The following is a 288,358-nucleotide window of genomic DNA, read 5'->3' on the forward strand; positions in this document are numbered from 1 at the left end:
GAGAGGGTCTGAGCAAAAAAGAAAAAAAAAAAGAAAATAAACGGCTGCCTCCAACTCTGTCAGCAGCCTTTCAGCAGGCTGCTGCCCCCCCCCCCCCCCCCCCACCTACCTGGAGAAGATAAAGAGAACCCGTACCTCGCCACCAGCAGGTCACCACAGGAACTACCGCAACACCCACATCCATAAGCACTTGGAGTCGAGTCAGCGTGCAACAGGAGAAAGGCTGTCAGTGCCCCAGTGAAAAGGACCTGTGCCATCTAGTAGCCACACACAGCACAACAGGACCTCTACCCTCTACGGTGCCTGCGAAATGGGAGCAGCAGCAGTATGTGCGAATCCCAGAAAACGACAACAGCGTCACCTGGCGGCCCCCCAGAAGTAACGCGCCGAGGAAAAGACCTACTACCTGGCCAGAGCAGGCAGCCAGCTTTAACCCGCAACCGTCAATCCAAGCGCCACTATAGAGAGGCCCTGACACCCGCTACCCTGCCAGAAGCAGCAGGGTCAGCAAGAGGAGTTTGCAAAGTGATCCTTGCAAGAGGTCTGCACCGGCGCATCCAAAGAGCGGTCCAGCACGCTGACTGCCCACCGCGACCGACGTCAGCAGACCAGTGACAAGCAGCACAGCACTGTACCCTACAAGCGAAAGCAGCAACGAAACCCAGCAAGGATCGGCAAATGTCCACCACAGCAGGAGCGCTACTGTGGACTCTACGCAACCGTGAGACACCAGCAGGCAGAACAGACTGCAACATCTCAAAGGAACTGCCCCCCCCCCCCTCAACAGCACTAGAAACGAATGGTGCAGAACACGCACCACAGGTGGCCGCCCAACGATTCCACCAGGAAGACTGCCTGCTCACGCCCAGTTGCTGAGACAGACTGCACTAGGCACAGCAAGACGGACCCTCAAAGAAGAAAGCCCATGAAGTGGCCCTCAGCACCCTGCAAGTGAGCCCAGCAAGGACACCTTCGAAGACCGTAAAGTCTCCAGGTAGCCGCCACACTCAAGAGCCCCAAGCTGCACCAGTGCAAACCAGCATCATATAGGCAAGAGCACCACCTGCCACCTCTGCAAAGTACGGGGGGTGGGAGACTGACAAACCCCGCAAGGAGCTAGAAGAAACTCAGAGCTATACACGGACAGCCACCACTAGTAAGAAAGGACGACCAGCTAAGACAGCGATGTCTCATGCGAAGCTGCCCCCAGCAATAGCGCAACGACATACTGGTGCAGAGCACGCACCACACGTGGCTGCCCAACGCCACCGCCGGGAAGGAGGTCGCATCACCCGCCCCTTCTGGTGAACAGGCACAACCGCCAACCACACCACAGGCACACCAGTACCAGAAGGGAGCGCCCAAGGCGAAGATGGAGCGCACGTGGTCCGAAGTGCGCAGAAGACCACACCAGTGAATCCGACAGCACGGGCAGGCGCCCGGGAGATAGAGACATCTCCGCAAAAGAAACATAGCTGAACGCAGCACAGAGAGCGACCACGTCCCCACTGCACCAGCGAAGCCCCGCAGTGGGCCGAAAGCAACACAGGGTCCTCCTCAACACAGCCTCAAGATGGAGTCGGCGGTGACCCACGGCAGGCAAGGAAGGAGTCGCACCCGCAGCGGCCCGGAAGCGTCACAGTGTCCGCGACACAGTGTCCTCCTCAGCACTGCCTCAAGATGGAGTCGGCGGTGACCCACGACAGGCAAGAGAGGAGTCGCACACTCCACGTGGCGGCCGCCACAGCAACAGGCGCTCCAACGCCAGCGACACGCGACTGGACGTCACGTCGCCCAGCAAGTAAGGAGCGCGCCGGAGCGAAGGCAGAAGCCGGCGCCATGACAGCGCCGCCTCGAGGTCCAAGCGCAACGCCCTCGAAGAAAGAAGAGTGACAGCCCTGTCACCCTGAAAACCGGGAACACACAGGTGGGCTGAACTGACCAGAAAAGGGAGAAGACCGAGGACTCACAGCAAGCCAAGAGCACATCCTGACACACCAGACAGCCACCAGGGCGACCCGACGTCCCTGGGCACAGCTCCACAGGTGAACCGAACATAAGCCGCAGCAAGCGCAAACCGCGTCTCACCCTCCCGCTTCCCCAGGCGACCGTCCATCCCCAAGCGTCGGCAGTCTAAGTCAAGTGGCATCCCTGCTCCTGTCTGCAGATGCCATGGGTGAAGATCAGCTCTGAGTGTCTGCCCTCACACCGCTGCAAGATGGAGTCGGCAGTGGCCCCAAGCCAGGCAAGAGAGGGTCAACCCACTCTACGTGTTAAACCGCCACAGACACTCAACATCGGCAAGGCGGAGGCACGTGGCTGCCCAGGTCTATCCTGACATCCGCACCATACCAGCAAGTCACCAACACCTGTCATTCCGACTCGCCACATGGCTGGCAACCATCACCACGCCAGCCATCAACACCTGCGTCAAACACCACTCCCCGAGTACCCATGGACTGGGGTCCGAAACCGGTGCCACACAAGCCGGCTAAACAAAATCAGAAGCCACCTGTGAACCTGGCCTACACAGGAACCGCGGCAGCGAGTGCCAGTCTTGACCAAGACCCATCCACCCGTGAGGGTTGTGCGTGCAACCAAGCAATGGTTCCTCGGCGGTCCTGCAGCTGGCAGATGGCACACAAGCAGCGGCTCCAGTGCAGCCTTCCTACAGTCCCGCAGCAACCCCGACGACGGGCCTCCCCAGGCGGGAGAGTGAGGAGAGACATTGCCCCACCGTCAGGGTACCGGTCACAGCCAAGCGGTTCAACAGGGACAGTCGGTCCAGCAACACTGTTGTGAATCCTCATGTGAGACTCCATCCATGGTCACGACGCAGCACACTTAAAGGAACTGTTAGACCCCACCACAGACCATCACCGACATCAGTCAAGATGAAGCCAGGCAAGACAGCAAGACATGACATTGTCAGTGAACGGACGGGCGTCTCCAAGCCAGCGGCCGTGTCCTGAGTCCCTCAGGTTAAATAACGGGTGCCTGTCGAGAAGGTCCTGCTGGAAGCCAAGTTCACCAGTCCACGTCTGATGTCGTCCTGCCACCTGACTCGAGAAGCTGATGGACCCTGTGGTATTTATTTAACCGTTTGTTTTCTTCCCCACAGTTTGGACTGACACTTTGTTTGTCCTTCAATAAAGTTGGGGAGGAATGTAGTGTCCTGCGAGACACGTTCTAGTGTCTCACAGGAAGCTGTAACCCCAGCCACTCCCTCGAGGGCTGGACACACATGCACCCCCTCACCCATCCATCACGGGTGTCACGAGTGACGTGACCCCGGCTAATAAAAGGGCCCGGGTGCACGTGCTCGTGGCCAGTTTTCTAACCATCTCGCCTGGTGTCTATATCTACCATTCATATAATGTGGGCCTAAGGCCCAACACGACAGCACTGCAGCAAGGACCAATAATAGTGCTATGAGCATTGGGACAAGTCATTTCGTTAATTAAAAGTTGTGTAACTCGATTTTCTGTTGGGCTTTTTGGGTAATTCCAATGATGACCTCATGATTTTCTCTTCATGATAACGTATCTGTTACTAGACCATTTATTGTCGTTTCCAGTGCTTGTTTCTCCTGTTGGCGCGTTAACGTGTCCTTAACCCCAGGGCCGGACTGGGAACCAAAACCGGCCCTGGCAAAGTGCTCAGCCGGCCCCCCGGGGCTTGGGGGTGCTGCCGAGCTCTTTGCGAGGGCCGGTTTTCGGCAAAAACGGCCCCCAGGGGCCCAAAACCGGCCCCCGCCCGTGCGGCGCACCGGGGGATTGCCCGGTGCCCGCTACGGGCAGTCCGGGCCTGCTTAACCCCTTCCACGCGTGGCAAATTCTGCCGCGATGCGAGGTGGGGCGTAGCTGGGCGTGGCGCTCAGGTACCCAGGACGGCTCCTGGCCGTCATAAATCACGGTGGGCGTGTGCTCATGACGGCCGGGAGCCGTCCGAACTCCGCCCACCAATTAATTCGCCCGCACAGGCGAGGAATTAGCCGTGTGTGGGCGGAGCGGCAACGGTCGGATGGCTCCCGGCCGATGAGGTTAACGAAGGCACGCCAGTGGACCGGGAGGGATGCAGTCCCAATAGGAACTGTGGTGCTCCCCGATTGGGCCGTCGCTAACATAATAATCAAGTTCAGTAATCAATGCTGAAAGGCACAGTGGCGGCTCGCCGAGGGAGTGCTGCGAGGGGGGGTAGTAACTCCGATCCTCCGTATGTCAGAGTTTACTACCCCCACACCCTGGCCCTCCCCCGCCCCGCCTCACCGCAGCACGCTCTCAGCGATCCACCACTGCAAAAGATTCTCATGAGAATGATGGACAAGAGTTGTTTTAAATTTTATGTAAGGAATTAGGCAATTATATTCAATTACCAGCAGCAAGTTTAGCAGCAAAGCGTGTAGGTAATAAGTACAAAGAACTCAGTACAGTTCTACATGAAATCTGGCATAGATTCACCTTCTAAAGGTGAAGAGTAAGGGTTCCGGGGTCCAAAAACCTACACCTCCTTTTTTAGGGCTTTAGACAAAGACTTTTTCATACAGTTCTACACAAGTTCATGGCTCTCCGGATATGCACCAACGGGGAACGAGTGAGAAGAAACATTTTGCTACAGAATACATTTGAAGATTCTCTCATGGCATGGATTCCAGACATTCTCACAGTTTATTCGAGCATGCTGGATGGTGCATTGAACATCAAAATCCTGAGACAGTTGGAATGTCCTTGGTTAAGTACACTGCCAGAAAAATCTCTGGGAACGCTTTCTGTTCATTAGGGTAGTTCTTTATTTAGAACAAGAAACGACAGTAGTAGTCTTCACGTGATGCATTGTGACATCAATGCAAGATGGTGGATAGTGTAAGCACAGTGTAGGATAGCCTAAACTCCCTTCATAATCCATTTATTATGAGAAAGGCAAAAACAACTCCCATACCCCTTTGACATTTGTTTATACGCCCGTCAGACCCGGAAGGTGACCAGGCCCAAAATACGTGTTCGGTGGAAATAATGTTTTGTTAGGAAAAAAAAAATGCATGAAGATGTTTAAAGAGATGAGAATTTGAAATGAAAACTCAACTTTTATGGAACTTTTCTGACACCTGAGGATTATATGTAGAGAGGACGCTGTGCAGCGGTAGGACTTGGAACTAGCAGCCGCCACAAACAAAAAGTGGTGGGTGGGTGGAGGAGGCACAGGGTGGGGGGCAGGGAGGGGGGGGAGTTTAATTATAATTAAAAAAAGGAACACTTACCTGAAGCTGCCGGCCGCCTCAGCGTTGCGCCTCGGTGGTCTTCCTTGTCCCAGCAGGCACTGTGGCAGCATCACAGACTCCATGTGCAATCCCCGCGCTGCTCTCATGCCATGATAGCAGCATGGGGATTCGCCTGAGCGAGCTGCTTTCACGCTCCACTCACAACAGAGAGTCTGTGCTGTTTCTCCAACCCGGCTGTACAATGCAGCCGGGCTGGAGAAACCGAAGTGCGCATGTGTGTTTGGCCGGCCTGAGACCCCTGGCCAAAACACACATGCGCACTTATAAGTGCACAACCAGTCCTCCTCCCCCCTCCCTACCCACGCTGGCTCAGAGCCTGCAAATGAAAAATAAAACGATTATAGTATATTGTTTTATTTTTCAGGTGCTGGCTTTGAGCTAGTGGGGCAACGCTCCTCCACCGTTGCAGAGGAGCCCCCCTTGGTTAAAAGACTGGTTTGCTTTTTGAAATTTAACTGGTTCTTGTGTCAGTTTCTATCAACAGTGAAACGCTGTGGCACGTCTGCCATTGGTTAATTAACTGTCCATCTTTTATTATTAATTCAGTTTTCGTTCCTTCACATTATAAATGACTTGTATGATAGTCAGATTTTGTAAGGGTGGGGTTCTTTAGAAAGTCTTTTCTTCTATTTCCTTGGTGAATAAAGTACATTGTGGGCTTGAGCAAAAAAATATATTACGACCGTGTGATTGGCATAATGTTGACACATTTTTTACGTGATGAAATTTACATGAATTTACAGAGATTACGTCATATTGCATAATGAGACTCCTTTTCGGGGAGAAAGTTCAATGCAAGATATACTGTACGGGTAATGTTATAGCACGATTGGCAATATTTTGAACATGAGCAGCATTTCAGGTAGATATTTTTACCAAGACCATTTGAGTCATTTTTGAGTGTAAAACTTCAAATCAAAATACAAGCGACAGTGTTTTGAATACAAGCGACTAGAAACCAACCCAGAATTACATTTTGGAGTTAACGTTTTCTCCAATCAGACTGTTCAAGTAATTTTTTGACTGAGAGATCCATTTTGCATAGTTATGTGTAATATTCTATAATTTTGCATTCATTTCATGTAATTAAGTTACAGCAAATTATGCAAATTTCGCACACCTCTAAAACATTCAATTTGCTCCCCAGGTGGTGATGCCAATTTAGAATGGGATAAGCAAGTTCAAAGGAGAGCCCTTTAATTTTTCTGATTTCGAGACTTCTATTTTGATGGTTGAGTATCACCACAATATTGAAATGGATAGGGAGAACCTTCTTTTTATGTGCAGTCTGGTCTGCCATTGACGTGAATCGAAAATTCTATTAAGGACATGGATGCGAGAGTTATGCAGTCTCTTCTCTGCCTTATTTCTGCAACCATGTGACAGTGAGGGACTGCTGCCTCTTCTCATTGGTCAGCCAATGAGAAGAGGCAGCACTCCCAACCCTCCTGGGACCTCTGAGGCTTTCCTCTTTGGGAGCTACAGGGCAGGTAAGTTTTATGTTTTTGAATGTTTTGTTGTGTGTATGTAAAAAAATTTGAATTTGTTGTACGTGTTGTGAATGGGTGTCTGTGTGCGTTAGTGAATGCATGGGTGAGTGTATATATGGGTGTGTGTGGCCCGCACCCCCTCCCTGCCAAATTACCGGCCACCCCTGGGCAGGGGATATCTGGCGCTGAATTAAAGAGGCATGAGGTAGAATTAAGACTATGCAGCCTTAGTATTCGGCACACCAACATTCAATAGCACTGGCTGAACATGTCTGAGCAAAACCTGGGCCCATGCACTTATTCTTTTACAAAGTAAACTCTGAGTAGGACTCCTTTAGCTCCTTATCTGGCTTGGAGGAGTGACACCTGCCATTCACTCATGTGGAGCATGCTACATGTGTGCATCTCTCTCGCTCCTTTCTTTCTCTCCCTTGATTTCAATAGCGCCTCCTTCTTTCACTCTCTCATCCCAACTATATTTAATTCCCAGTGCCCCATTTCTGCTTTCTCCCACACTTTTCTTCCACTTCTCTCATCTTACTGCCTTTCTTCTACTCTCTTCCTCAGTGTCAATCTTTTCTCCTTCTCCCTTTAACCCTTTTCTCCCCACTCTCTTATGCCCTTGTTTCTCTCATTCCATTTATTTGCTGACTCCCCATATCTCTTGCTTTTACACACCCGCCCCATTCTTTTTCTTTTTATCTTTTTCCCCTTCTTAAATTATTTTACTATCTTATCTCCTCATTACTCCCATTCTCTGAACCCGACTTTGTTTTCCTTTCACACTTCACACTTTCCCACTCCATGTCCTAGCTCTGCTGATGTTCCACTCAGTCAGAGATTCAGACCTCCGGATATGTCGGTCGCCCTCTTCCTTAGTGGAAAAAGGTCGAAGAGGAGTAAAGGGTTGACCCCAGTTTTCATTTCATCAGCACCGGCCCTTTGGGGAACCAAATAATGGGGTGTGAGGGCTGATGTGGCCAGTTGGGTCCACAGGAAGATCTCTGACTTGAGAGCATCAGAGCAAAGTGTGTTTGCCATCTTCTGATTTGTATCCTCTTCAGTTAGGGTCCTTTCTTTTTTGGTCACCTATGCAGTTCTATAAGTTCCTTATAAGGTAGGTATTGTCAGCATGCACATTGAGTCCTTTGTTGTAGGAATCGACTATTTGGCCACTGGAGTCAAGAAAAAGTTGAAGTGGCTTAGGGAGAATACTGAGCCTCGAGTCATTCCCTAAGGGATGTTAGCATCATAAAGCACTCGCCTTTTAATCTGGATCCAGCCGGAGTGACACACTCTTCCGTCTCTCACAAGCTCCACTAACAACCCCATACACAAGAGCAAGAGGATCAGCAGCAGACACGGGGAGAAGGAAATGGGTTAAGAGAGAAAAAAGGGTCACCAGGCCCAGGTCGAAGTGGGTATCTAAAGGCAATAGCAGAGATCTTAGTAATATGCCATATAAATTCTGCATCTATAACAACTGTAACAAATTATGTGTATGCCATAGTGGTATCACCATCCCTCTGGGCTTCAATATAAAACTTGTTCTTTATGAAACTAAAGCATAACAAAAAAATTGTATCCTTGGGTATGCTTTTCTATAATTTTCCCTATTAGTAAGGTAATTCCCTCGAGCTCTATAATTATGTGCTTCTCTGTGACTCATACCACTGCAAATTGTAGTTGAAAAGTATTAATATCCTTTGGTTTCTAGCATTGGAATTTAAATATCGCTTGCTAATAACTCTTAGTACCATATCATTAAAACATATTATGGGGCCAATTATGATGTTGGTCAGAGTCGCCTCTGACCAACATCATCATAGAATCGGGACCGACCAACCAGCCTCCGGTCCTGAACGCAGAATTACGATGCGACCGCACATGGTGCAGTCGCATACTCCCATTTCCCTATGAGAGCTTGTGCTGCTGTCGTAAATTGGCCGTAGCACAAGCTCCCTTAGAGAAATGGGAGATTGTTTTCATCCCTGCACCACATGGCAGGCACTTTACGGTGCCTGCCACATGGGGCAGGTATGAACAGGTGGGCACCACCATAGATGCCCCATCGGCCCCCAACCAGAGGCAGCAAAGAGAAGGGGGCCCTACTAGGGGCCCCCAATGTCGGTTTCCCACAGGGTTTCCATGCCGGAAAGCCCGGCATGGAAAGCCTGTGGGAAACCGAGCATTGTAATCCAGCGGCGAAAACACTGTCCATTAGGATTACAGGCTGGTCTTCGACTGGCCAACGGGATCCTTGAGCCCCGTCAGAATCCAGCCGGAATGGCCGGCCTGTTCCAATTCTGAATGCCTAGATTGTAATTAGATTGTCAAAATTGAAACCAAGGCTTTCCGACCGAGATTGTAATAGGCACCTATATGTGACATAATCCTAACAAAGGTATCCTTCCTGTTGTGTCACAGGATAAACCCCAGGTTTAATGCAACAATTTCTAAAGTCTTAAGAGAATGGTTTATATGCCACAAAGTTATTTTGCTAAACACAAACTTTTGCCCAGAATACCTCTCTGTATGTCATAAAAAGCCCTCCAACATACCCTCACGGAAGCAAATATTCTTTGCAAAAGAACATCTTGAATTCAAGTAGCAAGGTCCAGGCTATAGCATCACCATAGCATGCTTGCCTAGCAAGGACACAATGAAACACCAGGAAAGTTATGCTCAGTGAACCAAGATGAATGCCACCATTTTCAAATAGTCCTCTAGACAGTGCGGCTACCTGCTTTTCTGGTCTCATCGGTAATTCCTCCTTCTGAGTCCTCTAGACAGTGCTGCAGCTGCTTCTCTGGTCCCAGTGGTAATTCTTCATTCTAAGTCCTCTAGGCAGGGCTGCAGCTGTGTCTCTCTTCCCAGTGGAAATTCCTCATTCTTAGTCCTCTAGACTCCTCTAGTAAAAAATATTATAAATTACAACACCAATAGCTCCAGCTTTCAAAAATGGGAGACGCATTGCAAATGCTTGTTTGTTTTCTATCCACTGTGCCATTACAGACAATGAGCAGCCTGGTGCAAATCAGACTTAGGGTCCGAATACAAGACTGGCGGTCCGACCGCCACTGCGGTAGTCGCGAGAATGCCACGAAGCCTGCGGCTTCCAGACTGACGTATTCATAGTTGACTGCCGGCCTGGCAGTCTGATGGCGGTGCTCTTGCTACAGTGGCATGTTTCGGCTCATAGAGTGGGCCTGAAGGCAATGCCGCCACACTGCAGCCCTTGCACTGTTGTGCGCTCAATGTTACCATGCATCATGTCATGCATAGCACAGAGTGCGTGTGCCACAGTGTAGGCAATGGCCATTGGGCGCGAACGCATGGAGGCCATGTTTGGGGCCCTCTCCCTGCCTTTCCTCCAAGCTTTTCATGGCGGGATCCCAGCCATAAAACGGCTGTCGGAAAGCCAACATGTAATATGCACGGTGGCGCTGGCACCGGCACCACCGCCATTGTGGCCAGCTACCCAACGTCGCGGGATCCAGGATACTGGGGGTGGTGGCGGGCTTGTGTTGCGGTCCAACTACTGCACTTTTAATCAAGCGGTTGGACCGCTGAGGTTACACCTGTTCGACCATTGCAAGTACAGCAGACTTGGGATCACCGTACTCGTAATCAGGCCCTTTTCCTGCTCCAATAGGAATAGTCCAGTTCAAGCAACTGCCAGACTAGGTCCCGTCAGTATGGGAACAGAAGCAATCTCACGCCGGTCGCGGCCTTGATAGACCTTACCACTGAAACCCACTGCAGCATGTTTGCAACTTTTGTTTTATTTTAATGCACTATCTTAGTCAGTCACTTTACACTTAGTTCCTGCTGCAGTCTGGGGTTGTGCAGGCACACATCTTCTCCAAGTGTGAAAGTCCACATAAGGCAATGATTTTTTATTATTGCTTTTTAGAATTTTTACAATGTATAACAAATAAAAAGTCCACATAACATATTAATCAATACAGTGGTGATCAGTCACAAATACAGCGGATAAAGATGCATGTAAAATATTTAAACCCTCTCTTAAACAGTTTAGAGGCATCGTTTAAGAGCTCCCTAAACATTCCCGTTCTATCACACAAATAAAAGTTTCAGACGAGACAACCATGTATTTGAAAAACCTTTACAGGTCCATTGCATACATACGTGTGCCTACTTCTGGCAGTGAAGCGTGGTCTACGGTAGGAAGGTTTTTTTAGCCCAGTCTTCTGCATTAGCAAAATAATTCAATTTACAGATATTTTTTGAGGTTTGCAGGCCCTCTTTCTGACTCCAGAGCTGATCTTTATTTAGACACGTGCGTCAAATAGCGTTTCACAAATGGTCCGGAAAGGAGGCTGTATCCCAGACGAGCACATTTTCCCCAGTGAGCCATCCATCTTGGTCCAGCTCGCGCCTCGGGGCCTGCAGCCGGAAGACAGGCCACAACTTGGAGACGGGATATACCCGTACTGCCCCCCACCCCCCCTGCTCCAGGGCCTGATCCGGGGCCGTGAATAAGCCCCGAAGACCCGGCTCGCGTCTCTGGGGCCTGCAGATCTGAGCCGGAAGAGAGGTCGAAAGCGTGGAGACGGGATAATACCGCGTATGCCGCCCCCCACCCCTCCGACCCCATCCCCCGCCCCCCACCACCCCTTGAGCTCCAGGGCCGTGAATAAGGCCCGAAGACCCAGCTCGCGCGCTTGGCTGGGGGCCCACCACGGCCGGATGCATTCATACGGGTCAGCACGGTATGAATAGCGAGCGAGGGGCCAGCTCCCCCCCCCCCCCCCCAGGCACCTGGACACAAGATGCCTTTCACCGTAATCACTGCTGGCAACTGTGCACACACCGTCACCCTACACCCGGCATGCAATTAAGGCCTGTAGTGTGTCACACAGCAATCAGGGGTGAATACATTAAAAGTTAAAAATAATAGCCACCTTTCTTACAGTAGGGGAAAGGTAAACGTTCTGCTCGGAGGTGTCAGCGGTGAGGCAGCTATCTGGTTTTGCATATCTAGCGCTGATACTGGAAACCCTTTTCTAGCACCGAACATTTTGCTTGATAAGTAAAAAAAAATATGAACTCGTAATCATGAAGGGGCCCATTCACAAACTGCATTTAGTAGTACTGTGACAGTACAACTAAAGTACTGCAAAACGCCAGTCACAGACCACACCTCTCCTCTCCAGTCTATGAGGAGATTCTCACACTTGTAAGTTTACTACTTAGCAGTAAATGTGGGAGTGCCAGGGGCTGGAAAACGGGACCAGGGCGGGACTGGCAGTAGCGGGCATCAGGCGTTTTCCCAGCGGGCCAGAAGGGTGGTGGCTGCTTGTGTCACTGGGGGCCAGTTTCAAGGGGAGGGTGTTGCAGTATCAGTGAATGGCCAGGTTGGCTGGACTTACTACAGTTCTTTTTGGCAGTAGTAACTTACACTCATACATTTCACTCCACCCCTTTGATTTAGAGGATAGAGACGTGTAAGTCTGCACCTTTGAGTAACTTTGCTCTCAGATTTTATGAATAAGCAAAAGTATTAAAGTTACTCGAAAATGTAAGAGAAAATTGCATGAATAAACTAGTCACACAAGTGTAAATTACCATTTTGAATGACCCCACAGTGTTTTAGTGATGAGGAGAAAGGTTTCTGCTCTTAACAGAACCAATACATTCTCTTGCGTATCACTGTCATGGAGATCCCAGTTGACTGGTTGCAAATCATTTTAGTGTGTTTTCTTGCTTGCCTATGGATTTTGAACATCGGCTAAAATTATTGCTATTAAATTCCAGGCGCATTTTGGAATTGGTTATCGGTGTCAAATTGTGTTTATTTCTTCATTCGTTTCTTTCATTTCACCTGTAGAATTTAATTTCACTGTACCTGCTGGATACATTTTGCTACGGCCAAACCCAGTTGCCACAACTGCATGCACTAGAAACCATTTTCAATTGACCCACTGGGTTCTCTAACGATAAAATGTGCCTAAATGTTCTAGCAATGAAAGTGCAAATACTGGGGGGGCATGGCCAGGGACGAATGGAGACAGCAGTGTGATTGTCATGCTCGGACGGTCCGCGACAGACAATATCCTGCTGTCCCAGAGGCCCCACATGACATCCCGAGTGTGGCGCTACACCTCAGGGGTCAGAAAGATTGCCGCAGTCAATGCAAACGCATCGACCTCTCCCCCTATGACGGAGTGAGGAAGGCTGCATAGGGGGAGGATGTTACTGGCCATGGAGGTGCAGAATTGGAGCGGCGGGGATGACTGGGTTCAAGGTTGAGGAGGCAAGGTGGACTGACACGTTGAGTGAGGAACCACGCAAAACATGACCCTGGATGCTCCTCTCTGACACGAAACCACCGCCTGACCACACGTGGCCCGATGGTGAGGAGGGTGACACTGAAACTTGGTGAGGTGCAGGGCGAGGACACATGCAGAAACAGGAGCGGACCATGGAGACAGAGCGGTGAAGGGGCACAGCACCAGTCACGGTATAGAGCATGGTCATGTGTCTTGGCAGAGGTAAAGAGGAGGTGTGAGACCTAGCTAGGATGAGAGAGTATGGGGGGACCAGTCAGCGAGGGGCCCAAGCCCAGGATGCAGAGGTGAAGCCAGTCTCGAAAGGTAGAAAGGCCCACCCGCTTGGCATACCCAAATGAGAGATGAGATTTCAAGAAAAAGCAATAACACATACCTAGGTTCCGTACCGAGGCAACCACTGGTGGCGTCCCTGCGATCTGACTCAGCCCTGACCACTCCATGGGACCAGTGTTGAGGATTGCTCTGACCCGACACCACACCTAAGGGACCCAAGATGGTGCGACCAAAAACAAATGAACTCCCCCATAAGAACACAACTTGGGGGCACACACGCCCATCATACTAGGGGCCATACAAGACACCAAGCTGGCCCTGGAAAAAAAATCGAACCAGTGGTACAGGATGTGGCGCTGTTGTGACTACAAAAAGATGGCGGAGAGGTTGATTGAGGCAGAGTCAACGCTGGCACAGAAGCAGCCAGGCATCCATGACCAGCCACCCAAATATAGGTCCTGGAGACGGGGATAAGCTCTCTGAAGGGACATGTGGTCAACGCAGAAACTTTTACCTGGTCAGTCTCCCAGAAAGAATGGAGGGCGCTTTTGTGCAGTTATTCCTGGAGGACTGGCTTGTGTCTGTGGTGCTAGAAGGGAAGGCGTCACATTGGTACACAGTGGAACGGGCACATAGAGCGCCAGGCCAACCATCACAACCAGGGGCCACACCACTAGCCACTGTGGCGAGACTGTTTTAGTTCCGTGACAGAGAAGCCATACTACTAAAAGCGAGGACACAGGGCCCCAGGAGGGTAGACAGGAACAATGTACATATCTATCCTGACTATACCACCACAGTACAAAGGCAACGCGAGACATTCATGAAGTGAAGCAAAATCTGCGCCATCTGGTCATCTCATATGCCTCAATGTTCCCGACAAAGCTCAGAATAACTGACAAAGGCACCGCAAATTTCTTCTTGGCCGCGGTAGAGGTATGGGACTGGTTGGAAAGCCACACACAACCGAGCGCTGGCAGGAATGAAAGAGATCACACAGATCCCGGAAACGTACCATTGTGCTCCCACCAAGGACCAAGCCAAACTGGAAGAGGAAAAGTGGTGGCGGAGATTCAGAGACCGATCCTCAGACCACAAATCTCTGGGAAGGACTCATACAGGAGCAGGAAATGACTGGCGAGGGGGATTCACAACCGAGTGCCCAGGAGGACAGACATTCATCACCTAGGGTCACCCCAATTACAGCGGATGAGATAATATGACTCGTGAACACAGAAGGATACTGACCTGAGTGCCAGATGAGTGCCATTGGAGGAACCAACACACTGGGGACCATTCAGTTGTGGGCCACAGCAACAAATGGCAACAGAACATCATGCAGAGCAATAGATAGACACTAATGTGGCAGACACTCAATATGGAGCGGTGACGGACATACCATAGATGGGAAGTTGGGCTCAGGTTAATAAGTTAACAAATGACACAATCCAGAAGAATAAAGTGGGAAAGCACGACCCAGGGGACTGACTGAAGTATAAAAAGGAGGCCCGAATCACCAAACACGATGACCCCTACACTAAACCTACTGACATGGAATGTCATCAGGCTGGGCAGCAAAAGTAATGGGGGCCTAGTGACGAAAGTGTTAAACAGATATGCTGTGGATATTGTCTTCCTCCAAGAAACACACATGATGGGGAAGTATGAGGTGGCGAGCCACGTAGGCTATACCACAGGTTCCAGGGGCATTGTGATCCTAATTAAGAAAGCAACACACTTCCATGTCACCAGATCGTGTACAGACGACCTAGGCCTTTGCACTGCGACACTGAGAGAATGGGAAAGAGTGAAACGTTAGCACTCATAAATGCACATGTCCATCCGAGGCTACAATCAGAGACACTGGCTACGCTATACAATCTGATCACAGAACTGCCCCATGGACTAACCATACTGGGAGGGAACTTTAATATGACATCAGACGTGTCCACACCGCAGACAGACGGGCTACCCCTCACTAGAATGGGAAGCTACACTCTTTTACGCAAGCACTGGGCATGGGGGACATTTGAAGAACGCTACACGGCTCATGGGGGTAGTCCTATTACTGAGGGGCACACGACACCCACTCCTGCATCAATTACTTCTTCAAACTGCAGGAAACAATCCATAGATTCACAGAGGCGGAATACATGGTGTGGGGAATCTCTGACCATTCACCACTAAGTGTCCGCCTAGACAACTGGAAACCAAGGGGGAGGGGAGATGACATGGCACGGCACATCTCTAACTTGATAGAGGTAGACCGCCTACAGTAGGCCTCCAAAAATTACTTTAAAAGCATCAATAACACAGCAAGGGAGGCATCCACGCTCTGGCAGTCCAACAAGGCCATACTATGAGGAGAGATAATATCAGGGTAGGTGAGGAACAAACGCAAAAGGAATGCCCAATGCAACAAAAAAGAGGGGGAACTCCTGTAACTAGAGAAGGACTATCTCCTGCATTCCTCACCGGCACACAAAATCTGCATTACTCTGAAGCAGGAGGAGTACCATGTACTGATCCCTGAGATGGTTACGCGAACCTGTGTATAACAGAAACACATTTACAAAGTAGGTGAAAAGGCAGGCAAAATCTTAGCATGACTCAGCTCCAGGGAGCGAGAAAGAAACTACATTCTCGTGATAATAACCCCATATGGCACACAATTATCTATCGATGGAGTCCCTAAAAAGTATATCCAGTGAGATAGTGCCTCCACCACACCACATGTTCGCTGAGGCTCACCAGAAAGGAATACTTCCCGGAGATTCACTAGCATGGGATTTTCTCTTATGATTTTAGCATTTATAAAGCGCCTGGTTACACCACTGGTGTGTCCCCACGCTACAGCTTCTCTCATCAGACAGCTACACAAGAATCAAGTGGGGCTAAGGGGCAGATGGAACAGGGGTCACGAGAACAGCAGATAGTGATTCAAAGTTGAGAGAGCCAAGTTTTACATTTTTCTGGAAGTGGTTCTCTGACGGTTCCGCACAGAGATACAAAGGTAGGGCATTCCAGTTTTTCGCTGCCAGGTAGCCAAAGGAGCGTGCGCCCATTCATGCTTTTTAATTCTGGGAATTTTGACCAGGTATGTTCCGGTGGATCTAAGGTGCCGTCCTGGGTTATAAGGAATGAGAAAGTCCCGTAGATAAGACTGTCCTTTGTCCTACAAGGAGCGGTGACAGAAACATAGCGTCTTGAAGAGAATCCTTTTCTGTATGGGCAGCCAGTGCAAGGAATCAAGGGCTTGCTTAGAGGAAGCTCTTCTTGGTAGACTCAGGACCAGGCGGGCCGCCGCATTCTGGATACACTGCAGCCTGTGAAGAGTCTTTTTAGTTGCACCTAGATAAAGGACATTCCCATAGTCTAACTGAGATGTGACAATAGCATGGGTCAGGGTTTTACTAGCAGCCGGGGGGAGAATGTCCAAGGTTTTCCTTTCCTTTGAAATCTTCTGGAAAATGGGTATCAGACCTACATTCTTGAAATGTGTAAGGCTACTCTACACAAACCAGAGGGCATGCGTTTAAGTCAGTGGCCCTAGCTTACACTCCCCACGTTGGGCAGGAAAACTGGTGGCTAAATTCGAAAGGTAGGAGTTGTGCCCACCTCTGCCAACCCCACCCCTAAGGTGGGGGGAAGTGAGGTGAAGCATACCTTTCAGTCCCCGCCATCTTGAGGATGGGGGACCACTCCAATCAGGGCTTGGTCTATGCTCTCTGCTCTAGGAGGATGGCATAATAGAGGGTGTAGCCACCTCAGGTAAGGTGCCCATTGGCCTTACCTGCTACTCCCCTAAAACACCTCCTAAATGTAGTATTTAGGGGCGCCCCCAGACCTGACTCTCAGAACTGTGACGAACTAAGAAGCAAGAAGATGACCCTGCAGAGAAGCCTAAAGATGACAACTGCCTTGGCCCCAGCACTACAGGCCTGTCTGCAGCTTCTGCAAACCTGCAACCCCTTCTTGCAGCCAGGGATCTCTGAAACCCTGGGATGACTGCTGCCTTCGAAAAAGACTCCAATCTCCTGTAGACATCGGACCTGTCCAAGAAGAAACAAACTCCAAGAAGAACCGCCACAGGAAAGATCGATCCAGGTCGATGTGACTCCCTGCTGCAAAACAACTACAAGAACCGCCACAGTTGAGGACCGACACTGGTGTCGACGTGACTAACTGCTACCGAAGATTCCCAAAGACTGCAGTGGTAGAGGACCAGCTCTTGTGTTGACGCAACTCTACTCTACCCTGCCCGAAGAATGCCCTGCAACTGGATGACCGCCACAACCTTGAGGGATCTCTCTGCCCCATTTCCTGAGTTGCCCATAGCTCCGGGCCTGAGAGCCTGTACCCTCCTGCTAGTGGCCTTGCCGGTCCGCTCCTGCACCCCCTGCCTGACCGTCGATCTCTCCTAGATGATCCGATGATGGCGGACCCCATCCGATCTACAGCCATCGACCGCCTACGACCGCGACGGTAAGTGTGTTGGCCGCATGTTGAAACCTATCCCGCTTGTCGCCTCCGCCAACCTCGAGGGTAACAGATCATTGCCGGTATCTACTGCTGCGGAGAAGATACTGAAATCTGCACCGCACGGGTGCGCCAGTCCCCCATAACCGTCCCTGCTCTCCATGTGGATCTGACCACCCGAGGACTGGAACTGTAAGTTGTATACTCACTTGATACATCCCTCAATTGATTCCCTCCAAAGGAAACTATTTGAATATTGCACTGTCGATTTTTTAACGTGAAAGCTACCTTTACATGAAACGTACTTACCTTAGCAATAAAGACTTGGTCTTAAAATAAAATACAAAGTATAATTTTATAAAATTGGTCTGGATCTCCTTGTTGAGTCGTGTGCCCTTGATTGATTATGCATGTGCAATACATGACTTACGCTCCTCTGTGTTAGGCCTAAGGCTGCTCGACCACACTACCACTAATAGAGCACTTTGGGTTTTGCATTGAGCCCTGTACACTTTTGGGGAACCCCTGGACTCTGTGCATGATATTACCACATAGTGATAATATCAAATACAGAGCTGGCTTCCTACACTCCCTGTCACAGATGCTGTTAGAGCTGGCAATGGAGAGACAGGCAGAAGGGATGAGAGTAGATGCCCCCCTTTTTGGTTCCTACAAATAAGGGACGTCAGGACCATCTTGGGGATGGACATGTACACCCACGTGGGAGGAGCTGTACGCTGATGACATCTTGCTCTACCTGACAGAGCCGGATTTCTCCCTGGCAAGGCTGGGTGAGATATCAAAAATACTTAGGATTAAGTTTCAACTGGGACAAGTCTCTACTGTTCCCAGTGGGCAGCAGGAAACCACTGCCGCTGTCTTTTCCCATGCCTCTAAAGAGCAAGAGTAACTACTTTAAATACCTGGGACTGTGGCTATCCACCGATGAGAAAACACACTCTCCCCAAGTCAATATACTAGAGGCAGACCTAAAGCCCTGAAGAACACTTCAAATCTCACTGATGAGCCGGGCAGCTCTTTTTAAAATGATTGCGCTACCCAGATTTACATACACACTACAGAACAGTCCATGCATTATACCAACCACCTTCTTCCAGATAAAAAATAGGCTAGTACGATCTCTGCAATGGTTGGCCGGTTTGCCGTGAGTATTGCATTCCAAGCTCCAACGCTTGGTGTACAAGGGGGGCATACTACTCCCTAATGTCCAGAAATACTACAAAGTGGCTCAAGCCAGTGTTGTAAATGAATGGGCATATTCCCCGCTGGATGACCCAGCATTCATACTGGACCGAGTGATGCTGGGCACGAAGGGCTACACCCATGCCCTCTATAGCGGTAGAATGGCGACTGATGCACCACCGGCGACTGTCACGGTGGTCACTATCTGGCATAGATTACTGAGAGAAATGGGATGGATAAGAGACCGGCACCAAAGACTCCTCTATGGATTGGGACCAAACTTGGCCTGGTCACCACCCTACAGAGGTTCAGAAAATGGGACCTGATTGGACTATCCTAGGTGATGTATGGGATGCGAACGGTATAATGACCTTTGAACACCTAAGGAAAGATTATGGCATGTCAATCAAACAGCTATTTAACTACCTGTGGCCATGCCACACACTGCAGGCTCAGACCCTCCCACAGAGGAGACTGTGGAAGACTCCCCTGTGGAACGACGATTACTGGACGGACAAATGCCCTCCATAACCATTTCCCTGACGTACGGTATGCTCATGACCAACACACAGAGAGACTTAAGTAAACTTAGGGCACCATGGCAGACAGATGTAGGAGACATAGATGATGCTGACTGGAGAGGCACCCTACATTTCCACAGAGAAGTAGCGATACAGGCGTGCTTCCGCCGGATCAGAATCAAAATACTACACAGGATTTACTGTACTAGAAATCCTGCAAAATAGGAAGGGCTGCAGATGACCGGTGCTTATGATCCGGTGGCCAACAGGGGTCCTTCCTACACACAATATGGGACAACCCATGACTAGAGCCATTCTGGACGGGGGTTCGGACTAGGCATCAAGCTGCAGTATGCCTACCTATAGAAGGGCAGGCGACACTGGTGCTGCTGATCATTTGAGAGGACTCTGACGTGACAACCTTCAAAAAGATCCTGGTCAATCTGGTATTCCTACTGGCCAAAAGGGAAATCGTGAGAAAGTGGGTGAGCGGGGATCTGACATGGGTGCAAGACTGGGTGAAGGGAATGCAGAGGTGCAGAGATCTAGAAAGAAATGGTATATGAGGGGCAGGGGATGCCTCTTGAAACTTGGGAAAATATGGACAGCTGGGACACAGAAGAGTGCTTGTTGAGACCACCAGGGGTGGATAACAGAACATGAGTAGCCGAAAGAAGGATAAGTTATGCTAAGGACCGCCAGGAACCGCTGGAGGCTGCACGCTGGCGAGAGCGGTGGGCCACAGCCCATAGACTAACATGAAGGGCCAGCAGAGAGACTACAACTTGACCCCGGGTTGTAGGGGAATGATGGGGGTAGACTGTGCTAGTAATGAGTTGGTTTATTTGTTGAAAAAGAAATGTCTGGCTTTAAGCGATGCTTTTTAGGTACCAACACTGTTGCACCTGTAAATTCAATAAACGTAATACAAAAAAAAGAAAATGCTAATACTGTCATGTATATAGGAATAATTAATTGATCTAAAAAAGGAAGCCTCAACAATTAAAAAACACAAGAGACACCCAATAACTCACCGTTTAAAATAAGTGACCTTTATGATTGTATAATACTAAAGGGTCACATCCCCCTGAAGGGGAGGCTGAGCAGAATATGGCAGGTGGGGAGAAAAGGCAGAAATGCAAGGGTACTGGTGTTGAAGATGGTGAACAAGCGAGTTTGAATGTTACTGGAAATGCAGGTAAAATAAGCTTAAGGATAAGATAGGGGCGGGAAGGGAGGTTTCATTGGAAGAGGGTTAAAAAAGCCAAAAATATTTATAATAAAAAGGGTCATTAGGAAAGCAAATGGTTTTGGTAACATAAATATCTTCTATATGTATTTTGTTATGTTTACAGTTTATATTTGTAATAGTAGTATTAATTTTGTCAATATTTCTTCATTTTTCTGTTTAATTTGTGAAGTGTCATTTCACGCACCTACTTTGACTCTAAGCATGAAAGTCAGCTTGAGGTAATATTCTCCTCCATTGATATCTTCTTTGCAATTTACTAGAGTCATCTAAAAAGTACTGAAAGCTTTTGATTTTCCTAGAAAATTGGACTGTTGAATAAGGTCTATTAGCAATTTGAGTTAGCCCTGGTGACAGGCAATATAGAAGCCACGACCAGTGGAGGCTGGCCCACATCGAGAGTGGTGGGGCAAGTGAAGATAAACAAAAGTACACTTACCTTTTCACTACCGCTTCTCTATTTCGTTGTCTCGCCGCGTCTCTTCCCGACAAGCCCGTCTCAAACAGAAGCAGGAAGCATTCAGTCTCCCCAAAGCAAATCACAACGCTGCTGTCTGCAGCATCGTGATTGGCCTGAGCGCACTAGTTCGGCGCTCAGACAGGGAGTGGAAGCCTGTGCATGTTCTCTACCCAGGCTGTGCAATACAGCCTGATGGAAAGCATGCTAAGTGCGCATGACTGTTTGGCCAGCCCAAGACGGCTGGACAAACCGTTATGCGCACTTAAAGAGCACCCACCACTTTTCCCCCTGCTCTGTGTGTAGAGCAGCCCAGCCCGTCCGCAAAACTGCCTCAGCAGGGAAAAATAAAATGAAAACATTGTGTTATTATCATTATATTTTTCCTTTTTTACACTGCTGAAAAGCAGTGGAGCGACGCACCTCCGCCTTAGTGGAGGAGCCGCCACTGGCAATGACATAACTAAAAATAATTAATTCATCAGCTTCTTTTCGTGCTTCTTTTTGATTGTGTTTCTTTTTCATTACAAAGTAAATGTTATTTCCCAAATGTTATGGTATGTGTATTTGTAAAGTACTATCACGGCGAGTGTACGTTGGCGCTGAGCAGGTGTGTGCCTAGCCGTGCCTAGGGTAGGTCAGTTAAGTGAAAAGCCAGGATCAGAGGAGGAAGAAAACGCTCTGAGGTGAAGTGCGAGGTTGTTCCATACTTTAGGAGCAATGTAAGAGAATGCCGTCCAACTGACCTGGTTCTGTGTATGCATGGGATGTGTGCGAGTAATAGCCCTGTGAAGTGTAGTTGTGTGGGTGGTTGGTGGAAGTAGAGGCCACTGTTAGGGTTATTTAGTGCCGTAAATGTGCGTGAGGAGTTTCAAATGAGCGTGTTTGTGTACAAGGAGCCAGTGGAGCTCCCTGAGGTGTGGTGTGATATGAGTTCTGTGTGGGAGGTTGAGGATGGGTCTGGCTGCTGTTTTCTCGATGGTTTGTAGTGTTCTGGTGAGTTGCTTGGTGATCTCAGTGTAGAGGTTGCTCCCGTAGTACAACTTTCTGGTGACTAGGGCATAAGTGGCCATTTTTCTGGTGTTGCTTTGGAGCCATTTGAAGATCTTCCTCAGCATTTCAGAGTGTGGAAGTAAGGGATGACTGCATTGACTTGAGCGATCACGTCTAGTTTGCTGTCGATGATGAGTCAGAGGTTGCTGGCATGGGTCCGAGTTGGGCCAGCCATCAGTTGGAGTCCCATTACGAGGAGTTTTTACTGATGATCTGTCTTTTTGGTGTTGTACTTGAGACAGTTGGCTTTTATCCAGGTAGCACCTTCGGTTATGCAGGCAGTGAACTTGTTTCTTGTATTGGGGGTCATGTCTGAGAAGGAGAGTATGAGATGCCGGTCATCGGCGCAGGTAAGGATGTTGATGTCATTTACACACATGGTGTTTCTCCAGACTGATACTTTATGCGTTGAAGAGGGTGGGGCTGAACGAGGAACCTTAAGGCACTCTGCAGAAGAACTTGCAGGCTTGTGAGGAGTAAGGTGACAGGCGAACATGGCTCTTTTTTCCACAGCCTGTCACCCCGCATGTTGATAAAACGCGGTTGTGACCACGACCGCGTTGTAACAACGCATATCATTACCCCGCAAGTCGTAACAACGACTTGCGGTGCGGGGCGCTAGATGTTGGAATAGTATAATTTACTATTCCAACCCCAGTCTGTGCGGACAGTAGGGAAGGTGTTGGATTTTAAATCCAACACCTTCTCCCCCCTCCACAAGTCGTAGTTACGACTTGCGGGCTAATGGTATGCGTTGTTACAATGCGGACGTGGTAACGACGGCGTTGAATCAACATGCGGGGTGACGGTTTCGTGATGAAGGTTGTTTACCGTGACAGGCTTATGTTCTATCCCTTTAGAAAGAGCAGATACAGCAGAGAGCAGTTCCTTGGATGCCAACCTCGTACTTACGCCTGCTGAGAATGGGTTGTTAAACTGTGTCAAATTTGGCAGAAAGGTACAAAAGAATGAGGGCTGTGGTGTCTCTCCTGTTAAGCATCATATTGATATTTTCTGTGGCGGTGATGAGTGCTGTTTCTGTACCGTGGTTGGGCTTGTTTGATTTCTTCTTTTAAAGATGGTTTTTGGAAAATCCAGTGATGTCCCTTTCTGTGCAGATGGATGATGGGAAATTCATTTCTCTTGTTTGGCTTATTCTTTTAAACACGGTTTTGGCGGCAAACCATTGATGTCACTTCCTTTGCAGATGGATGATGGGAAATCCATATATGTCCCTTCCTGTGCAGATGGATGATAGGAAATAAATTCCTCTTGTTTGGCTTCTTCTTTTAAAGTTGGTTTTGGCGGCAAACCAAAGATGTCACTTTCTGTGCTGATGGATGATGGCATATCCAGTGATGTCGCTCTCTGTGTAGATGGATGATGGGAATTGAGGTCCTTTTGCTTGGTTTCTTCTTTTAAAGAAGGTTTTGGCTCACCTGTGATGTCACTTCCAGTGCAGATGGATCATGGGAAATACAGTGGTGGAACTACCAGTGCAGATGTGTTGCTCTTTGTTTACTTGTAAAATGATATGAAAAAGCAATTTGAGGAGAAAAAAAAAGTGATAGGTTGAATGCCTGAATTAATCTCAGCCACTAGTCATTACTGAAGGCTACCTGCCAGTCAATTGTTTTTCGATCCCTATGTCAAAAAGGGAGCAACCTTATATAAATCAAACTTGGCCCTGTCTAGTAAAAACAGTCGATCCTGAGCAGCCCAGCCACATCCTTTCTGACCAGGAACATATACAATATCAGACCAGTCTCAGCCTTTTTGGGTCTCACCAGGGAGTTTCAGGTTGCATCCTAGGTAACAGTAAGTTGGATGTAGGACCCAGGTCTGGGCATACCTGTTGCACTTAGAGAAAGAGAAAACTGAATTTACTATTTGCTTTGTAGGAATTGCACAATAATCCAGTCCACTGATATTTGGCTCTGCTTTGTAAAAACATTAGCTGCAACAACTAAGATTGTTTTATATTTTGTTATCTGATAGAGATTTCTAGCCACAGTTTCCTTACCGTAGAATTATCCCCAGGCGTCAGACTAGATCCAGAAATCTTTTTGTGAGCAGTACCTCTGCGTGATGGTAGGTGGCACTGTTTGGCTCCACATAGCGTTGTCGGTGTTGTCCACACCAGGAGTGACTTGTGCGGTGCCTATGTAGGTGCCACCCCTGCATGCTAATGTCAGTTCTTTTCTTTCCGCGCCAGTCAGTGCAGATCTGGGAAGAGCTATCCGCAGGCACTTTTTTACTTTCCTTTTTTCAACCCTTTTGTCGAAGTGTGATGAGACATTGTCTTCTGGTGTGGCAGGGGATGTCCATGAGGAAGGCTGGTTTCAAGCCCTGTGGCGCATGTGACTGACAGATGTCAGTGACTGATCTACACCTTGTGTGCCTTTGGTGTTTGGAGCGCAACCACAACACCAAGATTGTGTTGATTGTCGTCTCATCCACCCCAAGACCTTGAGTGCCATTAGGGTCCCTTGGATGGATCCGGACCGGCGCCGGTCATGCCACCTCAACCTTCCCCGGCGCCGGCTCCACTGCTGACATCCCTGGCTCCGCTGGCCCCATACTCATCTCCCACTCCGACACTGAGCTGCATGGGTGTCGTCTGACTCCGGCGCTGACTGATGCCTTTCCACCCAGGTTGCAGCCTGTGCCCTATTCCTTTTGGCTAGAACTTGAGGGTGATTGGGAGGGGCCACTGGACCCTGATGAATACTAGCCTTTAGATGTCACCGAGGTCACCTGGTGTGATGATTTAGGAGAGGCCAGTGAACTGGACACATCTCCAGATACTGGCTTGGTCTCTCCTCCTACCTTGGCTATGGAGGAGGGAGCTGTATTTGCTATACTGGTGAGGAGGGCAGTGAGGCCCTGGACCTTCAGCTACCTTTTCTGGCTGTCAAGACGAGCATCTTGATGAAGGTGCTTCAGCCTAGGGTCACTCCATCCAAATCTCTTCTCCAGTTTAAGGATGCCCTCACAGACATCCTACTCATGGCCTGGTCCAAGCCCTACACAGGGGCTGCTGTGAAAAGGGCAATTGGCCGCCACCATTGCCCCACCACAGGGGACACCAATTTCCTCACTGAGCACCCCACCCCGTGGAGCTTGGTGGTTAAAGCCTCCAATTTCAGAGTAAATCCTTGTGCATTCCCTACCACTCCAATGGACAGGGAATCCAAGAAGCTGGATACCTTGGGAAAGATGTTTTCTTCCGCCAGCCTGACACTGTGCTGATATTCCCAGTTGCTCTAAACCTCTGTTGCACAGGTGCTGTCTATGGTCTCAGAAGAGGTCCAAGCAATACTCTCCCAAGCTATTGCTGATGGGAGAGACGCAGCTAATTTCACCATACACTGTGTGCTGGATACGACCGACTCACTAGGCAGAGTGGTTTCATCGTCGGTGGCCCTTAGATGCCACACCTAGTTGAGAACTTCTGGCTTTTCAGCGGATGTCTAGGCCGCGCTTATGGACATGCTCTTCGATGGCTGGATTCAGCGCTGGAGTATTACAAAGGACAGCAGGGTTACAGTCAGCTCCATGGGTCTTTTCATGGCCCCTCGCCAACCCCAGTCCACCTTTTGCTCCTTTCGTGGCCACTGACAGGGCTTCCAGTCGCGTCTCTACCCGCTCAGCCACCATGGCCTAGAGGCTTCCCATCCCTTCTGTGGTCGAGGAAGCAGTAGGCACAGACCTTATGGGTCAGGTAGCCAGATGTAGGGCCAGTCCACCAGCCCCCCGGCAGCTGCAGCCTCCAAGCCTCTTTAGTTTGCCCTCTAACCATCATGGGCATACAGTGGGAGGCAGGATACGCCATCACCTGCACCACTGGAGGTTGATAACATCTGACCCTGGGTTCCCCAGATTGTCCAAAGGGGCTTCTCCCTCCCCTGTATGACTACGCCTCTGCCAGGCCACCCTCTTGCAACAGGCTGACGGAGGACCACATCTTATTACTCCGTCAGGAAGTGACAGCTCTCTTGGCCAAGGGAGCCACAGAGAGGGTGCCGGCATCAGAAGTAGGTTGTCGTTGTTATTACCAATACTTTCTGGTGCCGAAGAAGCAGGGACGCCTTTGTTCTATCCTAGACCTGCACCCTCTTAATTTCTTCCTGAAAATAGAGACATTTAAAATCCTGTCTGCCCTGGACCCAGAGACTGGATGGTAGCATTGCACTTGCAGGATGCATACTTCAGCATTCCTGTCCTGCCTACCCACACACATTACCTGCTGTTCAATGTATGCCATGAGCACTTTCAGTTTGCTGCGCTCCCTTTTGGCATTACTAGCGCCCCCTCGCGTGTTCACCAAGGTGGTTGCAGCTCATCTGTGGAGATCAGGGGTGCCAGTCTTCTCCTATCGGAAGGACTGGCTGTTGAAGGCAAGCTCGCCCCAGGCGGTCGTCTCCCACCTTCAGACTATAGCAGACCTTCTCCACTCACTGGGTTAACTATCAACATGACAGAGACACACTTGATCCCTTCTCAGACACTCTCATTCATCAAAACTGTTCTGTACACTGTGTAGTTTCGGACTTATCCTCCCGAACAGCGATTCCAGACTATCCAGGCTCTGTAACTGATATTTCAGCCTCTATTCTGGGTTTCAGTGAATCTGAGTCTGAAGCTGCTGGGCCTCATGGCCTCTTGCATCCTGCTAGTGATGCATGCTTGTTGGCAAATGCGGGTGCTGCAGTGGGACTTGAAGTTCCAAAGGGCGCATCAACAGGGGAATTTTTCCGACATGGTCCAGATCTCAGAGGGTACTGCAAATGATCTGCAGTGCTGGCTGACGGACCACGATTGGGTCAGCGGGAGACTCCTCTCCATTCCCTTACCAGATCTGACGGTAGTGACAGACACGTTACTCCTGGGATGGGGTGGCCATCTGGAAGAGGTAGAGATCAAAGGACTCTGATCTCCGGCAGAATCCGGACTCCACATTGTCCTGTTGGAGCTCTGTGCGAGCCGAATGACATTGAAAACCTTTCTACCCTTCTTAAAAGAAAGGCTAGTGCAGGTGTTCATGGACAACACCTCCTCAATGTGGTATAGCAACAGACAGGGCTGGGTGGAGTCATGGACTCTCTGTCAGGAGGCTCTGCACTTCTGGACATGGCTGAAACATCACAGCATTTCCCTGGTGGTTCAATACCTGACGGGCTCTCTGAATGCCAGGGCAGACTAACTCATCTTAAGATGCCTAGTGGATTATGAATGGCGTCTCCAACCGGAGGTGGTTCAGCGTCTCTTTCAGCAGTGGGGAGAGCCTTGGTTAGATCTGTTTTCCACCACACAGAATGCGCAATGTCAGCAGTTCTGCTCAGAGAATCTTTTCATTTCGAGTGGAGCTTTGACCCCCTGTACTCATTTCCGCCAATACCACTCCTGCCCAGAGTTCTCAAGAAGATCTGGACTGACCAAGCCCAAGTCATCCTTGCGTCTCCGGATTGGGCCTGGGAGTCTGGGATGCCAAGCTGTTGAGCATGTCCATTGGTTCTCTGATCAGGCTGCCCCTTCAGTGGGATCGTCTGTTGCAGCAGCAGGAGAGGGACCCCACCTGAACCTGTCAATGCTCTGCCTTCATGCGTGGAGATTGAACAACAACAGTTGACAGCTTTCTGCCCGAAGTCTGTAATGTTATCTTGCCAGCTCTGCATCCCTCCACCAAGACGGTATACACAGGTCATTGGAACAAGTTTGTGGCATGGTGTACAGCCAAACAGGTTAACAATTTATCTACATCCCCTTCCCAAATTCTTTTGTTTATCCTTACTCTGGCTCAGGAGGGCTCTGCATTCGGCACAATGATGGGTTTTGTGTCTGCTATGTTTGCCTTTTTGCAATTACCAGATCAGCCTTCCCTCTTCAAATCCCCTATTGTAAATAGGTTCCTTAAAGGTCTGCAACACATTTCCCCCAGCTTCCTTCTTTATGCCTCAATGGGACCTTAACTTGGTTCTCACCTTTCTATTGTGCACTCCCTTTGAGCCATTTCATGCCTGCACTCTTAGGCACCTCCCCATCAAGATGGCCTTTCTGGTGGCAATTACATCTGCCAGGAGGGTCAGTGAACTGCAGGTGCTGTCATCTAAACCTCCGTCCATCTCTTTTTTTACCAAACAAACTGGTGGTTCGGACTCGAGCATCCTTCTTGCCGAAGGTGATCACCTCGTTCACTGTGTCTACTATTACACTGCCCCCCACCTCTCTAAGGAAAAGGGGAGAATCTACCGGCTAGACCAAAAAGGGCATTATCATTCTATCTTGATCGCACACACCCATTCTAGGTGGACGCTCAACTCTTTGTGGGGTATGCCGGAGCCATGAAAGGGAAGGCCATACAGAAACGAACTATCTACTGGTGGATTGTGCACTGCATTAAGATCTGCTATGCATTAGCCAAGAGGCAACACCCAGAGTGCTTGCATGCTCATTCCAACAGAGCAAAGGCGGCAACCACTGCGTTAGCACCGGGAGCTCCAGTCTTTGACATCTGTCAGGCTGCGACGTGGGCTTTGTTGCACACATTCACCAAGCACTACTGCCTGGATAGTCAGGTCCATCAAGACAGGTACTTTGTCCGTTCACTCCTGCAGGATTTTCTGGTCTAAATCGAGTTTGCAGACCCTCCTACAGGGAAGTATTGCCTGGGTATCTTTTCTAAGGTAAGGAATCTGCTGCCAGAAGTCTCTATCAGATGAACACATTACTTATCTTTGGTAAGGCATTATCAGGTAGAGACTCTATCTAGCCGCAGAGTCCCTACCAACCACCCCATCCTCCCCACTCTGCAAACTGATTTTTAGGTACAGGACTATTCCCTTTTCAGGGCCCCAGATCCACAGCCCAGTGGTCAGTGTTCTTTGTGGCTCCACGCTTCTGGCATGGAATGTCGCAAAAAGAAACTGACATTAGCATGCTGTGCTGGTGCCTTTATAGGCACCGCACACATCACTTCCAGCATGGATGATGCCCAGCATGCCACAAGGAGCCGAACAACGCCACCTACCACCGCGCAGGGGAACTGCTCACGAAAAAAAAATTGAGATCCAGTCTGACTCCTGGGGATAATTCTAAAATAAGTTATCCGCGGCTAGATAGTCTCTACCAGATAAGGCGTTTTTGAAGGTAAGTAATTTGTTCATCTTGCTACAACAGTAAGTGTGAGAAACATAGATAACAACTTTCTTTAGAGAAGCAATATACTCCCAGTACTAAAAGAGGAAACCTTTCTTTTTTGGTAAGGTATGTCATCTGTGGAGTTTTCATGTTGTGTATTTCATATCTAGAATGTGTTAAACTATAACTTCTGATTGTCACATGGTACAAGGACCAGAGTCAGTTCTTTGTGTACTGTTTTCTTTATCAAGAATTAAAAATTAAGGTAAGCTTTATCCTAAATTAACTTGTTCAAACACTTGGGCATGACGTGCTTCAGTTTCTTTCACATTAATGAAATGTATTCTTGAGCTGCCTGACTTGGTGGAGATAATTGCTGTACTATACCTGTGGGATATATAAAGTCCCGTAGAAAAATAGGACCATTCCTAATGATTAACTCTTGTGCTGGAAATAGGGGCCCATTTAAATTTCAGGGGCTTTGAGCAGCAAATCCCTATTAATTTGATCAGGGAATTCTTATTGCCTGAACAAAAGGCAGAGGTCTGACTGTTCCAGTGCTCATCAGGAAGCGCCTTTATAGTTTTATAGGGCAGGGAAGGGATGGGAAAGACTTATTGGTTGGAGACAGGCACATCAGAGCTGAAGTGACCTTATTTTGGAAGCAGTCACCATGTTGAATCTTCCCCCCCCCATGCATTGCACTGGTTAGTTAGTCAGTGGTCTGGTCCCTCTTAGTGTAAGAGATGGAGATACATGAGGTAGGGGTCCCACTAATGACGGAATCCATCACCTCCTTTTTGGTTTAGACCTCTTAGCCCACTGGGTGAGCTGAGATGATGACAGAAACTTCTCAGAGGCTTAGGAAGAAAAGAGAAGTACCCACTTTGCTGTTTCGACCCGTACCACGAAGACTAGTAGCTTCTGGCTTGCATCTCTGCTGTGGATTATCAATGTCTAGAGAAGACCAAGATCGATAGGACTAAGGCCAACCGGCAACAGCAAACACCTAGGGACAATGCTGCATTCATTGAAGACAGGGGTGCTTTAGAAACATGACGTTGGATCCTACAAAACAGACTGGATAAAGATGAACAATTACCAGCAAACCATCAAGGGTGCATTGGCTGCTTATGTATTGGATAGATTGATAGATATATTTGGCCATCAGTTTGTAATTGTGAAATGCTGCTGACACTGCGCAGGAGGCAGTGGGGGCACTTTTATTCAAGTATCGTTAGCAAAGGTGTAGGAACATCTAAGAAACATATTTGCGGAATAGCAAACCAAGAACCTATTTGAATTGTGTCTGTTGCAAATCATTGTGTAGTTGTTCAAAAGTGAAAGAATGAATTCAGTGAATCTAAAATAATGTCTTTCCAAATGCAATATTTGCAGGAAATGGTCAGATGGAAGGACAGAAGGGAACATGATGTGGTAGAGGAGGAAGGGTAGTGACGGAGGGATAGACTGAGGTGGGGAAGGGAAGATTTTACATGTTTTAGTGTTGATTTGTGTTCTGTTTTCTTCACTATAGTCAGCACCACCGGAATTATGCTATTCTACGACTGCAGTTTTTATGTATTACTGTGGATTTGTGGAATTTGCCAGATTGTCAATCATCTCCTGCATAATATGCAGATTTTAACAAAAATTGTTTCTAGGTCAAACAGATCAAAAGTTAATAAAAACATGGTGACGTGGTCCTGTGCAGTGGAAGGCCGTTTGCAAAGATTGCCTGCTCATCTTTTAGTTGCTTACTATTGTATTTGGTTTTTAAACTGCCACTAGTGAGTTGAAACCTTTACCCAGACACTCTTACCATGTGTAAAAATTGCAAAATAATTAAGTGCTACTGTCACAAAATGTGCTGCATTACTCTGCATAATTTGCCTTTTCTTGCGGCATAATTTGGTAAACCCCGTTGCATAGTTGGCCCTCCCCTACTGCATAGTTAAGTGCTCTTGCCTGTCGTATACATCCTGAAAGCTAACTCTTTCGCTTTCTCATTCAGTGGCTCTCAAATTATGTGGATTTGGTTTCCCCAAGGTTGAAGAGAAATGCGTTATCCTCAGCTCATGGTCTGGGTTTATTTAATTATACTAAGGGGCATATCAGCAACAACCGGCGATAACTATCGCTAAGCGCACTTAGCGCTAGGATAATTATCGCCGGCTATCGACGAATTTTTTCGCTGAGATAGCGTGCCATTAGCAACGCTTATCTCAAAAGCGATAAAATTCCAGGCGCAAGCTGCCAATTGTGTGATTATCGCTGGAAATACAGCGATAATCGCACAACGTTTGGCGATAGCTTGCTGATAGGGCAGGGCTGACTCAGCCATGATATCCACCTTCCATTGGATATCATGGTTAAGTCAAACTAAAAGCAGGCGTAAGGAAAGTAGCGATAACCAAGGTTAGCGTTACTTTTCTTATCGCTATGCTTGTTAGCGTGCCCATTGATAATTGGAGAAATGTCGGTTAGCGACATTTCTCCAGCTATTTTGAGCTGGAACGTCTACTTTGCATCTCATTAGAGATACAAAGGTGGGCGTTATGGGAAAGGGCGCTAAGGCAAGGATTCACGCGATAGCGTGACCATGCTGATAAAGCGATAAAATTATCGCCGCTTTTCGGCTGAAAACGGCCGCAAAAGCGGCGATCACTTTTTATCGCCGCCTTGTTGATATGCCCCTAAGTCTCTGTATTTTCGTGAGGGAGCACTTTGGCCCCAAGGGTTGTCACAGGCCCATGGTGACAGAAAGAAACTGATTGCTTACTGTTCCTCTGCGCTTGATGTTGTGACGGCAGGGCTGTATCTGTGTTTGTGCACTGAAGACGCAGCAGTCCATCTTGTCCGTGTCTGAAAATATTGTTCTTCGGTGACCTCAAGTGACTGTACCTCAAGCTGTGGCTACACTGTTATTGACTACTAAAGCACATGGCAATGTCACGATTGTTCAAGTATGGAATACTATTGTTCTCGAGCACTCATATTACACTTGTTTAGTGTCCAGTGTTTAACCCAGCATCATGGCTGCCTACTGCTCTCAATGAGGAACCACACAACTGTGTTCCTACGCTTGAACACCTCATGAAGTCCCTAAGTGACCCACTTTTACCTAACTATGAACTTGTATATTGTTGATGGTTTATCTCTCGAAAGTGATATTTGGTTGCAGGATATACTGTCTGTACTACAGTCAATATTCTCGAGAGTCAATGCTTACCAAATGTACATTTTGTCCGAGTAGCAATGCTCTTGCATGTGCTTGAATTTTTGCCATGCAGGAAAGTGGAACTATGATCACTGACTCCAAATACTCCTTTGAAGTTGCTCACGATTTTGGGTTTTTATGACTGTGATTACATTTTTTGGACATCTGCACATACTCTTATTAAGCATAGGCCTTATTCGAAGAAGTTGTTTGATGCCTGTTGTAAGTTGTTTAGGTAGGCATCAGGACACGTCTTCAGGTTACAAGATAGATTTATTAAGATAGCACAGCAGAGATAAAACACTTCGCTAGCTGACCAGACCATCAACTACCAAGACTGGAACATTCAGATACCAAATAGAACACTCATAGGTAGTAAGAGAGGTTGAGAAGATAGAAACACAAAGAAGGGACTACTGACCCCATGTAGCCATACTGAAGCAAGCACATATATACAACAATGCCCTCCAGCTTTCCAAGAAAGTAGCAGTTGTAAAGTGTTCTGCCCACCAGTCAGCCCAAGATGAAGTGTCTAAGGGGAATACATTTGCTGACAATGCCGCTTTGTCATCTAATTCCAATGTGACCCTGAATGTTGCCCAAAGGTTTGAGCACCTCATGTCAACTTTAAAAGATCTTGAAGCCCTGCAAAGAAAGGATGCACTGGTACACACATGGGCCTCATAAATATCTAGTTGGATTGTGGCATGAGAAGGATGGCAATTTAGCCTGATAATATTATGGTGTTGTTCATGTCAGTCATGATGGTATGATCCCTGCTACTGCCTCTCAATGATTTACTTTTTTCCCTTCTATTGCACCAAAGTGGTGCCACATGCGCGGTCTGTCAAGCTAAGTGTTAAAAAGGGAACTAAGACCCCACTCTGCCGTGAGTGGACCCTTTGTTAATCTCCAGATATATTAAATTCAGATGCTCTGAAATTGTTCTTATGTTTATGTCGAGGATGTTCTCTGGACGGGTAAAAGCCTGTCCCACTGCACAAGCTGATGCCATCACAGTGGTCGAGAGACTGATTTCCGAGTTTTTCCCTAGGGGTAGAATCACACTTCAGATCAGATGTGACAAAGGATTCCCTTTTGTGTCATCAGCAGTTCAAGAACTATGCAAAACCTTAGGGATCCAACAACATTTTCACTGTGCCTACCACTCTACGTTTTTGGGGACAAATGGAGCAGTTAATGAAGCATTGAAAAATAATGTGTTCACAGTATCTGAAGAAACAGTACCACAGTACCTTAAAGGGTCTGATGTCCTACCCTTAGTCCCAATGTGGATGAGAGTCATTTCTAACCAAAACACTAAATTGGGATCATGTGAAATCATTATGGGTAGATCTGCGATTCTTCGGTCCGCTCCTGCAGTGTCTCCAGCACCTCTTGATTTGCATCATTCTCCAGATGAAAATCTTGAACTTCCGTTCTCAGGTCCAAGCGGCGTTTCTCATCCGCCCAACTAAATCTGACAAATATCTACAGCCCAGAGCTGCTTGTTAAGGTTTACCCCCGAAACTCAGCATTCTGTCTCGGGCGGTGAGGTCCATACCAGATCCTGCTCTTCACCAACAACGCTGGTAAATACCTGGGGCTGCCCACCTGGATCTACACTTTACACTGTATGTGGACTACGGAACCAAAAGAGGCAGACCCTCGAACAGAGATGCTCCCGCCTCCTCAGGCACACTACTGAGACATCAGCAAGACACACTCTCTCCTCTTACTCACAGCTAGGGTCTGCAACCCTGCTAGTGGGAAGTCTTCAGGCTACCTGATCCACCACTGGGTCTGGCTGGCCCTGTTCACTGTAAGCCTTGTTTGTTGGTTCATTGTGTGGCTATGCCAGGAGGTGAGCCAGAAGAAGTCAACTGCATGGAGCCCACTACCCTCTTAAAAAAATAGTGATCAATGTATAAAGACAACCGTTTTCTCAAGCTCTTGGACCAGAAAAGGACCTGAATCTTTCTTCTTATTATCCATGTGCCCACTGACTCGTGTGGGGCCTGCATGCCTGTGACTTTGAATCCTTTTGAATGCAAGGACAAATGTGCTTACAGCTACTGACACTTCCGGGCATATGTACAAGCCCCTACCACCACCGGAGCATCACTTTTTGTGATGCTTTGGTGGCATAGCAGCGTTTCCCATATGTACATGGTGTCGCTAAGCCACTTAACGTGGCTTAACGCCACCTTGTAAATGTGCCCCTTGCCGCTGAAGTCCTCTGCGGCAAAGGGACGTGCGATGGGTGTTGCAGATGGGCGTTTCACCGCAACACCCTTTGCTTTTTTTATGCTGCCCCAGATTTACAAGGCTGGGGCAGTGCCAAAAACTAATGCCAGGGAATACCTGGTCTTAGGATAGCGATACAAGGAGATATTATTAATTTTTCCTAATTGTTTGCCCTTTCTATGTGTGCTGCATCCTGCAGCACACATAGAAAGAGTAAATCGACATTATTGATTGTTTATGTGCAGGAAGGTGTCCCTTCCTGTACAAAAACCAATCGCCCCTGTAGAGCAGGCACTCATGCAACATGGCGGCAGGGTGCTTGCGCTGGCTTTAGGTAGCTTTTTTTGCACCAGCGTTAGGGGTAATACAGGGGTGTGCCGTATTCTTGTGAATACGGCACATCCCTGGATTTTAAAAATGTCGGAGCGCAGCGTTGCCAAATTTGGCGTAGCACCGCGCACTGGCTTTTTTTGTAAATATGCCCCTTAATTCTTTGCTCCAACAACTTCATCCCGGTGTTACTCATGAAGGCTTGATTGTGCCCTTGTCTGACCTATTCATGTTGATTCAGCTGCCTGTGGAGTGGTCTATGATACAGGGAACCACAGTATTTTCATGGGGCACAGAAAGTGTAACATGTCCATTACTAAATGTATAGCCCAATTCCTTTCCCCGTCTCACCCAAGTTGAGAACACAAGAACTATTTTTTTCTTCTGGTGTGCCGTTTACTCACAGCCGTGTCTGATCAAACTAGCACGTAATATGCTACTGTGCGGCAACAAAGACTATATGTAGCTACCCAAAGACCGCTCTGGACCATTCTATCCTTCATACCGAGTGCTTTCACCACACCCCCTCCCACTTTGCGTGGGAGATAAAAAAAATGAGAATCCAGAGCTTGCATAGCACATTGCCATCCTGCTACTGAGTTATGGAAGTTTTATGGAGTAGCAAACCAAGAAATTCATTGTGCTACTATGGTTCTGAAGGAAATGGCTAATTCAACTGTGAGTGGTCTTGATCTCATAGCAACCCAATTAGTGCACAAAGAACTGAGACATAGGAGAACAGAAGGGCTCTTGACTTCACCTTGGCAGCCTAGGGTGGCGTTTGATCCATCACTGGAATTGAATGTTGCACTTGTATCCCTGATAACTATATGAACAAATTACTGGTAAAGGTGAAAGTGTTAAAGACTTATATACTGTAGTTGATGGATTTGATTGGTGGGACCTCAGTTCTGGGTTTGATTTCAAACCTATTTGGATGTTGGGAATTAAGATTCATCGTCATCATTGCTGTGGTTCTCCTGCTTAATTAAGATCTTGTCTGAGTCTGTGTTGCTTCAAATAAGAGGCTCATTAGGAGCAAGTGAACTTCCCCATGTTGATAAGCCTAAGCCAAGGATGTAGTTATCACTGGTGCAGGTGAGATTGTGGCAGGAACCAGAAGTGGGAATGGCACCACACTTTCTGCTTTTGAGATGATTTCACAATTCACTGTATTTTTAAGAAAAGGGGCGACCCAGAAACACTGGGACCTGGGTACTATAGTAATAAAGCAAAACAGTGGGAAATGGATCTCTGCAGTAGGCATCTTCAACAAGAGAATGGAACTCAGGCAACCTGTGGCAAATGGTTGCCTCTAGGCGCTGTGCTGTAACGTCCTTGATTGTTGAACCTCAAATGGGGAGATAATGGTAATCTGAAATGAATTATACAATGCAGCGCCTAGAGGCAACCATTTGCCACAGGTTGCCTGAGTTCCATTCTCTTGTTGAAGATACATACAGTGGAGATCAATTCACCACATACCACACGGCTCCAGGCAGGAATCCCACCCAGTGGAATACATGCTTTAATTGGGGGCCATACTACAAAGATTGGGCTCCAATCCCAGCCACTCCCGAGCCGTCCCATGTGTCAGTTCCCTCTGAAGCATCTAAAGCATCAATAGTACTCAGTAAATATCTCCACATCAATCCTATACATTGGGCAGGTGCTTCCCAAACCTAGACTTCCTGATGATGACACTGTCTAAATTGTATGCTTAGGGCAAAACGTTGACTAGACAAAATAATAGTGCACTGTTTTTATTTTGAATCTGGAGCATTTTACTCTTTGTTAGAGTGTGTACCAACCACTTATGCATCCTGGATCAGTCACTATTGTATGCACATAGATTGTATAGGACCAACGCACTTTACATTTACTTATTTTCACTTGGACTGCATCATTGTGCTGTTTGGGATCACCTTCTTACTTATAAATTTATTTATGTATAAAACTGCAATGATTTTTTTCAATTTGTTAAGAAATTAAAATAAAACTGCCTAAGTGAGAAATGAAACCAGTCTCTTGACGGCCAAAATTACTCTCTCCAAGGAAGTAGAGGGTCACACTCCCCCTTTAGGGATCACTGTTTTGCTTTATTTCCCAATTCACTGGGCTGCAGGCAGGAGCATCTTAAAGCACGCGCAATCAAACTGCCCTCTGATCAACTCTTGCAGTTTTTTTAATCCACTTATTTTCGGCAGAGCCTTAGTTTTATGCAACTGTACCCCCCCCCACGCTGCTTTTAACATCTGCCCATGTCTTCCTAGAGCAGTAAATGAGCATGCGCATTACCGTTCTGTACCGTCTAGATGCGCAGCTCACCCCCACACGCATTGCAGGTAGCAGAGGAGACGTTAGCGGAGTGCATACTCTGGGTGTGTATAACGGACATCATTGTCTAACCCCTGACTTTCGTTTCAAGGACGAGATTTGAGAGGGTTAAATGCTGTTCAGATGCAATTTATAATGGCACAGCACAAGCGTCAGTCATGCAATGCCATGCCTGTGAGTGTCCTGCCACTAAGCAAACTTGGCATCACAGTTCACTTGTGAAACATTATGGATAATTCATGGGCAGTCTTAAATATACATACTGTGGCCTTGGGATGGAAAGGGAAAAGTTACACTTCGCAAACTTTTTTTTAAATAAAATTACCGTGTGCACATGTCCTACCACCAGAAAACATGTTTTTATACTTTGGGGTGAAATCCTTGGTCATAATTTGATCAAATTCCACACCCCATTGATCCTTTCCTAAACCCTCCCATCATTTGCCACCGATTTGTAATACGCATCCAGACCCTTTACTCCCAAATTAACATTCTGGCAGTGAGTGGACTAATTGGTTTCTCGTTCAGTTCAGCCGCAGCCGTTTTACTGCTGTTCTGTTCAAACTGTTTTGCCACCAGTAAAAGCGGCATTGCTCCGTTTCACCTCCCCAACACACGCCGCGTTCGTTTCTCTGTCCCCGTGTTGGAAGCGAGGTGCGCTTGCTGTGCTGGCCTAGTCCAGCCTGGGCCTGCTGCCCCTTTCACACCCTCCTGCCGGGGTAGCCCAGCAGACCTTGTCTCGTCTTGCGGTCCGTGCTGTTGGGACTCTCAGCCCATCCTTCCAGCGGCCTCCTCCCCGTCCTCTGCTGGCTGGCCTCCAGGCCCTGCGCGCTCCACCGAGGGCTCCTCTCGCGCCCGCCGCTCCGCGCGCCTCAGTCTTCGGGGCTGGGGCTGCACTGCCTGCGGAACTCCTGCCCGCGCTCGTGGATCCATTTGTTGGCCACTGTGAAGAGAACAGATGTGAACAAGGGCTCATTGTGCGGTCATGCATTGTGACGCAACAGCGCTGGCGCAGGCGTCCGTGCAAAATCAGCACGAGCGTGAAGGTTCACTTTTCACGCGGACGTTCCACTAAAGGCACCGTCACGTGCACTACATGATTGACAGCCAATTTTGTACAGGTTCCAGTTAGTTTAGTAATGATCTTTGCATCGAAAAACTAGTGCAAAAACAATATTGTAACGGAGTAACCCTTATCTGTGCAAATGCCTGTGGGAGCCTGGTGCAAAGCTGCCCAGAATCTGTGTAAAATTGCCTTTCACATGGTTCAGTTTACAAGATCTACCTGAGAACGCCTTAAAATTTGTTAACACCAATAATTTCTGAATGTCTTGAAATTGTGAGGTGCGAAACATGCTACACTGAGCAGAGCCCCACCATGTCAAATACGCTAGTTTTATTGAAAGCTGATGTTTACAGTCACATTTTTCCAGTGGTGGGCTGTTGCAAATCTTCATTTTGCACTTCTTGTCGGTGCAACTGTTACTGTTATAGAGTTTGAATTAAGTTGCACTGAGGGCACCATGCCCTGAGTTCAACTTAATTTAAACGCTATAACAGTTACCTCTGTACGTTCAGTTATACATGATGGTAAGAAACATTTATCCTTTTCATGACGATTATTCTTTTTAGGTCTCGCCTGGCAAACGCAGTGCAAGCGTTGCTCTAGCCAGGAGAGCACCTTTTGGAATCAATTCTGCGAGGGCTCTCCTGCATGCGTCTGCAATGGACAAAGATGGTTGCTCTCGCCATTTGGTCCTTTGCAAACAGCTTGCGCGTGTCCTTGGGACTGTGGACAGTCCCACGCCATTTTGTTGCCATAGCAACAAAATGCCACTTCACGTGTTTTTTTTATGTCAGTCCCCCTGGGGCACAAGCAGGCATCCACTTCTGTCTTTTTGCTGAGATCAGCTGTCCTCACAGAAGTGGATGCCTGCTTGTGCCCTGGGGGAACTGCAGGACAGCCGTTAGCATTTGCAATGCAATAGTTCTCGCATTTATGTGAGTTTGAGCTATTGACATTGCAAATGACAATGCCTTTTATTTATGTTTCAAACTCGCGTAAATGCGAGACCTATTGCATTGCAAATGCTTGTTACATTTGTCACCCCGTGTGGGCAGGTATGCCCAGATGTGGGTCCCATGCTCTCCATGCCACTGGACGCAAGCTAGCCTGGCAGATGAGGGGTGAAACCCCGAAACCGGTCCTAGGATGCTTGTTTCCTGACCAGGGAGGACCTGGCTTGGCAGTTCGGATTGGACTGTTCCCATTGGGCACAGGGTCAAGACTGATTTGCATATGGCTGGAGGTAAACTGTAATGGCACAGGGAGCAAATAAACGATGGATTTAGGCCCAGATCTCTGTACTGGGGTGAATTTTATGACATTGATCAGTATTCTGTCCATCATTTGTTCTTTTTGCTTTCACGACACTTGCACTCTTTATTTTAGCAGATAAAGAAACAGAGGCTTTTGGTAATTTGATAATTTGCCCAGTATAACCCAGTATGATACAACAAGAGATCCAGGATTAGGGCGGTGAGGCATGATTATGAACAAGCACGGTGGGATCGTTAAACGAGGGCAGGTTAGATCGTAGTGAGTGGAGTATATAAGTCAGTTTGAGGGTGAATGAACCAATTTGTTGTTAAAAAGGACAGGCTTGAGGTCACTTTTGAAGGTTACTAGGCAGGTGGTTAGACAGAGGGAGGGAGGCAGAGAGTTCCAGATTCTAGTGGCGCAACCAGAGAAAGACTGGTTCCTGTATCATTCTCGACTAAAGGTGGGGGGTATCAGTAGCAGGGATTGGGTATTTCTGGAGCCCCTATTTGCGACATCTCCTGAGGCTTGAGCCGGGAGACAGTGGCTGTAGCGTTTTGCATCACGGGCTGGAGCGATCCTAGCTTTGTTTTAGGGTAGCTTTTATTTGGATGTTTTTAACCGAGTTTTTTAAATATACTGTCATTTTAACTTGTATTCATTCATATGCGGCACATTAATACTACGTTCCCCTAATATACAGAAGTACTCAATTCTGCATGCCCGCCCGCCATCTTGGAAGTAGCGCAGGGAGCAGTCTAGCGTCTGCTTCCCATACGCTACAAAGAGGGTCATGGTGCAAGCGAGCAGCGGCGACATCTCCTGAGGCTTGAGCCGGGAGACAGTGGCTGTGGCGTTTTGCATCACGGGCTGGAGTGATCCTAGCTTTGTTTTAAGGTAGCTTTTATTTGGATGTTTTTAACCGAGTTTTTAAAATATACTGTCATTTTAACTTGTATTCATTCATTTGCGGCACATTAATACTACGTTCCCCTAATATACAGAAGTACTCAATTCTGCACGCCCGCCCGCCCGCAATCTTGGAAGTAGCGCAGGGAGCAGTCTCGCGTCTGCTTCCCATACGCTACAAAGAGGGTCATGGTGCAAGCGCGCAGCGGGTGCGCGCAGCGGGCGCACCGGCGGCGCGCCAAAGGCAAGCCCGTCTGCGCCCCTCCGCGGCCGGCCGGGGCCAGGGGCCACAACCCCTGCTCCGCGGTCCCCTACTATATGGAGATACAGTTCCCAGGCTCTTCTTCAACTCAGAATGAAGGCCTCTTCTTTTTGCGTCCCTTCTCGCAATCCAATAGATCGAGGATCAGCCTGTCCACATTGTGGCTTTCAAATCCTCAGTGATCTTACGTATAAAAGTACTCGAGTTCGCATGTATCTATTGAACTGTAGGTCACTTTCAAAACACAGCACAGTGGTTTCGCTGTTTTTAGAGGAAACTAAACCAGATGCCTTATTTTTAACAGAAACCTGGCTCCACTCTGAATCAGACCCTGACGTTATCAATACACTACCTAAGGGTTATCTGATCTTACGGGCAGATCGCCCCACCAGAGGAGGTGGACTTGTCATTTTCTTTAAGGATTGCTATAATTGTCGGAGTCTGCCCAACTCTCTACCCAATTGTGAAGGTTTAACCTTCTCTCTTGATTTCTCTGCTACCAATACCTTTTCAGGGACACTTATATACCGCCCACCGGGGCCTATGGGGCAATTTCTCCATGCCCTATCCCCCTCATTGGCTGATTCGGTATGTCATTCAGCAAACTACACTCTTTTAGGAGATTTCAATATCCACCTTGATAACACTACTGACCATAATGCCTTAGATTTGTCTGAGAACCTCGCTGCATTACAACTCCATCAGTTAGTAACAAAACCCACCCATTGTAAGGGTCATCTGTTGGATCCTATATTCAGTAACTGCACTGACCTTCTGGTGGAAAGCCCCGCCCCGCTACCCTGGACAGATCACCTTTTGATTCCTTTTTGTCTGTCTATTATACACAGTCCTCCTCCTCCATCTAAAGTCATTCGGAAAGAACGGAATTGGCCTAAACTTTCACGAGCGGACTGGGCTTTGGCCCTCGAGTCATCAAGACCATCTCCCGATCCTGACCCTACCCTAGCCAATCGAAATTTTAATAACTGGATTCTGAATTCTTTAGATGCTACACTCCCCCTAAAATGCATTAAACCCAAGCGCGGCACCAAAACTGCCCCTTGGTACTCCCAAGACCTGCGAGAAAGCAAGCGCCATTGCAAAAAATTGGAGAGGAAATGGCGTCTGGACTTTTCACCCTCCAGGAAAATTGCCTATAGAGCTGCGATAAAATCTTATAAGAACATAATTACGCACAAGCTGCTTTTTTCGAAACTAAGATCAATGCAGCTGCCTCTAAGCCTAAAGAAATTTACAACATTGCAGAAACTCTCCTTAAACTCCCAGAAAAAATTCCCAACCCTGCTGACGCTCAACGTCGTTGTAACGATCTGGCAGAGTTTTTCCATGGAAAAATTCAGGCTATATACACCACCTTCCCTATCACCCAGACCCTCCCTATGACGGTCGAGGATGCAGAGACAGAGGTATTGCCTCTTGCAACACTTGAAACTCTCCCCCCTCTGAATCAGCCCATTTTACAGTCCCTGATGTCCAGATCAAATCCGGTTCCCCCAACGACCCCGCGCCCCCGCGATCTCTGATGTTAGTTAGTCCACTCATCCTCCCCACTATCTTGGAGTTGCTCAATGCCTCCCTAGCCTCTGGCATAGTCCCACTCCCTTGGAAACGGGCTATGGTAAAAGCCCTGCTAAAAAAAACTAATCTAGATAGCAACAACCCGGCGAACTATCGCCCAATCTCTCCCTTACCCTGGCTCAGTAAGATTCTAGAGAAACATTTCAATAAGTCATTGACGGAGTTTCTCGAGACCTACCATCCTGCCAGACTGGGTTTCGGCCCCTGCATGGGACTGAGACTGCTCTGGTTGCAGTGACGGAAGAGGCTAGGAGGATTATCGATCAAGGAGGCACCGTTGCCATTCTCCGCCTTGATCTTAGTGCTGCTTTTGACACTGTGAACCACAGCATCCTTCTCCACAGACTCTCCAATCTGGGAGTTTCCACTCATGTTCTCAGATGGTTTAACTCCTTGTCCGGTCGCTCCTTCCAGGTTTTCGAGAGCAATGCCACCTCCCCTTGTAAACCTCTAGAATGTGGGGTGCCGCAGGGCTCTTCATTGAGTCCAACGCTCTTCAACATTTATATGACCCCTCTGGCTGCGATCGTCCGCCCTTTTGGGATAAAAATTGTAACCTACGCGGACGACACCCAGTTAGTAGTCGCCTTAAACCAAACTCAGACACAGACTAACAATAACTTGAGGGAGTGCCTAGAAGCAGTGGCCTCCTGGATGACCTCATCCTGTCTTAAGCTAAACGGAGATAAGACAGAGCTGATGCTTTTGGGCAACTCTTCCAACTCCATCAATAACTTCCTTTGGCCATCCTGCCTTGGTCCTACTCCTATTGCCAAGGACTCAATTAAGAGTTTGGGTATCTGGTTGGACAAATCTCTCAACTTTTCCTGCCGGGCAGCTAAACTCTCAGCTACCTGTGTCGGTATGCTCAGGCTCATCAGAAAAATCCTCTCCCGTCTTCCCTTTAAAGCTAGACAAATTATGACCCAGGGTCTCATACTCTCTCGTTTCGATTATGGAAACGCCCTCTATTTGGGGGCCCCCCAATCCACGATCAATAAGCTTCAGGTCATTCAGAACTGTGCAGCACGAATGCTCTTGCAAGTTCCCCGCCATGTCTCAGTAAAGCCTGGTCTAAAGAAACTGCACTGGCTGCCAATCAGGGAAAGAATTTCCTTCAAGAGCTTATGTATTGCACATCGCGCTTTTTGGAAAACTGGCGCCACTATTAATCACTCTCTGATTTCCCGCCACCTTCCCACCAGACACCTTAGGTCAGCGTCCTTGTTCCTGGCCACGGTGCCTAAAATTAAGAAAACCAGAGCTGGCGGTCGACTGTTTTCTTATAATTCATCAAAACTCTGGAACTCTCTCCCTTTCCATCTACGATCAGAATCTAACCATCTTTCCTTTCAAAAGGGGCTAAAAACGCTGCTATTTACTGCCACAGACTAGGTCCCTCTATCCTCTATGCATACGCAGGTCTATTTAGCGCTGGGACGCCTCAGGGTAGCCATCGCACTCTATAAAAACTCCTTTCATTCATTCATTCATTCACTGGAGATTTTCAGTTTCTCGTTTAGGTAGGAGGGTGAATAGAAGTGCAGCGCTCTGTGGGTAATGCAAGTAATTGTGAATTGGGCCCGTGCTTCAGTGTGGAGCCAATGGAAGGCTCGCAGGGCAGGGAAAATGTTTCAAGATGGCTTCCATGTTCCATGACATGGTGTGACACATCATGATTGTGATACACTGGGTTACTGGTTGACTGCAGTGCGAGCCCTGGTTAAGCAGCAACCACATCAATCCTTGTCACGGTAAAGCACAAGCAAACCACAAAATAACCTGTGCTCAACCCCCTGGTAGCTTGGCACAGAGCAGGCAGGCTTAATTTAGAGCAATGTATAAAGTATTTGAGGAACACTTCAAACATTAACATAGTGAAAACAGCACACAAAAAGGATCCCACACCAGTTTAGAAAAATAGAGCTAAATTCAATAAATAAAAGAAGAACAAAAAGACAAAAATCCAATCAGTAGAACTGTTGATAGGAATTTTTAAAGAATTCATTGAAATTAAGGCCAAAAAGCACAAAACGCCAACTCTGGATATCTGGTTGTGCTAGACCAGGCAAAAGTTAACAGTTCAAGTTGATTCCCAGCTGGGTGGAAAAGTGACGTCTAGCGCATACCCAGAAAGAAAGTACTGTGGGGTTCTACAACTGGTTACAATGTGGTCTGCTAAATGTTTAGACTTGGGAGAATCAAGGACTGTGCCTTCGAACTAGGAAAGTCTTTTGGATAAAATATTGGCCTATCCGGTTCAACCAGAAGCCGGCTTTAAAAAAAGGATCAAACCGTGATGCCTGCAATTTGAAGCCTCAGTGAATCAAAGGCCAGGGCTTAATGTGAGATATTCACATGGAATTTAAGAATTCCCTTGATCAGGTATCCTTTTGCAGGGTTTCTGGAGATTTTGCTGGTGTAGCAAGTGCAGCTAATGAGCTGTGTGAAATTTGGGCTCCGAGTGGTAGGACTGGAGTCTTGAAGTTTACTCTGAAAAGCTTTTGAGGAGATGAACATTTGAAGAGTGGGACAAGGCAGTTCTATGCAACGAGGTTCCACCTTTTCAGGGTAGTTGAAGTAATATACCCTCGGTCCTCCAGTTAACACCCATAAAGAAATCACATCTTTACCATTGGCCCTAAAAGAGCAACCAGCCTCAGAATAAATGTCAGCAAATCTTCAGCCCCTTCTCATACTCTCAGTGGGATTGCCACAAGCAGTAATACAAGTCTCCCAGTCCTTCCAGTACCACACAGTCCAAGTGCAGAATTCTTCCAGGGAGTAGAAGGCCTCCTCTATTCCAAAACTTTTCAGCTTGTAGGCACTTTGAGCCTTACGGGACATGGCCAGTAGCAGATTTCTACAGCAGACTGAGACTGTAATGAGGGCTGTTCAGTAGATTGCCTTCCACAGTCATGGAAAAGGCCTTTCAAGCAAATATTTAGGTGGAAATCTGGACATCATTCCTTGCAATTATTTCAGCAGAAGATGTAGAGGTATTTCTGTTTTCTTCAGCCTTGAACTGGTATATTAGAGTATTATAGTTAAGTTTTCTCACTTGAAGGCAGATGTTTATTAAGAGGCACTGCCATCTTTATTTATCATCCAGGTAAAATCAAACTCTTCACAAAGAAAAATCCAATACCCCTACCAAATGCTCATACGATTCGCATCCACATTTACCTTGTATTAACTTTCTTGTTTTGAATGTTTGCTATATATTGCACCATTAGTTCAGAAATGTGTTGCCATTGTCCAGCAAATTCATGCAGTGGTTAATTAATCTTACCCCATTTGTCTCCGATAAGCACCGGGCAGCCGGCATGCAGCGTATCCTCGTCTCCTTCCCCATTTCTGTGAAGGTTCCACCAAAACAACGCAGCGTTCTGGAAGCAACAAAAAAGGTCTCAAAGACATGCGGCAGTAACACTGGAGCAGAGACTACAACGTGCGAGTGCAGGAAGCCGCTGCGGGGCAGTGATGAAGGTCACGCATAATCGAAGGCACTGGAGTCACTGGGCAAAGTCTGCTTCAACGTAACTCTCCTGCAGATGGGATCCACCCTTGAGCCATGGAAGGAAATCTAGAAGTGCATCATGTTTTTTGGTGTGGTTTTAGATGGGGAGTTAAATGCACAATGTTATAAGTGGCGTAACGAAAGTTGAGGACCCCCCCCCTGCCAGGTACATGGAGGGGCCCCGCTCCGGATTTAATCTGGAGCTCTCAGGCCTGAGTACTGTGCTGCAGGGGCCCCCCCGCACTGCAGGGGTTTCCGGGGGTCTGTGCTGCGCCACTGAATGTTATATCTGAGAACGGCTTCAATGAGCCTACCACCTCAGTATAGGTCATTACAGGTCTCCAGTCCTGGAATTTCCACCCAAAAATCACTGATTTCCGTTGCGCCCATTGTTAGTTTAATTAGTTCAACCAAAGCAAAACAAGAGCCAGATGCAGTAGGCTATCACACAATTGTCCAGGACTAGAACTAGCATCCGTAATGACCTAGAGGAAGGCGGTCAACTTGGGTTCCAAGTTGGTCTCAAACATGTACGCAGAATTGTTTGATCAGTTTTCTTCTTGGAGGGGAACAGAAAGAAAATACTTTTTTTGACTACATGGAGAGCAAACACTTTGAGACATGATACTCTCACATAGTAAGACGAGAATATTACATAATACAACCTAACTACTGTAATACCCGTGCAAAGGTGATGTGATCAGACACATTTTGTTGGATAAGTTTAGCAGATACAGCATATTAACCGCTGTTGCAAACTTTGGTATTGTGAACAACAACCTTTCCTATTCCTTATTTCTTCAGTGTGAAGACTGTTTTATCTTATTTGACTATGCATCCCACACTGTTCTGATCTTAGATTTATCATGGTGTGATAAGATTCTCATGCGATGTGGCAATAGACTTTCTCAGATTTCTTTTGGCGTCTTTGGCGAGCAGACAGCAGACAATTTGCAAATAAGTAAGTTGTATATGTTTGTAAGAAATTTAGAAAGGATTCCTTGATTCTTTAGTCTCAATCTATTACTGTCCACTGAGGAAATACATCTGTGTGACTTAGAAAGGTTATCAATTCTTTCATTATTTCAGAATAATCTTAGTTATTGTAGTAAACGTACAATAAAGGAGTGCTTTAGAAATGAGAGAAGCAATCTACCATTGTTGCCCAAGTCCAACCTGAATATTGGACTGTTTTGTGATGAAATTGAATGGCCTAAATTGCAATTTGTCTAACAAGTTGTACCTAATGCATAGTGAGTGATTGTGTGGATGCTTTGCTGAACATATTTTAGAAAACTTTAAGCAATGAATGGTTGTTAGCTGGGATTAGCTGCTGGGCCAGACCACATTTGTGGAGTTTGTATAGTAGGGCAACTGCACAGTATTCTACTATATAGACCTGTCTGTTGTCTTCCATACGTTAGACCTTTCACAGGTCTTATTGCTTGATCTTGGATGCTTCTGTCTCTCCAACTGTCTTTTCATTTTTCATATCGGAACAGAAGGTCAGTGTAGGGCTCTTTGTTTCAGACATTATTCCTCTGTGATGCTGTTTTCTACTTTCTACCAGTGTTCTCTTTATTATATAAGTGATACTGAAATTATATGGATCGTACTCTTGTGTTTTTGCACCTACGTCGCCGCACTGGTGCTATAACAGTTCCACTATACACGTACATACTTATTTAACATCAATATGGTTAACCCTGTTTGGTTTAAAGATAGTTTTAAAATGGTGTTTCATTGCTTACTGGCAAACACTTATCTTTATCAGTGTACCCTGTCATGCGCACACACGATTTAAGACACATAGTTGACTCCATTCAAATTCTACATGCAGCTCGTCTGGCCGCAAGTTTGTGCCTCCAAGATGGAGGCTATCCTATATGGACAGAAAGGAGGTCCACTCCAACTACCCATGAGGCTTCTTTGCTTTTTGGTTGCTGGTATACCAATCATTTTTTCTGAAATTTCATGCACTTATAACTGGGTTTATGTAGAGAAATAGAACTCGTCCGATATCGTATGCAAAGCCTAAAAAGGACAACGGTGGGTGAGTTTTCCAAAATGAATTCCCCTGTTATTTGTCCTTCATGATTAAGAACAGTATACCTTGGCTAATGGGAAATAAATATTTTAAAAATTTCTATAATAATCTTTATTTAATATTCTCAGGGATTTTCGGGAAAGCATAAAAAAAATATACACACACACACACATACACACACACATTTTATAAAAATATTTCCCTGAAAATCCATAGAATAGTAAATAAAGATTAGTTTGCTCTGTATAGTTCAATAGGTATTAAAACCAAAGTGGATATACAATTATTTGAAAAATATGAAATCAAGGTTAATGACAGATAATGAATTAATGAGTCAATGTCAAGTTCTCCCTGTAGATATAATGAATGACTCTGGTATTGCCAATCACCAACATTTCAGATGAAATTGAAGTGTATAAACACTACAATAATTACACAGAAGCGTATTTCACAAGAACACTGCATTCCTCTGATGTTTGAAGAGATCTTAATATTTTATATAAATGGCAGGAAAACGTTGGTGAAGAGGTTGATGTATCCGAATGGCATTACATGACAGTATGAACTCCTAATTTGCTAAGGGCTTCACACCTTTTGTGTATTGAATACTTTCCTAATTGTTGACTATACTATACTCCTCTAAGTCTTAACAAATTCTACTGTGATAAAAACACAAATTGTCATTCATACCTTAGAACAGCTGGCAACACAACCTCCATGACAAGGACTGTGGGACCATATTCAAACCAGGACTACCAAAACTTTTAGATTTACGATAGCAAACAGACGATATAGCTCAATCATATTATGGTGCATTATCTAGAATAATGGGCATAGCCAGACGCTGCAGTCGACGTAGTTGGAGGAATTCATCATATGCCATATGAAACTGATGTTTCTCACTTGTAAACTGAGTAATAATAAAGGTGTGGCAGAGTCTATTCTAAATAAGACAGTGTCTGCCACTGAGGACTTGGTTAACATTTAGGGAGGTAAACTTAGCTTAGCAGAATAAAATTAAGTGGAATCTAGTGCAACACTTCAATAAGTTAAAAACAATAAAAGATGATAAAATAAAAATTAAAAATAACATCACGAAATCCTACGATTGAAGTCTGGCTTGGTGGTAAAAATCCAAGTTGGTGATTGGTAAGGGTAAGATAAGAGTAGAACTAAAGGTCGAATTTGAAGCCGAAATTATTTGCTTGGATACTTGGTCTGGGAAAGGCTAAGTGGAAACAAAAACGTGTGAATATGGGAGTGACAAAAAAACAATATAGGTCAATAGGAGACATTAGAACCAGTGGTCCACATGCCTGAAGTCACCATGCAAGAGTTTCCATCAGATGTCCACTAAACAGTTTTGGCGAAAAGTGAGGCAAATTTGGGACAAAAAATGACCTTAAATGCCTTATCATCCAACTTAATTGTTCTCTCATCTGTTTATCAAACCTTTTTTGTTGTTGATGGTCTAACACCTTCAACAACAATAGCTTTTTCAACAAATCGCTACACCGACATTTTTTCAATGTGTGGAATGTATGTTACAGGGATAATCCATGCAGGACATTGAGACCTCCTCACAGTACATCAGCAGCGTACCTTTATCACCGGAACGCTAAAGTTAGCGTAGATGAAGGCTGTGGATCCCCCGACTTCTACTGAACTAAGCTGGAACATCAAGAGAAGAAAAGAGGATGAGAAGCCATAAAAATGAAGCACACTCCATACCTGGAGGCCAAACCGTTCACACCTTCCTGTTTTGCATAGTAGGTTATGAGTCTATCAAATAAGAGGTGGCCCAGCATCCTCTGGTCTATTACATGCTGTTCTCTGACCAGTGGAGCCAGAGCCTGGGGCTCTTACAACTGCCTTCCTTTAGACATGAAAGTGCAGCCCCATTAGACAGGTGAGGAGGGAGAAGGGGACACAGATCAGGCATATTAAGGCAGCATCTTAGCCATAACTGGGTACAAGATGATAGTGCGTTTTGACTTTTAAACATTTGTTCATAATTGTTATGTTGGTGAAATTAACTTCTGCGCGGCTCCTTGCAATGGACACTACCACAAGCAGCAATGGGGGTTCATTCCTGCATTTAAAGACCCCCTCTCATGCCTGTAATGAGGTGCTTTAATACTGTTCAAGGTAAATACTCGTATCTCATGGTGAGGTATTTTCCAGGTGTGGTATCACCTCACCATTCTGAGTTCCGCACCTCACAATGGGTGATGACTAGTGCTTAAATTGTAAAAAAACATAAGTGCCAGGTTCTCGTCAGGAGGCCTTCTGCAGTTTGCACCACCATTGCCCTTGCGCTGCTGCCAATGATAGTGAAAACACAACTACTAACCATCACACTCCTTCAAGTGTGACAATTCGGACTATGCAGGCCCCCAAATCTATAATATTGGCTTGGACAGCAGGTTATAGTCATTTTTAATGTATATTGAATTAATAATTAACTGTTGTTGTGGTCATCTCTAAATTAGCCAGACATCGCCACCTTATAGCAGACTGTCACAAGCGCCAGTGTTGACAATTAAGTGCCGGTGCCAAGCACCAGAATCCACCGGCATAAATTAAGCGCTGGTGATGTCGCCTTAGTAGAGCACGTTTTACTCTGTTCCAAGCTGTTAAACTCAGAATATTGTGGATTTCTCTGCACACATTTCTCCAAGTATTAGCTGGTGAAATTCGCACATAGGATAAATGTGTAGCAATCTAGTATAATAAGGATTACCAGGGTGAACAGAATGATGGTGTAAGTGTGCAGAAACAACATTTAACTTGGAGACACTAACTCGAAAAGAAACAATGTTACTATGCTCCAAGGCAGTGGTTCCCAAACTTTTTTGACCAGCGGCTCCCTTGACCCATTGGCCATTGCCCGTGGCTCCCCACTGTTACTTTTTTTGGAGGGTGGAGGGATGTAAGCCCCGGCCTCGGGAGTACTTGCATTTTTCTCCCTGGAAATAATTGGGATGAAGCAGATGAAGGAATTATCATCATATACGCAGGGTGTTTCGTATTACTAAGGCGACGCCTCTAATAGAATATTCCGAGTTACACTTCCCATGCCTTTCTTAGAGTAGCCTCTCAAACTTTGTATCCCACTTACAGTGCTAGATAGCACCCCTATACATGTAGGCCCCATTGCCAAAGTGTTTCTGCACTTGAAGAATGTTTGCATGCATTTCCATTTCTACCCATGTCATACGTGCTAACACACCTGTCTCAGCAGGGTGACTCACAATTTTTTAAATCACATACAGCTTTATTATTGCTGTCTCCTCCCTAAAACTGCTTTCAATTCAATGCACGCCAAATAAATTGCTCAGATTTTCTTTTAATCATCCCTCTCTCTTGCCTCCAAATGTTGGCATTATGCCGTATATGGTGTTTTGCTTCCCTGTGCTCAAGGAGAGAGCAGGCCTGTCTTGAAATGTAAGTTTACTGAAAGAAATGTGTACTGGAGCTACCTATGGTTCAAGTACAAATGTCAATACTTAATAATACTTTGTGTGTTTAATAGACAGGACAACTGTACTTTCCTGATAACTTGCATTGGTGTAAAATGCATTTGGAAAAAAACAAACCTATTAACGAATCTAACAAAATAAATCAGGCATCTCCTGCTTACGTTGGGAGTGTTGGAACGTGGAGATCCAGTGAAATGTGGAGGCCATCTCCCTCGACATGCCATCAATTAAGCACTACGTTTACAGCTTTAGGCATGTCACTTACAAATCAGCGACATCATGCATTTAAGTCTAATTAGTTTAACTGAAGCCAACAGACCCTTCAACATTAAATGCATTAAAGTGCTTGGTGCTCGGCTCCCCTGGCTAGGTTTGATGGCTCCCCAGGGAGCCACGGCGCACTATTTGGGAACCGATGCGCCAAGGGGTGATGCCCATGTACCATACTTACGTAAATCATAAAGGTTGCGACTCTGTTGCCAGCGTTTGTTCTGTAGACCGGGCTTGTCAATGACTGTATTGAGACGGAAATTGTTCATTATTAGTGAGGACAATTGGTGAACATGTTCAGACTGCAATGAATAAACAAGGTGTAATAAATGTTGTGCATCGAATATTACAAGTCAGACTTCCATCCAACACATCTCCTCTCATCTTTATACAAGGACTTGTAGGACTGGACTGGGCGCTAGAGGCAGAACTGGAAGTGACCTCAATATAAGGCACCTATCCCTCTGAATGAGTGACTACAACACTTTCAGGGAGTTGTGGCTGGAGATGCTTCCTGGGGACTGAGAATTCTTATTTGTGGGACCGTGGTATACAATGAAACGTTTTAATAGATTGACTCAAATGCCATTAGTTTTACAGGAGAAAATATATTCATAAAATCTTCCAATCCTTCAGTGTCTGACACAGTTTCCAATGCCAGTGTTCTGCAGCTGAAATCACCTATGTGCCTACAAGAACATTGCGTGCTGATTCATCGAGGCTTCGTGCATCGCTTGATGGACTGAGGATTCCGGGGAACACCCAGCCATGAATCGGCTGACTTTCTCCTACTCCATCATTAATTTGCTTGTGTCCCAGAAGCAAATGCAGATGAAGCAGTGTTTAAATTTGTAAAAATATGCAGGTGCTAGGGTCCTTCTCAGGAGGTTATTGCTGCTTGCACCACCACCCGCCCTTGCCAGCACCGCCAATGACAGTACCAGCAGAACTACTTACCGTCACACTCCTACAAGTGTGACAATTCAGACTGTTCCAGGCCACCCAAAGCTATACGAATGGTGTGGGCGGCGGGAATTATTCATGCATATTAAATACTGTTTTTGTGCTCATCTCAAAATTAGACAGACACCGCCACCATGTGGTAGACTGTCATTAGTGTCGGTGTTGAGAATTAATTGCTGGTGCCAAGCACAGGAAACCACGTGCGCAAAATAAGCACTCAGATAAAGAAACCTTTAAGGGACAAAATCCCTCTCTTTCTGTCCATTGTCTTAGTGCCTCTTCAGATACCATTTGGTGTATTTTGCTCCTATGCCGGTGCGTACTTACCGTCGCATGGTCAAAATGGGGCTCGTAGTGCCCGCCTATCCCATAATTCACCACTTGTAGATACTCGGCATATGGTGGACGGATGTTCAACCCTGTCACGGATGTGATCCGCAGGTCCAGTTGGCCAATCACTGGATGGACAGTGTCTTTCAGCCAGGCACTGAAAAGCACAACATGCAAGGTGCAAGGTGAAAAGTAGGTCCCAACATGAGCAACGACATACAGGGTCAATCCTGACAGCTTTACTATGGTGCAGGTGCATTCAACATAGGACCAGGTGGGCCAGATCCAGGCCATATATATCAGGATATTTGTGTAAGATAAATTTAAGTACGCTGACTATACTCTGAACTCATTTATACCCTGAAACTCAGACATGGATTCTGACCCCTGTACCTACGTTTTACACCCCCTACCTAATGTGTCACAACAAATGTCAAGATGATGATCAGGTGCAGAGGGCAGGTGAAGCAGTGCAAACAAAAGAGACTCAGAAGATATTTTTGCAACCCAATGCCCCTGAGTGGAAATTTGAATTGTTTAATTACATTTATCAGAATAATTCACTTAAACATACTATGCACTAATATATTATTAAATGAGAAAGGGCGGCGAGTTAGCTTCCATTTATACTCTGCACAATTGGTCATTGTCCCCACATATGGTGTTTAGATGACCGCGCATTGTGCACAAGCAACACAAGTCTGTGGAATTAGATTTGCTCTGTGCAACCCTTTAAATGTGCACCTTATACTGTTATTTTTGCAGTTCCTGGATCTTGATACACATATATTTTTTGCAATAAAACTTTTTTCTAACAATAAACAAGGTGAACGAACATAGGCAAAAATAACTTAAAAAATGAGTGAACCACATTTGCAGAGCTGTGCATCCCACACTGCACTCAAACATATAACTGCACTGTAAAGTCTAAAGTTAATGATGGAAGGGGTGGAGCTGGGACTAGAAAACAGCAAAACATGACTGCCCTCCTCACATCTCTGATACTGCTAGACAACAATAAATACTGTAAAATACATACTTATCTACGACACTTTAACAGCATGTGTGTGCCCACCTGCCTTGACATTTCATGGAAGAAATACTGCTGCCTGCTTAGGCAGCTGTTTAACAAACAATATATTTACTGTTGTGGGGAGGGTAAGCACTTTCTTTCGTGGCAGCACCCAACTTTAGCCCAATCAAAACATGTACCCTGTTCATCAACATGTGGGCCGAGCCAAAGCTCCTGTCTCTAGTATTCCTGGAAGCTTTTTTTAGGTTGATCACATAAGGGCTGGCGACAGATGCACTGAAAAGCCAGACCTAAAGAGGAGGGAAATGTAAAAATAGGCAAACCAATACCACTCCATCTCTAAAAAATAATACGAAAATTGCGCAACTTGCTGTGAATACATTAATATTTTATAAATTATAAAAATAACGATTTTAATACTTGCTCATATGCTCCCATGGCAAATGCAATTTTAATAAGAAACGTTAATTGTTTTTCCACTATGTCGTGAGAAGTGGTTTGGAATCGTCTGTCAACAGCTTTTTAGAGGACACTCTCAGATGATGGTTTAGCCCAAAAATGTCTCGCGCCCAGCAGCAGGAGGGGCTGTAAGAGGCTGGAGGCGGCGAGCAGCGCGCGCCCTTGCAGAGACGCCACGCGCTCTGCTTTTATGCATAATGTAATCCTTATGGGTGAGTGGGCCGAGAGGACATTCATGGAAAAAACACAATAATTTATATCACTCTCCGGTGACTGTCTGGACATAGTTAAGCCGGGCTTAAAGCTCAGAGTACAGTCACAATGCAGCTGCGTGCCATTTAACCCTGTCACCACCACGCACAGAGGCTTCTAGCTAGAGGCTTCTGGGTCCGGGTGGCGCGTGTGTTTGTACTTTAGTTTTAGACGTGAAAGGTTGGGTTCTAATACTGCAGACACTCGATTTAGGTAAAATGTGGTTTATTAATAATATTGAATCAGCGCTACTGTCCGGAGAAAATATTTAACCACTGACGAAACACTGTATTATCTCTTCCTCCAAAACGATGAAACTTGGCCTCGTCGTTAATTTTTTGGATTCCTAGCACTATTTTGGGGGATTTTAAGTGAGTGGGAGAATGAGTGGATGTGTTGGCCAGGTGCGTGAGTGGGTGAATGAATGAGTGGTGGGTGAGTGAGTTTTAGTGTGAGTGAGTAGATGAATGGGCAAGCAGAGTTAGTATGTGAGTTAGTGGGTGTGTACGGTGCTGGGTGTGTGAGCGGATGTGCTTATCAAGTGCATGAGTGGATGGGTGAATGACTGGGTCATTGAGTGAGGGGGTAGATATTTAGGGAAGCAGAATTACTGTGGAGTTAGTGTGTGTATGTGGCTGGGTGGGTGAGTGAGCAGCTTTTTTGGTCAGGTGAGAGAGTGGGTGAGTGTATGAATGGACGGGTGAGGGACTGATTATTAGAATGAATGGACAAGCAGAATTAGTATGTGAATGAGTGGGCGTGTGTGGGTGGCTGAATGAGTGAGTGTGTTGGTCAGGTGCGTGAGTGGGTGAATGTATGAATGGATGGGTGAAAGACTGTTAGAGTAAATGGAAAGATGAATGAATGTGAGTGAGTGGGCGTGTGTGGGGATAGGTGTGAGTGGGTGTGTTGGTTAGGTGCAAGAGTGGCTGAGTGAATGAATGGGTGAGTGAGCGACTGTCATAGTGAGTGGGTAGATGTGTGGCTCAATGGTTAGCGCGGCAGACCTCGATGCAGAGCACTGGTCTGGGACCAGGGTTCGATTCCCGTCGCGGCAGGGTCTCGGGCTATAAATTCCGCGGACCGGATATTCTCGCCTCAGTGCCTGTTCTAATCATGGGTCCCACGCTGCAACTCTGGGAAATAGCTTGCTTAATCTCCACAACGCCCCCAACAGCGCTGGGATGCCTGGCCTTCACCATGGGGGTGCCCAGGAGTGGACACCTCACATGGAAAGCGGTATGAATACAGCGCTGAGATACCCGTAGTGGTGATCAGCGCTACATATAAAAAACCATACATTTACATTTACATGAATGGGCAAGCACAATTAGTATGCTAGTGAGTTGGTGTGTGCGTCCCTGAGTGAGTGAATGGGGGAGTTGGTGAGCAAGGAATGGCCAAGTCAGGGCACAAGTGAGTAGGTCAATGTGGGTCGGACAATGTGCAGGATTTACATTCCACTGCATGCCTTAATGAGACTTCGAGGAGCTGAAAATGAAAAGCCGGTTAAAGAGAGGTGCAATGGAAACCAGCATAGCAGCAAATAGGATACAATAGATTGTAATGCTCTGAAAAGGCTTTTGTGACTGAAGGAGTTTTTTTAAAATTTAAAGACTAAGGGCCGGATTTGAATACTAGTGGGCGGCCCGTTTCTCCACTAGGGCGACAGATTAAATTAAACCATTGACCTGTCAGATCTGCTGTACACCAAACTTAGAAATGTTCGCTGGCCCGGTGGACATTTCTAGCATTGGCACTGGAAGGAGCATTGTAAGGTTGGAGGACGGCTCAGCATGACAGAGCCCTACAGCAAACTTACAATGTTTTTTTTATTTTCAAAAAGAAAATTCCAAAGCTGGATTTTCTTTTGGAAAAAAAAAACAATGCCACCCTCGCCATGGGAGTTTCCTCTCATGGCAAGGTGGGGGGGGGGTGCATTGAGGACTCCTTAATGGCCCTTATTGCCAGGTTTTTCCTGCAGGGCATTGAAAATCAGGTGTATGTCCGCCCATATAAATTTGGTGAGCAGACAGATAGCCAAACCTCCAACAGCCCTTACTTTGTCGCCCGTCAGTTGCTTTGACTTTGGCAGAGAAGGGGTAGTCTCTGCCGCTGTCAAACCTATGGTCCGCCGGATTCTAAATCAGGCGGACGGACCATAATGTTGGCAGGAAGTGAACCTTCTTGACATTGCAACAGAGTTTTCTCTCCCCCAGCACTTAAATCAGTCTCTAATTTCCTAAATTTGACAGACTGGAGGAAACTTTGTGCAAGAGAAAAGAACACACAGTAGTTCAAGCTCCTTCTCGGAGTGGGATTGGACGGGACCAGGAGATTTCTTCCAGGAGGGCACTGATTAAACATGCTTGGCAGTGATCTCCGTGCATTGCGTTAACCACACTGTGCACTCTCTTCATTTTGTGTTCACGGGAAACTCTTCTGTGGTCGACCCGCCCTGAGGGTCACATCTTTTTCCTCAGTATTTTAACTGCACGTTACCAAAACCGAGAACAAAAATATCAGAGACTAAAAAACACTGCGGAAAGGGCAGGTAAGAATATCCGGGTTAGGGCATGGGTTAAGATGAGGCTGGGGTACAACAGAATGTGAAAGGGTGAGGCTAAAGGAAGGCAGGGTTATGATAGGGCCTCCTCGGGACCCTTAAGTGACCGTGCTAGTAGATGTATAATGACCCAACTTAACGTAGCATATATATTTCTAAAGCTCACGTTCACCTCTTGGCACTGCACAGCAGTTCTTTATTGTTACCCAGTTCATTTGTATCCATTGTATCGACCTTGGAAGGATAAAAGTCTGAGTGGACCAACTGGGATTCAAAGCTGTAGTCGTGAAGACAAACAGGTTTTTGGAGTGGATGCAAACTTGGTGCCAGATACTAATGGGTGGAAATCAAGGTTTATCAGATGTAATCCCCACAGAAAATGGTTTGAAACAAGGTTGCTTTTTAGCACCTCTGCTATTTTCTCTATATAAAGCAGATTTACCCGATTGCTTTGCTCAAGCAGATGTAGATGCACCAAAGATAAGTAGTCGGCCTTTTGTATATCTTTTATATGCAGACGATATAGTAGTAATGGACCTAACCCCTATTGGGTTGAATAGAAAGCTGACAACACTACAGAATTATACAGTGGGCCATTTTTTGAAAATAAATGTTTCTAAAAGTAACATTTTAATTATGAAAAGTAACAAAAGTAGAAAGTCATGTAAATTTAAGTGGCAAATTGGTCCTGAAAAGTTGGAGGTGGTAGACTCATACCTTTATTTAGGGAAACTTTTAACAGGTAGTACGAAGAACAAACCTCATATTGAACATAGCACTTGTAAAGCAACATTCCACGCTAATGGTTTGCGTATTTTCTACAGTGCTATGGGCAGAAGACATTTTTTACATCTATTGATGGTTTTTAGGGCAAAAATTCCTCCAACCCTGCTCTATGTGATTGAATCAATCCCCGTTAAGGACTGGAGTTTTTTAGATAGGATTGAAGGTCAGATATTACGTAAAATATGTAATTTTAACAAGTTAGTTCCAACGGCAGCAATTAGACTGGAATTTGGTTTGATAAGTTCCTATTCCAAGGTTTATAAAAGATTTTACACTGGGGATATCAGCTAAAAAATAGCAAGCCAGATTCATTAAGAGGTTTCATGTGTAATGAAATCTTCGGTGTTAAGGCAGGGAATTACTCTTTTTATCATGATTTTTTATTGGCACTAAAAATCTTTGGTATACAAGAAGAATTAGTGATCACCCTTCCACCATTAGAATTTAAATCTCTCTTAAAAACATAAAGTGGCAAAATCAGCTTTAATAGAGATACTAAATTTTGTAATTCTAAAGAGAGATTAAAGCTAATAGCCAGGACAAACTCACCGAGAGTTTCACAAAAATACTTATTTGGGAATTTAGAACACGGAACTCGACGTTTGCTCACTTTATGTCGTATGAATCTCTTACCTCTAAACGACTTAACAGCAAACTGGTCACAAAATTTGAAAAATGGAAAAATGTGTAATTTGTGTAAGTTGGGCATTCAGACCCTAGACCATGTTTTGTTTGCCTGTCCAGCATTGGCTTCGAACCGCCATCGTTGGGTCCGGTCGATGTTTTTACAAAATTGTGTTAAAAATGTAGCTTCAGCCCGAGATTATCTTTTTTGTCCAAAAAACAAAGCAGTGAGTGTAAAACTTTTAAATTATTTTAAGGAGTTTATGTGTATATTTTAAATTTTTTACATATTTTTTTAATTGGGTGGTTAACCCCCTCGTTTGTCATCTTCTTACAAAGTATTAGTATTTTCTCCTTTGTCAGACTGTATTTTGCACATTGATTGGCTGCTATTTACTGCTATTTTGCACAATAGGGATATGCTGCGTTCGTTTCCCACTATGCTTTTGTTGTTAACTTCAAAACTTAATTGAGGTGGGATTTTGGATGTATTTTGCACATGAACTGGCTGCTACTGAATTGCTTTTTGCACAGGTTAGGATGTGCTTTGTTATTCTTTTTTCTTGCTGCTATTTCCAAATTGAACTTTTAGCCGAAGCTGAACTTTGGACTCTATTTTGCATATGAACTGGCTGCTATTTACCGTCCTTTGCACATTCTAGGATATGCTCGGTTATTCCTTTCTCCCTGCTGCTAATTCTAAATTTATCTTTTAGTCGAAGCTGAATCTTGGACTTTAAATTGCATACGAACTGGCAGTTACTTAATGTCCTTTGCACATTGTAGGATATGCTCTGTTACTTCAGTCCTTACTCTGCTAATTCTAAATGCTATTTTCTGTCGAAATGGCTATGTGCTGCTGCCCAAATCATTTAAAGATTTTTTCTAAGCATTGAGGTTATGCTTATTATTTTTTCCTAAATGGACCTGCTCTTGTTCAATACGGTCCTAAACAAACGCTATCTTCTATAGTAGAGGTCTTGGGCCTCTGTTTCTGCCGTGAGCTAAATGCTTTTATTGCTGAAATCTTAAGTATTTTGTTTATTGGGATAATTGACAATATTGACTGATGTTATCTTAAGGAATTCTAACATTGTTAATGCGGGCCTCTGATAATTTATGACGGTCTGTGGAATGAGTTCTGTTATGTTTTATTATTTGTAATAATATGCATGTACTTTTATGTGGACCTCTTAGGAGTTCCAAATCTCTAATAAAATATTGATTGATTGAGTGAATGTATTAGCCCACGCACACCAGACCCAGCTAACAGCTTGACTGATTGGGAGCTGTCCCCAAGAAAAGGCAAACCAAGGGAGGATAGTGGCATCCAGTCACACTTTCACGAGATGCCGGGTAAGAGTTGTGTGCTCTACAGTGCCAAAGGCAGCCAGACCACTCCTGCCAGGACGTCACCATGACCCACAATTGCCAAAATCCAAAAGTGCTCATAATTCAAGCCGTGTCCTTCCCTCTCCTAAGATGGAATCCAAATTGCCATTGGTCGAGAGAGTTACTCCTTCAAGCAGGAAGTTTAGCCGCAAATGTCTCCAAAGGTTTCCCTAAACCTAAGAGGAGGGAGTTTGGGCAATAATTTGCTACATCCACAGGATCTAGATGGCCTAAAAGTAAAGCAAAGCAGCTTTATGCGCTAGTTTGTACTACTTTGCATCAATGGGTCGTACCATGGGTGGTGATGCAAATCTCTATCTAATAAAAAAGGTAGATATGGATTTGCGTCAAAATAATTACCAAAAAATAATTTCCTCTAAACTCCTCTAAGTTTGCATATGTGGTGTATTTCAGAGCTGGCATATAAATCAGAAAACTTTTTATCTATATCTGAGTATAGTGTTTTGTAACGTAAGGGTACTCTTACAGTGCAAAATGCATACGAGTCTTCACGCACACACCTTAGCACTATGGTGCAAGGATATGTGCGTGGCGCAAGGCAGCTAAAAGTCACCAACGGCGGTGGGTGTGAGAAACAGTGCCATATCTACATGTAGTGACTGCTCGGCTTCCTCCCTTTGAAGCAGCACAGCAATTGCCGCACTGTGTCAAATCCGGGTCAAAAATAAATTTGGGCCTGTGTGTCAAGGAAAGGCAAACTATATGGTGTAACTGGGAACATTCTATGGTAGTATTGTTCAACTATTTTGTAATTTTTACACCTGTTAGCAGTGTCTTGGCAAAGGTTTCACCCCATTGGTCTCAGTTTAACACCTACATCCAGCAATTAGCGACTGAAAGGTTGCCAGTTAACATTTGTAAGGGGCCTGCTACTGCGGGGTAATACGTTTGGCAGTGTATTTAGTAACTTTTGATCCGTTAGAGTTAGAAACACATTTTTTAAATTCAAATCTGTAGTTATCTAGCAGACAATGGACATATGTGGCAAATCCATAATTATGCGGAAAACACACTGGTCACAGAATTGTACAATTTTAGTGACCTTGTCTATAGTACAACAATCAGAGGTCCAACCCACCATCATATACAGGCACATGGCCCTCACCTCTTGCTGATCCGGTACTCCACTTCCGACTGCTTCTTCCCTGTGGCGACCACCGACCTTTGCAACTGATGACACACCGACAAACAAAAACAGAAGAGGAAAGTGACGAGTGACAATGAAATGTGGCTGATAAGTGAAAAACTTCACCAGCAAACTTTTCTGTAAGTAGTCCATGGAATACTGAGTGCAAAACGAAAATACTGCTATGCAGCTGTTTGTGCAGTTCGACCTATATTGTTACTTATGTCAATTCAAACAGTCTAAGACAAGTTGTCCATCGAGTCCATTGGAATAGGCTGACCTTGACACACACAGAGATACCTTCAACATTCCAACCGAGAGGGATCATTCCCTTCAGCAGATCTCAGTCATCATTAAACAACACATCACTGAACAAACAAATCAATTCACTAGAAAGACCAGACACATCAATACAATACCCCTGTTCACACATTAACAGGCAAACTTGGCACAGATGCCAATGTGAACAAAAAACACACCAGAAAGTAGCAGCAGCATACCTATTTAAAATTTCAATTGACCAGTTTCAGCTGGTTTCCATTGAACCTAAGCGCTGGCCTGTCAGTTATTTGGAAAAACAATACATCGCTATGGAGAAATGTTCAGTTTCATCAAATAACTGTTGATTGGGTCAATAGTTTTCACAGTTTTTTGGCTGGAATTATTACTTCACTGCTGGAGCCGCCCTTCTTTTTAGGGATGTACAACATTGTAATTTTCTGGTGACGTTTTGAGAAAGTTGTGAACATTCTAACTTGAAGTTTCAAAGTTTGTCACCCTTGCAAAATTTTACCTGAAGCTGCAAAATTCAGATGAAAATTGTTCCTGCACAAAACATTTGGAAAGGAAATTCTCCTACTAAAAGTGTGCAGTTGTGGAAGGTGCGGCTGGAAACCAACGAAAATGGCCTCCGGGCTTTAGTCCTCTTTGGCGGGTCTGGCTGTCTTCTCGATTTTCTGCCTCAAGAGTTAAGCGGCTGGATTGGTGGTGGTTGGCAGCGGAGCTTGTGTGAAAGAGGAAGAGGTCTTTATACCACATCTCTGGCAAAGTGCTTTGTAATAAACATCTGAAGATGGCTTCCTTCAGTGACTTTTGGACTTTCAGATTTCATTTTGAATATTGAGGCGGCCCTCAGCATTTTATTCTTCAACTCAATCACAAATAATGGCATGACTTTGTGGACATCTAACACCTGGCGGGGCTATAGTAAGGTCAATAAACTATACCTTGTGAATTTCGTGTATTTTGGGGATTACATTTTGTATCGTTATGACTGACGTTGTCGCCTAACGACAACACCACTTCATCCTTTGAATAACTACTGTATGTAGAGAGGTTATATGCTGAGCTTTTCTAATAACTTGTTAAGTCTCACATGAAGTAACTTATTGACAAACTGCTTTTTGGTGATCTACATTCTAACAAGCTTAGACAATTTTCATCTTTCTCATCATTTTACTAAGCCTTCCTGAAGTGATTGATGGGCAGGTCGTAAAGCGATAAAAACATTACTAAACCCTTGTTATATTTCTACAAAACACCTGGCAAAATGTCTTTCATAAAGGATTTTCAAGGTTCTAGGGATATTAATATTGACTCTTCTATTGCTGACGAAATGGAGGACATTGCTGATACGGCTACTGATTATGGACCTAAATAGAAATCCCATTATAGACAATGGGATTTATATTTCGGGGAACGGGATATCCACCACCGTTGTGACAGAGTAACGCGTCCGCCAAGCTCTAAATCAGTCTCTGTATCTCTTTGCACGCTCCAGGCGTAATTCCTAAAAGGGATAGTGTTTGAGTGAAAACTGATGTAATTTCTCCTCCAAAATTGCCGCTTGGAGAACTTCTGGATAAAATTAAAACCCCAAAGATTTTGTGGTAAAACAAACAATAATTTACCGAGGCTCAAAGAAAGGCAGTCTCATTGAGGAAAGAGATTTTCTATAATGAACGAATCAGCAATACTGAGGATTACACCGCAAAGGTTACACATATGCCCAGGGAGTTAGACTCATTAAAAAGGATAGATTGTAATTAGGAATAGGGAGAACAATTTCTATCTGTACAGAATATTGGGGAATTTTGAGAGTGGAGATTTAATCTCCTTCCTGAAAAAATATTTCCTAAAATTGTTCAACGTGAGTGAACTACTCCACCAAATATTCCGAGAGCACAAAGAGTTGATCCAAAGCCCTCCTCTTCCACCGCCAGGTGAAACCCCAGTGGTGTCATAATTTGAAAATGTACTGATTTCATGGCTGTTCTGTCTGCAGGTGAGTTTAAAAAACAAATTTCTGTGGTCAGGGCACAGGGTTTACTTTCCGCAGGATGCATCAAGAACTACGTCTAATCATACAGGTATGGCTTGTCTTAAATCTGGAGGTGAAATATATGACTGCAAGATCCAATTTATTTCAAAGTCACTTTTAAAGATAAAACAATTACATTTAAAGATCCTGTCAAATGAAAATATTTTACTCCGTGACAGAGAGCAGAGGATGTGAATCTTTTAATATATACATTCATTTATGTGTTGTATTTCCTGTTTGTCTTTCTAATCAGATTTTGTTCTAAAATTGTTATTCTGAGTTTTTTCAATGACTCATATTCTTGTCTTACAGGTCAAGCCTGTTAGCGGATCCATAATGGTCTTTATCTTTGTTTTATGTGTTCACACTTGATGGGGTTTGGTACCTGTGTTGTGGCATCTGATTATTCCTACCTTACTGGGTTTTGCCTTTGGTTAAGTTATCTTCATTTTGTTAATTGTTTCCCTTCTTATAGCCTCTTCTAAGATGTTATTTTGTGTTTCTCTACTGTGCACTTACAGTCTGATATTCACAAAATCCATATGTTGCAAATGGACTTAATAGAACGTATTTACAACTCGTCAACATGACTCTACACCAGGAGTATTGGCCTCTCCAGTGCCCCTGGAGTGTCTGTTAATCTGGAGAACAGAATAGATACACAACTTACCCATGGAGCAGCAATGTCTTTAATCGTCTCAGCTTCCTGGTTGGTGATGAAGTCATGGTACAGAACCACATATGGCTGCAGGCTGACAATCTCCTTTTTCACTGGCTGAAGCATCAGGTAAGGGCTGTTGTTTGTCTCCAGAGAACACCACAGGCCTGCGTTTTGAAGGTGTCTTGGCTGAAAACAATAAAGCAAACAAGCAATTTTAGCATCTAGGAAGGTGAAAGGTAAAGTATGATGCCAAATGAAGAGCAATCTTTTGGTATGCACACCTCATTGCCTCATGCTAAGTGTGCCACATTGCCTGCTGGGATTTTTAAACCCATACCTACAATCTTAAAGGTGAAACTAGAAGCTCCAGAATGCTGTGTTGGAGAGAAAATGAATTAGAACTGGCTAAAGGTGTCACACATGTATAATGCCAACTGGCAGCTAAGCAGATACAAGTACTAAGTGTCTATTTATTAAAGCCAGATCTAGGAGGCCAAGGGAAGGAGCAAAGAAGAAAACAATTTGTCACTTCACCACTCCTGAATCAGTGTTTTTAAATGTTTCCACAAGTGGTGTCTTTTCAGAAAAATCATATTGGTAACAGTAGCCTACCAGAAGACTCAATGTCTCGGGCTCACAACTTTTCTAGTACAAACCTTTTGTTGTACAAACCATTTTCTGATGTGGTAGTGACCATTGAAATGAATTAAAACTGCAGATGCTGTAATACACAGAGACCCTTGTTCATTCCTTCTGGAGTGGCTGCAGACTATGGGCAACCCTCTGAGCCCTGCTGACAACCCTGCCAGGGCCCAAACTGAAATCAAGCACAGCCCAGGCAAGAATAGTTGAAACCAGTCCCACACAGCAGGAGTCTCTGGATGTCATAGGATCACTGGGCCTTCAGGTATGTCACAGCAGACCGCCCAGCTGTGAAAGCAACACCCACCCTAGGCTGCAACCCTCCAGGAAAATACCAATATGACAGAATGGCCAGTCCGGCCCTGGCCCCTGCTCCTACCTGCTTTGAATGTAACCTCTTCCTGGCAGGCAGCCTGAGGAGTTTATGTAAAGTGGTTCCAGGTTTGTTGGCCAGGCGGCCACGCTGTGGATGAGTTGTAACTTAATAAACATCCCCTCAGTTCTCAATGAGTCCTACTTTTGCTTTGAAACATTCACATGCTTGAAAAACACACTTTACAAAAAATAATGATAAAATATATGAACCATTATTAAACTCATGCATTTACTCGAGCTAGCATTCCTAAAAGTAACAAACGAGCTTGCTGTGATAACCACGTGCTAGGAAAGGAAAGATTCCTAACATCACAAGAAATTTCATGAAACCACTATTCTGGGTTTTTTTGGTCCTAAAATTCAAACATTGTGGTCTGACCTGCTAAGGGCTGGACGAGATCCCATAATGCACAAGTGACTGCACTGCCCCAGTTGAAGATTCACATTTTCAGTTTAAGATGTTGAACAAGATTTTAGTGCAGGGAGGTCCTCTCCTTAACAGGAAGTTTATTTATTGAGTTTTATATAGCGCTGGCTAGACCTGGCGGTAAATGAGCGCTTTACATGAGGAATCAACATTGTTTCAGAACATGGTTACAAAGTTACATCAGTTACTGGAGCGTAGTTACAGGACTTACATGAGTCCAAAAGCATAACATAAACATGAGGTAAAAAATAGGCAAGGGGAGAGAAGATTAGGGGAGAGAGGGAAGGAATTGGGGAGGTATACGGAGAATAATGGAGGGAAGGAGGGGGAGGGTGTAGGAGGCACAACGGGGAGACGAGGAAAAACAGTGTCCGACGTCCGGCTGGGTGGGTGACGGCCGAGGGGTAAACCATAGCCAAACTTCTCTATAGCTGCGTAGGACAGCTCCACCGGTCATCGGCCAAAGGTTGCTCGGGGCACCGCAGTACATACAGAAAGGTTATAGTTTCCGCCTAGGGGGGGCATAGTCCAAAAGTTCCATTGAGCGCGCTGGTCCCGGTGTACGGTGCTGTGCTCTCGGCTGTAATGTGATGAAAAACCCAGGCCTCCGCTGTGTGTGACTCCTTTGTCGCTGTGGACTCTCTCAGAGGGGTCTCTGAGACTCCAGGGTATAAATGCTGGATCCCTCCCTAACAAGGGGAGAAGGAGTGCATTTGAAAGGGGCTCACTCATGGTGGCCATTATTAGAAAATTGGTGTGTCAGATGTCTCCAGTGGCGGCCATCTTAGAGTCAGGCATTGGGTACAGCTCAGTACACTCCTCACGTCTGGTCTTCACATTGTTCCTCTGTGGTCCCAGAGGTCTCCCACTCGTGACTTCCCTCTTATCTGGAGCATCCTGGGCCTCTGCTACTGAGGTTTGCCCTCTTTGGTGCTGCGGCTGCCGTTTTAGGGTCAGGCGCACCACAGGATTCCAAACCCGCTCCATGCCCGATGCTACCTCCTTGCCTATGCCTCACTGGCCTTGGGGAGTGCAGGTAGGAGCACTCCACTTGAAGAATGAAATGAAAGAACAGTAACTAAAAAACATGGTGGACCAGGGCATCTCCGCTTAAGATCACAGTAGCGTTGCTGTTGCATTATATTAAATGAGCCGCAGTCCTGGAGGTTTAAGTATGAATAGAATGCTCAAACTAATTTAAGAAAAATTTAAATTAAGCCACCCATTGTTCAGTGAAGATTACCTGGACTCTTTCAGCAGTTATAATTGAAAAGACAGTTAATAGTGTGCCCAGGCGAAGATGGCCACTACTAAAGTTCGATCAGTCCTCTTTCTATTTCTTTGGTGAGGGACAGATGAGGACCTCTTCTGTCTCGCTGGTTCATATGATATCAGTAGCCTCAAAATGGCTGGGCAGGAATAGACAAAAGAAGAAAATGGTGCCTAATCAGACGAACCGACAGTGAAATGTCTCAAAGTGTATCAATCTAGTTAGAATGTGCCCAATAAACAAGTTGACCAGGGTGCACCGGGGTGTCAGTCCGATAGCCCTCTGGGCCAGGCTGCCCGCCAAACAGTCTTCCTAGGGGGCAAGTCTGCGAAGTTTTCATGACCGTACGTCGGTCACATACATGGCCGTCTCAGCTGTTTCCACAAGGCCTTGTGGGCACAGAAATGATGCAGAGTACATCCTTGTCCAGTGAGACGGGAGAGACGCTTTGCGGAGCTCTCTCCATCCGTCAAAGTGAGCGAGTCTGGGGTGACTGAAACGTGGCATCGTCACTTACCCAAACTCTGATGCCCCCCCAGAGTCATCGCCGGGAGCTGGCTCCGCCACGGAGCCAAAATGAATCAGACAAAACTTATCAGTCCATGCCACCGTGGGCCATGCCAGGAAAGGCCTCCCCATCAGATAATGTTTGTGGGTGCACATCCGAGGCCCTTGCAGATCTCCTCCTCTCCAGAGTCAGAATGGTGGACGGAGGCTCTCCACTGTTCCGACGCGGTCGTCTCCTCTCAAGAGAGTCTGCCTCTGCACCAGCAGGCAGGGGACCGAGGCTCCACTGATCCGACGTGGCCGTCTCCTTACAGGAGAGAGGTCCTCTGCACCAGCATGCAGGGGACCATCGAACACCAGACACGAACGCTCTCCTCTTGTCCGGCGACCACGACTCGCATCTGTCCCTCCACGGCCAATCTCTACCAAGGAGAGACGGCTCTGGTGCTAGCTGGCTGGGGGACTTCGCCAGCAGACAAGACGCACCAGTCTCCTCCAAAGCACCGGTGACGAGGAAGTGTTGGCGATGCTAGTAACCGGGGGACCAATGAGCTTAGCACTTAGTGGAAAGGGCACCAATAACAACTTGGCTGGCACTTGCTCCAAACATGAAAGTGCCAACAGGTTGTAGAGAGCCCCTGCTAGGGGAAACAAATATTTCAAAAGCAACCAGAAGTGTTGAAAATAAGGTGAAGATATTGTTGCCTTCAGCAAACAAACATCACTAATGTGATGAAAATGCTTTCTTTTGGCTGCCTGGTCTGCAATTGCAGAGTTGGTAAATTAATTCTTGATTCGTGTAAATACTTGAAGAAAAGGCAAGGAACACAAAATATAGAGGCCTAACGCAAGGCTAGAGAGATTATAGTCAAAGCTATTGGAATTTAACCTCAGGGCATAGTTTATTTTCCTTGGGACAAATGTAAGATTGGACTCTTGTTGGTGGGTGAAAGGTATGGGGATTCTGATGACAACGTATGTGATTGCAGAGGGGAATGTTTGTGCTATGTCTGCTGTTGCTGGTGATCCCAAGGGTTCGCGTGAGGAAACAGCAGGCAACAGTGAATAAACCAACATGATGGAACTGGTTGTATATGCCTTCTGATACTGGTGTTTTGATCAAAATGGACAAGTTTATCATCCTGGTAAATCTGAGAAGAAAAATAGTGGAGGTGGATCCGGAGGAACATCTGGGTATGAAGATGATGATGAGGTGGGTCCAGTTTGATTTATGGAGACTATTAATGGATGGCAGTATGTTGAATGTTGATCATTCACAAGTGGTATTTAGCACGTGGGACAAACTCCTTGTTCCCAGAGTAAAGCGCCTGTAGGTGATTTTAGGGTCACTTAGATATATATGTTTTTTAAAGTTTTTAGAGGGGTAGCAATAAAAATATTATGTATACAATGGGTTTGATCGATTATTTTTCATGGTGGGCGGAGGTAGCATTTGTTACTAATCCTGTGTGGTTCCTATCCAGGGGTTTGCATCTCATATTCTTTGCCATAAAAAAGATCACAAACACAGTTGGCTGATGGTTTATCAGAGAAAAAACCTACTGATAGACTGAACAACAGAACAACTGCAAGTAAGTCACTTAGCATTAACCGAATGTGAGAGAAGGCTGCTTGTATATTCCACTGTGACAAGGTGAGGTGGTATCATGAAACGCTCAAGGTTCAAAGTATATTGAATTCTCCTCACACTCATGCAACTTCTACTGCCTTAGCCCAACATTGTCTCACGACATTGCAACAGGGAATGCAAGTTCTTTTTATTTAATTTCCAGTTATTTAAAATAGGCCACACCAATAAATATGAAAAGTTTTAAAACTAGTTTTAAAACTAATGTATACTTTTTAAAATAAGAATAAATCACAACGTACATGTTATGCTTTGTTGATTTATATAGGGCACTAATCACTTGAGAGGGGATCCATGTGCTTGAGCAGGTGTGTAGATGTGAGGTCCCCAAGGTGCTTATATGAAGAACCAAGTCTTGATCTTTTTGCAAAACTCAAGAAGCGAGGAGGAGACTCTGATGTGTTGAGGGAGGTTGTTCCATGTCTTGAGTAAGATATACTAGAATGAGCGACCTCCAGTTTTGCTTTTGCAGATGCGGGGAATGTATGTGAGTGGGAGTGAGGCAGAGCATAGCTCTCTGGAGAGTTGGTGAAAGTGTATGCGGCTGTTGAGGTATTCTAGTCCTCTGTTACGTAGGGCTTTGTATGTGGGCGTGAAAAATTTGAATTGACTGGGAATGGGGATCAAGTGAAGCTTCTTGAAGTGCGGTGTGATGTGGGTGCAGCGTGGGAGGTCAAGTATGAGTCTTGCAGTGGTTTTCTGAATTGTCTGGAGTCAGTGTAGGAGTTGTTTGGAGATTCCTCTGTAGATAGTGTTGCTGCAGTCCAGCCTGCTGGTAGTGAGTGCTTGCGTGATGGTCCATCTGATGTTCTAAGGCAACCATTCGAAGATCTTTTTGTAGGATGTGGAAGCAGGAGGTGCACAGTGCATCGACTTGAGCCGTTGAGATGTCATCTCGGATGATCCCTAGATTTCCGTCATGGTTTGTGGCTGTGGGTGTTGGTCCTATCTCCAATACCCACCAGGTGGTTTCCCATGGGGAGATCTTGTTGCCAAAGACCAGTACTTCTGTCTTGTCGGAGTTGAGCTGCAGGCAGTTGGTTCTCATCCAGTCTGCTACTATGGTTATGCAGTTTGTGAAGTTGGTCCTTGTGGTGGTTGTCTTGTCCATCAGGGAGAGGATGAGTTAGGTGTCATCGGCGTAAGAGATAATGGTGATGTCTTGTGATCGGATAATGTTGGCGAGCAGTGTCATGTACATGTTGAAAAGGGTGGGGCTGAAGGATGATCCCTGTGCGACTCCACGTATGAATCTCTTGGTCTCTGATGTGAAGTGTGATAGCCTGACCCTTTGGGAAGGGACAGACCTATTTGAGAGCAGATCCTTGTATGACAATCTCGTAAAGTCTTCTGATAAGGGTGCTATGGGAGACTGTGCCAAAGGCTGTGGAGAGGTTGGGCAGGATCAGGGCCACTGTTTCTCCTCAGTCCAGGATGATTTGCATATTGTCAGTGGCAGCAATGAGTGCTGTTTCAGTGCTGCATTTGTTTTTAATCCTGGTTGAGCATTGTCTAGAAGCTGGTGAAGTTCGAGGGGGGCTGTGAGTTGCTTGTTGATGGCCTTCTCAATCACTTTGGCTGGATAGGAGAGCAGGCAAATGGGTCGGAAGTTGCTCAGCTAATTCGGGTTGGCCGTGGGTTCTTGAGGATGCTGCTGATTTCTGCAAGTTTCCCTTCATACGGAAAAGTGGCGGACATGATGGAGGTATTGATGATGTGGGTCAGTGTAGTGCTGATTGGTGATGTTCCCAGGTTGTAGATGTAGAGGGGGCATGGATCCATTGTGGCCCCTGAGTGTATGGTCTACAAGATTGACGCTGTGTCATTTCTGGCAAGGGCTGTCCATTCAGTTGGGTGGCCATCTTAGTTGGTGGTGGGGAGACTAGCAAGGAATTCTCTGGGGTTGGGTTGGTATATGATGCTGCTGTAGATGTTTGTGATTGTGCTGTGGAAAAAGTTGGATAGGTTGTCGCAGAGTTGTTGGGAGGCCGCAATATTGTTGACAGTGGCTAAGGGTGAGGTGAAATCCTTAACAACCGAGAAAATCTCCTTGCAGCTTTCTTCGAAGCGTTCCACTTTTTTCTTGGTGTCTCTTATTTGCTGGTGATAGCATCTGAGTTCAGCCTTGTAGATAGTTCTGTCTGTGGTGTCGTGGCTGGCTCACTATTTCCTTTCTAGCTATTTACAGTGTCGTTTGGATGTCTTCAACGTCTCTTGTGTAACAGCTGGCCTACTTCTTTGTTCTACTATGCTTGTTGGGTTTGATGGGTTTGAGGGATTCCATGCAGTTCTTGATCCAGCTGTTGAAGTTGTTGATGTCCTTGGTGAGCTTGTCTTTAGGGCTAGATTGATCCGTGCTGAGTGCACTGAGCCAGTCTGCTTCTATGATTTTGCCCCAGCTGCGGTTTGGAATGCTGAACCTGGGCGGGGTGTTGACTTGAGGTATGTTGATTTGGAAGTGGATGATGGAGTGGTTGGTCCATGTGAGTGAAGTTGTGGAGTTGTATTTGAGGCTGTCGTTTGTGGTGAAGATGGTGTCCAGTATGCTGTGTGTGTTGGTTCGATGAGCTGTGTGAGTCCGATGTTGCTCAAGCTTTGGAGCAGGGGTCATTTTGGTCTTTCAGGTGAAAGTTGAGGTCACCGAGGAGAATGTAGGCTCTGGAGTCGATGGTGAGCAGCTCAAAGAATTTGATGATGAGGTTGGTAAAGGTGGCTTGTAGTCCGGGTGGTCGGTAGGCAAAGTCTCCGTTCAGAGTGAAGTTTTCAGAGACTTGCAGAATGAAGTGCAGGTGATCCATGAATGGGGTGGTGTTATCTGAACGTTGTGCATTTGATGGATTCCTTGTAGATGATAGCGAGTTCTCCTCCTGGCTTGTAACGATGATCCTTTCAAGCGATCTTGTAGAGCACTGGGATTACCGTAGCGATGTCAGGGGCTGGCGAGGGGTTGATCCAGGTCTCATATTTTGAAAACCGAGATAGTGGTGTTTGGAGTTGACAGCTCTATTTTGGATGGAGCGTTGTAGGCCAGACACTTGTGGTACTCCTCCTATTCCAGTAGCAGCAGCTAAAAACCTGGGTGTTATATTTGATAACATCTTAACTTTTGATGCCCAGGGTAACAGAATGGTAAGCTCCTGTTTTTGGATGCCTTTTCTCCCGGAAGAACTTTGGGTTTCAGTTGTCATTGGTCTCATCATCCCCCCTTTAGACTACTGCAACACCCTGTATTTAAATATCAACTAGTTTCCATTAAATAAGCTTCAAATCATGGAAAATGCGGACGCATGCCTGGTCTTAGGTGTACCTAAACACGTATCGGTAAGGGAAGGCTTGAAAAGTCTTCTTTCGCTACCTGTAAAGAAATGGGTGTCTTTGTAGCACTTTGCTTGACACACAAAGCCCTTTATTCTGAGGGACCAAGCTATTTTAGGACTGCCCTGAATTGGTATGCTCCCAGGAGACCAATGAGATCAACAGGGCGCCATGAGGCAGTTGTCCCGCAATGTAAGAAAACTAGTTGGGGGGGGAAAAGTGCTTTTACAGTGGCAGTGGCCATGCTGTGGAATTCCCTTCCTTTACAGATCAGGAGCCTGAGCTCGCACCTACTGTTTCATAAGCAACTCAAAACTTGGCTTTTCACAGATTATGCTTTCATCTAGGGAGTATGACTTTGGGTTTGCTTGTCCAGGACTGCCAGTGGTCCTCCTATTTTTCCTCCGTTTATAGTGCTTTGATCCTTTTCGGACTAATGCGCTTTAGAAATACTATAAAATAAATAAATTAATAAATATTTTGCTTGTGTGTTTGCTGAGTGATTCTGTGTTGAGAAGCATGCAAGCGAGTGGGTGTTGATGTGCGGGCTTGCTCTAGCTTGTGGTGTAGGGTGGGGGTGCAGGCATTGTTGGTGCGTGTTTATTGGTGCTTGTTTATTGGGAGGGGATGTTGAGGGCATTGTTAGTATTTGTTTGGGTGGGTGGCTGCTGGAGAACCAGCAGCGGTGTAGGCGAAAGCTCTTAAAGTGGGCTTGGCTTCTTTTAAAGATGGTTTTGGCTAGAAAACCAGTAAGGTCACTTCCTATCCAGATTGATGATGGGAAATTCAGTGATATCACTTCCTGTGTATGTGGATGATGGGAGATCCAGTGATGTCATTTCTTGTGCTGATGGGTGATGGCAAAATCGCCCCATACATGACTCCTTGACCTTTGCTTGATTTCTTTCATACATTTGTGAATAATTACAAAATGTGTAAAGTATCCACAACTCTACAATTAGGCACTAATCAGTTTTGATCCTAGATTATTTTCATAGTTGTATGGCCTTCTTTGCTCTTTGCCCAGAAAAAGTTAGCAAACTTACTGAGAGTGATTTTCTATTTGTATACTTCCTTCTAAAGCTTGCATTTTAAACTTGCAGAAACCACTCCTGATACGGTGACCGGAAGATGAATGCCATTGCTTGCATAAAATTGCTGATATTAATTTGCTAATTAAATAAAATAAAATGCAATCAAATTTCTAACAGTGTCGGTTTTAATATATTCTATAGAGTATTTTTGTACAGTGCTCAGCACCTCACAGTTTGGCTAATTCAAAGGTCTTTCCATCCATTCAGCCAACTGGGTGCCCTTCTGTTCTGGTTATGTTGGCCACTGAGCTTGTGCTCTAGATGAGAGCCCCGCATGCCCCCGGTACAGTGTGTTGGGGGCGTACAATGTATTTTATGCACTGTAAGATGCCACAAATAGTAGCCTGGTCTGGTGAATTAAGGATGTAAGACTGTTAAAACTGTTAGGACATCTGGTTTATTTCACTGCAATGTGACAGAAAGGTGAACTAAAATGTGTAGTATGGCCCTGTGGTTGTTAGAAGGAAAGGAATAACTCATTTCTATAGAACTTTATTGCATTCAACGGGGCATTGATCCTCATAGCTCAGAGCATCTCACTTCCCCCTCTATATTTACAGTCTCTTCCTGCAGAGCTGAAACTTTGCCTATAATGACACCAAAATCCATACATTTGAACCACCTAGTATATTTGCCAGGAGCTGGCAAATTCACATTTATTTGGAAATATTGATTCCCACAAAAGCGTGGCATTCTGATGGGGTGAATGCAACAAATCCCTCCAAGGGAGGACAGCAGTACCTGGGATCCTAAGGTCTGGCACAACCCTTCGTAGGCGTCTCTTGTCCTTAGATGGGTCACATTCGGCCTTTGCAGCAGCCCTTCCTTCTCAGCCTCTGGAGATCTCCCAGCAAGAAGCTTCTCATACTTCAAGACATTGCGAGCTATTCTTTTGTTGTCTGGATCTTATGCAAAAGAGAAAAGAAAAACTTTATCTGAAATGTCATACATCAATCAATTTCATTCACATAGAATTCATCTCCCCTTGTCATTATCCATTCCACAATTCTGAGTGACATTTTCTGCAAGTTTGATTAGGGTATAGTTCACAATCCCTGGTGGAAAATACTTTTGATCACTTACAAATACTTTCTACTGGATCCAGGTGCTTGCATGTAGGCTTTTGACAGCTTCTAATTTGCTGCTTATAATTGCTTGGTGTCTAATTATGTATTTTGGTTTCAAATAGTATTTGTACGCAGGCGCGGCCGGCATGACTCGTGGGTGGGGGGAGGTTAATTAAAACTAGAAATTTAAAAAGTACCTTTCCGGGTCTTGCGCCGTCTCAGCTCCTGGCCGGGTCTTGTGGAAGAGGAAGCAGGCAGCCTCCCTCCCATCCCCTAAGCCAAACACAACACTGCAATGGCAGCGTGTGATTGACTGGGATACCAACCACACAGGCGTCTATGGGGAGGACATTTTCTCCATGCAGGCTGCATACAGACTACATGGAGAAAATGCAGAGTGCGTATGACTGGTTTAGTCAGCACTGGGGCCGACAAAACAGTCAGAGCCCTCAGAGTGGGCAAGCCACTCCTCCCCTGCGCTAGAGTAGAGCCGCCCACCTGCCCGCCCCCAACCAAACACTTCTGTTTTCTCGCAGTGCGAGAAGCAGAAACATAAAATGGTATTTATAATACCATTTTATGTTTCTGCTTCTCGCACTGCGAGAAAGCAGTGGGGCAACGCTTCTCCGCCCTAATGGAGGAGCCGCCCCTGTTTGTAAGTAACCAGAAGAATTTATTTTCTTTTTTGGGAGGGGGTGGGGGCAGGTGGGTACTGTGGGGGAGGTCTTGTGGGAGTTTGCCCGTCATAATTGGATAGAAACCATTTGCAAATGGTCAACTGGACTAACTGGTTTCGCATTGTACTAGGGCGGAAGTCCTTCCCTTTCCGCACGAGTCAGTGCCGAGAGCTGGGAAGGAGGAGACTGCATCCAGGGCCTGTGCAGCAGTGAGAACACGGAAAAGAGCGTCTGGCGGCAGGCAGAAGTTAAGCTATTTGTTTTTTAATGTTTATTTGTTTGACTAAACGTTGGCCATAATCGTCAAGTAAGGATGGCACGCATATTGTCATTCTTCCGCTAGACTACTCTGTATTAAAGGTACTTCTCTGATACTGTTATCCTTTAGTACTGGCACCAGCTTGGCTCTCACCATTATTACCCTGAGCTATCCTATTCTGGACTGGCTCTGTTCTCCCGCCACTCCCTTCTCCCTTGCAGATTGGAGCTGGTCTCACCGCTGCCCAATCATCAGCTGCCAAAGCCCCCCATTTACATAACACGTCTACCCATGTGTTTCCTTACAACTTGTGATACTTGTCATGAACAATGAGAAAACTTAAGAAATGTTAGCAGAACACGTTTGAGTCAAGATGATGGGGCATCAGGCATTTTGTGAAAAGTCTGAAGAAGCCACAAGCAAACAGACTGATGTGTTTGTTGTAGCAGCACAGGGGTTGATGGAAAACACCCTCTATGCAAAGAAAACGTATGAAACTAAAACAATGATGTGTTTATACAGAGATGTAAGGTTGTGAATCATTCTGAGCACTTACCATAAAGGAGGCACTCCCTAGAAAGATGTAAGGCATGAGACACATTTCCTGTCTGGGAAACAAAAGATCAAATATCATGAAAGTGCACACATTGTATATGCTTAACTGTCTCCAAGGAAGCAGCAGGGTTCTCTATCACATCAGCATAGGCCTAGAGGCCCTCAGCCCTGCGCTCTAGTCTAAATACTCCATTTAGGAGGCTCATTACTCTCCCTCTGCATCTAAAAAGCACCTACCTCCTGTCTCAGAAGTTGCAACTGTTTTAGGACATACTTTATTTATTCTTCAAGGAGCCTTGGATTATTGCTCTAAAGTCTTAAAATTTGATTGTTGATAAGCACATTTTTATTCCTGTATAGAAAGCAAAATCAAGGATGACATACAACAGTTCGATGAACTTGGCATCAATAAAATCAATCATGGAAGCATTGACAAGCAATTGCAAGACCCACCCCTCCTCCCCAGCCCCCCGTAAAATTTGATTGTACTACGGATTATCGAGCATTGGAGTATAGTGGTATCAGAATATCTTGGACGGAATACCGAGGGAGATAATATCGAGAGTTAAGTGCATATAGAGGCAGTTTAGATTTACTTTTCTTAACTCCTCACCTATGCACTTTGTGTAAGTGTGTTTGTATATATATATATACACACACATATAGTCAATTTACAGAGATGTGGAGTTATGTATATAAAATCTCTGTGAATCGGAGTCGAGAGCGTGCTCTGTTTATAGACTGGAATGTCTTGTTTACTCTTATGCAGTGAGCCTTCACACATCATCAATCATAACTCTGTGTTAGGCGCAGTCACCTGTATTCATTCCAATTGTATTTTTTCTGCGCTCGTCTTCTTGGTCGTAATCTTTCTGTCTTAACGGCTACTTCACCATTCTTAGTGGGTTTCTTATAGTTAAGTCACTAATTACATGTACTTTTCACACATCAGTGGTCTCCACATGTTTCTTCTGTTCACTTCTTAATATAGTTTACATTACAGTGGCCCATTTTAGCCCGTTGTTTTTACGTTTGTTTTTTCTCAGTTTACTTATTTCTTTTGTTTTGTGTCCTTCCCAGCCCTGAAGAGTCACAACTTTACACGTTGTGACGAAACACGTGTCGGCTGATTTGTTTTCATTGTGTATTGGACTGAATTTACGTATATAAAGAAATTTTGCTTATGATACACCTGATGTCGACCTTCATAATTTCGAAAACATGAGATATTTGATATCTGTTTGATCTTTATCGGGCACACCCAGAGCATTATCCTAACACGTGTGCACAGGACTTCATTTCTAGTTGTTGGTGTGGGTCTTGACCCACTCAGTTGCAGGAGTTATTTCCTTGGGTTTGTTTCCCCTGACCTGTTAGCACCGTAATCACCAAATTCTAGTGACACCCACGTCGCACATGCCTGAGCGCCATTCTTCCTCGAATCCAACGAAACCCTCCACTATTGTTAACCTTGTGTAAGTGTGTTTGTATATATATATACACACACACACACACATATAGTATATTTAGAGAGATGTGGAGTTAGGTATATAAAATCTCTGTGAATCGGAGTCGAGAGCGTGCTCTGTTTATAGATTGGAATATCTTGTTTACTCTTATGCAGTGAGCCTTCACACATCATCAATCATAACTCTGTGTTAGGCGCACGTCGCTTGGGTACGGAGGGTTTGGAGGGCAGCCGACCACCTGGAGGTCTGCCCCCCGGGCACATTGAGAGACTGGTGCAGTTTTGGAACTGCCATTTTATATTGGGCTCCATGTGTAGCCCAATGTGGCCCAATGCTATATAGGGGGTGTCTTTGGGCACCCTGCCACCATTTTAAGTTCAGGTAACCTGGTGGCTGGTGGCAGGGAGATATTGGTGGTATGTTTCCAATTTTTGCAGAATTGAGGCATTTTCTGGGTGTTTTTCATGTCAGAACAGTGAGTTGATTGACAGTGTATTACCTCTATGGGACGCATGGAGTCTTCTCCTGACAAGGTGAATGAAGCAATGTGTCCGCATGTATGGTCGCTGTGGTGGTTATATGCTTACTGCTGTGCAGGTGGTGGGCAGCAGTGTTGGCGGTGACCGGGTTTAGTGGGAGGGGCTGCTCTATGTCCAGAAGAGCGGCCCCTCTATGTGTGACAGGGAAGGGAGCGCTGCCGTCTGGCGTAGGCCTTGCTTCAAATCCGGAATGCGCGCTAGCCCCTGGGACGGTTGGCTAGCGGGCGCATTGGTATGGGAAAATAGCAGGATGGTTGTCGGGGCTGTCGTGGCTACAGCTGTGGGGGGGCATGTGGCTCCCAGAAGTCAGGTACAGCGGCCCGCGCACTTTTCCCCTGTGCGGGGCTGCTCACGATAGGCATATGCTCAAATGGGCGGCATTAGTGGAGCCACTTGCATGGCCTGAGTCTGCAGAGTTGGGGTTTAATAATCAGTGAGCAGCATCTGCAGAGCTGCTCGTGTCATGTTTCCAAGCCCGCCAGCCAGAGGCGATGGGGGGAGTGGCTGGGGAGAGGTTAATAGGGTGTGTTGCTTTGGAGGCAGATATCATTTGTAAACAGCAAGTGTGCTAATTGAGCCACCTGTCGAGGCAACGCTGTTGGATGAGGAGAATTAACAGAATAGGAGTGAGGTACTGATGAGGCAAGGCCTAGACAGGGACAGGTCAGTTTTGGAGGAGCCAGGTGCAGCTTGGGGGGGGGGGTATGGATTCATTTGGCCCCTGGGAAGATGAGGTGAGGGGAGGGGGTATGGACAGGGTTGCACAGCTCGATTCCTATTTGCGGAAGTGTGGGTCCCTTCAAGGGGCCAATGATGGTCCCCATTCACACAGGGCTGTGGGAGAGGGAGAGGAGGTGGAGAACCCTGGGTGTGGGGGAGGGGATATAGTAGTGCCAGTGAAGGGCCCTGGGTCCGCCTTAGTGGCGGCGATGTTAGATTGGAGGGGGAAGACTGAGGCGATGCTATAATGGAGGATGAAGAATTCATTGAGGTGGCCACGGGACGGGGCAATGGGGGGGTGTAGGGAGGTTGAGGGGAGTGTGGACGTCTTTGTGTGGGAGGAAGGTCCCAATCATTGTTTTGTGGGCAGGAGTGGTCCAGTGGAGCTGCCGGGGCAGGCAAAGTGTACCAGCATGCCAGTCCTGTCATCAGTCGTGGCTGCAGCTTACCTAAAGTGGTAGGGCGGCCGCAGGTGGAGAAGGCGTTCGTTGGGTAGGGAGGGGGGTGAAATAAAATATATGTAACTAAAAAAAGCCTTACCTGCTGCTCTGCTCCGCTCCCGCTGCCGCCTCGCTGCTTCCCTCATCGGCGTCGGGCCGGAAGGGGTTGGGCCATCAGGGCACAGGCTCCACACCCAATCCAGGCACTGCTCTCACATGAGAGCAGTGCCTGGATTGGTCTGAGTGGCCTCATTTTATTGGTGTTTTGGAGCCTGTGCTGGTTCTCCAACCCTGCTGGAGAAACATAAGTGCACATGTGTGTTTGGTCGGCCTAGGACGGCCGGCCAAGCACATATGCGCACGTATGAGTGCACAGTATGCCTCCCTGCCTCGGCCCAGCCCCTCCCCTCCCTATACGTACTGTATTGCGGGCTCAGCATAAATAAAATGATATTTTCTTATTATCATTTTATTTATTGTCTGCTGGCACGGATTGTAGGGCGACGCTCCTCCGTCATTATGGAGGAGCTGCCCCTGACCTACCTGTCATCTTTCTTTACAGGTACAGAACCAGCGCAGGATTTTAGACTCGGTAGAGCTGGGAGCGGCTAACAGCACCGAGGGGGAGTGATGGCTGCTCCGGGCATGGTTTGACTGATGTAGTCAGGGATCCCTACGTGGCTGATATCTATAACAACCTTGTTGGCCCCACCAGCTGGTAGGTCTCGGACAGGGGCGTAACAAAGGAGGATAGGTGAGTAGTGTCGGTGGAGCAGCAGGCAAGGATTAATTTGGCCCTTCCAGAAGCCGCACGTTGTTGCACAATGACTTCATCTTATGGGTCGGTTTCCAAGCAGGATGTGTGTGCGGGCCCCAGTTCAGGCAGTATGTTGGACCCGCTAGGGGTCACAGCACTGGGCTATGATGTTGACAGCCTTCAGTAAGCAAAATGCGGGATAAAGAGACAAGGAGTGTTGTGGGTGTTTTCAACTAATCACATGTCAAGTGTGTTGCAGGTCACTTGGAGGAGCTGACTATGGTGTCGGAGCTGCAGAGGCCACTGGTGAGGCGGCATGCCACAGTACTTGCGCCGACCTTGGAGCCAGGTAAGGCCTCAGAAATAGCAAAACGGAAGTGGCAATAAACATGGTATCCACAGGCATGGATGCAGGTGGAATTTGGGGAGGGGTTCGAGAGCGCCTTGCATAAGGGGAAGTATGTGATTGATGTGGGTGTGTGTAGTGACAAACAGGACAGTGCAAATGGTAAGCAAGCGGGGAGAAGAAGGATGGGCCAGAAGGCAAGGAGCTCTAGATAAAGCGGTTACCCTACATGGGCGTTACTAAGCCGTTGAGAGCTCATCTCACAATAAAGGGTATTTTTTAAAGGGGACTACGTGGAAAGGCTCAAACGCCTTCATAAAGAGGTGCACTCCAGAGAGAGTTTGAAGGAGGAGGAATTTGAGCTGGCAAGGCGGCCAAAGGTGCCACTCCCAATAGAGAACGGGACTGCAACAATTTTAATTTACGCCAGCGTTTACTGCGGAAGTGTTGCATGCCCATATTTAAGCACATGTATGTGATTCGGAAGGCCCAACTCACGGGGGAAGTTATGTCTGGGCCCAGTACGATTAACAATTTAAGGGCACGCTTGGTTTGGGACTATGAGCCAAATTGGGGGAAATGGACTCTGATCTCTGCTGGAAGACTATGGGTGCTGTGAAGCCGGGCAAGATAATTATCAGTTTGCTAATTGTTTACCGTCCCTTTCAGGGCCATCCCACCCGGGCAGGGGGAGGGTTGCAGCAAAGCTCCAACCAGGGTCAGTGGGGCGCATGCTGGGATGTTAACCAGGACATGCGCACTCTGGAGCACTGTAAATTTTGCCACAAGTGTTCCAAATGTATGTGCCGACACAACCTTATCAAAGGTTTTGGAACGGGAAGGGAGCCCAGGTATCTGGTGCAATAGGCTCATACTTCAGTTAAACTCGATAGGTTGGAGTATTGCACGGGGTTTTTAGGGGTGTCCTGAGGTGGCGAGGATCTTAAGTGAGGGTTTTTGTTGGGATTTTGTTTGGGGGTACGAGGGTCGGCGGGTGAAGAGGTGGGCAGATATTTTGCGCTCAGCAAAAGAGCGCAAGTAAGTGCTGCAGGAACAATTGGTGAAAGAGGTCTCTGAGGGCAGGATCGCAGGACCCTTTCATGATGGGCCGATGAAGGGGCTGATCGTTACACCAATTGGGGCGGTACCCAAAAAAGAACAGGGCCAATTTTTTTTGATCCTGCATTTGTCCTGGCCAGAAGGAGGGTCAGTGAATGATGTAATTGTAGAGGAAGTGGCTTCGGTGTCCTACCCCTCGGCGGATGTGGTCATGTCACTGGTGATGACTGCGGGCCCGGAGGCATTGATGGCAAAGTGTGATGTGGAGTCAGCTTTTCGGCTGCTTCGGGCACCCTGATGATTTTCAGCTCTTGGGCATACAATTTGAAGGAAAGTGGTATGGGCACAGAGGATTACTGATGGGATGCTCCAACTTATGTGCAGGGAAGTGTCGGAGACCTGCTGGTTTTCAGCCCTCATGACGTGGATGTTTTTTGGGGCGTTCGAGTGTCAGAGTTGCTGGAAGGCAGGAAGCAGGGTGGAGTTAGGTGGGTGAAGGTTTCCAGGATGAATTCTTCAGCTCATTTGTAAAGTGGCTGGGCCATCAGCTGGAACCCACTACTTCAAGGGTTCCTTTTTCAATGGGGCACCCGGATCAGCAAACTGCCAGGCTCTCATGGTGAGGTTCATTGAGCTCATGGGTTACTTAGGGGTGCCTTTGGCGTCAGAGAAAACTGTGGGTACACAAACAGCATCATCACTTCTGGGCATGGAAACTGATTCTTGAAAAATGGAGGCTAGGTTACCACTTTGCATGCTACCAAGGGAGAAAGTGAAGGTGAGGGAGTTTCAGGTATTGTTGGGCCACCAAAAAATTGGTGTGCAGGGATGACTTTCTGCAGGAGGCCGGGATGTGCACTTTTAGGTTTTCCCACCTCATTAGCATGTCAGGCTCTCAGCAGGAGTCAAGGAGGATATCAGAATGTGGTGATGTTTCTTACAGTCCTACAATGGAATTCTTTTGGCAAGGCAGGATGATTTAGTTTGGGATACATAAATATTCTCAGACGCAGCTGAGGGTCTGGTTTCGGTCTGTATTGGCAGAGAAGAAGGGTGCAGAGCCTAAGCCAGAACAATGGAACAAAGGGGACTGGAGTATAGCCTTCTTAAGACGGTTTTCTCTGGTGGTCGTAGTGAACCAGTGGGGCACGGAGTTGGACACAGGGGGCATTCAGAGTCAACAATACATCTGTGGTGGAGGTAGTGAATCAACAGTCTGCCAAGGACGGGCATGTACTGAAACTACTGCAGTTCCTTGTGTAGGATTGTTGCGTTCAGGGCGCAGCATGTGCCCGGTGTGGACAATGACACTGCGGATGCTTTGTTTCATTCATAGTGGGGGAGATTCCGTGGGCTGTCCAAGGACGCCAACAGAGACCTGAGACACACCCACCAGAGAAGTTGTGGTCAGTAGGCAACAAAGGATAGTACAACTTTTGGCGCAGAGTATGGAGGTGCATTGGACGCAGGCAGAGGATGTGAATAAATTTTTCCGGACCTAATAGAAAAGGGTCTCCCGGCCGTTACCATGACAGACATGGACAAAGGCCATGCGTGGCGGACTAGTAAGCATTTACCATAACATTTATTGTACAAGGTTTTGAGCTGGGTGCCAGAGGTGTGCAGGGAAGTGTCGGAGATCTACTGGTTTTCTGCCCTCATGACATGGATGATTTTTGGGGCGTTCTGAGCGTCGGAGTTGCTGGGAGGCAATAATCAGGGTGGACTTAGGTGGGTGAAGGTTTCCAGGATGGAGGGTCGATGGAAGATATGGCTTGGCCACACAAAAATGGATCAAAGAGCAAAGAGGAAGAGTGTCTTCTTGCATGCTTGGGTCATGGACGGTCGTGCGGGGTGAGTTGGACGAGTTGTTGTGGAGAAGATTCTGGGTTGATTTTGTGTCACAGTTACAGGAACAAGGCATGGGCTTTTCAGTTGCTAACATTGCTTCATAAGGCTCATGTTTGTTTGAGGGTACCTCCTGCAGAGTACGGCATGCATTTCTTCCCCTTTGGTGCAGCGTCAGAAGAAGGGAGTAGAGGTTGGGCTCCAAGCACATTATGCATTTGGGGCGCTGGCCAGCGGAGTGCAACAGGCGTTATGTGCGAGCATTGTGCAATGAGGGAAGCACCACATGTTAATCTTTGTTAAATCCTTGCTGCCTTTTTTGTTTGTTTATAGGTACGGTGCAAGCCCGGCACCAGAGGAGGTGGCCATTTGGGTAGTGGGCCAAGCTTTATCAAGTGGGTGGATATCCAAGCACAACAAAGGGTTTTGGGACCAATTTTGGTTTTAATAAACATTGTTTTCCCATTACTTGGGAAAGAAAAGGGGGCATTTGTTACGGAGAAGTATTGCAGAAACTGAATGGTGTGATGGAGGGCAGTTGGTGCCCTGATGTGTTGATTTTACACCTGGGGGAGAAGGACCTAGTGAAAGAAAAAGTGTACTGTGGACAAGGAACATGAAAAGGGATGTGCTGTACATTAAGAACTGTATTTGTTTGGTAGACAGAACTGTAGCCAAGGAGGTCATGGAGACGGGCAGGCAAGCCTTCTACCATAGATAGAGCACGGAGAGGGCTGAAAAGGGAAATGTCCAGTTTTGGAATGGATATTGGTTTAGACGCATTTGACTTTTGGATATAAAATTTGAGGCCAGGGAGTTCTTTGGGGAGACTGGGTACATTTGTCCAGTATTGGTAGGGACCTGTATTTGTTGGAACTCAGAGAAGTTTTGGCCAGGACATTGAATATTAGGAAATAAGGCACCGGGTAACACAGAAGCTCAAGGGGGAGGGAGGGCAGAAAAAGGTTGTGGGCATCCTTTTTCTGGGTGGCAGGGGCCTGGAAAGTTTGGTAGGACTGTCAGAAGTTTGGTTGGCATTCCAGTTGGTGAACCATGGGCAAGGGGAGGGTGGGCAGGTAGTTCAGGGTTCAGTATAGGACTTTTGGTCACTTACAGGTTTATACATGCAGTAATAGGATGTAGGGGTAATAGAAAGTTGAAAATGTTAAAATGCACTACATTTAAATGAGTTAGCTGCGGGGTGGGCATGTGGGGAGACCATAGGGGTGGGGTGGGGGCATTAGTTAGTTCACTTTGATGTATAGCGAGGTTTTCGTTTTGTAAGGCGGTTTGCCAGGAAAAGTTGTGATTTGCACCTGTTTCAATAAAGTGCTCTCTTTCACACATTTAAGTGGTCGGTTTCATGTGCTGCACCCCTCTCTCTCAATCCTTATTACCCACAATCAAGCTGAACCCGTCTCGGAGTGCACCACTTGGTCTTGTCAGCGCAGGGCGGTCATGATGATAAACATTATAACAATTTGGACCCACCTGTGCCCTCACTTAGATCCAAGGGGCAGCGCCTTGCCTGTTGTTGATGTCCGGCAAGGCACCTGCCCCACTGTGACCCACGGAGCAGCTCAGATGGCAGGCGGCAGCTTTGGTTTTCATTGCAAATGCTGGACTGCCGCAAGAATTGCGCCTTTTGTCCATGTGCCACCAAGAAGGAGATCTCACTCACTAGCAGGCAGTGTGTTCTTTCAGTCCTGTGGCCCCACTCAGTGCCTCAGCAGCCCCCTCAGACAGACATCGCCACCATCTGAATGACAAAAACATCACCCATCTCTCCAAATAGTATGAGTCCTCCTAGTGATCCATGGCCCCGGCTGTCAGCTTCACACATTACATAAGGACGCAGTGGGCACCGTGAAGAACCTGCTTCCGGTCAGTTGTGCCCTAACCCTGGGAGCACTAGCTTGTCACAATTACTGCCTTGTCTGATCACTATCTGCAGATCGCGCAGTAGTGCAGTGGCAAACTTGCTGAAAGTTTGGAACTGCTGTATGCAGAATTTGTATTACTAATACAGACAATTGTATGCGCACGTTTCAAGCCGTACATGTTAATAAAATTCAACAAAACATGCAGTAAAATTCCAGTCCCCACTACAGCTGCAAAATATTCTGACAAAACAATAATCTCCCTGTTGGATCTGATATCCTTGGCATGGTTTCCCCCAAACGTCTTGCCTCCCTTCCTCCTGTTTTACTGACTTTGTTTCTGCTGGCTTTAGGACTCCTTACCACTGCTAACAGTGCAAATGCTGGTGCTTTCTAATGTAATTATGGTAACATTGGCTTACTCCCCAGTGGCTCACTTAATTTACTTGTAAGTCACTAGTGCAGTGGTACTACATGTGCCAAGGGCCTGTAAATTAAATGCTACGCTACTAGTGGGCCTGCAGCACGTATTGTGCCACCCACTTAAGTAGTCTTTTAAACATGTCTCAGGCCTGTCATTGCAGCCTGTGGGTGCAGTTTTAAACTGCCATTGTGACCTGGCAAGTTAAACCTCTTGCCAGCCCAAACCTCACACCTAGGGCAGGCACTACACAACCCAGAAGGCAGTGTGCAGTTTATCTAAAAGGTTGGACATGTACTTTTGAGTTTTATATGTCCTAGTAGTGAAAAACGACAACATTCATTTTTCACTACTGAGAGGCCTACTTCTCCCATCGGATGACATTGGGTTCCCTTGCAACACTTAATAAGTGGTACATTTTAATTGGCAGCAGCTAGGAATGGCGAGTTTGGTGTCTAAAGAATTGTAATTTGAAAACCTCTTTATTGGTAAAGTTGGATTTTAAGTCACAGTTCTGAAAATGCCAACTTTTAGACAATTAGCATTATTTTCTTGTCCTAACATTTAGTGCCTGCAGCCTGAATTACATGACTAGGTGTAGCTGGCACTGTGTCTTTGTGTATTGCACCCAGACAGTGAGACAGAGGGGGAATAGATATTGGCAGGATGGGCCATCTCTGACTTGAGAGGGGGCAGAGCTGTTATCTACAAAACTTGCACATGGCAAAGGCTCTGCCTCAGCACACTCACAAAGTGTTTGACAATAGTCGTTTGTGACCTCAGACAAGCTGGGGCTAGGGCAGGGAGGCTTAAATTCCAGACACCTTCAGGGGTGGAAACCTCCAGAAACTTTTCCGTCTTCAAAAAGGCCACAAGGTATCAGCAGCGGCTCGTCAACTATGGCGGAGGAGCGTCGCCCCACTTCTGAAAGACAGCAGATGCAAAATAAAAAGATATGAAAACTATTTTATTTTTCACTGACTCAGCCGAGTCAGCTGAGTCCACCAAGTCTAGGGCAGGGCGGGGCCATCCTAGGTCAGCAGCAGCCAGGGAGGAGGAGTGGTGTGCACCGTTTTAGGCCAGCCAAACCATCATGCACACTTATATTTCTCCAATCCGAGGTGTGTTGCATAGCCGGGTGGAGAACAGGTATAACCTCCCAGGCCCTAACTGAGTGGCATTTCAGCCCGCTCAGACCAACCCCGGTGCTTCTCTCATGCTGGGTAATAGCATGAGAGCAGCATCTGGATTGGGTTGGGAGTCTGGGAGCCAGTGCCCATGGACTGCTGGGAGCAGAGCAGAGGATCACTGAGGCAGCAGCCATACTGAGGCAGCAGCCAGCAGCAGAAGGTAAGTGCACTTTTTAAAAATGTTTAAAATTATTTTTCCCCGACTTGTGCTCTGATAAGAACCCCTAATACCCGACAACTTAAAAGGAAAGCCAGCCTCCACGGCAAGGTATATAAATTGGACCCTCAGACCCAACTCTTCAGTACACCTTTGGACCCGTGGAAGACTCAGAAGGACTGCTGTGCTGCTCTGCAGGAAGGGCTGCTTGTCTGTCGCCCTGCTGTCCTGAGTAAGAAGGACTGGGCCTGCATCTTGAACCCAAGACCACCAGAGTGAAGCCTCCTCATCAGAACCTGAGGGACAGAAAATGCTCCAGCCACCTTGAACGCAGCACCTGGACTCTGTCTACTGTGAGTCCTTCCCCCAAGGTGTGCCACCCCAGGGCTGGACCTTTGGAAGTAAGCCTGAAGCTGCTCCGCCAGTTCAGCTGTTGTCCTGTGAGCAGGGTGATGCCACTCCTTGCAGCAACATCTGAACAGCTGATACATGACGCGGGCCTTCATGTCACAAGCCCCTCGTCTCCAGCATACTCGATGATGATGCAGGACTCTGCAATGCAACACTGCATCTTCCTCGGATCCGCTGCTGAATGACACATCCTTGGCATCTTCCGACACTCTGTAAACCAGGATTTTAAGGTATTTTGTTCAGCAGGCCTAATTGGGTCCATGTATCCGGCCCGCGTTCTAACATGGTTGGCCCGAACTTGTGACTTTGTCCCAGGGCTGCGCGACCAGATAACCACAGGTGATGCTTTGTGCTTTTAGACACTATTATCACTTAAATCATTCAAATTGCATTTCTCCGGTTGTACTAATTGGATTTTTGTTGTTTTAGACGCAACTAACTAATTACATTGTACTCTATTTTTTAAAATTAGAGGGGGATTTTTCTTGTGTTGTGTTGTCACTTTTTTACTGTTTGAAGTGCTGCATAACTACTTTACACATTGCCTCTAAGTTAAGCCTGACTGCTTTTGTGCCAAACTATCAGAGTGTTAAGCACTAGTTAATTTGAGGTTTGTTTGTGTTTCACCCTAACAGAGATTGTGGTTGCTGCTTGAGTAGGGATTCACCCCCACTCCCATCAACCAGTAACCTAATTTCCTACACTCACCCTTCACCACAATAAAAGCATTTGTTTTAATTTAGTACTCTCCTCCAGTCCTCGAAAAACTCAAAGCAGGTATCAGTTCTGCTCTTTAATCACTTTTTTGCCCTTTCTGCCAAGCACTTGAATTAACATATGTATGAAATGAGTCTGTTCTGGTTGTGTATCTAAAACCTATTTAAAAGGTAAAACCACAAATCCCAGAATGCAATGTGCTGTTGCTAAAAACAACAAACAGTAATGACTGCAAATCTCACACTTTATTTGGCCGGTGAGAGCTGCTTGTCTCAGTTCAACTTATCCCCTGCCCTGCCTTGATGTAATTACAAGGCAGACGTCCCCTCCTTGCTATGCAGTACTAACTGGGCCACATGTTCTTCAACAGGGCCATAAGCATTTCAAGTGCAGTGCAGATGTTGTACGACAACTGGAATTACATTCTGAAGTTTATGTCATTACGTGGACTAACTGCTTTGTTGTACACGTGATAAAGTGTCACTCAAAGTGTAACTCATAAAGGAGCGAAATGTTACTCTTAAGCACTCTTAAAATCTGAAAATATCACACATAAGTGATCTGAAAGCTTGCCAGCTATGTTATAATAAAGCACCATTTTTCCTGGAGTCCTGTGACATCAGGGGTAAGTTGCCGCCTGCCAGCTTGGCATGCATCCACCCGCGTTGTGGGGCTCAGGTCGCGGGACAATACATGCGAGGTGGGGCATGTGGGTAAAACTCTGCATTGGGACACTCAGGGAATCATGTGGGCCGGGTCCTGCCGGTGCTCATCAGTAGGTGCTGAGACGGGTCCCTATCAGGCTCTCCATTTTTGCCCTCACCCTCTTAACTCTGCAGCAATGCCACCCTTCATTGTCTTTGATCTAACTTCAAAGAGACTGTAGGTCTTTCATAGTCTCATCATTTCAGAGCATTTTAATATTATAAACAACAAAGCCGTACTTGTTTATTTCTCTTATGCAACTAACAACCATTGACAAGGCCAATAGTCTAGGTTGGAGTAGGTATTTTGGGGCATATCAACAACAACCGGCGATAATTATCGCTCAGCGCTCTTAGCGTGAGGATAATTATCGCTGGCTAGCGTGAATTTTTATCGCTGAGATAGCGTGCTATTAGCAACGCTTATCTCAATAGCGATAAAAATCTACACGCTAACAGGCTAACGTGAGATTATCGCTGGAAACCCAGCGATAATCACACGTTACCTTGTTGATAGGGACAGGCAAACTTAGCCATGATATCCTCCTTCCATAGGATATCATGGCTAAGTCTGAAAATTAGCAGACGTAAAAAAGCAGCATTAACCGCGGTTAGCGCTGCTTTTTTTGTCTCTAACAGGGTTAGCGACATTCTTGATAATAGGAGAAATGTCGCTTAGCGACATTTCTCCTATTATTTTACTAAGGAACGCCCCCTTTGCATCTCATTAGAGATGCAAGGGGAAGCGTAGAGTAAAAGGGTGCTAACATGCAAATTTAGGTGTTAGCACCCTGTTGTTGATAGGGCGCTGGTTTTATCTCCCCTTTTTTGGCTTTTAAAGCCAAAAAAGCAGAGATAAAGCCCTTGTTGATATGCCCCAATGTTACTTGCTGTATTATATATCTGGATGCAATGATAGAAACAGCAAAATACCAGTCAGGCGGCACACTATGCTAAGCACAGGTTCTTAGCTTAGGTGTTTTTAAGCCACGCCCTTAATTACATAGGCCATGCCCCTTTGAGAGACCCCCCAGTATTTTCATCTTACTTAAAGCCCTGGGGACACTGGTGTGAGAGTCTGTACTTGGCATGTCTGAAGGGTGATGCTGAGCAATCCATGTGCTCCTCATCAGCAGTGCCTGAAAAACACTACTATGGTCGGCCCCTTGGCAGCCCTACTGCTCAGTCCTGCCAAGGGCGATGAGGGTGGCATTGTAGCTCCCTGCCCAATCCTTCGGGGAAGACAGCAGTACTATGGGAAAATATTGGCAAGGATGTATCATTAGAACAGTTTCTTTTGTGCAACGTTTCAGTAAAGTTGGCGTAAACGAAGACGGGGTGGGGAGGTGGGGGGGGCTTTTTTAACTACATGTAGATCTATTATGGAAAGATGGCAGAGTTCCCCAAGCAGAACTTTTAAATCATGCCACCAAACCCAGCGGCAGTGCTGTTGAAACACAGCCCAGCAAACAACAGCAAAAACTAGAAACACCTGGTGCAGAAGCAGTTCCGGGTTAGGCAAAGCAGGCATGGCCTATGGGCCCTACTCCTTTTAGGGGCCCACGACAACAGATCAAATTAATATTGATTTGATCGTGAAAGAAAATTACAATCATGCTTTCTTGAATTGTTTCCAAAAGACAAAAAACGAATCTACTGAAAGAAATGAAACCTTTACATTAAAGACTCTATAGAGAAAATACTGTATTAATGTAATGTACCCATTAACAACTTAAAGTACATAAACCAGAAACACTGCATCAGATTCACATATCAGTATGTCTCTTAAAAGCTCATCTTCTGGCAGCTGTCAGTTTGTAAAAAATCCGGTGCAAACTACGTAGTGTAATGTACAGTAGTGATGGTCGTCTCCATCTAGCGGCCAAAGTATTAGGAGATAATTTGCGAAAGGGGGGGTGGGGCGAAATTTCGACTGCCTCGAGGCATCCACAGAGTTTAATCCAGCCCTGTGCAGAAGACGTTTCTCTACTGACTAGAAACACCTGGAAGACGGAATTAGTGGTTGTTCCTCCGTTGACTTCAGAACTGGTGCATATAAAAGAGCAGCGTGTTCTATATCAAGCACTGTGCATGTCAAATAGATCTAAGCATTCCTTTTCAATATGTGTTTCTTTTTTTTTTTTTTCAATGCCTTTTTTCATCCTTTTAGTATTGTTTTCAACAGAGAACATCCTTCAAAATATCGCGAAGGTAAGTTTTTATGGGTGAGCAGAGTTTTATTATGCTTAACTCCACATATATGTACCTTGGCGATATATATGTATATCTTCATGGCACATAAATGAGTTAAGAATGGTAAATCTATACTTACCTATTGCACTTACCTTCTTGATATTTTGATCCTCGATATTTTTGACACAATATTCTGTCCACACAATATTTTTCTCTTCGGTATTTTGTCATACAACCCACGAACATTATGAAAGTAAATTGCACGTTTTATTCACAGGAGCTGAGGGCCAGATGCACGAATATTAAGAATAGGGATTCCCGAATAGCAATTATTTATGAGTAGCTTTTCGATAATCGCTATTCCTAATGTATTACTCTGTTATTTTACAAATTAGTAATTCCTAGTGGGGTTGGATATTGACCCACCTAATAAATATTAATGAGGTAGTTTGCAATTTGTGGCCCAATCGGAATCACAGCAATCACAGGGATTGTGGCCTGCTGGCGTCAGCAGACCATCATGACTGTAAATTGATTTTTAATAAAGCAAGCTTTAGTCTTTGGAATGCAGACCAGTTTCCTCAAAGGAAAATAGGATGTGTTTAAAAAAAGAAAGTGAAACTTTTAAGTTTCATTTTTAGGTCTCGCCTGAGCCAGCGCTTTAGCGCTGGTTTGGCGAGAGCTATAGAAAGCGGGATTTGGAAGTGCAAACAAGTGCTTTTCAGGCCGCCAACTACAGTGCATGTGCGCCGGGCGCGCGCACCATTTGGCAGCCTGCTGATCACTTTCGGGGCCGCTTTGATGTTCTCAGTAAGCCGCGCGGCCACTGAGAACATCAAAGCGGCCGCGAAAGTGATCACCATATGCCAGCCTTCCCTGTGTTGCTTTAGCACTCACCCCCCCACCCTTCCATGTTCTTTTGTGTCTGCAGTTACTTTTGAAGCTGGAAGCGCTGTAGTGCCTATGCTTGCTAACGGAGCAGTGCTCTTCCACCCTTAGAATCTCCAACTGTAGTGCCTCTATAAACAAACATTGGCATAGCCAATAGATCTCGCTTTTGGGACCTTATAAGTATTTAGTTATGCAACCGTTCCATGGCTAAACACTTATAAGGTCCCAAAAGCGAGACCTATTGGCTATGCCAATGCTTGTTTAAGAGTAGGTAGTGGTCGGTGGGACCATGAGACCACTGCTTGCTCTAAAAATATTCTTTTAACATTGTCAAAGGTTAATGGGTCATATGGGGAAGCCCTCCCATATGCGCATGGTTGCTATCTCCTTTGAGGTGGCGGTAAAAATGTAATGTTTTGCGAACGTGATTCGATCGCAAAACAATAATACATACTACTGCAAATCGGTATTTGGAAGGCTCGCCCTAAACACGCCCGTTCCAAATAGTGAATCGCAAATCCAAATTGCGATTTGGTAACAAGTTAATGAATCGCAATTTGTCTTTTGTTTATTAAAAAATGCTTTTTTGCAGTTGCAATTGACCCGATTCTATGAACTGGACCTATTACGACACCCAAAAACCTTTTTTACATCTGAACCTAACACTTATTCATATGACTTTGATATTTTATGGACCATTGTATTTTCTATGCTGTTGGGTCTCATTTAATGTCTGTTAAAATGGCGAGAAAAGAAGTTCAGTGCTTTTACCGTGTAACAATGAATAATTTGTATTTTCAGCCCACATAATTTAGTGCACCTAGCCAGATAATTTGGATCTCCATTACTGTATATTTCCAGTAGCTCTGACTTCATGTAATGTTGAAATGTATTGTGACAATTAAGAGAATTAAGAAAGAAACTATGTGCACTGGACTGAGGGAAGCCAAATTCTCTTGGTCAAAGCCTCTAAGTTGCTGAGTAATCCCCTGTACTTAACAAGGTGGCCTGTGGGTGTAAGCACTGCAGCAAGGTATGCGTCTGGCTGGTGGATTGTGAAGGTGTATTCCCACAACCAACCGTACATTTAAGGAGTCACCGTGTCAGAGCCCAAGGACAACAGCAGCTGCTCACAATAGTCAGCCACCCCTTACAATTGTATAAAGGGGCAGCGGCTACTCTTGACTATGTCTCGGGGTACAAAATGGGTGCTGCTCTGGGGATCCTTGTGTTTTTGCTGGTCAAACATCACCAACAAATACATGAGCTCAGCTAATGTGCTCAAAAAGTGTTGAGTCAACTAGGACTTGGTGCTCCCACAATACTCAATCCCCATTGTGATTTCAGGACTTGTGCATTGTGCAAATTATGTGCTTTTTTGCTCAGTTAATTTTGAGCTGCAGAAATATTCTAGCATCATTTGTGAATCAAGCCCTTTGGTCTTGATTACAACTAAGGGGCTACTTCCATTTTGGGTGCTAACTCCAGTTTGCACATAAAAACAGATTCCAAATGGTCAGCATTTGCCTATGGGCAAATATCATATGTGTTTTTTTTTGCTAATTTGCAAATTATGTGCCTCAAGCTCTTTTGCCCAGAGGTTTTTAGCAGGTAGAACCTGGCAAAAATCTTGTTTGCCCACTGATTCCATTGAGCAGAAATTAAAATTTCAAGCTAGTTGCTAATCAACGCCTCCACAATATATTTCTGGTTTACTAAGCTATAGATGTGCAGTTGAAGATAAGACTGTGAAGATCACAAGCTGAGAAGCTTTGCTGTTCAGTTCAAATATTAGAATCTTACATCCAAGTCTACACAACCATCCGGCTGTTTCGAATTAGAAAAGGACACAGGTGTACAGTATTTTGAGAGCATGGGTGTTCAATGTTGGTCCACAATGGCAGGATCTAAACCGGACTTGCAGGAAAACCCTATGCAATACATTCCCATGCAATTAATGTAAATGGTGTTCATATACATGCTCAGGGTTTATCCTGAAAATCCGGCATAGATTTGTCCCTCGTGTACCAACAAGTGGCCCCTTGTCAGCAGCGCGTCAAGGAAGCACCCTTCCCCATAACACATACTGCACCTAGTTATGTAACTCAGAGGACCAACCTGCAGATTTTTATATTTTTTGTGTCAAACCTGATGTTTTCAAGAGAACATCCCAGGCCCAAGCAGACACCTCAGTATTTTAAAGGTGGTCCAGAAAACATTTAGGGTTGTGGTTTTTAATGTAAAAAACCAAAAAAAAACACTTACCTTGCCGCTGGGTCTTGCGTCTCTGCTCCTGCTCTCCTCGTCCTGACTCGAGGAACAGGAAGCACAGTCAGGCTCCCCTGACCAATCACAACGCTGCAATGCAGCGTTGTGATTGGTAAGCACCCAGGCTCCCTTGTTCAATCACAAGGCTGCAATGCAGCGTTGTGATTGGTTTTGAGCACCCTGGTTCGAGGCTCAACCAGGGAATGGGGGCCTTGGCATGTTCTCCATGCATGCTGCAATGCAGCCTGCATGGAGAACAGGGCAAGGGTGCACGACTGGTTTGGGCGGCCAGAGAGGGCCAACCAAACAGTCATTGCGCTCTTAGGAGTGGGCAAACCACTCCTCCCCTGCCCTGCTCGTGGAGGAGAGCAACCCCACCCACCCGCACGACCCCTGCAAACTAAGCAGCACAGAAACATAAAATGATAATAACTTAGCTTTATTATCATTTTATATTTCCTTTACGTTAACGTTTACGTGCATTGCTTAAGAGCAGTGGGTGACGCTCCTCCGCCATAGCGTAGAAGCCACCACTTATTGCCTATCCCAATACGCTTGTCTTCCTGAGCAGGTTATGCTATGTTGTGTTATGTCTTATGTTATATATTGTTATGCTGAGTTAGAGTAAAACTGTTTTGTACAGAACTGTGCAGAAATAGAAAATAGATTTTTGGTAGAAAGCTCTTGGATCTAATCAAGTACAAAAGAATTTCTTCCGTATTAGATCCAAGATTCAAATTGCATATATAATCTTCCTGCCCTCTAAATAATGGTAATTATGGTCCCGAAGAATGCTCAGAAGAATGCATTATGAGCCAAAACAAATTATGACTTATTTTTTCTGTTTCATGGCCTTTGAGTATTCATCAAAATCAGTACATATTTTACTACTAGGTGAATCTATACAATGAAGCATGATATAAATGGAAATATTCACTCAGGTCCTCTATAATCTGTTTTAAATTGTGTTTGTCTTCTTGTGAGTCGAAAAATTGCATATATTTTTCATCCTAACTGTTCAGCAGAGCAAATAACTGGTATGTAGTTATGATATTTTGTATCACACTAATGCATGGATTCTAACATATAGCTTGCTAGAGTCCTTCTAGATTTTTTTAACGCTGTGCTGTGACACATTTCTGCATTGTTGAAAAATACTAAAAGAGTAAAACAGAAACACATTTGAGTAGCATGTGTTTGAATATGTAGTCCCCAGAGCTGCACAGCCTCCCTCAGATAACTGACATGTTAGATCATGGTTTCGATGAGACCCCGCACTACATTATCCATCATGCATTCCCTGCATGAGGGTGTTACACAACCTCACATAAGGACATGTTGATGTGCATCTGACTCCTTAGCAGAATAGACACAGACAGACAGGTCACCATGGCTCGGCGCAGTGCAAATAACCATTGCATCAATGATGTGCGAGTGTCTGCCAACCAGCAAAGTGTCCCTTGCATTATGGGGTCCTTGACGAAGACCCGTCCAATGGGTTGGTGAATCCAAAGAATAACATGACTGGGTCTTACCCGGAAGTATGAGAATGCCAGATAGTCCAAGGCTTCTTCCAGGCTCCCTTCATCTTCTGTGAACCAGCTGCCGTAAGACCCCCGGAAGAGGCTCACGGATTCCTCAAGCCACGCTATTGAGTGATAGAAATCCTCCATATCATATGCAACCTGAAAGACATCAAAAGATTGAACCCCCTTCAATGAAAATGGTTAAAAGAAAATGAATTCCTCCAAGTCAGTATCACGGTTGCAATAACAAAAATCATTCTGGCACAAGATCACCTGTTAATCCCGCACTAATGGAGGGCGCCATCCATTGTCAAGGCATCTGCAACTTACCAGAGAGAACAATCTTGACTATTTATTTAAGATGTACAGCAAACTGATTTGTTTTGCTCCAACTCAAATGGATTATTATCCAACTCAACAGCACTGATTGAAAGGACTTTGAGCCTGACTATGATTGAAACAGTACCCATGGACATCTTCGTGCAGATGTCTGCACTGGGGAAGAACCCTCTTACACTACCATGGGGACTAATAGACCTGGACATAACTAGCTTGTAAGCATGCTTGTTATGTTCCATATACCCCAATATTGGCTCAGGTAATGCATACACCTTTCACCTACATTCCCCTGATATTACACTGCATAACGGTTATTAGTACTCACCTTTTACCTAGTTACGGTAATGTCCAAAGATGACATGGGGTTTTCTCCGAAAATCTTAAGCCTCATTCATTATGCATGAGGATTCTTGGAATCACAGCAGGACAGCAGGCATACCAACTCCTGCATAATAACTATGTATAAGGGTAATTCCTTCCATCATCCTAGTCCGACATGACACAGCAAGGTATATACCTAGGGGTACCACTTTGGGTATATATACACCATATCTTGCTGAGGTAGTCAGAGGAGAAAATGACTTCCAGGCTGACACACTGACGCGAGACGCTGAGGCTCCTGCACGTAGACACTCCAGCTCGCAGTGGTCTGACATCCCTTACGGGGTGTCCATATCAAGACCAAGATGGGGTCCCACAGTCTCTCTCTTCAGGTAATGGGGTTGACTTTATCCTTGAGGGATTCTTGGCTTTACAGCCACATACATGCTAGGTACACTTAGGTACATCTAGTTAGGGTTGCATCGTAGGAGTACGCATTTACTACAGTCATGTATTTTATATACTTGCCTGTATTTATTGTTTCAGCACGTTGGTAGAAATCTACCATCCTTTTACTCTGTTAGTGTTTATAATCATTTATATCTGTTACTGTCTAATGGTTGTTTCAGCACACCTATTTTACACTAGAATGATGCTGGTTCAATAAATGGTTATTGAAAAACATCCCCACTGTTTATTCTGTGTATCTCTCTGAGACAAAGTGAGCACGAGAAAAGTAATATACTGTTTCCACGATCCTGAGGGATCAGGGTTGTCATATTCGATAATTGCCAGGAACTATTCTCTCCTTGGTAAGAGGGGTTTCTAGTGGCACTGTGAGCTAGCTGGTATACAGGCCACGGTACCCGGTAGGGGTGTCTAAAATCAGTCCGGACACCAATCCTAAAGTGTATGTTGTCTAAACGTGCAGATCTTATATAGGTTTATAGGAACCATACGACATGCTAAAAGTTAATTTTTTTGTATATTGTGCTTGCATAGCTTGCACTGTATAACTCAATTCCTCCTAGCTGCTTTTCGAGAGGTGATTTAAAATATGAATGGGTTAAATGTTCCCTTGAGACATTATGCTACTATTTGCAGTTGAGTTCCTTGTCCATGCATGATAATCCATAAAGTTTAATTGATATACAGCCTCATGCATCAAGCCAAAATCCAGTCGGTGAAATACCGAATCGCTAATAACTCCTGTTAGCGAGGAAAAATAAACGAATCCCAATGCATCAACCCAAATGCAAAAATCGCAATTGAAGGAATCCTTAAATAGCGATTCCTTAAATTGCGATTGCATTTAAGGAATCCCAAATTGAGATTCCTTAAATGCAATGCATTAAAGTTAAAAAATTAGCGATTTCGCTAATAGTGGGAGCAAATTACCATGAAGATGAACTTCATGGTAATTTGCAAAAACTTTGAAAAATGCACTTTTGTGCATTTTTCAAAGTTTCATGTTGCGCACACACATGCATGTGTGTGTGCAACATATGTGCACATATCAATTTCAGGGGTGCTATAGGGTGTCATTTTGACACCCTTGCACCCTTGAAATTGCATGAGCAATTTGCGAGAACCTACTGGTACTCGCAATTTGCTCATGCAATCTCCAATTCATTCCTATGGGCCTGGAGGCCCATAGGAATGATTGGGACGGCATTCCTTAATTGCTACTCGCAATTTGCTAGTCGCAATTAAGGAAAGTTAAGGAATCGCTATTTGAATAGCGATTCCTACATGCATAGCCTTTTGCTATTCCTTATTAGCGAATCCCTATTTTTCGCTAATAAGGAATCGCAAATGGCATTGTTGATGCATATGCCCCATAGTTGCCTCTGTTTATACGCTGGATAGTTACTCTCTTGTAAGAGTTATGGGTGACCTGTTAATTGCCAGTCACCATGGAGGGATTGTGGGTGTCTACTGTGTTGACCTCTCCCTGACCTGGCTGTTACTTCCTGGGTACTAGGAAGACCGCCTCTGTGCTGGGGAAGTTCGTATAGGTAGAAAAAGTAGTGCTTATTAAAAAGTGTGGAGTGCAATGGAGGGAGAAAGTTTTGTAGTGTGCTCTGTGCTCAGCAACATCTTATTGCACGTGTGACTGTAAACTCTATCACCCTCTTTCGCTAATAAATAGTTATAAATATGTTGTATCTGAACTACCTTCTTCTTTGTGTGTGTTAGCTATAGTTACTAAAGCGTGGGATCCAATTTCTGACGGGAACCTTGGACCCATATGTCACATGTCATATGCCATTGAGCTCACCTGTCAGGAATTATTATCTTGGCCAGTTTTGTTGACTATTTGGCTTTCTTCTGCCTGTACAGTCCCTTGCATATCATGGATGATTATCCTTTCAATTAATTCGTTTGAATATCAGCCTTAGCATTAGGGATATTTATCTTAACACTTGCTCGTATAGATGATGGGAACCCCGCAGTCCTCAATGCGACTGATTCCCCTAGATTCTTCGGTGGGTAGATATTACTTACTCATGACTTAAACTTAAATTTGCAGGGCTAGCTTACTCATGGAAAAAGATTGCCATATATGGGCTTTGAGGACAAGGGCTCTTTTTGAATGTAGCAAAAACACAGCAGACTGTATATTAGATAATCACAGGCGTGTGTATGCTCCCCCTTACAGCAGTCTCTAGCAGGGCTTATACGACAAAATATTGAGAACAAAAATATTGTGACTAGGCCTGGGTGGAATTTAACTTATGCCATAGTCGTTTTGGTAATTCTGCGTTACTCTTTGACACAGAATTACCGATAATAACACAATTATGCCCCCATGCGTAGCTAAGAGTAATTTGGGGGGGGGGGAATTATACCCCAAGAGCACATTTAGCAAGCACGAGCAGCTGCTTGCACTGCTGTTTATGTTCTGTTACATTTAGCACCATTTTCTTAGTAGAGAGTGCATCTTTGTGTCTTCGCGTCCATTATGGACATCAGGGTGCATTGTAACTAGCGCTTAATACCAGGAGTAAGTTGGGGGAAAATCCAACCCTAAGTGCACATTTAGCGACTGTGTTCATGGTCTGTTGCATTTAACGCTATTTCTTGAATATGCGGGGGCATTTTTGTTCTAAGAAAATAGCACTAAATGCAGAATTAGTTTTGTTGTGAATTCCATGTCAATACTTGGTATTTGAACTACTATAATGGTTCAAAAGTATTGTGGAATGGAATATCATAAACAAAAGATAAGGATAGTGAAATATATATGTATATATTTAATATACATATATTTGAATATGAATATATACATATATATATATAAATATTGCATTATATGTAATTTATTTAAAATATTCTCAGTTACAAATAATAATATAGTTACAAGTACATCATTTTAAATAAATAATCTAAATTAAAATGTATACACTTTAAAAGTTATGTAAACAATAATTAAATATTTAAAATACTTTAGAATATTAACTATAATTAAAAAAGGTATACATACAACACACAGATATCAAACTAAATTAAAAACAAAAGCAATACAAAAGCAAACAATTTAAAATAATGTACACATGAAATATATAAAAAGCTATTACAAACGAATACCAGTCATAACAACCACACTTGGTAAAGTGTCGGACTTTGAATGATTCTGATTACTATTGTAACTCCAGTAGAGGCAAAAGTAGAGAAAGCGCTGAACATCCCACCCTAGTCCCCTAGAAATCCAACAACACTCTACTCAATCAAAAAGTACTAATTAAATTTAAACAAATCCAAATTACACATTGAATATTACAATCTATGCTGAAAAAAGAAAAAAAACAATTATTACCATAATACTAATACCTACAAATAAAATGATGACTAATATATGTTACATTAATTCAAAACAATTTTTAATACCATTATATTAAAGCAAACAATATTATATACAACTATATATAGAAATATTGTATTATATGAGTAAAAAAACATTCTTACCTTATACACTCTGTTGACAATATTTTTTAAACAATATCTTTGAATCCCAATATTTTTTCCACAATATTTTGGTAATTCACCCCACCAGTTGCAAACCAACTGGTGCAGATACTAATCAGACATCAGAGAAAGCAGAAATCTAAGGGTTTCTGTGCATTGGGTTTGTGCGCAAAGCTTTCAGATGGCTCAGCTTGATTACATTTCTTTTCTCTGTTCATGCCAGACTCTGAACACCCCAAACTACATGGTAACTCCTCTGCACTGCTTGGTAAATTGCTAACATCAGCCACAAATGTCTGAAACAGATAGACCATGAGAAGAAGCAGGGAATGCACTATAAGGCCTTTATTAAACCATGCACCACTGACTTGTGCCAGAAGCTTCCTGACAACCAATCTCCTGCATGAGGCAAAATAGTCGACTACATCCCTTATGTTGCATTACCACAGTACTCCGATTCATCAGAAATGGTAGAGTCATTATCAGACCTGTCAGCCTTTGGGTGGTCTTCTCCCAACTTTTATTTGCCTTCACCCCTCCTATTTTTTGATGATCTGATTTTTGTTGACTCTGTGCACTTTACACACGTTCTTGTGCTTTCTGTCCCCTAAACATTGTAGAATTGACTTTTACAAAATTGGCACATGTATTTTACTTGTAAGTTCCTAGTAAAGTAGTACCGGTGTACCTAGAGCCTATAAATTAAATGCTGCTAGTGGGCCTGCAGCACTGATTGTGTCACCCACCTAAGTAGCCCTGTAAAACATGTCTCAGGCCTGCCATTGTATGCAGTTTTAAACTGCCATTTCGACCTGGAAAATAAACCTCTTTCCAGGTCTAAACCTTCCTTTGTATTCACACAAGTCACCCTTTGGGCATGCCCTAAATAGCCCATGGAGCAGGGTGCAGTGTATTTAAAACGTTGGACATTTACTTTTAAGTTTTATATTTCCTGGTAGTGAAAAAATGTTAAATTTGTTTTTTCCAATAACGTAAGGTCTAAGTCTCCCATAGGTTGACATTGGGTTTCCTTATTACATTTAATAAGTGATAACTTTCGAATGGGAGCAGGTAGATAATAGAGTTTGATGTCTAAAGACTTGTAATTAAAGTCAGATTTTAAGTTTCAAACCATTTGGTGCCTGCAGCCTGTCTCTGGATCGCACGAAAAGGGGCAGCTGGTCTTTATGTATTGCTCCCAGAGTGTCAGACAAACGGCCATAGGTGTTGGCAGGATAGGCCATCTCTGAGTTGATGAGGGGGAGGAGCTGTAACATACCACACTTGCACATCACAAAGGCTCTGCCTGAGCACAGTCACAAGGGGTTTGACACTAGTCTATTGTGCCCCCATACAATCTGAGAACAGTGCATGCGGCAGGAAATTCCAAACACCTCTAGGGGTGGAACCGCCAGAACCTTCTCCAACTTCAAAGTGGGTATCAGGTATAAATATTGGACCCTCATCAGTACACATCTGGACCGGTGAAAGACTCAGAATAAGGATTGCTGTGCTGCTTGCCACAAGAAGGACTGCCACTCTGCTGCCTTGCTGTGCTGCCCTCCTGCCTGAATGAGAAGGACTGGACCTGTATATTGAACCCAGGACCCCCAGAGTGAATCCAAGGGCTATTTGACTGACCTCCTGATCAGAGCCTCAGGGATATAACAGACTCCAACAGACTTGAACCCAGCACCTGGACTCTGCAGTTGTGAGTCCTGAACTTCCAAGTGGTACCACCCCATTCCCGGATCCTTTGAAGTGGGTTTGAAGGTCCTCTGCCAGTCCATTTGTGGTCCCAGCAGGACTAATGCAGCTCGATGCATTGGAACTGCTGTGCAATGCACCTAAATGTAGGACATAGCAGCCCGCAGTCTCCTTGAAACCGTTTCTCTGTTCTCTGTTGACAAAGGCATTTGCACTGATGTTTTCTGTTGCTTTTTGTGCTGGCCAGCTAGTTTACCCTTCTACATGGTTGGATGGCGAGTTGGGGCTGCATTAGGCTGCCTCTACCATGGGTTATAGGATGGAGAGTTGACAAAGTCATATTTTTTACCTTAGCCTGTCGGAGGAAAACATTTTGATGCCTGGTGTGGCTCGCCGGCGCATATCTATCAACCATGTCCGGAGGGGCATGGTCCTGCCCCTCATGTGACAGTAACAGTTCCATCATGAGGAAGCCTTTGGCTGATGTTGGGGTAGATAGAGGCTCATTGGATACACATCCTGAATCATGACTGTTCCGACATTAGCCCGGGAAGGGGGCGGGTGGAAGAAATTGAGTAGATTGGGAGATGGCGATCTAAAATGTACAGAACATATGTCAAGAATGATTTGTGGTAATTAACCTTTTCAGGCCCAGAGACCTCCAAGGCAATATCTATGGGGCATCATTATGCACTTTTACCTTACAAGTGAAAAATGCAGAGTTCTCTTTCTCAAGTGGGAAGAAGGGACTGCGGCTTCCATATACAGCAAGGCCAGGATTGGGTATTCCAGGGGTGATCTTGGCACAAGTCAGCCCAATGGTGTTGTGGCTAGTGGATCACCGGGGTATGTTCAAGTGATTCACCTTTGCAGAAATTACTGTACCGAGCTGGTGAGGAAGTGCTTGCTATTGAGTATGACGAAGGCATTAACCTCGTTGGCCAAGCTTAGTCTTGAGGGATTCTATGGATATAGCTCTTACCCAGATAGAGCGTTGAGATGTCTTGTTGCACTCGGCGTGACAAATGCAAAAACAACAATTGATGGACAGAATGCAGAACAATGTCATACATTCACCCCAGTACAGAGATCTGGGCCTAAATCCATAGTTTTTTTGCTCACCATGCCATTCCAGTTTGAACCAAGCCATATGCAAATCAGTCTTGACCCTGTCCCTCATGGGAGCAGTCCAGCCCGAACTGCCAAGCCAGGTCCTCCCTGGACTGGAACCAAGCATCCTAGGACCGGTTTCGGGGTTTCACCCCTCTTCAGCCAGGATAGCTTGATTCCAGTGGCATGGAGAGCACGGGACTCACATCTAAGCATACCCGTACCACTCGGGGTGACAAATGCAAAAAACAACAATTGATGGACAGAATGCAGAACAATGTCATACATTCACCCCAGTACAGAGATCTGGGCCTAAATCCATCGTTTCTTTGCTCACCATGCCATTCCAGCTTTGTTCGCCATAAGTTGGCAGGGTATGCTCAGATGTTGAGTCCCTTGTTCACTTTGCCACTGGATTCAAGCAAGCCTGGCTGAAGACGGCTGAAATGCCAGAAACCGGTCCTAGGAAGCTTGTTTCCGGTCCAGGGAAGGCATGGATTGGCAGTTCGGGCTGGACTGTTCCCATGAGGCACAGGGTCAGGCTGATTTGCATATGCCATGTCTGAACTGGGGTGGCAGAGTGGGCTAAAGAACGGTGATGGATCAAACCCAGATCTCTTGACTGGGTGTGAGTGTTTGATTGGTTCTGATGCTCCGTCCATCACCACCCCCTTTTGTACCGCTTTGTTGCACTCGGCGGTAGAGAGGTCAAAGAAGAAACTCAACATGGCGATGGCACGGTCCAGTAGAAACATGGGTTTCAGGGTGACTGTCCACATGAGGGTTAACCTGGACTGCCTGGGTAAATATTTATAGAATTAGATTAATGTGTGACAGGTAGGGATGGACCTGTTCCTCCTGAACGTAGCTGGGGTGTTACACCTAATGGGGTGCCGGAAGGGATGAGACAATTTCCGGGGAGCTGCACCGGGGTGTTCACCCATGCATCAGTGAGGAGGGGCTGAGCGATCAGTTTGTGACCGAGAGGACAACCAAAAGCAACAAAGCAGGGAAGGGGCGTGTCCCTGTACACCTGGGTGCTGTGGATGCTAAACAGGAGTGTTTCTAGGGGAAACACTGCACCGTTGACAACTTACGCAGCACTTCCCGCTCATGCCTTCCATGCACAGCAATGACCAGCTTTGATGGGCTGCTGAAGGTTGGAAAGAAGGGGGGATGGAAGCAGAGTAGAGATGGGGATGTTTCAAGGCACAGCTGAGATTGTCGATGAAGTTTACTTTGTCTTCCATTAAAGCAGATTTGTCACCAACTTTGAAAGGGTCGTGATGCCCCTTCACCTCTGATTCAAACTCTCGCACAACTCTCGCAATGTGCGCTGCTGTGTAAATGAATCGGGAGCTGCTCTCCTGATCCGCACAACATGTGGAACGATCTCCAATATTTGAGCGACTGTGGAATGCAAGGAAGGCTGGGACACGGATACCGGGGCTAGAGGGTTTCTTTGCGCCCTGGGCAGCAAAGTTAAAGCAGCAGAGAGTCTCCAGGGCTCCCTCCAGTGGGGCATCCCTCCCTGATCTGGGAGAACAGAGGCGTCTGTCAGTACATTTCTTTTGGATCTGTGTTCGACATTCCTGCCTCCCATGTGATGTCCATTAAAAAGCCCCATCCATCCGAACCCAGCACGACCTTAAGATAATAGTTTGATAAATGGCTTTGGGACTTAAGAATGTTCTATAGCAATAAAGCTCTCCGTGACGTGCATTGATCCTACCCTTTCGCTGAACCTACCAGATCGTGTTGTTGCCTCTGGGACTGTCCACAAATGAAATAGCTTTATTTTCACTTCTCTTAAGATGCCCTCTTAAGTTGCATCAAAGAGTTAAAAAGTTATTATTATACATTTTTTTTCAAACCTGGTTGTTGCAGTTCATAGAACCATCCAAGACGCTGATTATTAACCTTACAGAGTTTGAAAAATAGTTTGGGAAGATTCTTGGATCCTGGGCCGGCCTTTGGCACATGCGAGCTGGGCCCGCCCCCAGGGCGCAGACCCATCAGGCAGAGCAGGACCTGCCTGCAGGAGTCTTCTCCCAATGTGGCTCCAAAGAGAAGTGCGCCTCTGCGAAACACTCAGGTAGAGGACAACTGTAAAGAGGCCTAATGCAATCTGGGAAACTGCCCCCTCTACCCCATGACTGAGGAGTTAATGGCATCCCTAATGGGAGGGCAGTGGGCCTCTTGCACCATAGGCTCCGGTGCTACTGCACCTGCTGCACTGACACACCCGCTCCCATCAGCACCACCTGTATTCACTGATTGTTTGGGGTGCTCAATACAGGTCTTTGCTATCCATACTGACAGAACATGCAGAGGGTCATAGAAGGTATGGAAGCTACCCAAGGCCCTCACAGTAGGGCAGCAGTGTACCCTAAGTGGAGATGTGTACCCTTAGTGTACCCTAAGCAAAGACGTTCAGTGAAGTCTGAGCAGGGTATGAATTACTATTACCCCAGAAACACCATGTAAATTAAATGAAAGATTTGCTGCTTGTCGCTGTGCCAGCGGTATGATAGCCCTACCACCCCAAGATAATGCAGAAGCACAGCTTGAGTAGTGGGTGACTCTATCCCGGTCCTCCTTGCCTTTTACAGACGTTGGAAGTCTCCCAGAATCTCTGTAATGAATCAGCCCAAGGCCACTGAAGAACCATCTGAGAAATTGGGTTGTTGGTGGGAGTGGGAGTGACCCCTATCGACGCAACAGACACAATCCCTGTCAGGGTGAACTACTAAAGTCACTAAATTAACCTGTGCTTGACCCTCTGGGAGCTTGGCACAAAAGTAGTCAGATTTAATTTAGAGGCAATGCGTTAAGTATTTGTGCAACACACAAGCAGTAATAAAGTGAAAACACAACAAAAAATAAAATCCCACACCAATTTAGAAAAATAGAGTAAATGTTAATAAATTGATTGACACCAAAATGACAAAAATCCAATCAGGAGAGCTTGAGTTATGAATTTTTTACGTTTTTACTAAAAACGAACGCATAAAAGATCAAAGGGCCAACTGCAGACACCTTGTCGTACGAGACCGGGTCAAAGTTGAAAAATATGTCAGACAGCGTTTAAGTGCGCTTTGCATACAAGCAGTGGATTGGGCCCTGTTGATGCTTACTTTGGATATAGAACACATTTTTAAGAAAAAGTTCTCATAAGGTAAAGTTCACTGGGGCAAGGCTGCAGGTGGTGTCCGAGGGGGGAGCTTTGTTGTTGGAGAGCCACTGGGTGAAGTAGTGATGAAGGTTTCTATGTTTGGATTTAGACACTTTTTGGGGAGTCAAAAACCTCCAGCGGGATGAGGCAGGAGGCTGTAGCCGACAAAAGAACCAGGAGGCTGGGTACCCCTTTGGTGAAGACCACTGAACAGGATTTGTTGCTATGGAGAAGAACGTAGCGGGAGTTGCCGAGAAGTCAGACCAACCGGCGATGCACCTTGGGCAAATAGACGAGCAGGTTGGTCCTTGTCTTTTCTCAGTTCTCAGTGCAGGTTTTATCCCAAAAATGTCTAAGTCCCATGTTTTGGATTTAGGAAATCATGGTACCTTTAGCACAACCACAAAGTATTCCAGACTGGAAGGGCACCATCTGGGGGTTAGGCCTCACTCAGGTTGGGTCCAGGTGCGGGTTCAAGATGGTGGGAGCCTTTTATGTTCCTGTGGCTCTGATAAGGCGGGCTGGCCTCTGAGGGTTTAAGGCAGGCTCCAGGAATCAAAGCAGTTCTTCTGGGTGTAGCAAAGCAGTCTTGTGGAGTATATAGCAAGCTGCAGCAGCAGGCAGTCCTCTGAGAGTCCTTCCACAGGTCCACAAAGTGAACTGAAGAGTGGGCCTAAAGGCCCTATTTTTATACCTCTAGCATTCTTTGAAGTAGGAGAAGGTTCCTAGAGATTTCTCTTTGAAATGCTTGGAATTGCCTGACTGGCCTGCACTGGCTCTATGCAGTGGTGAAGGCAGAGCATAGACTATTCAGTTGCAGGTGGAGCTGTGTCCAGCTCCAACCCACCCTCTTGCCAGCAGATGCCCATTCAGGTACATCTAATCCCTCTATTGTATGACTGACTGGTAGGAATTCACAAAGTCCAACTGCCAACTACACCCAGCCATGTGACCTAGGACAGGCTGCAGGCACCAAATGGCAGGAAAATGACAACTTTTGAAAAGTTATAATTTAAAATCTGACTTTACCCTAAAAAGAGGATTTTTATGATTCAAACACGAAATGCTCATTTATTCCCAACCGAACTTTAGCACATCATATGTGTAATAAGACAACCCAATGTTATACTAGGTGACAAGTAGGCCTCACTGAATAAAAAATAAATGTAGGAGTTTTTTTCTACCACAACATGTAAAACTTAAAAGTACATGTCCAACCATTTAGTACAATGCACCCTGCCCTATGTGCTACCCAGGCCATACCGTAGGGGTGACGTATATGTATATAGTTATTGCTTGGATTAACTACTCCAGTGCATGGTATGTATATGACTGCAGTTTTCTAACAGCCCTGTTTCCCATTTTTGTGTATTAATTATTGTCAGTCAGTTTCTATACTTTCTCATTTATTATTTGTGTCATTCCCTTCTTCAAGGTTTTGTGGCCATGTGTCCTTTTATTTTCAAGTATATCACTGGAAACGTGGTGTGGGTGTAAACACAGATCAGATCATGGTCCTACTAGTTGCTATTTGTATGCTTCTTGTTTGAACTTTGTGTACTACCCGGCCTCACATTTACTAATTCATTAGTACCAGTAGCTCCAGAAGAGATAACTACAGGCTTATATTTTATATACTTCCGTTCACAGTATTTATGAGTTTTTTATAGTGCTGTACCGCAAGATAAAAATTTATTTTGGCACTTTTCAGTCCATTAACTAAATCCAGATACTTTAATAAAACAAGCATTTACAATGCAATAGGTCTCGCAACTGCGAGTTTTGGAGCTATTGGCATTGTAAACGGCAATGCCTTTTGCCATTGTTATTTACTATACCAAAAGCAACACCTATTGCTTTGTATAGCGCTGTGCTCATTAAAGTAAAAAAAAAAAAAAAGAAAAACAAGTATCCTTTGATGCCAAGCTATTTGCTGTAACACTGTTTATATAAGAGCAACTCCTCCATCAACCTGCACAGTCTATGGTGTCATACAGACGCAAGTAAAAAACAATAACATCAGAAAAAATGCCAATTCTATACTTCCAACCACACAGCCTGCACTGTGCAGCATGCTACCCATGTAGGGAAGTATTGTAGTGCCCCATATAAGGGTGGTAAGCGCTATATAAATGCTGCAATACAACACGAATCAACCACCTACGTGTGAAACAAAGCAGCCACTGCCCACGTGTGAACTGACAGTAGTGGAAACTCCGATTTAAGGAAAGCATATATATAGTCGACGTATAAGACAGACAGAACCCCGCAGTGAGCAGGATGCAGTGCCTGAACTTAACAGTGACTGTCAGCGGAAACACAAGCAGCTTTGGATGTGAACGAACAGCACTGACAACCCGAGTGTGAGGAGACAGTAGAGGCAGTCGTTGACAGCCCTGGGGTGTGAAGTCGGTAAAAAGAGGCCATGAGTACAAGTGGAAAGCGGCCAGTTTCCATTTTGTGGGTAGAACAGTAACGGTGGTGAGAGCAGAGTCAGATTAGACACCCTTGAAAGAACTGAGATAGCACCATGTAGTGACGGTACCTGCGGGTCGACAGACAGAAGTGACGGTTCTTGAGTGCGCGTGCAGAGCGCCAAGAGACTCCCAGCACAGAGAAAAAACACAACCTCTAGTGAGAGCAGTGACTGGTGGCAGCAAATCCGGACTGCAACACCCAGAATGCATCACGGTGTCTTGAAAGCAAAGGAATGTAAACAGTGATCACCAGGACATGGAGTGAGGTAGACACCCTAATGACAGCAGCGCGCGCCTACAGTGACTGTGCAAAGGACCGACAGCCCCGGGGGCTGAATAGATATAGGCGTATATATTGATGGTGCAGCAGGTGCAGCGACACCGGGGCCAGAGTTGGGAGCAGCAGGTGCAGTGACACCGAGGACCATGGGTGAGATGGCTCCAATTTATCCCCATTAAAGTGTGTTTTTAACTACGAAACCAGAGGACGGGACCCCATTTCCTTACTTGCTTCAGGGCCCCTGGCACTCTAGGTGTGCCACTGAATGAGTACCCCCTGAGTGAGAGCACGCAGCTGATAAACTCACGTTGTTGTTGAGCCAGGCACACGCAGAGGGCCAGTTGGAAGGCCAGGACGAGCCTGAGGATGCACTTCATGGCGAGGTTGAAGTGATAGGGGAAAAGCCTGCACACAGACCCTGGAGGAACTGCGGAGAGAGACCTGCACAGCACACACAGCGTTGAAGGCACTGCGGTGGGCGTTTCAAAAGTGCAAGAGGGTCAGGCGGTGGAAACAACTCGGAAAAGCTGGATTGCACTGTGACCAGCAGGATGTTGCTATCACACGGTTCCTTACACACTCTTGCACTTACACAGCGACTCTGTAGACATGTTTGGGGACTCGCGGCAGATGCTGCGGAGGGTGTAGCAGCACGGTGTGTGGCTGGATTCTTCACATACTTTAGGTGCGCTGTGTACGGAACTTGTAGTGAAGGGGCATTTATTCAGCAAAGCCCGTAGCCATGGGCTGTGTATGTGGTGATCCTGACACTTCCTTTGACTGACATTCAGGGCAATAGGAGACGGGCTGTAATTCTGCTTCATGAAATGTGAGGGTGTTGCACTTTGGCGTCTGTATAACTCTCGACTTCCGTGGGCTCCAGCATTACCTGCTGTGTTGTTGTGCCGAGACGCGCAGCCTGGCACATGAACAGTGAGGCAGGGTCACTAACAGCGCACTCGAGCTGTCACGCTGCGGTAATTGCAGCGCTACTGAGGGTGCGGGATCCTGACCTATGTGCGAGACATAAGAGTTTAGTGCTCAAGGCCTGGTGCAGCTGTGTGTGCACGGGGACAGCAGGGTGAGGAAAGGACAAGCAGGGGCCAAAGGTGAAGGTTAAGTGCAGTCACGGCAAGCAGCTTGTACAGGCCGCGGGCACTTACCAGCTTGAGTGACAGCCTCAATGTGGCACACTAGTCGCGGCCGGCATGATGAGCGGGTGGGGAGGTGGGAGGGGGGTCACGCGACTTCTGGATAGCGCAGCGGACATAAAGCAGCTCCAGCGCTCAGACAATGACGTAGCTGGAGGGAGGTGTAGGGGGGAGGTCTTCCTCGGGCATGACTTTTTTGAGGGAGTCAGAGAATACGGAAGTAGTCAAACCAGTGCAACGCGTCGCTGACACAACGATAAAACACAAACACTTACGAGAAATGCTCGTTCTAACTATCTGCAGAGATTTCGCTGTAGATGATGCGGAGCCTGGACAGTGAGCGCGGCATCTGTTGCTAACTTTACACTTGAGGATCCTGAGCCTTCCCCCATCCGAGCTCCTTGCAGCTTCCCCGCTGCGCACACACGGCACTGCTCAGGCTGGAGTTGCCTATGGATAGCACCTGTGTACGCTCGGAACCTGGCAGGAATCCTGGGAGAGATCTTGTGCAAGTCTGATGTGATCCCGCAGCAATCATCGAAATCAGTGCCAGTCGAAGCAGTGCTTTAAATGCTCCAGTGCGCTCGCTGTGGCCCCGCCCCCTTGTGTATCTCGCAGGCCCGGCTCCGGCCTGGTGTCAGAGGGCCTGCGGAACTGAGCCGCTGCTGCCGGGTGGGGGGCGGGGAGTCCGGGGGTCGGAGCCACGCCATGGAGGTCCGTATGGCCGAGCTCTTCTGCTCGGGCCTGGAGAGCAGCGCCGCCGGAGAACCAACAACAACCGGCAGAGCACCGCAACCAGTCTGCCCCCAGAGGTGAGGAGGCGAGGAATGGGGGTGGGGGGCAGAAGCTGCGCTCTTGCCTGAGCTCCGTCCGCGGGAGGGCTGGTTTGTGGGGGCAGGTATCCAGACGTTCTTGTTCTTGAAGCGGGAATCACGGGCCTGTGGAGGGGACCATGGGGTTAATGGCAATCGAAAGCGAAACTGCATGCTGGCTTGCGAGGGAAGGGGGACAGGAGATGTGCACGCCGCGTGGCTGTAAGCGCGTACACCAACTCAAATCCGCCAAAAGCCTGCGCGTGCACATCTCCTGTCCCACTTCCGAGGCAAGTCAGCAACAATAGATCTCGCCGAAAGCAGCGCTTCGCGCTGCGTTCGCAGGCGAGACCTAAAAAACTGGTCTGCAACGCCCTACAGTACACCTCTAAAAAAATAGCTGTGTCAATCACATGGTGCACTTGTTAGTATTTTCCACCAATGTTTAATATTCTACCCTTCTGACATCACTAGAGACGGCACAAGGGAACAAGGTGTGAGGGTTAGGGGCAGGTTGTTGTATTTTTTTCTGTGCATTCCTGGTGTCATTCAGAAACAGTTGCAGATATAACTTTTTAGCACAATGTATGTTGCAAGGGTATTACTGTATCATACGGCAGAGCCGGTTTGTTATGGATTTACTTTCAAACATCTTTTCCAGGCTGCTCTTCATAAATAGACTTTGTGTAGTGATGGGTAATATCTTGCCTGGAGCACCCAAAACAGGGAAACAAAGGGGTGTTAATGTTTTGCTCTTGGGTGTAATCAGCCAGCTGAAAGTGTGATAAAGGAAGAGAAAAATATGGACCTTACCTAAAGGGTCCCCTCCACCTTGCACATAATCTATCATTCCACCCCCAACACCTACCATCCACCAAAGGGCAATACTTCAGGAAGTCTAATCAGCAGGCCCATGCTAGAAAAGTTTTGTAAAATTTCTAAAGGGAGTCCTGGCACCATCTTCCTCACCTCAATGTCTGGACCTCCACACAGGAGTGCAAGCAATATACTTTTACTTTCTGGGGAAGCCGTTCTTACCTCCATTTTGTGTCATGTTAAGTTAAAGGCATCCAAATTGGATCCCACTTTGCTTAGTAATTAATACTCTAAGCCAAAGGATTAACATTAGTAGGCATCTACTTTAGCATTTGCACATTCTCCTTTCAATTTTTATGTCTAACTATTACGCTTCCACTTCCAACCCCTGAGCTGATCAGATCTCCTTGTTCAAGTAGTAGCCCAGCAGTTGACAGACAGTTGCCTATCAGATTTACAAATTACAGCACTATCGTCACATGCAAATAATGTTGTTTCTTTCTACAGTCTCGCACTCTAAAATTGCATGTTGTCTCAAAAATCTTGCTTTATATTCGCTTCCATCATCTGCATGCCGTCTCTTTGTGTGAAAAAGGAGCAAAGCAAAAAAGACAGACCATATGTCTCTAAAAGGACCAATGGTTAAAGTAAACGCAAGTGTAAAGTTGTTTTCAAAAGCTTAATAGAAGATAGGACATTTGCAGCCTCAATGGAAGTGAATTACATGATTTTGGAAGAAGAGAGATATGAGAGATATCTACAGTGAGCTTTGTCATCTTTAATTGCAGAATTGTCAGCAAAAGGGAATGAGGTGTGGGGATATGGGTGTGAAAGAAGATTTCCATACATGAAGCTTTTTCTAGACCCTAGTGGATTTCCCATTAGATCCTGAGCATAGCTCATTGCATAACCTAGACTACCACTGTTGCATTGTGCCAGGGACAGAATTCTTTGAAGGTCTTCTCTTTTTTACATTAAATGGTTTGTTGATTGCACTGTAGCCTATGTGATTGCCACTGACGAGGCAGGTTTCATGTTTCTCCTGTTTTCGCCATTTTTCATACTGCCTTCGGTCATGTTACGCTAAAAAATCCAAAACAAACAAAATATCCACAGGTCTAATGAGTCTAGACAGACCCTTAAGCAAACATAGACCTAAATAACTGCAATCCTATTCTCAGAGGAAAATCTTAAGAACCGGAAAATGCTTAAAAAAGGACGGATTCCCATCACTCACCGAAGTGACATGCTTCATCATCTGGGATCTCCTCCTAGTTACACACTAGTGCAACTAAGGGCTACAATCCTCTCACTAAGAGAGGGGAGCTCGCGGATGTTTTCAGAGACATGTGATGCACATGGGGAGCTCTATGAGATCCAACAGATGTGTGAGAATATTGTATATAAGAGTGATGGGCGCAGTGCATGAAAGTGAAGGGTGAAAATAAAATTGGACAGCCAGAGAAAAAATATTTAATAGGTGTCTCTTGTTGTCCAAATTAAAAACAGTGCAACAGAAGTTTTAACATAATAACTGCCAAGATATAACTGGGTCTACATGTTTCAGCCACGTGGATTATAAGTAATCCTAGGCCTTCCTCAGGACCACAATAAATCCTCCAGCAAACCTTTTGTGTAGCACCTTCTGTTATAGCTTGTGCTATCATGCTGTGTTGTACACTCATTACATATGTTCTTTAGCTGGGGCATGCTGGTTTATTTACATAAGTTTGCTAAGAGTTGGACTGCAGCACTGTCTTCTATTGTAGACTTGGATTTGGGGTTCTGTTGCGGCTGTTTGACTGTTGTCTTCCCTACCATGATCACTGCTGTTTTGAGGTTCAGTGGTATGCTTTTAGAGGCATGGTCTTGCCATACCATGTGATGTTAGGGTTTCATCACAATGAGTTTCATATTTTTTAATTAAAGATTTATTGGCATTTAAAGTGAAGCATGAAAGAAGAACCAAGGCTCGAAGTAATCAGGCATTGCATACTAAGCATATAACAATAATATTACCTGAAACTGGAAGGCAAATATAAGAAGATCCGATAAATATGAGTATGAGTATCCGTAAGGGTGCCATTATGGTTATGCATTAGTCTGCATGGAAACTGTCCTTCTAAGTGTCCCAAATCTTACTGTACTTTTGAATAAGCTCCATGCTTTATTTATAGCCTTCCTAAGAAACATGCATCTATGCATGACCTGTATCCACTTACTAAGGGAAGAGGGGGCTGTGGCTATCCGCTGCTGAGATACATCGCCTTGTGCAATTTCAAATGTAACAAAGGGCCTGATTTTGATCTTGGTGGACAGGTTTCTCCGTCCCAACTGTGACGAATATCCTGTCTGCTGAAATAAAGATCCCATAGGATAGAACACAATTTATATTTAGGTGGACGGGATATCCGTCAGTGTTGTGACAGAGTAACCCATCCACCAAGATCTAAATTAGGCCCAAAGTCTTTACATATTGGTCTGGTTCTATGGCACGGCAGATCTGAAAAAGAGCTAGCTTAGTTGTATGTGGGGTTAGGTCACTCAAATTCTTGTGCTTGTGCGTTGAGGACTTCATTCCAGAAAACCTGGATAATCAGACACCAGTGGAATCAAGAAGGATTGCCGTAGCAATGTGACATCTTATGCATATTTGAGAAGAACCCTTCCCAATTTTGCAGAGTCAGCTTCTGGTATAGTAAATGCTCTGGAGGCATTTAAATTGAATAAGACCACAGATTAATTTAGTAGCTGGATAATGCAGGAGTAAACCACCACCAATTAACTGTCTCTCAATCAGATAAGCTGGTCTGAGCAGGGGCCAACAGGATAGTATTTGATGACTAGAAGATGGGAGGTGCAATAATAGGAAACTTGGGGTCAGAAGTCATTTTGCTGTCACAGACATTGTGCTCCTCAAAATTAAAGGGATAGCAACCTCAAAATGGCTTTCTGGAGATCCCAAAAATGGGTTTAGAAATGAACATTGAATCCCAATCTGGAGGGAGAAGTGTATAGGGCATACCATTCAAATTCCAATGCAGTATCAAATGTATTACTGGTTTGTGAGGGCAAATACGGTCGCAAACCATTAAAAAGTTACTAACACCCCAAAGCAGGTGGTAACTCATGTGCAAAATGTCCCCTTTGTGAATGTTAAAAAAATATTTGTTGTCTGGGGGACCACTGTCAACTCTCAAACAAAGTAAAAAAATATTTTTTTTAACCGAGCAGCATTTGTTTAAGGGGAGAACAGGCCGCATTACAAAAAACATTATTGAAAGGTGATCGCCGACATGGTTGGTGTTCTACTGATCATAGCAGGCCATCATCCCTGTGATGGCTTTCATTCGGAGTGAGTTGCAATTTGCAACATATCTCATTAATATTCTTGAGGTATGCTGGATTGCAACTTTGAATGGGAATATGATGAACCGGCCTGTAAGTGCATAGGTTGGTTCACAAAACCAGAATCAATTCACAAAAAGTCAATCAATCAATCAGGGAAATTGTAAGCACGCTACTCACCCATGAGGGTCTCAAGACGCTGGTGAAGGGGGTCCGCAAAGCTGAAGTTGAAGTCAGTGTGCAATTTACGAACACTTTTTATGAATCAATTCTTAGATAAATTGGCCCTGTGTCCATCATGCCAAGTTCGCTGTGTAAAAGACCCAATAACATTTGCAACAGAGGCTCTTGGGATTGCTCCCTCCCACTCGAAACCTCAAACACAGCATTGAGAATGTGTTCCTCAGCAGAGTGAGTCAATGAGAGGTTGATATTCCCAGCCCAGCAGAGAGCGGCGGAGCCTACAATTTGGAAGCCCAAGTATGTGAAACTATTTGTTTCTTTTTGATAAGGGGATCCCAAGGCACTTCCTTCATGGCTCCATGGACTAGGAAGAAAACTGATTTGGTCCAGTTGACTCCGGTCCAAGCAGCCCAGAAGATGCAACGCTTGAGGGCCACATGCATATACCAGCAGGTTACCAGCATTGGGTGAGACGTGACCCTCAATGTTGGCCACCCCTGAATTACATTATCATTCCTCAATAGTCACATGAGGTGGTCAACAGCACAGGCAAAGAGTGCCTCCCTAATGGGAAATGGGGAGTACAGGAGGCCATTAACACATATGCTTGCTGGTCGTTGGCCTTGTGTAGAGAGGAGGGACAGGAGATAAGAACCAAGGCCCACAACCTATTCCTATGAGTATGGCGAAGACGTAGTTTCAGGCCACTGAGTCAAAGTCATTCTTAAAGTTAACAAGTAGGAGCGCCAATGGTTTTCTGAACTGAGAATCCACTTTGATTGGTGTGGACTAGAGACTGAATACAAGGAAGAGACTGGGTAGAACGTTGGCAAGGATCTTAACCTCCATGTTGAGTAGGGTTATGAGTTTATAGGAGGCACATTGACTTGTAAGGTTTACGCAGCTTCAGGAGGACCACGATGACCACCTCTGTCAAGTCTGGATGGAGGGCCTGGTCCTCGGTGGCGATAATATATAAATTGCATAAATGTACCACCTTAAAAAAGAGTCACCTGAAAAGTTCTAGCTGTAGGCCATTGGGTCCACATGTTTTGCCAGGGAAAAGTTTGGAGATGGCTTCATTTATTATGTTTGAAGAGAGCACAATTTGAGCTAGTTAAATCCACTGGGGATAATGTAGACAAAGGGAGATTACCAAAAAGATAATCTAAGTTAATTGAATTTGAGACAGCATGTTAATTACAAAAATCTTGAGGAAAAAGTGGCAAAAGCTTTTGCCGCAACATGATGGTCAGTGAGAAGTTTCATTATTGAAGTTTCTTTCGCCAACATGGCAGGGTGGATCCTCACAATGACATAACCATTACAGAAATGTATCTGCTTTATCCCTTCGTTGTTGATATGGTTCAGAGATGCAAACCATTTATTTCCTGCATCGTCAGTCAAATGTCATCTCAAAAAGTTTTGTTCTACTTCCAAAGCAAACAAGGGTTCATGAGCACTAGACTGTCTTTGTTTACATTCAGGTTTGAAGAGACATGTCTCTAGGAGAGGCATTGCTTCTCCCTTACTCTTTTAAAGCTTGGACATGAAGCCCGTAGCTCTCTCCTTTGGGGTGTAATCTCATGATCCAACTGGGCTGCATTACCATGAACTTGTCAGCAGCAGGCAACTGGGATCAGAGGGCTCAGTAGTCCCTGCTCTGAGCTCTGTTGCAGGGCTAGTGAAGATCTGAAGTGCCCCACTGTAAACCCTGGAGGTTACTGTGTTGGCACTACCAACTCTTGGTGATCATCCGCCACTGCACACATTCTTCTTCTGGAGATAGTTGTCCAGGAGGGGGCCTGGTCCCTGACTGGGGTATTACTCCCTATGCATATTTCACTCATTTTCTCCCTGCCAGAGACCACTCCAAGCAAGAAACATTTGTTGAGATTCAGTGATTTTGGGAGAGATCAGGACTGCAGACTTCTGCACCGGGTGTTGATCCCAGCCTGCCATTGCTTTACCTATGGGGACCATTGCCCTATTAACTCCACCTGCCTTGTAATTGACAGGTGCCTGACCTCAATGTATCATCTCTTCCACTGCTTGTGATTTGAGTAGTCCAAATGCATCCCCTCCTCTCAGCACTAAAGGGCAGATAGCCCCAGGAGTAAGCAGGTTTAACTTCAATTATCATGGCCCCATCTAATCCAGCTGCCTTGTTGCTTCCATCTTTTCATCCTCTGAGCTAGTGGACACTCCCTGTACTCTACCTTTCCCCTCGCTGGCCATACAGTCCCCACAACCATGACATCAGGGGTCCTCATCTGCTGGACTCCCACTTGCTCTGCAATGTGAAGCATGTCTGTTGCTAGCCCCGTTGGAACCACTGTATCTCTGCCCAAGTAGTCCTCATCTGGACAGTGTCTATCTTCATCATTAAGAGAATCTAGCATGCCAAGCACAAGTTGAATAACATCTCACCAAGGTAAACTTGATATGTTCACCAAGAATGGTGCTGCTGGTGTGACAACATCCGGCTCTCACCCTGACTCCTTGCGAAGGCTCAGGGTGACATTGTGATTAGCTCTGCCTGCTACACTGACATCATCCTTCAAGTGATCCAGGCTTCTCAGATGGTGCCCGAGGCAAGACTGGCGAAGAGAGGGTCACAGAGGCCAAGGACTGATCCTCCAAACCTAAATACATGCTCAAGAACCCACAGGCTACTGTGGCCAACTTGAAGGCCTCATTCAAGTCCTTTGAAAATCACCTGGAGGATGCAAAGAGGTTGGCATGACACATCAATTTATGGTTCATACGATTCTTGAAGGGAGCTGTGAGGACAAAGCCAAACCTTTTCACTAAGCATTCACCCCAGAACATATTCCTCCCTGTGAAACTCTTCTCATTCTTTGTGAAGGAGCATATGTACCGGTCCCTCACACAAAAGCCGTTTCCCAGAGCTCTGCCAATACCAGTGATTGACAGTGTTCTTAAGTTCAAGTACTTTGACAAACTCCTGAAGGTTATGTAGGGCTTAGATCTTGTACACAATGAATCCCAGTACATCATTGTTTTCTGATTACACTCAGCAAGTGAAAATACAAAGGAAGTCCTTCAAGGAAGGACACAAACTGCAAGCAATGGATCTTTACTATGAACTTTTATAGCCAGCAAAACTTAAAATTGTATTTGAGTCAAAATTCTTCTTTTTCAAAAAATGTAAGTCTGCATTGGAGTGCTTAGAGGAAAGGCAGAGTATAAGACCCACACATAATTCTCTTTGGACTTCCATCATATAATTAAATTCACTAGTCCTGAACCATGAAATTGGGGGTAAGTGCATTCTGAGGTCTCCCCAAACCAGAGGTAGTACCTTCCCAGGGGAGATGAATCCAGTTGATCCTCACCCTCAACATCCTTTGGCTCTGACTCCACCTACCTACTGGAGGAACTGCTTAAGCTCCTTTAAACTGAGTCAACACCTTCCAAAGATGACTCCTTGAGCCATCTGGAGGATTCAATTGCTAGGGGAAATATCAATTGAGATATTCTTGCTACTCCGACAGTATACCTTTGTTTCCCCATTATTTTGTGGCACTGGGTGCTGCCTTTCACAGACCCCTGTTTTTTTTAATGTGGTGAGTGGTGAGCTCCTCATCACAGTTATCTATCTGCTTCTTCTGCTAATCTTCTTCCCTTGTAGTATCCTATCTATGCTACGCTTTAGTTGTTATAAGACTTGTGTGCCTCCACTTACCATGTTTGTTTCTATTCATGAGTTAATTTCCCATCTTTATGTTGGGTTATTGGTGTGGGTGGCATTCCACTTTCAAAGCTTCACTTGTTGGAGTGGGATTGAGTTCATGGTGCACCGTTTCTTCGAGGGTTCACGCTGTGCTCCTGGAAAGGGCGACAGATACTCAGGAAATGAGTGGAGGGTGGAGAGTGTTTATGGGTTTCACGTTGCAAGTTTTATGGCTTTTTTCTTTATTTTCTACCATTGGGCACAGACCCATTTACTTTTCTGGATTGCTCTTTTTCTTATATGTCCACATGTGGCCCTGTCTCATGATTTATTTGCCACACCGAAGTCCCCAGGACTAAATGAAATAAAAATGCTATGTCTCTTTATCCTGGAAATTCAATAGCCTTACTGACAAGATCAAGAGGAACAACTTCCTTAAAGTGTCTTGGCTGCTTTAGTCAACCGCCTTATTACTCCTCCAGGTGACCCACCTTGCTGGCACCCACATTCCTTTTCTGGGGAAATACAGGTTTACAAAAATTCTCTGCTCTTGCTTTGTGAAAGAGTCTCGCAGAGTGGCATTCCTTTTTTCTCAAAATTCTCCTTGCCACAACATGTCAAATGAGATCCACATGGATGGTTCTCTTAAAGGACTTCCCACTGCATACTTGAATGTCCAAGCTCCACCCCCATTATCCACCTTCTTCCTCTTGGCTCTCAAAAAGCTGCTGTTTGATGCCCCACTAGGTAGGTCATCAATGGTGATGTAGTCCAGTTGGGCCACACGCTTGCACCCCAAAAGTGAGCTGTGATGATGAGGGAGGCAGAGAGGCTCCATGGTTGGTGCTAGGTCTTCTCTTAGCCTCTTACCACAGCTGCAACCCCTCGGGAAGACTGGAGCTGCCACATCCAGGATGTGCGTTGAATGTGATCAGTACAGCAAGGGGAAGTGTCAGAGCTCCATATCTAGTGAAGAGGCACACCCCTCAGTCCTTACCATGACTGCTGCCATCTTGCAGAGGCAGCAGCCTTTCCCCAAAGCTGAGCAGTGCGGTCTCAGGCTGATCAGACATTGCTCTTCAAACAGGGGGGATATCGCAGATAAACGAGGAGCAGTCAATGTGGGTCCTGCCAATCCATGTGGTCACAGTCCACAGCAGTGAACCTCCAGCTCGTATTGGCCTGCTCCCTCCAGTGGCATGCGACACGGAAGGGCACATTGGGGAGGTCACAGACAGCATGGGTGAATAGAGACAGGTGCCAACCCCAGGGTGTGCCAGATCCGTTTTAAAACAAAGAAAGACACAGGATGACTAAGCTTTGGCTGGTGTTCTAGAAATGAGCACGTGCCACCTTGGCTACTCTGGTCATGCGCCTTCATGTTTGCAGTTCTTCACCTCTTTGGTGGAAGACAATCACCATGCCTTAGGAACACACCTACACCTACACACAAACTCATCACAGTTAGTCAATGTTTGGGCTTGTGTTGGAAACCTGACTTCAGTGAACAGGTAGTATACGTGACCGAATTGTGTGCCCATGTGTAAATTGTCCCTGTAGATCAGAGGGCGATGACACTTTAACAGTCAGTGGCGGAAGACTGCGGTGCTTATCCCAGCAGATGACCTGCATAATGGCAATGAATATATAAATGTATGAATTATGTTTACATAGCTTAAGAACACAGATGATTTAAGATTTCTTGCTTATTTCTGAGGCTATTACCACACTCACTGTGCACTGAATTCAAGCATAATAAGCACTGACAAATCCAGGAGGTCTCGTGCAGGCTGCCTGCCTTTTGGCTTTGTCAATTCTTGTTTCGTTTTGTTATGGTTTTTGAGAAACTGTATTGTTGGGGAAGCTTCCCTGTCTTCATAATTAAAAACAAATTGTCTAACAGCAAAACTAGTTTTTTGGTCTCAAAAGGCACACATTGCTACAGAAATCACTTTCCCAGAAGGAACTACTTTGTGGTGTGTGGATGTGCTCCTGTGCTCCTTGTGAAGGGGCAGAATGCTGCTGCTCACAGTGAAGTTAGCCAATGGCGTAGGTGGGCGGATCCATTGCGCCGTGCTGTACACTGTAGTGCATGGGAGCAAAATATCAATGATAAAATAACAGACCAATAAATGAAGAGGACTGGCTGAAAGCCTAGATCATTAAGTATATCATACGTATGATTTTAGTAAAATCAAAAGGACTTGGCTAACACCAGCCCTAAAAAGAGCAGACACAAAAAAAAGTCTGTCTTTTTTATTTTATGCAGAAGTTTGTGTTTCAACAGAAGGCAGCTCAGCATCCTGTCTTCATCAAACATCTAACACGAGGTGGTTTAAGACATGATCCACGCCACCCAGGCATTTATTCGGAAACATCACTGTTTGGAGGGAAACAGGATGCATTGGGACAGGATGTCATTAGGAAATAACAGCAGTGGGTCATAGAGAAGTGGAAAAGCAGATCCCTCCAATACACTGATACTGTTGGTCGATGAAAACTCTAGTAGAGAGTTGACATCTTTTTACAATTGTGTGTGTTTTGTGTCAGACAACCACATAACCTAATACAGAGCCGACACAGCAGGGAAACTCAATATGAAGCGAACCAAACAGAAAATAATGTCAAACATGTGAGAATGTCGGAGCGTGGGAGGCTGCTGGGCTAGAATGAGATGATGAGGGAAAGGCCAATTTAATAGTAAGCACCAGCAAGGCTCAACTTCAGCAACAAAGACCTCTCTGGCTATTACAGTGGCTACCACAAGGTGATCTGCATTCTCTCTTGCACATAAGCAACCAAAGGGGGCGCGGGTCAGGATGGCCAGGAACGCACATTTACAAGTACCTTGGAATTTGTGTTGTTTACACAAATTTTGATAGAGACATTAAAAGGAGCTTAAGGCAAATTTGAATTAATATCAGTGCCTGCTGCTGTGACTGCTATTACTACAACTACTACTCCTACCAATTGTTCAATTTATCCTTGAAGAAGTACTCAAACTAAAGGATAGGAGAGGTAATTTGCCCGAGGGTGGCCAACTTTCTCTTATCACTTTATGTGCCTGTGCGCACCTTGTGCGGGGGAAGACACATTGCATACTGGGACACACCAGAAGATGTTTGCTGGGAAGCAGGGTGGATTATCAGTCATGTAGCACAATTGTGGGGTTTAATTCAATGACCACCTCCAATAAATCAGGCCCTTAAAAAATATATCACTTCAGTAGACCTTATCTAGTCTGATTACTGCTATATTTTCCGTTCCAGCTTCCTGGAGTAACCCATGGCTGCTATTGGTTCCTTTGAAGAGACAGTTTTAGAAAATTAAGAAATCTTTCTCCCAAATGGAAAGAAACACTCTTAACACCTGAACCCAAATGGTAAACAACAGTACTCAAGACGGATACTGCCCAGTTAGCACACATTGCCCCAGGAACTAAAGAAGACATCTAACAATGTATTCCTGATTTTTCCCCATTATATGAAAATGTGTTGGGGTAGGGCTTAGGAATAAGCCTGGACTGGACTGGATATTACCTCGCAGAAGGGTGGGTAGATAGTGTCCAATCTCAGGGCCCGATTCACAGAACTAACTTAAGACAAAATCCTAAACTTACTACCATTTTGGTATTCACAGAAGGCACTTACTCATTTTGGTATTCACAGAAGGCACTTACTCATTTCGGTATTCACAGAAGTTAGGAGTCCTAACTTTAGGACTCCTAAATGCCTTCTGTGAATACCGAAATGAGTAAGTGCCTTCTGTGAATACCAAAATGAGTAAGTGCCTTCTGTGAATACCAAAATGGTAGTAAGTTTAGGATTTTGTCTTAAGTTAGTTCTGTGAATCGGGCCCTCATGGTTTATCCACCTAAATGTAATTTGGAATTAAAATAACAGCCTGTGGAACAAGCAGTACTGTGTTACAATCTCGGTTATCTCACTTTATTAAATTGTTTGATCTTGGGCAGCTTATACTTCCCCTGTGTGTCTGTCCCCATATCTGACATAAAGTGTGTACTTTTAAGGATGCTTAATGAAAGATGTAAACACCAGGACCTAGTCTCATTATGCAGCATGGTTTTCATTCATGCATTCAAGGTTGTTTAACTGCTGGGGTCCACATTCCCTATCGCAAATCGGTGCGCTGCATTACTTAGCACAAGTGAGGCGTTCCATGAGTGTTGCGGTGGGTGTTCTCACGCAATTTGCATGGTTTTTTAAGCATTCTAAGATTTATCAAACCTGGTAAACCTGGGAAAGTGCCAAAAAGATACGCCCCCCCTAGGTGAGGCATAACGAGGAAAAATATCTTTATTTCTCCTTGTTTGTTCCTCTTTCTATGTGTGCGGCATTCTGTAGCACATATAGAATAAGGAAAAAGCTTCAGGTGATTGTGTGCAGGAAGGTGTCCCTTCTGCACAAAAACAGCCGTGCATACAACACAGCCACTCTTTCACCATGGTGCAAGGGTGTATGATTGGGCGCTAGGCTGCCAAAACGGCGCCAGCATGGGGGAAAGGACTGGAATGTGCCAAGTTGGTTAAATACAATACATTCCTGCCATTTCCCTGTGACACTGGGCAGCACAGCAAGGTGACTTGCTGCCCTGCTCCATAAATCTCGTAAATATGCTCCTGAACGTTCATCATCACGTCAGCACCTGGATAGGGAGATACGAGTAAATGAAAACATGACAGTTGGCAAGAGAGGCACAGAAGCACGCTGTTGTCTATAATTAAAGAAACAACTTACTCTGCAGTCGAACTTGGGGTTGCTGATGAGGGAGCCAAAGTTGTACCCTATCTGAGATGATGCATTAGATTAGCTCATTCTCTAATTCTCACATGTGTGCAATCTAGTGATGATCCACTGGAAGAACATCTGGGGTGTAGAGCTTTGAGCTTTTAATTCAATATTTAATACATCATTTTTAGGCATCCAAAATGTGCTTTGAGCTTATTGGAGGCTCTTACATAAATCATAGGTGTGAAAGCAGTATGCTACTGTAACACAAAAAATAACTACAATCCATGCTAAAACCTTAAAAAAAAGTCCTTCAAAAAGTGCGAAACCTGTGTAGGCTCATAACGTATGATGAAATAGCCAACATCACCATAAGAGCCTGTGTCCCCTGTGCTCTTCTAATAAGTTTGATTGACCTGCTCTCTTAGGAGCACCACTACACACAGGGCCTCATTTATGAGAGACTTGAGTCATGTTTGCACCACACAATGTGGTGCAAACACGACACAAACCTCTAAGTCAGATTTTTGAAGGTACGCAAAGACACTTTGTGTGGCTTCAAAAATCTGGAGTAATGAAACGCAGTGTAAATCACTGCGCTACGTTACTCTGCCCTGGGTAGGCATTCCATGGGCATTGTGTGGGTGTTCCCATGGAACTCCCATGGATTTTGACACATCCCTAGATTTACAATAACTTGTAAACCTGAGGATGCCCTAAAATCTCATACCTTCCCATGGGAGGCGTAACGAGAAGAAACAGCTCAATTTCTCCTTGTTTCCTCCTCTCTCTGCGTTCGTTGCATTCTGCAGCACACATAGAAAGAGGAATATGCCTCCCAGGATTGGTTTTGTGCAGGAAGGTGTCCCTTCCTGTGCAAAAACAATCCTGCATGCAACGCATACACTCTTGCACCATGGAGCAAGGGTACCTGCATTGGCGCTAGACTGTCCAAAGTAATAGGGCGTATTGCCTTATATACGGCGCATTCCTGCACTTTCCCTGTCACGCTGTGCAGCGGAGCGCAGCACAGTAACTTGCTGCACTGCGTGACTTCCTCATCAACAAGGCCCATAATTTATCATCCTTAAAAGGATGTAATAAAGCAACTGGGGGTGCACATGTTGCACTGTGTCTCTGGATTTACGTGAATTGTTCATGAAACACTCCGGGAACCCCTATAGACTGCCTCACAATATCTAACTTTTTGGTTGTTGAGCTAACATGTTTTCAACTGCAGTGAATTTACAATTTAGAAAGCAGTATAGATCAAACAGGGAACCAGAATCCTTCACATTTCTAGGTTTGACGTTTTTCCCCTAAACTGAAGATGCCTGGTCTTAGGGCTTATTCATCGCTTTCATCTTTATTACAGGGCTCTCTCCTAGCAGCTCGTTGCAGCTCGCATCTGCCTGGCAGGATAGGTCTTTTCCGAATATGCTGAAACCTTGCTACTTTCCTAAGGCTTTTGCCCCTTCATGGAAGATGCCTCTAGGGCTGATATAGGGAGTTTTATCCTTCAAATAACAGAGCCTGACCCTACAAAGAACAACAATCTTGTTAAATCTTTTTCACCATTACAGTGAGATACAACAAACGATATACTCAGCATTCACCAGTAATTGGAACAGGTGCACGCAGTTCTCCCTACATACATTTATAGTTTCATAGCTCAAGTCCTTCCTGTTCACTATTCTCTCTTTAAAGCGCTTAGAGTCGCATCCTGCCTTCCATGAGCCTATTCGTAGTTCATGGTCAACTCGCTTCACTCTTTCCTCTCGATATTGAGACTGTTTTTCCCAATTTTTCTGATGATGCTGGGGACATCCTCTGGCTTTGTATATTGGAATTAAGATACAACATGTTTTAAAATCTGCTTTTCAGTTCATGCTAGGAGCTACTGTGCTCCTCCAGAGCATACTCTTGACCGCGGTGCGTGTTTTACCCGGCAACCGATGAAGATCCCGCAGTGTCGGAGAGAGAGAGCTCCATCTAGTCCTATTTTCACTCTATATTTGCGTTTGTACCATCTATAGCTCCAGATGCACATGCTGGGGTAGCCCATAGGGGGCATTACAATTGTCAAATCTAGCATCTGTGATGACCAGGGTGGGCAGAGGGCAGGTTATCCTCATTCATAGATAGCGGCACATTGGCCAGTCGCTTCAGATTACAAGATGCGGAGGTTACTACCTGTTTCCCCGTGAGGGTCTGTCCTCAGACCTGAATCGAGCACTCCCAGCATTTTGGCTTTAGAAACTATAGGAATAACATTTGCTCACTCACTAGAGGGGGATATTTCTCCTTGATTGTGACGATCTTGTGAGCTGAGGCACATCGAAGCCGCTCAGTTTTAGCACAATTCTGGCTAATCCACTGGGCTTCGTCCAGGATTGCAAACCAACAACATACGCTAGAAGGTGGGTTTCCCCTGTCAGAATAATTTGGATAAATGTAGCCGTTCCACAGCTGGATGTACATGTTGAACATAGAAGAGACAGGTGGAACCCCATGTGTAACCATGGACCAACTGGATGATACAGCGCAACGTTTCATAGCCCAAGCAGTCGGGCAAGAATAACAAGAAAGGGAGCAAATCAAACCACCCATACACAGGGCTTTATGACCAATGCCTCTGGACCTCCAGGATTTGCAGAGGCACATTTGAGCCACTGGATGTGGTTGATGTCAAGTTTCTTTCTGACATGGTTCTAGTTGAGGTGCCAATTTCTTTTGGTCGCTGGATTTGCAAACTAGGGGCCTTGCAATGGGAAGATCCTCGTCTTTCTATTGTTTAACATAGTGGACTGCGTTTCTGCTCTGAAGTTCCTTTCAAAACAGTTTTTCCTTTGGTCACAAACTTGGCCCTTCCTGTTTTTATGCAGCTTTTTCCTTGGTTAAGGTAGTCTGATCGCATTCTTTGGATGTTGGAATGGTTCTCTTCCTTTATCTTGCCCGACCATCTCTTTATTGCAGGCTGATTCTCTGTTTGTTTTTTTGGACTCGCTGGCAATGGGACGAAGCCCTTCTGGGCAACTCTTAGCCACCGGGTCCCATTGCCAATGTCTCTTGCCTCTCAGGTGGCAGAGCAGGCTCTTCCTCGCCTGGTTTAGAGTTGGTTCACTCTGAAGGCTGGGGGTTGGTGGGTGTTCCCTGTGGGAAATTAGCAATGCGGGCACTTGGACATCTTCCCTCACCTTTATGTGGCATTACAGGCTGACAGTGGGAGGTGCTTTCTTGGCAGTGTTTGAATGATAGAGTATGTTGGTGTAAGTATCAAGCTAATTCATTGACTTCATGTTGAAAGTGACTGGGTGCTGCACCTGTTACCCTGTGTGCTTTCTTTCTGTTTCCCTGTGGTAAAGTCGTCATCTGCTGTGGTGCATCCTCCCGTGGCCAGGACCGGGATGAAGAAGACAGACGAGGGCGTAATACTTATCAGCAATCTTCATTACTCTAAGCCCAAGTCTTCCTCAACCCATTGCTGGTAGCCTTGGTTCTGCACATGGTCCCCTATTATGGGACACAGGAAGTGGAACCCCGAGTTATTTGTATTACTGTTCCTGCTGGGTTATGATGGCTAAACCCTATCTGTAGGATGAGGCAACCTCAAGTGGTTAGGAATAGGATGAGGAAGACAAGGACTTATAGTAATGAAGATTATCGGTAAGTAATTGGACATTCCTATTAAGCGAGCAGCTGACATGGTTCAAAGTGAATTTGCTCCGTTTTTTTGCACCATTACAAAGGTGACACAGTGCAGTATGTCCTCTTACACTGCTGCTTTGGAGAGAGAGTGAGATTCCGTGATCACATGCTGTGATTCTGGGAACTTTGTGCTGTTTCAGTGTGTTATCCCCAATTGTCTGTTCTTTCAACGCAGCCAAGATCAAGCGATGAAAGATGTGCGCTACAGGGATGATTGTGCCAAAAGCCTTTGTAAGGAATGAAAGCTGAGCCCATCAAAGCGAGGACTGTCCTCACTCAGTCTGATGTAATAAGAAAGGAACTCTTAGCAGCTGCCTAGTCAACCCTTGGCGAGCGACCGGGGCCCATTTATTTTAATTTGTCGGTTTAATAAGCAGAGAATTGGTTGAAACTCGCTTTGCAGAGCCAAGATCCCAGAGAAGAGATCAGAAACTGCCAAAGTGTACGCATGATGTGGAAAGGGCGAGTACACAAGGAAGAAGGAGAGACAAGAGTAGGGAGTCAGGCTTACAATTACCGTTTATTCTTTTATTGATGAATTGCAAGACGGTTTCCATAGGGGACGTGTAGCAGCTGAAGAGCCCTCGTCGCCAATGATGACTAAAGAGCCATTTCAATGTATGCGTCATTACTTGCAGTTACTCTTGCCATAACACCACGTGGAGTAAGTGTCCGTCCTTCTCTCTCCCTCTCTCGCTCTCTCACACAAATATAAACACATCGTTGTATACTAAGTACCTTGCACACACAACAAATTAAACACAGAAAATGGCATTCCCTGGTTGTATGTCGCTATACTGAGACTTGCAATATGGTCATACCTTTACTACATTGGAAGGGAAGCATATATTTACTTTTAATGACCCCACTTCCAACACCCTCCTCCACAAGCACTCACCAAACCTAGTGACACATTACACTCTGACACAGGGAGAACCTGCACAACCTTGTAAGGGCTGCCCGAGCTATGAACTAGAAACCTCACAATGGGTCTCAGGCTACCTTCATTTAGCAAACACACTCCACCCCAACATCATTCACAACAAATGGAGACATAGTCCGTTTGGTGCCACTACCACCCACACGGAAACACGGAAAGTTGCACAAACAATCATCCCTCTAAAAAGAAAAATGAAAAACGGGTAACTAGCTACTAAACATTTGTTACTCACTTTCATTACCACTGGTAATGGTACTCCCTTCCCTTACAATGGGTACATATGACAGTAATATCCACCTATAATATCATTTCACCCAGAACACTGCCTTCCACCACCTCGTCAAGGTAAGGATTTTAATATTATATTTACTGCTACGTCGTCTATCAAACATTTTCCACTGCTATGCTCTGCTGTTCTTATCTTAGCTTCTAATGTAGTGGTTAGGTCAATGTAGTGGATGTGATGTTTCTTCTCATGCATTATAACACATGCTAACTAGTAGGGCTATGCCTACATTGTCCTCTGTCCACTGTGGAAGCTATCTTAGTCCAAAATTAATAACAAATATTCACTTCCGCTCGAAAGAAACATGCATTTTACCAATATTTTAATAACTGTTTATTCTTACAGCCCCCTGAAAAATCAGAGACTGAGTAAACCTTCACCTCGAAACAAGAATCTCTAATTCCCAGTTGTGTAGTGATTATTACACCCTGGCAGGTCACACTTCCTGAAATTTACTGGGGGAAAAATCCAGGGAAAGATTTAGATGTGTTAAAAACCAAGGGCCTGATTTACAAAGAATTGGCGTAGAGCAGCGCTGGAAGTCTCCAATTTGAAAGGGCAGGGATGCACATTATTTACAAGATATGGTGTGTTCCTGTCCTTTCAACCCGTGACGGCGCACAATTTGCAGCTGAGTGCCAAAGCAGGCGCCCTTGCAGCATGGTTGTCAGCATGATTGTTTTTGTGCAGAAAGGGACACCTTTCTGCACAAAAACAATCAATGGAGGCGTTTTGTTTCGTTCTATGAGTGCTGCAGAATGCAGCCCACATGGAAAGAGGAACAAGCATTGGCATAGACAATAGATCTCACTTTTGGGACATTCTAAGTATTTACTTATGCAGCACAATATTTTTGGTGCAACAACAACTGTTGCATGGCTAAACACTTAAAAGGTCCCAAAGGTGAGACCTAATGGTTATGCCAATGCTTGTTGTGTCATGTTACTTGTTTAAGCAGTAATGCGACTTTACATTTGCTCGCTTTCACACTCCTAATGAATGCTATTCTCAACATGGGAGACAGCTCAGCCGGCTCACACGAGCTTCTGGTGTCAATGACATGCATGAGCAAGCTCCAGTCACACCCTGATGCTGCCCTCTCGGTTGCTGCAGGCAAGCTTTGATATACTCCCCTCGCATGATATGGAAGCAGAAAAATCCCATCTCCTTTACCTGCGAAGGGTGGGGTAGGGAGAGAGAGGCGGCGAGTAGCTCCAGCGTCTAAATACAGCAAAGATTGTTATCAATATAGCCCGTATGATTGTATATTTGGAACGCCCTGGGTATAAAGCCTGTGCTGAACTGTGCAACTGGGCCTGGAGAAGGTCAGGCAAAAGTGTTATCAAGAAATCTTTCAGTGCAATCCATTTGAGTAGAGGGGTCTGTGGGGGTACATGCAGCAGGACTGACCCTGGTGCTGGCTGCCATTTGTTATCTGTCTTTAACATCCTAATTCGCTTCTAGAAGCCAGAAGCACAGCGTGACCCTGCCTTGCTAAGAAGCTATTTATATTAATTTGCAGCACAGTAGCAAAAATAGTTACCATCAAGTGTGCGTTACAGCAGATATTTCCATAGGTTTCATTAATAGATGTTAGCGAGATTTAATTTAAAAAAAACACCTGGATGGGTCCTGTCACATTATGCTTCGCTCAGATATATCTTTTGGGATAATGAGCAGCTGCCGCAATGTCAGATATTTCAACAGAAGCACAGCAACGCTGACCTCAGAGTAAGCAAACATCCAACTTTACTTCTGTGATCACCAAAGCAAACAAGCGCACGCGCTAAAAGTAAAAAACAAAGTGTCGGCAAAAGTGAAAGCGTTTCACTTGCGGGAGCGGGCAGCGCCAGGAGCGATAATTGCTACCATATGGCGCCGCTCGCTCCCGCAAGTGAATCGCCAACCGTGCACGCGTTGCCTTTGAAGGCAATGGAACGCGTGCACGTTTTTGGCTGAAAAGCCGAAGCGATTGCTAAAGGTCTTTTGCAAAACGAGGAGAAATGAAAACATTTCTTCTTGTTTTCCCAGCTCTGGGGTAGCGTAAGGTTTTGGCACTGTACTAGGTTTACATGATTTTGTAACTCTGGGGCAGAGTCAAAATCAATGAGTGTCGCGTGGGAACACCCACCGCAACGCCCATGGAACACCTCCTTGATGTAGAGTAAACCAGGGCTGCTCTTTGCGCTGCTTTGCCTTACACTATATCTATGAGGCCATGCAAAGCCACGCAGGGCGGCTTCGCATTGCCTCACAGATATGGCTGAGAGGCCTGGGCCACCGGAGCTTCATAGAAAATGACGCTCTGGCGGCGCAGGCCCTTTTGTAAATGAGGCTCCAATTCAGCATTTATGCTTCATATTCCGGATGAAAACTCAGAATGGGATGTATTTACCACATGCGGTAAATACCTCATCCTGATGTAATTGTATTTACCACATGTGGGAAATACATCATCTCATTCCATCAGACTTGTAATAAGTGCCTACATTTTTTCTGAAATTTTGACCAAAATATTCTGTTGCCATATCACATTGGGATACAATAGTTTAAGAGAACATCTGGTGAAGGGAAAAATTGGAAGGTGACATTGAGTTATAGCAAAAATATTTTAGGTTCACAAAAATCCTCTGCAGTGTGAAATGCTATCTTATCTATAAGGATTCTGAACGCACTTGGAACAGGCAGGGGGAGATATTTTATGGTTAGTCATGCCTAATGCTTATCCACACAGGGAGTGATGGCGGCACAGTGCTCAGCCACTGATGTCATCATTTAGATTAACTATTTGAAGATTTTTCTGCAGAGCACTTACAGATTAGTTTCTGACCTTGTTGTGTAGGTGCCATGGCATGTTGTTAGGGATCTCTACTGCCAATAAACCCTCTAGTGCTTGATACAAAGTGAAAGGGGGGGGCAACAGAGGCTCTCTAATGGGTTTGACACTTGACCCCAAAAGAAATGACAGGACTGACCACTCCTGTCCTGTAGGCAATACAAAACAAGCATTTGCAATGCAGGTAGGTCCCGCATTTGTGAGTTAGAGCTATTGACATTGTAAATGGCAATGTTTTTTATCTACACATTTTATTTTTGGAGTGAATGTATGTAGTGTGCAAAATCCCTTGGAAAGGTCCTGCACTTCGTAATAAATATCTCGAAAAAGACGCAAAGTGTGGATTGTGTCAACAATTTCTTTGCACGTACCTCATGGGTGAAGTGTCGCTACACGTGCACACCGTGGTGCTTTACTAATGCAAAACTTATTAATAAAAGTAGTGCTTACAGACTAACCAACGCGATCGGGATCGGAGCATGTGAATCCAAATACCGGCTTCTCTTTCATTTTCTAGACCATTTAATTCACTCTCCTGCGTCTTGGTTATCCCCCGAACACTGGGAGGCAATGAAGTTTGCCAAGGGGGCGGGGGTAGAGGGGTTTCGGGGGTACATGAAAATGTATTCTTTGCCTAGTTTTCAAATGTCGCCCGGTGCTATTAGTTAAAAGTGTGCAGATTTCATTAAGATATTAAGAGTACTTTACTCGCATCCATGAGAAAATCGACATTAACTAAACAAAATGCCAGAATGCGTGTCAGTTTTAACAGTGTTTTAGACAGTCCTGCTTGCTTAGTTTCATTGCATTAATTTTTGTATTCACTCTGTTACACAGCATCCAAAGTAGGTTACCTAACCCCAAAGCCCCGAGTTGTTAAATTACCCATAGAAGGGAGTGTTTTACAGTTGAGCAAATGTGTCCAAATGTAATTTTGGTAGTGCCATGGAATGATCAGCCAATGAGGTACAATGAGCAGGTATTTAACTACACGTTCAAAACGTACGGTATTGTGGCTGTTGTTTGTTTGTACACAACCACCTCTCTGAATGTGTTTATTAACACAGATCTTCATTTACTAGACAGTGGTCACAGAGGGGCAACTAAAGCACAGAACAAAATGTATTAATTTATCCTGAGTGTGAAGGCACCCGGAAGGCTTAGGTGCCCACCTGGAGAGGCTAGGGATCCCAGCGCTTTTACAGACTCTGCCATGTTCCTCTGCACCAGCAGGGCACAGCTCAGAATCTGCTGCTTCTGCTAAGAATAGGTGAGGGGGATGAGTTTGGGGCATGCAGGAGTTGCCAGCAGATTTCCAGGTTATTGAAAGTGATGATTCTGACGTGAGGCAATGGAGACTGACTTTGTCTGTTTGACTGCACCAGTCTATTTCTCTACCATCTACCAGACACACTGTCATGTATCCATTCATCTTTCTTTGTTAGAGGTGCACGACCCAATATATTAATTAACAGGTAGAGCCAGCTGGAGACGAGCCAAGCGTATACGAGCCAGTGGGCGAGCCGTGAAAATGATTGGCATGTTAATCATACAGTAAACATGATGTAAATGTGCGATACTGTCTCTTCAGAATTCAAAAAAATGCATTTCTTTAGCGCGTCGCCTCAGTAGCCAAGATTATAGCACTGAATTGAGAGGAAGTTATTAAAAGTGCTCGTTTTAAGCATGAGTTAAAACACTGCCGCTCATCCCGCCCGACAACAATGCTATTTGTGAACTAAGAGGCGTCAGTTGCCATGCATACCCCAAATGTTGCCTAGAGACTTAATATATTTAGAGTAACATTAAAATCTAGTTCATTAAAAACAAGACGTTTTTGTACAGCACGCATCTTGAACTCGCATATTTCAAGGTGGCAATAATAAAGATGAAAACGGAAGTGCCGGCAGGCAAGAAAACATAAATGGGAGTGGGGGGAGGGGGGGGCGGTGGGGGAGGGTGAAAAGTCACAGACTGAGGGAGGGGGCGGTGGAGTGGGGAGACAGGGAAGAAAATAGTGTTAGGAGTAAAGTGGCCAATAGCCATGGAAGGATAAAAATGATGAATGAGGAGGGACTAACAAGCCTCAAACCAATCGGAGGGCTGCATTTAAGACAAAAACCAATGGGCAGAGAGTGGGCGGAGCTTCCACGAAGCTTCCACACTACAGTATATACTGCATGCCTTGCAAAGCGATGGCAGCGCATTCGCGCAGCAACACTAGGCGAGGCCTAAAAACTCTGACTGTTTTTGAGGTCTTTTGAACTGTAATAAGCATAAACTTCTTTAATGAGTATTGGTCTAAAGTAGATTATATCCTCAAATCATGGACCATTAGGTTTACAGACCCGCAGACTTTACATAGCCATCGGCTGTCACACCTATGAAACGGTTGAATATTACACTTGGGTAGAATAAAGGAAATATAATATCAGCACACATTGGACCCACAGTATTCGTGAAATTTAAGAAGAATATTTTATTTATTACTGCATCGCCTTAACTTTGCGGTTAATTATCCCAGTTAACACCTGTATAGAGAATTTAGTTTTTGACCCTGATGAAGCGTCATGTTGTCGTGAAACACGTGTTGGCCCTAATAATATTCAGTGATTTGAGAATAAAATATACTTTAGTCCAATACTCATTGAAGAGGCTTATGCTTATTACAGTTCAAAAGACCTCAAAACCAGTCAGAGTCCGTCTGGTGCTTGAGCTCTTTACTAAAGAGGCAGGATGGAGGATTTTGCTTGCGCAGAATTCTGATGATGCGGCTTATCAGACCTGGTTGCAAATGCCTCAAAAGCACTATGTTAAGCAACCCCCGGATGATAAAGATGAGTCACATGTCTGCAGCCACCCCTGCTGAGGTGCTGAGTGCTCTGCCCTTTGTCTGGTACTTTTAAACTTAAGTACAGGATGCAGCTACTGGATGAGGTCACCAAATGTAATGGCTGCATCTTCAAATGGCTAAAGATGACCTTCGATTAAGGAGAACTGGTTCACACTCAATGGCACGTAGAACAAGGTGCTGGGGTGCATCTATTGACTGGTCAAACACATTGAGAATGTACACAGGGACATCACCAAAAAACGCTCGCCTGTAATGTAGGGGTTGTGTATGATACCAACCTCACTTTTGAACAAAAGACAAATCTTAAGGGGATATCCAATGATACTATTACCTGAGTCTTGACTAGAATGTAACCACTTATTGCATTGTATTGTCCCAGTGATCTTGCTGTATCCTTAGGTGCAAACATTTATTACTGAACTTCAGCAGGTGCCTAGCCCCGGCCCCCATTTACCTGTGACTGGTGCTCCAACCAGGCAAGGCCCTCTTGGACCTGACTCCTTGCCTCAAGGCTCCTGCCTTTTACGTTTTGAGACCCCCTTTTATCTTGGCCCCCAATTGACGAATCACCCCGAAACTTTCCATGCACAAACTAGGCAACAAAGAGCACTTTTTTGGGAACGTTTTGTGGAGATTCGTCAAACGGTGCCAAAATTATTATCAACACAAAAATGCATTTCCTATGGAAACGCTGACCTAACTGTAAATACCCAGTGGCGGCCGCCACTGGATAATATATATCTATACATATGTATATATATATATATGCACACACTTACTTTATATATACTTACCTTGCGCTGTAAAGGCATGAGTGGTAAAGGTATGTGCACAGCAAACTGCATGGTAATGGCACTGCGTTGTAATGCCCACGTTGTAAAGGATGTTTCCCATCTCACCTCTCTTCAGAGAGCTTCACTGGCTTCCCATTCACAAACGCAGTCACTTAAACCTCACACACACACATACAAAACCTTGCACAACTCCGGACAAGCATTCCTGAACAGCCGAATACACTTCCACCAGCCAGCCACAGACCTACACTCAGCCTCATGTCCACTTGCACCCCCCCACATTTGCAATATCCCAGCCGGAGGGCACGAGCTCTCCTACCTCTCACTTAAACCTTTGAATGTACTCCCTCAGCACATCCAAGCCTCCTCCTCCCTTCTAGAGTTCTGCAAGAACCAAAGACCTGGCTGTTTGAAAAACCATGCAGGTACATCTCGCCTTTCTCCTAGTCTAGCGCTTGGATACCCTCATGGGTGATTAGGGCTCTCGACCAATCAACATAACAAATCCACATTCCATAACAGAGCACTATTCGTCTGGGCCAGTGAAAGTATATGTAGGAAAGTACAAGTGGTGTTCACTAAAGTCACAAGATTCATCCTGCTCTGAAGCTCACCTGCCAACCGAATGACATATTCAATTTAAGGCTTGATCCATGGTGCCCATCACCTCCCTCAGACAGAACCTCCCATCCACTTCATGAAAGCACTGAAAAATACAGCCCTTCAGAACCTGACAAATCAGTCACTGTGAAAGAAACTTCTCAAGCATACATTTTAGAAAAAGAAAGCCCGAACTCAGAGGTGACTTGCAATGTCATTTGAACGTGTGGAAGAGGGTATTTTATTCATTATAATACATGGTGACGCCATCACCCCTCAACCTTCTAAAATCCTTGGCGTCTTGCTGGTTCATATGAAAGAGATCTTTGGTTGCAGTGATGAAGAATAAAAGCAGAAGCTGTAGTGTAAAATTTAACACACCAAGAAGCCCCAAGACTAAATTAGTAGCACTTTAATGCAAGTCAGATTTAAAAATGCCGTAGCTCAGACTGTGTAGATATAGTGCAGAGACTCAGTCTGTCCTGTAATGACCAATAGCCTGCATTGTCTAAATTGTAGCTTTAATTATGTTCTGTGACCCACCTTCTACTTTGACTGCTGACTCAAGCAGATGGTATTATGAGGCCACAACTCAACTATAATAAGTTCCCACAGGTGTCTAGAGACGTCACAACTCCACTTTCCCCTAATATAGAAGCAAAGGCTGTGTACTAAGGAAGCATGCAAATGTGTATTCCTGTATGCATACTACAGATACCTTAGCTCATTTGATTACCCGTACCTTTCCAATATGGAAGCAATCATCGGCAGACATGTTGAAACGCTGGGTGGGCCGGTAGAGGTTGGTCAGGGTGGGGCTTGAGTCTCGTTGGAACAGTCCATTCACCAGCCCCTTTACATTCAGAGCGTAGACGTCCTGCAGCCTCATCAGCGCCTTAGCGGCTCCTGTAAGGTCCTCAAACTGGGGCAGGTCTTTTTCCACATCCTTGTAGCCCTTCACCAATGCTGCAAAATAAACCCAAAAATGATCAATGTGTGGACATTGAATCTATATTTTTTACTTTTCTATGAATACATTTGTGTGCATCGTTTATGTGCTTGATTTAAAGGTCTTTGCATGCCCTTTTTCATAATGTAATTTTAACATTTCTGTGCATCTTTTAAAATTAAAAGACAATTTCATTTCAAATTTTTAGTGCAACCTAAGTACTCATGAATGTGGACTGCAGTGGGTCGTTTACAGATCATGGAAATTCTTTCAACTATGTGGAATGATTAAGCGTGACCTTAAAATACTCCAAAATGTTATTGAACAGGGACAGAGGAGAGGATGTTGCCTTACAGCTAGAGTGGTCGACCTCGAAGCTGGGGAACCGGGTTCGAGTCCCGGCAGCGACGCTCAACATTCTGTGATTCTGGGCAAATCACTTAATCTCCCCGCGCCTAGTAAAAAAAATGAATGTGTCCTCATGTAACGAAACTGGTGCTCGTGCAAAGCGCTCTGATACCCGATTTCTGGGGTCTAGTTTGCGCTATGTAAAAAAAAAAAAACAGGGAAAGACAATGGAAAGAAGAAGCCACAAGGTGAATCTGTTGCATTTGATGCAAATGTTATTGATTTCTAATACTGTACTAGGCTTTATAGTTTGTGGAATACTGTTAAATATGTATTTTTATTATACTGCATGCTGAAGAGCAATCACACACTCAGACGACATATATAAATGATTACAATCAATTCGTAAAACATTATTGAAGAGCCAGTGCCTAGATACATGAAGGTGTTAGGCGCTGTGTAAGTAATAATGTAGTTGTACTTGTAGTGACACATTATTAAAGATAGGCTGCTTATTCCAAACATTTCATAATCAGTGCATTAAACCCTCTGATTTACAAAAAAGGAGATGTATTTTTTTCTGTATCTATTTTTCATGACTTAATTAGATACAAATATATACACATCTGACATTATTTCGAAATTATTTAGAACAGCTTCTTATACACATGCACATTATACCCCCAATTAATTATTAAGTCGTGAGAATTAACTACACACGATACTTAAATAAACGAACCCCATTCCAAAATGTCCTGTAATTTTTACCCCATCAGAAATACAAACTGAAATCTAATAGTTGTCCTGGCTGAGCTCGCGAGAATAAGGACCTTGGCGAGAAACTGTTAGACTCAGTAGAAGCAATATCCACTATGAGCAATCTAGGTGTTGCCAAAGCAACCATCTTCATCATCACATTCTACAGACGTTGAGGGTGTGCCAAAAAGGGACAGGCGCTGCTGATCTTACCACTAGAGTCTGTATAATAGGCTACTGGCCGGGCTACAAAATATGGCTCATTGTGCTTGCCACTTCGTGGAGATCCTATCCCAAGGACCGGGCATCCGCAGGTCCACATCTTGGCTTTCACGTGCCGCGGGCAATGATAATGATGTACTTCATACATTGCCTCACATCAAGGTACACAGCCTTCGACAAATCTCCTCAAAGGTAGAACAAAACTGTGAGATGGAACATTGTGGTGCCATAACCACCATCCCAACCATGGGCCTTCACGGTATCCTATGATGGGACACGTGGGCTTTGAGAAGATGCTCTGATGATCTACAGCAGGGTTCTCCAAAGTATGTCCTGGAGGACCGGATCCATGCCAGATGTTTAGCATATCCCCATTGTTAGATTTGGGGGTCTCTAGTTGGCAGAGGTAGGTACCTTTGACCAAATAGGGACCCTTGCGTCAAGTCAGGGTAAGGGGCTACACTGCTAAAATAACCCCTGCGCACCCCCTTGGTAGCTTGACACATGCAGGCAGGCTTATCCCAGAGGCAGTGTGTTAAGCATTTGTGGACACATACAGTAATCCATTGACAACACTACAGATGGACACCACACAGGTTGTATTATAAAAATAAGTATTTTTATATAGACTTATCACAAGTCCAAACAACAAAAATTCACAGTACTGTACTCAAAAAAAAAATCTAAAATAGTAGAAGATAGTTCAGTTCTCTCAAGTTGTAAATGCAACACTTTACTCTCAAAAGTACCTTGGATGCGTAACGCAATGCAAACAAAAGGGTCGCAGGAAAGGTAATGCGTCGGTTCTTTACACTCAGGGGACTGGATGCGTTGATTCCTTTCTGCTGCGCAGAGGAGTTGATGCTCGCTTCCTTACTGTGTGGGGAGGTGATACGTCGGTTTCTTGCTGCTCTCCGGTACGATGCGACAAGATGCCGCCTCAATGCGATACTCTTCTCCGGTGCAATGGGACAAAATGGCGCCTTGCTCTTGATGCAACAACTTTGATGCGATGCGTGCACGCCCAACGGCCGTGCGGCGACTAGATGATCTTTGGAGCCGCGACAGGCCCTGCGACACGCTTCTCCGGTGATGTGACGGCGACCTCTGCGGCAGCGGTACACTTCTCTGGTGATGCGCCGCGCTTCGGCAATGCGATGGCGACAGCGGTGGCACGCTTCCTTGGCGATGCGACGGCAACTGCTGCGGCGGCGACACGCTTCTCGTCACTGAGTCGCGCTTTCAGCTCCCAGTGACACGCAGTCTCTCAGAAGGCCCAGCACAACAGCAGGCACTTCAATTCCCAGCAAAGGAAGTCAGGGGGGAGCTGGTTGGTGAAGTCTTGTATCCCTGAGACTTCAGGCAGGAAGCAAGCTCAAGTTCAAGCCCTTGGAGATTTTTCTTCAAGTTGATGAAAAGCACACTCGGTCCTCTTCTCCTTTCTTTGGTAATGAAGCAACCACTGCAGGTCAACCCCCAAACAGACAGCACAGGGGTAGTCTCCTACTTCAGCTTCCTGGTTCTTCTCCTCAGAAAAGGGTTGTCTTGATTCCCAGAAGTAATCTAAAGTTATGGGGGGTCCCCCTTTTTATACACCAAAATCCTTTGTCTCTGAAGGCAGAGAGTGTCTGTACCTAGTCCAAACCAGTTCTGTGCGGTCCTGGAGCACTTTGTTTACAGGACTCCTTCTTTCCTTTGACAGTGTGGGCCAGGGTCATCAGACACACCACAGGAGGTGGAGCCAGCATTGTGGAAGGCAGGCACAGCCCTATTCAGGCCCAGGTGCTACTCCTCCCACCACTCCTCATGCAGATAGGTCTATTCAGCCTTGTGCTGACTCACCCTGTCTCCTGGAGTCACCTAGCCCCAGTCACTCAGAAACCAGAAATGGAATACACAATCTAGCAGAGGCAGGCTTGGATAGTTAGGCAAGAAAATACCTACTTTCTAAAAGTGGTATTTTCAAACACAGAATGTTAAAACCAATTTCACTAAAAGACGTATATTATCATTCTGAGTTCAGGCATACTAAACTCGAATTTCTACCATGTTCTCTGGGTCAGTTAGTATTATAAGGTGTTATAATCAAACTGCCCATTCTGGCCTATGAGGACTGGTAGCCTTGCAATAGTGAAAAACGAAAATGGCTGTAATTCACTATAAGGACATGCCACACTTAGGGGTGTCTGATATGCAGAAAAGGGAAGGTTTGGGGACTAGCAAGTGGGTGAACCTGCCAAGTCAAGAGGCAGTACCAGACTGCACACAGGCTCTGCAATGGCAGGCCTGATACACACTTTACCAGCTGCTCCGGTGGGTGGCACAATCAGTGCTGCAAGCCTACCAGCAGCATTTGATTTAGAAGCCCTGGGCACACGCAGTGCACTGTACTAGGGTCTGACAAGTAAACCAAATAAGCCAATCATGGAGTCACTACTCCATACATCAATTTAACCTAGGGAGCACTTGCACAGTGGCACTGAATAGCAGTGGCACAGTGCCCAAAGCCTTTAAAACCAGCAAAAACATCAGAGGTAACAGCAAAAAAATGGAAGGTAGACCTACGCCAAAGGTGCCAGGTCTAACACCCATTTAGATAAATGTAGTTATTTTAAATATGTGGGATGGATCGGGCCCTCCAGCACCGACTTTGGAAAACCCTGATCTACGGTAAGAAAGCCATGGCTGTAATGGAAGCAGTTTCATGATCATCCAGTCATTTCACAGTACCTTCGGTGTTCTCGCTGGCCTCGCGACTGTGCACCACGTTCATCCACTCAGACTGCAGTCGCTTTATTAAGGTGTAGGCCAGCACAGGGTTGGTGATAGGAGTCTCTGCTCCTTGGTGCAATCTGTTGGTTTTCTCATAAAACCTTCATGAAAAGAGAAGAAACACGGAGGTCAAACATGACAGTGGACTACAGCACTCCCAATAGTGGTACTCCACAGCGACTCTTAAAATCAAAACAGCTTTTTAATCTTGTCATTTTATAACAAAGAAACAGTCTGAAACAGATCGCAAAGAAAGTCAGGAGCTAAATCAATGACAAACAAATATTAATTTGGATGCATTTCTGCTACTTAGTGCGAGTTAGTTCACCGGATGAATTTAATGCACTCTTTGCAGAGAATTTTGAATATCTGTATGCAGTGATAGGTGTGCATATTGAGGTGATTGGCTGCAAAACAGTAAAGTTATCTGGAGCATACGCTATATTAAACAAGATTCTATTGTCAGCTGAATCTGTCGACATAACACTGGCAAAGCCAATAGGGTTGGCGTTGGCTGACAGCTTTTTGACTATGTCAATAATTGATTTTTTTTTCATTTTTGGGAAATCTTTATTGCTAGGGAAGCTGCTGCATGCTCCTCAATTTATAAAAAGGAAAAAAATAAATTGTTTAAAAACAAAAATATTTTGGGGTCTCAAAAATCACCCATTGCCACAGTAGTTCATGGCACAGGAGGGAGCAACTTTGTGTGTGGATGTGATCACTGTGAAGAGCAGAATGCCGTCACTCACCGTGAAGTTAGCCTATTGCAAACGTTTGTTAACACATTGCTCCATGCTGTATGCTGTATTGGGTGGATAAAAAATGTACATGACACACAAACAGACTAATGGATGAAAAGGCCTGGCTGAAAACACCTACAAGTAAGAATATTTCACATATAATTTCAGAAAAATTGAAACGTCTTGGCTAATGCCACCAGAGGCTGGAGGATGTCAGGACCAATTATAGTACCAGAAATTGGAGACCATTTGGTGCTCAAACCCCAACCCCACAATTACAACTAACTACAAACAAGCATGAACCACCTACCACAAAACCATTCTGTTAGAAATTGGGTTTCTGGTTGGCAGAGTATACACCCTGTCCAAGCAGGAACTACAAACCTAGTCAGGGTAAGTCAGATACACAGCCATCGGCCAAAGTCAACGATGCATGGGATTTTAATGAAAAACAACTGCAAAACCCACTTTTAAGGCCATGGACTGGATTGGCATATTTTGACAGGGCAGGACTCACAGTTGGCAGAATCCAGCAGCTGAAGCAAAGTTGGAAGAAGTTTTTGATGGCTCTGAGACTTCAAAACAGGAGGCAAGCCAGCAATCCCTTGGAGTCACTTAAGTTCTCCGAGATTGTAGAGAGCCAGGTCCAGCCCTTCTCACTCCCAGGCAGGAGGCAGCAGGTCACCACAGCAAAGCAGGTCATAAAAGTGGCAGTCCCTCCTGGCAGCACAGCAGTCCTTCTTCTTGGTAGAATGTCTTCAGATCAAGAAGTGTACTGAAGTCATGGTGTCAGAGGTCCAGTACTTATACTCATTTGAGCCTTTAAAGTAGGGAGACTTCAAAGAAATGTTTTGAAGTGCACTAGGCCCTGCCTTTTCTTCCCTGGCCCCAGAATCACTACAGAGGGGTATGCAACCTTTTGTGTGTGGACAGGACCTAGCCCTTTCAGGTGCAGAGTGTCAGCTCCTCCCTCTCATCCTGCCTCAGGATTACCCATCAACATGCAGATGGCTTCTCAGTCACACCTACCGTTCCTTTGTGTGTGTCTATCTAGAGGGAATGCCGGAAGCCACCTGTCACCCACCCCAGATGTGTATACCAGAGACAGGCAGAAGGCAATGGTTTAAGTAAGAAAATGCCAAATTTCTAAAAGTGGCATTTCAGAACTGCATTTCAATGACACCATGGGGCATATTTACAACAAAGTGGCGGAGTGTGGTGTTAGCCTCCTTGGCTTAACGCCACACTCCGCCACTTCCGAAAGACAGTGCTGCACCGTATTTATAAGAATACTGTGCAGCCTTCCGTTTCCACCTGCGCTGACGCTAATTTAGCTGCCTAGCACCAACACAGGCACACTTGCACCATAGTGCAAGAGTGCCAGCGTTGAGGGGAATGATTGTTTATGTGCAGGAAGGTGCCCTAATATTGTGATATTTTATCATTCAGATTATTGGCAGCCCTTATTCTATTTCCACCAACCACAATAAAAATAAAGTAAGAACCGTGGCTCACACTACCGAACAGTCTGCTTGCTGCTCCATGGCTAGGCTGATTGTAGAGCCGACAGATGGCCAGCTATGTCAAGTAGGAGGGGGCCTCATCAGTAGTGATGCTGCAGCTGATCAAATAGTGAGGAAGATGAGTCCTGCTTCCCTCAAGGTCAGCCTCCGTAGGGCTTTGTTTTTTTTACAAACTAAGCACTGATATACTGTTCTTACTCCTACACTCTGATAATGTGCTTTCTCATTACCATACCCACCGTCTTGCAACTTGCCCTGCTCCACCTGATAGTACAATACTTTTTTTTGCCATTTCTGTAGGGAAAATGTTGTTACCAAACTTCACTAACACACAACACAGGTACAGTATGAGCATCAGCGGTGCAAGCATTCATTATACATAGACAGCTCTACCGGAATCATGAGATTTTGCAGCTGCAGCATTTTCTGCTATGGATTTGTTGCATTTGCCACATAATCCATCATCTGCTGTGTAATCTACTGATTTAAATAAAAAATGTCTCTGGCTCAAATGGATCAAAAGGAACTAAAAATGCAATGATACATATTGCTGCACAGTGGAAGGCCCTTTGCAAAGGTTAACTAGCCACCTTTCTATTGCTTATTGTTGTAGTTAGGTGTTAAACAGGTAGTAATGAGGTGAAACCTTTGTCCTGTTAACATATGGAAAAATTACGAAAGAACAAAGTAATACTGTCGCAAAATGTGCCACATTATGCCACATAATTGACTTTTTTCTCTGCATAATTTAGTCAACCCTGCCACAAAATGGTGTCCTCCCCTGATGCATAGTTGCTGTGGCCCTGCATATCGGACAGTTGTGAGACAGCTGACAGCAGTACATGTTTCCTCACAGATGCAGAACACGTTCAATCCGTGCCACAGTGCAATATGCCCTCTACGTGTGTGAAATAGCTATCCACAGCTTTCTCATGTGCTTCCTCTTCTGTGCATTACTCAAGTTTACGAAGGTATTTTCCATATACAAAAGCCAAAACCACTGGCATTAATAATGCTTGTTTACTGTGTAACCAGGGAAACCGATTCAGGCAGTTGGCTTCTGGCTAGAGGCTGTTACCAATTCATGGTCTGGCTACGGTCCAGGGAGAAGTGTAGGGCCATTCTCTGCTTCTCTGCTTTCCAAAAATCATATTCCACATTAATACTGCACTCGAAGAGTTCTGCACTCCGGGGTTTCTCACTTCCATATGAATATGGCGACTGGAAGTTCAGAGCAGGTGGGAAATATTAGCAGAATACACCTTGGAATTAGGGGGAATATATACACATTTCCAAGCAGTATTTTGGGGTTTGCATAGCTATTCCCCTTTCTGGGGACTAAACTCATCATGCTCACATATAGGTGTGGGAGTACGTCCAGAATCAAGATTTAGGGCCATATCAGCAATGGCCAGCGATAATTATCGCTGGCCGTGCTTAGTGATAATTTTCTTATCGCTGGCTACTCCTGCTTTTTATCGCCCTGGTAGCGCATTATCATCAACGCGCTGCTCCAGGGCGATAAAAATTCCAGAGATAGCGATGTTATCGCCGTTTTGCAGGGAACATCGCTGGTTTCCCAGCGATGTTCCCTGCAAAAGGGCGATCACCTTGCTGATACGACCCTGTGGTCATATCAGCATAATCCACCCCCAATGTTGGGGGTGGCTTAGTCAGGACTTTAGCAGACGTTATGGCAAGGGCATCCTTGCTGATAGCGCAAAGACGCGTTATTGCTCTCCTGACATGTAGTGTATGTCAGGAACGCCCACTTTGCATCTCATTAGAGATACAAAGGTAGGCGTAGTGTAAAAGGGTGCTAACATGCGAATACGCATGTTAGCACCCTCTTGCTGATAGGGCGTTGGTTTTGTCTCCGCTTTTCTGGCTTTTGAAGCCAGTAAAGCGGAGATAAAGCCCTTGATGATATGCCCCTATATCTCTCCAGAATCCCACACCCAGCTCCAGCCAACTCACGCTGAGGGTGTAAGGATTGGGATTCTTTGGACAACCTCCATTTTAAGCTTGGTTTTAACGTGGACGATGCATGTGAACAACTGCACTGTGGGTACATAGGTAGATCTGGAGACTCAGAAGTACTTTGGTGTTTAAATAGGGCTATAACGATTTGTAGGCGGGCTTGCAAGTACTTTCTCACGGGTAAGACTCATTAATATCTCTGTGGTGGATGCACAGAATGGAAGGTGGAAAAACTAGGAAAGTATCTCTTAGGGGACAATTCCAATGTCTGAAGCAAATAGAAGATTTAAAAAAAATCTCATTGACTAATAGTTTTGCTGGAGACCTCAAGTATAAACTGTCCAAATGCTGAATTGTTCTTTAGTAGAAATGTCTGCTTATGGAAATGTAACACAGTGAAATTTTTGGAGGCCTTCATAACATCAAAGGTAAACCCACCCAGGAAGGCCTCACATCAAGACCTATAGCTAAATAGGAAAATATCAACGTTGTGCCATACCGGGGTATTTACATTTGCAGATATGTTTTGACCATCGAAATTCTGCCGGTCCTGAATCCTTGAATAAAAAATGTGAATTTCCATGCGTAAAGTGGAAATTCTGCACTACTACGTTTAAATTAGGTGCTAAAAACGCTTCAACAGTCGGGTCCTCCAGGCGACTCTCACTGCAGTTTCTCTACAGATGAAATTTGTAGGTTTCTTTCCATCTCTGAAATTTAAATTGATACTTGTATAGCACACTACTCACCCGCAAGGGTCTCAAGGCGCTTGTACGAATACCACTGTGGAACCCATCCTGGCTTTCCCTGTGAGGCGTCACCTGCCTCGGCACCCCCAAGGTGGAGGCCAGGCATCCTTAGCATTGTGGGGGCCGTTGTGGAGATTAAGCAAGCTATTGCCCAGAGTTGCAGAGTGGGACTCCATGATTGGAATAGGCACCGAGGCGAGAATTATCAGGTCCGTGGAATTTTTTAGCCCAAGACCCGCCGAGGCGGGGAATTGAACCCTGGTCCCGGGCTAGACCTCTGCATCAGGGTCTGCCGCTCTAATCATTGAGCCACACTTCTCTTGCTTCTGGTCCTGTCTCTAATGTCTGGCACAAATTAAGTAGCGCTTAATTTGATGTATGTGTATATTATATGCACTGTCTGTTGCGAAACATAGTGTTAGCTTACAGTGGGCTTCCAGCCCGCCCATTGCTTACCACTGGTTGGCTTTAATGTCACTATCATCTCCTTGCTTCTTTCTTATACGTCTGCTTCTGTGGGCTTTCCTTCCTCTTGCATTCGTCCCTCAGCTGGAACCTTACCTAGAGAGGGACCCATTCCGTGTGTCCTTGCACTACTCCCTTTGGTGGGACTACTTTTTTATTTTTGGTTAAACACTTGATGAGAGTACATGTGGCTTCCACCTGTCTCCCTCGTGTAGTTTGTGTTTCTCTTTTTGCCCATGTGCTTCCCACTGTTATCTTTTGCTTCCCCGTCTCTTCCCCACCAACATCCTTCTCTCCCACCCTCCCTACCGCTCTGGAACCCACTCCCCTGTTTTTTTTTTTAAGTGCATTAGACCTATATCAGAAAAGTGCATTAACGTTAAATCATAAACGCATTTCATACAACTTTTCTTTTATTAATCCATTTTGGCTTGATAAATAAAATGAAAAAAACTGATCGCCTCATATTGTAGGTGTGCTCATCCGTGTTGACAGGCACCTACAAAATGACATGACGGCCACATCATAGCGCTTTTGTTTTTATATTATTTTCGGCCATGCTGCACAGCAGCCGTGCTTCTGCACAGCATCGTGAAAAATGATTGCCGATAGGGCTCTTAGGTGAGATGTATTGGCTTTGCCAATGCTTGGTTCTTATGAACCCCCCTCGCAGCTGCTGCTGAATGCTGAGGTCGCTGAAGACCAAGGCTCTCTAGTCTTGATTCCACCTCATGACTCTTTCTTCCACCACCACACACTCCTTGCCTCTTTATCTCATTCTTGCACTCGTAAGCATCCCTGCTTTCTTAATTTTTCACTGTTTACCTTCTCTTCCTTTGTCTTTCTCCCTTTTCTGCCTTTCTCTCTCTTGCTCTGAGACAAAGTCTGATGATAAAAAATAAGTCCAGATTACCAGAAATGAGTACCAGTGCCCCCAAAGATCAAGGCAGCAAGCCATATGCAAGGGGGGTGAAGGCGAGAGCATCTGGCTTGTTACTTCTCACAATGTGACTCAGTACCGAGAGGGGGCACGAGGAATGCTGTTCGGATACTTTTACACCTGAACCAACATGTTGCCACGCTGAGTATTAAAACCCTGTCAGACAATGCCCTTTCAAACTCTGTGATAGCCCTGGCGACCCTACACGTGAATACCGGAGGGTACCGGGTTACAACACCTTGAGCGACAGGAAAGTACTGACAACGGTACAAGTGCTGATGGTGAACTTTGGGGTTAGCCCCCCTCAGGGACTTACAGTGTGTGTGCAAGACTCATCATGTGAGAGCTCAGGGGTGTCTGGGGCCAATGCAGCGGCCACTGGGATGTGAAACAACACACAAACCAGGCAAGACAAGGGAAACAGCCCAATCACAAGTTATTCTTTTCCTTCATAAATCACACCTCTTTGGTTTATTGACAAAACGTTGTTGTTGTTGTTAAAGTTATTTGACCTTCCTATAGCGCATGGTCTTCCATTATACATCACTGCCTAAATGGGGACAACTTCCAACTTTTAAACGATACAGGAGTGTTTGGTGTTCTTACATGAGGACCTATCTATTCCCAAAAATCAATAAAACTACTGTTGGGGATTTACACCTCCGCTGAAGTGTACTTTTCAGTTTTTTATCTTTTGCTATTCATAAGTATTCCCAGAGCCACCTCTGAAAAGCAGCGCCAGGAGTACTTTTGGGAAAGTCATGGGACTTTTGTTAAAAGGGTCCTATTCCCTATGGCCTTGATTAGGAGTTCAGATATTATTTATCAACATGATACATAACAAAACAACAAGGTACGTTCTTTATCGTGTGCAATAAATACCCCCTATTGCGAGTTTGTGGGGAATAACATGCAGATTTTGGTGTTCAACGTACCAAAATCCACATGATACAGTAAAGGAGTTACACAAGACCTTTCCAAGGTGGCAAAAGTACATACTGTGTGCATTCCCAAACTTTCAAAGGAAACCCCCCTAGGGAACACCCACTGCTCATCCTTTGAGTGATATTTACGAATGCAGAGTACTCCTTACCTGTGGTGTAGAGATTTGCACTCATAAAAGTATTTACCCATGCCTTGAACTCCCTTTCTGATTTCCTGGCAAATGCAAAAAAGGTTACATTTACGAGCAAATTTAAGGTTGTGTACTGCCTCCATGGGTGTTTTTCTGACACTTTGTGATTGAGCAGGATTATTTAGTTTAAAGAAATCTACGGCTAGAGCTACATGTTTGGTTAGACATTAAGGTGAAGAAATGTGCCTTTTAAAAGGTCATGCAAAATCAAAGCGTAGTTTATTTACATGCACTAAGCGTCCATTATAATGTACTTTCATAAGCAACGAACTGGACTAGGCCTCATCTATTTTTTTTCTTTTTCTCTTCTTTCCTGTTTTCTTTCAGATAAATAAATGGCTTTTTAAAATGCTGAACCCTGCACAAATGTAGTTGTTACATGACCATGCCACTTGTTACAAATTCTACACACCAGGACCAGCACTTCTTCTTAGTTGCATTAAGTGCAGGTTCCATAATTGCCTATTCGGCACTCTGGGCCCCCGTCCCCAGGCATTTCTTGTCTCAGGCATATATTATTTGGTCCTGATGATGATCCCTAGATCCTCAAATGGGATCGAAACATCGTCGACCTGTAGTACCATGACTATTGCAGTGTCTCTTAACAGATGTGACACCAACTGTTTACTTTTACGTAGTCACTCGTTCTATGTCTGAGTTGTGTTAACCAAATTATATGGTGTCTTGCATGTTTCCCACTATAATTGTTTCTGTTTTCTTTCACTTTTTTCAAAGTTAATCAAATTGTGTTATTATTCAATCAGTGTTGTCATAGAAAATTATTTGACTTCTATGTTTATTTTTGTTCAATATTTTGTTGAAAGGGACTGTTTGTTCCTCTATAAATAACTGTACCCATGGTACCTGACATATTCTTGGGTTCTTTTGTCTATGAAAATATATTACAAATATAGTCTGTCATTTCTGCCACATTTTATTACCTCAAATTTACTCCTTTAAATGACGGTCTTCTATATAATATTGTCCTCCTCATCTGGTTAAAAAGTAAAGTCAATCGAAAATACAAGATGTACCTTTTCTCACTGGTATATTTACGAAGTATACGCAATCAATCAATCAATCAATCAATCAATCAATCAATCAATCAATCAATCAGTTAATTTGTAAAGCACACTACTTACCAGTAAGGGTTTCAAGGTGCTGGGGGGTGTGGGGGGGAGGTGCTGCAAGGTTATAGGATGACTCCAGATCACTAGGGGTGAAATTTCAGTCCATTTTTTTTCCCAACAAACCACTATTATCTATTGGGGAGAGAATGTAGCCTTACGGCTAGAGAGGTCGATCTTAAAGCTGGGGAACCAGGTTCGAGTCTCGGCAGGGACGCTCAACATCCTGTGATTCTGGGCAAATGACTTAATCTCCCCGTGCCTAACAAAAATGAATGTGTCCATCTGTAACGGAACTGGTACTCATGTAAAGTGCTCTGATACCCGATTTATCGGGTCCAATTCACACTGTACAAAACACTAAAAAACTAAACAAAATCATATTATCTAAAATTTTAGTGCAGCTTTGGTCAGCCAGGACTACCGTTCCCAGAATGCATTGAGTTGTTAAATGCAATTGATGATGACCTCGTGCCCCGGAAGTGGTCTCTCATTTCCAGCAGACGCTGGAGAGTTTGTGATGTGAATTCATCATACATCTAGTCTTTGTTTTAACTGTTCTGAGATGTTCATCTGTGTTGTTCAGTATTGATTTTTAGTCGTGTTATTTGTATTTGGCCACACTTACAATGTTTTCTCTTTAGATCTAAATAAAAAATAGCTCTCCATTGTTAAAGTTGGGTAATATTTAAACCATAGGTGTGGCTCGGGCCTGAGATTCAAACCAGGAGCTGAGCTATTGGAAGCCCCATCATGTAAATCAGATGACTCAGGGAAAAGGTGTAGTCTGTAGTGCACACAAAAGGTAGCCTAAATTTAAAAAAAGTTAGCTGTTTTTTCATACTCGTTTCAGCTCAATAAACTACACAAGATTACCGTAATGAGTGAAATGTATTACATTATGTTTTTTCTAAAGGCAAATGTAGAATTACTTAAGAAACAAGCACTGCCAAAGCCAATATCTCTGGCTCTAATGTGTAATAGACCATAGGCCTGTCTTTCAGGTGCTATTGTTCGCAAGCATCCATATTGCATCGCTGTGTTTGCGTGTTTTGAGACATTAACGCCAGGCATGTAATCTTCGCCAGTGCTTCTTTTCCGATAGTCCTGGTGAAGCACTCCTGCAAAGGAGCTGCACAACACTTCTGTCTGTGTGTTATGGTATGTAGTATACACGGTTCTCTGCTTTTTTCTAGAACTTTTTAAACTATAACTCTGAGTGAATGAATGCCCTTCTTCGACTTGACACACGCACTAAAACTTCCTTTAACTTCCGTATCTTGTCCTAACACGTGCCTTTTCATTCTCATGTGCGGCTGGAAACGTCTGGCTCTCTTTACAAGGTTATCCTTCTCAAACCTTAAACCTGGCCACCTAAATCCCCTTTAATCGCGGCGCTGCAGATGTAATTGGGGGGTGGCGAGGAAACAAAGGAGGGCTTGTCGCCATGACTGAACATAAGTCCTTTGCTGGACAATGTGCCTCTCCAGCTGCTTCTCTCCGCCCTTTTTTTGTGGAAATTGCAGGTTTTAGATTACCTCCTCGGCGGCCATGTTTGCCTCCAGCACCTCCATGAAAGGTTCAGGCCTGACCCTGAGCACCTTTTCTTAACTGTCCGATTATGTCTCCTCCCTTTCCTGGGAAACTCCCTATGCCTCCGGTACAAGTCTCTTTGAGAACAGCTGCTCACGGAAAGAATCCCGCACTGTTACCTGTAAATGCCACGTGACCCCAGAGCTGTCCCCATAAATTCTCGCGAGAAGGCCTCCCTCTTCCGGCTTCACCCGCAGGGTCTGGGGCTGCAGTGCTAGGACATGTCCAAGTGCGTGTAAACGCCTGGGAAACCACCTCTAGGTTAACCAAGTTTTTATGCACATTCTTTGAGCCTTACTCCTGTAATTACTCCTGAATTTCCATGTCTGTTTCACAAATATTTTCTGTATGTAGTTGGGTCTTACTTCGGATTTAGATGTTAGCTATTCAAGGGCACACGCTTACTTACAGCAAAAAAAAAAAAAATGGTGAATCAGAGTCCGAGTAAGCATGGTGCACTCCTGCACATGAATGAGTAATTTTTTTTTACAGCGTTTTACATAGCGCGAAGTTGACCCGAATCGGGTATCAGAGCGCTTTACATAGCACCAGTTGCATTACATGAGGACACATTCATTTTTTGTTAGGCACGGGGAGATTAAGTGATTTGCCCAGAATCACAGGATGTTCAGCGTCATTGCCGAGATTTAAACCCAGTTCCCCAGATTCGAGGTCGACCGCCCTAGCCGTTAGGCCAACTCCTCTCAAATCAAATCCAATGACATCATTACAAGTAATGTGATTAAACCGCATCCACATACTGCACTTAGAAATATCAGTACCGCAGCGTACGGTAGTTAAAGGATGCAGTATTACCACAGTGTTCCAAAATATAAAATACCCACAGGAAGTAGTGTTTGAGCAGCAATTTCAGTCCATTTTTTCACCCATACTAGGCACATTTCCTCTCAAACACTTGATAGAGACCGATTTTGCTCTTTCATTTGTAGGGGTGCATTATAATCATGAGTAGTTCGCACCCACATATAATCCTTTGTCATGTTAACATTTGGTTATTAGGTCGTGTAATGTAATAACGTGTAAAGTGAAGTGATAGTTTTCATTTTGCACAATGTTCTAAATGTCGACATTGCAATCATGTGCTATTTGATGAAAGTCTTAATGTGACGAGTTTTATATGTGACTAACGAGAGATAATTTGTTTGCTATGTAACGCACTAATTTAAATGTGCACAGTAATAATGATCACGTATATGTGTGCCTAATGACATTTCATGCTGTTTCTTATGTTGACCGAAGTTTGGTAGACCTAATGTGTATTTCTCCCTGTTGCTCTCTAGATGGGGTTGTTAGCAGAATTCATATCTATGCAAAATTTGTTCTTTCTCACATTTCTATTGCAGGTGGAAAATGTCATCCTTGTTAGTTAGAATAACGCTTTTTTTTAGGAGCTAGGCTTACGGAGGAGTAGATACATTCAAACAAGCAATGCTGAAAATGTGGGACGTGTTCTTTCTCACTGGAGAAGGCCTGGGAATCAAGGTCATCGAGAAAGAGCCTGAAAGCACCGTTGCTGCATGGAAAGTTACCTACTTGGAGGTGCGTAGCTGGATAGGATGATCTTGTGATGTGATGAGGGGTGTGACCTACGATGTTGTGTTGGGGTTAGAGACAGAGTTTGGGGACTTCTGCTGTGCCTTGAGAGGAGAGAGTATCTTAGAACGAGCTCTGTAGCTTTATGCTACTTGACCAATTCAATGTAGGTGTACTTCTTAGGAAGCCTTCACGTGCTGACAGCTTTTTCTGGAACTTGCCTCGGAAATGCTAAGTAGGGATGTCACGATAGTGGTAGTGTAGGGACAGAATAATACTTTTCACCTATGAACCTCCAATGAAGGGGGCTATTGATGTCAGAGAAGTTATCTTCTGTGGACTGATATTGGAACTGGTCGTCCTGTGCATGTTGCACGGCCTAAATTTCACTCGTAGATTTGCTTTTGTATTAGTTCCCATGTATTTTTACACCCTTGTTTTGAGGTGTTTGTATGTTCAGCTTTTCTTGGCTTTGTAATAAACTCACTAAACTTTGGATCTGGAGTCTATGTTTCTTCAGTAACATGGGCGATTGTAATGGTACTGTATATTTGGCTAATGATTATGTCTCCCCTCCACACTTTCAAGCAGGAAACAAAGAGCCATCGACCAGCGGTTCCAGAGTAAGTCTAGAACATGGACCCCGGCTCCTTCACACTTCACCAGGTTTTTCCTTGTGAAATGGGAATGAGAAAAGGATCTCAAAAGAGTTGTGTTCCTACAAAATGTGTGATCTTGAATCGTCCAGCAACTCCCTTTCTAGACTACTTTGGATTTACTCAAATGTTGTAATGAGGGGGGTATGTCTGAAGTATGGCACACCTCCACACAGAAAATGCTTTGTGAAAGAGGCCAGGAAATACAAGAGTAATTCACATCTAAGACCAGAGTAAAGCAAAAATACTTATATAATTTTTTTATCTGCTTTATGTGTGCAGAAAACTGATATGCAGGTGGGAAATCTCTTTTTAGGTTTCGCCTAGACAGCACATGCACATCCACTGCAAGACATGTGGATTACATACAGCTCGCCCATAGCTTATCATTTATTTGCTTCAGCATTGCTCTCATTTACTTCATCCCCTTTTGTCACGGCATACGGGCATCATGTCCTCTTATTGTGTTCAGCCCTCCTCTGGAGCATGGACCAAGTACTTGTGTCCATGCACTGCTCCCATTTATGGAGCTACTTTTTTCTTTGGGTTCAAGCACTTCATATGAGTGCTTGTGTTTTCAATCTGTCTCCCATATCCCGGTCCATGTAGGTTATATTCCCTCTCACCAGTTCCCCTTCCACGTTGCTTCTTTTCCCTCCTACCCTGCACTCTATACCACTGCACTCTAATCTGCACCACTCAACACTACTCTGCACGACTCTTCTCTACAGCACTGCACTCTACACCACTCTGCCCTACCCACTGCACTCTGCGCTAGTGGTTCTCAAACTTTTGACTTATGTGAATCCCCAATGAATCATTACTGGAATCTGGGGACCTCCACTGAGTCATTATTGGAAGCTGAGGACCCCCAAATCCTGAGCAATTTCCACTGCTCTACACCACTCTGCTCTACCCTGCACCACTCTACTCTACGCCACACTACTCTGCACCACTCTACTCCACTGCACTAAATGCCATTGACCTCTACTGTACTCTATTCTGCAGCACTCTATTCTACTCCACTGCACTCTGTCACTTCACTCTTCTCTGCACCGCTCCACTGTAGGCCACTGCACTCTATGATACTCTACTCTGCACCACTCTACTCTATGCCACTGCACTCTGCACTATGCCACTGTACTCTGTGCCACTGCACTCTACACCACTGCCTTCTATGGCACAGCACTCTATGCCAATGCACTCTATGCCACTCTATTGTGCACCTCTCTTCTCTACAACACTGCACTCTACTTTACTCTACTCTGCACCACTGCACTATACACAATGCACTTTATGCCACTGCACACTAAGCCACTTTAATCTATTCTTCACCACTCAACTCTATGCCACTGCACTCTACGCCACTACGCTCTACTCTGCACCACTCTATCTATGACACTGCCACTACAATCAACACCACACCACACCACTCTACTCTGCACCACTCTATGTATGCTACTGCAATCTATGCCATGCCGTTCTATTCTAGGCCACTGTACTCTATGCAACTGCACTTTACACCAGCGGGTCTTAACCTTTTAACTTATGTGGGCCCTCAATGAATCATTACTGGAATCCAGGGACCCCCACTGAGTCATTATTGTAAACTAGGGACCCCCGGTCTAAGCAATTTCTATGATTAGATCTACAAAATAATGTACAAACATACAAAAACAAGTATACACCAAACAAATGCTCAAATACTGAAATATTTGGTTAAGCCACAGTCAAATATAGAAAAAGGTTTTGAATATGTAACTTTACTTCTTTACGTGTATATGTTTTTAAAATGCCAATGTATTAAATGTACTACTATTACATTTTGTAACCCAGTTGCAGACCCCCTGAGTAGGGCACACAGATCTCCAGGAGTCCACGGACCACAGGTTAAGAACCACAGCTCAATGCCACTCTGCACTTCTCTGCACCATTCTACTCTTCATCACTTTACTCTACTGCACTCTACACCACTGCACTTTATGCCACTGCACTCTATGACACTCTACTCTGCACCACTCTCCTGTCTTCCACTACACTCTATGTCACTGCATCCTACTCTGCACCACTCTGCTCTAGGCCACTGCACTCTACGCCACTCGACTCTACTCTGCCCTACTCTACTCTATGCCTCTGCATTCTATACCACTGCACTCTACGCCACTTTACTTTGCACCATTCTGTGCCACTGCACTCTACTCTACGTACTGCACTCTACTCTGTGCCACTGCACTCTACAATACTGCCCTCTATGCCACAGTACTCTGTGCCAATGCCCTCTGTGCCACCCTACTCTGCACGACGGCACTCTACTCTGCACTACTGTACTCTACACCACTGTACTCCATGACACTGCACACTATGCCACTCTAATCCACTCTTCGCCACTCTACTCTATGCCAATTCACTCTACTCCACTCTACTCTACTCTGCACCACTCTACTCTATGACACTGCACTCTACGCCACTGCACTCTTTGCCACTGTACTCAACAACACGCCACTCTACACTGCACCACTCTATGATTTGCATTGTATCAACTGAAGAGGCAACGTAGCACACCACAGCAGTCTAATAATGTCCTGAATTCTCCATATCCTTTAAGTATTATCCATGCGTTGAAAAGTTCATGTACAAGAATACATCATTGTCCAGTCTTCATAGAGTTATCAAGATGAATATATTTTATTTCCAAATATATTTCCAATATTCGAATTGCTGACTTATAATTTGCCAAGTGTATTTCCAAAATTCAGATCAAAGCCGACGAGCGTTTCGCCCACAGGGCTTTCTCAAGGCTGTATATATAAACAAGAAAAGAAAAGAAAGTATATATTCTGCTTGAATCCATACGTAGAGAAAACTAAAAGGGCATAATACCCTCCACCAAACCTATATGATGAGGGAAGTAATTTAAGATACACCCAAGTGCATAACAGGGACAAGACTGAAGAATATAGATCGAGAGAATACCACCACCGGAAAAAAAGGGGTTCTATTCCCGGTGTAATAGAGTTGACCGAAGATTAGGTAAAAGATGACCAGATAAAGCCAAGTATTGTAAAGTAAAGTGAAGTAGATTAGGGTTGAGTAGTAATCATAGAAGCCCCGTTTGAGGTGGGTATTGAGACAAGTGCTGGTCATTGTGTCGAAACCCATAGTATATAAAGAGTAGTATTACTTGATGTAAGGACCGCTGTCTCACCTTATTAGTTCCACTTGTAAATAATACCGTACGTGATTTCTTGAAAGTATTAATTATCGTATCCTGAATTCTGAAAGTGAATGGAAATGTGTATACATGTATAAATGTTGTTGGCCATTAATGTAAACTAATACTAGATGCACCAAAAAAATATAAATGTGATGTAAAATAGGTGTCTACATTAGGTCAATGTTCCCCCAAATTTTTTTCCCACGTATTGAAAATCTTACCTAAAATGAACAGTTTCCAAGGGTGATCAAAAGCCAATGTAACAAACACGAGTTTAAAAATCTCCTAGTTCACAGGCAACCAAAATATGGATCATGTAGGACCAAAATCCGTCCTCACTGTTAAGATAAAAAAAAACATTCTGTTGGAAGTTATCGAATAAAAAAGTAGATATATTAGTGTGTGACTCCATGGAGGCACATGGTCTTTATTAACGTGCCTCAAAATATACATAGACTCGTGTACAACGAAAGTACAATAAAATGTGTCATCGGTCTGTAATTTTGACCCATATATCCCAGTGATGTATGTACCACGCCAAGTGTGTATAGGCTAGAGTAACAGAAACAAATGTATGGGGGCTAAGGGAATGAAAACAAAAATGTAATTGTTTTCAAATTGTAACAAAAGAACCGTAACTATTGAACCATTCCTATTTCAAATGTCTATCAAAACCCTTGCCACAACTTTATGCACGTTGTAGTTCGGAACTACCGGCACCTTATTTACATGCATCCGATTACCCCTTATTTCGTAATTGAACATCTACACGCTCCAAGTTTCCACCACACGAATTTGGGGGCAAAATTTTCGCCCTCTTTTGCCAATTTGTATATGGGATACTTTGAGCTAACACATCTTTGGAAGAAGGGCCCTAATATATTAATGGAAAATGTACTATTTTTAGGAAGATATATTGATGACATCCTAATGTTTTGGGCTGGTACGAAGGAGATGTTAGAGGAATTTTTTCTCTTCCTTAATGACAATCCTTTTAATTTAACTTTTACCAAAACACAAAGTACCTCTCATATTAACTTTCTTGACATTACCATTGTAGTGGAAAAAGACAAATTACAATCAAGACCGTTTAGAAAGGACACGGCATGTAATTCAGTGCTTCATGCCAAAAGTTCCCATCCTCCCTCACAAATTAAATCTATTCAGTTGGGAGAGATGATAAGAACAAAGATAAATTGTAGCGATATGAATATTTTAGATGAGGAACTGGATGCAGTAGAAAGAAGGTTCATGGCTAGAGGCTACAACAATGAATTAATCAAAAATGCACGCAATACTGTCAATAAAATTAACAGAACACATTTACTCACTGGCCATACTAAAACTAAGAAACGGATACACAAGAAAAGATTAATCAGATTCATTACACCATATTCAATTGTGAGTACTGATTTATTCAAAATACTCAACAAACACTGGCATCTGCTAACGGATGACAGTAAAATATTGGAGGTAGTGGGACAGAAACCTAACATTACTTTTGCAAGAGGTAACACCCTTAGACAAGCATTTTGTCCCAGCTTTATTCCAAAAGCTACCAATAAGACTTGATTATCAGAAAAGCCCAAAGGTTTTTTTAAATGTGGGACGTGTAGTGTTTGTCCTTTTGCACTCAACAAAACCAAAACTTTTAAATATAACTCTGATAGAACATACACAGTCAATAACTTTATAAACTGTAACACGAAGTTTGTGATTTATTGTATTATTTGCATATGTGGGAAAATATACATTGGCAGCACCATCAGACCGCTTAAGGAACGGATACAGGAGCATATTAGGGCAATAAGAAATAATAATGCCCAATATCCCTTGGCTTCCCACTTCAACACCATGCATAACCAAACAGAGCTGATTCAAATAGGATTTCATGGCCTGGAAGTAGTACTTCCGAACGTGAGAGGTGGTAACAGAATCACTAAATTATGACAAAAGGAATGTAAATGGATTATTTCTCTTAGGGCAGTAGAACAAGGAATTAACATTGACAAAGAGATGTTTGAATTTTTGTAAGGATTACAAATGCATATATTACTATTAGCACTGTTTATCAGAGTCTTTAGAGCATACTCCCTGTTGTTAAGAAAATCTCTTTGCAAAATTATGCAATTGCTAAACAACGTCACATGTTACAATGATTATGTACCTGTTTATATTTGTTTCTACGATTTTGACTATGCTTAGTTCACTACTATGGGGGCTTTGTGTTTTTTCTCTTTGTATTCATTACTCTCTGATACCTGTCCTGTTCTTTCATAATATTCTCAATCTCTATCAAATGAAAGGGCAGCCCACCTATGGATTTTTATAATGTAGACACAATTATAGATGGGGGTACCTCATTCTAAAAAGATCTATTCCCCCATGACAGTCGATACGTTACACATCGGGTCACATGACCTTATTTGAACGGTGTAAACTGAATGCTAGACTCGTATATACATGTTTGCATACATATTGCAATACATAAAATATTTTGAACTTGAATACCAAAAACGACAGATCGTTCGTTATACTTAATTACATGTACAAGAGGTTAATTTATAACATAAACATTTGTTACTTTTATCGTTACAAGATGGCCACCATTTGTTGAATACAATGATCAACTAGGGCTTTTCTAGTCCATTTTCTATTGCCACCCACTTCGCTTAAATCGGTATGGCGGGAATTCGCGTACGTGCAGACGCCGAACTACGAGGAGGGGTGATCGTATACATGTCAACCAGGTGAGCAGGCAGTTGCCGATTATAACGCTTATAGAGTTATGATAAGGGTTTTTGCTACCCTCTCCGCTCAAATTCGTGTGGTGGAAACTTGGAGCGTGTAGATGTTCAATTACGAAATAAGGGGTAATCGGATGTATGTAAATAAGGTACCGGTAGTTCCGAACTACAACGTGCATAAAGTTGTGGCAAGGGTTTTGATAGACATTTGAAATAGGAATGGTTCAATAGTTACGGTTCTTTTGTTACAATTTGAAAACAATTACATTTTTGTTTTCATTCCCTTAGCCCCCATACATTTGTTTCTGTTACTCTAGCCTATACACAATTGGCGTGGTACATACATCACTGGGATATATGGGTCAAAATTACAGACCGATGACACATTTTATTGTACTTTCGTTGTACACGAGTCTATGTATATTTTGAGGCACGTTAATAAAGACCATGTGCCTCCATAGATTCACACACTAATATATCTACTTTTTTATTCGATAACTTCCAACAGAATGTTTTTTTTTATGTTAACAGTGAGGACGGATTTTGGTCCTACATGAGCCATATCTTGGTTGCCTGTGAACTAGGAGATTTTTAAACTCGTGTTTGTTACATTGGCTTTTGATCACCCTTGGAAACTGTTCATTTTAGGTAAGATTTTCAATACGTGGGAAAAAAATTTGGGGGAACATTGACCTAATGTAGACACCTATTTTACATCACATTTATATTTTTTTGGTGCATCTAGTACTAGTTTACATTAATGGCCAACAACATTTATACATGTATACACATTTCCATTCACTTTCAGAATTCAGGATACGATAATTAATACTTTCAAGAAATCACGTACGGTATTATTTACAAGTGGAACTAATAAGGTGAGACAGCGGTCCTTACATCAAGTAATACTACTCTTTATATACTATGGGTTTCGACACAATGACCAGCACTTGTCTCAATACCCACCTCAAACGGGGCTTCTATGATTACTACTCGACCCTAATCTACTTCACTTTACAATCTTTTGCTTTATCTCTGTCATCTTTTACCTAATCTTCGGTCAACTCTATTACACCGGAAATAGAACCCCTTTTTTTCCGGTGGTGGTATTCTCTCGATCTATATTCTTCAGTCTTGTCCCTGTTATGCACTTGGGTGTATCTTAAATTACTTCCCTCATCATATAGGTTTGGTGGGGCTATTATGCCCTTTTAGTTTTCTCTACGTATGGATTCAAGCAGAATATATACTTTCTTTTCTTGTTTATATATACAGCCTTGAGAAAGCCCTGTGGGCGAAACGCGCGTCGGCTGTGATCTGAATTTTGGAAATACACTTGGCAAATTATAAGTCAGCGATTCGAATATTGGAAATATATTTTGAAATAAAATATATTCATCTTGATAACTCTATGAAGACTGGACAATGATGTATTCTTGTACATGAACTTTTCAACGCATGGATAATACTTAAAGGATATGGAGAATTCAGGACATTATTAGACTGCTGTGGTGTGCTACGTTGCCTCTTCAGTTGATGCAAATCTTTGGATCTTTTCAGTCGCAAAGATTATTTAATACTCTTAGTGGATGAGTATTTGGCCTCGTTTAGCATCCAAGAATATTTCTTGACCCTTTACTGTTTACTAATACATTCTATGTACATTTAATGAGGTGCAGATCACCATAGCATATCCACTAAGCTCTCTATTGTTTGCATGATTTGCATTGCACACCATTAAACTCTATGCCACACCATTCTACGCTAGGCCAATGAACTCTACGCCACCTCACTCTACATTACTCTACTCTGCACCCCTCTATGGCACAGCACTCTACTCTGCACTGTTCGCGACACTACTCTACACCACTGGACTCTATGCCACTCCATTGTACGCCACTCTAATCTATTCTGCACCACTCTACTCTATGCCACTCTACTCTACGCCACTCTACTCTACACCACTCTACTCTGTGCTGCTGCACTCTATGCCACTGCTCTCTATGCCACAGCAATCTATTCTGCACAACTCTACACAACTGCACTCTACGCCACTCAACTTTGCAACATTCTACTCTACACCACTGCACTGCACTCTACACCACTGCCTAGTAGGCCAATGCACTCTATGTCGCTGCTCTCTACACCACTGTTCTCTACGTCAATGCACTCTATGCGCTACTCTGCGCTACTCTGCTCTACTTTGCACCACTGCACTTTATGCCACTACACTCTACTCTACTCTGCACCACTGCAGTCTACACCGTTGCACTGTACACCACTCTAATCTATTCTGAACCACTCTACTCTGTGCAACTGCACACTGCACCACTCATGTGACTCTACTCTGCATCACTCTACTCTATCCCACTGCACTCCATGCCACTGCACTCTCGCCACTGGCCTCTACTCTGCACCACTCTATATCACTGTACTCTGCTCTGCACCACTGCACTCTATGCCACTGCACTTTAAGCCACTCAACTTTACTCTGCAAAATTCCACTCTACATCACTGAACTCTACACCACTCTACTTAATGCCACTGCAATCTACACCACTCTACTCTACTCTGCACCATTCTACTCTATGCTACTGCACTCTACACCACTGCACTCTACCATGAACTATTCTACACCACTGCACTCTACGCCACACTACTCTACTCAAGGCCACTGCACTCCACTTTACTCTGCACCATTCTATGCCACAGCACTCTATGCCACTTTACTCTGCACCACTCTATGTCACTGTACTCTATGGCACTGCTCTCTGTTCTTCGTCAATGCACTCTGCACAACTTCAATTCACTCCACTCTGCACAACTGCACTCTATGGCGCTTCACTCTATGCCACTCTGCTCTATGCCAACACACCCTAAGCCATTCTAATCTACTCTCCACCACTGTCCTCTGTGCCACTGAGCTTTACGCCACTCGTCTCTGCAACATTCTACTATATGCAACTACACTCTATGCCACTCAACTCTATGCCACTGCACTCTACTCTTCACCACTATATGTCACTGCACTTTATGGCACTCTACTCTACTCTGCACCACTCTACTTTATGCCACTGGACTCTATGAGCCTGCACTCTACTCTGCACCATGGCACTCTACACCACTGTACTCTACTCTGCACCACTCTACGCCCCTCTACTCTACTCTGTAGTACTCTACTCCACTGCACTCTACCCCAGTGTACTATACACCACTCTATGCCACTCCGCACCATGGTATGCCTCTGCAATATAGACCACGCTTTAACCTGCACCGCTCAATTCTACTGCACTCTACTCTACTGCACTCTATGCCAATCCACTGTACTACACTCTACTGTATGCCACTCCATACCACTCTATGCCACTCTACGCAACTCCACACAGTGCCACTCTACCTCACTCCACACAATGCCACTCTACTCTACGCCACTCTATGCCAGTCTAGTCTACCCCACTTCACTCTAAGCCATTTCACTCTATACCACTCTACTCTATGCCACTCTACGCCACCCTACTCTACTCTACGTCACTCCACACGATTCTACGCCATGCCAACACACTCTATGCCACTTCATGCCAACCCACTCTTCTCCACTCTAGTCTAACCCACTCCATCCTACTCCACTCTATACTACTCAACTTTAATCTATGCTGCTGCACTCTACATCACTCTACTTTACTCTATGACACTCTACTCTACTCCACTCCACTGTACATCACTAAAATTCACTGTACACCACTTTACGTAACTCCACTCTACGCCACTCCACTGTATGCCACTTTGCTCTATGCCACTTCATGCCACTCCACACTCCTCTATACCATGCCACTCGACTCTACTCTGCTCCACGCTGCTGTACAATATGACTAAAGACATTGACAAACCCAATAGCTCTCGCGTAGGAGAAACCTATTTTTTTTGCCAATGCTTGTTCATATTTATAGTAACTGCGTAGGAGTATTTCCTGAATATTCCCATTTTAATCCCATTTACATGATTTGGGACCGATTTACAAAAGTATGCACGAGTACTTAAAGAGTACTACAGAAGTACTACTTAATATACTGCAAAATACCTTAAGAGTAGGCCACAAGACAAAGCTTCGCTAATGACTTATACCAGAAATGTGCCAGCGACTGTACATCCTACTGATAATTAAATGTCTTCTCTGGGCAGCCCACCCAGACAGACCCTCAGGCACAAACTGAGTACTGACTGGTCTCAGGGCCAATGTATTGTGGCATTTGGTGGCGCAGTTCATGACCACCAGGATTAACCTCTTGCTTAATAGTGAGGGAGGGGGAGCATGTTGAGCACTACCAGCTTACAGATACCCCTCAAACTGGAAGGGGAATGAGGGAGCTCTGCATTTCCTTCCATGGTTCTTAGCCGTTTGACCAGCACTATACGTCCTGCAGCATAACTTCACATTATGAAGTATTATGCATTTAGTTAGGCCTCGAGGCTAGAAAGGCAAATTCCTAGACTCCCTCCTTTAAGGTGTTTGAATCATCAGCCTCCACCAGAATGTAATTAGGAATGACTCTGAGTGTTTGTCTTTCTCTGATGATTTTGTAATTAGATGGTATTTTTCTCCCTTCTGTTTCTGTGCTTCAGCTCTTACTTAGCCAACGAGGGGCCTTGAACAAAGACTCTCTGGAAATGTTTCCTGGTGGTGGGGTTTCAAGGTCTCTGGAATACACAGCAGCAGAAGGTAAGGTTCCTCAGGTTCTTCCTTCCTCACTGAGCCAGGATGCAGCACAGGGGTTTGGGAGCTCACATCCACAGACCACCTTGTATTAAGAACACCGGTCTCTAAGCCCAGTCTAAGCTTGGCAGTCAGCCATCCAACACAGCGCGTTGTTTGGATTTGCGTTGGGTGGCCACAGTACACCATTCATTCAGATGATACAGTTCAGTGAGACAGTTCATAGGAGAAGGTTTGCAGACTCATATCAGGCAAAAGTCTTCCTCTCGCAGGAGCTTCACATGAGCTGCAGGAATATGCAGTGTGTCAGAAGGTGGATTATTAATGCTGGAAGGGGAATCCTTACTAACTTAATCAACACACTCTGGTTAGATCTGCACATAGATCTCAGCAAATCTCTGATCAATCCCTAGGGGCTATGGCACAAGCAGCTGGCAATACTCAAGAGAAAAGAGATCCAGTCACCAACAATTTTAAAGCAAAAAAAAAACAGAATAGAATTCCCAAACCAGTTTAGAACAAGCATTGGCAAAGACGTGGTCTGGCTCATAACTGAGCATAAGTAAATTTCGCTATCAGTGTCTGAATGCATGAATGAGTGAACAGTTGCATGTATGATGAAGCTGGTGACAGTGAAGAATAATGGAGCAGAGCGCGTATAAAGAAAGCGTGATGGGAAAGTCCAGGAGCAAATATATGAAGTGTGCAATATAAGTAAATGAGGAATAACAGACCTGGTGGTGACTGTGGAAGAGACAATAAAATGGGCAATTGTTGCCAGGGAAATAGAAATGCATAGTTATGTGAAAAAACAAAAAGAAAGAAAAATGATAAAAACTGGAAGTAACACAAACCACAGCCAAGACAGAAAGAAAATCCACCCCAAAAATAAGCATTTCTTAGTAATTACACTTTACTATTAAATATGGGAGAATGCAGGTTGTGGTGTGTGTGTGTTCACTGCACTTTATGTACAAACACCCTAATCAGGCCAGTTTTCAACATGCCACATCATTGTGATCCCACGCCCTTGCCTTTATCTATGTTGCCCCCGTGTCCACTGATACTGGGTAGCCAGAACAGCTTCTCACGGCCCTGCTTTATAAAGCGCCTCTTGAGCAAAAAGGATGATTCTGAGCACATCACTTGCTCTCCCCGTGTATTAGCTCCATCGAACGAGTGCTCAGAAGAGGCGCTGCTTGTGTCCAGCCAGCTTTACACGAGGTTTTAATGTTTCATTCAGTTGTAATTAAGTACAAGGTTACATTGTAAAAAACATGACCATTTTACTGTTTTGAATGTATGTAATGACAGTGCGATATTTTTTCCCTTTTGCTTGAAACACAATAAATAATCTACTGGGACAGCAGAATCATGTTTTTTCCTAATCAACCAGCTGTCTAATAAGCAGAACATTTCCTTCTAGCAGAAGAATAGTCTCTGTCTCCTTTTCCACCATTGAAATGCAGCAGGTGCAGTCTTGCAAAGCGCTCGCCCTCACACTGCTTCAATTTGTGCAGTCAAGGTGTAACAGAATAGAATGCAGCCCTCTCTCATAACTCTGATTGGCTGCTGCTAACCAATCAGAGTGAATGTGTGTTTCACAAAATTGAAAGTGTGTTTGTATGACGGAGGGATGAGGAACGAGAACTAAGATGTGATGGATGAGACATAGAGATGATGGATGAGAAGTAATGATAAGGGATGAGCAGTAGGGATGAGAGGTAGGGATGTGATGTAGGGATGAGGATTGAGGAATGAGAATGTCCTAAAATGGAGGCTTTACAAAGAAAATGTTTTAAGAATTGCCACATCTAAGTGCATGGGATGGTGTGCAGCGAGTGACAAAGATCCATAATGGATTGAGTGCAGCTGATATACTTTTAGTTCTACATAGCAAGATGATGGACGGAGTTCTAAAACTTTTCAAACACTCGCCCACAGTCACAGATCTGGGTTTGATCCATTGTTCTTTTGCTCACCATGCCACCCAGTTTGGCTCCAGCCATTTACAAATCAGCCTTGACCCTGCTCCCCATGGTAACAGTTCAGCCTGAACTGCCAAGCCTTTTCCTCCCTGGACCGGAAACAAGCATCCTAGGACCGATTTCAGGGTATCACCCCATATCAGCCAGGCTAGCTTGAATCCAGTGGCACAATGAGGAAGGGACCCACGTCTGGGCACACACTGGCCACACAACAAGGTGACAGACGGAGTGCTGAAATTTTTCAAACACTCACTCCCACTCACAGATCTGGGTTTAATCCATCGTTCTTTTGCTCACCATGCAAACCCAAGTTTGGACCCAGCCATATGCAAATCAGTCTTCATCCTTTTTAATTCTACACATGCTTATTGATGTTCATAAAAATGTGAAACCAAGGATATTTTTGTTTTATGACAGGGTGCTTATTTTTTCAGATAAATTTGGTGATTGTTTTTGTACAGTAAGTATTGCTCATGTGCACAATTAAGTACTAACAAGCCCATGGTGGATTCTCCTAACCAGTTATCCCCCTTAATATTTTTGACACCCCTACTCACAATAAACCTGTCCACTGCAATCCCCTCTGGAGCTGCTGCTGGGGTCCTGATGGATATTCATAAAAAAGGCAGCTTTGTAATGTCATCAAAGTAAAAGAACAGGTAGTTATCTATGGATTCTTCATGGTCCTGCATTGCTGCTGCTGCTATGGTATAGTGCAGCTGTCCGCTGGAATGTAAGCATGGGCCGTGGTGTACTGATTAGGGTGGGCGAAGCTCATCCAGTTGCACTACGCAGAATTCCGTGGAGTTGCATAAAAACTCTGTAGAATTCCGTGGTGTTCCACGAGCGAGCGGAGTTGCTCCACTCATCCACCCCTACTTTATGTACAGTGAAGAACGAACGTACACATATACGCAAAAAGTCCTAAGCACATGCTTATATGGTACTTACGCATTACATTGTTGTGCCCCATGACAGAAGTCTGGGCGTATGCGTAATGTAGCAGAGATGTTTGTATAGGTTACTCTATAAAGCTATATAATGGAATGCTTGTCATCTGTTCCTGGCTTTACTGCTCAACCACTCTGTATTATCCTGGATAGATGGTGTAATATCCATGCCATAAACCCCTACCTTCATGTATGACAACTGAACCCACCTCGAAACAGGCCGTCCCCTTGCACTGAGCGCTATTTAATAGCTGTAAATGCACATTAATATCTCTGCACCGTGGCTGTCACGTTACACTTCTCATCCATGTGTCTCACACAGCTGAGCTAACACTGGCATCGGGCAGCAGTTGATCCAGGACCCCATTCACAGCGCTCCTTGGGTCCCTTCTGGAAATCTCTGAGGCCATAACATCCCAGAGCCTCCTCACCTGGCGCTGTATATGGCGCCTGCACGGCAAGCACCTTGACGTGCGCTTCTCCCCGCTGTGCCGCAGTCCTAATTACACAACATGTCCTGAAATCAAGGCCAAGTGAGAAAACCTGGTATCTGCATAGTTGGGAAACTTGAAAACATTGTGACGGATGGTTTAACCCAATTATGTAAAATAGTAATATTCGATAACTGTGCCTGTCAGTAATGTTCTCCTAACACCGTGCCTCTCCCACTGAACCTCGGCCAATAATGTCCTCTCCATTCAGGTGGGAGACTCCTGATTTAAGCCCAAAACAGGTTTATTTTAGCTGCCTCAAGCCTGAAATCGCCTCAGTTTGAACCCGGGCCGGGTAGGCGAAGCCGGACCCGATGGAGGCCTGGGTAAAACGCCGTCCGGAGACGGGAGGCCCTCCCCGCCTCTATTTGCATGCCGGCTAGGCCGGCGGGGGCCAGGATTGGCCCCCTTTCAGGCAACGTAAGCCCCCCCAATCAAGGTGCTAGCTAAGGCGAGGTGGGATAAAAGGGTGTTAACGGCCTGAATAAGCACATTCACCCCCCCCTCGCAACAGGAAGGAGAAGTGGGGAAAATCCATTGCCCAAATTTTTATCAAAATCTCCCACTTTCTTGTTATACTAGGCTGGCATGTACGTAGCCACAACATGTGCATGTGACCTGTTTCAGTTGTTAAATTCTGCAAGATATCAGTTTCTTGCAGTTTCTTGCAGGGAACTTAAAAGATTGCTTTTAAAAATGCATTAGTCTGTTTTCAGGTCTCGGGACCATCCGGTCTGCCGAAGGCAGAACCGGAAGTCCGGAGATCTTATGTTTCTGAGAGTGCTCTTTAGCCCGCCTCTCTTTTTGGCTTTCCTCCATTGGCTGGCTTCCTAAACGGAGGCCAGCCATTGGAGGAGAGAGCCATCCCTCCAAATAGGCTCCGTCTTTTTCAGATTCGGGGGCGTGTTCCGTGCTGTTCTTTCCACTTTTTAGCCACGCCCTTTTTCGAACAGCAGGAACACGCCCCTGAATCTGAAAAAATGTCTAAGCTTCCATCCGCCATTTTTTTGCTGTCGTCTGGCCGTGAGGATCCATCCGTCCGGCGCCGTGTTGTTGTGTTGTATCTGTTGTGTCTGTATCCGTGGTACACCAATAAAACGAATCTCAAAAAAAAGAGTGGAGGGTCTAAGGGATATAGGTTTAAAGACTCAAACAGTAAAAATCCCAATCCTAAATCTAAATACAAAGAAAACTGTGAGTCTATAGGGCTAGGTGACCTTCATACAGCTACACCATCATTACTAAACGAAGAATGTGTTTCTACCAAAATATCTCTCTGGATATGTGCATGCATTTAAGATCTGAGAATGCATCAAAGGTTCCCATCACCCACATACAGTGGCTTGCTTCATCATTTGGGAGACCAGGGACTTATCTGAGAACCGGATGCCACCAAGTTGACATGGGGCAGGGTTCAGAGTTCGTCCTGGATGCACCTATGGCGAGGTTGTTCCAATGAGAAGACCACTCTAGAGATTAGTGTGGGGTGATGTGTGCAGTGCAATTAGGGTGAATGTGATATAGTAAAATTGGGAACAAGGCACAGAAAATCATTTATTAAAGTGCTACCTTGGTACCAAATTAAAACAGTGCTTTTGACAGTTTTAACAAATAACTGCGATGGAAGTGGTCGACATGTTTCAGCCTTGGGTGGATGTACCCTAGCTTTCGTCAGGACCGTTATAAGCTATTGCATAATAAATGTGAAAAAAAGGTAAATCATACGACCTGCACCTGGAATAGGTGTGGAAGAAATTACCTATACAGGTAGAAATAAACATAATAAGACTTAGTGTATCAGAGGTGAAACCTTGTAAATGATAGATCACACAATGCATAAAGTTGTTATTCAATTAAGCCAAATACATATTAGTAAGAACACCCTTTCAAAACGATAAAGGTGCTGTAGATTATCCACTTACCCGAATGAATCTGGGTATTCGCCTCGCCTCACCTGGCAACTGCTCAGGCATCAGGAGGCACCGCTCTAAGAAATAAATGAATAAAGGCATGGTCCAAGTTTAGTGTGACACAATACCTTAAAAAGAAAGACGCTTATCCTTAAAAACACGGGCAGAAGAACGAAGGCGTAGTCCTAAAACGGAGCAAAGCCCTCTCTGAGCAAGATATCAGAAAGTTCCTGATAGTTATCTTACAATGGACAGAAAACTACTGTGGTGTTATATGATCGTGTGTAGACACAAAGAATTTATAATGTCTGCACTAGTCTTCAGACACATGTGCGGTATCGTCTACCGAGTTCAACAGTGTATACGAGGCAACAAAGGGAAACAATGGTGTTCGCTATGTGAATAGCGGGTCTATCTCAAAGCCCCTATAGTATAACGCCAGTGACATAACAAGCAAAAAGGTCGAATATACGATAAGGAGTAGCGTGCAGATCATAGCGTGTGTGCACACAGGTCTTACCTCTCCGTCGGTACCTCGGGCGGCTGCTGAGCCAGAGGGGAGGTAAGCACTCCTAATGGCATCGGTCTTTTATACAACATAAATCCAGGATGTCGGGACAACGTGCAAGAAGGACGCCCAGAAGTGACGAAATCGCACGTGACACGAGAAACTACTGTGGTGTTATATGATCGTGTGTAGACACAAAGAATTTATAATGTCTGCACTAGTCTTCAGACACATGTGCGGTATCGTCTACCGAGTTCAACAGTGTATACGAGGCAACAAAGGGAAACAATGGTGTTCGCTATGTGAATAGCGGGTCTATCTCAAAGCCCCTATAGTATAACGCCAGTGACATAACAAGCAAAAAGGTCGAATATACGATAAGGAGTAGCGTGCAGATCATAGCGTGTGTGCACACAGGTCTTACCTCTCCGTCGGTACCTCGGGCGGCTGCTGAGCCAGAGGGGAGGTAAGCACTCCTAATGGCATCGGTCTTTTATACAACATAAATCCAGGATGTCGGGACAACGTGCAAGAAGGACGCCCAGAAGTGACGAAATCGCACGTGACACGAGTATCATGGGAATTGTAGTTTTGAGGTGCCAAGCATTACTACTAACCAAGTCAGTAATGGTTCCTAAGGATACAAACATGTATTGGAACGATGTCGTATCTCATTATACAACCCAGAATCCGTTATTGTATTGTTAGAAGTGATCAAAGTAAAGCGCGCATTCCTTATTTTGAGTAATTTTAAATGAGGCGCGCGTTGATAAAGGACGCCCAGAAGTGACAAAATTACACGTAACCTGGGTATCCTGGGAGTTGTGGTTTTAAGGTGCCGGGCGATACTATTAATCAAATCAGTAATAGTTCCTACGGATACAACAATATAATGGAACGGTGTTGTATCACATTATACAACCCCAAACCCGTTTATGTATTGTTTGAAATGATCAAAGTAAAGCGCACATTCAATACTTTGAGTAATTTTAATTGAGGCGCGCATTAGTAACGGAACATCATAAGATATTCCCCAGACTGTGATGGGAATTGTAGTCATTAACAGATGGTATAACCATATTACTTAAAACCTAGTAAAGCGACTCAGGTGGTATAAGATGTCTAACTGAAAATAACACTAGCACTCTTTGCAGCTGGTCATTATAGCGATGTCCATGGTATTTGGTCATTTAATCCCAGGATATCGTTCTTTAGTTTGAACACCCATTTCTGCTCTTTGAGAAAGAGAAATTTCTTAATGTCACTAATGTGTGATGGGATAAAAGGTTGTTCAAGAATGATCCATCTCAGATCTTCAGGTTTGTGATTAAGAGCAAGAAAGGGACTGGTCAATCTAGTAGCTTGTTTATTGCGTCTTATAGTGCTCTTGTGTTCACTGATACGGATTTTGATCTTTCGTGTCGTCATACCAATGTATCGAAGTGAGCAAGGGCATGTTATCTGGTAAATAACTTTATCAGAATTGCAATTTGTATGCTTGCGTAAAATCCAAGGTTTGGCCAGCCCTAGATCAATCGATTTGGCTTGTTGTGTCTGAGGACATACAGAACAGGAGCCACAAGGGTAGTGGCCCTGTACCGGTGGCAGATCCCACAATGCTGACGCTCCCAAGATTGGTTTAGTTTTGGGTCTTGTATGAACAAGGTTATCACGCAGACTAGACCCTCGTTTAAAAGAAAACAGAGGGGGTGGGATCTTGTCATTTCCAACGTTTAGAATGTGCCAATGTTTTCGTACCGACTTCTGAACACTGTTGGAAAATGTACTAAAAGTGGTAACTAACGTCATCCTGGTTAGAGGTTCCTTAGGAACCGCAGGTTCAAGTAAGGCATCCCTGTTGTTATTAGACGCCCGTTTGTGGGCTTGTTTCACCAGACGAGATGGATATTATCTGGCTTTAAGTTGTTTGGAAAGTTGATCAGCATGTACCAGAAAACTGTCCTTCGTGGAACAATTCCTACGGATCCGTAAGAACTGTCCCACTGGCAAATTCTGTCGGAGTGATTTGGGATGATGACTATGAAAACTCAGGAGAGAATTTTTCGTCTGAGGTTTCTTATACAATTCACTGGCCAAAGTACCTAGTGCAAGATAGATCATGATATCCAATAAAGGGAGTCTGGTCTTATCATATGTGACAGTGAAATTCAAAAAGTTATTCTGAGAGTTCAACCATGAATGAAAATCCAGGAGGGTAGCCACAGTGCCGTGCCAGATTACCAAGATATCATCTATGTACCTTTTCCAGCAGGCAATTTGCCCGCGGAAAGGATTCTGGTCGGTAAGCACAATGTCTTGTTCGAAACAGTGAACATAGAGATTTGCCAGACTGGGAGCAAAAATGCTCCCCATTGATGTACCGGAGACTTGGAGAAAGATGGTTTCTTCAAATCTGAAGAAATTCTCCATCATCGCCAGTCTAGCGCATTCCATAATGAAGTATGTTGGTGTAATGGTATCGCAATCTCTATTATCCAAGAGACCCCTGATAGCTTCGAGGGTCTCCTCTTGAGGAATGCAGGTATATAGGGATTCCACGTCGAAACTGACCAGTAGGTCAATCTCGATGTTGAAGGCAATCTGTGGCAATAGTCTTAAGACATCCTTGGTGTCTTGTAGGAAGGTAGGCATTTCCCTGACAATGGGTCTGAGAAAGAAGTCAACGAAAGTAGATAGGGGTTCCAAAAGCGATCCTATCCCAGATATGATAGGACGTCCCGGTGGTGGTCTTATAGTTTTGTGTATTTTAGGCAATACATAAAAATACGGCATGACAGGAAATTTGGTGGTGAGAAACGCGGATTCTTGTGAGGTGATCCAGCCTGATTCTCTAGCTTCACTGACCAGATCATGAATCTCAATAGAAAGTCTTGTGGTAGGGTCTTCTGTAAGAACCCGATATGATTTACTGTCATTCAGTTGTCTGAGACACTCGTTACGGTAAGAAACGGTGTCGAGAATGACTATGGCCCCACCTTTATCGGCGGGCTTTATGGTGATACTCTCGTCATTCTGAAGGGTTAGTAAAGCCTGTTTTTCAGTGTAGGATAGATTTTGGTATACTCGGCCCTTCCTGGAATCAAGTGCAGTGATGTCGTGTATAACTGCTTGCTCAAACACTTTCACCTGGTCCGGTGTCAGATGGGCAGGAGGATTGAAATTGGAAGGAGGTTTTAAACCCGTATTGGAAAGATTCTCAAGTTCGGGTGTACTTTCGTTCATTGTGTCTTTGTTCTTAAAGAAAAAATGTAAACGTATTTTTCTAAAAAACTTCTCAATCTCTTGTCTTAATTGAAAGGGATCGCCCATATTGGTGGGTACAAAGCCTAAACCCCTGTTGAGGACATTTAGTTCCGTTACAGTGAGTGTCCTTTGACTAAGGTTCACCACTAAATTGTCGTGTACGTACTCTGACCTGCTTGTGGTGTGTTCCTCCTGTTGCGGGTATTCTGTTGGGGTTGATCTGGTTGCCAGTGTACATGTTGTTGTGTCTCTCCTCTCTTTCTGCCTCTGTTTCGTCCTCGGCCCTGTCCTAAAAAAGGCTGGCCGAAGAATGGTGGTTGACACAGGAAAGGAGGCATAGGCTGTGCAAAAGGCATTGGATGATAACCCCATGGAGAAGGTGGCCACCATGGATTTTGCTGTTCATAATGATTTTGTGTGCCTCGCCTACGATTCGGACGAGAACGTGGAAAAAAAGTCCTGTTGGATGGTGCTGATGTATTGGACCCATCGGAATCTGTTGAATAGGTGTCTGAGCCTGATGAAGAATAGTTAGACCCGTATTTTCTCCCTTTCTTGTTGAATTCTGGGGGAACATAATTCTCGTTGGTGTAAGGGTAAACTTTCTCAAAAGAAAAGCGAGCTAAATCTTTTTTAAATTTATCAATTTTGGTTAACAAAATTGTGTCTTTATGATCTTTGTTAGATTTATTTGTTTCCTCTAAATTTCTTTTGTATAGGGCACTTGTGATTGATGCCTTAATTTGACCTTCTAATGTCTGTATCTCAATCAGTATAGTATCTGCTGCTTTCTTAGCGGTGCTGATGATTACAATCGCGAGTGCATCGCCACGCGATGAGCGACCAGTCCTTTAGAAACGTTTTGTCAGTGAGGAACAACCGGGGGGCATTTGTTACTATTAAGCCCATTGGTGCACAGTTGTTCCTCAAATATTCTGTCATTATAGCACCATGTATGAAAGTGCGAGAATGTCCTTTTTTCAAATTGAGTAAAGACTGCCAGTCATCTTGTGTATTGCTGGCAACTGTCGGTAAACTATCCAAGATGCTTGGATTGGTACTCAGAATGGACTGAAGCAACTCCTCATCGAAGGACAAGCCCGTGAGTTCTGCCATGATTAAAGGAAAAAGCGTCTTTCAAAAAGCGGTATGAAGGGTCTGAAAAACTATGGGAAGCAGAACCCTTAAGAAGAGAAAAAGACCCGCAGCCAAAAGACTGCTCAAACAGCAATAAAACGAATCTCAAAAAAAAGAGTGGAGGGTCTAAGGGATATAGGTTTAAAGACTCAAACAGTAAAAATCCCAATCCTAAATCTAAATACAAAGAAAACTGTGAGTCTATAGGGCTAGGTGACCTTCATACAGCTACACCATCATTACTAAACGAAGAATGTGTTTCTACCAAAATATCTCTCTGGATATGTGCATGCATTTAAGATCTGAGAATGCATCAAAGGTTCCCATCACCCACATACAGTGGCTTGCTTCATCATTTGGGAGACCAGGGACTTATCTGAGAACTGGATGCCACTAAGTTGACATGGGGCAGGGTTCAGAGTTCGTCCTGGATGCACCTATGGCGAGGTTGTTCCAATGAGAAGACCACTCTAGAGATTAGTGTGGGGTGATGTGTGCAGTGCAATTAGGGTGAATGTGATATAGTAAAATTGGGAACAAGGCACAGAAAATCATTTATTAAAGTGCTACCTTGGTACCAAATTAAAACAGTGCTTTTGACAGTTTTAACAAATAACTGCGATGGAAGTGGTCGACATGTTTCAGCCTTGGGTGGATGTACCCTAGCTTTCGTCAGGACCGTTATAAGGGTCTAGTCTGTGTGATAACCTTGTTCATACAAGACCCAAAATTAAACCAATCTTGGGAGCATCAGCATTGTGGGATCTGGCACCAGTACAGGGCCACTACCCTTGTGGCTCCTGTTCTGTATGTCCTCAGACACAACAAGCCAAATCGATTGATCTAGGGCTGGCCAAACCTTGGATTTTACGCAAGCATACAAATTGCAATTCTGATAAAGTTATTTACCAGATAACATGCCCTTGCTCACTTCGATACATTGGTATGACGACGAGTGGTCTTCTCATTGGAACAACCTCGCCATAGGTGCATCCAGGACGAACTCTGAACCCTGCCCCATGTCAACTTGGTGGCATCCGGTTCTCAGATAAGTCCCTGGTCTCCCAAATGATGAAGCAAGCCACTGTATGTGGGTGATGGGAACCTTTGATGCATTCTCAGATCTTAAATGCATGCACATATCCAGAGAGATATTTTGGTAGAAACACATTCTTCGTTTAGTAATGATGGTGTAGCTGTATGAAGGTCACCTAGCCCTATAGACTCACAGTTTTCCGTGGTACACCCCCATATCCCAGAATTAGAACATGTATGACTCCTAGCCCGCCTGGGATGTCATTGGTTTCGCGATTCAACCTGCAGTCCCTGGTGCTGTTTAGTGTCCTTCTAAAATGCTCCAGAGGTCACCTGTGCAGCACAGCTGCGGACGACCATCTAGAAAAGAAACGAAAATGGACTTGTTCAGGAAGAGGTCCTAGGATGTGCGATCATACTCAACGCTGCGTAAGTGAGAAATGAACATTACAGTGTGATGTCAGCAAATGGAATGAAGCACAAAACCAAGGGAGACGTAGAAGAAAGGGATAAAAGTAGAAGATAGAACGGTTGAAGTCGAACTACTACATCTGGGCATAGTTTCCAGCCACCGTTCCTCCTCTTCGGAGCTCGCACTGGGCACGACTGGGCAACACTGCTCGAAGGGCAAAGAGCGAGAGAGCAGTTAGTAGGACACACCTAGGGACATACCATCACAATACAGTGATGCAGCTAGTCTGTGCCTGTTACTTTGCACACAATGAGCTGAAAAAAGTCTCGGCAGGATTTCTTGTGTTATTAAAGCGCTGAGGATTGCAAAAGCAGGCACGTTGTTATGGTGATGTCATCTCCTAGGACTCCATATGTTTCGGTAACAGCACATTGCATTCTGGGACTTGCAGTTCTGTTCAGCATATACAAACAAGTATTCAATTGTAGTTTTATTCAACAAATCAAATGCAGGCATAAAACATTTGTTTCACAGAGCCTGAAAAAGTGAACCGGTACAATGTACAGGCCCCAGTGGCATTGTAGGTTGTGACATTACAGTGGCTGACAACAATGGCTGTTTAGTTTGATTCACCAGAGCCACGGGACGGACAGACGGGAGCAATGACCGTGTATGGAGAGGACAGCCCTTTGTGTCACTGGTTGTATGTACCAGGTTAAACACAGCCCAGGACAGACAGGAGCAATGACCGTGTATGGAGAGGACAGCCCTTTGTGTCACTGGATGTATGTACCAGGTTAAACACAGCCCAGGACAGACAGGAGCAATGACCGTGTATGGAGAGGACAGCCCTTTGTGTCACTGGTTGTATGTACCAGGTTAAACACAGCCCAGGACAGACAGGAGCAATGACCGTGTATGGAGAGGACAGCCCTTCGTGTCACTGGATGTATGTACCAGGTTAAACACAGCCCAGGACAGACAGGAGCAATGACCGTGTATGGAGAGGACAGCCCTTTGTGCCACTGGTTGTATGTACCAGGTTAAACACAGCCCAGGACACAGAAGCAACAACATATGCAGACAGTGCTCAGTCTGCAGTACTTATAATGTCACCTAAGACTGCGGCAGATTAACCAGCGCCTCAACAAAGCTAGATTAGGGTCACATTTGCATCAAAGCAGCTTGAGGCCTCGGATCTTCTACCTCACTGCCCACCTCTTCTACCCGCGTCCCTATCGCTTGCTGTTGTCCTCTTTCTGGACTCCGGTTTTCTCACTTTTCCGGGACGGGTTTTTGCCCTCTTGGTCCCTTTCCCGGGGGAGACCCTGCCCTTGCTACTTCGTTCAATGGCGTGCACGTCTAGTAGCTGGCCCTGGTGCACTGAACCAGTCTGCTCATGCCCAGAGCTCCGATGGGGGAGCGTGTGCTGCACACCCCTACACCAGAGTATCTCATCTCCCCCATCCCTAACATGTACGTGCAGTCCCTGGTGTCACTTGAGTGATGACATTTTGGGCATCGGGTCCTGCGTCTAAGATTTTACGCTCTCTGCGTGCGGAAGTTGGAAGTCACGTGATTTGGTGTGAGAGGTGACCCTATGCTTCTGGGTGTATGTATGCACATCACAGATTTTGCAGAGAAATACAATGTATAACCCACATTTGGCAATGCTTGTATCTTTAGTCATGCCAGTCGGATAGTGGTGTGCCGAGCTGATCAAACTACATCTGATGCGAAAGTCTGTATCCCTGGCTGTCTGCGGTTGATTTGAGTGTGTTTATTTCGGGTTCTTTTTATTTGGCTGTACTTCTGGATGTGCGTGTGTGATATTTAACCTCTAGGCCTTTGTCCATTGTGGCTGTTTCTTATGTAGGTGCGTACTTGCACACGGACATGGCTCTTTGCTGGAAGAGGCTCCCTCACTTATAAGCGGTGAAAGCCTTGAATTCCGTGTAAGTGACAGGATCGCGAGGGGCCCGTGTGTTTGGGCCGCTTGTCCGCTTCGAGAGAGGGTGCCGAAGAAGCAGCCTGCGGAGGAGGGTGGTGCCCACTAATTGCCGAGCCCCCCCCCCCCGCATCAGACATCTCCTTAACCTTGCTCGAGCCGAACGCACCCAGAGTGGGGATTGGCCTCGCAGAGCGAAGGGCTGCTGAGCGGAACCGGGACAAAAGGCAGCTCTAGTCAAAGTCTAAAAACATTCAAGCAGCACCGTCTGAGCACTCCGCACTGCACTGCGCTTGTATCAATCCATGCAAAGCGTCTTGTGCTGTCAATTTAGTGCCAAGCGCAACCACTCCAAGCCAGACACCCCTCTTGTTGTTATTGTTTAGGACGAAGGACCGTCCGGTCTACGGAGGCCAGCCATTGGAGGAGAGAGCCGTCCCTCCAAATAGGCTCACTACTTCACAACACCACTCTGCTTACATCTCACTACCTCACAACATCCCTCTCCCTCACTACATCACTGTTTCACTACCTCACTCTCTCTCACTACATACCTCTCTCTACCTCACTACTCCACTTTATCTCACTACCTCACTATCTCACAACTTCTCTCTCTCAAAACATCACTACCTCACTCTCTAGCTCACAACATCACAACTTCACTCTCTCTCACTCACTACCTCAATCACTCTCTATCTCACTACCTCACTCTTTCTATCTCACTAACTCACTTTCAATCTCTCTTTCACTACCTCTCTCTCTATCTCACTACATCACAACATCACTCTATGCTTATATATCACTGCCTCACAACATCCCTCTCCCTCACTACCTCACTCTTTCACTACCTCACTCTCTCTATCTCACTACCTCACTCTCTATCTACCTCACTCTCTATCTCACTACCTCACTCTCTATCTACCTCACTCTCTATCTCACTCTCTCTCTGCTAATGCAATAGGTATCACATATGCAAAAAAAAAGCTAATGCCAATAGAAATGACAATGCCATTTATTTAGGGATACAAAAATGATAAAAAAATAATGAGCAATACCAATAGCTCTACCTATAATATTGCCGAGACCATTGCATTGTAAATGCTTGTTCATTTCTGTCTCGCTGACAGCATATGCGTCCAGTGAGTCACGCCTCTTCTGGAGGGAAGAGATCCTAATCGGTGGGGGCAGATCCAGACCCAGGACCGGACTGGCCGTAGCAGGCATTGGCGTTTCCCCGGGAGGCTGGAAGTGTGGCATCCAGTTTTGCAGTGGTGGCGGCCAGTTTTGTTACTGGGGGGCGGTTTTGCAGGGGTGCTACAATATCGGCCCATTAACAAAAGCAGCAGTGTTTGACACTTTCCCCCTTCCTCACCCCCGGGGCGGGGAAGGGGGGGCTGGTGTGACACAATAACCAGGGCTGTTTTGTTTTCCCAGTCTGGCCCTGGGCAGCTCTGCCAACATGCGACCTCTGAGCACATTTATTTCTGCAACAATTTTTGTCTCTGGTGATAGGAGTACCATACATGCCAATACGTGAAAAGTGATCAAGAGAGAGGCAGACCTGTAAGACGTCTTTGCTAAGAGTGCTCTCTTGCTTGGCCCATATTTTAAACCACAAGGCCAGAGGTCGAAAAGCCAGGTCGTCAGAGAGATAAAGCATCCCTAATTCCTCATGCACAACATAAGATGGAGTGCCTTGCGGAACAAAAAGAGCTCTTCACAAAAATGAGTTTTCGGTGCTCTGCAGGGCCCCAAGTGCGATATGGCCCCCTATCTCGCTTCCTTAATTGACCTTTGAAATACATTTTGCTTGGTAGCTCTTCAGCATGGCCCCTATTGGCTTCCCTCCCACTCTGCTGGCAGCGTTAAAAACAGCAGCTGTAGCTTTCACTAGCTCCCCTTTCTTTCGGTTAAGCAGGGGCTCCAGCTCAGTGAGTCGTCAAACACTACTCCTAGATAGGAGAAAACATTTGTCTTGGGTATTAAAGAACGCCCTAGTTTAAAGGTGGGCTGCTTAGTGGAGAGGTGTGGCTCACTGGTTAGAGGCGGCAGACCCGTAAGCAGAGAATCGGCCAGAGACCAGGATTCAATTCCCGACGCGGCAGGGTCGTGGACCAGGGTCAAAACGGACTCGATAATTCTCGCCTCGGTACCTACTCTAACCAGGAACACACTCGGCAACTCTGGGCATTAAGCTTGCCTCATCTCTACAACGGCCCCCCACAGACGCCGGGGATGCCTGGTTTCACCTTGGAGATACCCAGAAAGGGACCATCTCACAGGGATAGCCAGGACGGGTTCCCCAGCGGTCTACAGCGCCGGGACGCCCCGTTGCTGGGGCAGCTGTGCGCTTCACAAGTCTACTACATTTACATTTACATTTAGCCTTAGCCTCTCCGGGGCCCACCTGCATAATATATGATTTAGAATGGTTCACCGACAGGTCTAGCTCCTCCATAAAAGAGGCAAAAGAGTTTAGGAGAAGTTGTAAGCCCCTTGCAGTCCTCGCCAGGAGGACTGCGTCGTCCGCATATAAGAGGACTGGCAGGCTACGCTTGCCTACCTGGGGACTGTCAGCGTTGGTTACTAGAAGGGCATTTTCTAGGGAGTTGATATATAAATTGAAAAGGAAGGGTGCGAGAATGCACCCCTGACACACCCCACTCCTGATGTTAAACTGTCGGGACACTTTCAGGTCCTTAGAATAGCGAACAACCGCCCTAGAATCTCGGTGGATGTCCCTCAAGAACCAAATGATGTTTTTGTCAATGCCAATGGATACCATCAGCTGCCATAACTTGGACATGTTCACACAGTCAAAGGCTGAGGACAGGTCCATGAAGGCTAAATATATCGGACATGAACGAGCCACAGTATACTTATTCAGAACAAGATATAAGTTCAAACACTGATCTACAGTAGACCGGCCAGGGCGGAAACCATATGAGAATTATACGACCCACCACCTTCACCACAGAATCTAGGAGAGCAATGGGCCTGTAACATGAGGTACTGTCCCGGTCGCCCTTTTTAAATACCGGCACTATGGTCGATAAAGCCCAGGAGTCTTACAGGCACAGCGCTTACCCTGCACTTATACAGGCACCCCAGAAACACAAAGTGAATGAACTCTCATAACTCACCCTGCACTCATATAGGCACACCGCTCACCCTGCACTCTTACAGGCACACCACTCATCCTGCACTCATACAGGCACAGTGCTTACCCTGCACTCATACAGGCACTCACGGCACCCTGCAGTCATACAGGTAGAGTGCTCACCCTGCACTCATACATGCACACAGCTCACTGCACACTCATACAGGCACATCCATGACCCTGCACTAATACAGCACAACACTCACAGTGCACTCATATAAGCACACCCCTCACCCTACAGTCATACAGGCAGAGTTCTCACTCTGCACTCATACATAAAGAAACAGACTTAAAGCACACACAGGAATCCGTAGAACCGTAGATATACTTAATCACACATTAAGTCCATTGAAAACTTTAAGAGGAGCACACTCTTTCTGGAGACCAGAAATGCTAAGGTTTCAATCAATCAATGCGCTGAGAGGCTAACAAGGAACCATCAGTGTTCCTCTTCCCAGCAGCTGTGATTAATCTGACCAGCCTCTATTCATTGCAGTGGGAAATGTCTTGGCATAGCTGCAAGGAGGCCAGGAGCAATGTTGGACTCAGTTCAGTTCATTAAGTCTTTATTACGATTATAAGACTCACTTTGGATGGCAACTCCATCTCAACCGTATAAACGGCAACATGCCGTTTACAGAATTAATGCTGTGATGCGTAAGCTGGTATTTTTACCTACCTAATGCTGATGTTCCGCTCTCCCATGAGACAGTAAGCAGGTCAATAGAGATGTGCGGGCTGGGGCTGCAGTCGGGTTCCAGTCCACAAAGGCACGGTGCAGCTCCTAAAGGGTGGGCATTTGTTGGTCTTGAAAGGTCTGCAATCCTGTTGCTCGAGGCAATGATGGTGCCAGGAGCAAGGCGCACCATGCTGAGTTATGAACGATATGATCTGCACCCGTTACTTCTTCCCTCACGTGCGCCATCTGCCAAAATACACTGTGGGCCCCTCCTCCACCCCGTCGGTGTCCTCTTTGAAACTCAACCATGCAGTATGGGGTGTGGGAGGGGTTCCTAAGGTTACACCTAGCCTGCCTCTCTTTTCTCGGTTGCTGTGTGGACCCTGTCAACCCGCCCTGGGCCACAGGACTTAGCGCCCTTGAAGAAGCATTAAGAAGCAAATAAAATTGGCATAGCAAAATGCCGCGCCCACCAACCTGACGACACAACACTGCCTTGTGCCTCCAGGGCGAGTAAACTCTTGCCCAGCCTGACACATGCGCAGCTGCATCCACTTTTGTAGTTCTTAAAAAACGAGTTTCATGTTACGAACTGCCTGAAACTAAGCACCCTGGAGCCTTTCATTAAAACAACTCAGTGGGTTTTTCTTTTATGTACTGTTAGTAGGCTAATGCCCACTTTGTCCCTTAATACCAGCCGCCCCTGTGCTACTCGACAAACTCATGCTCCAATATCAGTGCTTAATTTGAGCAGGTTGTTTCCAGTGCTCAGCACCGGCACTTAATTGTCTACACCGGAGCTTGTGGCAGTCTGCCACAAGGTGGCGCTGTCTGAGATGACTACAACAACAGCCGATTATTAATTCAGTATACATTAAAAATTACTATTACCTGTTGCCCAAGCCATTCTTATAGCATTGGCGGCCTGAAATAGTCTGAATTGTTACACTTGTAGGAGTGTGATGGTTAGTAGTTGTGTTGTTATTACCATTGGCAGCATGGCAGGGGCAATGTGTGGTGCAAGCTGCAGTGGCCCCCTGACGAGAGCCCTGGCACTTTTTTTTTTTTTACAAACTAAGCACTGTCCAGGATGAAACTTTGGAAAGAGCTGTGGGCCTTATTTGGAGTTGGCGGGATGGATACTACGTCAAAACATTGTGGATATTCTATTCACTGTATTTAGTGTGCCATTGACTTGAATGCGCTTATAATAAGGTTGATGGGAAATCTACCATGTTTTTGACAGAGTATCCTATCCACCAAACTGTAAACAAGACTGTGTATCCAGCCAGGTGTGAAACCATAAGGCATCCCAACTACAACAAAAGTCTTGTGGAGCTGCAACCATACACCGTGACTAGAGACTGGTGTGCAGAGGAGAAATACACTGCCAATAAGTAGCATTCAAAAATTCAGCATATGTGGAGGTCTGTTTCATATAAGAGGGAATAATGATCAGAAAAAGACAAATTACAATACAGCCTCGTCTCTCTAGATAGTATGCTGTAGCTCACATAGCAACCATCTCCCTCCACCCGATGGAACTCTGATGAGGGGGATGGAATTTACTAATTCTTTGTTCTTGAGACAACATGCATGCTCTGCACAAGAGTTATAAGGAGAATGACCAATGATGACCAACAAACACCTTCTCTTCCAGCTTTCATAGTGCAATTTGAGTGAATCGTATTTCACAGATGAAGTTAATTCAAGATGGCGACCTTCGCCACCAGGCATTCTGTGGTTTGATGAGAGATCATGGATCACATTGTATGCTGAAATGGAAATGGTAATTACTGTCTACCATTTCTACTTATTCTGATTGTTGTTAAGTTCTCAATTAACAGATGTTTTCTAGCTACTTTAATTTATATACTTAAAATGAGGTGTAGATTCTGCATGAACAACAGAACAGACATAAATTCTGTGTCAAATCAACCTATGTATCACTTTCAATAACAAATATACTTACCCAACTCAGAAATAATGGCTAATCTGCGTGATGCTCAGTCTAGCATTTTGGCACCAGGGCTAGCCAGCGGTGTCTAGCATAGGATCTGTACTGGCGGTGCACTGTTAAATACAAATTCCTATTTGTAGGCAATCGCACAGGGGTCAGTCGAGTAAGACATGTGCTTCAGTATAAAGCAAATGTATTACACGTAGGTGTATCAGAAAATATCATGCTTAGCTCCTTGCTTGCACCTGACTTCACTGGGTATTAAGATTTGGCACAAAGCCAGATTGTGCTATTTTAGCATACATAGCTTTGCACCAAAACCAATGGATATCGTGATTTTCCACCACAAACACACCTACTTTGCAAAACGTATTGGAGGATTAGTGTTTTTGGCGCTGCACGAGGGTCAACTTTCAGGGCAAAACAGCTGTTGCGAATGAAAGTTGATCGCCTCTACTCCATGCATAGCTTTGCATCACACAAGAGTCAGTGTAATCCTTTACTAAATAATGTCATTTTCTATAGAAAGAGGTGGACTTCTGCATATATAGATGTGTAGCTATCATTAGTGCAGGGGGTGAAGTGGCATATGGGCCAATCGACGAGAAGGGCCAGTTGTTCCCAGTTACAGCTGTGTTTTCCTACCAAACCAACAGGAAATAAAATAATCATGGTTGCTTGTATTTAGAGTTGAAGCTATCGGCGTTTTTGCCATTCATGGTAAAATATTGCACGCAGTGTCTATCAAGAAGGGACTGGCTGGCTCCTCTGAACAATTGGTGAAGAGTGACAGGTATGCTAATGTCATGGTTAAGGAACTGCCGTTACGTCATTTAGGGGCATATGTATCAAACGATTTTTTAATCGCAAACGCTGCGATTCGCAAAATAACAGCGTTTGCGATTAAAAAATCGGTAATCGGGATGTATGAGACAAATCCCATCGCAAAATTAAGGAATTGCTAATTTAGCGATTTCTTAATTTTGCGGAAGCATTTAAGTAATCGCAAATTGCGATTTCTTAAATGAGATGTAAAAAGCACCCAAGTTGTGCGAATTATCCTTAAGAAATCGCAAATTACCACCAACTTCCAGTTGGTGGTAATTTGCGATTTCCTTTCAAAATGCACGTTTTTTAATTTTACAAAGTGCCACGTGGCGCTCATACATGCCCTTAGGGCATGTATGTGCGCCACATGCACACACATGCTCATTTCAGGGGTGCATCAGGGTGTCATCATGACACCCTTGCACCTTTGAAATTATTCCCAAATTGCGATTAGCAAATTGCGATTCGCTATTTGAGAATTACTTCCCATTCATTCCTATGGGTCTTCTGGCCCATAGAAATGAATGGGCAGGTATTCCTTAATTGCGATTTCGCAATTTGCTAATCGCAATTAAGGAATTTTAAGAAATCGCAAAAAGTTTGCAATTTTTTAAATACATCCCGTTTTGCAATTCTCAAATAGCGATTCTTTAAAAATCGCTATTTGAGAATCGCAAATGGTGATGTTGATACATATGCCCCTTACATTCTAACTAATAGTGTGTTATTTTCATTAGTGGCTCACTGACACTGATAGAAACAAAGGGCATGATTCACAAAGGTAAGCTTAGCCTTGAAGTCTAAGGGCGCGATTCACAAAGGTAAACTTAGACCTGAAGTCTAAGGGCGCGATTCACAAATGTAAACTTAGACCTGAAGTCTAAGGGCGCGATTCACAAAGGTAAACTTAGACCTGAAGTTTAAGTTTACACCAGAAGTCTCCTTTTGACCTGAAGTCTAAGAGACCAATTCACAAAGGTAAACTTAGACCTGAAGACTAGGGGCCCGATTCACAAATGTAAACGGAGACAAAATTCTAGCTTTACGACTTTTGGTGTTCACAAAGGGCCTTTATGGGTAGTAATGTTAGACTTTTGTTTCAGTTAAACTTAAGTTTTGCACTTAAGTTTAACTGAGACCAAAACTGAGACAAAAGTCTAACCTTTCTATTCGTAAATGCCCTTTGTGAATATCGAAAGTTGTAAAGGTAGACTTTTGTCTCAGTTAAACTTAAGTTTTGCACTTAAGTTTAACTGAGACCAAAACTGAGACAAAAGTCAAACTTTTCTATTCGTAAATGCCTTTTGTGAATATCGAAAGTTGTAAAGGTAGACTTTTGTCTCAGTTAAACTTAAGTTTTGCACTTAAGTTTAACTGAGACCAAAACTGAGACAAAAGTCAAACTTTACTATTCGTAAATGCCCTTTGTGAATACCGAAAGTTGTAAAGTTAGACTTTTGTCTCAGTTAAACTTAAGTTTGGCACTTAAGTTTAACTGAGACCAAAACTGAGACAAAAGCATAACTTTACTATTCGTAAATGCCCTTTGTGAATACCGAAAGTCGTAAAGTTAGACTTTTGTCTCAGTTTACCTTCGTGACTCTGGCCCAAGATTTACTTTGTGAATTGGGCATGTAGACTTTAAGTCTAAACTTAGACTTCAGATCTAAGTTTACCTTTGTGAATCCGGCATTTAGACTTTGAGTCTAAACTTAGACTTCAGGTCTATGTTTACCTTTGTGAATCCAGCCCAATGTGTGTTTGTAAAGAGAGCACTTTCATTCAGGGATTTCTTGGGGTAACTATGCGGCCCATATATATGCAGGACTGGCTAAAAGTAGTACTGCTTTAAACCTCTGCTTGTTGCAGTGATGGGTGACAGTGACATACAATGGATTATCAGGAAGTATATTAAACACATACACATAGAATTACAAAGAACTGTGAAAATTATTTAATTTGTTTGAAAACAATTGTATGTTTATGTTAGTAAAAGAGCTCATGTGATTTTGTATGAGCTTGTATTTTTTCACCTTATAAAATGTCAACCCACATTTTATTTCAAATCACCAGTTCTTAATTTGAGACAGTGGTTTCCAGTGCTGGACACTGGCACTTCATTGTCATCACCGGCACTTAAGACAGTCTGTGAAATTGTGGCACCGTTTATCTAATTTACAGATGAGCACAACACATTAGTTGTTTATTAATTCAATATATATGAAAAATGACTAATACCCCCTGCCCAAGCCATTCTTAGAGCTTTGAGGCCTGGGATAGACTTAATAGTCACACTTGTAGGATTCTGATGGTTAGTTGTTGTGTTTGTACTGTCTTTGTCTCTGGTAGAAGCAATAACATATAATGTGTATTTGTAAAGTGCACGTCCAATACAAAGGATTCCTTGGCGCTGAATTACAGATGATTATTGTTACCCAACGGTACTCATTTTATCGACCTCAGAAGGATGAAAGGATCCACTGGGATCCGAACCTGTGACCATGAGGTCAAACACAGGCCCCTACAGTGGACGCATTAGTCCACTAAGCCACAAGACCAGGCTTGGGTGGTGCAAGTTGCAGTGGCCTCCTGAAAAAAACCCTGCCACTTATGTTGTTTACAAGTTAAGCACTACAAATCACTAATATGAAAATAAGTTATTTATTACCTTCCTTGGTGTGTGTTTGCTGGGCACTATATTGTTGGCTCTGGGCTCTAGTGCATTTTGGGAGTTGTAGTTTTTCATTTGCTTCAATTAATCAACACTTTTTTTTTTAAACAGATTTTATTCATCAAATAGCACATATGAAGCAGAGCTCTGTAACCCAGATACTTCTGCATAATAAACGTCCATCATCATGACTTTGACTTTTACAAAAGCAAATCAAGGAAAAATGGAGAGCAATATAGATGAAGAACCATCAAAGAACCATACCCCAACAACTCCCCCCCCCCCATCGCACTAAATTAATCAACACTTTTGATAAAGATTTGTAAATGAAGTGAAAATCCAGGACTGGCTGCACAATGTTTGATGTAGATGGAGCAAACACATAAATCTAATTGTGTCATGTGTTAATAATCAAGAAAGGAAGATATAGACGAAAGCCTTTCTATGGAAAAGCAAGTGAATGGACTCACTGGGACCTGCTTTGCATTGATTCACTCCCTCAGGAAGTTATACCCACTGCTTAATCTACCAGCTAAATCGTTGATTTCTAGAGGTGTAATATTAAGTGGCTGGACTATTGTAACGCCCTTTTTATTAGGAGCTCCCAGCTTTTTACTAAAAAAATTGGAACGCATCCAGATAGTAACAGCAAAGCTAACACTAAACAGACCCCTGACACTCTTCTGCTACAAATGCCCTTAGAGATCTTCATTGGCTGCCTATTAAACAGCGGTCAAGCCTTTACCGCAAAAGCAGCTCAGATATGGATTAAACTGTCAGTCCCACTAAGATCTCACACTGATATGCTTAAGTTTAAAAAGTCTTTGAAAACCTAGCTCTTTCCTCACTAAAAATCAGGTTTTGCTCCTCCAGACTCACTCCAGTTGCCAGGATACCACTTTTGGACACTGCACTTTATAAATACTAAATACAATACAACTAATTTGCAGTGCTACATATCCAAGAGCAGTGCTGTAAGTGAGATGAATAAAAATGGTGGAGCCTAAAACTGATGTGGCTTGAGAAGGTTTTAAATGAGGGCAAGGCAACAGCAAAAAAAACAACAACAAAAAACACTTGATAAGTTTCAAAGTAAGTTGCAATGCATTAGTTATTCACATTGCTTATTTTTTAAAAGAATGAGGGTCAGCACCCAATGTTTTGCTCAGAAGCCGGCTTTATTGAAAGTTGCCGTGCTGAATACCAAGGCTGCATTGTTGTGATTCTTCATCATAACTCTTTAATCCACCACCAGACACTCCCTGCCCCTTTATCACTCTCTTCCAGGTTCCTGCTTTCTTCCTTTGTCATGGTTTTTCTGTCTTGTGGGTTTTTTCCTCTCCTACGCTCAAAGACTGATGAGGACAAATAAGTGCTGATCTCCAAAAATGAGTGTCGGTGGGCCCCACCTGCTACCACCGGCTCCAAATTAAGCGCTGTTTTTTTTTAGCTGAAATGAAATAATGATTTCACCCCTGTTATTATATTATTCATAGTAAAATTAAAAATGTATGCCATCTTATTTGACCGGGCTTTATACTGAAGAATTGTGTTTTTAAAAAGATTTTACTCTCATAACTCTCAATTTAGTCTTATTTTTGAGGCTTCTAAAAGTGTGTTGTGTTTTCTAAGCGCCATATCCAGCAGAGGTCACCTAAACAGTACTGAATGTGAGATGAAAAGATTGTTAGTTTGCAAGGATGCAGGTCCTGTATTGGCCTTCAAATCATCAGTTTGGATGGCAATTAATTTCATGCTAGTTCAATGGATAGGAGTAACTACTGCACAGATCCCCAAAATACCTCAGATTGAGGAAAAGACCAATACTAGAGATGAATGTCAGCAGCAGTAGCACCAAAACAAAACAGGGCGGGGGGGAGTGTTTGCCCATTCCTAAGTGTGCAATAACTGTTTGGTCGGCCCTCTCGGACCGCCCAAAGCAGTCATGCACACTTTCCCTCTTCTACATGCAGGCTGCATTATAGCCTGTATGGAGAACATGCCCATCCCTCCAGCCCCTGGCTGAGTGCCGTGTCACGACGCTCACACCAATCACAACGCTGCAAATAAAGTTTGTGTATTGAGATCCTTGTGTTTCTCTCTCATCCCAGCCCCTCACTTTTACTCCCGTCTATCCATATCAGGACAAGGAGGGGCGAAAGGGATCAGAGTGCCTAAATCAACTTAACCTGTTAAAGTTTAGGAAGGACCTTAAAACTTGGATTTTCTCACCTTTCTAGTCGGTAGCTTGGATATCTGTTGAATCCTATCCCCCAGAGGTACATTTCAGTAATTGCTATGCCACTCTTTTCAGAATACTAGCGACAAGACACCTTTGGGTGTAAGCGCACTCTACAAACCATGTATAACATAACATAAGTGGGTCAAGCCGGAGAGGTTCCCCTCTGTATTCTTAAATCTGACCCTTCTCCTCTACTCCCTGTAGTGTCCTGCTGGACATGGTCTAGTGTTCCATCTCTGTTGTACCCCACACTGCACACCCACCCATCACAGGCGTCACCGGTCAGGTGACCCTGCTAATAAAAGGGGTCGGGCACACGTGCCCTGGGCCAGTTACAGTATTATACTACCGTGTATGTGTGGTCGTTTACCCGGCATGCGGGCCTAGGGCCCAAAACACCACAATGGCAACGAGCAGGTCTGACCCCGTGCGTTTGACACCAGAAGCTATCCAGTTTCTCGGGGGTATGAATAGACACAGCACGAGGCAACCCTCGCACCTGCTGCCCTCACGACAGCCCGGGGACACCAGGTCTTCGGCATGAAAAAGAGACTGTCCGTCTACGACAACCCGATGCCCCTGCTGTCACCCGCCCGCAGAGAGACTGCATGAATCGGCGGGCAGTGTCCTCAGGAGAAGTCAGTGGCAACATGAGAAGGTGCCCCAGGCCGCCTCCAAGTACTGTAGGGCCAGAGAATGAGTTGAGAAGCGCGGCCCACTTTTCCAGAAAGTCGGCAGTGGCCTGTATTTAAAGTGCCAGCACCACGTATACGCACTAAGCGAATTGGCCGGCAAAGGCAGACATTCCAAGGAGACAGTGCTTTGCCGCACCCGCAGCGCGATCCTCACTGCCTGTCGGCTGCTATCTGTTGTTAGCCTCTGGAAGAATTTACTGCCCCCGCAAAGACCCGCAAGATCAGGGGAGCTGCCGCAGCCCTCAACCCTCGAGGCGTCAACCCTGCACGTGAGCAATGACCCGAACATCGAGGACAGGCCCTGAGAGGCGGTGCGGCCTCTGTGCTGCCACTGCTGTGAAAATGACCTGACGGCACCTCAGGCCGTTTCACTAAGGCCTGCGCCACATGCAGCAAATGAAGAATGCCCCTGTGCTGCAAATCCCAGTTCAGCAAGCAGTAGGAGACCGCTAATCACCCCCGCTGTCCTGTTTGGAAGTGGCAACACTGAGCGGCAGGAGGACTGTCAGAGCAGTGACCCCTGACACCGGACCGGCCAAGTGAGTGACTCAAGACCAACTATTAGGTTAAAGTAAAGCCGCCCGCTACCCAGCGTGATACCCACAATGCCCACACTTACTTCATGGAGATGTCCGCAGCGGTGCTGACGGTTTCCCCTCTGCCGAGCCTGAGTGATCGGCGCGGCCCTGCACCATTGGTAAATCTACTGCGGCCTAGGCAGGAAATACAGGTGCCATCTAGCAGTTGCTCGAGGCACTGCACCTCAGCCCGACAGAGGGAACAATCAATACCAAACCCATAAATGCTGCAGCAGAGTAAAAGACAGCTCCATGCTGTTCCATGAGGACAAAATATGAGCACTATGATGCTAAGCTGCTCATCCTGCACTGCCGGCAGCAGCAGAAGACACAATCACCAGAGCTCGCTGCTACTTTGCCCTGTCATTGTTCCATTAAGGAAGGGGGGAAGAAGTGCATTGTCTCTCAGTGATAATCGGACACCACCCCAAGTGAGAAAACCCCTACTGACACCAAGCAAGTGTCACAAAGAGCATAGCTTTATGCCAGTCACCCCGGCAGAACCGGTGCCTCCAACAAAGGAGCAGACTGCAACCGGTGCCCCACGGAAGGGACTTTGTGCCTCAGACTACAGCCCTGCTCACACACACGTGTAAATATCTACTTGAACCAATCAACAAACAAGCATAGACACAGGCTCACTGCTTCCGGCAACATGACCAAGTTAGCAGCCATTATTGAGCAGCCAAGGTGAAAGGACATTGATAAAAGGGAGCGGTAACCACACATTCTGCACTACGGGAAGTGACTGCAGTACCACTGGGTGGCCACCCGAAAACCCAGAAAAAGGCCACAGCTCCAAGGGAAGAGACTGCTAACCTCTGCACAGGAGTGGACTGACTGTTAAACCCCCACAGAGAGAGCTTCTAGGAAGCCCAAAGTCGCCCAGCCAAGAGACGTCCAGCCAAAGTGATGGACCCAAAGACAGCCAAGCTCCAAGCAGCAAAGTCCAAGAAGACAGCAAGGCCCACAGGAAGTACGTGAAGACCGTGCACATAGCATGCAACCCCAAGTAGCTGTCTGATGCCAGCACAAGCGAAGAAACTGTGCCACATGCCCCTGGTGGTGAACGGCCACCACCGCAAGAAAGATGAGCAAGCACGCCAAGCACCAGAGGAGGCTGCCACAAAGGACCAAGAGCGAGCACCCTGAGGTGCGCCCACAATAGACACCCAGTAGAGGGAGACCTCTCCAAAGAGGAGGACCAAGGCTGAAGGCAGCAGGTAGATCCTCTACATCTCCACTGCACCAGCGGAGCCATGCAGTTGGTCGAAGACAGCACAGAGAGTCCACCTTCACACTGCCTCAAGACGGAGTCGCAAGAGGCCCAAAACAGGCAAGAGGAGAGTCGCATACTCCACGCGGTAAGCTGCCAACGCAACATATGTTCCAACGACAGACGACACGTGGCCGTATTCCACATTCGCACCGCAAGCCAGGAGCTGTAAGCATGGAGCGCATCACACTAAGAGACCGACCCCACCGAGCACGCTTGCATGGAGGCATGAGCAGGCGCCACAACAGCGCAAGCTCGAGGCACAAGCACGACGCCCTCAAGAGAAGAGGTAACCTGCCATCCTGGCAGAGGGCTTCTGCGCAAATCTCTGAGGTGGGGATGGTGCCCACGAAGGGTCCTCAAAAGGAAGAAGCAAGTCCTACCGACAGGACTGACCTGCGACAAGTCCGCAGCAAGTAAACACAGTCCTAAAAAAACAAAAAACTGGACACGACCAGCGAGATGTCCATGTGGTGCAAACATGAGACATGTGGCAGGACGCCACATCCAAGTGAGGACCTGGTCGGAAGGAGAAAGAGAGAGTGGTAGGATGCCACTCCGCAAAGGAAGAAAGAACAGTGGCATGACACCACAGGGCAGACAACCACCACAGGTACGCAAGATGGAACAGAGAAGAGCGACAGGACAGAGGATTCATGCCAGCACTGGAGAAGGTGTTCATCAGCACAAGCCAGCCACTAAGGTGCAGAGACGTCTCTGGAGACAGCTTCGCGGGAGGACCAACCGTAAGCCGCTAGCAAGCGCGATCTGCATCCAGGCCCCACGCTTCGCAGTTCGACCGTCCTCTCGCCTGTCATCAGCTGCTTGGTAACGATAGCGCCACGCCTAGCAAGTGCACCTGCTGGAAGACAACTTCAAGTGGTCACGAAGTCCGTCTAGCCTTCCTTACTTCACAAGGTCACCCAAGGCAGGAGATTGCCGCCTGTTGCTCAACTGAAGGAAAATCACTGTGTTTGTCATCGTCATCCAGGTGCATCATCACCAAGGACGTCAAAGGATCATCGCACCACCAGAGTGGATCCCAACAACAACAACAACTGGGGTTCAACGAGGCTAGCCACCCAGGAACCTTCTGTGTGCCCCCGTCAACCTGAAGCTTGCCGAAGTACAGCATACTCGACCATTGGAAGATCCACCCTTGGGGTTACACGAGGCTTAGCCGTGGCCCTGTTGGGAGTTCTGCAGCGACCCCTCAGCGTGGCCTACGAAAGGCCCACACTGCCCACGCCATCACGGGGCAATCCAGGGGCAAGGGCCTCGACGGAGTTCCTGTGAGAGGGGAATCCCAATAGGAGAGATGCGTCGGCAGAAACTCCATGACAAGCACAGGAAGCATAGAGGTCACAATCAAAGACTGGATGCACAAAGACCATCAGAGGAAGGCACAGAACCTGAGTCCTGACGGCGAGAACATCTAGACCGAGACACCACCCTCTGCGGCTACATGAGCGACTTGGCTGTGGTACTGTTGACAGTTCCTCAGCGACGCCTCGCGCGGCCTTCATGAAGCCCGCACAGTCCACATGGTCCCATGGCAGCCCGGCAGGAAGGCCCTCCAGGAGGCTCCAGTGAGAGAAGAGTCCAGGCACGAGAGGCAAGTCTGAAGTTGCTCGGCTTTCAGGAGCCAGAAAGACCATCAAGATTGTCTCCTCCAAGGAAAGGCCTCATACACCGAGATCCTCCCCAACAGCTTAGGTTTGTCGTCCACCAGACCCTGAGCACCTGCGAGAACTCCAGAGTGGACTCCACCACCGCTCTAGATGCACCGATACTTGAACTTCGTAAATAGACTCCAACACCGCGAGACCAGGCCGGTCTGAAATACATCGCCAAGGCGGACTAAAGCATCCTGACTATGCGGTCCAAAACTGCAGCGCTGCCTGGCTGACGGCCTGAAGAGACTCATTTGGTGCTGTATATTGTTTATTTGTTTTTTTTACAGGTTGGACTTTTGTTTGTTTCTTTTCATTAAAGTTTGGGAGGGATGTAGTGTCCTGCTGGGCACGGTCTAGTGTTCCATCTCTGTTGTACCCCACACTGCACACTCACCCATCACAGGCGTCACCGGTCAGGTGACCCTGCTAATAAAAGGGGCTGGGCGCACGTGCCCTGGGCCAGTTACAGTATCATACTACCGTGTCTGTGTGGTCGTTTACCCGACATGCAGGCCTCGGGCCAAAACACCACACTCCCAACCCCAATACTGCTGCACTGTGTATTTGGAGCAGAGAAAATCAGCAACAGCTGCTAGTCACATCCTGAGCAACGGAAGGGCAGCTGCGGTACCCCACAGCAGGACATCCAGCAATTCCATCCTAATATTTATGACCCACAGGGGTTTCCTCTCACATTTCTGTAATCTGGACACTGCATCTGCCGAGATTCACCTCTAGTCAGCAACTGAAAGATTTTTCACTAGGGCAGACAGTCCTGCTTATTTTTACTAGGCAGTCCCCCACCTCTGTTTTCTAAATCCACTGTCTGGCTGACCATGAGGCACAGGATCCCTACTGACTAGAGATTTCTGTTTTTAAAGCCTTCAGTCCTGTCCACTAACACTGGCCCGATACACTCCCTTTATAACCTAGCATCCCCCAGTCTTCACCTTCTCGCTACCCCTAAGCCACTCTGAGACTCAACTGCATTCCAGTACCCCGAAATGCTAAGACCCCTTTTTTTAAACTCCCTAAGACCTATCAGCCCTTTACTAGCATTCAAAATAGCCCTGGAATCTCACTCGTTGCTTATGATCTATTTTTTTATTCACTCTGTAAATATGTTCATTTGGAAGCTATGTCTTGTTGTTGTCTCTCTTGCTGCTCATCAGAGTTCACACCCCACCTCTATATGCTGTGCATACACAGCAGTCACTCGTCATTATGCAGGTGTAACAGGCAATACTTGCACCCGTTGGGCACCTCCCTATTACATAAGGGGCTGCAGACTCTTTTTTGGTCCTTTACGCTATAGCATTTGAGTGAGTGCATATGCAAAAGCGGACTATTTGTGGTGAATGGTTGTCCACCATAGGCAATAATGTCACAATTCTTGTTAGGTCCAGGAAACGTTTCAGTACTTTAACCCGTTGCATGCGTTCGTCGGGCAACGGCCGTCGCGAGCACTACCTCCGTAGTGCTGCACACGTCCGTTGGCCGACGCGGCCCAACCCACTCCGCTAAACGGCCGAAATTTCACCGCAGTTAAAGCTATGCGAGCTATGGAACAGACAACACCAGCTTAATTTAGGAAATTTTGTAAAGCATTTAGAAGTAACGATAGAGTTACAACTTTGAAAACACAACACAATAAAAATCCCACTCCAATGTATAAATATAGAGAATATTTTAATTAACAAAAAGAGATCCAAACGACAACAATCCAATTAGGAGAACCAGACGTATCAATTCTTCAAATATAAATTACATTTTAGCACCACAAAGTGCCAACCGCGTTCAACTGGTCACGCTAGGGTAAGGTTTAAGGCTGATCTCCATGGAGTTGGATAGAAGGCCCAGGTATGTCCTGGTTGAGTTACCTTCGGACTTAGAAACTTATTCTGGAGAAAAGGTGGCGTAAAAAGAGAATTTGACATTTTTATATGTAGGTTCTAAAGAGGCATGGGGGCAAATTACCTTGGAAGGTTCCCATGTTTGGGCCCCCTCTGGCTAGTTTAAAAAACATACATACGGGCAAATATGATTACAGATCAGTAAATCCATGCTCTGATACCACCAGCAAAAGCAAATGGTAACTTCAGGGGGAAAAATGCAAAGGCAATAACAGTAACAATTTCACCGCACACACGTTTTTTCCCACTAAATACAAAACCAGGAGCAGATGCCCAACTGTAACAGCATTCCCTCTATAGGGTATTTCCTCTCGGTTTCCCTGATTTCTCTAAATGAAATACTCTGCGTTAATATTTCCTGCTCTTGTTTGGTTATTGGCATGTTTAAAGCACAGGAATACAGCGGGTTGATATACTATGATCTAGTTCTAGGTGGTAAGCTGAACAACCTATTTTAAATACCCTATCTTGTGACTGGTCATAATGATAATTAACTGCCCAAGTGTACCAGCAGGAAAAGATATATAAATAGTGCTTTTGATGGGGTTTTGGTTAAGGGACTCCCTAGTAGAAGTGTGTGAATGTACCTCTCTTTTTTAGAAGCACTGAAATGATGTATAGTGGACAAGCAAGGTGGACCGTGGCCTGGATAGGATACACAGCTGGAGCTCATACATTGCATTACACAAGTCCAAATTAAGAAAATGCAAGGAAACTAATAAACTACCAAAAATAACAAGCATTGGCAACGCCAATAGGTCTGGGTTTAATGTGCCAATTCATGCGGAGGTGACACATTAAAGCGTGGCACAAGGGAGGGAGCCAGCAGAAAGAGACAGAGTGGGCCATTGTTAAGTCAGAGCCTCATTAATGAGGAAGTCACGCAGTACAGCGCAGCAAAGGGACCTTGCTGCGCTGCATGACAGGGAAAGGACAGAAATGCATCGTATTTAAGGCAATACTGCACATTCTTGTCCTTTCGCTTGCGCTGGCGCCCTTTTGGCAGCCTAGTAACAATGCAGGCATCCTTGCACCATGGTGCAAAGGTGCCCGCGTTGCATGCAGGATTTCTTTGTGCAGGAAGGGGCACAAAACCAATTCTGGAAGGTATATTACTCTTTCTCTGTGTGCTTAAGAATGCAGCACACATAGTAAGAGGAAGAAACTAAGAGAACTAGAGATATTTCTCCGTGTTACGCATCTTCTGGGAAGGTGTACGTTTTGTGGGAACACCCAAAACGCCCATGGAACACCTACCCAGGGCAGAGTGATGCAACGCAGCAATTTGTGCTGCGCTGCTTTACTCTAGATTTCTGAAGCCACGCAAAGTAGCTGTGCGTGGCTTCAAAAATCTGACTTAGAGGTTTGCGTCACCCATGTACCATGTTGTGTTGTGCAAACGTCATGCTGTGATTGCTTTGCAGTTCAGTAGCAGAAGGATACATTCAAACATCCAATGGCATTATGTGAGGGATACATTCTCTACTGGGCTGAGCCAAGAAGTGATTGACAAACTCCCAAGCCAGTGGCTGAGAGAGGCTGGTTGAAGAGAGGCAATAATTCATATGGGCAATCCCAAAGCCTAACCCAGTGGACCTGTTAGTTGTAGAACTGCAAGAGGGATCTGCTGTAGAGGCAGTGATTTACCCTTTGAAGGCTTATATGTGAAAAGGCTGCTATTCTCTTAACAGTTTCCCATTGACTTCACCAGTTTGACTATGCTCACAGTGGGCTATGATGGAGGAGGTGAGTCAAACTTTGGGACAGTGGACACAAAGGAGCTTATTCACAAAGGTCTCGTAGAACATGTTAAGACGTACTCCTGCAGCACTCTTTACACACTCTTGAATTGGCCCCAAAACATTTAAAAAGGGAGTAAAATGAATATGTATATATAAACCACCATTTAAAGTATTTACAACAGCACATAAATCTTATCTGAGTTTTTTTCTGCACACAACTGATATGCACTTTATAGCACCAAGTACTTTAGGGTGATGTACCACGTGTTAATAAAAAAAAAAAACAATCAACCTACATGAACTGATGATTAAAAAGAATAATATTGAGGATTGATCCCTGAATTTATTTATTTTTCGAAAATACTGTATACTCAACAGTTAGACAGGAATTTTGAGATATGTAAATGTTAAATGAGAGTAACAATACTATCATATGCAAATGAGTTTAAGGGCAACACGATAGTAGACAATATGAGTTACAACATTTAGAAAATATCCGATCAATTGTAAAAGGTTCGACATATTTGAAATTATATGTATTTTGTCTATGTTCATGAAGACGAAATCAGGTGATACTAGGGGTAATCAAGCACCGTCACTTTAAATATTGCACATTTTCAACTCACCATTGTCATGTGATCAAGGCTCGAATGAGCCGAAACGCGTAATGGCGACGAGAGAAGAATAAAAATCATTTTGCACTGAACCTGGGTCCGTGTCCGTCTGGGTGTATCCTGCTTTCCAAAGGAGTAACCCGTAATATGTGTGTGTGTGTGTGCGTGCGTGCGTGCATGCGTGCATGCGTGTGTGCGCGCACACACACAGAAGTAAGCATGTCCTCTTTGATATTTTACTAATAGGGTGTTGGACGTTTTGGGATGATTCACCAAGAACTATATTTGAAATCAGACCCTATGAATCTGTTGAATCAACTAGAATCTACTACAAGTGTTTTGGGAATCTATCCTCCTTGTTGTGATTAGTCCCACTGCAAAGGTGTTCTTGGACTGCAGACAACTTTGTTGTCCGATTCTCAGAGAAAGCTGGAAATGTACTCCCTTAGGTTACTCCTGCATTTGGAACAACTTCGAACTTCTCTTTAGAATACGCCTGTGATTCCAGGGCTGTTCCTGGGCTTCTGTGATCCCTGCAGTTTGCCAGCAGTCCTGGAATTGTATTGTGAATTCCAAATGATGGAGGCAATTTCACAGATTTAAATACACTTGGTGTATATTTACGCATACAAAAATACCATATAATTGTGCAATTGCACTTTAAATGTTTTAGGTTTTTTTCTCCATGTGAAAGCTAGCTTTCCTGGCTGCATCTCCATCAAGTTCCAAAACGTTGGTTTCATTCATAAAACTTGTCATTTGCACAAGTGCGATTTAAGAATCAGCCTGGGAGTGCATTCGACTGTGACTATAAACCGCTCCATCGTGCAACACAAACCAATATTCATCTCACTTCTTTATTTCAAATATTTGCCTGGTTCTCAGGACACTTTGTTTTTTGTAACTGAGTTCCCATGACATCAAACGATAGCTCCTAATTTACATCCCTTGTCAGTAAAATTGGACATGGCAGAAATAATCACCTGTCTGTCAAGCGGCCTTGGCCACGTTTCTGCCAAACCGGACACCTTTTCACATAATTTCAAGAATCTGCTGAATGTCTGCGTTTTGGGTTATGGACATCACTTGGGGCGCCCCTCCCCCTGCTGGCCTGCCTCTGCCCCCGGCTCATTCCGCTGTCAGAGGGCGGGGATGAGTTTTCCACCTTCGAGAGCAGTGCAGCCGGTGAATCAACAATCCTTTTGTTAAGGTTCACTGGAAAGGGGACTCTTGGCAGCCGGCTCACTGTGAATGGAATAATGTCTTTTTTACTGTACCCGAGTTCAATGATTTTAAGATGGGGCAGGGGGATTCCTCTGCTGCCGACATCTACTTTCACAGACAACAAACAACAGAAAAAACACGTTCCCAACAAGTGCTAATAGCCTGTCACTAAACCAAAACTACTCTTTACCAAGGGGATCTCAGAGCAGGCAAGCAAGTGCCTATTATGTTTCAAATCTCTCTCTGCCTCCCCCCCCCCTTAATTGGAGGTTCAACAATAACATAAATCATAAATCTACTCTTCAACTACACTGTGTCCTGAATGAGTGTCTTGATTTGTGCTTACTGCGAAATATATGTATATATATATATTCACTGAAAAAAACCATAGGTTTTAGGCCTGATATAGTTAGGAATTACTATTTAAAAAACCTTAGAAATTCACTGAAAAAACAATAGGTTTTAGGGGTGTTATAGTTAGCTGGACATTTCACTCGAACAAAACCATTGAAGTTCCTCCGATATAGTTAGTTGTACTATTAAAGTTAAACCAGATTGGTCGCACACTGCTACACCTACCAGGCGTGTTCCCCCAATGAAAATGGTCCCTGAAGGTCAGCGTCGGCGGATACACCTATGCTCGAGTGTGAATGCAAGTATGCGTGGCGTGTGCCATCCCTGGACACGTGTTTCGAGGTAGTTGCCTCTCGTCAGCAGGGAGTAGGAAAATGTGTGGGGTTGCTGTGTAAGCTGCTAAAATCGTTATCAGGCAGTGTGCGACCAATCTGGTTTAACTTTATATTCAGGCTCCCTTGAGCCGGTGGAGTCGACGGGCTCATGGTTACGCACCTGCGCGCTACGAGAGGTACTAGACCTGATAACGATTTTAGCAGCTTACACAGCAACCCCACACATTTTCCTACTCCCTGCTGACGAGAGGCAACTACCTCGAAACACGTGTCCAGGGATGGCACACGCCACGCATACTTGCATTCACACTCGAGCATAGGTGTATCCGCCGACGCTGACCTTCAGGGACCATTTTCATTGGGGGAACACGCCTGGTAGGTTTAGCAGTGTGCGACCAATCTGGTTTAACTTTATATTCAGGCTCCCTTGAGCCGGTGGAGTCGACGGGCTCATGGTTACGCACCTGCGCGCTACGAGAAGTACTAGACCTGATAACGATTTTAGCAGCTTACACAGCAACCCCACACATTTTCCTACTCCCTGCTGACGAGAGGCAACTACCTCGAAACACGTGTCCAGGGATGGCACACGCCACGCATACTTGCATTCACACTCGAGCATAGGTGTATCCGCCGACGCTGACCTTCAGGGACCATTTTCATTGGGGGAACACGCCTGGTAGGTGTAGCAGTGTGCGACCAATCTGGTTTAACTTTATATTCAGGCTCCCTTGAGCCGGTGGAGTCGACGGGCTCATGGTTACGCACCTGCGCGCTACGAGAGGTACTAGACCTGATAACGATTTTAGCAGCTTACACAGCAACCCCACACATTTTCCTACTCCCTGCTGACGAGAGGAAACTACCTCGAAACACGTGTCCAGGGATGGCACACGCCACGCATACTTGCATTCACACTCGAGCATAGGTGTATCCGCCGACGCTGACCTTCAGGGACCATTTTCATTGGGGGAACACGCCTGGTAGGTGTAGCAGTGTGCGACCAATCTGGTTTAACTTTATATTCAGGCTCCCTTGAGCCGGTGGAGTCGACGGGCTCATGGTTACGCACCTGCGCGCTACGAGAGGTACTAGACCTGATAACGATTTTAGCAGCTTACACAGCAACCCCACACATTTTCCTACTCCCTGCTGACGAGAGGCAACTACCTCGAAACACGTGTCCAGGGATGGCACACGCCACGCATACTTGCATTCACACTCGAGCATAGGTGTATCCGCCGACGCTGACCTTCAGGGACCATTTTCATTGGGGGAACACGCCTGGTAGGTGTAGCAGTGTGCGACCAATCTGGTTTAATAGTTAGTTGTACTACCTACATCTCGCGCGCCCGCAATCCACTGCTGATGATGTCACATATTACATCATTCATGACATGGTCAGTGACATCACTGATGACATCTCAAATGACATCACTGATGACATCACTGATGACATCATCCAGTGAATGTGGTTTGGTTCGTTATTTAAATATGTATTATATATATATAGCAATTTGCATTGAAGAATGAGTGGATATATAAATAGAAATATCTGGATGGAGGATTTAGTAGCAGTGTGATTGACTGTTTACTTGACTAATTTATAGTGTCTCACTAAATATATTGGATAGTGACTAAACTGTGTGAATATCTGTATCACTTTGTAAGTTGTTGTGTAAACTGCTGCACCAGTTGGTTACTAGCTACGTGAAAGTCTATATTATTTATTGATTAGTTAACTGAGTATTTGTATGGGAGAGTGAGTGAATGTGTGTGTGGTTCGGTGGGGGGGGTGTGACTGCCCAAAGATGTGTGAATAGTTGATTCAGTAGGTATATGAAGTTTAAACTACATGTTATAACAGTTGTTTGGGTGAGTGAATATCTTTAGGGGTGTGGTGATGAGCCAATATATGTCTCATGGTACATGTCCAACAAACTAGGAAAATAAAAGCCAGTGTATGTGTCAGTCGTTGCATATAAATAAGTATATATATGACTCAGTGATTGTATGAGTAACTGTATGGATAACTGTATACTTGTAATAGTGTTTTTATAACACACCAAGTATGATTTATTATCTATTTGAATAGATGAAGTGGTGTTTTTATAAGTGTATAGGTAAGTAAAAGTAAGTATGATCCATTGTTTGCATAAGTGAGTAGGATGACTTCATAAGTGATTAGGATGTGTGCTGGTGTGTAATGTCGATATAGGTGTATAAGTGATAGTGTTCTATTGATCATTGACAGCATGTATGAGTGAATCTATAGGTAAGTGATTAGATGTGTGTATATATCTAGGAATCCCTGAGTGGGTGTTTAGAAACTTGTATTGGTGTGTCAATGGTTTTAAATCTGGCACTCTGTATTTTACAGTGAATGATGAAAGGTTATACTAGTGTATGATGAGGTGTATCTGATTGTCACGTGGATGATGCCATCAGTGATGTCATCAGTGATGTCATTTGAGATGTCATCAGTGATGTCACTGACCATGTCATGAATGATGTAATATGTGACATCATCAGCAGTGGATTGCGGGCGCGTGAAATGTCCAGCTAACTATAACACCCCTAAAACCTATTGTTTTTTTCAGTGAATTTCTAAGGTTTTTTTAAATGCTAATTCCTAACTATATCAGGCCTGAAACCTATGGTTTTTTAGTGAATTTCAAAGGTTTTCTAAATGCTAATTCCTAACTATATCAGGCCCGAAACCTATGGTTTTTTCAGTGAATTTCAAAGGTTTTTTAAATGCTAATTCCTAACTATATCAGGCCTGAAACCTATAGTTTTTTCAGTGAATTTCAAAGGTTTTTTAAATGACAATTTTTAATGTATTAATTGTTATACTGATTTTTTTGATACTGATTTACTACATTTTTTAAACTTTGTTTTTAGATACATATTTTTTAATTACATTATAATTACATTATACATTATAATACAAAATATACTTTCTCAGAATGAATTACTTTAGTTTAAACACTTGGCAAATAGGCAACAGACTTTTAAGTACAGTAGTTACAGTTGTTGCAATGGGCAACACAATTTCAAAATCAAAGCAACATTGAGCTCAATGTGAATTTCTAGTTAAATGCAATTAGTTACTTTATGGATTACTTTTCTAACCACAGGACTGGATCCTAGATTCAGTCCTTGGACATCTCCTGTAAACAGTTGAGTAAAAGCGTTTTGGTTACAGTAGTTATTTTTAAGGAGTATTATTGTATTTTAAAAGTTGACAGAACATTTTTCACATAGAATCACCAATGTTATCCTATGGCAGAAAATTCACTTAGCAGGTAAGTAGTGTTATCGTTACTTTTTCTTACTCAGTGGTGGATCCTGGATCCAGCACTGGCCAACCTCCTGTAAACAGTTGAAAGAATGTGTTTAAGTCATACAGACGATTTTGTAGGAATATTTTTAGTTTGTGAAAATAGACACGTAGAAACTTTTCTGCTGAAAACCACACAATGGATTCCTATAGAAGGAAATTCAAGTTACTGGTAAGTACGCTTAGAATTACTTTTCAGAGTCAGTGCCGGGCTAAAAGATGCAGCCCTGGGTTCTCTCCGGATAACAGGTGAGTAAATCGGAATTCATAGTTCGGCTGATTTTAGAGGAATATTTGTACGTTTCAAAAATGGACACTTAGAAACTTTTCTGGTGAAAACCACACAATGGATTCCTATGGAAGGAAATGCAAGTTACTGGTAAGTACGCTTAGAATTACTTTTCAGGGTCACTGCTGGTCTAAAAGATGCAGCCCTGGGTTCTCTCCTGATAACAGGTGAGTAAATCGGAATTCGTAGTTCGGCTGATATTAGAGGAATATTTGTACAGTGGTGAAGGAAGGGGGCGGGGCATGAGGTGACGTGTGCAAACACGCCCTGTGGCGCGTTTTAAGTTGGGGAATTAATTCCTCTTCAATACTGAGGTCCCCTGGGGGCCAACTAGCCCACCAGGTACCTCCAGTATGCGCCAGGGAGCTGCATTGCAGAGAGGTGTTCAGAGGCCATGCCCCTTTTTACAACACTCTGCAACGCAGCTCCGTGGCGCTTACTGGAGGTACCTGGTGGGCTAGTTGGTCCCCAGGGACCCTCAGGATTGAAGAGGAATTAATTCCCCAACTTAAAACACGCCATAGGGTGTGTTTGCACACATATCACCTTAGGCCCCGCCCCCTACCTTCACCACTGTGCAAACGCGCCCCGTGGGGTGTTTTAGGTTGGGAGATTAAGTCCCCTTGAATCCTGAGGTCCCCTGGTGGCCACCTAGCCCACCAGGTACCTCCAGTATGCGCCACAGAGCTGCGTTGCAGAGAGGTGTAAAAAGGGGCGTGGCCTCATTGCACCTCTCTGCAACGCAGCCCCCTGGTGCATAATGGAGGTTGCTGGTGGGCTAGTTGGCCCCCAGGGACCCCCAGTATTGAAGGGGAATTAGATCCCCCTCTGCAAACGCGACAGGGGGCGCGTTTGCAGAGTGGTGCAAGGAGGGGGCGTGGCCTCCTGCCCGAACCCTTCTTTTTTTTTTTTTTTTAGAAGGGGGGCTGTTTTTTAGAAGGGGGGCTGTGTAGCCCCCCTTCTTTTTCTAATTTATTGGCCCTGGGGACCCCATCCCCCAGGGCCTGCCCCCTTTTTTTTTTTTTTTTTATAAAAAAACCCCAAAAATCGGGAAGGGGGCCGCGTGACCCCCCTCGCGAGGCCATAATGTGCCCTGGGGACCCCATCCCCCGGGGCTTGGCTTTTTTTTTGGGTTTTGGAGGGGGGCTGCCTTGCCCCCCTCTTGTGGCCCCTTTTGGCCCCGGGATCCCCGGGGCCGTTTTTTTTTGTTTTTTGTTTTTTATTCTTAGGAGGGGGGCCGCGTGGCCCCCTCCCGGGCCACTACTGGCCCCGGGGACCCCATCCCCCGGGGCCTGGCCACCTCGTAGGGGACCATGGGGGTGTCCCCAATCCCCCCATAGTTCCAGCCGGCTCCCCGCCTCCTGCGGGAGCCGAAATTGCTTTTCCACAAGGGGAGCAGCTAACATGCTGCTCCCCCTGTGGAAAAGCAATCTGCTTTGCTTCATTGAAGCGAGAGCAGGTTTCCCTGCTCTCGCTTCAATGAAGCAAAGCAGTTTGCAATGGTAGGGTGGGAGCCGCGAGGCTCCCGCCCTGCCATTGCAAACAGCAGTGTCCCGGGGGTGGGCACCCCGGGACACTTCAGGAGCCGGCCCTGGGGGGTGGCGGTCCCCAGGGCCATCATTAGCTCCAGGGGGGGCCGCGCGGCCCCCCTCCCACTTAATTTAAAGCCCCGGGGGGTGGTGGTCCCCGGGGCTTGGGGGTCCATTACATACCCCCTATAATAAATAATTAGTGCCCCGGGGAGGTGGTGGTTCCCGGGGCGTGTGGGGGGGCTTGAGCCCCCCCACACAGGGTTTTTTCTTTTTTTTAAAACAAACAAGCCCTGGGGGGTGGCGGTCCCTGGGGCTGCGGGGGGACCATGAGCCCCCCTGCATACATTGACTTTAAGCCCCGGTGGCAGTCCCCGGGGCTTGGGGGGGCCTTTGAGCCCACCCACCCATCTATAATGAAGCCCCAGGGGGTGGCGGTCCCCGGGGCTGGTGGGTCCCTCTGGGCCCCCCATTATCATTTACATATTGCCCCCGGGACTTGGCCCCCCCGGGGGCTAAATAAAAACAAAGCGCGGGAAGCGTTTTTTTTTTCGCCAGCGGGATGCGCATCCCGCGATTTAAAAAAAAAAGATATCTTTTTTTGGGCCTTGAAGGTCCTTGTGGGACCCCTTGAGCAGGCCTAGGGGGTCAGGGTGTTTCTACCCTGCCCCCTTGTCACGTTTTGCGCCTTTTTTTCGGTTTTCTTGTGCCTCGGTTCTACCGAGGCACAAGATGGCTGCCAACACTTCCTGATTCAGAGTGTTGGCAGCCAATTAGCATTGTGCTCGGGAGGGTGCGGGGAGGGTGCGCGGATCCTCCGAGGCCATAGATATATCTATCTTTTTAACTAACTTTCTCTGGAACTACTGAACGGATTTACACCATTTAAGCAAAAGGCACGAGTCTGAACTGAGGACTACCTCTTTGCCAAATTTGGTGTAATTCCGTTCAGCATAGCTATATTCACCTGTAGTGTGTGCAGTGTGACCCTATAGGCGTTGGGTGGAATTTGTAATCAAGAGACATGTGGGTATGCAGATGTATACTAAGTAAGATAGCATAAAATGGTGTGGGGGATTTTTCTTATCTCTCCACAGATACTCACTGATGATTTAGCCGGTTACGACATACCCATAAAGTCTATGCATGGTATGAATGGGAGTATGATGTGCGAGTAAGGGTAATTTCCCACTTGTTTGACCTAGAAAGGATTAGGCAATCCATAGAGATCCTTGAACTACTGGCCCCGACGAAAGCCTCAGTATCTTTTAGGAAAACTGAAAAATGTACACTGCAAGGAAGGATACTTGGGTAATTAGGTGATTGGATCCCACATGGAGCCCGCATTTGTTTTTAACACTTCCAAGGAAATATCCTGATAATAAAGTTTGTTGCAGGTATGCCTCAGGGAGCCTTTTAACCATTTACAGCTAGGATCCCTTGAAATATCTATAAAATACGCACTGAAAGAAATCAGGTTGAAGCCGGCAGTGGAAGTATTAGACTCCATCGTGAAAACTCTATGACGAAGCATGCCAGCAGGATTTCCTGAAGGGTGAAAGTTTTATAGTAAAATTCACTCATGTGCCGGCACCGCCCACATGAACTCGACTCGTAGGGGGCCCTATGTTTTGATTTATATATAGCCATTTGAGATCCCATGAGTAATGTCATATATTATGTCATTGAGCATGTCATGAGTGATGTAATATGTGAGGATATAAGTAGTGTGTGACGGGGGCGCAAGTTATAGTTAGCTTTGATTACTATAACTGGTGAATTTCTGTGTTTTTTTTAGTTCAAAATGTTACTGTTGTCACTAACGTATTCACCTAACTATGGGGCCTATGCATCAACAATGCCATTTGCGATTCCTTATTAGCGAAAAATAAGGAATCGCTAATAAGGAATAGCAAAAGGCTATGCATGTAGGAATCGCTATTCAAATAGCGATTCCTTAATATTCCTTATTACCGAATCGGTAATACCGAATCGGTAATAAGGAATACCTACCCATTCATTCCTATGGGCTTGGAGGCCCATAGGAATGAATGTAAAGCCAGTCTGTATTAGCGATTCGGTATTACCGAATCGCTAATAGCGGGAGCACTTTCAAGGGTGCCAGGGTGTCAAAAGGACACCCTGTTGCACCCCTGAAAATGATATGTGCACATATGTTGCACACACACATGCTCTAAGGGCATGTGTGTGCGCAACATGAAACTTTGAAAAATGCACAAAAGTGCATTTTTCAAAGTTTTTGCAAATTACCATGCAGTTCATCTTCATGGTAATTTGCTCCCCCTATTAGCGAAATCGCTAATTTTTTAACTTTGATGCATTGCATTTAAGGAATCTCACTTTGGGATTCCTTAAATGCAATCGCTATTTAAGGAATCGGTATTTAAGGAATCCCTATTTAAAGAATCGCTATTTAAGGATTCCTTAAATAGCGATTTCTGCTTTTGGGTTGATGCATTGGGATTGGGTATTTTTTACTTAATACCGGGAGCTATTACCGAATCGGTATTTTACCGACTGGATTTTGGGTTGATGCATGAGGCTGTATATCGTTACTTTACCCTTTGGTTTTTTCAAGTGAATTTCAAAGGTTTAGTTTTAAAAAACTGTTCTTTTTATCACATCTAACTATAACGTTACTTTAACCTTTGTTTTTGTTGTGTGGATTTCTAGTTTTTTTAACGTAATGCAATAGTTCCAACCCTCCGCACTGATGGCTTCAGTATAGGGGCCACATGGCCCCCCACCCTGAGCCTTGTTAGGCCCTAGTAACCCTATCCCCTCGGGCCACTCCTTTAAATAAAGGGGAGGGGGCACATGTGGTCCCCTCCCCAGGCCGATTTAGGCACCGAGGACCCTGACCCGGGGGCCAAGCATGATTTTGAAGGAGAGGGGGGCCTGAACCTGCTAAAGGTGGGTGCCCTGGTGCACAGCCAGGGCACACAACATACTCTTGTTGGGGGCCACAGGGGAAGCACCAAGGCCCCCACAGCCCAAGCCGGCTCCCCACATACAGCAGGAGTTGATATTGCTCCCGCCTGCTGGTAGCAGCTCCTAATACTGGTCCTGCTGGGCAGGAGCAGCATTTTGATCTGTTTTCCTGCCCACTTCAGTGCAGGCAAGGCAACAGATCAAAAGTCTGCTCCTAGCAGGCGGGAGCATTTTGAAAGTTCCCGCCTGCTGGGAGTGGACTTTGTGTTTTAAAAATGTCCCGCCGAAGCAAGGTTTCCCTGCCCGCGATGGTGTGGGCAGGGAAACTGCTATGTCTTGGGGTGGGTTCGACGGTACATAGCATTTGAGCCGGCCCTGGGAGATGGGGTCCCTGGGGCCTTCAGAGGCTCAGGGAGGGAAACACATGGCCCCCTCACTATTTTGAACAATATTGGCCTTGAATGGGCTCCTCAGGGCCTTTAGAGGCTTGGGGAGGGAGGCCGTGTATCCACTCCTCATACACAATATGTTCGGCACCGGTGGCGGGCTCACAGTGGCCTGTGATGCCTCAGGGAGGGGAGCCATTCATCCTCCCTCCCTACAGACAAAATGTCCGGCCCAGGATATGGGCTCGCTGGGGTCTCTGATGGCTTGGGGAGGATGGCTTCAGGACAAGGTACTAAGTACTTGAGTCCTGTAATGGCTATCAGATAACATTTTCTCATGTTGCTGGCAGCAATAAGAGTATTCGCTCCCGCAGGAGTGAGATGGCCCAAGGAAAATAAAGCTCCCTGAGGCAATCAGAACACTCCATTTTTAAATTGGCGCTCAAGCGAGAGTCTCTCAAGCCTCTCACAGACCCAACTTCCTAAATATACAATTATTTTCACTCTAAATTTCTCAAAAATGACTGAACAGATTTCCACCAAATCACAAAAAGCACAATCCGCAGACCAAAATCTACCTTCCTGATAATGTGCCCCTTTTTTTCTCTGCCCCAGCCTGAAACTTTCCAGCAAGCAACAGAGGTGGATGAATTTTTTGGGGGAAAGGTTTACGAAAATTCGTCAAATGGGGCAAAAGTTATTAACAAACCAAAAAATGCTCTTTCTATGGAAAAGTAAACCTAAGTATACCCAACGCGAGTAGGTAGTTATTGTTAGGACCTAGATTCCATGGGAAAAGCATTTTTTGATTTGCCTATAACTTTGCCATCGCTTGACCAATTTTCATGAAATCTTCCCAAAAAAGTATCAAAGTAGGTTCTGACTGTCACGGAAAGTTTGGGGGTGATCCGTACAGTGGGGCCCAAGAAATAGGGGTGTGAAAAAAGGGTACGTTTGTAATGTGCATTCCCATAGGAAAGTGTTGGAGAACCTACCCCGAACCGCTGGATGGAATTACATCAAATTTGGCAGAAAGGTAGATGTTGTTACCCAGATTGTGCTTTTTGTTATTTGGTGCAAATCCGTTCAGTAGCTTTTGAGAAATTAAAACCGAAAAATATAGTGATATCCCTGGCCGCAGATATTTCGCGGCAGTTTTGCTGTGGTCATGGTTATTCCATGGCGACTTCATGGTAAATCGTGAATGGGTGCGCCAGCGGGAATGCTGTGAATGACTGGATGCAACCTGAACCGAAAGTTGTAGCCACCATTTTTATCGGTCAGGCACGGTTCCCAGGGCTGAAAATTTCTGTGAAAGCTAACATAAGGGGTCAAGGTGTAGGTACTCTGACCCCATGTTTGAGAAATGGGGATGTTAGTGACACAAGTTATGTGTCCAAAATAGGTTTTTCTAATTATGCACGATATTCACGACGGCACCGTGACGTCAGTGCAGCCCCCATGTACCATTACGGGTATATCGCAAATATTGTGACATCATCGCAAATATTGGTGGATATATAAAACAAAAAGAATCTATATCTGTATACACACCCTTGCTGGTCACTGTCATAGACTCATGTACATATTCTCAAACTCACTCAGACAATTTGCCCACCCACTTGCACACTTATACATCCAGTCATTTACCCAGTCGGATACTCATGCACCCAGTAACATACCCATTCAGATATTCATGCACCCACTTAGAGACTTACTCATGTATGTACACACAGACCCACTGAGGCACTCACACAACCACTGACAGACCCACTGAGACACTCATACACTCACTCATCGATCTACTCACACACCCATACAGTCACTCACACACACAGTCACAGACCCTCTTAGAGATTTATGCACTCAGACACTCACTCATACACCGAGAGACTCACACACCCACTCACAGACTCACTCAGATATACATGCACCCACTCACTCATCCACTCAAAGATTCATGCATCCACTCACAGACCCACCCAGATACTCTACCTCCCAGTCACAGACCCACTCAGACACTCATGCATGCACCCATCACTCACCCGCTCAGAGACTTATGCTCACACTCACAGACCCATTTAGACAGTCACACACACACTCACAGATCCACTCAGACACTCATACAACCACTAACAGACCCAATCAGATATTCACACAACCATACAGTCACTCACACACCCACTCACAGACCCGCTCAAAGACTTATGCACCCAGTACCTGATATACTCAGACTCACGCACCCACTCACAGTCCCCCTCAGAGACCCGTGCACCCACTCACAGAACCACTCAGACACTCACACTCCGAGTCATTGACCCACTGAGAGGCTCATGCACTCCCTCACAGACCCACTCAGACAGTCACGCACCCCCTCACCCACCCACTCACTTAGACACTCATGTATGCACTCACAGATCCAGTCAGTCATATACTTACTTTCAAATGCACAAAGGCACTCATGTACCTACTCACAGATCATGTGAGAGACTCATTAAACCAATCACAGACCCTTTGAGACACCGATGCACCCAATCATAGATGCACTGAGGCAGTCACACAGTTTGTTACGTAGCCAAAGAAATCCACTGAAATAGTTATACACTGAATGAGAGACTTACTGATACAGTGATGGATGCAGTCACAGGTTCCACTGAAAGAGTTAGACACTGTGTTATAGAGATGTTAAGGCAGCTATACATGCTATTATAGAATCTTTTAGACAGTAATGTGTTTAGTGTGTTGGTTCTAATCCATTTTGCAGTCATACGTTTTGTATGTGGTGGTGGCTATTGAATGTCTGTTTTTGTTTTGTCATTTCGCAACGTGTTTGCGCTGATCACGGCTGCTGATATCATCGTGAAAATAGAAAATCAGTTTTAAAGATTGTTTTTATACAAACTTCCTATAAAAAACTATGACTTTAAAAAGTGCAGTGATAAACCCCTAGGGGCTTATTTACAAGCCCTTTGCACCAACGGTGCGTCACTTTTAATATGGGAAAAAGAAACGTACCAAAGGCGCAAGGGGCTTGTAAATTGGCCCCCTAGTGTCTAAATTACTGTAAAATGTGTGCATATATGTGTTTTACACTTCATAAATAAAAAGCACGATTGTCGCAGATACCGATGTCCTTGCGACTCTCGGTGTTGCCGCAAAACAAAGAAAAGGCATTTCAGATGTGCTTTTTTTGACAAATGTATACACTTTGTCAAAAACAGGCAGTATTTACGACCACCGACGTCAAAGCGACTTCCGGTGTCGCTGTGAACAAGGAAAATACATTACAGATGTCATTATTTCAGGAAATTAATACAAAGGGGAAAGTTAAACCAATATGTTACTAAACAGCTAGACTCAAACTTTGTGTAAAATATGTCTATATATCTATTTTACATTGTGTCATTTGTGTTTGTGACTACTGATGTCATTGCCACCTCCGGTGTTGGTGTGAAAAAGGAAAATTCATTTTAGATGTCGTTTTTTCAACAATGAATGCAAAGGGGAAAGTTAAATTAGTATCTTACTAAAAAGCTACACTGAAACTTTATCTAAAATATGTCTATATATGTGTTTTGCACTTTCTCAAAAAGTATTCTCGGTGTGTCCTTGGGAATTGCGACTTCTTTGTAAAAACGCTCCAAACACCGCAAGACTCACTATGACACTTAGAGGCCCGTTAGGATGGCGGGCACCCTAGCGGTGCTGGGACCAGATGCCAGATGTGCGGCAGTCCTGCACCACTGATTAAGATGTGACCGCCACCCTGGCAGTCGCATTCTGCTATCTTGACATTGTGGCGGGTGCTGCTGTAATCAGCACCCGCCGCGATTCCAAAATGGCATGTTGTGCATTGCCATGAACAACGTGGCAGGCACCACGTGGTGCCTGCCACATTGTGCATGGCAATAGTACCCCCCCCAAGTGCAGCCCCTCACCCTCCACCCCCCCAGGAGCCCACAACTGGCCGCCAAAGCAATTCCCGTCATCCTTTCCATGGCCGCATCACCACCATGGAAAGGCCTTGACAACACGGCATCATCATATGGATGGTGGTGCCTTCCAGGCACCGCCACCATATCATGCCCCAGCTCTGTCCGGCCGGCACTCATAACGATTGCCGACCGGCGGAAAAGCGGCGGACAGACTTTCCGTCCGCCGCGGTACCCCCGCCATGATAATATGGCGGGGGTAAATAATGTTGTGATGGCGGGCGGATCGCCACCGCCCACCATCAAAATAACCCCCTTAGTTTGGAAAATTTCGTGAAGATTCTTCAAACAGCGCCAAAGATATAGGCAAGTTAAAAAATGCTTTCTTCAATGGAAACTTGGTCCTAACTATAACTACCTACTGGCAACCTATATAGGTTGGGTTGACAATATTATCTATGTGAATATATAGATATGTATGTATATGTATATATAAATATTTATAGATATGTGAAAGGAAAAGGTTGCCCCCTGGTGAAGTACACTTGAACCAGGTTAAATCCACGAGGAAAGTGCTTTATTGAATTTCATGCATTAGAGCAGCATTTGGGAACCGACGCATTTCGGGCATTGCGCCCTTCATCAAAGGCATGCTGTCGTGAAGTGGCTGTTGCAACAAACAACCCCTCATTTTATCTCCATCACAGGCATATGCCTGGCATTGTAGGATATGCAGTCCCAGTGGTGTCCATGTGGATTGCCACCAGCCATGCAGCAAAAATAAAATCCAGCTAATGAAATGCCACAAAGTCACCTTCCTTAATCACAGGATCCCACTGCTCAGCTTGGTGCCTGCTCCAGTGAGCAAGCCGCGGACCCGCTGATTTCTTACAGTGGTGCACACCTCGACAGGGCCGGCCGACATATTTGAAAGGAAAATATTGCCCCCTTGTGAAGTACACTTGCAACAGGTTAAATCCACGAGGAAAGTGCTTTATTGAATTTCATGCATTAGAGCAGCATTTGGGAGTTGACGCGTTTCGGGCATTGCGCCCTTCATCAAAGGCACGCTGTTGTGAAGCGGCTGCTGCAACAAACAACCCCTCTTTTTATCTCCATTACATTCAAGTGAATAAACGGCATGTGCCTGGCATTGTGGGATATGCAGTCCCAGTGGTGTCAATGTGGATTGACGCCGTCCATGCACCAAAAATAAAATCCCGCTAATGAAATGCCACAAAGTCACCTTCCTTAATCACAGGATCCCACTGCTCCGCTTGGTGCCTGCTCGAGTGAGCAAGCCACGGACCCGCTGATTTCTTACATGTCCCTGGCATTGTGGGATGTGGGATATGTATATATATATATATGTATATATATGTGCATAAGGGAACCCATTTTTGTGGAATACATATATATATATATGTATATATTACCTACTGGCAGTCGCCAGTAGGTAGTTATAGTTAGGACCTTTTTTCAATAGGAAATCCGCAACATTCTATTTGGAATAACGTTGGTGCCGATTGACGAATCTTCGCGAAATTTTCCAAACTTTTGGCCAGCTTCGGTCCGCTCCTATCCTGAAAATTTCACGGTGATTTGTCAAGCGGGGGTCGAGAAAAAAGGGGGGTCCCAAAACGTGTTTTCCCCATGCATTTTCCCATAGGACCTGTTGACGCAGCTACAGCCCGAACTGCTGAACGGAATTACACCAAATTTGGCAAAGAGGTAGTCCTCAGTTCAGACTCGTGCCTTTTGCTTAAATGGTGTAAATCCGTTCAGTAGTTCCTGAGAAAATTAGAGTTAAAAAGATAGATATATCTGGGCGGAGCCTAACCACACATCTCATCGTGAGATCTGATTGGCTGTCAGTACTTCATCCAAGAAGTGTTGGCAGCCATCTTGGGACCAATATACATGATAGCACCTCATTAAAAAGCATTGCAGTTAATAGAAGGTTTTAAGACTTTAGTTACATTATAAATCATTTGTTGATGGTACCATACTCATTTTAGGAATTGTGGTGTGTTCTAAGGTGATTTTACCATGTGAAAAAGCCTTCTGCTGTGATATCATGAATCCTGTTTGAGAGAAAACTATTTTCTCATGCTTTTCCCACAGAGGTTTGGAAGGTGATCTATAAGCTAAACTGAGAGCATATTTTCTGTAAATTCACATTATCTTTCTCAGTCATTTGAGAATGAAGTCTGACATTCTCAGTAAAACATGTACATCCAACAAGGGCAGAGACTGTCAGTTGATTCCTTTGTGTTCTACTGCAGCCTCCCAGAGTGTTCTAAAGAACAACTAGAGAGCTAACAGTCCTACTTATGACAAACGTATTGCACACCTGAAGCCATCTTGATTGAAATAAAGTGGTAACTCTTAAAACATTTAATTTAAAAAGGAACAAAATGAGGGGGTTCTTTTTGCCATAGAAAGTATGATTAGTGCTGCAGAAAGAAAAATTAGGGCACATTTTGAGTGACTTCTCAAATCCTCTTCTATTTCATTAAAAAATTCTGACATGCAGACTGAAACATGCACTTTCAATACCAGCTGCAGACTTCCCTGGTGAGCAGTAGCTTTACTACAGTGATCTAATGAGCAACTAGAGTGCTAACATTCTGAATTTCTGGCAAATGTGTGACACATCTGAATGCCTTCTTGATGGAATCAAAGTAAAAAACTGAAAGTATTTCCTACTGAGGAGACTGTAGTAAATGAGGAAATTAGGAAACTTCATAACAAATAAGTCTCCCAAAATGGCCAACAGAGACAAAAGAGCCCAAATGTAGCACAAATATCACCCTGATGTAGCCCAAGTATAGCCTAATGACAGCATGTCCCAGAGTGTTCTTAACAACAACTAGAGCGCTTACTGTCCTACTTATGACAAAAGTATGGCACACCTGAAGCCATCTTGATTGGAATAAACTGGCAACACTTAAAACATTTAATTTAAAAAGGAACACAATGAGGGGGTTCATTTTGCCATAGCAATTATGATTAGTGCTGAAGAAAGAAAAATTAGGGCACATTTTGAGTGACTTCTCAAATCCTCTTCTATTTCATTAAAAAATTCTGATATGCAGACTGAAACATGCACTTTTAATACCAGCAGCAGACTTCCGTGGTGAGCAGTAGCTTTACTACAGTGATCTAATGAGCAACTAGAGTGCTAACATTCAGAATTTATGGCAAATGTGTGACATATCTGAATACCTTCTTGATGGAATCAAAGTAAAAAACTGAAAGCATTTCCTACCGAGGAGACTGCAGTAAATGAGGAAATTAGGAAACTTCATAACAAATAAATCTCCCAAGATGGCCACCAGAGACAAAAGAGCACAAATGCAGCACAAATATCACCCAGATGTAGCCCACATGTAGCCCAATGACAGAAGTGTGCAAAACACTTATTTTTTGTGTATTTGCAGTTTTATATAGTGCAGACTTGTCAGTTATTGGAGTGCTTTACATGAGCATTGGTTACATCACACAACATCAAATTCATTTTGGTGTAGACATGGGGAGATTAAGTGATTTGACCAGAATCACAGAATGTTGAGCTGAAGCAGAAACTCCAACCTGCTTCCCCAGTTGCAACGTCTGCAGCTCTGGAAGTAACACCACATCCTCTCCCCTAACTGCAACATTTAATCAAGTGGTCAACTGGATAAAATAACATAAAGATTACAAAAAAAATTAAAGTTTTTTGTCGCTATTTGAAAACTCAGAAAATATGTCCTCATTTTAGTTTTTTAGAGCACTAACCATAATTCTGATGCAAATAAGACCCTCTCATATATGTAATTTATAAAGGAAATGCTCTAGGTATTACAGTTTTGATTAAATCAAGATGACGTCAGGCGTTCCACACTTTTGTAATAAATATAGAATGTTAGCAATCTAGTTGTTCATTGGGATACTGTTGAGAGGCAGAGGCCAGGGGCACGGACTCTGAAAATTGAAGGCAGGTAGGAGAGTGCAGAGGCAACAATTTGACCACACTGGGCAGGCAGGAAGGGTAGTGGCAGCACAACAGACTATGGAGGGCAGTGGAAAGGGGGGCAGGGGCAACAAACCAACAATACAGGACTGGCTATATAGGCTGTGGCAATATAATAGACCATTGTGGGCAGAAGGAAGAGGCAGTGGTAGTACAACCATACATGCCATCAGACCCGTTTCAGCCAGGAAACGTCCAATGTTTTTAAGCTCAAATAGGCTTTATTTGATCTGTCTCCTGTCTACAATCTCCTCTTTTTCAATGTAACTCAAAGGGGAAAATCAATACCCCAGTTTTTTTAAAAATCTCCCTCCTACCAAGTTCAAAATGTTCGCAAGTATGGTACATTGGATCATGGTAGGCAGGAGGAATTGGGGTAGGGACATGGACTTGGATAACAGAGGACAGGAGGGACATGGAGAGGTGCACCAAACTGACCCTACAGGGCAGGCATCAGGGTTTGCAGCAGCACAATACACCACACAGGGCATGCGGGACGGGAGTGCAGCACAGTAATCCATAGAAAGCAATGGGGAGGGGACAGGACCATGCACATGGACAACAGAGAACAGAGGGGAAAGAGGCAATGGTAGCTAGCTGACAATAATGGACAGACAGGAGAGAACGCTGCAGCATAACAGACCATAAAGGGCAGGAGGGACAGATCAGGGGCATTACAATGGAACAGACAAGCCAGGAGGGAGGGAATAGGGGTCTGCACATGGAAACAGAGGGCTGGGGGCAAGGGGGCAGGGCAGGAGCAGCAAGATGACCATGGAGATCAGGCAGGATGGGCACTAGAAACAAGACACACCATGGAGAGCAACAGTGAGACTATGATGGCATACACACAGACCATGGAGGGAAGGTGGGAGGGGGTCAGGGGCAGCTAGCTGACCACACAGGGAAGGTGGGAGGGGCCATGGCAGCACAGAAGACCATGCATGGCAAGCAGGAGGGTTAGTGGCAGCACAATGGCTATGATGGGCAAGAAGGAGGGTGCAGGGGCATGCACAAAAGACCATGGAGGATAGAAGGGAGGGTCAGGACCTGGGCACAGACAAGAGAGTTCAGGGGAAGGGGCCTCACAACAGACGGCGCGGGGCAGGCAAGAGGAGCAGTTGCAGCACAACAGACCAGGGAGGGCAGAAGGGTGTGGCAGTAAAATGGACCATGGAGGACAGGAGGAAGGGGATAGGGGCATGGCATGTGGACAGGCAGGGTGGAGGTGGCAGGGACAGGTTACAGTCATCTGACAATGCTAGGCAGGTGGGAGGGGAGTGGCAGCTCAACAGAACACTCAGAGTAGATAGGAGTGGCAGGTCCATGGAACATGGTGGGCAAAAAGGATAGAGCAGGGGCATGCACAAAGACATCGGAGGGCAGGGGGAAGGAGAATAGGGGCAGCAAGCTAAGCACAGAGGCTAAGCAGGAGGTCAATGATGGGCCATAGAATTGGGCAATGGAGGGCAGGAGGAGTGGACTGGTACATCATGCTAAATGGAGGGCAGTGGCAGCACATCAGGCCATGAATGGCAGGAGGGAGGAGGCTAGTCCATGGATTCAGACAACAGAGGATAGGGAGGAGGTGGATGGGGCAGCAAGCTAACTGTTCAGAGAAGGTGGGTATTAGCAACTTTATTGTTTTTGAAATGTGTGTCTGTGCGAACTACTTAAAATATGAACAAGTATGCAGCATAATCTCACTTTTATTCAGGAAGAAGAGGACGTTTGTGACTGTAACTCCGGGCTCACTTGGCAGAAACACCCCCTGACCCTCCACCCCCCATCGCAAAATGTAATGCCCGTGAAAAGGGTAGGTGGATGCAGTGTTATACAGAACATAGTCCTGAGAGCCCGATTGAAAATGAAAATTAGATATAGTATATGGTATAAACTATGCACCAAAAAGTGTGATATAAGATGAACCGGGGCGTGAAATATAATATGCAATACATTGTGCGCAATGACAGATTCATTGGAGAGCGCGAGATAGCACAGGCACTAGTGCTTGCTATGCGATATGCGCCTTGGAGTTTAATATGCACAGGGCAGTGTTGTGTAACCTAACTAGTCTCTAAAGTTGCAATATAAAATATGTGCTGGGGAGTGTAACATTGCATATGCACTGTGACAAAGATATGGATCCCAGATTGTAATATGTATGGCTTAGCGCTGTGCGTTATAACATAGGCATCGAGAAAGGCACGTTAGATGGGGCAATATAACCTGTGCGAAGGCAAGTGTGGCATGACATATTCACGGGGTGGTGTTACAGTGCACATGGGCTAGAGAGTGTCATAGCATACGCAATAGCTGGTGGAATACAACACAGAGGTGTATGGCACTCGGCGGGCACTGGTGGGTGTAACACAGCATTGGGCTCAGCCAGGAGCATGCTGTGACTCTCAAGTGAGGTCCGTCTCCTTTCCAGAGAGTAAAATAAAAAGTATTACACATCCGGCGGTGGATGTGTGTTTTATTAACCGTGAGGGGGGTTTCTTGCATAGTTTGGTCGAATTTTTGTCGAATACCCTTTGAATTGCTTGGTGTGCGTGTGTATTAAATGTGCCCGTCAATAGCTACCCATGTTTGTATAAATAAACGACAAGGGTGTCTACTTGGAGAGTACCCCCCGGTGGGGGAGCCGGGATTAGGCAGGGTAGGGCGTCAGACACGTCAGAGCTTCACTAGCGGTGTAAATACATTCCACGTGGATTCATTGTATGCATAGTCGCCTTTTAATGAATATCACGCAAATCGTCATGGTGATAGGTACATATGGTTTGTCCAGCATGTCCTAGGTGTTTCTATAAATATATATTTTTTAAAAATAATAAAAAACAAAGGCCGGCCCCAGGGGATGGGGTCCCCGGGGCCATCAGTGGTCTGAGGAGGGGGGCAACGCAGCCCCCTCCTAAAGAATAAAGAAAAAAAAGGCCATGACCCGGGGGTTGGGGTCCCCGGGGCCGATTAAGGCCTTGGGAGGGGGGCCACGCGGCCCCCTTCCAAATTTATTTTTTTCAACAAAAAAAATTAGGGTGCAGGGCCTGGGGGATGGGGTCCCCAGGGCCAATAAATTAGAAAAAGAAGGGGGGCCACACAGCCCTCCTGCTTAAAAAAATAAAATAAATAAAAGACCGGCATTGCGCGGGAGGTCACGCCCCCTCCTTGCAGCACTCTGCAAACGCGCCCCCTGGCCAGTTGTAAGTTGGTGAGTTAATTCCCCTTCAATACTGAGGGTCCCTGAGGGCCAACTAGCCCAACAGGTATCTCTAGTATGCGCCAGGGAGCTGCGTTGCAGACAGGTGTTCTGAGGCCATGCCCCTTTTTACACCTCTATGCAACGCAGCTCTGTGGCGCTTACTGGAGGTACCTAGTGGGCTAGTTTGACCCTAGGGAACCTTAGGATTCAAGGGGACTTAATCTCTCAACTTAGAACGCCCACAGGGCGCGTTTACACAGTGGTGAAGGGAGGGGACGGGGCCTGAGGTCACGTATGCAAACACGCCCTGTGGCACGTTTTAAGTTGGGGAAATAATTCCCTTTCAATCCTGAGGGAACCTGGGGGCCAACTAGCCCACCAGGTGCTTCCAGTAAGCGCCACTGCTCTGCGTTGCAGAGAGGTGGTGCAGGCCGTGCCCCTTTTTACACCTCTCTGCAACGCAGCTCTGTGGCGCTTACTGGAGGTACCTAGTGGGCTATTTTGCCCCTAGGGACCCTCAGGATTCAAGGGGACTTAATCTCCCAACTTAAAACGGCCACAGAGCGTGTTTACACAGTGGGGAAGAGAGGGGACGGGGCCTGAGGTGACGTGTGCAAACACGCCCTAAGGCGCTTTTTAAGTTGGGGAAATATTCCCCTTCAATCCTGAGGGTCCCTGGGGGCTAACTAGCCCACCAGGTGCTTCCAGTAAGCGCCACTGAGCTGTGTTGCAGAGAGGTGGTCCAGGCCGTGCCACTTTTTACACCTCTCTGCAACGCAGCTCTGTGGCACTTATTGGAGGTACCTAGTGGGCTAGTTGGACCCTCAGGATTCAAATGAACTTAATCTCCCAACTAAAAACGGCCACAGGGCGTGTTTACACAGTGGTGAAGGGAGGGGACGGGGCCTGAGTTAACGTGTGCAAACACGCCCTGTGGCACGTTTTAAGTTGGGGAAATAATTCCTCTTCAATCCTGTGGGACCCTGGGGGCCAACTAGCCCACCAGGTGCTTCCAGTAAGCGCCACTGCGCTGCGTTGCAGAGAGGTGGTCTAGGCCGTTCCCCTTTTTACATTTCTCTGCAACGCAGCTCTGTGGCGCTTACTGGAGGTACCTAGTGGTCTAGTTGGACCCTAGGGACCCTCAGGATTCAAGGGGACTTAATCTCCCAACTTAAAACGGCCACAGGGCGTGTTTACACAGTGGGGAAGGGAGGGACAGGGCCTGAGGTGATGTGTGCAAACACGCCCTATGGCGCGTTGTAAGTTGGGGAAATAATTCCCCTTCAATCCTGACGGTCCCTGGGGGCTAACTAGCCCACCAGGTGCTTCCAGTAAGCGCCACTGAGCTGTGTTGCAGAGAGGTGGTCCAGGCCGTGCCACTTTTTACACCTCTCTGCAACGCAGCTCTGTGGCGCTTACTGGAGGTACCTAGTGGTCTAGTTGGACCCTAGGGACCCTCAGGATTCAAGGGGACTTAATCTCCCAACTTAAAACGGCCACAGGGCGTGTTTACACAGTGGGGAAGGGAAGGGAGGGGATGGGGCCTGAGGTGACGTGTGCAAACACGCCCTGTGGTGCGTTTTAAGAGGTAGTTTTAATCCCCTGCCCTATTATATACTAGGGGCTTACAGAGGAGGTCATGCTAATCACAGGGGGACCCCAACGCATAGTGTTCCCTAGTGTATGTAGGTGTTTTCACTATATTCTGAGTGTCTTTCAACATAGCACTGGCTCTAGGACTGGTTAGTCAGACTCAGTTACCACCAGTATCCGTCTGAAAAAGTTGAGGGTACAGGATGATTTTGCAACAAGGCTTCTTTCTGCTCTTCTGTTTATTCTTTCTGCACGTTATCCTTCTTCCTACACTTTTCTTCGTCTTTGAGGACTTCTGTTGCTTCTTTCTGCATTTCTTTTTTTTCTTTCTGTGCGTTTTTTCTTCTCTCTTCACATGTCCTATCTCTGTAGGCATAGTTAGAAATTAGCATTTAAAAAACTTTTGAAATTCACTGAAAAACCATAGGTTTCAGGCACGTTATAGTTAGGAATTAGCATTTAAAAAACCGTCGAAATTCACTGAAGAAACCATAGGTTTCAGGGGCGTTATAGTTAGCTGGGCTTTTCACTCGTACAAATCCATTGAAATTCCCCCGTTATAGTTAGTTCAGCTAACTATAACTCGCACGCCCGCAATGCACTGCTGATGACGTCACATATTACATCACTCATGACATGGTCAGTGACATCACTCATGACATCACTGATGACATCTCAAATGACATCACTGATGACATCACTGATGACATCATCCTTGTGATAGAGTTGCAGACCTCCTCTCCCCCTAATATAACCTTTGACACAGACATTCAAAAATAGATACTAAAATTTTCAAAACAATGGACATACCAATACCAGTTACAACAACCTATTCAGTAATTCTAAGATCCACATACACATCCACTCATTCACCAACAGTCCTATACAGTCACTCATACATGTACTCACTCATCATATGTACTCATACACCTATACATCCTGTTACACAACGCCACTCATCCATAGAGTTACTCACACACATAGTCACTCATGCTAATAAAAAATCAAACATTAATTTACTTTCATATACAGTTATACACACGCCACCACACTTACTTCTACAGAAACTTACACATACTTAGTCTTTTAAACAATCACTTATAGAAAAAAATACTTATTCATACAGGAAATCTTCCAATCTCTCACTCTCACATATACTCACTTATATACACCAATAGTCACATATACCAGTTTAAAACATATGTAGTTACTCATAAAGACACTATTGAGACAGTCATTCACTCACTAACACACCCATGCACACACTCATCCACCCATACAGTCCTGCACACATGCTGTCTTACAAACAGTGACTCACTCATTCATGCACCTATGCACTACGTAATACCCCCCACCGAACCATACAGACACTCAGACACTCATACTGATACTCAAAAAACCAACTAATAACCTATATAGACACTCATGTAGCTACTCACCAACCCATGCAGCCACTTATACACAAAGTGAGAGACTGATACAGATATTTACATATTTAAACATTACGCACTAAGCCATGTATTCACTAAGATATACTTAATCAGTCAGTTATACAATCAATTTTTCAAAAACAAATCATCCATTTAGACACTTATATACCCATTTATTCTTCCATCGACCTTGAGATATACATATATAAAACATATGTAATTTTCAGAAAAACACACATTCACTGGATGATGTAATCAGTGATGTCATCAGTGATGTCATTTGAGATGTCATCAGTGATGTCATGAGTGATGTCACTGACCATGTTATGAGTGATATAATATGTGACGTCATCAGCAGTGCATTGCGGGCGGGCGAGTTATAGTTAGCTGAACTAACTATAACGGGGGAATTTCAATGGTTTTGTACGAGTGAAAAGTCCAGCTAACTATAACGCCCCTGAAACCTATGGTTTCTTCAGTGAATATATATAAACGGTCTGGTAACAAGCAAAATGTAACAATCAATACGTCACAGTTACTAATGTGCTTATTAAGTACAGTTCCGGGTAATAGTACATGATGGGTATTGCAGTCCTGTGACAAGAAACAAATCTCACCCTCCGTTGGGACAAGGATATATATATATATATATATATATAATTTCAGACTTGGAATTGTTATCTGTGATCCTAACTATCAATCACAAACTCTCTTTAAAGCTTATATTGAACTGCAGACCTCTTGAGTCTGTCAAATGCTTTACAACCTCATTGCTTGAAGTTATTTCTATCATTAGCGTGGTTACTGACCGGCTAATAGTCGTTGGAAATTTCAATCTTCCTGTTAATGATACCTCTGAGAAAGCCTCCCAGGACCTGATTTACTCTTGCGTGACGTTTCAGCATAATCATTTAGTTTCTAAGCCAATGCATGCAGCAGGCCACACCAGTGACCGTATTTTGCCCATAAAGAGTTACTTAACATAATTTCCTCGATGGAGCTTACTTGGTCTGATCATACAGCTATATTCTATCACAGTCTTTGACTTTTTCAGTCACGATCAAATTCCTATCCTGAAGTCTCTCAACCAAATTGGCCTTGGTCTAAACTTCATTGGCCAAATTTATCAAAGGTTGCATCACCCTTGCGTCATGCAACGGGACGCAAGAGCGAAGCAAGTCAAGTTAGATTTATCAAGCTACGCAAGGCCATCTTATGTAGCCCTGAGTGGCCTGATAAATTTAGAGTAACTCAATGCGGCGCAAATCACTGTGTTGCGTTACTCTGCCCTAAGGACGTGTTCCATGGATGGAGTGTGGGTGTTCCCATGCATCCACCTATGGATTTTGGTGCATTCCCAGATTAACCATTAATGGTAGATGTGCGAATGCTATACGCCCCCAGGGAAGGTGGAACAAGGATATATATCTTTATTTCTCCTTGTTTTTCCCTCATTCTATGTGTACGGCATTCTGCAGCACACATTGAAACAGGAAAATGCCTCAGGGGATTGTCCCTTCCTTTACAAAAAACAATCATGCTTACAACGCAGGTACCCTTGTACCATGGTGTAAGGTTACCTACATTGGCGCTAGGCAACACATTGTGCACCAGCGCAAGGAAAAGACAGGAATGCACTGTATAATGTTAAATACGACACATTCATACCCTTTCCCTATCACGCAGCACAGCGCAGTGCAGCAAGGTTGGCTTGATGTGATGACAGATTTTTTGATAAATATGCCCCAATGCTTCCAAACTTGCCTCGGCCCTCGAAAGCACAGTTTCTATTTCTCCCTCGAATATAAATTCTCTCTTTGACCACTACAACACCTGAGTCACAAAAGCATTTGCTTCTGTTATTTCTTGTAAAATCAGAACCTCTTTCAGAACACATTCCTCTGCCCCTTGGTACCTACAGGAACTTTCTGCGGCAACGAGACGCTGCAAGAAATTTGAAAGACATTTGAGGTCTACCTTCAAACATGCTGACCAAGCCCTTAACAAAAGGGTGTTTGGCATTTACAAAAGATTGGTCTATATGAGCCAAGTGTTATCAAATCTGCAAAAAATACTTTTCTAAAGAGATCTTTCCGCTATATCACACTCTTGCTGATCCTGATGCAGTTTCTTCTACAGTTATCTCTGCCCAACAGTTGTGCTCAGATCTTTAATTTCTTTCAAGATAAAATTACTAGATTCTCAGCACGCCTTGCATTGACATGACTTTCAATTGTGCATCATCCCTGTCCTCTTCTACTCCTTCTTTACAAACTTCAGCTTCTGTCTGGTCATCTTTTGATTCTGTAACCACTGATGACATTCTTTTGACTGTCCTTGCAATTTCAACTGATTCTACCCTAGATCCTCTCCCAGTAAAGGCCACTACAGCAGTCGCCTCTTCTCTTACTTCAGTTGTGTCCTTGCTCTGCAAAATTTCACTCAAATCTGGCAAGGTACCTGATGACTGGAAACAAGGGCTTATCATCCCCCTTCTAAAAAAGCCTATGCTCGACACCTCGGTTCTTTCTAAGTATGAGACCTTCTAGCCGCTGTGACTCTGAAAACTGCGTAATCCAACAACTGTCTAAGTATATTGATGCCCATGACCTGTTAAATAACCTTCAGTCTGGCTTCCACCCTAATTTCAGTTCTGAGACTGCACTGATTGCAGCAACCAATGACATCAGGTTAATCTTAGACTCCCGTGGATTGGGTACTTTCATTCTCATAGACCTTTCTGCAGCATTTCATATCATAAATAGAATTGACACTTTTGGCATCAACTGGCTCTTGTTCTTTCCATAAGGATGCTCTCAACTTGTGCCACTGGCTCATTTCCATTCTGATTTTAAACCCATCACCTGTGGGGTCCCTCAGGACTCCATGTTGAACCCCACACTCTTTAATATATGTAACCTCAGCCTTGGCTACCCTTATCTTTTGTTTTGGCCTACGCTTTTACGTGTATGCTGACGACACTTAGCAGATTTTTCCACCTTGACGGAGATTCCAATCTTCCGTAGAACCAATTCAAGGAACATCTTTGGGCGCTTGCCAACTGGATGCCTTTGAATTCTCATAGTCGAAATGTGGACAAGATGGAGGTTCTTGTATTTGAATAAACAAATGAGAACAAGCTTGTGGTGGTAAGACTGGTTAGTTAAGGATCATAGAGGTAGTCTACCTCGTGGAAAAACCCATTAGGTTTTTAACAGAACCCTCACCCACCAACCTAGTTGGTGGCGTGCTTCATCATTTGGTTCCCACCTAGGGGGCCGAGTGAGTGCCTCCTAGGTGTGCTTCGACGCTTGATTGCAGCAGAGCAGGTTCGATTTGGAAGTGAGGAGGTGAGGTGAGTGAGTGAAAACCTTAAAACTACCTCCAGTATACCAGTGCAATTGGTGTGAATCAAATTTTATTTATAGGGTTCCTGGAGCAGTATTCAAAATTAATGATGGACGTGGAAGAGAATCTCCCACAATAATTTCCACGAAGTTACAAAACCATTTCTCACTTACACACACCTTAGTGTGTGAGCATACATCTCACTAGTTCAGGCCATATTTTAAGCCTATTTCACTGGTCCTTAAGAAAGCCAAAAGAAATAGATGTATTTGGCTTAAACATGTAGACCACTTCACCCATTTAGGATGTGAGAGACCATCACTTCTCTTCCACGTCCATTCAGGGTCCAAATGATTTTGTGACCCTGAATGCAGAAGATATGGATTGAATCTAGACTTCCCTGTGCGATCCTAGAGACTTCATTTTATTTCCCTATGCCTCAATCCTCTTTTCTGATGAACAATAAAGTGATGTTTGGAATGCTTAAATTAATCTCAGCCACTGGTAATTACTCGGGCCACATCCCAGCCTATCATTGTTTTTCCACCTCAGTTTCGGCCGAGCTGTAAGCAAATCCGTCTTGACCCTGCTCCAATAGGAACAGTCCTGCCTAAAGTGCCAGGCCACGTCCTCCCGAAACCAGAACACAAGACCCAAGACTAGTCTCACCCTCATTTGGGCTCTTCTATTGGGTGTAGCTTGGTTCCAGTAGAACAGTGAGTATGGGACCAACATCTTGGCATTCCCGCCATGCCTAGGGCGTTGCATTGAAGTATACAAAAAAGTGTTGGATGGCATGCTTGAATTAGACTCAGCCACTGGTAATTACTAAGGACCTCATCCCAATCGAACATTATTTTGCACACCATGCCACCTCAGTTTGGACCCAGGCATACCAGGGGCGACTCCTCCATTGGAGCGGAGGAATGTTGCCCCACTTAAATTACCCCAAAGCCCCATAGATTAAAAATAAAATGGCGATCCGTTACCATTTAATTTTTCATCCCATGTCCCGAACAGAGCATAAGGACGGGGCCGGGCCTGCTGAGTGACAGCAGCAGGGAGAAGGGTGGGCTGTATGTGCACTATTTAAAGTGTGCATGTCTTTGTGGCTGGTCGTCTTACGGTGGCCAGCCACACATGCGCTCTTTAAACATCTCTAACCCAGCTGTCTTAAGACAGGTGGGTTAGAGCAAGTGCAGGCCTCCAGAGCGCTGTAGAATGCCAAGTGAGGCCATTCCTTCCAATCAGGGCGCTGCTCACAAGCTGCACGGGAGCAGCACCAGGATTGGTCAAAGGAGTTTCCTGGTGGCCAGCTTTGAGTTTAAGAAAGAAGAGGTCTAGTGGAGAGGTGTTTATTTTATTATAATTTTTTTAATTTTTATTTGCCCTCGAGTATGCCCTCCCCGTAGATGCCAGCCTCCACTGAGCCATAAGCAAATCAGTCTTGCCCCTGCTCCAACAGGAACAGCCTAGCATGAACTTCTAGGCCAGGTCGTCCCTGAACCAGGACACAAGCATCCCAGGACCGGTTTCGCTGTAGTTGGGACTCTTCTTTCGGGAGTCTCTTTTTGCCCTATGCCTCACTTCTCTTGTCTGCCGGAAGAAGTAAGAGCCTTGTCTTAAATCAATTCCCAGCATGTACATTACAAGGCATGTGTGAGGAACATAACCTGATTTGCCCTGAAACACAATTTGAAGCGAGGGATTGAGACCAGGGTCTCCTGGAACTCTAAGATCTAGAGAAGGTTTGATGTTCCTGTAGGGATGTGTGGGAAAGACAGGTCTTTCTTCGTGATGCCCTCACACACCACGAGAGGTGTCATGCTTCATCATCGGGCGGTTGCCCCTCATCAGGCCGGCGCTGCAATGCCTGACGGGCTCCCGAAATCGGGGCTCTTTGCCGGGGATCTTTTGAAGAAGAAGCCGTAAGGTGCATGCGGGTGTGGGGGCTGGGTAGTGCACAAGGGGGTGAAAATAATTAAAATAGGTATGGAGCAGTCCTCTTAAATCAAATTTTAATAAACTACGTAGCTCTAGCCTAATTAAAAACTGAGTGAATGCCCCTGTGTGGAAAATGATGTCCCTGGGGGGCAACCTATGTGTAAATGGTCAACATGTTTCGTACCTAGGCTTGCCCCTAATGGGTCAATTGGCACTTCGTCAGGACCAGTAAAAGGAAGGTGATAATAGTGCACTACCGCCTGGTATTCAGTATATTGACATAAATTACCAGGGGTGGTAGGAATGTCCTAGTAGACGTGTACTGGGGATTTCAGTGGACCCCTAGAACAATGTCATGGACTGACAGGGATGGCCAGAACACCTCGTTGCTCTGGTGATAGGCGTTAATGGGCAACTTGCCGTTCGTCCTACCCTTGCTCCAGGGCCCCGTTCTCCTGGAACTCTACCACTTGTGGACGGGGGCAACGGATAAACTCCTAATTCAGAGCAGCGTAAACAGCTCCCCAAAACACACCAAGTGAGCGAAATGTAAAATCTCTACTCTCTCAAACTAGTTTGAGAGGAAGAGGGACAGGGTTTGCAAGATACTCTTGCAGGGATTAAAAAAGACAAAGCTAAATATAGGCATCTTTTTTTAATTTACCTAAAAGGCCATGGGTTTTACAGGTCTGAAGATGCACTGCGAAAATATTTGAGAACTATTTTGGCATCCCAAATAAGTCTGACCATCCACAGGGATAGATATTGTGAGGTTCATCCCAATAAAAATGTTGAAAACAATGCCGCAAACTGGTGTTCTTTAACACAACTTGCCTAAAAATTGACTAAATGCCATATATTTTAAATAATTGCGTGTATGCAATACTGTTGCTAAAGATGTAAATAGCATCTTTATTCATGTCTACCTTTCATCCTGCAGCCCAGGTAGTTCTTAGTCGTTTACAGTGGCTGAGAACCCACTTTAAGTGGGAGGTTGTCAGGGCCGCCGGGATTATGCAATTCTGTTATGCGATTATGTGGCTTTTTTCACAGAAGTATGGATTTGCCGCATTTGCCACATAATCCATCATCTGCTATATAATCTGCAGATTTTAACAACATAAAAAATGTGTCCAGCTCAAATGGATCAACATGTGTTTGCGCTCAGTTGAAGAAACTTCTCAAAGGTTAACTGGTCTTCTTTCAGTTGCTTATGCCTGTATTTGTGTGTAAAACTGGCATTAATGTGGTGGTGAAATATTTGCCCTGCCTGTATTACTATTCTAAAAAAAAAATTCAGTAATGAAGTATTACTATGACAAAATGTGCTGCATTATGCCGGATTATTTGGCTCTTCTTGCCACATAATTTAGTCAATTCTGCCACATAATTTATTCCAGAGATCCTCCAGGTTATGTAAATTGTAAGGTTATCCATATATTACAGTCTCTGGCAGCAGCCAGGACAGCGATCCCCAAGGATAGAGTGATCTCGTGATCTCACATGCCTCTTGGACAATCAGCCAATAGGAGGAGGTAATGGCCAGGGGGCAGGGTGGAGTTACAGTCACAACTCGCGGCTACACTTATCTCATCCTTAACACATTAGTTATTTTGGCAGGAGGTCCCTGACCTCACCCATCACCCACACACTCTCTTTATCTATAACTCACGAATTATCTCTCTTTTTCCTCTTTTTTCTGTCTTTCTCTCTCTCTCTCCCTCGCTTTGTCTTTATTGCTCTCTGCCTCTCCGTTGCTTGTTTCTTTTTCTATTGTTTTTTCGCTCTCTCTTTTCGTATCGGCCTCTCTTGCTGTCTCTCAAAAAAGAACCTATTCTCTTCTCTCGCTCTCTTTCTCTGTGTCTTGAGACTATCCTCTCTCGCGTTCTCTCATCTGTATTTCTGTCTCTGGCCCTTGCTTGCAGTCTTTGTGTGCGTCTCTTTCCTCCCCGTCTCTTCCTATGATGAAACACACCTCGGGGCAGATTTACAAGCCCGTTGCGCCACGTTTGTGTCACTTTTCCCATGTTAAAAGTGGCGCAAAAGTGGCGCAAGGGGCATGTAAATCTGCCCCCTCATATTTTGCCGCATAGTTTGCGACATGTACAGGTCCTCATTTAGAGATGGCTGGATCTATAAAATAAAGTGGTAGTAAATGTGCTGTAATCGAATAATTACACTTTTAACGCTATTTAGCATTTAAAAGTGACGTGGCGTCTCTGCATTTCGAATGTGGTAACGCTACATTACAGTATGCGACGGCTGTGCCCATTAGCACCAGCACAAATGGTGCAAACTCAGCACTCACAAGCTAATTATTCCCATTTAAATTGTACATTTAGATACATTAGCAAGAATCGCTCTATGAGACTATTGACATCATCCTCCCCATCTCCTCGTGGGGTTCTGCCCTAAAGCAGCGCTGGAGAATCGGCCTCCTGAGGTCCCATTTCAAGTCTATCAGACCCCCCTCGCTGTTCAGATTCTGTGTGTAATTCTGTAGCTGGGTTCGTCTGTTTCTAGACACTCCCACTTGCGTAGAAGCAAGGGAACCAGGACACGGGGTGATAACATTGTTTGCCCAGGATCAAACAGTTCGGCCAAGTGTGAAAGACAGAATTGTCGCTCAATGTTTCCTACCTGAAGCTGATAACTAAACCAGCTTCTCTCGTCCGGTTCTGCCCACTAGTGGACTATCAACACCCAGACCTTTGCCCTTTGACCCCAGATGGAGACAGCCGCCTCAAGTTACCTAAGCAGCCAGATGGCAACTATTTGATGTTCTTTTCAGCAGCCCTGGGAGCCAGTGACCTTGTACCCCCTCTTTGCGAGTCATGCCTCAACTTGCACTACTGGATATGGTGAAAATGAATCAAGCGACATTTTGTCAATAAACATTGTCAACGCTAACAGGTCTCACCCACGAGAGTTATTGGTTTTATCATGCTTTTTAGCCATGTTGTATGGGCAGCATGGCTGAAAGTCGGAAAAAAACCCTATGGCACGGCCAATGCAGACGGGGTCCTATCGGTTTTTTATTTTATTGCTGGCGGGAGGGGGCAGGGCCGGAGGCAACACGGAGGCAGAGTGTGCATTGGGGGCAACATGGACGACGCAGGGTGTGGGAAGAAGCGATACGATGAGGCCATCGGTGTCCGTTTCATATCACTTGTTTTTGTTACGGAATGTGGGGGGGGGGGGGCAACACGGACAATGTACGCAGGTGCAACACAGACAACAAGGGTGGGTGGGCACTGGGCAACACGCTAAACGGATGCAGGATGGGTCGGGGGCATTACAGCCAACGGAGGGAGGCAGAGTGGGGGCAACACCGGCAATAGAGGAGAGGCGGGTGGGGCAACACGGACAACGGAGGCCTTAACACGAGAGTAGTGGGCAAGCAGACAGAGGACAGGGGGTGGGAGGAAGGGTGTATGGGGCGGACAGAGAAGGGAGGGGAGGGGAGGGAGGGGGTATTGGGCACTCAGAGAGGGGAGGGGAGGGAGGGTGTATGGGGCAGACAGAGAAGGGAGGGGAGGGAGGGGGTATTAAGGAAAACACAGACATGGGAGGGGAGGGGGGTATGGGGCACACATACAAGGAAGGGGGAAGAATGGGGTATGGGGCACACAGAGAGGGGAGGGAGGGGGTATGGGGCACACAGACAAGGGAGGGGCTATGGGGCACACAGACAAGGGAGGGGCTATGGGGCTCACAGACAAGGGAGGGGTGGGAGGGGGTATGGGGCACACAGACAAGGGAGGGGAGGGCGGTATGGGGCACACAGACAAGGGAAGGGGTATGGGGCACACAGACAAGGGAGGGGTTGGAGGGGGTATGGGGCACACAAACAAGGGAGGGGATATGGGGAACACAGACAAGGGAGGGGAGGGCGGTATGGGGTACACAGACAAGGGAAGGGGAATGGGGCACACAGACAAGGGAGGGGTGGGAGGGGGTATGGGGCACACAGACAAGGGAGGGGGTATAGGGCACACAGACAAGGGAGGGGGTATAGGGCACACAAACAAGGGAGGGGAAGGGAGGGCGTATGGGGCAGACAGACAAGGGTAGGAGGGAGAGAGGTGCTGGGGGTCCATTTCTCCAACTATCCTCTCAGTCTTGGGTCTGTTCATGCAGAGGAATCGCTCCTTCATTCAGTGGAATATCTGATGCAAGCACAAGGTGGTATGGGGGGGTGTAGTGTTGATTGCTGTTGAGCCAGAAATGGACCTGGCCATTGCCTGCATGCATTTTATACACATATCATACTGATTGCAGCTACTATATGTAGTTTCCAGATCAGCTATCTGGAACTGAATCATATTACGTCGTCATATCAAATATTTGTTTTTTGTGAATTGGTCAGGAAAAATATAATTTTTGCACCGGTCAATGGGCAGGTGCAAATATTTTTTCACTAGTCTGTTGATGTGGTAAGTGTTGGAGCAAAACGTCACTGTGCTTGTGAAATGTTCAGGAATTTGGTGTCAGGTGTCTAGTAAAATTTGTGATTATGTCAACTTGCAGATCAAATGATGTCGTGTGCACAAAGAAAAGCAAGAGAAGACGGGATGGACAGCACTACAAACACAAAACTGGAAAAACAGCCATAGTGAGTTATTTATAGTGAGTGAGCATCTAGGGGTCCACTGTAAGAGAGGGGTACTTACTCACTCCCGGAATGGGGAAAAAGAGCGCCCTCATACCCACGCCCAAAAACACAGAAAGACGGGAAATAAAATGTGGAGCAACATTTGTCATTTTTACTTTCGAGGTTGGTATTTTCAAGCAGAACTGTATTAAACTTAAATCTGCAATCTGCAGCGGCACAGGTAACAGTGGCACTCGCGTTATCGATCTCTTAAGGTTGAAAGGCTAAGTTGGCTTGACTGGATTACACATGTCTGCAACAGGAGTATCAGTCTTTTTTAAATGCATTTTTTGTTTACATTCACTATATAAAACCCTTCTGATCTTCCATATATATATATAAAAGCCCTTATTTTCAGACACTCAGGTTCATCTTCTATTCTCAATCATTTGTCTGCCCTCAACTTACATGAGTCCAAGACAGTGTCTTGTACCTTCCCCCCTCCTCCTGACACATACTTTTTTTTACTCATTATAATGACATATGCCAGCCACCTAGTTCATCAGTCGACTGAGCTCGTGTTCCACTTTAACAACACCCACTCCTTCCCCCAGGTCTAGGGCGCCCCCTGGCAGCTGGCATTACTCATGCATGTGGGGTCGCTCGTTCCATTACCTCTTCAGGTCGCTGAGTCTGGAGGTCTCGTCTTGGATGTAGGTCTGCAGATGCTGCAGGAGTGTGGCCTCCGTCGCCAGGGCCTGCTGCACGTTCACCATGGAGGTGTACATCTCACCCCAGACCCCCGCCAGGCCACCTATGCACAGCAGGCACCAGTGGAGCACCCTTGGCCGTAGCAGCATCTCAGCAGCAGCCTCCCAAAACCAGCAGCACAACCAGCAAGGGGTTGCAGCAGCACTAGAGCTCCACCAGAAGCAGCAGCACCAGCAACACAACCAGCAGGGACACCACCACAAGCAGCAGCACAACTGCAGCTCCACCAGAAGCAGCAGCACCAGCAACACAACTAGCAAGGACACCACCACAAGCAGCAGCACCACTGCAGCTCCTCCAGGAGCAGCAGCCCAAGCAACACAACTAGCAAGGACACCACCACAAGCAGCAGCACCCCTGCAGCTCCACCAGAAGCAGCAGCACCAGCAACACAACTATCAAGGACACCACCACAAGCAGCAGCACCACTGCAGCTCCTCCAGGAGCAGCAGCCCAAGCAACACAACTAGCAAGGACACCACCACAAGCAGCAGCACCACTGCAGCTCCTCCAGGAGCAGCAGCACCAGCAACACAACTAGCAAGGACACCACCACAAGCAGCAGCACCCCTGCAGCTCCACCAGAAGCAGCAGCACCAGCAACACAACTATCAAGGACACCACCACAAGCAGCAGCACCACTGCAGCTCCTCCAGGAGCAGCAGCCCAAGCAACACAACTAGCAAGGACACCACCACAAGCAGCAGCACCACTGCAGCTCCTCCAGGAGCAGCAGCACCAGCAACACAACTAGCAAGGACACCACCACAAGCAGCAGCACCCCTGCAGCTCCACCAGAAGCAGCAGCACCAGCAACACAACTATCAAGGACACCACCACAAGCAGCACCACTGCAGCTCCTCCAGGAGCAGCAGCCCAAGCAACACAACTAGCAAGGACACCACCACAAGCAGCAGCACCACTGCAGCTCCTCCAGGAGCAGCAGCACCAGCAACACAACTAGCAAGGATACCACCACAAGCAGCAGCAGCCCTGCAGCTCCACCAGAAGCACCACCACCAACAGCAGGAGAACCTCCACTACCAGCAGCAGAAACAGTCCCAGCAGCACAACCAGTAAAACAACTACTACTAGTAGCACCACCAGCAGGTCTAGCAGCTGCAAAACTAGTGCAAGCAGCACCAAATGTAACTAGCACCAGAGCAGCAGCACCAGCAATAGCAACAACACCACTAGCTCTACCTTTAACAGCACTCCCAACCTGATCACCAAACCACACCCGGCAGCACCACAAGCTACAATAAGAACACCGCCACAACCAGCAGAAGCTGCACTAGAAACAGCCCCAATACCAGCCTGGCACTACCACCAAACTCACCACTACAACCAGCACCACCTGCAAGAACACCAGATGAATCAGTTTCACCACCATCAGCAGCCCTACTTCCAGCGGCAGCAGAATCACCTTGGCAAGCAGAATCTCACCCAGCACCTCGCAGCAGGAACAGCACCAGAACAAACAGCAGCAATACCAAAATAAGCAGCTGCACCGTAACCAGCACCACCACCAGCAGCCTGCACTACACCTGGAGCTGTGCTAGAAACAGAAAACCCCCACCACAGCCAGCACCCACTCCCCGGCTCGCCACCTCCTACCCCAGAGCCCTGCTCCCTGTGCATGTGGGTTCATGTGCACAAGTCCCTGCACGGCTCCCACTCCTCCCCTCTTCGCCGCAGGATGCTGTGTGGTGTTCCGCTTCCCTCCTCGCTGCTGCTGTTTTAATTCTATCAAAACAAAAGCTGACAGGTTTCCAATGTCTCGGGGTTGGCGCTCCTCTGAGTGATGCCACGCGGTGGAGGAGGGAGCGCGCGCCACAGGTACGCGTGAGGCAGGGAAACCTCTGGCTGCAATGCGAACCAGATGTGCCCCCAGCCGCTTCCTGGCCCTCGCCCAGCAGCTCCTGGCTCCGAGGCTCCGGAGGCAGCTCGCCCCGGCAGGCAGGGAGTCCCGGGTTAAGGCTGCAGCCTGTCCCGGGGCAGGGGAGGCGGGAGCTGCCGTGGGTGGAAGACAGTCTGAGTAAAGAGGAGTCATTCATTCCCAGACACCGAGGATTTTTTGTCAGTCATTGTGCGCGCTTTCAACCCCGAAGCACCGCCTCGAGAGCAGCCTAGTGTGTGCCTGATAAATATTTGTTGTTCACACGCTGCTCACAAATATCCCAAGCAGGGAACTGGCAACCGGGGAAGCAGCATCGTGCATGAGGTGCGCACAGCCCCTGAAAAGAGGCGCCCTCGCCACATGCACCAGATGCCGTGTACCTTCTATTGACGATACTATCCATAGCACACGCCACAAAGCGCAGGCTCTCGACTGATAAAAGGAGTGTTCTCATTACTCACTTATGCTCTTCCTTTCAGTCTTGGGCGAGAAGGAGAGCCGTCACGATGTATTTTAAAACGGTATTGCTATTTAAAAACGAGAGACAAGATCTACCAACATTTTGGGCTCTGTGTCATAAAAAAGGCAAACCGGCACAACAAGTCTTTTTGATGGAAAATCCTATCTACCAAAAATGTGAGATAGGGTTTTGCGTAAAAAAACATGAGGCCACTTGAAAGCAAGCCTTAAAAGGAGAAATGTTTTAATTTCTCTTTTCTTCGACTTTGCATGTGTGCTGCACTGTACATCACACGTACAAAGTAGGAAACATTTTAAAAGTTGTCTAGGCATAGTATTTCGAACTGGAAGAGAACTCTTCCAGTATGAACCCTGTGCTAGACTCTCGCACACACCCTTGCACTATGGTGCAAAGGTGTGTGCAGGGCTCGCACACACCCTTGCACTATGGTGCAAAGGTGTGTGCATGGCTCGCACACACCCTTGCACTATGGTGCAAAGGGGTGTGCATGGCTCGCACACACCCTTGCACTATGGCGCAAAGGGGTGTGCATGGTGCTCGGCAGTAAAATTCTGCCCCGGCGCTAGGGAGAGGGGAGGACAGTGCCTTATCTCTACAGATATGGCACTCTCCTGCTCTCTCCTTGTCACGCAATGCGGTGCAACATTTTTGGCTGCTGCACTGTGGTGCGAGAGAATGTAATAAATCTGTCCGGAGATTTTGTAGTGCAGTCTTGGGTATAGCGCAGTACACAGTATGAAAAGAACAGCAAATTACAAGAATACCACACACTGATGCTGCATAAAATCAACACAGCAATGCTAAACACACTACCATCACAACATACCAAATGTAACAGAACCAAATTACAACCCAATAAAAGCACAAAACGACAAAACACGTAAACAACAGAAAAACACAACACAACCTAACAAAACAAAAATTAGACGTGGCACACCAAGGTAGCATGAAACAACATAACACAAAACATTATAACACCACAAAAACAAAAGAACACTTCTGTATAACAAAATAAGCCAAGTGCAAAAGAATACTACTGTATAACAACTGGACAATAAAGTATAACACAATAACAACACAAAAGACATGACAACAACAGAAAACAATGCAAAAACATAACAATGCACCACATAACAACACATCACCCTCATGCAACACAACACGTAACAAGTCACAATGTCAACTCACTGCAACAACACAACAAAATACAACTGCAATACAAAACCACAACAGAAAACAAAAGAAAACAATACAATGGGGCATATTAACAAGAAAAGTGACGGACCGCGGCGTTATCCTTCTTGGCTTAACGCGGCGCTTGCCACTTTTGAAACGCTGGGCTGCACTGTATTTACAATAATATGGTGCAGCCCTGCGCTGGTGCTAATTACAGCTGCCTGGTGCCAATGCAGGCACCCTTGCACCAGAGTGCAAGGGTGCCTGCATTGTAGAAATGATTGTTTATGTGCAGGAAGGTGTCCCTTCTTGCTCATAAACAATCTTAAATGGTGATCTGTAACTTTTATGTGTGTTCCTTCCTGCAGCACACATAGAATTTGCCACTCGTCATCTTAAAAATTATTGTTTTGTGCAGGAAGGGAAATCTTCCTGCACATAAACATCCATGAATGGCGTTTTGCTGTTTTTATGTGTGCTGCACAATGCCGCACACATCGAAACAGCAAAAACAAGAGAAATAAAGCATTTCTCCTTGTTGCACCATGTTAAGACGAGGTTTTTTTTGTCCTAATTTTGGCACTACCCCATATTAACACCACCCTTGTAAATATGGGGCAGCGTCAAAATCAATGGGTGTTGCGGCGGAACACCCACCGCAACATCCATTGCCCACCCCTTTCACACTAAGGGCCCGATTATGATGTGGTTAGGAAAGCATTCCCACCTAGGGCCAAATTACGATGTGGTTAGGAACATAGGCTCCCATTCAAGTCAATGGGAGTCCAACCAAATCATATCTGGAAGCATCCGGATGAATCATATTTGGTCGGTCGGATTCTCCCAATCCGAGTGGGTTGGAAACCATTTCCAAACCGATTCGATCGGGAAGATCGTAATCGGGCCCTAAGTATAGTGTGAAAGGCTGTCTTATTTACAAGGCAGTTTTAAGCCACATTAAGTGGCTTAACACTGCCTTGTAAATAAGGCGAAGCCCGTATCGCCACAGGAACATCGAAACAAGTGACGTTCCTGTGGCGATAGGGACTTGTACATATGCCCCAATGTATTCAATGTTTTTTAGACAACTTAAAAAACCAAGGGTCAATCATGTAATAATAAATGTTATTGCTGAAATCAATTTGGAAGTTACAATTTGAATCTGAGCCTGCCTTTGAAGAATTGGGATATTTTTGCTCCGGTCTACATCCTTTAATTCATAAAGCGGGCCAATTCATCAGTCACCCCAATTAAAACAAAAACATCTGTAGCCAAATAGGGTCAAGGTGTTCGTGCCTGGCGGCAGCAGGATATATGGGAAGGAAATGACCAAATGCCACGCACAATTCACAGAACAAGTATGCGCTGATATGTAATGTGCACAGGGCGTGGTCAAGGCCATCTATTGCCATAAGTACCAGTGTGTTGTGTCACAAGTATGCACCATGGACAGAGCTTGGTTCAAAGCCATATCCAACATACAGTATCAGCATGTACTGGTGGACATGGCATGTCAGTCTGCAGTACCATAATGTACCAATATTAGTAAGCACTGTTCAGGCCATACCATGCCTGTATTGCATATAGGACATCATTGCAAGCCTTGTCCTATATCTACAGGCCAGTATGTATTAGGCACAAGCTAACTCCCTTCATACCCTACCAGTATGTTCTGGTAGGGAATTGCACACAGGCATCCTCTGAAGTGAGCCATAGACAAGTTATGATATATTGCACTCTGTGGGGAATATTTCCTCCAGTAGCATTAGATGCATAAATAAAACTGTCTAAATGTTTTCCACTGCGCCTGACATCCAGTTTTACACTTTCTGTTAGCGGAAATATCAGGACAAACATGCACGTCACCTTCCATCCTCAGCGGCAGCCCCTATTCTTACTTTGCCATGACATCCTTCGATCCATACGCGAGTGTCGGCAACGGACAGAGTGCTGACATTGAGCGAGGCTAGATGATGTCATGTACGGTGCCTGGCAGTAGGGTGGAGATAGGGTAAGCTAGCGCTCTATCATTGGGCCCCTCTCTGGTTCTCCTAATCCAAAATTGCAGCAAGTACAAGTATAACAAATACTTATACCGGGTATTCAGACAAAATATCGAAAAACGTAATATCGACCTACAGAAATATCGAGTTGGAAATATCTTCATACAGAAATATCGGCTGCACGAATATCATTGACAAGCATATCAATTTTAAGGTAAGTATTATCAGTGTTAAAAAAGTAGAAAGTGTAAATATCGATGACAAAAATATCTATGTTGTTAATATCGAAGTTACAAATATCGTTTTTAATAATATTGATTTTTAAATATTTTTATATATGTCACTATATATTTTAAATGTATATGTTATACATTTATGAATATTGTTAATGTTTTTTAATACAGTTTGTATATGTTTTGTATTTTAGAAATTTCATTTTTTGTTGCTGTCATTTTTAGTACTATAGTTGGTTGTTTGATTTCTGTTAATTGTAGATTTTTTTTAAAGTAAAGTTTTAGGTGTGGTTTGTGGGTTTCTTAAGGGTATAGGGTGGGAAGTAAATTAATTGTAATTAATTACTAATTAATGTTTAATTAATATTATTTATTTAATAATTATTCATGTTAGTTGTATAATTACATTTTTTAAATTAAGTTTCAGCTGAGGGTTTAGGGTTTTGTAGGGGTTTAGGGTGAGAAGTAAACTATAATTACTTAATTATTTTTAATTTATAATAATTATTTAATTGATAATTATTTATGTTATTTGTATATTTACTTTTTAAAACTACATTTCAGGTGTAGGCTGTGGGTTTTGTAGGCATAGAGGGTGGGAAGTAAATTGATTAGAGTTGATTAATAATTATTTATTATAATAATTAATTATTTAATTCATAATCAATTATCTAAATTGTGTGATACATTTAAAACATTTTTGGGTGTGTTTCGTTATTTTGTATGGGTAAAGAGTGTGTAGGAAATTAAGTATAATAATTCATAATTAATGTAAATTTATAAATGAAACTTGAATCAGCAATAGATTCAATCAAAATGGCCACCATAATAATAACGGGAGATTTGAATGCGCATTTATTACTGATTGTGCCACCCACAGGAGCAGCCTGTAAAATGTAACTCTGGCCTGCCATTGCAGAGACTGTGTGCAGTCTAGTACCGCCATGTCGGCTTGGCAAGTGCACCCACTTGCCAGGCCCTAACCTTCCCTTTTCTTACATTTCAGTCACCCCTAAGGTAGGCCCAGGGTACCCATGTGGGCAGGGTGCGGGCAGTGTTTATGAAAGGTAGGACATGTCCTGGTGTGTGTGGCATGTCCTGCGTTGGACTGATAATGCGTCTAGCCGACTCCTTCTAGCATTATGTGAGTTAAGTTAGCATTTGCGCTACCATTTTGTATTCAGCCACCATTTTATACCATGATCGATATAATATGCTCCTGCCTCATAATGTTTGCCTCAGCAGAAAAGCAGCTACGTTTGTTTCTCTTCAGTGTTATCCAAGGTTGAGTTCCACTGCCTTAATGAATAGTTCATTCTGTCTCTGTATATGTTTCCTCTTGAGTAAGCCCTGCTCCCACCTTAGAGAAACAAGCACGGGTGAAGAAAACTTGAAATTGAGATAGCATGTACCTGTTCTCAAGATGGTAGCTGGCCTTTCTGTACTCCTTTTGTTCGTTAGTGCCCAGGCTGGAAAATTCCAGTCTGGGCGGGGTTTTAGAGGTGTTGGAAATTTTTATTTTGTGTTACTGTGTGGACGTGGGTCAGTCCCTCGGCAGCTGTCTAAGGAGGCTGGTCAGACCAGACTCCGCTCGAGCGAATACCAATAAAATAACTTGGTTTGTATTCTCTACTGTTTGACTGACTCTTCATTTGTATGGAAGGCTGAGAGGTGGTCTCGAGTGGCCTGGGTAGCCCTAATCGGGTCACTTCCTTTAGTTGGCACCCGAACAGGGACTCCATCGGGTGAATGACCCTTCTTTACCTGTGGATGGGTCAGGAGGACGGGGCCACGTCGGGTCGGATGGGCGGGTCGGTGATCCCTGCACGATAGAGCTTAGTACTTGCAGCTGCCCCGCCTGTCTGACCGGGCGGTGCCTCGCCCAGTGGTCATCCCAACTAGAGTCCTTAAAGGCAAAACCCTTGTATCAGACCATTTGGTCCAAAGAGTCGGCAGTGGAGAATAACTTCATTTGATCTGTGTGCACCAGGTGAGTTTGTTTTGGTTTAGTTTGTGGCTATGATGCCTCTTTGGTTTGTGTTTGGTATGGTCTGAGGATCGTTTTTGGACAATCTCTTGAATTTGTTTGAGTTCTTTGTGAACATGGTATTGTTCTGATCTGGATTTGGTGGGGAATATGGATCAATTTTGGTAAGGTATTTACAAATATCTGCTTGACATAGGTAGAGGACAAGTTGTGCTTCAAGATGCCATGTTTTAGTAGATTATTTTGTGTGGGTTGTTATTCTAGTGATGCTCTATTGGAAGAGAGTCAGCTTGTGCCTCCAGAAGGCACTCTGAACTTTGAAATGTACGTTAAACATGGCCTTGGCCCTATTATGTTTAGTACATTATGGCACAAATATACGAGGAACAACGCCAAGTTGCAGTGGCCCTTGACGGGCACTTTTGATGAACAAAAGCATAATTTCCTGCAGGATAAATTGTTTGCGAAGAGAAGTAGGCAGTCCATGTTTGATTCCCTTAGAACGTGGCCTCCATATGAGGGGAAGAGGGAGGGAGGAGCAGCTGGGAGGTGGGAGCAGGGCGGCCAATGGGGTGCAAGGGGTCAGAGCTACCGGGACGCGGCGGCGTGAAAACGGGCGGCGAGGGGGTGACGCGGCGAGACGAGGGAAACAAAAAATAAAATGGAGCACAATCAGGGCAACAAAAGTAAAGGGAGCACAAATCAGGGCAACAATACCAAGGACAGAGGCACTCGGGGCACAGAATGAAAAAGCGGACACAGGCACTCGGGGCACAAAATCAGAGAAGAGGACACTGGCACTCGGTCACAGAAGGCAGGCACAGGCAGTCAGGACACGGCAGCGAGAAGCGGTCACACTGGGGGCTGCGTGGCGGTGAGGGGAGCGACCTGCCTGGGAACCAGGGTCAGAGGTTGCTCCCAGTGAGGTTCTGGACTTTTAAGAGTCCAGAGGTGTCAGGGAAACAACACCCAAAGACCCCTGAGTTCCTCCTGTCTCGGTGCACAAATAAACAGAGACACGGGCTTCTCGATGGTGGCGTCAAAGACCAAGGTTTATTTACTGCAGGGACACAGAAGTCATAGGAACCACACAGAGGCAGAATCTACGAGACTGTTCAAATTGCATTAAGTGGGTTGTTCTTTAAATACACGCAAAATGTCTTTAGGCAACATTACACGAATATTTCTCATGCCCAACCCGGTATCCCAAACAAACAGTAAATAGACATCAAATAATAATTAGTCGTAGGATTTCGGTATTCGATCAGGTTCCCTTGACAGTTTTCCATTCTTTGTCCGATCCTCCCCATCATAAAAATCGTAACCTCCCCATTGTAAAAGCCCAGAAGGAGAGGAGCAGAGCCAGGTGCAAAGGATTGAAAAGTAGGATAAGAGGTGTTTATGGATCATAAACGGGCATGGCTACCGTCTTCGGCCTTTCAGTCAGGACAACGGACACGAGAACCAGTATAGCAGGACTGGCCTCAGGCAAGGGAGGCAGCTTGATTCTGCCTAGTCATGTAGCGTCAGCCTTTCTCGGGGCTTGAGCTTACGTGTCCTTAACAAGGTGACTCTGCCGGGGTCATCGCCCGTTCATTGACTATGTGAGGGCAAGAAACAAAATGGATGCCGTAACTAAAATGGATGCCATGACTTTACAACAGAATGCCCTATTTCTCAGTGAATTCATGCTAGTTGCGTAGCGAAAACACTGTTATGCATATAATGGATCATTTGCGGTTCATTGGTACCGAAATCGTGTCAGTACTACGATACCGAATTCACAGGTTCGGATCGCTACAGAACCTCAGACCGTCCTTTTGCCCTTACATAGGCAATAACTTACTCTGTGTCGGAGTCCATTTCTATGTTCATCAGGTCACTGATATGTTGTTGGAGCATTACTCTATCCCGTGGCGTATCTCTAAAAACAGGTGGTCTTCTTACGCATGTTGAAATGCAGAGGTTACATAAGGCAGGACCACACTGAACAATGAGACAGCACGAAAATAAAAATACCAACGCAACACCAGTGACTATCAGAACCTTCCATCCCCACGCAGACAACAGGCTCCAGAACCATCCCATTAATGACCAGTCACCTTCCTCTACATGAATAGAGTCAGAGATTTTGTGTAACTTAGAGATGGCCTTGTATACTGTTGGCGCATTATCTGGGATAAAAACACAGCAACTCGATTGGATCATCTTACACACTCCACCTCGATCTGCAAGTAACACATCAAGAACCATACGGTTCTGTAACGTCATGAGGCGATCCGCTTGAAGCTCAGCTGTTAGGTTACTAAGGGCACCCGCAGTTTCGGTGATAGTGGATTCAACTACCCGTGTTAGTTGACGTAAGTTTCTACTGTTGGCCATAGGCCCCCAGAACGGAAGGAAACCTTTGAAGAAGTCTCCTGCTTCTTGGCCAGTAGTATCTTCTTTACTGAAAACACCTCTCACAACTCTAGTTTTGTGATAGTCCGGTGCAGCAGTGTATGTCGGAGGTAGCAGTTGAGCGATATAACATGAGCCTGAGAAGTCAGCAGGCAACCATGTGTATGCTCTGTCTTGGCAAACAAAATAGGTACCCTTAGCAGCTAAGAATGCAGGGGAAGACTGTGACGAGAAAACATATGTTTCGATACAGTCACTCTTCCCTAGTCGAGCTTTCGGATTCCTCCCATTTCCTTGCAAACAGACCTGACCTTGGTGGGGTACGACCCAGATCGGAGTCGAGCTTTTACGTTTGTTCTCACCCAGAGTAATGCCATATTCCGTAACATTCCAACCCATGTAAACTCGCAATTCATCCTTGGGAATGAACGGAGTATTATTGACATCTCTAACCATGTCAGTGATTCCTTTTACCAAGGCTCTATTAGCAGAGTTATACTGAGTGGAACACGGAGGTCGTGGAGGATAGGTCTCTAGGGCATAAGCGAACATGGTCTGAAATGCCCAGAATGATCCATTATAACTAAAGGGCAGAACCAGATAAGGGATGCCCTTGTCCATGGTATGTGGTATCAAGCCACACACCCAGCAGTTTGTTGTGTTAACCACTAGTTGATGTTGGTGCAAGAGCTGAATGAAAGTGTTATTTATAAACTCAGAGCATCGAGCTTGCTCGTGGGCAGGAAAAGGATGGAAAGAATGGAGAGAAACAACAGTCGGAGAAACAGGAACATGGGGAGATACTGTAGATGTAACAGGTGTAAAGATCAACTGAATACCAAAAATAATTCCTCCTACCAAAGTTATTAAAACAATTAGAAGTGTCAGAGTACATTGCATTAGAAAACATTTACTATGTAATATGTCATATAGCTTTGTCTTGTGCACATTTATGACATTAACCCGTCGCAGTTCAGGAAGCTCCATCTTCTACAACCGTTCGCAACGGATGGTTTGTACCTGTTAAAAACTTGCCTCTGTTTACCCCGGGAGTTCCCAAGATAGACAGAAGAAACCAACCTTATGTCTGATTCCCTGCAAATTAAAACAAGGCACACGTTACGACCCTACGGTAACCCAGACGGCAAGGTGAGAGAAACAATAAAAACAAAAAGATAAAAATTTTGAGCAAACTTCCTGACTGGATGGAATGCAGTAAGATCAAAACAGTTTTCAAACAGAAAGGTAATTATGCAATGTCATTAGTTCATAACATGAGAACGTAGATTATATCTGTACTTTCCGGGTCTTGTCTGATCTTGAAATAGCTGGTCTACAGGTGCGGAAATGTTCGACTCCACAGGTGACAAATGTTCACTTTGTACAATACTCGGTCCAAGATTCAAAGGAGCGGTTCCTGCTGAGGTGTCAAAGTTCTGTGTTTCAGTTCGTGGGTGGTCCGTTATGTACTCTGCATCACTGAAAGGGATGTGCCTAGGAACAGGTTCTGTCTCGGATACACCAAATCCCCGTCTAACCCAATTTTCATAGGGGAGTGGGAGAGGGACACGCTTCGTATGGCTAGCGTGCACCCAATTTTTCCTTCCAGCTAGGCGTACAGCAGTTCTTGTTGTGAGGAGTACCTGGAACGGACCCACGAATCTTGGCTGGAGGTTCCGAGTTCGTTCGAAATTCCGAACTACAACTTGGTCGCCTGGTTTCAACGTGTGGCCTGGACTCTCTGGCAGTTTAGGCAAGGATTCGAATACCTGTTGATGAATAAGGCTTAATTTAGCAGTCAGATCATAAAGATAATCAATCAACATTGGGTATTCAATCTGTTTGAATTCCTTTGGCCTAGGGACTCCCCAAACATTAGCAGGACGACCGAACACAATCTCATATGGGCTAAGCCCTACTCGAGAGTGTACAGTCGCTCTGGTGGACAGTAGAGCTAAAGGCAGTGCGTCTGGCCAAGAGAGACCAGTGGAAGCTTGAATTTTAGCAAGTTTCAGCTTCAGGGTGCCATTGTACCCTTCAACCAAACCCGCTGACTGTGGGTGATTCGCACTGTGAAATTTCTGGGTAATACCTAAACCCGCACACACACTCTTCATAACTTTTCCCTACAAACTCACTTCCATTGTCCGACCAAACAATCCGTGGCATACCATACCTGGGGAAGTATTCTTTGAGGAGGATTTTGGCAGTGGACATAGCAGTGTTATCCTTCAACGGATATGCCTCAATCCATCTTGAAAAGGCACAGACTACCACTAGGACGTATTTAAGATTGTTACACCTATCCATGTGGATATAATCCAACTGAATCACTTCAAAGGGACAAGAAGGGGGAGCAAAATGACCAGTTGGGGTTGGGGTTCCCTTGCCAGGATTATGCATCAGGCATATCATGCAATTTTTCACCACTCTTTCCGCACACTTAGTAATTCCATCGTTCTTCCATACTGGAGCTAACATTTTACAGATCCCTTTCGAACTGATGTGCGCCGCTCCATGCGCCATCGTGACTACCGCAAGTACATACGCATCAGGTAACATCCAACGTTGCTGCTCAGACAAATCAACCCAACATCCACTTGAATCCATTTTACCCGTTTTCTCCTTCCATTCATTCTTCTCATTTTCAGTTGCTTCATTCTGGATTGCCTTCACACTTTCAATCGTATTCTCACACATCCCTGATTCAGCAATCCATCTTGCAGACGTTGCAACATACATTCGGCTCGTCATGTTCTTGGCCGTCTCTTTGGCGACCTCATCAGCAAACGCATTCCCACGGCCAACATCATCCGTAATCTTCCGATGTGCACTGCACTTCACAATCGCAACTTCATTCGGTAGGGTCAGGGATTCCAATAGATCACTGACTAACTGTCCATGTTGGATCTTAGTCCCATGGGACGTGAGAAAACCTCTTTCTCTCCAGAGACGTCCAAAGCTCTGTGATACGCCGAAGGCGTATTGGCTATCAGTAAACACATTCACTCTCTTTCCCTCAGCTAAAACACACGCTCTTGTTAGTGCAATTAATTCTGCAGCTTGGGCAGAATTCTGACTTACTCTTGCGGTCTCAACAATCGTACTCAAAGTCGTAACTGCATACGCGGCCGTCACATCACCATTCTGTAATTTAAAACACGACCCATCGACATATAAGGTGCCGTCTGGATCTAGTAACGGAGTATCTTTCAAATCAATCCTACCTTTTGTCTCTTCCTCAGTTCTGAAACAACAGTCATGAGGCTCTAAATCACTCGACTCCTGAGTAGTCGGCAACAGCGTTGCTGGATTCAATATGTTGCATCGCTTGATCTGAATGTGACTTGCCAAAAGCGTCAGCTCATAGCCTGATAGTCTAGCACTGGTAAGGTGCTGAGTTTTCGTTCGATTCATGAGTGTATCCACAGCATGTGGAACCATGACTACTAACATGTTGTTCATGACAAGTCCAGCAGACTGTCGAATAGACACTGCAGCTGCTGCTGTAGCTCTCAAACAACTTGGCAATGCTCTGGCTACCGGATCTAATGTGGATGAGAAATATGCACAAGGTCGCTGTTTGTCACCAAATTGTTGCGTTAAAACACTCAAAGCACAACCTTCTCTTTCATGGACATATAGTGTAAACGGCTTACTGTAGTCAGGAGTACCCAACACAGGAGCTGAACACAGCGCATCACGTAAGTCGGAGAAGCTCTGTTGACATTCATCAGACCATGGCAAAGGGCTCGGAACACCTTTTCCAGTCAGGGCTACCAATGGTTTTGCCATGAGAGAAAAATTTGGGATCCATTGCCTGCAGTATGACGTAATACCCAAGAACGCACGCACTTCTCTCTGTGTGCTTGGTACAGTCATCTGCGAGATTGCTTTGATTCTCTCTGGGGTCAACCTTCTTCCCTCCTTTGACAAAAGATGACCTAAGTAGGTCACTTCTTGGCAACAATATTGCAGTTTAGAAGGTGACACCTTGTGATGTAAGTCTGACAAATGACGTAATAGAGAAATTGTAGCTGCTTTGCAAGTTTCCTTGTCATCAGCAGCCAGTAAAAGATCGTCTACGTATTGGATCAGAGCAACACCAGGAGGAAGTACAAGAGCATCTAATTGACTCTTCAATGCTTGACTGTAAATTGAAGGGCTCTCACAATAACCTTGTGGAGCGCGCTTGAATCTGAAACTGCGACCTCCTAAGGAGAAACCAAAAATGTCTCTACTTTCCTCGGCTATGGGAATGCTGAAAAATGCATTTTTCAAGTCGATAACTGTAAACCATGAGGCTGAGGCAGGAATCAACGTCAATAATGCAGTGATATCTGGGACCACAGGAAACTGCGGGATCACTATTTTGTTAACCTCTCTGAGGTCAATCACAAATCTGTAGATTGGAGGTTTGGAAGGGTCAGTACGTTTCAAAATCGGCAGAACAGGACTATTGCAGACATTTCCTCTAGTTTCCTCAATCACATCTTTCTGTATCAAGTCTTTCACAATCAGCAAGAGTGCACGTTCACCTTCATTCGAAATCCGATACTGTGGGATTCGTGGGAATTTAACATTCGCTTTCAGACTTACCACATAAGGGGGAATTTCCAAGAGGCCTACATCGTTAGGACCAGTTGCCCAAAGAGTATCAGGGAGAGAACGCAGCTCCGGTGGGAGCTTATCCATCGACATATACATTGGAGAGATGACTCTTTTGCCTAATGTGAGCTGTACTCCCGAAGGAGAACAGTACAGTGTCGCATGTAGGCGTTTCAACAGATCTAAACCAAGCAGATTCTCATTACAACCGGTTGTTAGGATAAGGGGTGCTTCTAGTTCGCATGGCCCAACAGATATTGGCAAAGGACTAGAAACAGGATTGTGAACAGGGGCGCCTGAAAAACCTACTGAAGTGTTCGTTAAGCCAGACAAAGGTGCGCCAGGGAGTTTCGCATGCATAATTGAACTTTTTGCCGCACCAGTATCCAACAGAAACGGTTCGACCACGCCTGAGGTAACTACTGCGACATAAGGTCCACTCTGATCAACTGGAACTGATACTACTCCCTCTCTTTGCCTGTGGCTGTCCTAGTGCTCGCTTCTCTGAATCTCCTCATTATGATCATAATAATCTTCAACATGATACTGTGGAAATCTACCTGCTTGCGCAGATTGTGCATTTCGCTGATCGAAATAATTCGATTGGCGATCAGCCTGTGGTGTCATAGTACCACGTCCTCTACCTCTAGGAGTTTGCATAAACCCAACAGTACCTCTCTGAGCCGGGACACCAATAGTCTGTGCGTGCAGTACCGGACACTCATTCTTATAATGGCCCTCCTTTTTATAATAGGCACACTGATTCCATGCTAACTGTTCTGACATAAGCTAAGATGCACCACAAATTCATAAACAGTGTCACTTTGTTTGTATTCAAATTAATATAAGAGGACAAGGTAATCCTTGATTTCAGTTTCTTTATTCCAAATTCATTGGACAATGCAAAGCGATACAGCCGACGCGTTTCGTCCTAACACAGGACTTCTTCAGGGCTGTTTAGAAAAAATACACAGATACAATACAATTACACACGTCATACATTTTAAAAAATATCCTACAGTGGATATTGGTCTGACAAACTCAAGCTTACATACTGACAGACATATTTACATAAATACTATTCATTAGAAAGTGGTCATTTAAAAAATCTATTCAAACATAACGAAAAAATGTCACGTTATATCTCATTTTCATATTTACTCAATATCCCCCACATTAAGAACACAGCTCAGCAAATTTACAATATGTACAAAAGGCTAATTCTATTTGAGATTATCCTATATATGTATGTGGAGACACTTGATAAGGAAAAAGAGGAAAAAGGAGAGGTGAAAATCAGTGGACACAGAGATAGGATAATCTGGAAAATCTGGAAAATCATACTGCCATTCACTAGGTTTACTCGAATCGAATCATGAATATTCCGCATGTATTTGCAAAAAAATCCTAAGAATAAGGCTTGTGTATATAGATAACGTTGGTCAGAACTGGGCATGCTCCATACTGAGTATTTAATGTACCTACCAAGAATAGGCAGGTGAGTTGCTTCAAATTTGATTGGTTTGTGACTATCCAATATAGGCTGGGAATCTTCCGTCCAGAATTGTTTAATTTACAAACCATATGTTTAATCTGCAATATGAGATAGATAGTCTTATTATTTTTATTGAAACAGAATTATTTATACACTAAGTTGAGTCTAATAAAAAGTCTTTGGGCACAACATTCATAGTAAAATGTTGTTTCTATATAATCTAATGTGATCTATTAAGTAGGGCATTTAGATTCTGCACTGTAAGCTATAAACCCAAGTACGGTCCATGTGATACATACCTATATATGAGAAAAGGAGGTTCAAAAACATATTCGTAGAAATGTCAATTATGGGGATTGTTTCTCCTTGTCTGTATGCTGGGTTAGACTGAAGAGTCGTGGTCCACTCACAAATATGGAGGGAGCCCTTGTACCGATCTAAGGGAAGGGAAGTAAGCATAGTCAGGTATGAGCATATGGAGTAAATTGGGTCCTAACCCTACTCTAAAAATTACACAAATAAAAGAAGATATCTTTATATCTAAGAATCAGGGACAGGGTCAAATCCATCCAACATTCCCCCATTTTTCGTCTATATGTTCTTAATGCACCTCTCCCTATTGCCAAAGGAACTAGGAAGAAGCCACAGTAAAGGTCAATTAAAATCCCTAAAAATGTTCAATTGCATACTGGGCTCGGTTGGGCATGTACGCTCTATTTACTTTGTACGTCTCTCAAGATTTCAGTGCATTCCCATTCTAATAATATATAGTAAAGGCAGATCCCGATCATGCACGCCTCTTCTAACCATATGCAATGTTAGGACCCAAGGGAGAATGTAGCCTCTTATTTAACGATCTCATAGTTTCCTAGAAAACGCCTTGGAACTAAGATAGCATGTACCCGTTCTCAAGATGGTAGCTGGCCTTTCTGTACTCCTTTTGTTCGTTAGTGCCCAGGCTGGGAAATTCCAGTCTGGGCGGGGTTTTAGAGGTGTTGGACATGTATATTTTGTGTTACTGTGTGGACGGGGTTAATCGCTCGGCAGCTGTCTCAAGAGGCTGGTCAGACCGGACTCTGCTCGAGTGAATACTAATAAAATAACTATGGTTTGTATTCTCTACTGTCTGACCGACTCTTCATTTGTATGGAAGGCTGAGAGATGGTCGTGAGTGTCCCAGGTTGCCCTAATCGGGTCACTTCCTTCACCTGATTTTTTTTTGTTGAAACATTTTTTATTAGTTTCCAAATCAACCACAACTGTTCATTACATCACGGGTTCCCTCGTGCCGTAAGAGCAGCCCCCCTCCCAATCCCCAATCCCAACTCGTCCCCCCCCCCCGCCCCCATGTCAGTGCACCCCTGTCCCCCATTTCACCCTTGATGTGCCCCCCCGACCTTGGAGTTCAGTTGCAGTTGCTCACCTCCTCTCTACGGAAGCAAATCGTCCCTCGTGGCCAGGCCTCTGGCCTTTGTCTGGGGGCCACCCTCATCCCCTTCCTAACTCAATCCCCAGGTCCCCTCGCCTCATGCCGATCCGATGCGCTCCCTTCTTCCTCCACCTCAGACATCAGCCCCTGGAGCTCCACTACCAACGCTTCCCATGCCCTTGCTGTCGCTAACGCTTTCTCATCGTCACCCCTCAGAGCCATCTGCGCCCGGAGCGTACCCTCCGCTCCCGCCCATCTCACTAGCGCTGCCCTCCACCGCACATAGCTAGGCCACCCCCTGGATTTCCAGTGCAGGGTCAATTCTCTCTTAGCTAATATCAGCCCCAGATCAAAGAACCTACTAGTGACCTTCGTGCGGCGGGTGTGGGGAAACCATAGTAACAAGCATGTCCCCATCTCCGGAGTGAGAGAGCGGTCTGTCACCTGATTCAGGCAATCCACTACCTCCGCCCAATAATCGCCTAACTGTGGACAGGCCCAAAACATGTGGCGAAAATCTGCCCCCTCACCCCCACATCGAGGGCATGGAGATTGCGCTCCACCAAAGTATTGCAGGATCTTGGCCGGCGTCATATACGCCCTATGTAATGTGAAAAACTGAACGAGCTGGAATCGTGCATTCCGAGTCCCCTTCCAGGCCCTCCGCACTAGCGTAGACCATGTGGTTTCCGGGATCGTTTTCCCGAGGTCCCTTTCCCACTTTTCTCGCAGGGCGGCCAGTGGTTGCAAACCCTCCGTCGATAATCTGCGGTATAAGCATGTTATGGCTTTGGCCGTCCCTGCTGCCATTACGACATACTGACAACCCGCCGCGGTCGGGGGTTCCGACAGCCCCATGTTCCAATGCCTCTGAATGCTCGCCACCAAAGCCGCATGAAGCAGAAAGTCCCCCTGCGGGAGCCCATAGGCGTCCAGCAATTCCTGGAAAGACAATAACGCACCGTCCCGGTAAAGATCCCCTACCATCTGTACCCCTAGCACATGAGAGTGGGAGTGTACTCCAAAATCCCATACTACCCCGTAGTCCCCGAAGCGCCCTGCCGACATTCCCCTCCAACAAATCTGCCTGGGTATGATAAATGTTAACCCCCAGGTAGCGCAAGCAGCTGCTCTCCCATCGGATATGTCCTGCCGTCCGCGGTGTCCCGCCGCCCCGCGACAATGGGAACAGACACGTCTTACCCCAATTGACCTTCAGGCCGGACATGCGGCCGAACTCCTTCAGCAGCGCGGTCGCGCCCCGTAACGCATCAGTCGCGTCCCTCAAAAACAACAGCAGGTCATCTGCATAGAGGGAGATGTAGTGGGTGTCCCCCCTCAGGGAGACTCCGGAATAAGCACCCCCCTGTCGGGCGTGAGCGGCCAGCGGTTCCACGGCCAGCGCAAACAACAAGGGGGAGAGGGAACAGCCCTGCCTCGTCCCCCTCCGCACGTGGTAGGAAGCTGAGATATTAGTCCCCGTCTTCACCCGGGCCGTGGCCCCGCTATACAACAAGGCGGTCCAACGGACAAAGTCCTCCCCTAAGCCGAATTCCCGCAACACTCGGTACAAATACGGCCACTCCACACTATCGAAGGCCTTTTCTAGGTCGACCGACAGTGTGCAGGCCTCCGGGTATTCGTCCCGGTCCAGCTCCATCACTCGCAGCAACCGTCAAATGGAGGTGGCTGTGCTGCGCCTAGGAATGAAGCCCGCCTGATCCGGGTGGATCAAGGCGGTCATGTGGGTCAAAAGGCGTGACGCCAAGATTCTACTCAGGATCTTGTAGTCCACCGTCAGCATAGAAAGCGGGCGGTACGCTGTGCGCGCACCCGCCTCGCCACCGGGTTTCAGCAAGGGTATCACGATCGCCTCCCGAGCAGGGGCAGGCAACTGTCCCAACTCCCAGGCCTCGCTATACAGGGCCTGCAACTGCTGCGCCAACAGCTCCGGGTAGGCCGCATAAAACTCGACAGGAAAGCCATCCGCCCCCGGGGTCTTGCGACGAGCCATGTGCTTAATTGCCACTCGGATTTCGCTCAGCGAAATCGCGCCCCCAAGGTCCTTCCCAGCGTCCGAGTCCAGCTGAGGCAGACGGGCTGCCAACAGAAAATCAACAAGGCCCTCGGGTTCCTGCGCCATCGTACTATCATATAGCCCAGCATAGTAGCTGGCGAACCGCATATTAATCCCCACCTGGGAATAAACCGGGACCCCCCCCTCCTCTACCAGTAGGAGTATAGGGTTGCCGCGCACCGCCGGGTTCGCCAACCATGCCAAAAGGGAACCCACCTTATCCCTTTCCGCATGTGCTCGGACCAGATAAGCTCTATGATCGTGACAACGAATCTGTTCCATGGAGACCGCCACGCGTTCTCTCGCTTCCACAACCCCGGCCACCTCGCCGTCCCCGTCTTGAAACGCCTGCTCCGCTTCCCGCAGCCGTGTCTCCGCTCCGTCCACCTCGTTTAACAAGGCCCTCCTCACCCCGGTGGTGGAGGAAATGCAAGCCCCCCGGACGACCGCCTTAAACGCATCCCATTCCGTCGCTCGGGTCGTCGCCGTCCCTGTATTCTGCCCGAAATACTGCGTTATGCAATCGCCAATCTCCGCCTGGAACACCGGATCCTCAAGCAGCAAGGGGTTAAGGCGCCACGTAGGGATCGCCTGCCGCTGCCTAGACCATCGCAGCATCCCCACGCATGGGTTATGGTCCGATATGGTCCTGGCTAAATATTCACTATGCCGCATCAAAGGTTGAACATCCGGCGAGCACAATATGCTATCTAATCTGACGTGCAGCTCATGTGGAGCCGAGTAAAAGGAGTAGTCCCTGTCATGCGGGTGATGGGTACGCCACGTGTCCACCAAGCCCCAAGTATCTTGCCAGACCCGCCTGCTTTTGGCCACCCGGCAGACCGCCGACTGTGCAAGGACTTCCTTCACCTGATAGCGAATTACCGCCAATTTCGTTTTTCACTATTGCAAGGATACCTGTTCCCATAGGACAGAATGGGGAGTTTGTTGTTAACATCTTATAAAAAATAACTACCCCTGGGAACAAGGTGGGAAAATAAAGTTTAGTATGCCTGAACTCAGAATGTTAAAATGCATCTTTTAGCATTGGTGATTTTTACATTCTGTGTTTGAAAATACCACTTCTAGAAACTTGGTATTTTCTTGCTTTACCATCCAGTGTACCTTTGCTAGGTTTGTATATTGCATGTCTGGCTTTTGGATGACAGGGGCTGGAGAGAGGCAGTGGCTCCAGTGAGCCTGATGAGTCAGGGCTGGGCTAAACAGACCTGCGCTGCATTTAGAGTAGGGGAGGAGATTTCCTTTCACCTTCAACAATGCTGTCTCCACCCCTGCCAGGAAGCTGCACCAGTGAGGACAAAACTGGTTTTGGCTGGGTACAGACACTCTCTGCCTGCAGAGAACAAAGGATTTATGTGTATAAAAAAAGGGGCCCAGACCCCAGACTTTTAGATCACATCTGGGAAATCGAGAGGAACATTTGCCAAGGAGAAGAGCTGGAGAAGCTGATGAGGAATACTGCCCCTGTGCTGCTTGCTGTCTGGGGTTGGCCTGCAGTGGCTACTTGCTGCCAAGGAAAGGGGAAAAAAGGCTTTGCTGTTTGCTTTATCACCTGCTTGAGGAAAAGATCTTAAAACTGAGCTTGCCTCCTGTTCTGAAGTCTCAGGGACACAAAGACTTCACCACCAGCTCCACTGAACTTCCTTGCTGGGAGTTCTGATCTGCAAAAGGTACCTGCTCTTGTTTTGGACCTCTAGAGAACTGTTTTCTGCTGGGAGCCGGAAAATCAACGCAACGCCGAAGAAACCTTTGTGGTTCTGAGGGACACTGGGTCACCCCAATATACTTGATGGAAGAAATTGTCGCAGCGTCTTCCGCGGCTCGAAAAATCGCCGCATGCCGCATCGAGTGCAATGGTCTCCGAAGTCTGCGATCACCGCACTGATTCCGATGCAGGCCCTGCTGTGCCGCTGCAAGAATCCACGCATTGTCCTGGATCGTTGCATCGCATCGAGGCGGCAAGTCTGTCACATCATTGGGGGATGCAGTAAGAAACAGATGCATCAACTCCCCACGCAGTAAGAAATCGGCGCATCAACTCCTCTCTGGTAAGGAACCGATGCCACAACTCCCCTGTGCGGCAGTAAGGAACCGATGCATCACCTCCCCCGGAGCAAGGAACCAATGCATCCCCTTCCCTGAGTGTAAGGGACCGACGCATCACCTTCCCTGTGGCCCATTTTGTTTGTTTGCGTGACGCATTCAAGGTACTTTGTGTGAAAAGTGTCGCATCTGCAATTTGCTTTGAACTGAAATATTTCTACCATCTAAAAGTTATATTTCTATTACTGTATTGTGGATTTGTGTTGTTTGGTGTTGTTTTGGTTTAGATAAAGATTACTTATTTTTCTAAACTGATGTGGTGTCCATTTGTAGTGTGTTCACTGTATTACTGTATGTGTTCACAAATGCTTTACATGCTGCCTCTGAGATAAGTCTGTCTGCTCGTGCCAAGCTACCAAGGGTGTGAGCAGGGGTTATTTTAGGAGTGTATCCCCCTTACCCTGCCTAGAAGCAAGGGTCCCTATTTGGACAAAGGTACCTACCTCTGCCAACTAAAGACCCCTATTTCTAACAAGCACAGACTATATTTGGATGGGCTGGTAAGTTCAAATGTCTCTCTATGTTTATAGAGGAACATACAGCAAGAGTTGCTACCAGGGGTATATGCTTCCACTTGGGCATTATTGGATTAATGTTTACCCATGAATAGCATACTCCTTTTGGCTAGTCTAGGCTTCCTTTTACCATATAATGCATAATAAACCTGCCTATCATATTCCTGAGCTCAATGCTATTTCCTAGACACCTCACATGACTGTAAAAATCTGACCAAAAAACTGAATCTCAGCTCACTTGTTAAAGCAACTTGTGATCTTATGTAGAGAAAAATAAATAAGCAGCTGAACTAATGTTTTCTACCATGAAGAGTAATGCAAATGCAAAGTCCGTTATTGCTGACAGCGCACCAGAAGATGTGGTACCAGGTTACATTATGTTCTATCTACAGTAGTCACATACTGGAACTTCGTTTTATCTATTAGTCTAAACAGCCTACTAGTAAAGCAACAGAGGACAGCTGGCTTCACTATAGAGAGGAGGAAATTACTTCTGGGTGATTGATACTTACTACTCCAAAGTACTTAAAACGTGTTTTTAAGATCTGTTACCTAAACATAATGTCTTATCTCTCCCCACATGTTTTATGTCTATTTGTAAAGTGCAATTGAAAAGCCAGGTCTTCAACTTCTTGCAAAATTCAAGAAGAGAGAAGGAGACTTTGAGCTGGAGAGGGAGGTTGTTACATGCTTTAGGAGCGATGTAAAAGAATGCCCGTCCTCCTGATCTGGTTCTGTGTATGGACAGAGTGTGTGCGAGTAAGAGTCCTGTGGAGCTGAGGTGTATGAGGGGGTTGTTGGAAGAGATGCAACTGTTTAGGTGGGTGGGGTCTGTGTTTTGTACTGCCTTGAATGTGTGTGAGAGTGTTGGAAATAGGGTCTCTAGTTGGCAGTGGTTTTCACCCTTTCCAAGTAGGAATCCCGTCCCTCTAGTCAAGGTAAGTAAGTTACACACTAAGAATAACCCGTGCTCACCCCCTTGGTAGGTTGGCTAGAGCAGTCAGGTTTATCCCCAGAGGCAATGTGTAAAGTATTTGTGCACACACACACACACGTATGCACACACACAAACAGAAATATAGGCAATATTTATCTGAGTAAAACAAGACCAAAACGGCAAAAAGTTCAACATACACGAGTCAAGATTAAATCAAGTATAGCTTTTAGAAAACAAAAGTTCCAACTGGGCTATCTGGTCGCACTTGACGCTGACGACTCAACAAAGTCAGTCTGATCTCGAGGAGCTGGGGCCAGCGTCGGGAGTCACGCAGGCCCAGCTACAGTACCTTGTAGGGACGGAAATCAAAGATGATGCAAGACGCAGGGAAGGTGAAGTGTTGAGGAAGCAAGTGAGGTATTATTCCTTACTGCTATGCAGGTCGTTGGCATGTCAGCACTTGAGAACAGTGTGTTGAACGAAAGAGGTGAGGCGTCACTGAAGCAAGTGAGGTTTTGGTTCCTGGTGGCAGTGCAGAGTCGTGGAGTCGCTGATGCCCGGGTACGTTGTGGGGTGCAGGGGAGGTGATATGGCAGTTGGCGAGAAGACCCTCGGTTCCTTTCTGCTGTGCGGTATCGATGATAACCTCGGAGGTCAGGCCGCGTGGCCTCAGTTTTGCTGCATCGAGGACAAACAACTGTGCCACAGTTATGGCATTGGAGTTAGAGCAATGCATCACGGACATCGGTAGCACGGTGCTCCAGAATCCCATAGTGGCAGTGCTTCAAAGGCGCTGCAGCATCATTGGAGCCTGTGTTGTTAAGTCATGGATGTTGTGTCGAGTGGGGGCCACAGCTTTGGTGCAGGCAGTGCCATGGAATCAAAGTTGCAGACAGGCACCTGTTGCAAAGTCGCTCGACGTCGATTTCTTCTTGTAACACTGAAACTCACTTCCAAGGGCCAAGGAACTGGATTCGGCACCACTAGGCAAGTAGGGCTCTCAGCAGAGGAACCCAGGTGTTACAGATGAAGTATTTGATGGCCTTGAGACTTCCAACAGGAGGCAAGCTCAGCTCAAGCACTTGGAGACACTTTAGTAAGCACAATGCAGAGAACAAAGTCTAGTCCTTTTACTCCCAGGACTGATGCAGGAGGCAGCAGGCCAATACAGCAAAGCAAACAGCAGAGTGGCAGTCCCTCCTGGCAGTACAACAGCTCTTTTTCCTGGCTGAATATCCTCAACCCAGAAGTGTTCCAAGTATATGGTGTCAGAGGTCCAGTACTTATACCCATTTTTGTCTTTAAAGTAGATAGACTTCATATAAAGGCCTTTGCAGTATACAAGACCCTGCCTTCCTTGCCCTGGCTCCAAACACACTACCTGGTGTGAAGATGTATTTGTGTGGGGCAGGTGCAAGTGTGAGCTCCTGCCACCACTCTAGCACAGGGAGGCTCATCAGCCTGGTGATGGGCCATCAGAATATGCAGGGTCCACCTCAGCTCCCTTTGTGTGTGACTGACTAAAGTGGATGCACAAAGCCCAACTGTCATACAACCCAGAAGTGTATTCTAGGGACCAGCAGAGGCATCGAATGGTTAAGTAAGAAAATGCCAGCTTTCTACAAGTGGCATTTTCAAACCTGCAATTCGAAAACCAACTTCACTAAAAGATGTGCTTTTAAATTGTGAGTCCAGAGACACCAAACTCGAATTTACTATCTGCTCCCAATTGGCAGAGACTCTAATAAGATTTTACAAGACAGCTCCGATGCTAACCAATGGTAGAGATAGGCCTTGCTGTCAAATTTGCTAAACAAATTTAGCAGCTTTTCACTACCAAGCATGTAAAACTCACATGTCCTACCTTTTAAATACACTGCACCCTGCCTATGGGGCTACCTACAGCCACCCTTGGGGGTGGCTCAAATGTAATAAAAGGGAAGGTTTTGGCGTGGCAAGTAGGTGAGGTTTAAGAAAAAAAACAAAGGATAGGATGTACACCATGTACTCATAATATTGTAACTGCTCATGGCAATGTTGTGGCGTGCAGACTGAGCTCGTGCTCTGCCCCAAACGACACAAGTGTGTGAGGATCAAAATGTGCAGCACGTACTCTCGCACCAAGTATCAGTCACAAAGCCTTCGGAAAAAATCTTTTTCCTCACAACAATCCAAAAATTCAACCAATAATCTAGGTTTAATCCATATATTTGGTTTTATTCTTATTCCAAACTTTTTCATTCTTTATCCGTTCACTTCAAGGTAGCGCTATACCACACTTTTCCAAATGCCGCTGGATTGGAAATCCAGGCCTAATCAGTGGCACGTAGGGATTAACAATTCATCAAGGGTAGCCTCATACTCTCACACACAATGCATTTCAGGCTCTTCGGTCCTTCGTCAGGGGTAACGGAAATTGTAAAAGAGGACACATAAACATTCTACTCAATACCCATAAAACTACACTCTTGTCATGCACACGTTATAAAACATAATTACACTATATGCTGCAATAACTGATATCAATGTGAATATAGTACTCAATTCATCCCACCCATTTTCGTTAGCAAACATGCAAAAAATGTTTTGAAACCACCTCATCCTGCAAACAAAAATTCCCATTGTGCATAAGGTGCTTTTGAACACACCAAACTCCCCTCTCCAAAATAATATGTGTTTGGATATCTTAACATCATGACCAGCACCATAAAAACGTACCTACATAATCTTGAAGCCATGCCTGGCAACATAACCAACTCCTCCGCTTTCCCCGAAACCACCATAGTCATATACTCCTTCAACCGTGGCGTTCCCGGTGAGAGCGCCACACGTGAAACCCATCTATTTCAACCTGCCACGGAGGTGTAACCCAACCACGTGACGGATCAAACCATGAACCTTAAAGAAATATATTCCCCACCCCTCAAATCAAGAATACACCGCCCACTCGAAATTAACCCGTTCTGAAATTAGTGCCCTAGTGATTTCATTCTCCAACCTGCTGTAAACGATATTTAAACAATATGTCTCAAAACATTTTGAAGCTGTACATGTGGCTCATTACATTTATCAGTCCTGAAATAACATAAATGAGTTTTATGAGTCCTTTGTAAAGTATATTCCAATTCTTTTGGTACAGTTCTTACAGTGAGGAGTTTGAATTGAGCGCATTTGTGTATCGAGAGACAGTGGAGCTCCCTCAGGTGTGGTCACATGTTGTGGAGCCCCGTCACCTAGCACACCTCCCCAAGCCTCTCAATGGATGCAGGTAGACCTTATGTAAGGCAGGGTGGGACGATGCGGTGCTCTGTCTAATACAACTTAAGGTGCTTATTTTACTGAATAGGTTGAGCAGTAATAATTCCCTATCAGAGAACCCTTTTATGGCCAGTGCTGTGTTGTGGGATGTGATTTGAAGACGGGTAACAGCTTTTCACATTTGGAAACACAGTGGGGCATATTTACAAGCCCCTATCACCACCACAACGTCACATATTTTGACGTTGTGGTGGCGAAACAGGCTTTGCCTTATTTACAAGGCATCGTTAAGCCACTTAAGGTGGCTTAACTCTGCCTTGTAAATAAGGCACCCTTTCATGCTATACTTAGAGTGAAAGTGGCGGGCAATGGGTGTTGTGGTGGGTGTCCCACCACAATACCCATTGATTTTGATGCTGCCCCATATTTACAAGGGTGGCGTAAATATGGGGCAGAGCCAAAACTAAAACCCAAAAAAACCTGGTCTTACCCTGGCGAAATGAGGAGAAATGCTTTATTACTCTTCGTTTTTCTTTTTCTATGTTTGCTCTGTTGTGCAGCACACATAGAAAGAGGAAAAAGTGTCTCATGATTGTTTATGTGCAGGAAGGGACACCTTCCTGCACATAAACAATCTTCCCCTGCTTCGCAGACTCCCTTGCACCAACTGCGTTGGCTATAGGCAGCTAAATTAGAGCCAGCACAGGAGAAAACTCAAGGCTGCACCGTATTGTTGTAAATAAGGTGCAGCCATGCGTTTCTGAAGTGGCAGAGCACGGCGTTAAGCCAAGAAGGCTAAAGTCGCGCTCTTCCACTTCCTTGGACATTTGCCTCACTGTATCTTAACAGCTAAACATTTATTTACAAAATATATACAGCTCATATACCTTCATGCTGTTTTTACTTTTACAGGCAAGGCAATATGGGGCATATAAATGAATATGCATGCAGCACCTCTAGCTACGAAAAGCTATGTAATGCACTGAAACTAGAGCATTTCGTCTTCCACCCACTTTTTTTAAATAATTTTTTTTATTGATTTTCTTAAAACAAACAACAGTGAGACTCAGCAATGCAATAGTACACTACACATAATACTCTTTGTTAACAAGTGATCAGTGGCAACAGTTGATGACAGTACAGAGATCCAGTAAACACAGTTATGAGCATCACATTCCCACTAGCGTACACACATTCTTGTATGACCTTCTATTAGTCCTGCATTCGAAAATCATGTTGTGTAGGAAGACTAGACATACTCATACGTAATGTAAAAGATAGTGACATCAACTCAATAAGCTTGTTAATCCTGGGGTTAATCAGATGTTACGTTGTTGCCACCTGGTGAAGTGTGTTGGTAAGTATTGAATAATTCCCAGAAGTTTTTGGGCCTGTTACGTGGGGGGAGTAGTTAATTGAAAAGTTCCGGCTGCGTGCTGCAGAATGTCATGTCCTTCTTCCACTGAGAGATCGTAGGGAGCGGACCGCGAGACCAGTTGATTGCTACCCTGCGGTTCGCCATCAACAATCCCATATCTACCAGTCGGCGAACCCCTTTGGGAATTGATTTAGAATAGCCCAAAAGTGCCAGTGTTGGGTCAGGTTCTAGGGTTTGCTTAATTATTTGACCTAATTCACTAAATACTGAGGCCCAGAAGGCCGCAATGCCAGGGCAAGACAATGCTAGATGGAGGAAGTCGGCAGTTGTGCATGGCAGCGATCACATGTCTTGTTATCCCTTAATCCGTATCTGTGCAACCTTTCCGGTGTGTAATATACCCGGTTTAGGTATTTAAAGTGTGCCAGTCTGTGCCTACCATTAAGTGAGATCCTCTTGGTACTGGTGCAGCAGTAGGTCCACATAGTGTCTGCTATTTCTATATTCAAATCTCCCTGCCATGCTAAACGAGCCTTTGTGTAATGATTTGCTCTATATGCCATTGATATGTTGTAAGTATTGGCTACTATATGGTTTGTGGATGTTGCACGTATAATGTGTGTTAAAGCTAATAGCTCCGGCGGTTCGAGATATTCATCCCCCAGTAATTCTCTCAGCGCTCCCCGGCTTCTATGAAATTGGAATTGTGTCTAGATGGTTGGTGCCGGGTCCTTAGAGCTAAAATCATTCCAAGCTTTAGAGACTCCTCCATCGAACAGTTCCCCAACTGTGTGAACACCCAGGGTATTCAGTGCTAGTGTGACCCCTCTTTACCTACAAGGTGTTAGCCACATGCACCATAGTAAGGCCTTTGGTGAATACAGGAGCTCTCCCGCCTGTTGCTGCAATAGGTAGTGCCAGGCATGTGTTGTGGCATTAATAGAATCCAAGATGCATGTCCTCCAGTCTGGAGCCTGAAATAGCATTGCGGGTAGTGGGAGTGGGGCCGCAACCTATGATTCAATTCGAAGATGTGGTATGCCTGGGGAGCCATGTATCCAATAGAAAGCGTGTGCGCTTTGAGCAGCTCTGTAATAGAGATCGAAATCTGGTGCACCCAGACCGCCCATGGAATAAGGTAAGACCAGTATTTACCACTTAACGCGCGGTTGCTTACCAGCCCATGCTAGTCTAACCATCAGGGTAGTGAGGCGGTTGAAGAAGGTTCGTGGGAGAACCATAGGTATATTGGTAAATAAAAATAGAAGTCGCAGCAGCACTACCATTTTCATGATGGATATCCTACCGAGCAGGGACAGTGGGAGCTTAATCCATCTCCCGACGTCATCCTCTAATCTGTTAACCCCTTCAGTGCCCGCCCCTTTCCCCGCCCAGTGCCGGCCGTTGCATTAGCGGGCGGGGTCTATGACGAGCTGGACTCGTCATGGGCACAGCGCCACCGCGGCCCATGACGAGTCCAGCTCGTCATGGGCACTGAAGGGGTTAAAGGTCGTCCCATAATTTTCCCTGAATACCGTCTCAGAGTCCGTATGTGTTTTTATACCCAAATAACGTACCACGTCTGTGGTCCATAAGAGAGGGTAGTCTAGGACGAATTGAGTAGTGGTAGGTGTAAGTGGAAAGATGATGGATTTTGGCCCATTGATATGTAAACCGGACAGTACTCGAAAGCGCACCACCTCGCGGAGTACTACCGAGAGGTTGGATTCAGGGTGCCTGACATAGAGGAGTGTGTCTTCAGCGTATGTGCATACTATAATTTTGTAACGTGGAAAGCTTATACCCCAATTCTGATTATATTCCCTTAAAGCACAGGCTAAGGGTTCTGCCACTATAGCGTAAAGTAAAGGTGATAATGGAAATGCGTATTGGGTCTGTGACTATGTTCCCGATTTTTATTCTGGCCGTGGGCCTGCTATAAAGGGTGCCTAAAAGCTGGAGGAATACAGGGCCCACTCCCATCCTAGTCAGTACTTGTATCATGAACGGCTATTCTACAGAATCAAATGCCTATTCTATGTCTAGGAAGACTGCCACAGCCGGTGTCTCTGGTTTGATATGTTGCAGGGCACCAAAGACAGTGCGTAGGTTATAAGTCAAATTCCTACCAGGAACAAACCCTGCTTGTTCCGGTGCACCTAAAATTGGGACTAGAGGGACCAGTAGATTAGCAAGAATTTTTGCGTACAACTTCGTGTCCATGTTGAGCAGAGATAGAGGGCGATATGAAGCACATTCCTCCGAGGGTTTACCTGGCTTGAGAAGTGCCACTATCACAGCTTCTGACATAGAGGGTGGCATAGTCCCCGTGACACACATGTCATCAAATAGTATAGCTAGCTGAGGAAGCAGTAAATCTATAAATGCCCTATAGAATGCAACCATGAGGCCATCGGACCCAGGAGCCCTCTCCGCGCGCATACCAGATAAAGCTAAGATAATTTCGTCTCTCTCTATAGGTCTCATAAGGAATTCCCTGTGTGTGTTTGAGAGCCACGGTAGTTGTATGTGCGCCGAGTAATCAATTATATCATCGTCTGTGGTAGCATTCCGAGAGGCATATAGTTCGGAATAATATTGACGGAATCTGTCTGCAACCTCTGTTACGTCAGACAAGATCTGGCCCTCAGCCGATCTAACCTCTACTGTTTGTTTTACCACATAAAAAAATCATTTAACAAAGAGGCAACACTTCAAAGAATAAAAATTATACATAACATTTTAGAGTACAAATATGCAAATGGAAAAATAGGTTCTTTAATTGTTGCAGGATGAACAAGCAGCAGGAAAACAGCCAACGCGTTTCGCCCAACAGTGGGCTTCCTCAGGGCTGTAAGGAGCAACATACATATATCAATAGTGATCTTTCTAAAAATACATTTAATATAATATAAAAAACCAAAGTTGAAATGACCACATTACGAAGATACCATTATCATTTGTGATTGAGATAATCAATGTCAACTTCTACTGTAAGTGATAGCATAAAGGAAAGGTAAGTAGAAAAGTGAAACAAAAAAGGGGGAAAAGAGAAGAAAAAGGAAAAAAGGAAATAAACTGGGGAAAAAAGAAGAAACGATACACCATCAGTAATGATCATAGAAATATATATATCCAATTAGACTAAAGAAATACCACAAATTTGGCCTATGAGTATTCAAAAAGGCTCACCACATCTATGTACTTAAATACCGTGATTGATTTATCAAACAGCGATGAAGTGTGTTAGTAGATCTATATAGTCTCTATATAGTGATCTAAAGTCGATATTGCGACAATCGTTAGGTTCCGTACTGGATTGAACCACGTTTCTGATTTTTGGTGAGATTTCTATGTGGACATTTGTCCATTTTGGATCTACTAACACACTTCACCGCTGTTTGATGAATCAATCACGGTATTTAAGTACATAGATGTGGTGAGCCTTTTTGAATACTCATAGGCCAAATTTGTGGTATTTCTTTAGTGATAAAGCACTATGATTTGTGGTTTGGGTTCGTGGTACGTGTTCTTTTCTTTCTTTCACTTTTGAGTGTTTTCATCCGGTGTCTTGAATCTCCTCTCCAACTATCTAATTGGATATATATATTTCTTTGATCATTACTGATGGTGTATCGTTTCTTCTTTTTTCCCTAGTTTATTTCCTTTTTTCCTTTTTCTTCTCTTTTCCCCCTTTTTTGTTTAACTTTTCTACTTACCTTTCCTTTATGCTATCACTTACAGTAGAAGTTGACATTGATTATCTCAATCACAAATGATAATGGTATCTTCGTAATGTGGTCATTTCAACTTTGGTTTTTTATATTATATTAAATGTATTTTTAGAAAGATCACTATTGATATATGTATGTTGCTCCTTACAGCCCTGAGGAAGCCCGCTGTTGGGCGAAACGCGTTGGCTGTTTTCCTGCTGGTTGTTCAACCTGCAACAATTAAAGAACCTATTTTTCCATTTGCATATTTGTACTCTAAAATGTTATGTATAATTGTTATTCTTTGAAGTGTTGCCTCTCTGTTAAATGATTTTTTTATGTGGTAAAACGTATATGGTCTTTGGATAGTGGACCTTTGAGGTGGGCAACCTGAATTTTCTGAATCAGTTATACTCTGTGTATAGGAGGGTAGTGCAGCTGTGGCTTTCCCTAACTGTCCATTTGCTTCATATTTCTACTGTTTGTTTCGCTTCCCTACATTTCTTGAGTAACTGTGCTAAGACTGAGCTTGGTCTTTCATTCTCACCATATGCCCTGACTGTGGCGTATTTGCCCAGGTGTTTGATCTCATCGTCCGCTGCCAGATTGCATTCTCCCAGCAACTCTGCGAGTTCCCCCTCCACCGATTTGTCTGTATCTGACAACAGGCGTCTTTCTAGAATCTTAATTTTACCCTCCAAGTCTGTGAGGCGGTTGCGTATGGATCGGAGGATACCCGAGTGTTTGGATATAGTGATCTCTCTAATGTAGACTTTGAAAGCTTCCCAAATTATCTGATAATCTTCAACAGAGCCCACATTCTTATAAAAAAATGTCTCAATAGCCACAGCCAGTTCTTTTTTCAATACAGTGTCTAGTAGGGAGTAGGGAGGGAATTGCCAAGTAAATGGGGTTATAAGCCTGCAAGGCGTGTCTAGCACCAAGAGGATTGGTGAGTGATTAGAGAGTGTACGTGGTAACACTTGACAAGCGCAGACCTTATCGCAAAGTGATTTAGCTGCAAACCAATAATCAATACAAGTGTGTATGTTATGATATGCAGAGTAGTGTGTATAGCCACCCATGTGCGGATGTGTCAGACGCCAAACGTCACCTAAGTCAAACCTAACAAGCGCACAGTCAAGCTCCCTGGCAGCTGCAGTAATGAGTCGCACAGGTTCCCCCGATCTATTCAGACTAGGGTTACAAATCAGGTTGAATCCGACCCCCCCCTTTAACTGTGAATTCTCGCTATGGGAGTCCACTCTGTTGGCTAGAGCAGAAAAAAACTCAGGATTATTGAAATGTGGGCCATATATATTCACTATGAGTAGATCCATGCCCTTCCCACAGCACCTAGTAATGACATATCTGTCTTCAGTATCAGTAGTCAATGGAGTGATGGTGAGTGCTGACTTAAGGTTGACCCATGTGAGAACACCTCTCGTGTGTGTGGTGAAGCCTGCAGCATGGATGTTACCTAGCAGGCCTCTACAGCGTAAAATAGGGGAATTGAGTGGGAGATGCGTTTCTTGTAGAAGTGCCACATCGATTGGGTGTCTCTGCAAATATGAAAGGACTTTGCAAACTTTTCTGTGGTCATTCAATCCCCGAACATTCCATGTGAGTGATCTGAAAGTGTCCACCCCGGAATCCCGCCCGTTTTTCACTTTATGTGTCTCGGGATCATTCAGTATCGCCATATCACAGTGTTGTATGGTGCAGAAGAACTGTGCAGCATGTGAGAATGTCTAATGTCTTGCATATAACATCATCTGAGTCCCATCAACCCTCCACCCCCCACCCACATCAAGGACCCCCCAACCAGGACCTGAAGATAAAATTCTCCAAATACCCCACTGAACAACACGTGCATGCTGCTGTTCGGGACCAAAAAAGAAATTTAAAAAACTATCCCTCCCACCAAGATGCAACAAGAACAATTCTCCCAGTGTTTGATTCACACGTAGGCGGAGGTTGCCAACAGTGTACTGTCGACCTAACAGGTGTCAATTGTCGGCCCCCTCCACACATCAACATGCCTATATTACGCATTAGCTAAAAGAATACATATCCTACAAGCAGTATATCAACGTTATCAATCAAATGACCATGTCCACCCCCGCCCTGTCTCTGAAGTGTCAAACTGTGAGAGATGATAGGAACACACCAAAACAGCTTAGCAACTGTAAGAAAAAACCCCAAGCTACCCCCAGTGCCTCCCGATGTCCGGAATATTAAATAAGCGATATTACAATCTCAAGCCCCCACAAATACATGTGTCTTATCTGTGTCGTGATCGATCCAATAGATCAGTCCTGCTCCTCCAAGGATCCTCCTACCGCACCAGGCAAGGCATCCCTGTCCGGGCTGTGCCGCAGTTCTCTGGACCAGTCCTTCATTGCTTTTTGCAGAGTCTTGGGGTCTGTGAAAATTAGCGACTTGCCCTGGCGATTGACACGTAGGTGGGCTGGGTATAGCATTGCATTATCGATGTTCCTATCCTTTAACTGTTTCTTGAGTGGGACAAACTGACGACGCGCCTCCTGGACCTTCATGGTGAAATTGGGGTATAAAGCAAGCACAGATCCCTCGTAGTGAAAAGTCTGTTTCTCCCTGGCAACTCTTAACGCTGCATCTCTGTCGCGGTAATTCAGTAACTTTGCTATTATCGGCCGTGGAGGAGCACCAGGTGCCGGATGAGGACCCAAGGAATGATGCGCTCTCTCGACCACAAACATGGACGAGAAGGTGTCGCTGCCCAGCAGCGTGACCAATAATTTCTCGATAAACTGTTCCATATTACCAGTAGATGTCGATTCCGGCAGGTCTGTAATACGTAGGTTACTTATGTAAGGGGTCAACAATCTTACACTATTTATTATGCTCCACACTTAGATAGAAGCTCAACTTCATCAACCACTCCTATATTCACAGGCCAGCAAGCATAGGTACCGCTTCAGCAGTGAGAATTACAGCGATTTCACCTTGGACCTCCGTGTAGGACAGTGCTCCCCCAGGATGCCTTTATGTACTCTCAGTAGCAAAGAACAGTATGCTCTGGGCTGCCATACTGAGATTCTCCTCTTGCCCGTGTGCCACAAATAGAGAACATGTGACAGCAGGAGCGCGCAGTAAAGGCGGCAATACAGAGGCAGCCAGTTCCAGGGGTCAGGTAGCTCCAGGGCGTAAGGCCAAGCCGGGAGTAAGCCGAGTCCTGATGAGCAGCATGCAGTGAAAGTCTTAGTCAGAGGCACCACATAAGCCAGGGCATATCACCTTATCCGCTCCCCTCACTTGCTCCAACCGAGTTGTTATGGTGGGTGAGAACGCGTAGCAGAGCTCCAGTGTCTCGAGGAGTGTACGCCGGCTTGCGCTATTCTCTCCGCGCTCCCCACGTCTTCTAGCTGCCTCCACCAATGAGCTGCATTCGCTGGTCACACGGTGCACACAGCATCCTCCCAGTCGCGTATGCCACCTAGTCACTCCACACGCTGGGGCAAACAGTCTTCGGCCCGCCTCACCCTCCGTTGTTGGTGTCCATATCCAAGGGTAATCCAGACTGCTCTGATGTTCCTATCAGCGCATACAAGCGCGCGCACCCCGCCAAGCCTCACTTCCAGCCTGCTGGCTATATACCGGGGGCCGGGCATTCGCGGCCCAGGCTGCACGTCGTTTCACCGCAGTCGCCGTATCTCTTACACTTCGCTTCGGAACAAACAGGGAGGATCGTCAGGTAGCTCAGCTACTCAGCAATGTAGGGCGGTTGGATGTGAATTTAAAGCTTCATGCTAATGCCGGATATGTATAGGATTGTGCGATGATAGTGGGAGCCCTTCTTTCAGGCGGCCATCTTCGGCGCCAGCAAGCTCCCCCCCTCATTCCACCCACTTTTCTTCCAATCTTAAACAGAGCTTCTCTCTAGCTTCATATTCACTTTGGTAAAAAAATTAAATGTGTTTTGCATCTCATTGAGCTTCTGACAATGAGGGTTGACAGCCACATAGCTGAAAGCATCCCTAACTACACAGGCACCGGCACATATCAAAGTACAGGTATACCGCTGGACAGCCTTCAATAAGCATCTTTTGTGCAGAATGTGCTTTTTCCCCCATCAGCACGTTGAAGTAAAATACTCTGTCGCCCTGACGGAGAAATTCAAACAAAAAAATCCCAAAGTAATATGTGTTGAAAAACTCCAAAAACGAATGACCCCCACACCATGGGAGTTTACTATCATGGTGTGGGGGGTCATTTAAGTATTTTATTGTCCCATGCAGGCACTTTTTTCATGGCCATAATGGAGAGTAAAAACTGGCTATTTCACTGCCCACTCTAAATAGCTAAGAAAAAACCAAAGGAAATGATGGACGGAGTGTTGAACATTGCAAGCACTCACCCCCAGTCAACTCACTTCCTTTGGTTTTTGCTTTGTTCGCCATAAGTTGGCAGAGTATGCTCAGACGTGAGTCCCTTGCTCACTTTGCCACTGGATTCAAGCAAGCCTGGCTGAAGACGGCTGAAATGCCAGAAACCGGTCCTAGGAAGCTTGTTTCCGGTCCAGGGAAGACATGGCTTGGCAGTTCAGGCTGGACTGTTCCCATGAGGCACAGGGTCAGACTGATTTGCATATGGCCATGTCTGAACTGGGGTGGCAGAGTGGGCTAAAGAACGGTGATGGATTAAACCCAGATCAGTTGACTGGGGGTGAGTGCTTGCAATGTTCAACACTCCGTCCATCATTTCCTTTGGTTTTTGCTTTGTTCGCCATAAGTTGGCAGGGTATGCTCAGACGTGAGTCCCTTGCTCACTTTGTCACTGGATTCAAGCAAGCCTGGCTGAAGACGGCTGAAATGCCAGAAACCGGTCCTAGGAAGCTTGTTTACGGTCCAGGGAAGACATGGCTTGGCAGTTCGGGCTGGACTGTTCCCATGAGGCACAGGGTCAGACTGATTTGCATATGGCCATGTCTGAACTGGGGTGGCAGAGTGGGCTAAAGAACGGTGATGGATTAAACCCAGATCAGTTGACTGGGGGTGAGTGCTTGCAATTTTCAACACTCCGTCCATCATTTCATTTGGTTTTTGCTTTGTTCGCCATAAGTTGGCAGGGTATGCTCAGACGTGAGTCCCTTGCTCACTTTGCCACTGGATTCAAGCAAGCCTGGCTGAAGACGGCTGAAATGCCAGAAACCGTCCTAGGAAGCTTGTTTCCGGTCCAGGGAAGACATGGCTTGGCAGTTCGGGCTGGACTGTTCCCATGAGGCACAGGGTCAGACTGATTTGCATATGGCCATGTCTGAACTGGGGTGGCAGAGTGGGCTAAAGAACGGTGATGGATTAAACCCAGATCAGTTGACTGGGGGTGAGTGCTTGCAATGTTCAACACTCGGTCCATCATTTCCTTTGGTTTTTGCTTTGTTCGCCATAAGTTGGCAGGGTATGCTCAGACGTGAGTCCCTTGCTCACTTTGCCACTGGATTCAAGCAAGCCTGGCTGAAGACGGCTGAAATGCCAGAAACCGGTCCTAGGAAGCTTGTTTCCGGTCCAGGGAAGACATGGCTTGGCAGTTCGGGCTGGACTGTTCCCATGAGGCACAGGGTCAGACTGATTTGCATATGGCCATGTCTGAACTGTGGTGGCAGAGTGGGCTAAAGAACGGTGATGGATTAAACCCAGATCAGTTGACTGGGGGTGAGTGCTTGCAATGTTCAACACTCCGTCCATCATTTCCTTTGGTTTTTGCTTCACTCTAAATAGCTAGCTAGCCTGGCTGAAGAGGGATGATAGCCCGAAAGCAGTCCCAGGATGCTTGTTTCTGGTCCAGGGAAGACATGGCTTGGCAGTTCGGGCTGGACTGTTACCATGAGGCAAAGTGTCAAGACTGATTTGCATATAGCTGTGTCTGAACTGGGGTGGTGAAGTGAGCTAAAGAATGATGATGAATTCAACCCAGATCTGTGACTGGGGGTGAGTGTTTGAAAAGTTTCAGCGCTCCGTCCGTCATCTCCTTGTGTTTGCTTTGTTCACTCTAAATAGGGCAGGTGGTGAAATGGCCAAACCTCTGATGGGCCTTATTCCATCAGAATGTTAGAGGAGTTTGTCAGCAATGGAGACATAGTAGACTCGTAGCTGACATACTTAAGCTCTCCTCATCTGTAAATCAGGAGGGCAGGCCTTCAGTTTGGCAGAGAGGGTAGTCCGTCGTCATTGAGACGGAGTCCCCTCGCCACCAAACTGTAAATCAGGCCCATGGTCTGCAGAGCACACATCTAGACAGTCAGTGAGGCATGAAACTACTGTCAAGTGCCAGCTTATCAAGACAAAGTGTGCATAGCAAGGCAATGTAGTGATCTTTGAATGGGTCCTTTCTACTCTTACGGACAAAGAAGAAGGCATAGTTAATGCCACACCTAGTATGCTGAGACAGTGTTAGAGGTGGACAACTCAATTGGGCAACATTCAAGCATGTTCTGAATTTAATGCACATATTCAAGGCATTTATGGGTTAGAGGATTCAGAAAAATTAGGCGTCTTGGGCCAAATGCAAGATGCATTTTTTAGGTAGGCAGGTTCTGGTCGCAAAAATGCTTTAAAGTATGTACAAAGCACAAATTGTGATTCAGTAACAGGTTACGGAATCACAATTTGTGTTTGCGATTCAGTATTTGGAAAGGGCATGTTTAGGGCGTTCCTTTCAAACACCGAATCTGATTTGGATGTATGAATATTTTGCAACTGAATTACGGCCGCAAAATATTTGCACTTTACCACCAACTCAAAGTTGGTGGTAATTCATTCACAATTGGGATCCCTTGCCCTTTGAGAATAGGAAACACATTTTTTTAAGAGCAGACAGGGGGTCCCGCAGTCCACTGCCTAATCTTTAAAATTATACAAAAACTTTTCATTTTATTTTTAATATGCATCCCATTTTCCTTTAAGGAATAAGGGCTGCATTAAAAAATAAAATGCTTCATTTAAAAGCATTCACAGACATGGTGGTCTGCTGACCCCAGCAGGCCACCATCCCTGTGATTTTTGCGATTCCAATTTTTGGGTCGCAAACTGAGACCTACCTCATTAAGATTCTTGAGGTTGGAGTATTTGCAACTCACTAGGAATTGCAAAAAGAGTAAAACACACTTTATTACATTAATGTTTGCGAATACCAAACAGCGAATCGCACAAATTTGCTATTTGGTAATCGCAAACACTTGTGTTAGTACATCTGGCCCCTTGTCCCCAATGCTGTAATCTTAGGGCCTGATTTTCCTCTCGGCAGATGTGCTGCCAAAGTGTAGGTCTAACAGAGGCACCACCTACAGCCCACCAATAGTGGCCAGTCTTCCAAATCTAGTGTATCAGTAGTAGGGGTTCGCCGGTCCCACCTGATTATCCTCACACCCTTCCTCTGTTTCTTGTGTGGCTCGTTCTTTAGGCCTCCACAAGTTTGACCAGTGCTTAATTTGTAAAAGAATGAGCGCCAGTGCCCAAAGCTGTGCTCCAGTGGCGCTATTAAAAATCAGCGCACCGAATACCAAGGCTACACAGTCTTAAATTTACTTGGGGCCTCTTTCATTTACTACCAGACACTCCCTCCCCCTTTATCTCACTCTTGCTGGTCCCTGCTTTCTCCCTTTGGGCCGGCTTTCTCCCTTCCCTTCCTCCATCTTTTCACTTTGAGTGTCTTTCCCGCTCTCGCTCACAGTCAATATCTGATGAGAAAAAGTAAGTGCCAGCCCCAAAAACGACTGTTGGTTGGCTCCGCCTGCAACCACCGGCTCAAATTAAGCAGTGTCTGTCCCCCTTCCTCCTCCTCGTTTGGGTTAGGATTTCTTTCTCCTTTAAGGAGCCTTCAGCTCCTTCGTGGCTGCTGGAGTCCTTCTGGTCGTGGATGTTGGATTCCCCCTTCCCATTGTTTCTGGCATCTTATCATCTATGTGAGCCCCCCTGTTGTGTCTGCGCGTCTTTTATTTCCTCTGTCCTTTTCGTAACTTTGTCGTTTTTGTTCCTATTCTGCCCTGCCTTCTCTTTTTATTTCATGCCCCTCACTGAAAACCTGAGGTCGTTTTCTCATTAGTTGCACTAATTCAGTTGTTTTGCTCTCCTCCTAAGATATTACTCAGAGTCCCTTTAGTCCCTTTCAGTGGAAATAGCAAGTATTGGGGTGGTAGGTCAAAGTTCATAACTGGGTGATTCCCTGAGTCTGAGATACTTTTTGCATTAGTCGGAACATGAATGAGGTACCTTGAACAGTTAATATCTCTTTAGAAAACACTACACTTGAACATATTTATATTATAACATTGGCGACATAACAAGTAGTTATCCTCCACAGCGGAATTGCCTCCGGATATTGAGTCGTGTAATCGACTGAAACTAATATGTCCTTGGACCGGCTCTTGAAGGTGTAAGAGGACCTGCAATATTCATTCCCGCTCTCTGAAGGGGTCTGCTGTAATAGGCATAGGTTGTAGTGGGACTTTATTTAATCTCTCAAGGTTAGTTTTCTGAACTACAGGGCAACTTTCACAATGTTATCTTACTTGAGCGAATATTCCTGGCCAGTAAAATTAATCTAGAATAGCTTCTTCTGTCTGCTCACTGCACAAATACCCCTCTCTTAAATCAGTACGGGCCAAATAGAGAATTTGGATTTGAAAAGGTTTGAGTACTATTAGTTTTTGATTTTGAACAGGCTGCATCTCTTATAGTGGTCCTTTTTAGGCTTTTCCTGCACAGCGCTTTCGCAGTGCTTGAGAAATCTATTGTTTTTAAAATAAACTTAAAATGGACTTGCATCCCTGCTTCCTCTCTTTCCTGGCTTCTCATTGGTTCCTGTGCGTGCCACTTACCTTTCCTCCATTTCTACTGGCTGTAGCACATTTTCCTGCATTTACCAATGCTGGTTCCTCGTCTGCTTCTCTTATCAGTTTCCCGCCACCAAAATACTGTTAACGTCTGCTTTGGTGGAACTATATTTTCATAAAGTTTTGCCTTTTACTCTTGCAGCACATTTATATAACAATTTATCACCCGCAAAACATAAAGTGATTTGCATAGAATCACAGATGTTACCTGCCTCATCGAGACTTGAACCGGGATTCCCAGCTCTCCAGTCAGCAGCTCTGGCTGCTGTCCACATCCACTCCACTCACATGTTATCTGTCAGGGAGCTCTTTCCTTCTCCTTGGCAATGATTGATCAAAACAGCTCTTTATTCATTACATAGGCAAAACCGATGCACTACCAATACTTGTTCTATCTGACAATAAGACCGTACCTGTCTCTCTGAAGCCCCATTTTTTTTCTTCTCAAAAGCTTGTCTCAAAGATTCTAAGAAGGACGGATCCTCATCTTGTGCTGCCTAAAACGTTTGTCTCCTTCCTACTTTTTTCCATCCACTCTACTTCCTGATTCTCATTTGTAAGATTAATAAAATGAGGGGCTTCTCTTTTTTCCTTTTTTCTTTCCTTAACTTTACTATTTTGAGGCACGATTGTCTGGGGCATAAGGTGCTTCCTGCAGCCAGCTGGTTTGGTCCTGCATGGGTTGCCTTGAAACTGGCTACTATTAGTTCCTATGGTTGGGTCTTCTGGTAATTGTCACTTTGGTATTTAATATTTGCTGCCCCGTTAGTAAAAGTTTAATAGCAGTAGGGTATTATCTAGAATTTTCAATGATGCAGAACATCCAAAACCTTGACTCCTTGTCCAGCTGATTTTGTCTCACCAAAGGTCCTCTCATTATGGTCTGCTTACACCCTGTATCTATTAGCGCTTTAACCTTGCTTCCATGTTATTGCTGATCATTTAAACCGCTGCCTTCTTTTTCCCGCCAATAGAACATCATCAGCTGTGTGTCCAATTTTCACGAGTTCTCCTGCAATCTTCTTGGGGCAGTACCCAGCAATATGACGCCAGCCCTCCAAATGATCTATTGTGGACCCTGAGGTATTACCAGTATAGTTGGGAGAGCCGTAGTTTGTGTTTTGCCCTCTGTCTTCATAACTATCACACTTGGGGCCTTATGTAGGTGGGCTTGCATTTACCACTTCATAAATACCGAATCATACCGATTCGGTATTTATGAAGTGGTAAATGCTATGTAGGTAATTGGTCGGTAAATATTACCGATTCGGAATAATTTGGTAATTACCGAATCTGTATTTACCGAATCGGTAATGAGGCATACCTTCCCATTGATGGGAAGGTATGCCTCATTACCGAATCGGTAAATACCGATTCGGTAATGGGGGAGCACATGCAAGGGTGGCAGGGTGTCACATTGACACCCTGTTGCACCCCTGATTCGGCCATGTGTGCACATGTGGCACACATACATGCCCTAAGGGCATGTATGTCTGCCACATTGCACACTTCTAAGCGCTATAACATGCTTTTACACATCCATACTTTATTTACCACCAACTATTAGTTGGTGGTAAATACCGACTCCAAACAAGACCCACACAGTCCCCCTACATCTGATTTCTGTATTCGGAATTTACCGAATCGGTAAAATTACCGAATCGGTAATTTTACCGATTCGGTAATTTTACCGATTCGGTAAATTCCGAATACAGAAATTCACCCCCTACATACCAAAAGCCAAAATACCGGTCGGTAACGGTATAATTACCGAAAATCGGCCGTTACCGACCGGTATTTGGCTACCTACATGAGGCCCTTGGACTGAAGTATCTTCTAATGGTATTGTCATTCTCCATCCTCTTTGGATTGACTCCTTGCGTTCCCCTCTCTATTTCCCATGATCTCTTCTTGAGCCTGATGATTGGCACATTCTATTTCTATTGCTTCCTACAGGTCCAATTTAGGGGTTTTCAGATAAAATGTGTCAAAAATGTTCCCTTTTAGAGACAATCCCTGGCTCTAACCATTTTCCCCCCTTAGGGCCTGATTACAAATATAGGTGCTATTTATCACACCTGGTAAATACATTTCTGGGGAATAACATGAGGATTTTAGGGCCAGATGTAAATGGACTTTCGTTTGCGATTTCCTAATAGCAAAGTTTTGCGATTCACTATTAGGAAATTGCAAACAGCTATGTACAACAGTGTGTTTTACACTGTTTGCGATTCCCAGTGGGTCGCAAGGGATCTGACTCGTTAATATTCATGAGACAGGTTGCAATCTGCGACCCACTGGTAATGGCTAGCACTCACAGGGATGGTGGCGTGCTGGGGTCAGCAGACCCCCATATCTGCGACTACTTTTTAAATAAAGCAGTTTTAAAAAAAAATATAGCCCGTTTTCCTTAAAGGAAAACAGGATACATTTAAAAAAAGAAAAATGAAAAGTTTCCTTTCTAAGAGTAAGCAGTGGTCCGTGGGACTGTGAGACCACTGCCTGCTCTTAAAAAAATGCTGGCACCCACATTCACAAAGGGGAAGGGGTCCCTTGGAGACCCCTTCATGATTGCAAATGGGTTACCACCAACTTGGAATTGGTGGTAACTGCGAATGTTTTGTGACCACATTCCTGGTCCATTCCTACATACCAGGGGTTTGTACAATTTAAAAATACCTTTTGGAGGTCACAACCGGCCCAATTCTCCAAAGCGGGCCATTTGCAATCTGAAATTTTTTCCGCACATCTGGCCTTTGGTGTTCAACACACTTAAATCCGCATGATACAGTAAATACCATATACTTTTTCCCATTCAATTTTGGCAGGCTTGACCTGCTGAAATTTAAACAATATTGAGTTATGAACAAATCCAATGATTTTCAGATGTGTTAAATTAAGCAAACTCATAATTCCAACCCATGCATAAACAGGGAAATACGCATGGGTCAGTATTTGATGAGCAACTCTTAATCAAGGCCTTAGGCCTTAGTCCCTGATTAAGAGTTGCTCGTTATATTCAAAGCCATGCGTAAACTCCTGTTTCGTCATGTTATTCTCCAGAAACTCGTAACAGGTGCTATTTTTTGCACCCGATAAATAACAAACCCCTGTTATCGTTAGTTACCAGGTGTGATAAATAGCACCTATTCTTGTAATTAGGCCCTTGGGGGCACACATACAATGCATTTTTCCAGTTGCAAACGGCCTACTGCCTGCTCTTAAAAATTCAACTTCAAGGTTGAATTTTTTATCTTTTTAGAAGGCGTGAATAAAAAAAAAATGCTTTATTAAAAAGCAATCACATACATGTTGGTCTGCTGACCTCAGCAGGTTCCATCCCTCTGATGGATGTGAATCCTAATGGGTCGCACACTGCAAGCTACCTCATTAATATTCATGAAGTAGGTCAATTTGCAACCCACAAGGAATCCCTAAATGAAACTCAATGAGTTTCATGCAGTAGGATAACTGTTTTCCTAATTATGAGTCAGAGAGAATCGCAATTAGGAAATCAGTATTCCTAATGTCTGTACATCTGGCCCTAAGTCTTTTAAGTTACACAATAGCCCTTGGGAGGTGTTTCCTGGCTTCCATTTCTCATCTTGCAATTTTTGTATAGAACTCTCTGAGTTCAATCTAAATCTTTCTAAAATGGCTTTTGAAAGTTTTTATATGATCTCTTTCCCATGGAGTAAATGCCTTGACATGTCTTGATATGCCGTTTGAAGCACCCCAGTCAACATATATATAAAATAACTTGTTGGCCCCATCTTTCTACTGGCCATAACCCCCTCGGCCCCCAAGGGTTCTCGCTGAGTTTAGTGGCACACAGTGCTGCTGTCTACCCTCTAATTGCATGTCCCCTTTACAGCTCCTCTGATATCCCTCGTCCCTCTCCAATTCATTGTGAAATCAAGTGCAACGGTCTGGCTTACTTTATCAACCAGTTTGAGCGGGTCACCATTATGCCCTGGCCGGGCCCCCAAACCAGTGAGTGAGGCTGAGCAAGCAGCCCGGCCAGTACGCAGCAGAGTCCTCACAAAATGTAATAACTCCCTGCACTCTCTGGTAACGGGACATGACTTGACGTCCTCCTGTGGCGCTACGGCCAGTCTGAGAATAACACTGTGTCACTCAGTCCCGCAGCACCGCAGAATTCAAAGATGGATACATTGTAGCAGCACTGGCTGCCACTGTGAGCCTGAGCCTGCGTAGCTACTGGCAGCGCCCCAAGGAGAAGTCCGTGCAGGCACTTGCATGCACTGCCTGCTGCCACACACAGTTGTTTGCAGCACGCTTTCTGTGACAGCTGAGACTGCTACATTATACGTGACAATCCATTTAGTGCGGTGATCCAGAGCACCACACTGAACTGCGTTAGTCTAACGCCTGATTCGTGGTACTTGGCAGGACTGACCGATGATGTATTATACAAAACATGTTGCTTTTATTGACATGCACAACTTTTTAATGGCAAAATATTTTGTGGAAGGGTTTTTCTACTCTTATCTGTAGGTGTTTGTCTTGCAGCATAGGTGGCAATGTCAGTGGCGGCTCGCATAGGGCATGCTGCGGGGCGGTGGGGTGGGCGGGGGAGAGGCATGGGGGGTAGTAAACTCAGACATATGACGGAACGGAGGAAAGTAATCATTGCGTTCCTCTGTTCCGTCGTATGTCTGAGTTTACTACCCCCCCACCCTGACGCTCCCCCACCTCACCACCCCGCAGCACGCCCTATGCAAGCCGCCACTGGCCATTGTTCAGGGAGCTCCTCCATAGGTGCTGGTGGAGGTGGAGTAGATGGGAGTCCTTCCCCTGTATTAGATGCTTCTTTCCTCCAGCTGGCAAGCTTTTCCTTGGTACGTGGTCACAGATCATGCCAGCACTTATCTCCTTTATACTGTGATAAGCGAAACCTATGGCATTTATATTCTCTTTAATGCAAATAAACATTTTCTTTTTGGTAGCTACTGCCACTGATAAAGACATTTTTCAAAATATTTTGTCAACACATTCCTCTGTAAGTATTTCTAACTCTATATCTGAATACTTATGTTTTCTTCTTGCACACTTATCCTTGTTAGGCTTCTGGCTTAACATTCTAGGTGGAATTTGAGGTGAAAGGTTTCGGATGTAGACAAGTTTAGTTAGAGTGTAAAACGTCTGCCCTCCTCTCTACTCTTCATCGCTCCTTCAAGCATGTGGTGTTCTACTCCAAGTTTGTGAGGTCGTCATCCAAATCTTACCCATTCCTTAATAACGATTCAGCACTCTGCAAATGCTATTTTCACAGAATCCCTAATTAGGGTAGGAATGCATTTGTACATAAGAAATCATTATTCTAAATAGTGATTCCTTAAAATTTGCTATTTAGGAATCGCTAGTTCTTGGACCGGTAAATCTGTCAAGTTCATTCCTTCACTTTACCCAGAGTCTTCCTGTGGCGGATTACACTCTACTGCAAGCAGGGGCATCAGATTTCTCTTTTGTAGTTTGGTCTGCAGTTCCACTGGCAGCATACTCCCAGCTATGCCTCCTCTTCCTGATTGAATCTGCCTCACAAAAGATCTGGCATCCTTTCTGTGCCCAAACACTCATCCACAGCTGTACAGGTGGCCGCCCATTGACAGCGATTATGCAGTGGGCATGCACCTTGTAATTAAAAAAGCACCCTAAAATTTAAAGAATGCATAGGGGCCGATTGGTGAGCCGTGTGGTTATGAACTGATATCCCAAGTTCACTGTACCAGAATTCCCTTTAGATAATGTGTGGGCCTGTGCACCAGTACTCTGTGTTTCATGGCCAGGATCAGAAGACCACTGGATTCCGACCAGATTGATGAGTGAGTCTGTTTCATGATCCTACAAGGAGAGCTGTTGAACTTCCTAGAGAGAGAAGGGCTCTGCCTGCTGAGAAGAGCAGGTTACTGGCTTTCAACATACAGAGGAGAGTCGGCTTGAGAGGAATCATCAGTCCAACTAGCTGGAGGTTGCATGGTAGCTATGCAGGAAAGAAAAGCATCAATGTAGACTGCCTGGAGCTCAGGGGATCAAAAAACAAAGTGATGGACTCATCAGCCAGGTATAGCTTGATTTCAGTGGTACAGTGCACATGTGACCCACGTCTGGGCATACCCATTAACATTTAGGGCATCAAAAAACAAAGTGGTGAATTAATCTCAGCTATTGCAAATCAGCCCTGGCCCTGCTCTAATGGAAAAAGTCCTGCCTGATTTGCCTGTCCAGGTCTTCCCTCAACTGAAACACAGGCCCGATTTCGCCCTTGTTATGGGCTCATCAGCTGGGTGTAGCTTTGTTCCATTGTCACAGTTTACATGGGACCCACGTCTGGGCATACCCATTCCACTTAGGGCAACACACTTGAGTATACAAAAAGTGATGGATGGAATACTTGAAATAATCTCATTCACAGGTAATTACTCGGGCTGCCTCCGAATCCATTGCTATTTTGCACACCATGCCACCTCAGTTGTGGCCCAGCTTTACGCAAATCAGTTTTGACCCTGGGGATAGTCCAGCCCAAACTCCCAATCCAGGTCCTCCCTGAAAAGGAACACAAGCATCCCAGGACCGGTTTCTCCCTTGTTTTGGGCTCATTAGCCAGGTATAGCTTGGTTCCAGTGACACTGTGCCCGGGACCCACATCTGGGCATACAAGTCACTCTTATGGCCACACTCTAAAGTATATTAAAAGTGATGGATGGAATGCTTGAATTAATCTCAGGGTCAAAATCAAAATTTAAGGCCAACCACGATGGAGAATGAGTCAGATACCTAAGGTGGATTGGGCCTAGTCTCAATTTACCTTTGGACTTAGAAACTTAGAAAAATTTCAGAAGAAAAGTTCCTGAGAAGGTAGAGTTCAGTGGGGTAAGGCAGCAGGCTGTGTCTGAGGAGGAGTTGTCGACATCAGGGAACTGTTGGCGATGATGAGAAAAACCTCTCAGTGGGAAAAGCTGGATTTCCAGGTCAAGGAGGTCGTCGTCATTGATCGGGAGCCATTCGTCATTGAGCCCGGTGAAGAATTCTACCTTTAGACTTAGACAACATTTTGGATGTCAAACATTTACAGTGGGACAAAGCTGCAGGCTGTAGCCAAAGAGGGCTCCACAAGGCTAGATACTTTCACCCTGACATACCGCTGAAGAGAATTTGCTGCTGTGGAGAAGAACATAGTGGAAGCTACCGCAAAGTCAGTCCAACGGGTGATGCACCTTGGGTAGATTGGCTGGTTGGTAGGTCACGGTGTTCTGTTGGTTCTCCAGGAAGTTTTGATTGAAACCAGTCCCAACTTTTGGGGAAGTACCACTAACACCACTACCAAGGGTCCAGGACCTGGGGGCACCACTTGGGGGCTTAGGACTCACTCCAGCAGAAGCCAGCAACAGGGTTCATGGCCTCAGGACCATGTCACGTCCCTGCAGATCACACAATAGGCCAGGCAACTAGCCCTTGAACTTCTAATGGTCCAGTGTTCAAGGAGATGGTCCTGTTCTCAGTCATCTGGTGGCTGAGCAGTCCTTCTGAAATCTTCCACAGGTCCAGGAGTGCACTGAAGAGTTGTTCTGAGGGTCCAATATTTATACTTGGTGCCAGCCTTTGTGTATGGGGAACACCCTGGTCTACACCCATATCTGGTTCTCGAATGTTCTTCCCAACGCCTGCCAAGGCTCTGAGAAGTCTGGGGTGACAAAAGGCTATTGTTAGGTTCCTTTGTGCTGGTGGCAAGCCCTTTGAGGTGTAACTGGGGCAGGGAACAGCTGAGCCCCTAGCAATCCTGGCAGATTAGGCCATCCTGTCCAAACCGTGTCTGCTTTTGTGTCACTGTCTAGGAGGAATACGCACAGCCCAAAAGCACACCCATTCACAGTCATGTGACCCGCGACACTGGTAGAAGGCACAAAATGGTTAGGACAAGAAAATGCAAACTTTCTAAAAGTGCCATTTTCTGAAATGTGTCTTAAAATCTGACTTTACCATTAAAGAGGATTTTAATTTACAATTTGTTTGAGTCCAAACATGGCATTCCTACCGACTCCCACTGAAAAGCTAGGATTTATCAAATGTAATAAGGTAACCCAGTGTTAGCTAATGGGAGAGATAGGCCTTACAGTAGTGAAAAGACAAATTTAGGAGGTTTTCACTGCCAGAACATATTACCTTTAAACTCACATGTCATAGTTTTTCAAATTCCATGCAATCTGCCCTATGGGCCTTTAGGGCCTACCTTAGGAGTCAATTACAAGTATTAACAAGCATTGGCATAGCCAATAGATCTCGCTTTTGGGACCTTCTAAGTATTTAGTTATGCAGCACAATATCCTTGGTGCAACCACATCAACTGTTGCATGGCTAAACACTTTTAAGGTCCCAAAGGCGAGACCTATTGGCTATGCCAATGCTTGGTGTGGTTGTGTGTGTGGTTGTGTGTGTGGTTGTGTGTGGTTGTGTGTGTGTGTGGGTGTGTGTGTGTGGTTGTGTGTGTGTGTGTGTGGTTGTGTGGGTGTGTGGTTGTGGGTGTGGTTGTGTGGGTGTGGTTGTGTGGGTGTGGTTGTGTGTGTGGCTGTGTGTGTAGTTGTGTGTGGTTGTGTGTGTGGTTGTGTGTGTGTGGTTGTGTGTGTGTGGATGTGTGGTTGGGTGTAGTTGTGGTTGTGTGTGTGTGGTTGTGTGTGTGGTTGTATGTGTAGTTGTGTGTGTGGTTGTGTGTGTGGTTGTGGTTGTGTGGTTGGGTGTGGTTGTGATTGTGTGTGTGTGTGGTTGTGGGTGTGGTTGTGTGGGTGTGTGGTTGTAGGTGTGGTTGTGTGGGTGTGGTTGTGTGTGTGGTTGTGTGTGTGGTTGGGTGTGGGTGTGCATGGTTGTGTGTGGTTGTGTGTGTGGTTGTGTGTGGTTGTGTGTGTGGTTGTGTGTGGGTGTGTGTGGTTGTGTGTGTGGTTGTGTGTGGTTGTGGTTATGGGTGTGGTTGTGTGTGTGGTTGTGTGTGGTTGTGTGTGGTTGGGTGGGGGTGTGTGTGGTTGTGTGTGTGTGGTTGTGTGTGTGGTTGTGTGTGTGGTTGTGGTTGTGTGTATGGTTGTGTGTGTGGTTGTGTGTGTGGTTGTGTGTGGTTGTGTGTGGTTGTGTGTGTGGTTGTGTGTGTTGTTGTGTGTGTGGTTGTGTGGTTGTAGGTGTGGGTGTGGTTGTGGGTGCGGGTGCAGTTGTGGGTGTGGGTGTGGATGTGTGGTTGTGTGTGTGGTTGTGTGTATGGTTGGTTGTGGTTGTGTGTGTGGTTGTGTGTGGTTGTGTGTGTGTGGTTGTATGTATGGTTGTGGTTGTGTGTGGTTGTGTGTGTGTGTGGTTGTGTGTGTGGTTGTGTTTGTGGTTGTGTGTGTGTGGTTGTGTGTGTGGTTTTGGGTGTGGTTGTGTGTGTGGTTCTATGTGTGGTTGTGTGTGTGGTTGTGTGTGTGTGGTTGTGTGTGTGTGGTTGTGTGTGTGTGGTTGTGTGTGTGGCTGTGTGTGTGTGGTTGTATGTGTGGTTGTGGGTGTGGTTGTGGGTGCGGTTGTGGGTGTGTGTGTGGTTGTGTGGTTGGGTGGTTGTGTGTGGTTATGTGTGTGGTTGTGTGTGTGTGGTTGTGTGTGGTTGTGGTTGTGTGTGTTGTGTGGTTGTGTGTGTGGTTGTGTGTGTGCTTGTGTGAGTGTGGTTGGGTGCAGTTGTGTGTGTGTGCGTGGTTGTGTGTATGGTTGTGGTTGTGTGTGGTTGTGTGTGTGGTTGTGTGTATGGTTGTGTGTGTGGCTGTGGTTGTGTGTGTGGTTGAGTGTGTGGTCGTGGTTGTGTGGGTGCGGTTGTGGTTGTGTGTGTGGTTGTGGGTGTGTGTGTGGATGTGTGGTTGGGTGTGTGTGGTTGTGTGTGTGGTTGTGGTTGTGAGTGGTTGTGTGTGGTTGTGGTTGTGTGTGTGGTTGTGTGTGGGGTTGTGTGTGTGTGGTTTTGTGTGTGTGGTTGTGTGTGTGAGGTTGTGTGTGTGGTTGTGGTTCTGTGTGTGTGTGGTTGTGTGTGTTGTGTGTGTGGTTGTGTGTGAGCGGTTGGGTGTGGTTGTGTGTGTGTGGTTGTGTGTATGGTTGTGGTTGTGTGTGGTTGTGTGTGTGGTTGTATGTGTGGTTGTGTGTGGTTGTGTGTGTGGTTGTGTGTGTGGTTGTGAGTGGTTGTGGTTGTGTGTGTGGTTGTGGGTGTGGTTGTGTGTGGTTGTGGTTGTGTGTGTGTGGTTGTGGGTGTGGCTGTGTGGGTGTGGTTGTGTGTGGTCAGGTGTGGTTGTGTGTGTGGTTGTGTGTGTGTGGTTGTGTGTGTGGTTGTGTGGTTGGGTGTGGTTGGGTGTGGATGTGTGGTTGTGTGTGTGGTTGTGGGTGTGTGGTTGGTTGTATGTATGGTTGTGTCTGTGGTTGTGTGTGTGGTTGTGTGTGTGGTTGTGGGTGTGGTTGTGTGTGTGTGGTTGTGTGTGTGGTTGTGGTTGTGTGTGTGTGGTTGTGTGTGTGGTTGTGTGTGTTGTGTGTGGTTGCGGTTGTGTGTGTGGTTGTGTGTGTGGTTGTGTGTGTGTGGGTGTGGTTGTGTGTGTGTGGTTGTGGGTGTGGTTGGGTGTGGTTGTGATTGTGTGTGTGTGTGGTTGTGGGTGTGGTTGTGTGTGTGTGGTTGTGTGTGGTTGTGTGTGGTTGTGTGTGTGGTTGTGTGTGTGGTTGTGTGGTTGTGTGGTTGGGTGTGGTTGTATGTGGTTGTGTGTGTGTGGTTGTGTGTGTGGCTGTGTGTGTGGTTGTGTGTGTGTGTGGTTGTGGTTGTGTGGCTGCGTGTGTGGTTGTGTGTGGTTGTGTGTGTGGTTGTGGGTGTGGTTGTGGGTGCGGTTGTGGGTGTGTGTGTGGATGTGTGGTTGGGTGGTTGTGTGTGGTTATGTGTGTGGTTGTGTGTGTGTGGTTGTGTGTGGTTGTGGTTGTGTGTGTTGTGTGGTTGTGTGTGTGCTTGTGTGTGTGGTTGTGTGTGTGCGGTTGGGTGCAGTTGTGTGTGTGTGCGTGGTGTTGTGTATGGTTGTGGTTGTGTGTGGTTGTGTGTGTGGTTGTGTGTATGGTTGTGTGTGTGGCTGTGGTTGTGTGTGTGGTTGAGTGTGTGGTCGTGGTTGTGTGGGTGCAGTTGTGGTTGTGTGTGTGGTTGTGGGTGTGTGTGTGGATGTGTGGTTGGGTGTGTGTGGTTGTGTGTGTGGTTGTGGTTGTGTGTGGTTGTGGTTGTGTGTGTGGTTGTGTGTGTGGTTGTGTGTGTGTGGTTTTGTGTGTGTGGTTGTGTGTGTGAGGTTGTGTGTGTGGTTGTGGTTCTGTGTGTGTGTGGTTGTGTGTGTTGTGTGTGTGGTTGTGTGTGTGTGGTTGGGTGTGGTTGTGTGTGTGTGGTTGTGTGTATGGTTGTGGTTGTGTGTGGTTGTGTGTGTGGTTGTATGTGTGGTTGTGTGTGGTTGTGTGTGTGGTTGTGTGTGTGGTTGTGTGTGGTTGTGGTTGTGTGTGTGGTTGTGGGTGTGGTTGTGTGTGGTTGTGGTTGTGTGTGTGTGGTTGTGGGTGTGGTTGTGTGGGTGTGGTTGTGTGTGGTCGGGTGTGGTTGTGTGTGTGGTTGTGTGTGTGTGGTTGTGTGTGTGGTTGTGTGGTTGGGTGTAGGTTGTGTGGTTGTGTGTGGTTGTGTGTGTGGTTGTGGGTGTGTGGTTGGTTGTATGTATGGTTGTGTGTGTGGTTGTGTGTGTTGTTGTGTGTGTGGTTGTGGGTGTGGTTGTGTGTGTGTGTGGTTGTGTGTGTGGTTGTGGTTGTGTGTGTGTGGTTGTGTGTGTGGTTGTGTGTGTTGTGTGTGGTTGTGGTTGTGTGTGTGGTTGTGTGTGTGGTTGTGGATGTGTGTGTGGTTGTGTGTGTGTGGGTGTGGTTGTGTGTGTGTGGTTGTGGGTGTGGTTGGGTGTGGTTGTGATTGTGTGTGTGTGTGGTTGTGGGTGTGGTTGTGTGTGTGTGGTTGTGTGTGGTCGGGTGTGGTTGTGTGTGTGGTTGGGTGTGTGGTTGGGTGTGGTTGGGTGTGGTTGTGTGGTTGTGTGTGGTTGTGTGTGTGGTTGTGTGTGTGGTTGTGTGGTTGGTTGTGTGTGTGGTTGTGTGTGTGGTTGTGTTTGTGTGGTTATGTGTGTGTGGTTGTGTGTGTGGGTGTGTGTGTGGTTGTGTGTGGTTGGGTGTGGTCGGGTGTGGTTGTGTGTGGTTGTGTGTGTGTGGTTGTGTGTGTGGTTGGGTGTGGTTGTGTGGTTGGGTGTGGTTGTGTGTGGTTGTGGGTGTGGTTGTGGGTGTGGTTGTGTGGTTGTTTGTGTGTGTGGTTGTGTGTGTGTGTTTGTGCATGGGGTTGTGTGTGGGGTGGTTGTGTGTGGGGTTGTGTGTGGGGTTGTGTTTGGGGTTGGGTGTGTGGTTGTGTGTGTGGTTGTGTGTGTGGTTGTGTGTTTGTGTGTGTGTGGTTGTGGGTGTGGTTGTGTGTGTGTGGTTGTGTGTGTGTGTGGTTGTGTGTGTGGTTGTGTGTTTGTGTATGTGTGGTTGTGTGTGTGATTGTGTGTGTGTGGGCGTGGTTGTGTGTTTGTGTGTGGTTGTGTGTGTGTGGTTGTGTGTGTGTGTTTGTGGTTGTATGTGTGGTTGTGTGTGGTTGTGTGTGTGTGGTTGTGTGTGTGTGTGTGTGTGTTGGACAGGCCACACAGAGGGCTGGCTCCCCCCCCGCATGACAGGGCCCGAGCTCCGGCCCACCCAGCATACCCCCGTGACAAGCCCCTGTACTCCGTCTCCCGACGGACCCTCTGCCCTCGGACCCCTACTCATCACGGGGTCCAGCCCCACCGGCTTCCCCGGCCAGGTCAAGCCGCCATCTTGGGCCCTGCACCACGCGGCCGCGTGGCCTCACCTCGACCCTAACCCCGGGCCTGGCCGGCCCCGACATCCCGGCACCACCATCCACCCAGGAGGTGAGCGGACCACTTGGCAGGTCAATGGGAGAACGAAGCGTCAAGAGCTCTTCCCCCGCCAGGTGCCGATCGCCTCCAGCAGCCCCCAGGCGCTGGCTCCACCCCCTGCTGGGTGTCTGGACACCTTCATCCCGGACCCTCCGACCTCCAAGTGCGAGGGTCCGGACATCAAAGGGCACCAGCCCTATAACTAAGACAGCTCCGGAGCAGGAAGGCAGTTGTATCCTGGAGTCGAGAGACACCGAGTGAACTCAACCCTGACGGTCTACTGGCGCTGCCGTAGCCCGCTCTTGTGAACCATCGTCCTGCCTGCTGGCGCTGCCGCGGCCTTCTGCAACCTTCATCTTCCTGGGACCTGCTGGCGCTGCCGCGGCCCGTTGTACCGACCATCCTCACCGGGACCTGCTGGCGCTGCCGCGGCCTTCTGCAACCTTCATCTTCCTGGGACCTGCTGGCGCTGCCGCGGCCCGTTGTACCGACCATCCTCACCGGGACCTGCTGGCGCTGCCGCGGCCCTCTGCAACCTTCATCTTCCTGGGACCTGCTGGCGCTGCCGCGGCCCGTTGTAACGACCATCCTCCCCGGGACCTGCTGGCGCTGCCGCGGCCCGTTGTATCGACCATCCGCACCGGGACCTGCTGGCGCTGCCGCGGCCCATACCACCTAACCACCAAGCTCGAGGATTGTGAGCTCATCACCATCTCATCCGAACTACCTGATTGGTAAATAGACTGTCCCGCTACCCCCTTCCCTACCTTACGAGACTCTAATCGAGGGGACCCCTGAGTCCAGACCTCCTTGTACCATTTTACCGTACCTTAAATAAGTGTCGATAAAGATCACTGAACCTTATCCGTGTGTGATATCTGTCTGTGGGGGGGAAGTTACTTGTCTGTACGATCGCTGGAGACGGCTCTCCCCGGAGACCTCTCCTCCTGACCCCGGCCGACCCTCCCGGTCCATCTACCTTTTCTAACATTGGTGGCCAGCGGCGCGATCCGAATCAACGCGTAATCGTACAGAGAGTAGCTCACCCCACGACAAAGCACGATGTCGACCAAAGATAGCAGCTCCACCGAGAAGTTCCAAATGGAGAAACTAGAGGAGTACAACCACCGCGAACTGAGACAATTTTGCATAGAACTTGGCATTGCTACCACTGGCCTGAGTACCAAGGATGACCTAAAGCACGCCCTTGAGTCGTGGACAGAAACGGGGGTCGCAAGACCCTCCGACCAAAGCAGCGTCACACCAGACCAAAACAGCGTCACACCAGAGGGGAACGCCACGACTCCCGAGGAACGGGGAACGGGCCTCTCACCGGAGGAGATACGAGAAAGAGACAGAGTCAGACTGCACGAATTAGAGATGGCACGACTCAAGATGGATGGGGAGCTCAAGTTAGCTGAACAGAAACTCAACCTCGAGCAGATGCGGATTCGAGAGGAGCGAGAAGAAAAACAGAGACAGAGAGAGCTGGAAGAGAAAAAGATAACGCTCGAGCACGAGCGCCAATTGGCAGAGATAGAACTGCGCAAACAGCATAAGGACTTGGGGGTGCCTGAAAGACCACACACCCCGGGACCAACTGAGAGAAAAGTTCACATCCCCAAGGA

General features: G+C 45.5%; 1 protein-coding gene across 2 annotated transcripts; it reads right to left on the reverse strand.

Moving 5' to 3' along the window:
- Positions 1 to 37,005: 37,005 nt before the first annotated feature.
- P4HA3 (prolyl 4-hydroxylase subunit alpha 3) lies at positions 37,006 to 235,127 on the reverse strand. 2 transcript variants are annotated; one of them, XM_085623338.1, is made up of 13 exons: positions 233,069 to 235,127; positions 141,065 to 141,207; positions 136,802 to 137,025; positions 95,918 to 96,067; positions 76,374 to 76,425; positions 74,556 to 74,719; positions 64,546 to 64,722; positions 61,535 to 61,599; positions 53,294 to 53,453; positions 52,185 to 52,247; positions 49,854 to 49,922; positions 45,977 to 46,073; positions 37,006 to 38,537 (listed from the first exon to the last, which is right to left on the reverse strand). In XM_085623338.1, the coding sequence occupies exons 1-13, from the start codon at positions 233,251 to 233,253 to the stop codon at positions 38,467 to 38,469; spliced, it is 1,620 nt and encodes a 539-aa protein (XP_085479464.1). In that variant the 5' UTR covers positions 233,254 to 235,127; the 3' UTR covers positions 37,006 to 38,466. The 2 variants fall into 2 exon arrangements, with proteins under 2 accessions (XP_085479464.1, XP_085479463.1); XM_085623337.1 differs by lacking the exon at positions 45,977 to 46,073 and having other exon boundaries at positions 37,012 to 38,537; positions 233,069 to 233,525.
- Between the last annotated feature and the right edge of the window lie 53,231 nt (positions 235,128 to 288,358).

Source organism: Triturus cristatus, chromosome 8 (genome assembly GCF_964204655.1).
Source record: "Triturus cristatus chromosome 8, aTriCri1.1, whole genome shotgun sequence".
Lineage (NCBI taxonomy): Eukaryota > Metazoa > Chordata > Amphibia > Caudata > Salamandridae > Triturus > Triturus cristatus.

Excerpts from the sequence above, each read along its gene's own strand:
- P4HA3 (XM_085623337.1), bottom strand. The coding sequence starts at position 233,253 with ATGCTGCTACGGCCAAGGGTGCTCCACTGGTGCCTGCTGTGCATAGGT. Across the intron at positions 141,208-233,068 it reads AGACTCAGCGACCTGAAGAG|GTTTTATGAGAAAACCAACA; the intron begins GTAATGGAACGA and ends CTTTTCATGAAG. Across the intron at positions 137,026-141,064 it reads GGCCAGCGAGAACACCGAAG|CATTGGTGAAGGGCTACAAG; the intron begins GTACTGTGAAAT and ends TTTATTTTGCAG.